This window comes from Hoplias malabaricus, chromosome 6 (genome assembly GCF_029633855.1).
Source record: "Hoplias malabaricus isolate fHopMal1 chromosome 6, fHopMal1.hap1, whole genome shotgun sequence".
In the NCBI taxonomy this organism is placed as follows: domain Eukaryota; kingdom Metazoa; phylum Chordata; class Actinopteri; order Characiformes; family Erythrinidae; genus Hoplias; species Hoplias malabaricus.
Window position 1 is genome coordinate 21,429,668 of NC_089805.1, and position 253,831 is coordinate 21,683,498.

The 253,831-nt window shown below is 37.4% G+C and overlaps 14 protein-coding genes across 22 annotated transcripts; 7 read left to right on the forward strand and 7 right to left on the reverse strand.

Annotated features, from left to right (window-relative positions):
- Window positions 1–7,526: 7,526 nt before the first annotated feature.
- si:dkey-211g8.9 (free fatty acid receptor 2) lies at window positions 7,527–13,449 on the reverse strand. Its single transcript, XM_066674849.1, has 2 exons — window positions 13,145–13,449; window positions 7,527–9,066 (listed from the first exon to the last, which is right to left on the reverse strand). Exon 2 carries the CDS (start codon window positions 8,910–8,912, stop codon window positions 7,902–7,904), a length of 1,011 nt encoding a protein of 336 aa, XP_066530946.1. The 5' UTR covers window positions 8,913–9,066; window positions 13,145–13,449; the 3' UTR covers window positions 7,527–7,901.
- A 175-nt stretch (window positions 13,450–13,624) lies between these two features.
- Window positions 13,625–22,301, reverse strand: tekt2 (tektin 2 (testicular)). The gene is made up of 10 exons (XM_066674848.1): window positions 22,200–22,301; window positions 20,423–20,601; window positions 19,747–19,872; window positions 18,271–18,476; window positions 17,181–17,324; window positions 16,797–16,911; window positions 16,495–16,602; window positions 16,254–16,397; window positions 16,066–16,145; window positions 13,625–15,539 (listed from the first exon to the last, which is right to left on the reverse strand). The coding sequence occupies exons 2-10, from the start codon at window positions 20,576–20,578 to the stop codon at window positions 15,341–15,343; spliced, it is 1,278 nt and encodes a 425-aa protein (XP_066530945.1). The 5' UTR covers window positions 20,579–20,601; window positions 22,200–22,301; the 3' UTR covers window positions 13,625–15,340.
- Window positions 22,302–22,837: 536 nt separating this feature from the next.
- On the reverse strand, window positions 22,838–31,642 carry olah (oleoyl-ACP hydrolase). Of its 3 annotated transcripts, none has more exons than XM_066674793.1 (7): window positions 31,407–31,642; window positions 30,803–30,937; window positions 29,770–29,908; window positions 27,849–27,948; window positions 26,931–27,100; window positions 25,114–25,196; window positions 22,838–24,703 (listed from the first exon to the last, which is right to left on the reverse strand). In XM_066674793.1, the coding sequence occupies exons 2-7, from the start codon at window positions 30,930–30,932 to the stop codon at window positions 24,561–24,563; spliced, it is 765 nt and encodes a 254-aa protein (XP_066530890.1). In that variant the 5' UTR covers window positions 30,933–30,937; window positions 31,407–31,642; the 3' UTR covers window positions 22,838–24,560. The 3 variants fall into 3 exon arrangements, with proteins under 3 accessions (XP_066530890.1, XP_066530889.1, XP_066530887.1); XM_066674792.1 differs by lacking the exon at window positions 31,407–31,642 and adding an exon at window positions 31,329–31,395; XM_066674790.1 differs by lacking the exon at window positions 31,407–31,642 and having other exon boundaries at window positions 30,803–30,950.
- A 3,265-nt stretch (window positions 31,643–34,907) lies between these two features.
- Window positions 34,908–64,384, forward strand: ago3b (argonaute RISC catalytic component 3b). 2 transcript variants are annotated; one of them, XM_066673532.1, is made up of 19 exons: window positions 34,908–35,497; window positions 42,620–42,794; window positions 43,360–43,480; window positions 44,232–44,440; window positions 44,965–45,101; window positions 46,156–46,290; window positions 46,705–46,792; window positions 47,251–47,398; window positions 48,297–48,416; window positions 49,053–49,196; window positions 50,612–50,745; window positions 51,417–51,601; window positions 53,344–53,503; window positions 53,608–53,698; window positions 53,922–54,116; window positions 54,503–54,637; window positions 54,757–54,858; window positions 55,367–55,566; window positions 57,155–64,384. In XM_066673532.1, exons 1-19 carry the CDS (start codon window positions 35,479–35,481, stop codon window positions 57,261–57,263), a joined length of 2,607 nt encoding a protein of 868 aa, XP_066529629.1. In that variant the 5' UTR covers window positions 34,908–35,478; the 3' UTR covers window positions 57,264–64,384. The 2 variants fall into 2 exon arrangements, with proteins under 2 accessions (XP_066529629.1, XP_066529630.1); XM_066673533.1 differs by having other exon boundaries at window positions 49,053–49,175.
- A 1,032-nt stretch (window positions 64,385–65,416) lies between these two features.
- Window positions 65,417–85,874, reverse strand: LOC136699266 (sodium/hydrogen exchanger 3-like). Of its 2 annotated transcripts, none has more exons than XM_066673837.1 (16): window positions 85,464–85,874; window positions 77,246–77,548; window positions 76,845–77,005; window positions 75,795–75,873; window positions 75,363–75,540; window positions 74,080–74,300; window positions 72,965–73,167; window positions 72,427–72,516; window positions 72,264–72,334; window positions 72,016–72,145; window positions 70,754–70,908; window positions 69,830–69,947; window positions 68,102–68,275; window positions 67,928–67,997; window positions 67,742–67,837; window positions 65,417–67,283 (listed from the first exon to the last, which is right to left on the reverse strand). In XM_066673837.1, exons 1-16 carry the CDS (start codon window positions 85,705–85,707, stop codon window positions 67,012–67,014), a joined length of 2,565 nt encoding a protein of 854 aa, XP_066529934.1. In that variant the 5' UTR covers window positions 85,708–85,874; the 3' UTR covers window positions 65,417–67,011. The 2 variants fall into 2 exon arrangements, with proteins under 2 accessions (XP_066529934.1, XP_066529935.1); XM_066673838.1 differs by lacking the exon at window positions 85,464–85,874 and adding an exon at window positions 78,937–79,416.
- A 22,636-nt stretch (window positions 85,875–108,510) lies between these two features.
- lipea (lipase, hormone-sensitive a) lies at window positions 108,511–134,854 on the forward strand. Of its 2 annotated transcripts, XM_066675039.1 has the most exons (12): window positions 108,511–108,787; window positions 113,779–114,027; window positions 114,870–115,154; window positions 116,913–117,003; window positions 121,580–121,725; window positions 122,148–122,333; window positions 123,670–123,822; window positions 124,770–124,914; window positions 125,023–125,250; window positions 128,168–128,535; window positions 130,447–130,608; window positions 134,499–134,854. In XM_066675039.1, the coding sequence occupies exons 2-12, from the start codon at window positions 113,788–113,790 to the stop codon at window positions 134,547–134,549; spliced, it is 2,055 nt and encodes a 684-aa protein (XP_066531136.1). In that variant the 5' UTR covers window positions 108,511–108,787; window positions 113,779–113,787; the 3' UTR covers window positions 134,550–134,854. The 2 variants fall into 2 exon arrangements, with proteins under 2 accessions (XP_066531136.1, XP_066531135.1); XM_066675038.1 differs by lacking the exon at window positions 134,499–134,854 and having other exon boundaries at window positions 130,447–132,200.
- A 2,528-nt stretch (window positions 134,855–137,382) lies between these two features.
- On the forward strand, window positions 137,383–150,297 carry LOC136699476 (probable ATP-dependent RNA helicase ddx6). 3 transcript variants are annotated; one of them, XM_066674216.1, is made up of 14 exons: window positions 137,383–137,611; window positions 139,612–140,575; window positions 140,679–140,742; window positions 141,560–141,664; window positions 141,795–141,924; window positions 142,031–142,177; window positions 142,530–142,624; window positions 144,079–144,201; window positions 144,306–144,434; window positions 144,541–144,657; window positions 144,771–144,834; window positions 145,425–145,526; window positions 145,685–145,913; window positions 146,110–150,297. In XM_066674216.1, exons 2-13 carry the CDS (start codon window positions 140,388–140,390, stop codon window positions 145,894–145,896), a joined length of 1,476 nt encoding a protein of 491 aa, XP_066530313.1. In that variant the 5' UTR covers window positions 137,383–137,611; window positions 139,612–140,387; the 3' UTR covers window positions 145,897–145,913; window positions 146,110–150,297. The 3 variants fall into 3 exon arrangements, with proteins under 3 accessions (XP_066530313.1, XP_066530314.1, XP_066530315.1); XM_066674217.1 differs by having other exon boundaries at window positions 146,115–150,297; XM_066674218.1 differs by having other exon boundaries at window positions 146,118–150,297.
- A 1,782-nt stretch (window positions 150,298–152,079) lies between these two features.
- Window positions 152,080–160,815, forward strand: tomm40l (translocase of outer mitochondrial membrane 40 homolog, like). The gene is made up of 10 exons (XM_066674927.1): window positions 152,080–152,188; window positions 153,276–153,487; window positions 154,096–154,163; window positions 156,414–156,506; window positions 157,743–157,844; window positions 157,942–158,047; window positions 158,617–158,739; window positions 158,862–158,938; window positions 159,742–159,844; window positions 160,094–160,815. Exons 2-10 carry the CDS (start codon window positions 153,277–153,279, stop codon window positions 160,231–160,233), a joined length of 1,023 nt encoding a protein of 340 aa, XP_066531024.1. The 5' UTR covers window positions 152,080–152,188; window position 153,276; the 3' UTR covers window positions 160,234–160,815.
- Window positions 160,816–163,451: 2,636 nt separating this feature from the next.
- LOC136699939 (apolipoprotein A-I-like) lies at window positions 163,452–166,184 on the reverse strand. The gene is made up of 3 exons (XM_066675014.1): window positions 166,145–166,184; window positions 165,917–166,067; window positions 163,452–164,043 (listed from the first exon to the last, which is right to left on the reverse strand). Exons 1-3 carry the CDS (start codon window positions 166,182–166,184, stop codon window positions 163,500–163,502), a joined length of 735 nt encoding a protein of 244 aa, XP_066531111.1. The 3' UTR covers window positions 163,452–163,499.
- A 3,086-nt stretch (window positions 166,185–169,270) lies between these two features.
- Window positions 169,271–170,575, forward strand: LOC136699856 (apolipoprotein Eb-like). Its single transcript, XM_066674894.1, has 3 exons — window positions 169,271–169,394; window positions 169,504–169,654; window positions 170,035–170,575. The coding sequence occupies exons 1-3, from the start codon at window positions 169,355–169,357 to the stop codon at window positions 170,573–170,575; spliced, it is 732 nt and encodes a 243-aa protein (XP_066530991.1). The 5' UTR covers window positions 169,271–169,354.
- A 5,480-nt stretch (window positions 170,576–176,055) lies between these two features.
- Window positions 176,056–178,903, forward strand: apoea (apolipoprotein Ea). Its single transcript, XM_066675473.1, has 4 exons — window positions 176,056–176,098; window positions 176,496–176,646; window positions 177,205–177,492; window positions 178,564–178,903. The coding sequence occupies exons 1-4, from the start codon at window positions 176,056–176,058 to the stop codon at window positions 178,901–178,903; spliced, it is 822 nt and encodes a 273-aa protein (XP_066531570.1).
- Window positions 178,904–183,819: 4,916 nt separating this feature from the next.
- Window positions 183,820–200,721, forward strand: si:ch73-347e22.4 (uncharacterized). Its single transcript, XM_066675424.1, has 4 exons — window positions 183,820–183,953; window positions 191,103–191,572; window positions 192,201–192,503; window positions 192,601–200,721. Exons 2-4 carry the CDS (start codon window positions 191,147–191,149, stop codon window positions 200,008–200,010), a joined length of 8,139 nt encoding a protein of 2,712 aa, XP_066531521.1. The 5' UTR covers window positions 183,820–183,953; window positions 191,103–191,146; the 3' UTR covers window positions 200,011–200,721.
- Window positions 200,722–200,936: 215 nt separating this feature from the next.
- Window positions 200,937–208,597, reverse strand: psmd4a (proteasome 26S subunit ubiquitin receptor, non-ATPase 4a). 2 transcript variants are annotated; one of them, XM_066674882.1, is made up of 10 exons: window positions 208,440–208,597; window positions 205,804–205,944; window positions 205,591–205,705; window positions 205,412–205,498; window positions 204,697–204,765; window positions 204,127–204,342; window positions 203,816–203,924; window positions 202,250–202,381; window positions 201,543–201,598; window positions 200,937–201,440 (listed from the first exon to the last, which is right to left on the reverse strand). In XM_066674882.1, exons 1-10 carry the CDS (start codon window positions 208,463–208,465, stop codon window positions 201,270–201,272), a joined length of 1,122 nt encoding a protein of 373 aa, XP_066530979.1. In that variant the 5' UTR covers window positions 208,466–208,597; the 3' UTR covers window positions 200,937–201,269. The 2 variants fall into 2 exon arrangements, with proteins under 2 accessions (XP_066530979.1, XP_066530978.1); XM_066674881.1 differs by having other exon boundaries at window positions 205,591–205,708.
- Window positions 208,598–215,303: 6,706 nt separating this feature from the next.
- pip5k1aa (phosphatidylinositol-4-phosphate 5-kinase, type I, alpha, a) lies at window positions 215,304–235,825 on the reverse strand. The gene is made up of 17 exons (XM_066674821.1): window positions 235,632–235,825; window positions 234,236–234,328; window positions 227,966–228,000; window positions 227,735–227,824; window positions 226,355–226,485; window positions 226,100–226,217; window positions 225,235–225,387; window positions 224,212–224,511; window positions 222,859–223,052; window positions 221,534–221,617; window positions 221,358–221,406; window positions 220,863–220,947; window positions 220,511–220,732; window positions 219,907–220,039; window positions 219,771–219,824; window positions 219,603–219,679; window positions 215,304–218,033 (listed from the first exon to the last, which is right to left on the reverse strand). The coding sequence occupies exons 2-17, from the start codon at window positions 234,279–234,281 to the stop codon at window positions 218,011–218,013; spliced, it is 1,794 nt and encodes a 597-aa protein (XP_066530918.1). The 5' UTR covers window positions 234,282–234,328; window positions 235,632–235,825; the 3' UTR covers window positions 215,304–218,010.
- Window positions 235,826–253,831: the final 18,006 nt, after the last annotated feature.

Below are 253,831 nucleotides of genomic sequence, written 5' to 3' on the forward strand. Positions count from 1 at the left end.
TAGTATATAGATTAAAACAAGTATTTTTAATTCTTACAGTAACTCTTCATAAATATAAGACTTGTTAAACTTTGGGCCAGTGTGCTGCATTAACTTCTTGAAGAATTATGTATCCAATTATTTGTCATCACCAAATCCACTCATAAATTTATCTTCCCCTGCCACCAGCCTCGGAACTGGCACTGTGAGCAGAGACATGGGAAAATGATGGGGCCAACTTAACTACACAGAGGGAACCAGGCCAATGGTTCTCTAGGACTCTTGGCCTCGAATGCTGAGGCATCACCAGAGATAGATCTTCTGATGACAGGACCACTGCATCTCAACATCTAAATTCTAATCCATAAAATTTACCAGCAACACACCGAGAATTTTAGGAAAGCATAAAACAAGACCTTGGATCTTTAGTCTGTTCTCCTTGGTTGAAAGATATTGGATGAATCATGAAGTCTTCACTCTTCATTGAAAGATGATCTGGTGTTAATGAGTGCATCTGAACACTAAAACAAATAATTGCACACTGTTGTAATATTGTCATTTGATTTGGCATAAACCTAAAAACAGGAAACTTGTCAGTAATGCAGAATATTTCCAAATCTCTGTGATGATCCAGGTAAAGACTTAGTTGTATGTCACTGGTCTTCATAAGGCAACAGATCCAAGGGGTGTCAACATGAGCTTCACATACATCTCTGGTTCATACCTTGTTTCTTTAGTTGGTTCTCCTTGATTTAAAGATATTGTATGACTCATGGAGCCTTCACTATTCATTGAAAGATGGTCTGGTGTTGATGAATCCATCTGAACCCTAAAATAATAGAAACACACAAGTTTCAATATTGTCATATACAGCAAAAATACAGTATATCGTTTTAAAGTATTATTTTTCATTCTTTCAGTAACACTTACATATAACATATAATACATATAAGACTCATTAAACTTTGGCACAGTGTGCTGCATTAACCTTTTTTGCAGGATGATTATGTTTTCCTTCCTCATACCCTTTTTATTTTTCCTATATTCCTTTCTTTCTTACCTTGTTTTTTTAGTTTTTTTCCTTTAAAAATTTTCATCCCTTTTCCTCTTTTCAGTTTTCCGATAGTTTCCCTTTCATTTTCTATTTTCAAACATTTTAATAACTTTTAAATAAATGTTTGTGTTAGCAGGCTTGTTTTTGTCTTGTACTTATACTGATGCCTTCAATAAATTCTAATTTCTCTGACTATATGTCTCTTTGAAATTAATATATTAGTAATAATAATAACAAAAACACTATATTCATAGTTTAATGTAATAGTACTATCCTATAAGAAAATCATGAAAACGGAAATGCAAGACATGGCTTAACATGGGCGCGGTACCATGAGCAGAAACGAAAGTAAACTGATATGCTGTTGTTTTTGGCTGTATGACTATTCAGCCAATGATTAATTAGTCATGACACTATCAGTCATGATTAATTTAATCACACAATCGGGGCGATTTTAAGTTTTTAGTCAAGTTAAACTGCTTGACCGTCAGTTTCCAAAGTGCGGATAGCTTGACTCCAGTAAACAGCGTAGGAAGCTTCCGGTATACAGCTCTTCCTATTCGCAGTTTCGTCAACTTTTAGAGAGATAGGATAGATACTTTACCGTTTTAAATCACGTTAAAGAGGCAAAACACGCTTTGATTATTTCATACATTTACGTATTTTGTTTACTTTTCTATAAACACTTAACTGGCTTTGAATAGTAATCCTGGTGGACATGTAGAAATACAGATTACATTTTACTGTCATTAAACAGAGGTAGCTCACTGTATAATATTCTCATGGATTTATACTGAATACCTACCAATATGGATTTCTCAAATATTACCCATAATGCCTAAACCATTCCACTGTCATTAAACAGAGGGACCTCTTGGCTATTAACTGTATGATTTTGGTAAAATTTCACTGCATACTTTTCTCATAAACTCATACTGAATTACATTCCAATATGGATTTCTCAAAAATTACCCATAATGCCTAAACCATTCCACTGTTATTAAACAGATTAATCTCTTGGCTATCAGCTGTATGATTTTGGCAAAATTTCACTGTGTACTTTTCTCATAAACTCATACTGAATACATTCCAATATGGATTTCTCAAAAATTACCCATAATGCCTAAACCATTCCACTGCCATTACACAGAGGGACCTCTTGGCTATCAACTGTATGATTTTGGTAGAATTTCACTGTGTACTTTTCTCATAAACACATATTACATACGTACTGATATGGATTTCTCAGAATTTACCCATAATGCTTAAACCATTGTACTGTCATTAAACAGAGTGACCTCTTGGCTATCAGCTGTATGATTTTGACAGAATTTCACTGTATATGCTTCGCATAGATAAGAAAGATATTTTCTGAAACCCATGGGAAAGGGCCTTGTGCATTTTCATATCATATGGCAAAAGCATTTGAGTTACAGTTGTTTTTCTGTGATGCTTGGAGGGCAGACTGCACAGCTGTTTTTAAACAGAATCTGGAAATACACAGTAATTCAAGTTCTTCATAATTTTGATAATTATTAACGCTCAAGTTGTTAGGATGTTGGAGTTGGGGGGGTTAGAGGTGGTTCGGTATAGGTTGGAAACTAACCCTAGCTGTCTATGTTTTTGAACATAACCTACATGACAACCAATCAAATGAGAGCATCCATCCGCTACAGAGCAACCCAGAATACAGCATGCCATGCTTATGTAACTGCAGGGAAGAGACCACTGATGCAACAGCAGAATATATAGTGCCTTGCAAAAGTATTTGGCCCCCTTGAACTTTTCAAACTTTTGCCACATTTCAGGATTCAAACATAAATATATGAATTTTTTATTTTTTGTGAAGAATCAACAACAAGTGGGACACAATCGTGAAGTGGAATGAAATTTATTGGATGTGTCAAACTTTTTTAACAAATAAAAAACTGAAAAGTGAGGCAGGCAATATTATTCGGCCCTCTTGCGTTAATAATATTGCATGCCCCACTTTTCAGTTTTTTTATTTGATATTTTATTTTATTCAAGATTGTGTCCCATCAAGTCATTCTGATGTGCCATTTCAAAATAAAGGCCCTTTTGTGTTGTCCTATTTCTGTAACTTTAATTCCAAAATTAGATTATTAAAAGGAAACCATTAGTTTGCACAGAACAATTTCACTTCAGAATGATAGTACAACACCTGATTATGTCACTCACTTAATATCAACCCAGTAAACATTTAGCCGTTGATTCAAGGTTGAAATAACGTAATGACTGCCGTCTAATCGACATTCTCTTATGGTTGAAAATGAAAGTTGAAAAGACGTCCAAACACAGACATTTTAAAGACGACTATTAGATGTATTTTGGACGTCCACTGACGTTATTAATTGGTCCTGAAATAAATTACTTGTATAAAACGCGTATAAAACGCATTTTGGATGTCCACTGATGTTATCAATTGGTCACCACTTAACTAACTTATTAAGATGGAATTTGGACGTCCATTGACGGACAGACTACTTTTAGACCTATTTTGAACGTCCAGGGACGTTCCTTGTTTACTGGGAAGTTATTCTGATGTGTCATTTCATAAAAGAACCACTGTAAATGATCACATTTAGTTATGCACACACTCTATATTGAAACTATTAATAAAACACATCCTCCTGTTTGCACACACCACTTTCACCTCATAATGAAAGTACACCAACTGAAGATGTCTCTCACTTAATATCAAGTTATTCTGGTGTGCCATTTCAGAATAGTACCACTGTAAAACATCACATTTCAGTTATTTTCACTTTTTATTAAAAAAAATCTTAAACAAATATTCCAGTTTGCACACACAATTTTTATTTCATAATGAAAGTACACCACCTGAATATGTCTCTCACTTAATATCAAGTTATTCTGGTTAGTAATGCCAGAACAACAGCCATGTAAATGACAATTTATCAGTTATATTTCCTTCATGTTTAAACTGTTATTAAATGGAATACTCTTGTTTTTACACACTAGTTTCAATTTATAACAATGATAGTACAGCACCTGAGTGAATTATTTAATATCAAAACATTCTGGTTTTCGCCCACAAGTTGACTGAGAGTCTGATACCTTCAGTGCAGAAATCTGGCCTCACAGTCAGGATTCTGCCAGCTGCATTGTGATTGGCTTTCTGTACATCCGCACATAAGCATTTCCATGTATAATTTTGTACAGGTTCTTATTGAAGGCTGTGTGAGAACCAAATCTGCAATTACCCGCATCTTTCTCTAGTCTGCCCTCTCAAGGAAGCCTCCAGTTATTAGCATAACACATAGGCAAGATCACACAGGCAACAGTTGTGTTCACGAAACAGATCGATTTTACATAAACGCATGGCCAAACAGCAAAGTATAGATTCTCTATGGGGTGTAGGTCAGGCAAGTTTGCTGGTCAATCAAGCACAGTGATACTGTGGGTATTAAACCAGGTACTGGTACTTTTGGCAGTGTGGACAGGTGCCAAGTCCTGCTGAAAAATGAAATTCGCATCTCCATAAAGCTTGTCAACAGAGGGAAGCATTAAATGCTCTAAAGTTTACTGGTAGACATCTACGCTGACTTTGGACTTGATATAACACAGTGGACCAATACTAGCAGATGACATGGCTCCCCAAACCATCACTGATTGTGGAAACATCACACTAGACTCAAGCAGCTTGAATTGTGTGTCTCTCCACTCTTCCTCCAGACTCTGGGACCTTGAGTTCTAAATGAAATGCAAAATTCACTTTCATGTGAAAACAAGCAACAGTCCAGTCCTTTTTCTCCTTGGCCCAGGTAAGACACTTTTGGTGTTGTCTCTTAGTCAAGAGTGGCTTGACACAAGGAATGTGACAATTGTAGCCCATGTCCTGGAAACGTCTGTATGTTGACTCTTGATGCACTGAGTCCAGCAGCAGTCCACTCATTATGAATCTCCACCAAATATTTGAATGGCCTTTTTTTGACAATTCTTTCAATGCTGTGGTTATCCCTGTTGGTAACACTTCAAATTGCAGCCTGCTACACAGCAAATTCACCCGTGTTAAATCAACACTATTAGTGTTAAATTAACACTGTTAGTGTAATAATTTAACACTCTCGGTGTTAAGTTAACACTAATAGTGTTGATTTAACACAGAAGAATTTGCTGTGTAATTACTGGGTAAATACAGAGAAAGTACCTGTTAAGTAAGTTGTAAGATAAAATAAGTACTGAGTAATAAAGGGTATGCTACTAGAAATATGTGGTTATTCCTGGGTATCTTACAATTCATTTAATCATTTCCTCATTAGTCAGCTATGTACATATAATGCCTCAATACATATAGGCTAAACAGTGTAAAATATCTCTGAAGTATGTGATGATTATTGTTATTTATGAATATGGAATGGCATGGTTTGGTAGGTTGAAGAAAAAGCTAACGGCACAAGATATTGTGAAGTCAAGACGGCAAGTAGAAATAGATAAACTAATACAGGAGTTAAGGGCTCTTAGGAAGCAGTGGAGGCGAGTATGGTAGGGTGACCAGACGTCCTCTTTTACCCGGACATGTCCTCTTTTTAGACTAAAAAAATGTCCCGGCGGAATTTCACAAAATTTTGTTTTTCTAGAGCGTACATAGAATTTCGAGAAGCGTTTGGTTCACAAACTAGTCCCGCCCTCCCCTACTCCGTTTGGTTCGCTTGAGTGAGAAGGGGGAGTGGTGAAGTAACCTAAAATCTTCTGATTGCACGGTCTGACAAGGTCAATAACATTCTCTGTAAACATTTAATTGGCAGTCCCCCCACCCCAGAGACGTGTCCTCTTTTTCACCATCTCAGATCTGGTCACCCTAGAGTATGAGAAGAGGAAAGTCATAGCTAGTCATAACTGACTAATGAGGAAGTGATTAAATGAATTGTAAGATACCCAGTAATAACCACATATAACGAGTATCATGCCCTTTACTTACTCAGCACTTATTTTATCTTACGGCTTACTTAACAGGTACTTACTCTGTACTTACCCAGTGATTAGCAGGCTGTAATTTAAAGTGTTACCTCCCTGTTGCTTGTGCACCTTTTTCTACCACATTTTTCCTTCCACTCAACTTTCCATTAATATGCTTGGATACAGCAGGAGGGTGTCAATGACTGCCTTTTGTCAAGGACATTTGTCAAGTCAGCAGTCTTCCCCATGATTGTGTAGCCTACTGAACCAGACTAAGGGACCATTTTAAAGGCTTACAAAACCTTTGCAGGTGTTTTGTGTTGATTATTCTAATTTCCTGAGATAATGACATTTGGGTTTTCATTAGTAGTAATCAATAATCAATAAGCAATAATCATCAGCATTAAAAGAAATAAACTCTTGAAATAGATCACTTTGTTTGTAATGAATCTATATATGAGTTTCACATTTTGAATTGAATTACTGAAATAAATTAACTTTTTGATGATATTGTAAATTATTGAAATGCACCTTTATATCTCTACACCTTAAACAGATCATCTGTCTTCACAGTCTAACCTCGAAAATAAGGAAAAAAGTTAGTTAAATGGCTTTTAGCATCCAAAGTTCAGGATGGTTGGCCATCCTAATCGTGCCCCCTAGCACTCCAGCTTTGAATTCAACTCGCAGGAACGACTGTTTGTGCGGAAATGTCCAAAAGGAAAGTGTGTCCCTGCACATGCATTCGCATGCCTGGAATTAGCTTTGGCTGACTAAGTGGCTATGCCCATGACTAAATACTAATACTACACACGAGATTTCCTTTAAAATCACTTCTGTCCAAATGTTTTGTTTCAGCATGAAAAATCTAATTTCAGCTTAGTTCAGTCTTTCTGAAAGTAGTATTTCAAATAATCTTAAAAATCTTTTAAAAACACATATAGAAATACAACGCAATTTTGAAATGTGGCTTTAAAAAATATCTTAAAAATAGCTTTAAAAATTTACTTGATTAGCCAGCAGCTATTTGATCTTATTTACTGGTTGATTTAATGGTAAATATCTCTCTGGTTTCTTTTTCATTTGAGTTCTGATTTGTGATAAGATCTGCATTTGTTTATGAGTCATTCCTGCCACCCTTTGTTGTTTCCGCCTTTATCACTTACAAATCTCACAGGACATTAAATCTCTCTTACTCCCTTAGCCCACAGGAAGAGAGAGGCTTAGGGAAATTTTGGTCTGATAAGAGACATGCACATAGTCAACAAGATCATCCGTTTCTCCCAAATAGCTAGAACTAGAAATGAGAGAACATTTATTTCATACCCAAAAATTAAATGGAATAATATTTATTTCCAGTGATTTTGGACCATTTTTATTATTCCATTTATGCTGAAATATTAACATGATTTATTTTTGACAATTACATATGCAAATTTCTTGTACTTTTACAGATCCTCAAAATATTTGATTCATAACAAATTTAAATAGATCTATTTTCTGACAGCTAGCTTTCAAGCATCCATTTACACTGTGGACCATTCATAATGCGAGTCATTCGCTACAACAATAATAATAATAATAATAATAATAATAATAATAATCATGCTATAGGGTTGTATATTTTACTTTAGGACAATGATGAAATAATTGCAAAAGTGTACAAAAGCAAAGGCAAGGCATGTGAAATCTATAAACAAATCAGTTTAAATTGCATGATTTGAATCTAATTTAAATGTCTCTTAATGAGTACATGGTTTCCCTTAGTTTTCCCTTTGCTCTTGTATTTCAGAATATTCATATACTTTACAGTCCTAGTGCATAACATCCTCCAGTATTGCGCTTAGAGGAACTAACCAGTATAACTTTGAAAAACCTTTTGGCCAACTCCCTTTTGTTCTTCACAAGAGTAACTTAGGTCTTGGTTTCACAGATGTGGCTCCTTTGTTTTGCCAACTTTGTTTGACTGGGAGTTCATCTGCTTCTCAATCAGTGTTGCCACGCCTTGCCCAGTTGCCATGAGGTCCTTTACAGATACAGTGCCCTTGTGCTGCTGTTGTGGCACTTGTTTCCCACACAGTCGTCCCACCAGTTCTTTGGGTGTGGACGGTGAAAACATTAGCATGACCACAGGCTCCAGGAAAACATTGCAGGAGCTGGAGATCATGGCCTCATTCCTCCATGTCACATTTTCATTTCTTGCAAAGCCCACAATGTGAGACACATTGTATGGTGCATAGCACACCACAAACACAAAGAGTGCTGAGAGTTCCATGGCTAGCACTCGGCGCTTGCTCCCAGCTGGAAGACAAGAGTGCCTCAGCAGTGCCACACAGCGCAGGGTACAGAAAGCAGATATGAGCAGAGGCAGTAGGAACAGCAACAGTCCCATCTCCAGACGTAGTGGCACCAGCACCTCCAGCTGTTTGTCCGTGAAGTTCTCATAGCACTTGGATGTGTTGAGCTGATAGTGGGACACAAAGTAGGCCCCTTCTTCTGCCACCAAGGCCAAGCCCAGATGCAAAAGCACTATTGCCCATAAGAAGGCGCTGACCAGACATGAGGTACGGGCCCTGCGGTAAAGCTTGTAGTTGATGGGGAAGGCGATACTCAGGTAGCGTCCCACTGCCACAGCCGTGAGCAAAAGACCACTGCCGTAGAGGGAGGCAAAGAGGAAGAAGTTGTAGATGGGGCACATCAACTCTGGAAGTGCCCAGATATCAAGGACTGTCTCTGCAGCCTTTACTGGCATCCAAGCTACCAGAGCCAGATTTGCAATGCACAGATTTATGGCGTAGACCACATTTGGAGTGGCACCACGTTTGCGAGCCTTGCGCACGTAGATGAAGAAGACCAGCAGGTTGGCAGGCAGTCCAAGCATGAAAGTGAAGGAGTACACAGTCAGGGAGATGCAATCAGAAAGAGAAATGAATGCCATCCTATTCAGTGTTGAAGGTTTGGATTAGTCACTTTTCTGAAATCCATGTGTGTATTCACTTTTTTTACACGTTCCAGAGGATTCATGTGAAACTCCATGAAAGTCCATCAAGCAGATGATTTTTCCAAAACAATCCGAGGAAATGTTGAGAGGTCTGTGGGAAAAAATCCAGTCAGTTAATCTGAGAGAGAGACCAAAGTGTACACAGTTGAGGCGAAACAGTGTAATGTCAAATCAATGGAGAGATGGGTGTGTATATGAGGGTTTAAACGTGACTGGTGTCTTGAGAGGCTTGGCTTGATTTTAACGTTGACATGGCCAGAGAGACCACTGAAGCAGCAGTAATGGAGCAGGATGGCATTTGTGCAGCTTGGTGCAGTCTTAATTGCCTTCAGAGCGCTCGACGACAGCGAGGCCACATCAGCCCGCTTTAGTGAAATGATTCAGAATAATTGAGCTTTTCAGGAAGCTGTGCCCATCCAGCTGTAGCGCACTCTCTTTTAAACCAAACGAAGGGTTAAATCATAAAGCCATAAAACAAGGCCAGTTTATGGCAATGCCAGGGAGGTGGGGGCAACATTTGAAAAATGGGTGATGGGGTGATGGTGGTTGTTGTGCAATAAGGGTTAAATTTATGTTTTTATAGGAGTACAGAAAAAAAGGCATCGTCTGGTTGGTTTAAACCTGTTTATAAACCTTGTGTGTGTGTGAGTGTGTGTGTTGTGCTTAGCTTTCTGTACACAACAGGAAAATCTTTACTCATCACTGATGTTTGTAATGGTCTGTAGCCAGATTAGACACTGTATGAGCAAATGAGTGCCAAGTACATGCAACGAATAGCAGATAGTGCTTTAGAGATGGGTCTGTATTTAAGCTTTTCCATTGCTTTAAATTTGAATTGGAGTAAAAACTACCTTCTGTTTCATTGTATACCATTGCCAGTTTGTAAAATATAATTACATTCTAAAATGCCACACATTTATATTTCATATGCATCTACTTCCAAACTGGTTGAAATAAAAAACCGTTGTTATATTTTGAGCTATGTTTCAAGGACTAAACATATATTATAGACATATGTATTGGAATGATAGTGCATGTTATTGTACAAAGATCTTGCTTAAGCCTGAAAAGATGAAAGTTTACAGTTGTATATTTAAAATTGCCCTACTATTTACAAACTGCTTTAGGATAGAATATATTGTTTCACATGTTCATTATTTTGCAAATATAACCTAAAAATGACCTACAGTACCTTTCAAAATTAGCACTCAATAATATAAAAACAATAAAGATTCAGGTAAATGTATATAAGGCTGAATGTTGTTGTTTGTGCTTGGCCTGTAAGTTTTAACTCATTTGTAAATGAAAATTTAGGATTTGCTTATAGTTAAGTAACTAAACTGTAGAGGAGTCAATCGCTGCAGAACACTGAGAACAAATGTATTTTGAGTGTTATTATACATGGCATGTAGAACACTGATCACAAAGCTGAAGACTTACTGTAAATAAATCATCACAGTAATATTTATTTATCATTAAATGTTTGAAAAAATATTATAACAAATCACCATGAATAACTATTTAATTTATTCCAGTCCACACTGTATAAATATTAATTTAATGAAAATACAGCATTTATTAATATGACCAAATTCCAAACTTTTGAATGGTACTGTGTATTTGTCACATTCTTAACATAGTCTAATATAGTCTGACTAGTTCAGAGCCTCAGTTAAGCACCTAAATGCCTTTTATTACAATATTGTCAGTTTTTTAAAACTACTGCATCAAACATTAAAGCACTTACAGCAACAGAAACAAAAACACACAAATGTCTCAATCAAGGAAAGTGTTGCTTAGTAAGCCCCTGAATTTCCTGCTTTTGAACATTCAGAAAGTTTGCTGAAATAAGATCGCTTAAATAAATACATACCAAGTGCATTTTCTCTGCTGCATTTAGCCAAATATTTGCAAAGCATAAACATTTTCCTGTGTAATATCCTCTTCCTCTTTTCTTTCTCCCAGAGACAGCGCAACACAAACAGACTCATTTAGAGACATTAAGGTCAGCAGTGGAGCAGGTGCTGCAGGACGAATCCCTCCTTTCTTCCAGCTGTGAGAGCTTGTGTGTGATAGCTTTTCTTAATTCTAAGTGTGCGTGTTTTGTATGTATGAGTGTGCGCATGTGTCTATGTGCGATTGTTTGTCAACGCGAGTGTGTATAGTCTCCTGAATCCATATACAGTCAAAAGTAACGGGCAAAAATATTGACTTGCTTTAAAATTGCTTTGAATACAACAAGCACAAATGCAGCATCTCAAAAAAGCAACTCAAGTACTGAGCAATATATAGAACTGTAGTAAAGCTTATAAATTTACTCAGCATCTATCAGTACAAGAACCGTGTATTTCTGGCTCAGTTTTTGTCATTTTTGGGTAATTTCACTTTTTATGCCCAAGAAGTTACAGTGGATATAAAAAGTGTACACACTCCTGTTAAAATGCCAGGTTTAGTGATATAAAAACATGAGTCCAAAACAAATCATTTCACAACATTTTCCACATTTAATGAGACCTATAACCTGTAAAAAAAAAAAAAATCTTTAGGGGGAAAAAGTAAAAAATAAAAAAATTAAATATTGTGGTTGCATAAGTGTGCATTTCCTCTTATACCTGGGGGTGTGGTTGTGTTCAGATTGAACCAATCACATTTAAACTGTTAAATAGGAATCAGTGGACACCTGCTATCATTTAATGTGCCTCTGATTAACACCAAATAAGTTCAGTTGTTCTAGTAGGCTTTTCCTGACATTTTCTTAGTTGTGTCTTACAGAAAAAGCCATGGTCCGCAGAAAGCTCCCAAAGCATCAGAGGGATCTCACTGCCAGGAGCCATCAGTCTGGAGAAGGGTACAAAAGTATTTCCAAGGCATTAGATATACCATGGAACACAGTGAAAACAGTCATCATCAAGTGGAGAAAATATAGGACAAAAGTGATATTGTGCAGTGATATTGCAAAGAACAGGATGTCCCTCCACAATTGATGAATAGACAAAAGAAGAAAATTGGTCAGGAAAGATACCAAGAGGCCTACAGCAACATTAAAGGAGTTGCAGGAATTTCTGGCACATACTGGCAGTGTACTACATGTGACAACAATATCCAGAATCCTTCATATGATTGGGCTGTTGGGTAGGGTGTCAAGACAGAAGTCTCTTCTTACGAAGGTAAAAATCAAAGCCTGGCTAAATTTTGCAAAAACATGGGAAAATGTGTTATGGTCTGATGAAACCAAGGTTGAAATTTTCTGCTATAATTCCAAAAGATATGTTTGGCACAAAAAAAAACACTGCACATCAACAAAAGAACATCATACCCACAGTGAAGCATGATGGTGGCAGCATCATGCTGTGGGGCTGTTTTCTTCAGCTGGTACTGGGGGTCGAGCTTCACCAGAAGAAGATTAAAGTGTTGGAACAGCCCAGCCAGAGCCCAGATCTGAATCCGAGTGAAAATATGTGGGGTGATTTGAAGAGGGCTGTACACAGGAGATGCCCTCGCAATCTTTCAGTTTGTTTTTTAATTGAGATGTACAGGTTACAGGTCTCATTAAAGATGGAAAAATTTCTGAAATTATTTGTCTCATTTTTTTATATCACTAAACCTGGCATTTTAACAGGGGTGTGTACACTTTTTATAATCACTGTAAATTTCACACAAAGTTTGTAAAATTTCCAGAAAAAATGCCTTTCAGAATAAAATGGGACAGTGGAACCATCAAACGTGTATCTAATGTCACTGTGCCCAATGCAAGATATCAGATAAAAGTGTACAAAGCACCCTATAGCATTGAGCTATGGAGCAGATGAACTGTGTTCTTTGGAGTTATGAAGCTCTAGTACATGCAGTTGGAGTGATATTTGTGACACAGAACTAACCATTCAGCATCAGCACCTGATCTCACTCATGATATTGTGGCTGAACGCATACAAATTCCCTTACAGCAGTTTCCTGACATCTCATGTAAAGTTTCCCTTGGGAGTTCAAGTCCCACTCCGGGTGTCTATGAGGAGTTTGGTGTGTTCTCCCTGTGTCCGTGTGGGTTTCCTCCCACGGTACAAAATCACACACTGGTAGGTGGATTGGCGACTCAAGAAAGAGAGAGAGAGAGAGTGTGTGTGTGTGTGTGTGTGTGTGAGAGAGTCCCTGTGGAAGACTGGTGCCCCCACCTGGGTGTGTTCCTGCCTTGTGCCCAATAATTCCGGGTAGTATCTGGACCCACCGCGAACCTGAACTGGATAAGCGGTTACAGAAAATAAATGAATTAATGTAGCAAGTAGCACCAAGGAAACAGATTTAGTTATATGTTACGTTAAATATATGATGATTAAAATATTTCATTAGCTTAAGTAATATATTCCATAACTCTGTTCTACAGGCTTCTACATAACACAAAATATAGTGATTAATTCAGTGGGAGAAACAGCACTGTGCAAAAGTTGTAAACACTTGAGAAAAGTCATTTTACTGGACATATGCTCTGAATAATACTAATAGTAGACTAAATATTAATTAATACAGATATTTTATATATGTATATTTCTTAGTATAACAAAACCTCATGATTCCCAAACCTCTCCTCCAAAAGGTTTAGTATTATTTGAACATCCTATACTTGCTTTCACTCAATAAGCATTGAATAAATCTATGCGATGGCTAGAAGTCAGAAACCTAATCTTAGTCTTTCTATGTCACTCATAAAAACACACCTAGTGACGAGATGAATGTTGTTAAACATTGTTTGTAGGTGCCTACAATTCTGCACAGTACTCTATAAAACAGACCTGAAACAAGACAGCATTTTTTTTAGCCTTTTCTTGTGTTTATTTCCTTTTACTTTTTATTAAACCTAATTTCCAAAAATGTTTGGGACATTTTGTCAAATGACAAAAGTACAAAAGAACAGATTTTCAGTGACCAGCTTACTTGTATTTTTTAGATATAAACAAGCTGGGACAAGGTGAACATCAGTGAAAGTTTTATAGAATATTCAAGTTAGACTATAAATCATTTTGAACAGTACTGATGTATTAGTTCTATGTAGAAATTATTCTCCACTACTGTTTAGGCCTGTGCTCATCTCACATGATCCAAAAGACAGTGGAAACCTGTGCCTTGGTCCACCATGGAGCTATTGAGTGATAGATGCAAACTCTAACATCTGTAATGGTACGAGGTAAATCAATGCCATGGCATGGCATGTGTATAAAGGTACCATTGATGCAGTGGCATTTAGTAAGATTTTAGAGAGCCATATGCTGCCATGGGTGGCACAGTGGTGCAACAGGTAGTGTCGCTGTTGCAAGGTTCCAGGGACCTGGGGTTGTGGGTTCAAGCCTCACTCCAGGTGACTGTCTGTGAGGATGTTGGTGTGTTATCCCTGTGTCCATGTGGGTTTCCTCCCATGGTCCAAAAATACATATTGGTAAGTGGACTGGCAACCTTAAATGTCTGTATGTGTGAGTGTTTTTCACTCTGCGTAGGACTGGTGCCCACTACAGGGTGTGTGACCCAGTGATTCCAGGTAGGCTCCAGACCCAGCATGACAAGCAGTAACAGACAATGAATAAATTAATTTGCTGCCATCAAGGCAACATCTTTTCAATGGAAGTCCATGTTTAAAGGGTGAGTCAAAAGTCACATAACACCCTTTTATTTCTTTGATATGCTACATGACCACTTTCCCATTGGAAAAACATGCTCTTGATCCAATATGATGGCTTTCAAGATGTCGTCCATGTTGCGGAAAAAGTCTAATTGATAGGCTCCCTTGCCTATTAATTGCTGGGGTATTCAGATAAAAGGCTGTCCTGCAACTTTTGACTCACCCTGTATTTCAACAGACAATGCCAGGCCTCAGTCTATTGTGTTACAAAGTGGCTTCATAGACAACTGATCTGTCTGCAGTCCAGATGTGTCTCCTATGGTACATCACGAAGAGAATAATCCAACAACAATGAACAATGACTATAGAATTTTGAGCATCTTAAGCAAGAATGGGCAAAATGTCCACTTAAAAAATGATTTTTTTTAACAATCCTCAGTATCCTCAGTGTCCAAACACATACAACTGTAATTAAACAAAGAGGTGATGTTACACAGTGGTAGACATGCTTCTGTCCCAACCTTTTTTGGAATGTGTTACAAGCATTAAATTCTAAATTTGTTTATATTTCCAAAATTCCATCAAGTTTTCAGCTTTGGAAATCTTTCATGGTTTCTCAATTAACAAATTACAGATTCTTGTTTTCATCGGATTTAAAAAAAAATGTCCCAAATATTTTGGAAACAGTGTTGTAGTAAGAATATAGTGTAAGTATAGGGAGTCAGAAAGTTTATTTTTAAGTAAAGGTTGACTCAAGTTCTCAAGCTATCTGTAGCTTATGCCTGTCTCCAGAGTTGTTGAGGGACACCACAGCCATGGACGTCGTGTCATTTTGAACAGCAGGGATCAAACGGCAACGCGTCTGAATACTGCGCTTTTCCAGAGTCAAGGCCTCCTGTTTACAGGACAAATCCTCCATCATCTGGGCTTTATGATGCCCCAAAGACTGCAGAGAAGCCCTGGAATTGAGAGTGAGAGAAAAGCCACTCAAATCCAGGCTTACAAACCTAGGATCAGAGTTTATTTGGGGCAAAATTCAGCTACAGTAACATACATTATCACAGGCTTCTTTTCCATTAGACAATGTTGATAAGCACAATATTGCCCTTTACTTTAAGGTCTGTGTTGGACTGGTTCAGAAATTTTACCCTTCCATTCACACTTAGCCACTCACATTTAGTTCCTCAATTGTAGATTGTAGACTATCTATCTATATCTCTCTCTATATATATAGATATATATAATTGCCAGAACCAAAAACAGGTGTAAAATGGATGTTGGGACATTCTCAGTTATGCAGTGACACTGCTGTGGTGGTGGCAGCAGCGGTGACGTCAGTGTGTTGCTATAGTATGAGAGGATCAGCCACAGCAATGCTGCTGGAGTTTTTAAGCAATGCCAATTAGTCAACACTAATTAACACAAACGCGTAGAAATAAGAAAATTGTTTGAGACGTGGGATAGATTTGAATGAGATAAACTTACTGAGCATGAGACAATTTCTGTTTCAGAGACAGAATGGTAGAATCCAGCTGTTTGACCTCCCCCACCAGCCCATGCTGCACCTGGATACATCAGTGAGAAAAATTCAGATGTACGTGTTTAAACTTGAAAATCTGTTGATCTCATTCTGCAACAGTAAGCAAATATTTTAGTGACATCCTGAGAATTACATCATCTCTGCACAGATCCACGCCAGGCCTCTTGGTTCTATTCTCCAGACGAGTATGGGCCAGCTTTAACGGGGCTGCCTTTGCCTGCCAATCTCTTTCCAGTCCACGGATATCTCCCTCCAACTCAGTAATCTCATCACGAGTCTGACAGACAGACAAACGTAAAGACACAACTTGATGTAGAATGAAACATGAGATGAAGGAGGTTGATGTGATAAAAAAGGATACAGAGAACGTTTACAGTTTTTAGCTGCCACTGGAGCTCCTGGATGGCCTGTTCCAGATGATGAGTGCGTTTACGGAGAGAATATTCCGTGGCAATGCGTTGAGCATCCAACTCATTCTGCACCTGATAAGACACAAAGTTTAACAGAATAACTTTTCTGACAATTAGTCAATAACAACTCACCATACAAAACAAGAACTTGTGATGTAATTAAAAAGACATTCAAACAAGTCAGTTCTGGACCAAGCATTAAAGTGGATACTTAGTCTCAAAGATTCACAGAAATATACACCACTAACCTCCTGCACATGTCATACCTGTGCTCTGGTGATACTGATATTCTCTCTGAGTTGTAGAGAGGCCTGCATCTCTTCCTTGGCTCGGGTTACATTGTACAGGCTGAACTGCTCCCACTGCTGAGGGGTTGTGAAACTGCAACCACAATTTTAGATTCAATCATGTTTTAAAAGAGCATTGCTTTATTGCGTTGTCCCCTCTCTGACCTTAAACTGATTTAAGGAGATGTTCAGGAAGCCTATGTAACTGCATAGCAACATTCAATATTTGCTGTAAATAAGTGGAGTGTATACTGTATCTTTGCTTACATTGTAATTGCAGTCAACAGCTGTTATGCCAGTGTCCGTCAGTATACTCAATAATAAACAAACATGCAAAAAAAAAATTACAGCACATTTTCTTACCCAGAAGGAACTCTAGTGGGATTGGGCTTTAGTGAGATTGCAGGCGATGTGCTGGTGAGAGACAGACAGGACATGTCCACGTCCAACGCTTCTTTTTTGTGCTGAAGATCAAGGGTCAGTTGGTGACGGGCTTCCTGCAGCAAACTGCAGAACACATCTGTCATCATTAGGGCCAACGACAGACATCTAATAAGAACTCTGTTTTGAAAAGGAGACTATTACAATCTAATACAAGCTTATTTGATGTACTGAATCCTATATAATAAACCATATTATATATAATAAATCACTTTGAGGAGACATAAAAATGGGTGTAACCCACTTGTGGATATATGAGCCTGTATCTTTGTACATAGTTCATAAGAGTAACTGAGCCTGTGCATTGGTACATAGTACATAAGGGTAATTGAATCCTGGACACTGTAAGGACACACCAAGAGGAGTAGCAAGCAGGGTACAGTATACCGAGAGTATACTGCAGTGTACTGTATATACTGCAGTATAGCATTAGTACTAGATCAGTGTAAAGTAGACGGCATATAGCACTAGAGCAGTACGCATTATACACTATATATTTGCAGAATTCAGCATGTGTTTTAATGTGTTGCACCCAAACCCTCCAACCAAAAGTATGCAGCCGGCACGGTCCTTTGACTACCAGTGAAGACCAAAAACTAGAAGACTACAAAAACTATTGCCTCTGACTTTACTATTAATTATCTATTATGTGAACCAACGTGGTAAGTGTGTCAAATAGAGTGGTTAGTGAGTGGGTTCAGTGTTTGAAACTCCAGCAGGAATACTGTGTCTGATCCACTTGTACCAGTGCAACACACTAACACATCTTGGACCATTTCTGTTGGTCTATTCATCATGTAATGTTCTAAGAAAATAAAGGGCAGCTTGTGGTCCCCTTCAAATATGACAGCAATACTATTCATATGTTCTAGATATCAGTGGTTGTAAATTATACTAAACGCTATTAATTTCCCTTCCTTCTTATGGACCTATTCAGTTCACTTTGTTGACACATCCTTGACTAATTACAGCTCACTCTTTCTGACATGTTTGAACTCTCACTCGCCCTCACCATAGCTGTTCAAAGGCTTGGTCAATACGCTGCTGCAGGACCCGCTGTGCCCCATCAATCACGTCCACTTCCTTTTTCAGCTCTGCTTCCACTGAGTCACTGACCAGCTCATTACCTCGACGACCCTCTCTTAAGGTCAGGCACTCAGCAGTGACCTCTAGGGGCAGCATAGTGCCAGCCAAGGCTCGTTCTGTCTCTTCTTTTGCCTAATAAGACATATGTAAGTTTCAGAGATGTAGGTTATTACCACTAATAACAAAAGTATGGTGTGATTTTATCTGTTTATAATTTCCAATTTGTAGCTTACTGAAACAAACAGGAATTCTATTGAAGATGCAGCTTTTTAACTTTTTTTAATCAGTTTGGTGTATATTATATATATATACTTCCTTTTACTTCCCTGGTGCATATATATATATATATATATATATATATATATATATATATATATATATATATATATATATATATATATATATATATGTGTGTGTGTGTGTGTTTTGTGTCTTTTATCAGACATAGCCCATCATAGTGTTCTGTTTAACTACAGCTGTGAAATTATATATATATATATATATATAATTTCACAGCTGTAGTTAAACAGAACACTATGATGGGCTATGTCTGATAAAAGACACAAAACACATTTCTTTTGCTTGTTTTACTGCAAATTTATGTACCGATCAGGGTTACATAATATTACACTATTTTGCAAGTTTGATTTTTGTTTTGTTTTGTTTTTTAGTTTTGTTTGTCTTCAGTCCAACCTTCTAGGAATCATCTCACAAAGCATTTTTTTCTGATTTTGGTAAAAATGGTTCAGTGTCTTTTGTTTACACTCAGCCCAGTCTCTCTTGCTCGCCTCCTATTTTTACACAAAGGACAGCCAAGTCCTCCTGAGGCTGGTGTTTGGAGATTCAGTAGGGAATCAATGCCTTCAGTTCACCTTTATGGCTGGTTCACAGGGACACACTCATAAAATATGTTAATGATATCAAAGAAATTATCATTTTGACACCTCTACCTTTAAGATGCCTTGTTTTTAAAGCCCTAGGTGTCACTGCTGCACTGAGAATAGTTCAACAAGAAATATCCAGCCAACAGTGTCCAGTGTCCACTGATGAAAGACTAGAGGAAGACCAGCACAAACTGTGCAGCAACAGATGAGCTACTGTCTCTGACTTTACGTCTACAAACTGGACCAATGTGATAGGCGTCTAATAGAGCTGCTGTGAAGACAACTCCAGATTTCCCAATAAATAAATATTGCGTACAACTGACAAGATATTAGGGAATTTTAATCTAGTGAAACCACTTCTGTAAATGTAGATTTTGCATGTGCTGAATCCACTTTGCCTATAGCTTTGAAAATGTATGCTTGTTTCCCTCATGTTTTATTGAAAATGAAAATGGTACATTAAAACAGCAACAAATTATTTGTAACTGGTTTTTTGAAGGGTGATACAGAGTACTGACTAGTGTTAGGGCTTCTATTTCTGCATCCACTTCTTGAGCACAGGCTTCCAAGCTCTTCTTCCACCGGGTGATGTCACTGATTCTGTCGCTCAGCCGACGACTGCTGTCATACTCATCCCAGATCGTCTGAGAAAAAAAAGAAAAAACTTAATTTCCCTTAGTAATGTTAATATATGTATTTTTTTCCTAGATATTATTTAATGTATTATTTAATTGTCAAAGACACATTTTATTTCCAAGTAATTGTAATCGCTTCTTATATACAGTGAATTCAGCTGCTGTCATTTGGTTGTGCACATGATTTGTATAATCTCCTTAGAAAATTGTAAAATGAAATGGGCTGCTGTGGAGCTCTGAAACTGCATTTTCTGAAGTAATGTATCTCCATTCAGTACCTTCAGGATGCGTTGGTGAGACATGAACCAAATTTAAACTATCAATTTTACCTTACTAATACTTTAAAAGCTAAAACCACCACATCTTCACACCAATGTTCCGAAAGCTAGACTAAAGGCTTCCCAGAATATTAGTGGCAAAGAAGAAAATAACAACATATTAATATTTCGAACCATTAGACAAGCAGATATCCACAAATACAGTGTAGGTCTGTATGAGCAAGCCATTTTTATGATCAGTATTGTAATCACAAAGGTGCACTCTAACGGTTTCTAGTTACCTTATTGGCGGTTTCATTTCGCAGGGCCCTTGACTCTTGCCTTATCTCATGTGAAATGTGTCGTCTGTGCTGAGCCGTATCTGAGATCTGTTTGTTGTTGTTTTCCCAGTCTGGCACTTTGCAGCGAAGTCCAGGTTTCATGCTCAGTGTAGCCATGACCAAATAACTGCTGTGATTGTCTGAGAAAACAGAGAAAATAATGGACTTTATTAAATTATATCTGATCTATTCTAGTCAACAGTGGACTCTAAATGCTGTGTACCAAGCAATTTGTTTACTTTTGTTGCACAAACGTCACTGAGACTTTACAGCCTTCTTTTGGAATACAGTCTGTTTCCATTCAACTATAGTGCTTTAAAAACACTATATGTTTTGTCTTATTCTTTGAGTTTACAGCTCAAACCAGTTAACATACAGACTTTGTAATGAGAGATTTGCTATGTTTTTTTTTTAGTCTGTTGGGTTTGTCAATTTTAATGTTTTTGTTTTAAAATGAAAAATCTCCAACTGAAATGAACTGAGGAATGTTCACAGAACTGCCATTGATGATGCCACAATTAACCTCTCACAGCATACAACCCCTCTATCCTTTCTCTCCCTCTTCCCTCCCCCTCTCACTTCTCTCTCCCCCTCCCTTAATGTTCCATAGAACATTTTCTGAATACTTTGAAATACTTCAACATTTTCTAACATTTTAAAACATTATGAATGCAGCAATCACACCAAGCTGTTACATTTATTCCATTATTTCTAAACACTGTTGGTAGGTGGATTGATTTTATGAGTGACTGGGTGAGTGTGTGGTGCCCTGTGACGGACTAGTGCTATGTCCAGGGTGTGCTCCTGCCTCACACACAATGATTCCAGGTTGGCTCTTGACCCACCAGTATAAAGTGGTTACTGAAGATTAATAAATGAATGAATTTAGTTGTTGAGGCTTCTGTGTCATCTTCTTTACTGAAAAAAAATCTGACTGGGAAATAAATTCATTATTATACATACATTCATACATTAATAATGGCCACTGATTTTGCACAGTACTGTATGCTCCACCACCCATGTAATATCCAGATAACAATGGCTCTGTGGTTAGAAACAGGTCATTAGTGCATAACAACACATTACAGTTTGTTATTGAATACATACACAGTGCTACCTTAAATATTTACCATAAAATATTTTTTTTAAATATTTTGATATAAACAAACATAGACAAGAGGAACACAGTTTATATAAAAACTCCCTACATCGGACTGTGGAGCAGTAGAACTGTGTTCTCTAAAGTAGCAGAACATCATTGATTACCTTGGTTGTGAGTCTGAGTGATATTTGTGTTCCAGAACTAATCCAATTCCGTATCAGTTCCAGAACCCAGTAAAGATCTAATGACTGAATGCCATCAGATTTTCACCAAAACCAGTATGGAGTTTAAAGCATATTACTACAACAGAGCAGACACTCTCTCTTTTAATATCCATGATTTCAGAAGACATGATGGATAAGCCAATGTCTGCACACATTTGACAATACAGTGTATATATCTATGAAACCAGTTACTAGGTAACTGTGTCGATGTAACCCTACCCCCCTCGTTTGTTACCAGATGCAACTGAAACCTGTTGAAGATTAGCATTCAGTAGAACCCCTATCTTTCTTCTTTAGAGGTGTGGTGTTGAGAATATAAATTACATTCAGAAAGCAGCTTATCAAAAACAGACCCCCTCTTCCTCGTCGCTATTTAGTTTCTGTTGAACGGTCTCGGTGCCGTTATACTCACCCGAAGCTCTGGAATGTGCAGATGCTCTTTTCGTGCGCGTGCACGCACCACAGCACTGCAGAGAAATGCACCCGGTCTCCTAGCAACGAGGACGCCACATCTACTCAATAATTAATTTGTCATAACAACGGACTTCAAACACTTTGCCATTCGATGACGTATGTAGGAGGTCTGACAGGAAATGTGACGCCACTCACTTTACTTGCATATGCAGAAATAGAATCTATCTATCTTTATTGTGTATATATTTATTTATCGTTACACCTACGCTTATAGCGCCTTTCTAGATACCCAAGGACGCTTTTACAATCAACACTGCTCAGAACGCAATTCCATTCAACACTCAGTTCACACACACATTGTCTGTACGTCTGTTATAATTGTTCAGTCACGATGGGTCCAGAGCAGGCAAGGACAGGGCCATTTAATAAATCATAATCATGATAGTTTCTCATAATTATGACAATTTTAATGACTGATCATACTTTGAGTATTTAGAATATGTATCATGTTCTATGACTTAGTGACTTATCTTTTAATAAGAAAGCAGTTTTCTTTCCTCTTATTATTCTTGAGTAATAAGTATTATTAGATATTAAATTATAAATATTAGACACATCATCATTATGAGATAGTCAAAATTGGAGAAATGCTTTATTCTTTCATTTAAACAATGGAAGTAACTTACATAAATGTCATTAACTGCTCTTCGTTTATGTTTCTTCCAATAAGAAATGTCCAGACAGAAACCTCAGTAGCTGAATGTTAAAATTGTATTCTGCTACTTTTATATGTCTATATCTGAGGTAGGAATAAAAGATGGACTTTGTGGCCATTAAATGTCACCCTGTAAAATATTACATCATATGGCAATGTTTTGGTTTTACATACTAAACAATCATATTTTTCTTATAGGCTCATCATTTATCTTCACTGAAACATTGGCAAATTTGAAAAGAAAACTTATTCAGAATCCCTTTCAGGATGAAAATAAGTCAAAGTAAAAAGGATAAGATTCTTTCAAATTTGTTAAAAAAAAGAACACATTTTTGATGTATTGTTGAGCAATCTGTTTAAACAAATAGGTATCAAAATTTAATATAAATCGTTATAATCAATATTTCAGGTGAATGACCTTAATATAGACCTATGTATGAAATATCTTGTTGGAAATATAGTTATTTCGGTTAACAGAGTGCATCATATTTGTATGAAGTTTGGGTACATGTTCCAGGTCTACTGTGTTCTTGGCTAATAATTAGCCAGTGTATAGTGTCTGACTGCTCACCCTGTACACATTACTAAAAGGTGGCTCACTTTTTCCATTTTAAAGAAGGATGATAGTGACATGTTGCAGTCTAAATGCACATTAATGTGGCAGGTACACAATTCCTTTTTTTTTTTTAAACAGATCCAAGACCAGCTGTTAAAATTTCACCTTAGTCCTTCCCATTAAAACAATCTGTTGATATTTCTGAGTTCAGTATAATAGCCAAAAGTAGGCCAAACATATTGTCACTGTCCTATACATGAAAATCAGATAATGAACAAACCAAGATGTCAAATATTTTGGAATAAAATCTTGTTAAATTACACTACCTTAGTTAAGACTGTTTAACCTTCTACTGTAAAGGTATAATTTTGAAGAGTTTTAATGATGTGTCCATTTACAGCTAGATTTTACATCCAGGTTTGTAGACTCCCCTTAACTCCAGTGGATTCATGTCATTTAAGGTACACAGCTTGTATAATCTTCACAAGAAAGCATACAATGAGCAACAGTATACATCAGTCTATGCTGTGTGTGGGCTACAGATGTATAGTGCCACCAAAGAACTCAGGTGTGGAGCAGCAAAACCTCTGTGATTTTGATGATTTGGTGTGGTGTGTAGTGTAGAAGTAATCATATAATACCATTACCTGATTTCACTGATGTTCTTAAGGCTGTATGCCATAAAATCCTCCCAGATATGTTTCAACATGTAGTTTAAATCCCTCTCCAAATAATAGAATTTTTTTCTGTAGCACAACGGAGGCATGAAGCCTAATAATCTTCACATGTTCACATACTCTTGGACATTTTGTGCACTTGATTATGAATTATTTGCAATATCATTTAAACAATAGAAGCCAGCTACAAAATATTTGGAATGTTTTTGTAGAAATATTACTGAAGTGATTTATACAATATACATTTCAAAAATGAACATTATTTCACTTCTTTATGAACAATACACTTCTTTAGTTTCAGTGCCTGCCATCTAAACTTGAACCGCTTAGACTCAGTACCATTTAGTGCTCTTTCTTCTCCATTAACCTTTTGACTAGCTAAAAACCTTTAAAGGACTAGCTAGAATTGCACTACAGGTAGTCCATCTCAGCTGTCTCTAGGTGTTTTGTGATATGGTCCAATATAACTTTCTCGTTTGCTGGGTCTTTAAGATAGAAGTGGGACCCAGGGAACATCTGCACAGTGAAATCACCACTAGTCATTGCCTTCCAGGCTGTGAAAGACAAAAAACATATGTTAGATATGATGCCCCAATTAAAATAAAAAAAAATTAATGAAAGAAAAAAAAGATACACATTAGTTAGACAACCACAACTCAGAACCTCTTCTCCATTGCTCCACACCTGCCATCCATGCTCTGAATCCTCTTTTGTTACTGTCAAATGTCACATTGTACTTCAATGTGGCCATGTTTGTTTGCCTCTAAAGTCTTGTTAAGAAACATTGATAATGGCATAAGTGATTTTCATAGCTGAATGAAAACTTGTCAGGTTTGATTTGCTTAAGCTGATTATCCTGAGATGTCCGTAGTTCAGCACAAGATGAGTTAGGACTTATCTGGCTACATGCTCTGGGGAGTAATAATGCTAGAATAAAACCATGGAAAATTACACTATGTCTGACCTTGTAAATCATGTGGCATATCTTCTTTCCCGTCAAAGCATGAGACTGGGCAGGAGAGGAAAGGGCTTGTGGGTGTGCTGCACCTGCAACACACAGAGATAAACAGGTTCTTATTCTCAATCTCTCTTATTGGGAACACAATTATACACATAATTATAACCAATTACATAATTAATGATGAATATCAATATAAAATTTGATAGATCCAAATTCCACAGCTAAACTCTTAAAGGTGTCCTGCTCTAGGTGACTATGTGGAGTCTCTCCCCGTGTCTGCGTGGGTTTCCTCCCACGGTCCAAAAACACATGTTGGTAAGTGGAATGGCTACTAAAATGTGTCCAGAGGTGAGTGGGTGAGTTAATGTGTGAGTGTGTGTCGCCCTTTGAAGGACTGGCGCCCCCTCCAGGGTGTGTTCGTACATTGCGCCCAGTGATTACGGGTAGGCTCTGGACCCACCGCAACCCTGAACTGGATAAGATTTATAAATGTATGAATGAATGTTTAAATGGGTAATGGATTCTTACATTTTTAAAAAGTTCTTCACACTCACACATTTCTTGAACAAGCCTGTTTTTTATGGAAGTAAAAGTGGTTCTTCTATGGCAGTGGTTCTCAAATTGTGGATCAAGCTCGAGAAATACTCCGGAGCCCAGAAGGACAAAATCCAGTGGCAAAAATAGCGAGAAACAACGCGAGAATTAAGTACACGTGAAGGCAACATACCGTGTTTCCCCGATAGTAAGACACCCCCGATAGTAAGACGCAGTGTGGGTTTTAGGGGGGTCGGCTAATGTAAGACGTACCCCGAAAGTAAGACATAGTAAACTGTACGTTGGAAAAATATAAGCCATAGTACCGGTACCTTTTGCTGCATTAACTGCGGGATGCGGACGGATCTGGAGCGGAATGAGCGGAGGGATGTGGAGGCCGCGGGAGCAGCAGTAATGTTGTCCGTGGTCCAACACGCAGCCTCAGTGCCCTCATGTGCAGCCGCTGGTGGCCGCTCTGATTGGCATGGCCATGGTTGTCATGGAACAACCGTCATGATACGGTTGTAACAAGACATTCTTGGCACTTGCTTTTATAAAACTGTTTTATGGTGAATACCATACTGTTCAGGTTGTTAATAAATGTTAATTTTATGGTTAAAACAAAAATCGACATTTTTTACCAATATAAGACACACCCCGAAAGTAAGACATAGTGGGACTTTCGGGGGTAAAAAGAATGTAAGACACTGTCTTACTTTCGGGGAAACACGGTAGAACAGGGTTTCCCGCAGTGCTTTACGGTTAGGGCGGCAATCTTGACAACGTCGTCCACCCCTCCCACCACAATTCGTTTCGTGCAAAGATCTTATCAAAGATTCCGTTGTGTTTGCGCGTGGCTTTCTGCTGTCCAGTGGAACACTCAATAATAAGAGATACTTCAAAGTTCCAAAGTACTTTCTGTAACTAATTTAATGCGTTATTCCTCGGTTTTCACTGACAAACACGCGTTCTGTAGTACAATCCAGTATTTAAGGCGAGCTGTGTGTCGTCTCTGAGTTTTCCCGCTTCTGTGCGTACTCGAGGTCAGAGCATGTGCAGCCCATGCTTGCAATGTTTTGAATCATTTATATGAATTTGAACTCGATTCGTGAACCGATGAGTCGACTCTATAAATGCTTTTTATATCACCGAACGATGACTCGGTTCGTTTCTTGAACTTTGATTCTAAACGTGGAAGATATTTTTGTGTTTCATTCATTTTATCAACACATTTGTAATATGATGGTCATGTTGCATGGTTTTATCAGCTTATATACTCCACCCACCTATAGTTCTCCACTACATTGAGGTCTGCTTTCAAGGCTGGTAAGAAAAGTTTCAGGACCTCAGGATTGGCCAGTATTTCAGGAGGTGTTCCCCCAATGGATGTCATCCACTGGAGGAACTCTTCATCAGAAAGGTGACTTCTCTTTGGTGTGTGTAATCTAGTTTCAGACTGAAAGACAATCATTCACTATATCAGACGATCAAACATTTTAATATTAAACATTTTAATCCTACACATATAATACATAAAGGAGCACTAATCATCCTAATCCATGACATCCCGAAAAGTCAAAATAATTATTCTTCAGTGATTTTCAACAACACAAATATAATAAAGATCAATAGAAAACAGACACAATCTAATACCACTGGATGTTGCCCTAGAGTACCAGCATTTTAGGCTTTATATTCCATCATGCCTTTCCTTTCTGCCATGCCTCCAACTTCCTGTTTGTGTTCTCAGCACAGTGCTCAGAGAAAGCAGCTGTTAAACACTGATGAGCACAATGGAGTAGTTACAAGACATTTTTAGATTGGTGTTTTCTTCGGTGGAGGAATATTGGGAGGGCCGCTGTCACCTGAACATTTCATACTGCACTGCCAAATGCATGCACTATGCTGTCTTGTCAGTTAGCATTTTGTGTCTTGGGGAGGACAAAATATAAACTGGGGAAGGCCAGCATTTTCACAGGGTAGGACTAACATGTACACACAGCGGGCCTGGCTATGAAAACAAGGGTCAGAGAACAACAATCACAGAGGGTATGTCACTTAATACTCTGCTTAAGATGCCTTTACTCTTTGAAATTAGTTGTTTGCTGTATATTAATGTATAATAATGCCATATATATCTTTTAAAACATTGTCTAAACATACTCCCCATTTGTTGTACACAAAAAAAAAAATGATGTACTTACAAACGGTGCAGAAGCTCCAGAGACGAATACATGCACTGGCTCAAGATTGTGAAACTTCTTTACATACTCAGCAAAGGCATAGCTGGTCATGGCACCAAAACTGGTATTTAAAAAAAAAAGTGAAAATGTGAAAACGTTTTATCTATCAAACATATTTATTCAGACGAAATAGAACAGAGGCACCAAGACAACACCAAAATTCAGAACCAATAATATATGTTTAAACTTTTAAAATCCAATTTACAAAATTGATGTACTAAGAATAATCCTTTAAAAGGTTATTAGGTTACAAAATGTGGCTCTGTTATGGCAAGTAAAGAAGCTTTTGCCTTTCATTTATAAGATTATAACACTTTGCAAAACTCTAAACTTAATTTAATTAATGTTTATTAAAATAATCATGAAGGTGTACATTTCTTAGTGCCCTGAAAAAAAACAATATAATATAATAACATATATTTTACAAAATCTATAACAGAATCTTCAACAAACATATATCATCATCATCATCATCATCATCATCATCTTTGTCGCTTAATCCATTTCAGCGTTTGCGGTACAAGTATATATATATTTCACTATTTAGAGTGTCCACACTATGCCTTTATTAAAACATTGATTTTGAAAGAGGGTGACATGGTGGCGCAGTCACATCCTGGGATCCTGGGTTTGTGGGTTCAAGTCCCACTGTGGCTGACTGTTTGTGAGGATTTTGGTGTGTCCACGTGGGTTTCTTCCGGGTGCTCTGGTTTCCTCCAACGGTCCAAAATCACACATTGGTAGGTAGATTGGTGACTTCAAAGTGTGAGTGAATGGGTGTTGCCCTGTGAGGGACTGGTGCCTCCACCAGGGTGTGTTCCTGCCTTGTGCCGAGTGATTCTGCGTGGGCTCTGGACCCACCACAACCCTGAACTGGATAAGTAGTTACAGGTAGTGAATTAATGATTTTGAAATACGTCCTTTCAAATTTTCAAAGAAATATTTGACATTTCTTTGGGTATATTCAATATATTTGTTGCATTTTTTACTTCTCACAACGCAACAAATCCCTCAAAAGTTCAGTGATGCTGAGGTCAGGGCTCTGTGAAAATTCAAGCAACACCTTTGACCGATTTTCCCCAGTAATAGCTTTTTCAAAGTTACACACTAATTTAAACCAATGATCCAGATATTTTCCTCACAGTAGAAGAGTGGAACTGTGAACATTTTCAAATCTGAAAGAAGAATGGAGCTTAAAAGAAGATATATTATAGGAAAATACTTGTTCCGTGCATTAGGACATTAACCTTAAGGATCTAGAGCCTACCATCCCACAAACTGTAAAATAACACTGCCCAGTGAGTGGTTTGTGGGCTCTTTAAGTCGAAAACATGGGATAAATTGAGACCTTCTGATTTTGTGTTCTGCTCCTGGCGTAGAGTGCAGGCAAATTAGAATTATATTTGAACACTTTCAATCACAGCACAGGACCAATAAGCAAAAGAGAAATAAATGGTGTGAAACTGACATGACTAAGAAGGAGACATGACATACCTGTCAAAACGTGCAAAAACAGGAGGAGAGAAATAAGATGAAATTTGTTTCACAAATACCACCTTTTGAGAATACTACCTGCATTGTTATTTGCAAATGATCAGGTAGTTTAGCTCTGATTTGCAAAAGTCAGATCTCATATAGGGTTTTTTGTTGTCCAGACTATCAAAATCAATCTGGATACAATCTTGAGATGCTGAAAATCAGCTTTGGGCTGGCAGACTGAACAAAGCTTTTCATTTCTTTTTCCTGGCTTATGATGTCTAATCAATTCTGAATATTCAGAACATGCTAACACCACATTATTACACTGAAACATCCTCAATAAATGAGGTGGTGAATCTAGATTTACTTTAGACAGGTATCTCATTATGCCTGCAACACAAACCTATGTCCAAACAGGGCAAAGGGTTTCTCCCTGAGTTCCGGCAACAGCACACCAACCACTTCATCCAGGATCTGCTGCATGTGTTGGAAGAATGGTTCTTTAGCTCTGCCCTCTCTGCCTGGCAGTCTGACTGAATACACTGCAATCACATCATTAAGAACAAATACCTGAGCCCTAACATAGGTAGAACATTTAAAAATTCCTCTAATATGAACTTGTTTACTCTGTACTGCCTACAGTGCAATAACCCCAGATACTGTATATAATCAAATTTTGCATGCAACATGGTCAAAATAATGTAGTACACTGCCTAATGGTGTAATATAGCATAATATGTGGTCAACTTGAATCACAGATTCACAAAAATGTAATTGATTATAATAGTGTAAATATAATGTGTTTTAAGAAATCTTCAGGTTTAGTGTATTATTATTCTATGGAGTTTAACAATGCATTGTGATATTGCAATGCTGTGGCGATGTTTACTGTGGAGAGGTAAAATTGCATCCTTGGAGATGGATGGATATTTTATCACAGCCACAATTTCAAATTACTTACCAGCTCTAATGTCTTTAGTAATTTGGGCAACACCTTAATTAGAGATTTCATTCATCTTAAAGGAAATGTCTATGATTGTGGAGTAACTCCGCTTACTCTTGTTTGTTTATGTTCAGAAGCACTGAGTCTTTTAAGGTGGAACAGCATGTTTGAGGGAAAAAATTGTCTGTAAATTGTATTCACTGTTTGAATTACCACAGAAACTCTTTTGTAACTCAAGTTACATGCAAACAGACCTGAGGGCTAGCAAATGGTAAGGAAACATTTCTGAATTATAGAGAAAGTGTTTTTGATTATGCCTGTGAACGTCACCTTTATTATTACACCCCTACAATACTGGGTTCTACAACTACTGGCTACTACAGGCACACAAATCACCAGTCTAGTGAGTCAAAACAAATAAAAGCATAGACTGTTTGTCAGTTTCCCCTTTGACTACATTTGTAAATTAAGTGACTTCACATAAGATCCTGACCTTCAGTGCTGCCGTTAAGGATCCTGCCCCAGCGGGCGTAGTGGATGGAGCCTCCTCCTGCCCATGGAAAGCAGATCAGCCTGGCCACAGCATCTGGTCGCTTGCTAAAGCAGTTAATGACCTTCTCCATTCCAACTAGAAAAATCATACATTAAGCACAAATAGTGATTTTAATCCACTTGCGTCTGACAGTTTCCTGTACCGCAAGTATATAATAAAACATATTAACATGTGAGGTGTTATTTTATGTACTAGTATATATATAACGGGTGAAATAAGCAGTCATAGCTGAGCAGCTCTGCTTTGCACTTTAGTTAAGATTTATCAATCGAACAGGAAGCCATTTTTACTACGATATAAGCTGAAGACTCCTTTTCCAATAGTCAGCTCACTATTCTTCTGCAAATGTATGAAAGTACACTAGGGAATGAGGAGCAATTTGAGAGGTCTCAAAGCCTCAGAGTTTACGAGTCTAGTTCTTAATACGAGTACTCTTTATAAGAGTAACACTAAAGAGCACATTCACCTGCCATTTAGAGAGAATGTCTACTATTAAATCTTCTGTATTTCGTAAACATGGCTGTTAACAACAGAACTGACGAACCTGCTCCAGCTCACACGGTCCCTGAGGTGCCTTCAATGTCTTGTAAATATTTGAATAAGACTTTGTTTTTTTAAAGTTCAAATTAACTCCATTTGCAGAATACCTTATCCAGATAAAATAAGTGGCTCACATAAAGTGTTAACTCCGAATAACACCGTGCTAACACTGATTATATATATATATCTAAAACCGAGCAACACACTGGTATATGTAGCTCTGGTTATTCGTTAAAATTTCAGTGGTGTTGAATGAACCCGTTTCAATTTCTTCTATGGAGAGCGCAAGTCAATTCAAAACGCAATGCTGCCATCTCCAGACAGGTTTTACATTATAATAGACCTCACTGCTACTGACCTCAGTGTATGTTACTGTGTTGTATTTTTTTTTTCTTTCTTTTCTTTATGAATACTTTTTAAATATTAACGACCTAAAATAAGTCTGATTTATGGTTTATATGAGAATACAGATATGGTAGAAAAGCTTCCACGATAAATACATTTCCGCAACACTTAGAGGTGTATTTATTATAAACAAAAATATCATTACAGTAGTGCATCAAATAGTGTAGCTGTCACACCGCTCCAGGGTTCAGCATCAGGCTGTATTTGAGTCAGCTACTGTTCGTTCATATACACGGTTCACAGACCTGTAGATGTCACAAATCACTCGCTGAGAGTGAGAGTCAGTTGGAGATTTAATAAACATAATACGTGAAGCGAGGTCAAAGCCAGAAGAAAGAAAGAAGAAATCAGCACAGAGAGATAAACAAGTCCAAAAGGCAAAAATGATTATCAGGCAAAAAAACAAAAACAAAACTGTATCCTGTTTAAGAAACAGGTGTCTCAGAATTGCAGAATTAATCCAAACTACTCTGCAACTACGTAGACAAAACATAGTGCCTAAAGGAACACTATATAATATTTTTACTGTATAATTACAGTTTCAAAATCATTGTGATGCTTTCACTGCCCTGTAATATGGAGAATATAGCCTCTGTCATTGCTCCTCTCAGGTCAGTACAGCAGAAAATTCAATAACTTTTGAGGAGGGCAGGAAACCACCCTTTCCCTCCACCTGCCTTCCAATTTCAGTACACTGCTGTAAAAGTTAATTGCAGTAGGGGAAGCTCCAGAAAAAGCAGAAACAATCTTAATTAGTGTTCCTAAATGAGCACATACTGAAGGGCAATTTGTGCTTTTGCATTGACACAATGCAGAACCTATGCCATTGTGAAAGTTTCTACAGGGTGGGCCATTTATATGTATACACTTTAATAAAATGAGAATGGTTAGTGATATAAACTTCCTGTTTGTAGCACATTATTATATTGGAGGGGGAAAACTTTTCAAGATGGGTGGTGACCGTGGTGGCCATTTTGAAGTTGGCCATTTTGGATCTAACATTTGTTTTTTCAATGGGAAGAGGGTCATATGACACGACATGACTTATTGGGAATTTCACAAGAAAAACAATGGTGCTTGGTTTTAAGGTAACTTTATTCTTTCATGAGTTAATTACACTTATAATATGTGTTCAAAGTGCTGCGCATTGTGTTGGATTGTCAATGCAACCCTCTTCTCCCACTCTTCACACACTGATAGCAAGACCACAGGAGAAATGCTAGCACAGGCTTCCAGTATCTGTAGTTTCAGATGCTGCACATCTCGTATCTTCACAGCATAGACAATTGCCTTCAGATGACACCAAAGATAAAAGTCTAAGGGGGTCAGATCGGGAGCCATTCAACTGGCCCATGACGACCAATCCACTTTCCAGGAAACTGTTCATCTAGTAATGCTCTTACCTTGCTGGAAAAACTCAGCGAACGTGCCAGCTTCAGTGCATAAAGAGGGAAACAAATCATCATGTAGCAATTTTGCATATCCAGTGGCCTTGAGGTTTCCATTGATGAAGAATGGCCCCACTACTTTGTACCCCATATACCACACCATACCATCAATGTTTTTGTTCCAACAGTCTTGGAGGGATCTATCCAATGTTATCCTAAATTGGATGAAGCAGTTACAGACACTGAATGAATGAATGAATGAATGAATGAATGAATGAGTTACAGATAAATAAACTAATAATACAAAATAAAATGAAAACAAAGAGTACCTAAAAATGACTTTCGCATTCTGTTAAATTATTCTTCATAGTTTTTGAAAATGGTACAGAATTAAAAATAGCTCAAATACTGTATCACTTAATATAGTATGCCCATTATTTCAAGTGAACAATGATAGATCACCAAAACTGTCAACATGAGATAAACTGTATGTAAACCATTCATATTAAAAAGGAGAACATAAACCCTGCTATTGCAACACATCAAAAAAAACATCCAAAATATTCCTGTCCTTCACTGGTGCTTCTGCCCTGTAAGAAGACATCGTTGCTGCATCTGAAAGGACGTGTACTTATCAGAAATGTTAAAGGAAAAGGAGAATGTGCTGCTCAAACAAAGACACTTCTCAGAATAATGGAGTGACCTCCTCTCAGATCACACCTCAGTATCATAGGATATGTTGGATCACTGGGATCAGGTGAAGCATAACATACGAGACAACCAACTTCAGTGGCACAAGAATATGAGACAAGACCAAACTTTAGTGATATGAAGCAACAACAACCAAATATCCTGGCATATGTTCCAAATTAATATGATGTACTAAGGGCAAAGGGTGGACACACATTTAGTAGCATGTTTTATATTTTAAATATTTTAATTTATTCTGTCCATTGATTGGTTGCAATTGGTTAATTTTTCTGCAGGGCTCCCTTCTGTAGATATTTTAAACACACACCCCAAAAACATGTCTGTCGCTTCCAGACTCCTTGGAATTTGTTTTAAACATTATAAATCATACAAAACTGCAACCTTTTATTGAACAAAACAAAATAAAATCACAAATCACCTTTACTGTGGTATTACAACTAACATGCATTATGTATCTCATTCACTGGCATTGCTGGCCTGCAATAGTATAATGGCCCCCCACTTTGGGCACTACTGGATGAAAACCCCATCTCTGTTAGGCACATTTAGAAACTATTTCCAGATTTTTAAAAATAAACAAAATATCTAAATGGCTTAATGTATAGTCAGACCTGTCTCTACATTCTCCTCTACGACTTTCTTGCAGCTCTAACACCCCACCCTGCAAATTGACAGGCTTAGTGCCCTAGATGTATGATGTAAGGAATCCAGTCTGTCAGAATCTGCCTGTTTGAGACTCTCTGTAACACTGTTGTTTCAAAGTAGAAATGTTCAGTCATGGAATTGAGTGCTTATTTCACTATACAGGTTGTATTTTAAGGTTACAAACATGATCTTTACTGGAGGGGGACTTGAAATAGTGCATTTATTGTCACTGTATTTATAAAGTGGACCATAATGAATGAGATGTTTCCAGGATGTGACGCCACATGGTTGGCGGTTGGTGTTTCCTGTAGGAGCTCCTCCCTCGGTGACTGACGGTGAACCGGTTACAGCTCTGAGAGAGAGTGAGGAGTGTTTAACCGGTACAGAAGGACGAAGGAAAGACGAGAAGAATTGTGTTTTCATTCCAAAGAGTTTAGTTTTTTATGCGTGTTTCGTTTACCCATAAGGAGCATTCCGTTTGTGAAAGACTGACTGATTTTTTCAGCGCCGACAGTGAAAAAGCTCACACTGCTAAGACGAAGGAACGCTCTCGGGAGTCTTGTACAGGGTTAGGTTTGGTGAAGTCGTCAGCTGGGAGCAATTACGGAATCGAGAGGAGAAGCCGGAGGAGGAGGAGGAGAGGGGTTTCATCTGTTGGTCTGTAATGGTCTCTAACTCTCTCAGTAACACAACTGAAATCTGGATGAAGTGAACCGAGCCGGAGGAAGGTGAGGCCGAACTGAACCGCATACACTCAGGTTATCAGCCAGAGAGACAGAGAGAGAGACCGGGCAAAGAGAGACACGTTCAGCCCAACCTCCGGCAGCTCGCAGCGGCGAGAGGGGAATAGCGCCGCCAACACCTCCACCCTCCTTCCTCCGTAAGCCGGAGCTCCGGCTGACTAAACTCCGGCCACAGACCTCATGAATGGAAATCAGCACTACAGGTAAGACGGGATGAAGATTTAAAAAACAAAACACGGCTTCTTTGTAGTATACGTGGCCTTGGGCAGTTAATGTAATTCGTAGTTCATCTAGTCTTCCCAAAAATGACTGCTGTAAGTCGAAAAAGAGGATACCCACACCAGCAGGATTTCGCCAAAGCTTGTGAAGCAGTGGTACGTGCCTGCTTACAGAATGATTTCTGCCTTAAACATTGCTTTATAATAATATCCATATGTGACATGAAGGGACTGATTCATAGCTGTGTCGTTGATGACTTTTCAAAATGACCTTAAAGGAAGAAAAGTAAACAGTCCTCCTTCGATCAACAATTAATCTCTTCAAATTAGTCTCTGTTCATCAAATCATATATTTCAAGGTTATTGCTAGAAAAAAGATACTCTTGCCACTTTTTAAAATGCTTTAAAATTGGCTTAGATGTGACTGTGCATCTTTGTCTTCATTCAGTACGCACAAATCTGTGACTATGCACTGGCTGCCTGAATCTGTCTTTTTGAGTTTTTGGGACAGAGTTTTAAGGTGAAAATGGTCAGTCATGGCACTGACTATCACTGGTAATTTCACTCATGATCCATCTTTTAGTGTATTAAAGAAAAGAAAGAGGAAACCAGCAGGATCATGGAAATTCATATGAAGGGATGTTATATACGTAGTTATAAAATAAGTATTTTTGCATTAAGATATATTATGCTATATTATAATATGAATGTGAGACATTATGCAGTGATTGACTCAAAGTAGTCTTGAAGATTTGTAAAAAAAAATGTATTAAAAATGCACAAATAATCACTTTGTAGCCTGATTTCCATCAGTGAACACAGGCCCCTTTTGGCTAGATATTTTTGTTTGTTGGACTATTCTCAGCCCAGCATTGACACTGAGTAGTTTAAAAACTCCAGTAGCACTGCTGTGTCTGATCCATTTTCACAAGCACAACACAAATATACACACACCACCACCACCAGGTCAATCTCCATGTCAATCCATGTCAGTTGCAGCGCTGAGAATGATACACCACCCAAATAATACATGTTCTGTGGTGGTACTGACCTTTGAAGAGGAGGGTGAAATTGGGGTGACAAAGTATGCAGAGCAACAGTTGGACTAGAGTCCGTAATTGTAGCACTACAAAGTGCTCCTGTGTGGACAGGGGAACTGAGATAATGTACAGTGTTTGTAGAAACAAGGAGGTCATTTTACTGTTTGGCTGATCAGTGTTTATAGTGAACAGTAATGTACAGACTTGAGGATACTTTGTCCTCAAGTAACTGAAGAGTCTCTCCCGTGTCATCTGAGGGACGTTGCTGCCCTGTGTTTTGTGTCCTCTGTGAAGCCCGCTGTGAGCTGATACGCTCAGACTCGCTACTCTAGGTTCCAGCGTTAGAGTGAGGTATTACTGTTAGTTTCAGGAGTTGTTTGGTCTTTAAAGGGCTATTGTGGCTCGTTTGTTTGTCGTTGGAGGCGGTTTGGAGGGTTGATACGCGCTCGCGCTGCTCCACGTCACGACGCTGCGCTGTGGCTCGCGCTGTCACACACAGGTGGCTCCTTTTTTTCTACTAAGAATATATCACTTTGCTTGGACAAAACCTGTTTGTACATTAATAGTGTGCGAATTTCCACACAACATAAATAGCTAACGTTTGAAGTAAAGACATGTTTTAGGGTTAGTGTAAAGGTAAGCCTAGAGTGGGAAAAAAAAGAATGGTACAGAAATCTATGAAAACAAATGCACACGTGTGTCAGTGTATGTATGTGTATGTTTCTGTTGGTTTGTGTATATTTAGCTCTTTACTGAATTTTAATTCAGATGAACGTTTTGGTTCAGTACACTCGCTGATCATAGAAATGTCACTGGGGTAATACACCTACATCTCTGGGGTGGTATCCTCAAAGGCACATCTTCATATCTTCATTACTTTTACTAAAGACAATATTGTACCACATGTAGCTTTATATGGTACAATGAAAATAAATAAGTGCATTACATCTCTGGAAAACATTTAAAGTGAACAGCCGGACACTTTAAATTGAATAAAATTTTATATTGATGGTATAATTAAGGGACCTGTACAGTACCTTTCTTTCAGTCAGTTTAAAGCATGTTCTTGATGGTTCTAAGCAGGGTGATCAATTTTCAGCTCAGTACACTATATTCTGTTTAGTTTTTAGTCAGATTTAAGTCGGTGATACCAATGGTGACACCATTTAGTCAGTAACACAAGCAAAGAAATTTAGCCAAAGAAAGTCTCAGTAAAGGACTTCTTTGAAAGTTTCTCCACGGTTTGTTAGTGTTCATTTAGCTCTATTTGGTTTGCTTTTATTTGCTTTAAAAAATAGTCCTCAAAAATGGTTGCTGATTGACTACTCATATTTGCTGCTGTAGTGCAGTATAATGGAATGTATCTGAGAAGTGATAATGTAGGTGCCTATCTCTGGTGTATCAAAGAAAGCTGCAGTTATCTTCACAATACAAAGTGCAGTTATTCTGAAACAAAATTGCAAGTTCCTAACCTACAACAAAATAGCTTTAAAACATAACTACAATGTATGTGGTATTTCAAAACATTATAAAAAGAAGTAACAGATAAGTACTATTTAGAGTAAAAAAAAACAAAACAACAACACTTAAACGAACCTACCTCTCAGAGCTAAGGCTGTGTGTGTGGTTGGTTGTGTGGTCAAATGGATGAGTGGAGGAGGCTATGCTGGTTGTCATAACGACCGAATTGACTGTTGCTGTGTCACTGGAGTAGCTGCCATAAAAATGGCATTTCTGTGCAAATGACATTTCTTGTAGTTGTTTGTACGTGGGAAAGATACAGAAGAAAGCCATGTACTGATCAAACTGGAAACTGTCAATAACAGCTGGTTACGAATGATCAGATTAGTACCCTGTTGTACAAAGCCTCATCAAAGCTCTTACCTGCACATGGGGTACAGAACCGAGCCACCTCTTGGTCCAAATATACTAACTGTAAGCCACCAGTTACAAAAGAATAGAAAAACATGGCTGTCTCTCTATGGAGTCATGCTAATTTATTGGGTGTCTTTTTTTTTATTATTATTTAATTCCTTTTTCATCATGCACTGTTGCCAAATTTTGGCTGGTTTTTAGTCATTGGCAGCAGTAGGGTTTTTGGATTAGCTGCAAACACAAGTTAACACATTTTAGGCTATAAACCTCTTCTGCCTTTAAGGCTATTTTTAATGTGTAGCTTTTCAGGTATTCCAGGCTAAGTTACAAACAAGGACTTGTGAGTTTGGGAGTCTGTGTGTAACAATAAATAAATAAATAAAATTGTAGTGTTTTTAATGTAGGCATGTGCAGGGCTGGTAGCATTCTGATACCTTACCAGATCTCTGGTGTACTGACACAGCTGGGGAGAAAAAAAAATTCAGGTTTGTCCAGTGAACTGACAGATCTCTGGATCTGAGATGCAAAGCTTTCACTCTCAAGCTCACCAACAATAGACCTACTAGCCAATAAGCCAATCAGAAATATGGTAGGAATAGGCCTTGGGTCTTGGCCAAACAGATTGATCCAGATAAAGTAGTCGCTCCACGTGCAAATGTGTTTTGTGTTTCCTGTGCGAATGTGTTTCCCTACTGGCAACGTGAACCGGAAGTCAAAGACAGCAAGTTTATGAAGCCAAGGGAAGACACCATATTGACAAAGGAGTCAATGGTTAGGCTACTAATCAAATCCTAGTTTACTTTGGAGGACTATAATTGCCACCTACTCGACCTTCTTGGTATGGCTGTAGTATCTGTAGTCTCAGTATGCTATACAAGAAATGGGTAGGAAGGTAAGTGACTAGTGTAAAGCAGGGATGGATTACTTAACAGACCTACCAGGCCCAGGGGCCCTAGAGCTCTGGTGCTCTGCACAAAGGTGCTACTGTAATGTAGGCTTATGTTGGGTTTCTTCATATCATGTCTGAATGTTGTCCATTTATTTCCACAAAATTCACCAGAATCTCTCATTTAAGAGGCTATTTTTTTACGATTTTCTCCCAGGGGCGCATATCTCTGGACTTTGCTTGATGATTAGGGTTATTCACACGCTGTTTATATAACTGGGCCAACAAGTTGTGTGTTAAGTGTATCGATACAAGTGTCTTAAATGCGTATGTATCTGTATCAGCATGAGCATCGGCAGATACTCTAGTCCTGGACTACACAAATGTTTTTTACATTTTTAATTGTGATTTGCCTCTAGACTAAATCCCTGTCTGGGAAACTACCCCCAAAAGTCTGAAACTCTGTTGCTGTTTTATCAAACATTTTTTCTGAAATCCAGGATATTTCCCCCCAACTTTGCAGCAGTTACAGCCTCTACATACCTGAGAAGGCTTTACACTAGATGTTGTAATATTTCTGTGAGGATTTCTTGGATGTCCGCCTTGAGAATCTTAGTGAGGTCAGGTACTGATGATGGATGCTTTGTCCTGGATCGCAAAAGCCACTCCAACTCATCCCAGATGTATTTGATGGAGCTCCATCACTCTAGAGAATTGAGTTTCTCAGATTCACAGCCCAATGCTGATGGGTTTCATTCCTCTTTGGCTGATGCTTGGCATTGAGCATGGTGATTTAAAGTTCTGCAGGTGCTCCAGAGCATCTTAAAATAGCTGAAACAATGGATTGTCAGGGGTCTCTACAAAATTATCAGATATTACCATCAGCCTACAATACTTATGCCTGTGATATATCATAAAAATATATTTATCTTTCATCAGGGAATGTGTGAACATGAATCTGTGATCTTGTTCATAGGGGTGAAAGGGTGACTAAATGTGGAAGCACCTGTTTTCTTCATGTTCCTTGTTGGTATAGACTCGGTTGCCATGGAGTGAGTGCAGTCACATGGGTTCTGTCGGCATGGCAACGGCACACTGGGAATTTTTAGAATCAGTTGGAAAGGGGTCCCTTTGGGTGCTTTCCAGTATCAACCTCGCTCTGGAAATCTCCTGTAGATTGCTCTCAGTACAGTGTCTCTTCACACCCCCTCCCTTCAGCAGTCACTGCTCTCAGAGACAGTGCTGCGAGAGTTCTGTGATTTCCACCGCTGGTCATTGTATACCAAAGCTGCCAGAGCTCTGTTCCTCAGAATAGGACATTTATCTATCTATCTACCTATCTAAGTTTGTTTCGTATTAACAAGGCCTGTCACTTTTTAATATTAGTTACTGATTAATCCACCTGTGATTTTATACAAGTATTTGAGTAATTAAAAAATATTTTAATGGTATTTTAATCCAACCAATAAAATATATTTAAGTGAAAAGTAAAATCCTATTTAATTTTTTAAAGATTCCAGCATGTTTTATTAAAAAGAAGATGAACTAGGAAGAGGCAGCACGTTGGCACAACAGGTAGTGAAACCTATTGTCACAAAATAGCAGCTGCTATGATAAAACAATGTTGACAGCATCTTAATATTCTGGTAATGGCAAGAGAGATATTTCCTTTTTCAGACCTAAAATCATAAGTAGCCTCAGTCATTTTTCAATCTGAGATCTTATTATGGGGCAATTCAGTGTTTCAGTCAGGCTGAAAGTCATGTATTTTACACCCATCTTAACCCTATGAGTTATAATATGCAATAATAGAAATCTCCTGATAATCACCCATTACTGCTAAAGGTAAAATTTTATTTATTTATTTTTCAATTATTAAAAAATAACATTTTAAAAGAATTTCTTGAGTTTAGTAATCTGCAGTCTTAGTCTTTATTGAAGAGGAAGTTCTGTCTTCCTTGTCGCAGAAACACTTAAAGGAAAATAGAAGATTCTTGGTTTGAATTTTGTAGTGCATGTCTGGTCTGTAGTGTTTAGTAACACATACAGTGCAACTAGGAATTTTATTTAAGGATATGATGAATCAGATCAAAAAGAGAGAACTTATTTCTCTGTTACTTACTTACTGATGTCATAGATTCTGAGTTTGATGAGGAATGTTTGATTGCTCAGTCACAAAGAACTTTGCCGGAAAGCAAACTTTCTTGTATATGTGGGAAAGTGTGACGGTAAGGTGTGGGTTGTGAGTGTCTGCATTGTCTTTGATGTTAGCTGCAGAGGCATTTCTACTAGGTGGGCATTTGGAAGAAACAGTGAGGTTGTTTGCCTCATTTTGTAGCCCATGCTGCGTAATTTCAGCTTATGGTTATTTTTTGTCATAGCCTCGACAAATATTTTATTTATTTTAACCTGAATGAATCTGCCTTGGTAAAAGTGTGTGGATTATGAAGACGCATGAGAAACAAATAATCTGAAACAGCAAAACAATGTAAATATTACCCACTTCTGGAGCAGAACCAGAGCAATAGCCTTCTTTGTGAAAAAACTCCAGATGCTTTTTCTGTGCTGTGAGCAGAAGAAACAGTGCTTATAAGAAAGCCCCTTGAGTTTTCCAGAAAATTTACAGCTCATTCTGACTCAGAGCTCAAAGCGGTCAAATAGGTATGTGGTCAGTCAGCGTCTCTGATTTAAATCATTATGTTTAGGCTTAGACTAAGATTCACCAAATAACAATTTCCCTCTCTGCATCAGTTAGTTGTCCTCTTTGGCTCATATGCTTCATATAGTGCATATCATTACACTCTCACTCATGTAAATTGTCCTCATTTCTTAAAATGAAAAGAAAAAAGACAGAGAAGTTAAAAATATATTGCATGCACATGCAGTAATCATATCTCAAACATATTTGTAGCAAAGTTGGAGCAGAATGGCTACCAATAAAACAAGCTTAAACCTACTTCAGTGCTGAACGTTATGAACTTTTCTATGCAAATTGTGCCTTGTTTATATTCATTTTTAAATTTTAATGCATTGGAACATATACATTATAAAATGTGCCATGCATTTTGCACATTGCAAAGTTTTATGTTTATATTAAAATCGGCCAATAAATTGTAGTCATTAACATGTGCAGAATGTTAAATGTAGCGGGTTACATGTATTTAGTGTCAGAGATCATAGTAACACAAAAGTCGAAACAAATTTTGCTGCATCTTCCATTTTGTTCAAGAACTGCATGAAAACAGGTATTTTAAGTCCTTTTCCTTACTTACTTTCACTGGTGTCTGTGTGTGTGTGTGTGTGTAGGAGCCGCTGGGGCTGCGCCCCCATTGTTCTCCGTGCCTCGGAGGCCTGGCTATGGCACCATGGGAAAGCCCATCAAGTTGCTGGCCAACTGCTTTCAAGTGGACATCCCCAAGATGGACGTCTACCTTTACGAGGTGGACATCAAGCCTGAGAGATGTCCTCGCCGTGTCAACAGGTGTGGAACGAACATGCATCTCAAATGATCTTTTCTAAACACATTTAATATTGGTACTTGTGTGTTCATAAAACCTCAGAGTCAGAGTGCTGATGTAGGGACAGATTCTACTCTTATTAGATGTGGAGCAACCCCACAGAACTGGCTTGTAACTCACTCCCTCACACATTCACTCACAAGAAAGGAGGATTACATCAATGAAAACATACTGTATGTACTTATTTAAACTGATAAAGATTCCAAATCAGCACTTCTGTTCTGAGAAGCATTATAAATAAAAGCTGGCCTTTGACAAATAGGTCAGTGTTTACATACTCTCACTTCTCTCCGTTTCTCTTTTTAACTGTGAGGTTTGAGAAGGGCTGTTTTATGTTCTAAAGCATATCACTGAATCAGTGCTTTAAGATTTCTCCAAACTTTGAAAATGATTTCCAAGTTACTCTCATTTTTTTTTGGAAAGGTCATGTCTAAACACTAGACCAAACTGGCCCTGATTTAGTTCCAATCTGTTCTTTGTGACTAATCCAAAAATGTTTGTCTTTTTTTTTCTTCTGGCTCCCTGTAGGGAAGTTGTGGATTCCATGGTGCAACATTTTAAGGTAACCATCTTTGGGGACAGAAGACCAGTGTATGATGGCAAGAGGAGCCTGTACACAGCACAACCCCTACCGGTGGCTTCAGGAGGGGTATGTTATATATACATGCAAACACATACATTTACCATGGCTATATTCTTACTTTATATTTAATGGTGGCGCAGGCTACAGAAAAAAATATTACATTGGAAAATTTGGTAGCATGCAGAGCTGTATGTTTAAAATGTTTATCCTCTGTTGTCTGTATGATTACACTTTCATATCACTTGGTGAAGACGCTCAGCACAAACTAAGCATTTGTAAAATCTCATCGATCACATTGGTAATTATCCGACGCACTATGGCAGCTCATAAAATTACTCTCTTTCTCTGCTCATAATAGATCAGTTTTAATTGTTTCTGGTCCCACTAAACACCACATATGATGGCTAGCTTGGAGAAATAGCTGCACTGGCTCAGACTCCTTCATGTCCTAGGTGATACACTCAAGTTATAGAACACAGGTTTTGTTGTAGTGTGGTAAGTAACATATATACAGGTCAATTAACTTTGGTTTATTCATAAAGCATATTTAAAAGCCAAAGCTGACCAACGTGCTGTGAAGCAGATAAAGCAATAGCAAATCACCCATAACATTAGGATCATCTCCTTGTTTCAACACTCACTGTCCATTCTCTCAACTCAACTGACCATAAAGGAGCACTTTGTGGTTCTACAACTACAGACTGTAGTCCACCTGTTGCTCTGCATACTTTGTTAGCCCATTTTACCAGGATACAGAGAGGACCCCCAGAGATTAGGTATGAAATTTGCATTTCATTGTATTTTCTTGTTCCTGCAGGTAGATCTAGATGTTACCTTGCCTGGTGAGGGTGGTAAGGACCGGCCCTTTAAAGTCTCTATGAAATTTGTGTCGTTAGTCAGCTGGCATATGCTGCATGAGGTGCTAACAGGACGGAGCATGCCTAAGCCTTTAGAACTGGACAAGCCCATAAGCACCAACCCTGTCCATGCTGTAGATGTGGTCCTACGCCACCTGCCATCCATGAGGTAAGCCCTACCATTTTTAAGTCAGTGTTGGCCAAGAATAAAATTGGGAAAGAAGTCAAATTACAGTTTCATTCATGGCGATATGAACAAAGCACTGAAAAATAGTTTTATTAATTTCAAGAACACACTAATGCAGAAAAAAAAGTTATATTAATATGAATCATGTTTAATTTTATATATATATATAAAATATAATATTACTACAAATGTAACAGTTTCAAATAATAAAATATAATGAAGTGACAAAAGAAATCAGTAAACATTTGCTTTTTTTGCAAACAGTAATTTACCAAAATAATAAATTTACTTTTTATTAATTATGTAAATAAAATAATGTAGCATAAAAATCTACCACACAACCAAAGTGCAGAAAATGTACTATATGTACAAACAAATGTGCTATAGTGTTCAATTGAAGTCAATTTTGATATAAAATCTATGAACCGTAATATTTTATACAATTTTTATAATTATTAATTCTTAAGTTCAAGTTTAAATGAAATACGTGTTGTCTTTCGCCTCAGGTACACCCCAGTGGGACGATCCTTCTTCTCTTCTCCTGAGGGCTATGATCACCCACTGGGTGGTGGCAGGGAGGTGTGGTTTGGATTCCATCAGTCAGTGCGACCAGCTATGTGGAAAATGATGTTAAATATAGATGGTTAGTGATGTAATATTTACGTGCTTCTGATATGAACAAGTTTATCAGAACAGGTTTGTTAAATGACAGCAGAGTTCTAGAAATGTATCCAGGAATGTATGTAATATATTAATTGACCAAAAAAAAATAATAATAATTTTTCCAAAAGTTTTTGGAATGTAATGATGTGATATATGTACATAATTACAATGTTAGAGTGAAAGGACAAATTTATTCAGGAAAACCTGTACGGTTGAAAGGATGATCTAGTACCCTGTTGGGGCACCTATAGCCTGGATACAAAATGAGATATGGAGGTAAACAGGTTCCATATGGCATCCTTCTGCACATTTGCCACATATGCTACAGAACCCCTGCCATAAGAGGCAACACATGTCCGCCAGATGTCATGCACATTGCTGAGCTGCTAGTATCCCTCATATCGCTACTGGGAGTGACTGAATACTGTCGAATGCAATGGCTCCCCAGATCATCACACAAGCAGTTGGTGCAGTGTGTCACTGTTCAGCAAGGACAGGATTGTAGCGCTCATCACAAGGCCTCCATACTCAAACTCAACCATTGTCGGATCCCAGAACCTAGATTTGTCACTAAAGATGATACGGTTCCAGTCTGTAGTAGTTCAGGTTTCTTGTTTTACAACATCACTGCTCCCAACACCTCATAATAGCTTGGTTAGAAAGGCATAGATGGCAGGCAATTTGTCAAAATCATGCACCCCTCTCAAAGTCTGTCAAAAGGGAAAGTTTTCTTTGAGTGTGTCATAGAGTCATGTTTTGAAGTCACAATCTCTCACCAAGAGATACCTTGTTATAAGGCATCAAGGGAAAGGCTTTTACATGTTCTTGTGGCAAGTCCCAGTGTCTAATCAGACCACAACTGTAATCATTTACATATCTTCCGGAGATATAATTGCATACTGAATTCATGACTCTTTTGGGCAATGAATGAATTAATAAAGCATAAATATGTTATTTTTATATTTAATGTTGCTGAGTGTTCAGTGCTAAATTATACCTTGATTTTTCTTTATGCCTGTTACTTCTGGCTGTAGTGTCTGCGACGGCCTTCTACAAAGCCCAGCCTGTCATCCAGTTTATGTGTGAAGTTCTTGATATCCATAACATCGATGAGCAGCCTCGTCCCCTTACAGACTCCCACAGAGTCAAATTCACCAAAGAAATCAAAGGTATATAACAGCATTCTCTCATGTAGCAAAGAAATCCTATAACAGGAATGACATTTAATGTATGGTACATTTAGATTAAGGCAGGGTTATTCAAACATTTTCTTTTGGCCCCCACGATGCTACATTTTTATTACAGAGTTCATTAAATATATATATATATACCCCCCCCCCCCCTTAAGGCTTCGGCTGCATATCTATTAATTATACTTAGTTCTATATTTAAATACTGTCATTAGGTCATGTTTTTTTTTTTTTTTTTTTTTTTTTCCCCCTTGTTTTTTCGGGTTTCTTGTAATTCTGTAACTGACAGAATCTACAAATGGTGTGCTTCAAATCTTAGAAGCCCTAAAGTTGGTACCATTGGTTTGCACAAACTAGTTACTCGTAATGTGCAATGTCTGATCTTTTCCACAGGTCTGAAGGTGGAGGTGACCCACTGTGGCACTATGAGGAGAAAGTACAGGGTTTGTAATGTTACTCGTCGACCTGCCAGCCATCAAACGTGAGTCACTGGGTGTCATGGAGTGTTTTTAATTGCAGTTACATCTAATTTTATTATTATTATTTTAATTAATGCATTTCTTTATTCACTAGTTTTGAGCTAAGGAAGCACAGAATATTTTACACTTGGAGTAAAAATTCTTTTTATAACAAAAACGTTTCATGCTCTGCTGTTGTTTAGCCCTGCTATCTATAGCTCTGTCTTGTAGTTAAATTTTGGTTAGATGTCTCAGACTCAAAGTCTTAGGAGGCTTGCTTGTTTGTTTGTTTGATTCTGTCTTTCATTTCTTTCTTGTACTTGATTCCTATTTTTACATGAACTTCCCTGATTTAATATGACTATCAATCAGATAGCAGGGATCCCAAAATGAAACAGATATAACATCATATCCAAAGAGTCACACATTTACATCCTGCAATCATTGAACAACTTGTTCCACATATTGTATTTTCCCTTAGGTTTCCCCTGCAACTGGAGAATGGACAGACTGTGGAGAGGACAGTGGCACAGTACTTCCGAGAGAAATACAACCTGCAGCTCAAATATCCTCATCTGCCCTGCCTGCAGGTGGGCCAAGAGCAGAAGCACACCTATCTGCCACTTGAGGTGAGAGCCATTTGCCTTTTACTGTTAATGTTTAATAGAGAGGATATCTTGCTCTGTTCTAGTGAGACACAACAATACCAAACTGAATGAGTTCATAGATGTTCATAGATGTGTATTTTGCTGTGAGATTTGAAATCACTTTTTACTAGAAAGCATCAATAAGTGCAGACACCCCAGGAAAACCTGGCAAATATACTCAAGCAAAGAACAACACAATAACTTGTCACTATCTTATCTAAGCTATCTAGACTATCTAGATTTAAGAGAATATAATTGATCCTGTTTAGTTGGACTTAGAAATATTTTTTGTGTTGATATACCATGATTAGCACACTGTTAAAATAAAAATGTTAATGAAAAATACTTTGATAATGTATGAAACATCAGAAGAAAATAAAATTGTATATGTGCATTGTGAAAATGTCTGTCATGATATATTATTGCAACTCTTAGGCAAACGTATGTATCCTGTTTGTATGTCTTGTACGAGTTAAAATACCTCTCACACACACATACACACACTAGTAGCTCCGGGTCACTGTCTGTGACAGGTTTGGTGTGTTCTCTCTGTGTCTGCATGGGTTTCCCCCGGGTGCTTCAGTTTCCTCCCACGGTCAAAAACACATGTTGGTTGGTGGCTAGTCAAAAAGTGTCCATAGGTGTGTGTGTCTGTGTGATAGCCTGACGCTGAACTGGATAAGTGGTTACAGACAATGAATGAATGGTTTTCATTGTTCAATGACAATATCAAGTATTTCAGAAAGTGTGGCAGCACCATAATTCTTCTCTCCCTGCATTGGGGTGAACTATTCATTGTAGTTGATCTCCTATTTTCCTCAACTTATCAAGAAGGATGTAGTATGTATAACTGTTTTTCAACTCCTCTTTGTTTATATAGGTGTGTAATATTGTAGCTGGTCAACGCTGCATAAAGAAGCTGACAGACAACCAGACCTCCACCATGATCAAGGCTACGGCGCGTTCAGCACCAGATCGGCAAGATGAGATCAGCAGACTGGTGAGCAGCACATTTCCCCCTAATGGACTGGAAAAGTAATATAGTTTCAGAGCAGTAGACATATCACCTTTCCTGGAGATCTCCTTTTTTGCAGAGTTTAGTGCTGCCCTCCTCTCTTACTTAGCACTGACATATCTGATCCAGCCACAGTCTTCTGAAGAAGTGAATTATCTAGAGCAGGCATGTCAGTTTGTGAATGGAATAAGACTCTGCAACAAGGCAGATGTCCACAACCAGGCTTATGTCACTCATATGAGGCACATTCTTGGTCATTGTTTATTATAGAATTTGATTGGAAATATGCAATAAAAAGATGAAACGGAGAATTATAATGTACTTTGTTTACATATTGACCTTGAGTTTTTTTTAAGTTTTAAAAATGGTAGTTATAAATAATGGTGAAATAATGCAGGTTCCTAAGAGGTGCTCAGGTGGTAGTCACGTTGTGTAATCTGTTGTGTGTGTGTGTGTTTGGTCTTAGGTTTTAGGTTCATCTTACAGTTTAAATTTAAATGTTTCCGTTGTGCATGGTTTGGGATCAGTCCTTCAGTAGTAATAACCACCATCCTAAAGAGTTCACTTCAGGCTGAAAAAATGGCTAATCTCTTCCTCTACTGCTTTGTCTGTCTCCGTCAGGTGCGCAGTGCAAACTACGAGGCAGACCCATTTGTGCAAGAGTTTCAGTTCAGAGTGCGAGACGAGATGGCGGAGGTGACGGGTCGTGTGCTGCCCGCCCCCATGCTGCAGTACGGCGGCAGGGTGAGCTCTGAACACTTTCTGGTACCTTCTCTCCTTTCAATCACGCCATTTACGTGTGTGCTTGTTTCTTGGAGTGCTGTGCAGTTAGGAATAGAATGTTGTTTTTTGTTTGAGGGGGTGGGTTTTTAATTTCAGTTTTGTTTATATGAATATCTGTCTCGTTTCTGTGACAGTACGCTTTGTGGACTGTGCTGTTGTGTGCTCAGGTTTGGTGTTTGTGTGGGTGATGCCATTGCTTTCTCTCCAAAAAAAAAAAAAAAAAAAAAAAAAAAATATATATATATATATATATATATATATATGCATGGTAAATTTCTGAGTATGTGTATATTGGTATATAAGGGATGCACCGATATGACTTTTTCCCTACCGATACCAATATTTCATGTTCAAGTATTTCATGTTACAGATTGTGTTAAAGCAGTATTCTGTATCGCTAAGATATAATAAGCTTGAATGAACATCATTTACTTTTTATTAACTGCACATTAAAAAATGTAAAGTTTCAGAGCAATGAAAAAAATAAATATTTCCACAATGCAGTAACAAGTACAAATAGGAATACATAGTATAGCCTGACTGAACAGCTTGTTACACTGTCATGAGTATATTTGTCACGATTGTGAAATGCATATTAAGGACTGCTGCTCATCTGTTAGTGTGCTTCTTTCAGACCAGTCACAGCATATCAAACTTTTGATTTATTTCGACCTGACTTTGGACTTAGTTGCTTCTAGCGTCGTGCATGCGCATCAGTATCTGCTTCATGGGGTGTGTCCCGAAAAGTGTCCTGTGTACTACATGTAGTAGTGAGTAGTGGGCCATTTCAAACACACCTATGGTATCGGCACTCTCTGTTGCCGATACCGATACTGTGTTTAAGTGCCAGTATTGGTGCTGGTACCATATGGGTATCGGTGCAACACTAATATATAATAAAAAAAAAAGTGTGTGTGTATGTATATGTGTATATATAACAACTGAGTTTTAGGGCCATGGCAGTGGGGGGGGGGGATTTGAGAATAGTCAGAATTCTGAGAAAAATCTCAGAATAATTCACTGCACGGGCAGACAAACAGTGTAATTTTGGAATGTAGATTTCAGGAATAAACACTCAGTTCTCTTCCACTTCAGGACCAGATTGTGATTAGTATTTAAACCCTGAATCGGTGCAAGAACCCGTTTATTCAGAAGAGGGCATGTGGTTTCACAGGATACAATTAATGATCACAAAAATTATAGATCCAGAGCACGTGGAACTCCGGTTCAAAACATATTATATTATAATATTATATATTATAATAAATAATAACCCAAAACAGCGTTTCTCTAAACATTCTGACTATATTCTCTGAATCTTATCCCCCCCCCCCCAATGCTGTGGCTCTAAAACTCTGCTTTGTAAATAATCCTAGGGTTTGTGTGTTTGTCTCTAGAATCGTACTGTGGCCACTCCAAGCCATGGTGTATGGGATATGAGAGGGAAACAGTTCCATACAGGTGTGGAAATCAAAATGTGGGCCATCGCATGCTTTGCCACCCAGAGACAGTGTCGAGAAGAGATCCTTAAGTATGTCATGTCTTTTATTTCTAAAGAGCAAAAACCTGTTGTTCATTTCTTCTGTTTAAAAAAACAAACAAACAAAAAAAATTTAATTGTGTGTTATTTATACAATTTAAAACAGGGTGTTTCCTTTTAAATTATTTATTAGTTGACCTCTAAAGCAGAGCTGCCTGACCCTACTTCTTATGACCTTCCTACAAAGTTTATTTGGACAACTAAACTAACCCTTACCTTTAATGTTACATGTTCCTGACGTCATTAAATAATAGTAAATGGAAATATCTGACGTTTGAATTCATTTCACTTCTATTAAACCTGTATTCCAATTTGCTCTGTTAAATTTTTTGCCAGATTTAATATTCCACTCTTTGCAATCAAATGATCAAATAAATATCAAAAGCTAGTTAGTAGAGATGCATAATTTTCATGATACTAGGAGTTAATACTTGTTGATTTATATTAGTTTATAATTTGTCCTTACTGTAAAAAATGTTGTACACCACAGTAAGCTTTTTTTCTTTGGGAATCGAACAAGACTTAAACAGACTTAAATATGAACATTAGAAAATGCATATAAATATTGACATTTGAAATGTGAATATATGTATGTTGTCAGAAGATTCTTCTATATAGTGTGCAGTGCTATTTGTAATTTGTGTCATTATTGTTCTTTGCAGGAGCTTTACAGATCAACTTCGTAAGATCTCAAAAGATGCAGGCATGCCTATCCAGGGCCAGCCGTGCTTCTGCAAGTACGCTCAGGGAGCAGACAGCGTGGAGCCGATGTTCAGACACTTGAAGAACACCTACGCTGGCCTGCAACTCATCATAGTCATCCTGCCTGGGAAAACACCTGTTTATGGTAGAGATCTGTTAAAATACACAGTAATAATACATAATAAGGTTTTTAATCATACATGGCTATACTTTACTATTACAAATTCACTGCAAATAAAACAAACACACAAATTTCTTTAACTGCCCACCGCAATGTATAGTTCACAGGCTGGTATTCTAGAATATCTCCACTGTTACGGTTCAAAGTACCCACCTTATGGATCAAGGCCTAGTCAAACTCTTTGGTCCAGATACAAAGTCTTCTTGTAGTCCAAACAAACCCTGGCATTACAGTGAGCAGTGACTCAAAACCTAGTGAAACACTTTCATAAAATAGCATCCCCAGTTTCACTGCTTAACTATGCCATCAGAGTGCAAAAGTTCCCAATATTTGTAGACTATACTATATGGATGCCAAGTCTTTTAAGAAGTTCAGATTCAACAGTTGAAGAACTAACAGAGAAAGTTAATAGGAAATTAAATGGCCAAAATGCCAATAACAAAACAAAGCAAGCAAACTAAAACCTGAAGTGACTTTCCACTTCTTTAGAAGTAAATGATGACTTTGGAAGTCCCTGCAGTCTGCTGTATTGACCAGCTAAACGGACACTTTCTCTGCTAGGGAAATGAAGGTTTCCTTCTTTCCACTCGTTCACTATGTTTCAGTTGCATGAATCATAGGTTCAACAACCACTATGGACCAATATCAGTCTATCAGTCCATCTTTTTGGCAAGACCAAACACTGATCTTATCAGAGCAGCCCTAAAGATGCTGTTGCCTATTCCATCTGCATATTTGTGAGAGGCCAGAGTTGATTTTGAAGCAGTAATTTTAAGGTAAAACTACCTCCAAGAATTGCTTTAAATTATTGTGATTCTTCACTGACCAGTAATGAGGAGAACAGAGCGTCTGATGTTGCTATTCCTATCCCCTCCCTCCTCCCTCCCCTGCCTTGATTTCAGGACAGTGCTCTAAATTTAATTACAACTGATTGGAAGCCTAGGAACAAAAATGTGGACATAATGTAGAAAGTTGAGTTTTAATGTGTGTGCCCTATTCAATTCAATTCAATCCAAATCTGGTACCTGGTACATGAAACCATACTTTAAGTCCCTGCTCATGTGTGGTTCCAAGTGAACTGAATAGGAACTAAACACAATGTGTAAACCTTGCAGAGCACTGTTTGGCCTGAGAGACTTGTCAATCACCATGAATTGCAGACCAGCAACGCAAATTATTCATCTGTAAAATCAATTTACAGCTGCGATTGTTTTTTTTTGGAGAGCTGGAAATGCAAAAAGGAATGAAAAACCGTGTGGAGCCGTGTTCAGTCACAAAAAATAAAAACAAGACCAAAAAAAAAACAACATGAATACACAATACATACACTGCACTTAACACCAACAGGGTGTTTCAGTGGGGTTCTGCTAATGGAAAAGCAACCAGGGATCAGGGATGAAAAGGGTGTTGAGCTATGCCAAGCTGAGTCGAGTAGGAACCATGCAGTGGAAAAATGCCAAAATTGCTTTGTGCTCATACTCCAGTTCTGTACTCACATTTGGATATTCGGTGCAATAGACCTACCATAATTCCTGGATTTTGACTAATGAAATTGACTGCTGGACCTAGGTTTAGAAGAGTACAGTACCCATATCTTCTGCCTGTTTCAGCACTGGAAGTTTGAATTCCTGGTATAGGTTATCAAAGATTGTATAAATATGTCTGAATAGCTACTGAAGTGTTAGTATATTTATGTCTGTGTGCAGCGGAGGTGAAGAGGGTCGGAGACACGCTTCTAGGAATGGCCACTCAGTGTGTGCAGGTGAAGAACGTGGTAAAGACTTCTCCACAGACTCTCTCCAACCTCTGTCTCAAGATCAACGTCAAACTAGGAGGCATTAATAATATCCTGGTCCCACATCAACGGTACAATAGCTTTGTATGTTCTGTTAAAGTGGGGATAGTTACAATGGAAATGTTAAATGGAAAGCCTTGGTCCCATTCTTAGCTTTTCTTTCTTTTTTTTCCAGTCCATCTGTGTTTCAGCAGCCAGTTATCTTCCTCGGTGCTGATGTCACACACCCACCGGCAGGAGATGGCAAGAAGCCCTCAATTGCTGCGGTAAGACATTCAAATTGTTATTTTAACAATATTTATTCAGCAAATATTGTCAATATCACCTACTTGGGCTTCGGCCAAGAATGCAAAAGATTATTTCCCATATTTCTCTCTCCTAGCATGGAGACTTATGAACGTACGAATTAATGCATCAAAAACAAAGTACTTTAACATGGTTTTTACATTTATCTTTGTGCTCTGTTATGTTTTGCTGTTCTGCATGTAGGTGGTGGGAAGTATGGATGCCCACCCAAGCCGGTACTGTGCCACAGTGCGAGTCCAGAGACCCAGGCAGGAGGTAATCCAGGACCTGGCATCTATGGTTAGAGAACTTCTCATTCAATTCTACAAATCCACCCGCTACAAACCAACCCGGCTCATCTTCTACAGGGATGGTGTGTCTGAGGGACAGTTCCGCCAGGTTAGATCTCTTAGCTTTAGTTGGATACTTGGATACTCTCGTACACAATGTAATGTAATGTAATGTGCAATTATTTGTCATTGTACAACGAAATGTGTCTTTCGCATTGAACCCATTTGTGGCAGTGAACACACCCACACACACACACTAGTGCACTAGGGACTGTGAACACACACCCAGAGCAGCGGGCAGCCCCACACACACTTCCGGTTTCACTAGGGTTATTAAAAATTTGAGTATGACCTAAATATATTAAAAATGGAAAGTGATAAAGTCGGCCACACTGTGAAATTTGATTAGTTATATAGAAATTGGCAATGGGCAATATTAACTTTCATTAAACATAAATGTGGTACACTCTGTGTATGAATATGATACTACTCTAGGTGCTGTACTATGAGCTGCTGGCCATTCGTGAGGCCTGTATCAGTCTGGAGAGAGAGTACCAACCTGGCATCACCTACATTGTTGTCCAGAAACGTCATCACACACGTCTTTTCTGCGCTGACCGGAATGAAAGGGTGAGAAAGAACATTTTTGATCAACTTTAACATCTTACATTAACACATTTACAATACGGCTTACTGTTGCTTGCTTGCTTTCTTTCTGTCTTGCTTTCTTTCTCTCTACAATGCTTCAGGTTGGACGGAGTGGCAACATTCCTGCCGGTACTACAGTGGACACAGATATCACCCATCCATATGAGTTTGACTTTTACCTCTGCAGCCATGCTGGAATACAGGTACACCTTAGGAGACTACACAACTTTTTTTTTTTTTTTTTTTCCCTCCTCTCCTTTTCTGTTCTTCAGTCACAGTATAGATCTCTGGCTCACTCCCCATATGGGCTGAATAATAAAATCAAGCAGATATTAATTTTATAATGTGTGTCAAAAAAAGGCACTAAAGGGATCAAATTTAAGGGTGATATATTTATATGTATCATGTAAAATGTCTTTTAAAATACTAAGTTTAACTAAAAGATATTTTGTGGAATGTGACTTTATTGAGAACTTTTTATGCTTTATTTCACTGGTGTTTCCTAAATAGGGTGTGTTAAACTACTACTTAAAAAAATAGCAGTTTAAAAAAAACATTAATAATCTTTATCTTCTAGCCCTTAAATGCCTCTGATTTAATAGCACGCTTAACAAACATTACCTATGCTCACTAGTGTTATGACACATTGCAGTGTTTTGCACTTCATAACCTCAGCTAAATTCATCCAACCTCCGTTCTCTTGTCTCTCAGGGCACAAGCCGGCCCTCTCACTACCACGTACTGTGGGATGACAACTGCTTCACAGCTGACGAATTCCAACTGTTGACCTATCAGCTGTGCCACACCTACGTGCGCTGCACTCGTTCTGTGTCCATCCCAGCACCAGCCTACTATGCCCACCTGGTGGCCTTCAGAGCCCGATACCACCTCGTAGACAAGGAGCATGACAGGTGAGAGAACCTATTAGTGCAGTTTAGTAAGGATTGGCTAATGGAGAGAATTAAGGCAGAAAATATTCTGTTTATGTGTTGGTGATAAGGATATGCCAATATGAAGAAATATATATCACTAAATTTTACATGTTTATGATACATTATGTGTGGCAGTTGAGTTGGGACTGGCAAAAAAAAATTAAAACATTAAACATACTGCTAACTACAAAGTTATACAAGTTTCACACAATTCAGTTAACCAGATCAAATCATGTTCTCTGTTTATGGAACAATGCAGTTGCTCATTGTTCAAGTCTTTAACAGAGAGGAGGACAAAGAAATGTTTTCAGTGTTTTCCATGATAAGCTTAATTTTATTCAGAAATGTATGCTTGCAACACACTGATACCGCTGGGTCACATCACCTTTCCTTTTAATTGTGCTTTGTAGTTGTTTGGGAGTTGAAGATTCTAATTTTTTACAGTTTTGCAAATGGAATTTTTGCCCATTCTTGCTATACACAAAACTTCAGCTGCTGTACTGGGTGTTCTCTGATTCTTCTATTCATGATGCGCAATACACTTTTAATAGGAGACAGATCTGGATGGCTGGCAGGACAGTCAAGCCCACATACTCTGTCTATGAAGCCATGCTGCAGTAATTCATGCAGAATGAAGCCTGGCATTGTCCTGCTGAAATAGACATGGAGTTGCTTGGAAAATACATCATCTTGAGGGCAGCATATCTCTAAAATACCGATATAAGCCCCTGTGTCAACAAAACCTTCGCATATATGCAGATCACCCCACAGATGCTGATTTTTTAACTACTTGTTGGGAATGGTCAGAATGGTCTTTTTCATCTTTGGCACATGGTATCTAACATCTGTTTGTCCCAGAAACATGGACTCATCTGACCACTGTCTTTTGGTCTATTTCAGCTGTCTTCAGGTTTCTGTGCAAAGTTAATATATGGGCTTCCTTTTTGCATAATACATAAAACACACATTGGTAGGTGCATCGGTTGTTCAAAATTGTGCATAGATGTGAGTGTGTGGTACCCTGTGATGGACTGATGTCCAGTTCAGAGTTTATTCCTGCCTTTCATCCAGTGCTCTGGGTGCCACTGTGACCTTAAACTGGATAAGCGATAATGAAGGAATGTCCACCTGCTTATAGTGTAATGATTTGAAACATATATATTCCTACATTTTTAACTTTAATTTAGTCCATGTATAAAGTTATTTAGAGTGTGTTCCAGGCATCAAATTATAGATGTGTTTTTTTACAAAATATATTTGGGCTGGTCAGAGAAAACCTTTGAAATAATTTTTATTGGTCTATTGATAATTAAGTAAAGGTTTAAGAGAGGTAAACCACATTTATCCAAGTTAGATTTTCTTGTTTTCACTCAATTTGCTCAAAAGTCCCAATTTTGTTGCTAGTACTCTGAGTTTCAAATAACGGGATTATACGGATTGTACAATAATAGTTGTAAATTATTGCTGTGATTGTCTGAAGTTTCAATAAAATTAACCTCTTGCTGTTGTTTGTTCTGCACTTTAAACAAACAATTTAACATTCTTTTTAATTTTCTTTTCTTCTCAGTGCGGAGGGAAGTCACGTGTCTGGGCAGAGTAATGGTCGAGACCCCCAGGCTCTGGCCAAAGCTGTACAGATTCACCACGACACACTGAGGACCATGTACTTTGCCTAGATCTGCCTCCTGTATCCTAACATTTGCCTGTCAGTTACTCAGCAGAAGGCACTGAGCTGGAGAAGGCTCCTCCCATTTGCACCGGCAACCAACTACAGGCTGTAATGCTGCTAAAACACAACTAAAACTAATGATTGGAGGGATTTACACTGTTATGCAATAGAATAGAATAGAAAAAAGCAGCCAGTCCTTTTCTAAGAACCTTTCATTTCTTCCCTGCTTCTCACCATGTTGATCAGTGAGTCCTATGAAAGAAGCATGGCAGTTATTTATTAACACTGAATTTGTGTCTACGTATCTCAGTGTGAGCCTCAGTGAGCCCTTTTTATAATACTGAGGTGAATCAACTCACAGTAGGTGCACTGATTGCTCAAGAAAGCATGCTTATTATGAAGGTCAAACAGTTTCATTCACCACTAGAGGTCAGTAGGGCACCATGAAATTGATTGGTCACAGCGCACAAAAAAAAGAAAGAAAATGGTGGACATGGCCTGTTGCTTCGTTGTGACCATAGAGTGAAAATTAGGAGAATTTTAGGAGTTAGTGAAGACTAGTCTTCACCATTCTCCATTATAATCCTCAGTGAATAAACATTACATGTTTATTATATTAAACAGTGTAGGATATGTTGGAATTATGAATTTAATCAGCGCTTTCAGTCTGAGACATTTGATGTGTCCTGGCCACTTTTTTTGGCGAATTTTGTTCCTATGCGTGTATGTATCTTAAACAAGGTCCTGGGGTGACTCTTATTTTTAACCTTCGCACGTCATCTGTTTTAAAATTGAGACATTTAATGTCTGTGTTCATGCACTGCCCGGAAAACATATTAGCCTTGCTTTCGTTTATGATTACCCTGTTTGTTTTTGGGTTTTTTTTCACCACCTCTGTTACGTTGGCAGAGAGTAACATATTAGCTCAAAATTGCACCTTCATTTAAAATACAACCTCTGAACATCCATTAAATTCAACCCAAGTGTGGTTAAAGGTTTCTCTTCAAAGGGTGTGCAAGCATGTCTCTGCGCTCTTTAAAGGAATGGTATAATAAACATACAATGCATACAATTTTGCTCTTTGCTCAGATGTAGTTGATCAGCTAAGACATGTTTGGGAAACCAATTTTGCTTCTTAAGTTTATATCTGCATCTATGAGCCTAACATTGCTTATAGGCATAAGAACTCCAAGTAGTCCATTAAATTCACCAAAACATTTTCCATAAAATTCCATTACATCATCTTTCTGTCTTTAATATGATATAGGTCCTAATTGTTGATATTTAAAAGACAATATATCTTCAGATATTTGGGAAGCGGGTGTTGTGGGCTGTGTCTGTTTTCTCAGTCCAGTTCTGAACTAAGGAACCCAAATTTGGTAACCCATCTTGTATCCACTACATCTAGGTTCCATATAAAATTGTTTAAACTGATTTTTCATTACACCATTCCTTTGAATGTAGTCACTGGCATGTGATTGTAGCCTTCAGAATGTACTGAGAAGTATGCAAAATATTTCTAGAAAAAAAAGGATCCACGTAAAAATACTGAACAATCTGTCTCTTACAAACATATCATCACTGTCCAAAGAAAATATGTTTCTATAAAATAGTAACTTTACGGGAGAAGAAACAAACGCACTTACAGTGAAATTCAATGTAATATTTCTTTTTTATTGCAAGTAATTTTTAAGCACTTCTATTTGTCCATTCACCATGAACTTTTTACACAATGTGAAGGACAGCTGCTGTTTTCAAACAAAAGAGATGCATGTTTTTCTTTGGTTAATGATGATATTTGTTTGAGCAAGAGGATTTTTGTATTATGCTGCAGATTTTAAAAGAACACTAGGTAAGATTTGATATTTAAGCTTCTGGGCTCCCCCTACAGTTGCAGTTTTACAGCACTCACTCCTGAAATCAAGGGGAATGGAGACAGAGGGGGACTGGTTTCCTACCCTCCTTAAAATGTTCCATAATGCAGTTTCTGCAGTGCTGAGCACAGAGTACCAACAACACAGGCTCTGTTCTTCATAATACACATCAGAGGGGCATCACAATGATTTTGAATCTGTAATTTAAATGCTACCTAGTGTTGCTTGAAGAACTTCATACTTTTTTGTATTGTGCTTTATCAAAAAAAAAAATCGGTAGTTCATCCTTTAATTATTTAAATAACTTAGCAGTAATGGACTCACGCCTTTCATTCTTTTGTGGTTGACTTTGACTATTATTGTCCAAAAAGACTTTCAGTGCAATAAGCCAACTGTTGATGGCTCTGGTATATTGTTGAATACAAACCATAACTTGTGAATGAGATTTAACCATAAACACTGTTGCTTAATGTATGACATTTGACAGGATTTGGTACGGGATGTTAGGAATTGGAAGCTGATTTACACATAAATCTGGAAGCATATGAGTTTAGAGTGTTATACAACCCTGTCGATGTTAGAGATGGGATCTCTTGTTTGGAATAGGTCCTGTGTGGCGAAGTTGGTTACGTATTTTGAGACAAAGTGCCTGGAAACACCTTCTGAACACAGGCCCATCTGGCTTAAATATCTGTGCCATTGAACATTGTACTGCAGTTGTTTTAAAGCAGTGTTTTAGAAGTTGCACCAAATTTACTTTGATATGTAAACAATCGAACAACAGAGTTTGACCAAGTGAAGTTTAAACTTCCAGCATCTTATATGGGAGAGCTCTGCTTTAGAATTTGCCTTCACATTTTAGAATTGATATAAGAATCTAAGGTAAATTTCTTCCCCTCTTTCTTTCATTCTATTTTTCCCTCTGACTTCCTCTTTCCTTATCAGTGGGTGAAAGCATATACTGCCATACTGCAAAGCAGTAAGTGCACTAATATATTCCAAACATTTTCAAAAGTATGCCTAAAATGCCCCTTTGAACAATTTCATCCAGTTTTTCTTTTTCAGTTTTCAAGGGATAGTTGAGCCAAAAATGCTAACAATGCTAATCAGAGCTAGCAGCCGCCAATTTGCATTATGCAAATGATATCATGCCATTGGTAGCATACTAGCTGTTGTGTTTTTGGTCATAATGTTCTTTAAAAATCATAAGATTCTACTGATTAATCAGTGAATAGGCCTTTTGTTCCTGGAGTGCAGTGTCAGCAATGAATGTGAGGAAAATGGACATTTGGTTTGGTTTAATTTTCAATATGTTGATTGTTGTCGAACTTTGGGAGACGGATGCAGCTGACTTTTCAAAGTTCTTGTTGATTTCTTGACATCCATGCATCAAACCAATGTGCCTCGGTAGATGGGGATAGCCTGAGATTTCTTTCTCGATTGTGGCCCTAGGTAAAACTCATGGGCTGCTGTGGTATTTGATGAACTGTGTGACCTCTGTGCCCAACCCTTTTGGCTTTTCCCAGAGTGGTGCTGTGCTTGTGGATTTTTCCATTTCTCTGCTTCTCTCCAGTGCAGCAAACAAGGATTTTGTTTCAGGAGAGGTTTTTCAGTAGGATCACTATCTTAAGCCCAAGCAGGATGGTTTTGTTAAAATTTAGATTGGATAGACTTGACTTGAGCTTAAGATATCTGGCTACAGATATCACCGTTTTATTAAAAAAAGAAAAGAAAAAAACTCAGTGTAGCTGCTAATATAGGCAAAACTACAAAGAGATGTGTTTGTAAATACACAGAGAGGGAGAGAGAGTGATGAATGATGATTATGTTACTGCACTTAACTGTTTTAACCCGCTGCGTGGTCTCAGATTGGGTTAAACACCTAAGGTGCTAAGAGGTGCGGTGCTGTAATTTTGGGAATTGGTACATGTAAACCACCATTCCCTCAATGTTCCACAGCTAACCGCAAACCCTCACCATATTTGTTATTGTACTTTGATTTCTTTTTTGGGGGCTGTAAATGGAACGTTGAAAGGCTAACTTAAGCTTTAAAGCATCATCTGGTGCAAGTTAAGAAAATGTATAATAACAGCTGGAATAATTTTCTGAATGTTGAACATTTTTGAAAGGCCAGATGTTCAGAAGCCCATATTCTAAATTGCTGAGTAAAGAGTGAGTTTGTAAACATGTTTAGTCCTCTTACTCTGGATCTGAATTTGGTCGCATGGTTTTTGAACACCTGGTTCTTTTCAACACAGTTGCAATTTCAGGGGAGATTGAGGGCTCTTTTACATTACAAATTACATAAACATACTCTGTTTACACCTGGTAATTTCATGAATCTTTATTTTAAACCTGAATGTGATAAAACTTTGTCTGTGTATTCACATTTGATTGTTAAATGTGTCTCAAGTTAGTGAGATCCTATTCCACCATGGCACGTAATATGCAAATCAGCTGAAGTAACAATTAATTGCTTGAGTGTTTCCTAGATTTTTACAGATGGTCTCCATTTCAGAAATCTTAAATGTGTAATGGATAAGAGCTCTTAAATGGTGCAATGATCTAATGGCACTTTTTCACTGCATGTACCCTACTCTGCTCAACTCAATTGTTAGTGCCTGGTCCCTGGTCGCTTTTCCATTAGCACAGCTTTCCCACGGATTGTGGCTGCAGATGTTGCAATAGCCTCTCTCTAACGAGTGCCACAAGCTTTGAAATCCACAACAACGACTGCGGTAACATTGTGTTGTTTATCCATTGTGTATTCACCTGTTGTATTTTAGGACAGAACACAGCTCTTTTTTGTTCTTTGTTGCGCCGTCCGGTTCTTGTTAGATTCTATCACTGGCCACCAATCCAGGGAGAATTTGAACCTCTTCCAAAGACCATGGCATAATTTTACAAGCTGACGTTGCGAGTCAGATAAAAACAAATGTGTCCCCCCACTAGATTTTGAGCTTGATCTATGGTGATGCATCAGCCCCCCCTGATCACAGTTGGTATCATCATCTAACACTTGGATTCAGAAAAAAAAGAATATTTGTGTTTATCTCAATCCAGTTCTATTCTTGATACATATCAAGCATGAAATGACCAGATGTAAATGAGTTCAGTATATTCCTGCACTCACAGTACTTTGAACATATCACTTTCTAGTGTTTAAAAGTTATAAACTTTTGATGCAGGTTTAATGTTTATTTTCCAAATCATATCGCACTAAATACCCTTAGCCTCGTTAAGAACTGTACAGTGTAAGTGAACCCTGGTTTAAATTGAATTTCTTAACCAGTTAAGCAGCCTGAGTTTAAGAAAATCAGGTCTGGCTGCTTTTTGGATGGCTTTGTTGTGCAGCACTGTGACAACACCCAAAGTTTCTGTACATTTGGAAGCATAACTGTTACTACTTTGGCACTACCAGCATTTCATTTTACTTGAAACCTTTGAGACTAATCAGCAGGATATGTATCCATGCATGTGTAACTGTAGGAGTCCTGTTGCTTTGTCCTTAATATTACATTATTCTGTAGTCGGTTGTACCTACTTACATTGCCACGGAACAGTTGCTGGAGTCCAGTCCGTGGGGCGTTTCATGTGGGGAGATGGGGAGGGGTGGAGCTCTTATTATTGTGAGAGTGGAGCATAAGCTGTGATGTAATAGACTCTGCCCTTTCCCTCTCCTTTTGCTAAAAGCTGGACTGTGAATGCCTTGGCTCAAAGCATTTTTAATTAAGAGCAGAAGTATATTTGTATATTTAAAGAATGGATCTCTATAATGCACACCACTTATTTTTTCTAACAAAATCTATAAGAGATACAAGATGATAATATAACATTAATGTTTAAATAATGAAAGTGAATAATAATAATAATAATAATAATAATCGGTTACAAATGCAATAGATTGTTGACCTCTAGATATATTTCATCTTGTTATTAGAAATTAATGTTCACCGCATTTGTCCTATGGAATTGGAGGTTTTTTAAATGGCGATTGCCGTTTAACCATGTAGAAGTATGAGCCTTTTAATACATTTTTATTTTACATTGTTATTTTTAAATTAGGGCATATAGCACTATCCTTTTACAAGTCCAGTTTGAAACAGTCCTTGAAGCCATTCACATAAAACAAGGTGGAAATGTTTTATCTTATAAGATTATATATAAGCACCCTGTTTTCAAAACTTTGTTTGTGTTTTTTGTGTGAAGATAAAGGTTCAACCCTAAGAGGAGAACAGAGTGGAATGTGCCTTTCTTGATGGTGCTGATCTCAAACAAGTAAATAGAGGACAAAAAAAAACACTTTTGAAATGTTTAAAGGGCACAACAAGTGTCCTCTGTCTACATTAAAGATGAGTATATATTGATACATGATATACTGTATAATGTGTGTATGTGTTAAATGTGTGTAACTGTACCTCTTTTGCCAAGAACACGTCAACATGCAAGGTTTGCCAGTTATATTGTGTCAGGACCAAAATTTTCAGGACTGTCTGTGGTCGAGTTTAGGGTGCTTGGCATGGCATAAGCAACAGTTGGGACGCTGACCAATCAACCTTTGACCAAAAACTTCCAAAAGCCAGAGCCCCAACTTCTTTACTCTGGCGTGGCTTAGTTCGCCAGTCAACAATATTCAGAATGTCAGCAGTTATGTATTCAGCATTGGAAAAATAGTGATTTTGACACCCAATATCTTGACATATTTCATTGTAAGAGAGCGTCAGAGTGTGGTAACATGCATGGAAGGGCAATGACCCACTGTGGTCAGAGTTCCTTCGCTTTTTCTTTGTCTAGATACCTGACCCTTGTTTAACTTAAGCTTGAGGTGATCGAAAGTAGCTTAGGCATTCAGTTATAACTGTTAGCTCAGGATGATCTAGATTACTAATTTATGAATCCGGCTTTTGCAAACACATCCTGAAATTGCCTGGATTAGACATTAACAAGCTGCTAAGGATTTGCGTCAGTGCTCTGTAGTGCTATGTCAGTCCCCACTCATCCGAAAGGCATTCTGTGAAAATCCCCCAAAAAAGCAGTGCCTCAGCGAGGTGCATGTTTCATATAAACACATCCAGCTTCCTTTGGTTACAGTGCGTAATGCATAATGTTCTTCAATGCCTGATAATAAAACAGTTTTTTTGTTTGTTTGTTATTTTGTTTGTTTTTGAAAATAAATACAATTTTTGTTTGGGTTTTGTCTTTATTGGATTCTGGTCTTTCGTTGAGCCTTTTTGTTTTATTTTTCTATTTAATTGTCACTATTTTAATTGAAAAATATATGTATCCAAAACTTCAGTGTGGGTTGTGGTTTTTTTTTTTTTTTTTACATTTCTACAGTTACATACACAAGAACAAGTGCTTCACACTCCTAAATAACGTAATTGAACTAGCTCACTTAACAACAATAGTGATGTGTTGTTAGTTCAAGGCTGCGAGTCATTGCACTATTGGCTTCGCTCCCTCAGCACAGAGATCTTCAAATCTGGACCTGTGATTCAGGTTCCAGGCCAGAATTGTAAAATGGCTGGCCATTGTAAAATCCCAGCCTGGAACCTGGATAAAGATCCAAATTTAGCCAATTGCTGTAGCTAATTGGTGCACCTGGTGGCTGGCCTCTGTGCAGTTAGTTTTCAACTTCAAGCATACTGAGCTGTCCAATGATAACGTGTAGGTGGCAATGTGAAAATAGATGCAGTGTCTTAGAAGAGACCTGTGCCATTTCTGCCCACCCAGTTTGGCTGCATGATGTGAGGGGGCAGACTTAATGAGTTAAATTGTCTGTGACTATAATATGGGAGAAAATTGTGTAAATAAAATACATAAAAATCAATACTTTTAACTTACAGCAGATTTAAACCTAATGGGGTGGTTTTCCAGTCAGGGATTAAGTCTAGTGCTGCACTACACATCATTGTGATTTGTACATAGAAAGGAGGATGTAGTCTAGGACTAGACTTAATCCCTGTCTGGGAAACCACCCCTATAACGTCCAGGAGACTAACATTAGTAGTTTAGCTATATTCTTGTCCTAACAGCAACCTGTAGAAAACAAAATATTCCCGCTGTAGTCAATGACGCTGATTTACAGCTGTTGAATCCATTACCATTTGTGAAAACATTATCTGGTCAGCCGATGGCTCTATAATGCCAGGACTAGCCATAGTACAATGTTGTAAAGTAAGAACATGGGAAAAATAATAGAAAAAACCTCCAATACTCATTTACTTGAATAAATAATTAAGTTAATATACAATAAACATATTCATAAACAACAAAAAACTCACTCCTTACACCACAGTTTAATGCCTTATAAGTGCATTCATTAATTCATATTGCTAAGAATTTCATTTTAAAATGACAAATGATCACATTTTATTATTTTTCATTTAAGTATATCACATTAGAACAAAGCATGACCAAAACACATTGAAGATCACCAACGTGGAAAAATCACAATTAGTCATCAGGGTTAATTAGTGCATTAAAGAACACTTCTTAGACACAAAGTTCATCATGACCTATAGGTCAATAAATAAGCTAACAGTTTACTTCAAATAGTTCAGTACTGACCAACATACTACACTTCACAAAGGATTTAAAGAAATAGTCTTGCAAAAAATAAACTTTACACCTTCCACCAGATGTATTACATTTATCAGAAAAGTCCTAATTCAAACTCCATACAGTAGAAGGTGACATATACACAGAGACAGAAACCTTTAATATATTAATATCAAGTATGTTGCTGAAGGCAAAGTGTTGCTATGGATGTATTTTTGCTGAAGTGAAAATATTTTACTCTAAAATCATTTTTCATGGCTTCATTGATCACCATACACAATGTGAGGGCACAAGGCAGGAATACACCCTGGATGGGGCACCAGTCCTTCACAGGGCAAATCACACATTCACTCACACCTATGGACACTTTTGAGTCACCAATCCACCTACCAACGTGTGATTTTGGACTGTGAGAGGAAATGGTGAGAACACATCAACTCCTCACAGAGGGTCACCTGGAGCAGGAATCAAACCCACAACCTCCAGGTCCCTGGATCTGTGTGACTGCGACACTACCTGCTGCGCCACCTCTGGAAGAACACAGTAACGCCCTAAATAACATTTACAACAACAAAAATGCAACAGCTTAATATTTAGCAGGACAATTTTTGAAAAGTGCTCATTAAAAATGCACAACAAATTGTCCCTGTAACTGTCCAAGGAAAAGAATGAATGTACTTCAAAATGCACACAGGTCACACTAACTGACACCAGGTTAATTTTCTGGCCTGCTATCGAGTGTATTTACATGCACACCATTTTGAAGGACTTCAGAAAATCAGATTTTGGCCAAAAAGTATTCAATGGTTTTATTGTATTCAATGCCTCACACCTTGTGGAACCCAAATACAGAGTCTCACTAGAGGTGGTATTCAATCAGGATGCATATCCATGCCTTTCGTTTCGACAAGGTACAATGTGTCCCCACACTTAAGGGCAAGGCCTCCTGGTTGGTGTTTTCCATCATCTGGGGAGTCTAGATTCAGAGTCCCTCAGGCTGTGTGGTAGTGCAAGCAAACCATTGGTTCCATTACAACAGTGGCTTTAATCCAGTCTAACAATTAAAAAATCAGAGAATGATGTCTTCATGATCATGTTAATAACCAGATAGCTGTCAAAATATGATAGCAGTTGTGGTGTGCATGTAATGACACTCTACTAAAGTGCTACTATAAATGTCTCCACCAGGTTGAGACAAGAAAAGAAATACACTAACTTTTACAATCCAAACCAATATTTACATACACCTTAAACTCTCATAGACAATGACGAAGAGTTAAATACAACAAATTTGATCATAGGTTTCACCAAGTTTGGAGTCTACATGTGAGTATCATCCCCTCGAGATGTTTCCTCGCTGGCCTCCTCTGAGGAATCCGGTGCAAGAGGAATATCAGCCATCACGAAGGAGTCTGTGGAACGGGCGCTAAGCCTCAGAGGAGCAAGGCGCCTCAAGTTGTTGGGGCTCCAGGGAAGCTGGCGTTGTGCTCTCTGTGATGGAGCCACACTAGAATCAGTCTCTGCTTCTGATGTCCAGGGAGGAGGTGGGGTGTCCATCTCCGGCATGAATGCTGGGTTATCTATTCCACCAGCTACATGGAGGAGAAAAGTAAACTCCATTAATGAGAGATTAACTAGAGATTGAGGATTATAAATTCCGATCTTAAATTTCTTTGGGCGGTCATACACAAAGAAATTTGGAAACGTGTCAAGGCCCACTTTATCTGCTGATTTAAAATATTGATGATCTGGGGAGCCATCACATACGATAATCAGTCACCCCTAGGAGTGATATGAGGGACACTAACAGCTCAGTGATATGTGCAGGACATCCTGCGGACACATGTTGTCTCTCGCAGCAAGTATTTCAACTGCCATTTTTCAGCAGGGTAATGCTCACACACATTAATTTGGTAATACTATTTTTGTTTTAGTGTAGGTCCAGACCACACAGCATGAAACCTGTTTGAACTATTCCTTTGTTTTGAATCATATTAATTAATATTGATATTAACCATTTAACCTTTACATTTCTAATATGAATACTCACCTCCCACAGTGTATGGAGGAGCTCTCATAGGGAAACTGCCACCCGCAGCTGCGCCGTCACCACTGTAAGAACTGTCTGCTTCTGAAAACTCAAAATCTACAGGAGAGGATCACAAGGGAACGGGAATGAAAAATTCTACTCAGAAACACATGAACAGATGTTACAAATAGCAGGAAGATGTATTACCTTCATCTCCATATGGATAGCCTTTGTCTTTGTCCATATGATAGCTCCTGTCTGTCTTTCCATCAGACATCTGGAGACATAAACAAGGTTGTTAGAGAGAAGGCTTTTACATCTGCTTGTAATGTAATTATAAATGGGTAGAGCAAATTGTTTCCCATTTCTCAAAGTTCTTACTTTCTGGTTAGGCTCTTTCTTTGGGTGTTTTGTGATCTTCTTGGCAGGAGTGACACCCATCTTTGCAGATTTGAAGGATTCAAGTCGACTCCGCATGGTTCTCTGGAAGATCTCCTGCACTTCGTTCTCACTCTGGTTGATGGTGAAATCGCTGCGGCTGTACCTGTGGCGGTGCTGCGGCAAAATATTATTATTGTTATTATTATTATTATATGATTGCTAGGGTGGCACGGTGGTGCAGCAGGTAGGGTCGCAGGAGGTTGTGGGTTCAATTCCCGCTCAGGGTGGCTGTCTGTGAGGAGCTTGGTGTGTTCTAAGCGTGTCCTTGTGGGTTTCCTCCAGGTGCTCCGGTTGGTAGGTGGACTGGTGACTCAAAAGTCTCTGAATGTGTGTGTGTGTATTGCCCTGTGAAGGACTGGTGCCCCTCCAGGGTGTGTTCCTGCCTTGCACCCTATGATTCCAGGTAGGCTCTGGACCCACTGCAACCCTGAACTTGATAAGTGGTTACAGATAATGAATGAATGAATATATAATTGTTGCACTGACTGATTATTAGTATTCCTTGACACTGTTATGAGTAGCTCTTAAAAATTGACACATCAATTACATAAAAATAAAACTGCTCCGTAACACTCATTACTTTTTCATAATGCAACCATCCTGACTGATTACAGTACAAAGTAAAAAGTACAATATGGCTTCTGTTTTTTATAAAACATGAAAGAAAAAATGCTAGCCACAGATCTTTCAAGGATTCTGCCTAATTTGTGTCATTTATGTTTTATTTACCAGCACTACAAGATAATATCTGTACACTTTAATAGCACAGCAGATGTTTATCCACAACCCTTATAATGAGTGAATAACACAGATACTTAGAAATGCACCCATAGCTGATACTCACATTCATTTGTGCACACACAGCTTGTACAACCCCAGTTCCAAAAAAAGCAAATCCATGTTTTATTCACAATAGGACATAGAACCCCTATCAGAGTTTGAAACTTTTGATGATGATGGTAGGATGTTCAAAGTCACAATTTTATGCTGAGGAACTTTTCTGAATTTGTTCCACAAATTTTAGATCGGTGGCACGGTGGCGCAGCAAGTAGTAACACAGCTTCAGGGACCTGGAGGTTGTGGGTTCGATTCCTGCTCCGGGTGACTGTTGTCAGTTTGCAAACTGTTTCACTTCCATAATCTGATATGTTTTCTATGTTCTATTGTAAATAAAAAATATGGGTCTATTAGATTTGCTAATCATTGAATTCTGATTTTATTTCAATTTATTTTAATTTTATACAGCGTCCTATTTTGTTTGGAATCTGGGTTTTACTATAATCTCCATAATTAAACATGAATTGAAATGGGTCACACTGGAGTCGATGCACATGACTTTCAGCCCCCCAAGCACGGGGCTGTGCAGACATGGAATTGTGTTCTCTGGTCTAAAGGAAGTCCATATAACTATAAGATGTGTTGGAGTGGTGTTAGTGATCCAGAACTAATCAGCCTAACCTCACTAATGATTTTATGCCATCAAATCCTCCAAAGCATCTAGTCTACAGCCTACCTCACAAGGAGAGCACAGAGTTCCCATTTGATAGCATGCTGGATGAGAAGAGGTCAACATTTTAAGCTCACAGTGTATATACAGTGTATATTATTGTGATTTCTGAGGAGTAGCTATGCGAGATTACGTGTGAAGAGGTGGATGAATATACATACATTTTTCCTGCTCCTGTACAGATTCTGCTGCAGTAGATGGTGTGCATTGATGTCCTCACTCATGCCTTTCATATCTTGCTCGTGAATGTTCAGAGACACTGAAGGAACACTGTCCCGTCTGTGTGAACATAGAAAAGACATTCACATTTCATCTGGGCATTTTCTATGTAGTTATAAGTTATTTCTTCTCCAAGGTTAGAACGAACAGATTGACCTTTTAACAACAACAGTGGATGAATAAGTTATAGTGTGTCTCTCATAAACAGTTTCTGTTTACGCTCCCTCCTCAGCTCGCTCTCATGACAGCATCTAATGAACATACTGGTGCGTGTTTACACTTTTTTAGAGCAGGGAGACGGACATGGGGACATAAGGAAATGTTCTCAGAAAATCATAGATTCTAATGACACACTACTAATGTCACACTACAGTAACTACATAGTGTGTTTCTTTACATACAAACATGGGCTTCTGTAAGATAAAGGTCACTTAATGGTTCTAGGTATAGTTCTAGGAAAAATCTTTCATTTACATTAAATAATCATCCACAGAATCTTTAAGAAAAAAGTTCTTAACGGTTCTAAGAAAACATCCTAAATTAAGCTCTTAAAGAAATGTACAAAAAGATCATTCGAGGAATGCTTCCTACCCTCCTCCATAAGTCACATAGTGCAGTTTCTGCAATATCAGGCCAGGAGTAGTAATAACAGAGGGGCTATTTTCCCTATTATAGGTCAGTGGAGCATCAATATAATGCTGAATCTGTCGTTTTAAGGTCATAATTCTACTTTGTGTGTCCTTTAACACTTGCTCATTTTAATTACAAAAATTCCAGTAAAACTTTGCTTAGTAAAACAGATTTTGCTTCTCTGGCATTGCTTCAAATAACTTTTGGAACAGATATTTAATGTCAGTGACACTTACATGATGGAGGTCATTGGTACATTGTCTATGCCAAAGTCTAGCTCAGAGGTGATGTCTGGCATAACTCCAGAAAATTCCAAGCCATACTTCTTTTCAAAATCCACTGAAGAGCCTTCACCTTTCCGCAAGAAAGCCAGAGACCCACGTTTTTCCCCCTAATATGATGCAGCATTCAAGAAAGATGTATTACTTTCTTGGCAATGATTTCATAGAGTGCTATATAGATTGACTGGCCACTTTTAGGGACAGCTACACTCTATGCTATATTTTATCAGGTCTGCCTATCAGATATATGTACTATGTAGTTCTATAGACTATAGTCAGACTTTTGTGGTATTAATGATTTACATCTAGAAGATGGAGGGTGTAACAGAGTGGAAAGTAAGTAGACACTTTAAATACTCCTGCTGTGTCTGATCCACTTGTACCAACAAAACAAACTGGAGTCTAAGAGCAGTGCTAAGAATGATCTAACACCTAAATAAAACGTTCTCTGTGTGGTCCTGTCTGAATCCTGATCTTTCAAATAATGGGGATTGACTATAATTTACTAAATGTACCTATAAAATAATTGGATTTGATTAAATGAATTATGAATAAAGATATGCTTGAAGGTTCATTTTCTAAATTGTCCAGTGAAAGTAAATACAAATGACATAGAAAATGAATACCATTTAAATATTTTTACATTTAGTTGCCTTTTTAGCTTGAATCCAAATAGAGTAAGTATTTTATATCTTGCTAATCAACACACACAATCTAAAACTGAAAGTGAAAGTGAAAACCTGACAATAAAATATTTCTAACATGAAAATGAGCAAGTATATTATTTTGGTTTAATATGTATACATCTCATTCAACATAATATTCTTCAGTAAATCTCAGGAATAACAAAATACCATCAAGGTTTTAATGTCTCTTAATTGTCCAATACCTGAGAGGAATTATAGAAATGAACTTGTTTGCTTGGACAAACACTTCGCAGTTTGCCAGGTGAATGTTTTGAAGAGGCCCTGACCTAAATCCCATTCAACATCAATTGAACAACTTGAATATTTCTGTGCACCATTTCTGTCATTCTGTCTATTAAATGCTCTTTATTTCATTAAAATAATTTTACTGCAGTTGGGTAGTGTATTGCATTATTTGGATCAGAGGGAAAAAAGGAGGCAACTAAATGTAGGGAATGTATTAATTTTCTATCTAAGTATAGCATATATCAGTATTGTAAACACAAAACATATAAAATCATTAGTCCTAACCTCAGTAACATAATTAACAGCATCCTCCAGATTAAGTTTATGAAAGATGCTGAAAAGGTAGTCTCTGTTCTTCCTGGCTTCTGGCTTCATCAAAAACCAGGTAATGTATTTGTCCTCAAAGCGCTTCCAGCTGAACAACAGAACAAATACACAGATCAAGTCAGAAAATTGTAGGATATCCAGAAAGCACAAATTATCATCATGTTAATGATGCGTGAAATGGCCCAAAACCAAGACCCAGTGCTCACCCCCTGGTCCACCAGTTATCTCCAATGCGCCCACAAATATCCTCCATTGCAGCCAGAACATGCTCACAGGCCTGAGGCACAAACAATGTTAATCAGCTTCAAGAAAATTTTGACTGTATTCCAAATAACTATGTAAATACAAGAACCAGATGTTTGTTTTTACCCTGTTGTTCACTTTCGCAATAAGTTTCAGGTCAGATGAAGAAACCCTCTTAACTTTCAACCATTTGACAAGAGGTTTTAAAGTGAGACCCTGGACATAAAAAGCTTATGTTAGTACTGAAGCCAAAAAATGACTAATTTGGCTTTTAAATATGCTCTTTTTTTATTACAAGCTCCAAAATTAGCAGCAATATATCTGATTTCAATGACTGTATTATTATTATACACTATTTTTACCATTTTGAATAAGGAAACATATGAAAAATAATATACTTCACATGCTAGTTATCCTAGTTATGCTAGTTATTATTGTGACTATGATTAAACATTATAGTAAAAATCATTAGAAGCTACTAGACTGCATCCAATAATAAAGGCAGCAACTACCTTGTTTATATAATGATGGAAACACAGTACATAGCCACCTGCAGTTCCACATGCTGAGACACTTTACTGTGCCATTTTACTCTAAAAACTGGTGGTGATAAAAGGCCATCATTTTATCAGACGTTTTCTGTTCATTCTAAATTAAGCAGTACCTGAATTACGACAGTAAAGTACACCATAATGAGGGTGGTGCTGATCATCAGGTTCTTCTCTTTGATTCTGGTTTCATCCAGTGAAGTTGCCAAACCGTATGCTACTGCCCCTCGCAGACCACCATAGCTCATGATTACTTGGTCGATGGTCTCTAAGGGAACCAGTCTATACCGGTTAAGGATCCCAGTCAAGAAGAAAACCCCTGGGGAGCCAAAATGACACAAATACTATTAAAGGACAAAACTCATTCATTTATTCATTGTCTGTAAACACTTATCCAGTTCAGGTTTACGGTGAGTCTGGATGCTACACAGAATCACTAGCACAAGGCAGGAACACACCCTGTGGGGGAGCGCCAGTCCTTCACAGGGACACACACACTCACACATTTACACCTAGGGATATTTTGAGTAGCCATTATTTTAATCCAATAAACACTTTTGTTTCTTCTCCATTTTCTGATCTCCAGCCTGTTTGCTTGAAACCAGTCTAATGTTTTTACAAAGCTCCAGTGTTAGCAAATGTGTTAAAATACAAAGTCAGAGCTTTATGCTAGACTTTCTGTCTCTCTGCTCATGGTATCTGGATTTTTTTAAATTAATTAATTAATTATTATTATTATTATTTTTGATGATGATAATGGAGAGAACCTCCAAATGTTGAAAAGCATGAGGTGAGGGTGAGCATATTGCGCTATTACTTCTCCACAAGTGGGTAATACTGACATATTTTTGCTGTTTTGGATTAAGGTGGAAACATCCCCAAATTCAAGACATAGCTGACTGTATTACTACAAAGTGCTACAAAACTAAACTAAACTCGAGTTACAGATGTATTTCTGTGGTAATTCAAACAGTGAATAAAGACTTACAGACAAGTTAAACTTAGTACCACACAATTATAGATGTCCTCTTTTACTATAAATGTACAATATACAAACCATATTTAACCATACCAGATATGTATCAGGAAACTGTTTAAATTTCATGAATAAAATGTACCAGGAAAACAACAAAAACACTGCCAAATTAACTGTCAGTACAAATTTTAATTTTTTTTTTTATTTTTTTTTTTATTTGACAGTTCCAAGCTAATTCAACATGTACATACTCACCAATGAACCTGTAGACAACAGCAAATAGTATTGTGCAGAGGATGAAGCCAGTGTTCCACACCCAAATGACGCTGTCAATGGCGGAGAGACCCAAGAAGACAAAAATCATTGTCTCTGAGCCATTGGCGAACACCTTCATTGCATAGCGCACAGCAGTAACAGATTTTTCATCCATGTTTGCGTTCACATATTTCTGACAGCATACACCACAGAAAGTAACCCTATAAGAGAAAATATTTGTCAAATATTTAGATGCACTGTAAACACAAGTGAATAAATACTTGTCAATTCAATGTCAGTTAAATGCAATTGGCCTCTGTGTAAGCAAATAAATGTATGTCCAAAAGGAGGACTTTGCAGAAGGAAAAACTCCCAAATTCTTAGCTTTTAATGTAAGTAAATATAATGAAATTATTCCTAGTCATCCTGGACCAGTACATTTGGTCCATCTATTCATGTTTTTGAGTGATTTTGTTTTTGATGCTGTTTGATGCTATACTTTCAACACTCGAAAAAAGCTTTATGTCCCTCACAACTACAATTTAACTATGAGAATATATCAGATTCCTTTCAGTCTATCATATTTTCTCCATTCTCTATTGGGTTCAAATTCTTCTCATTTGTTTGAATTCAATGTTTAAAAAAAAAAAAGCACAAGCACATTTTTTAAATGAGGCACAATACACAGCAGCCAGTGAGAACCCAGGTCATTTACATATCAGGGGCAGGTGTGGCTTAAAGTTTAACCAGATTTTAAATTGGTTCCTGGGACTGGCAGGGAAAAAATTGGTTTGGTGGGATTAAAGGAAAAGTAAACATAAACTAAAGTATCTCTTCTTATTCATCTTTGTCTTCTTCTTCTTTTTCTTCTTAATAATATTAATGTATTAATGTATAATTAATTCTTAAAAATATTAATGTATAAAACAGATTAGGATTATTTTTGGTATTCAATACCAAACATTTGTTAAAATTGGACAAAAATAAAAGAAAATTTTATAGTATGGTTCTTTAAATTTATACTCTAACAGCACAGTCTTTTTCCTTATTTAACCCTTTAAGCTACAGGGTAATTATTCAAATATTATTATAAAATCTCATTATTCAGCAACCATAAATAACGCTTTATTTATTTATTTATTTATTTATTTATTTGCAAACTACTGTAAAACGTATAAGTACAAATGATGTTATTTTAGTAAGTGATCTAAGTGTGATCATAAAAGTCAGCAACTGAATGGTTAAGACAAATAAATACAGATCTTAGCTGTAGACTTTCTTACGAGAGAATAGCAGAGAGTGAGAGCATATCGGCTGTCAGGTAAGACAGGTATCCCAGAACAAAGATGAACCCAGCCTCAATTATTTGGACTTTCCCTGTGTACTTGGTCAACAGCGAGATGATGATGGCGAATATGACACCTATCAACCCTCCTCCAAATGCCACCACAAAAAATGAGACTGAAAGGAGAGAAAAGAAAAGAACAAAAAGACATAACTTACTTTATGTATTTCTGTAGCTTTTAACAGTTTTAGGTAGTATTTAACTAATCAATTGGTAAAGATTCCCTTCAGTGCCCCCCTTTTATAAGAATATTCTGAGCCACCAACCCCCACCCCCCCAACCCCATAAACCACTGTCTTAAGCACTCTGCCCAATATGAGACTGAAAATAATTGAGAAGGACATTTTCAGATATTCATAGCTGTCCATACCTATGCCTTTAATGATCTCAGCTGCATTGATCCTTGGGCCTCCCAGAGACACAAAGGCATCAAAAACATTGTACAGCACCTGTGTGAACAAGAGAGAATGCACCAGAGAGCTTCAAAAAATACACCAGAGGACTTGATAGTGATACATTCACTGTACACTTGATTTATTTCTTCAAAATGACCACATATTTTACAGGTGCATAATCACATATTGTATCCTGCTGAGGGTCACTTTCTACGCTGTATATCACTGATCATTTTCTGATTTGATCATATTTGCAAGGACCATTTTCATAATTGAAAACTGATGAAGAGTTAACAAATGCAAACTGTGTATTACCAGATGTCCAAAATCATTAACTGTACGCCAGCAAGGTGAATATACAAGGTAGATCTTTCCTATAAAAAGGCTGGTGAGAGTAGATTGTAACACTAGAGAGGCACCTAATTGTGCTTTTCCATTGCATGCTACCTACTTGACTTAGCTTGGCTCTACTCTGCTATTTTGCCTTTCCCATAGGCAAGTCTGGTACATGGTAGCCAGAATCCTGCTTGCTCATAGTTCCAAATGTAGTTTGTAAAGACCTTCAGTACAAACTAAGAATTTGTAAAATCTCCAAGCTACAGTAATGACTATATTTGTTTTATCTGATAAATTAAATTACGTGATGGTCTTTTGAAGCTATACAAATGCTCCTTGGATTGGTGGACAATGAAAGACCCCATTGAGAGCTGTAGAGAGCAACAAGGAACAAGGAAAAAACTGTACTGCTCTGTCTGAACTGGGGCATGGAGCCATGTCCAAAACACAAATAAACAACACGTGAATACACAATGAGTAAACAACGCCTAATGTTACCGCTGTTGTTGTGGTTTCCAAAGCTCATAGCTCCCGTTAAACATGTTACATGCTTTATTTCGAGGCTGCTAGTGGAAAAGCTGCCAGGGACCATGGACCAAAGAGTGGATAGAGCCAAATAGAGTTGAGTGCAGTACATACCATAAAAGCAATAAGCTATTTTAACTTAATCAAAAGCAGAAACTACTAACCACTGTGACTCCATCATTGAGTAGTGACTCTCCAAACACCCAGATGAAGAGCACCTCATTCACATGCACCTCTTCAAACACAGCAATCACAGCTACAGGATCTACAGCTGCAAGTAAGCTGCCGAAAAGCAGGAATTGCAACAGTCCTATTTGCAGGTCGCCTGATGGGCAAATGGAAGTGTGATTATTTACATGTACAATGACAAGATGCCACATGTTATTATCATTAAAAATATTTACAGAGGAAGGCAAATGTAAAGTTAGGAGTCTTGCCTATATTGTGTGGAGTGTTCTAACCTCAGAGTGTTACATGGAAAACAGTGGGTGTTATGATTTACACTAAACTATCATTCCTTCTAACTGCAAGGAAAAAACAGTTGCTCAGAATCTCACAGACATACCCATAGCTCCTCCAATGTAGCAGCCCCAGAGAGACAAACCCACTGCAGCTGCATTCCAGACTGTCCCAACAACAGCGTGGACCAGAATGGCGCCTAGATTGCTAAAGAACAGCTTGTTGGGCATGAAGTATCCTGTGTCCAGGATGATCTGTGGCAGGAGGAAGTAGAAGAAGTTCCTTGGTGTCAGTTTGAAGGTCTGTGCCTTGTCTGCCCCCCAGACAATCCCGCCCAGAACAAAACCACAGAGAATGAGAAGGCCACTCTCAGGGAAGAAGCTTTTGAGTCGGGCATTCAGTTGGGCCACTGCAAAGAGTCAGAGGAATGCATTAATTTTATGATTCACTTAAAAAGAGGGTTCTTCTAGGGTTAAAGGAAGACTATGTAATATTTTACCTTAAAATTACAGCTATAGAATCATTGAGATGCTTCACTGACCTGTAATTGGAAAACTGTACTATGTACATTTTGGAGGATGGTAGGAAACCACTACCCTCCTTCTCCCTCCATACTGACTTTGGTACCCAAGTGGGGAAACCAAGGGGCAAAAAACCCTGATCTTACCTTGTGTTCCTTTAAGGCAATGGCTTTAGTTAGAACAATATTTCTATATAGAACTATTTCCATTCTGAAATTAATCTTTATCTGATGATATGGTTCTTAAAATTCTTAAAAAAAAATTAAAAAAGTGCTAATATGGTTCTATATAACACCGTTTTTTGAAAACAGGTCTATATAGCACCAAAAAGTGTTCTGACATTGTTATGGAGTCTGGCTTGTTACAACAGAAGATCCCTTTTTTAGTGCTGTATAGAACCATTTACACCATATTCTGCAGGATCTGAAGAACCATTTCACCATGCAGCTGGTTCTGTACAGAACTCTTAGTAGAAATATCACCTTTACTGATGAAAGGGGGTACTGCACTGTCAACCCTATTTCTACTGCTACATTGATAGAATATCACTGGACCTATAACAAGACTTTTATCTTTAAAGTTTTATTTTATTCTCTACACAAGTGTCATTATTGTACTTAGGTGTCTATGGCAGCATGACTAGTGGTGCAGGTTTCATTGAGAAGAGCATTGTACCCTAGTGCTCTCATTCATTCTCTCAAAATTAAAATAAAAAACTGTGGAAACATTGAAGAATATTGGTCCAGTCTAAGGAGCACAAATGCTAACAAGGATGCCAGACAATCTGAGCTAAGTACCTTCTTGTCCTATCAAAAATCTGGCTACTATGATCATTTTGATTGAACGTAGGGGTAAATTTACAGATATATAGGTTAGACAGGACTACCACAAAGCAGGTATGATTTAGGTAGCAGGTCAATCCAGCAGTGACACTGAGGGGTTTAAATATTCCAGCAAAAAACAAAAAAACAATGTCACTGCAGCACTGAGAATGATACACCACCCATCATACCTGATTTGTAGTAATCATGTCGGGGTCCTGACCATTGAAGAACAGGGTGAAAGGGGACAAACAAACCATGCACAGTGAGAGATGGACTACAATCTGTAGAACTACAATGTGCTCCAGGGAGGTTGTCATAATGCTAATGCTGATTGGTGTGAGCACTATTGTATTAATGATTTCAACACTTAAGCTGTTGGATATTATATTACCTTTGGTAGCACCTTTATTCAAATGGTGTTTATGTTCAGTTGCTTAGTCAAGGACACATACCAGAAATCTTTGCCAGTCCAGCCACCAGAATCCAGAGTACGACCATGTATGGAGTTTCCACGTGATGCCATTTTACTGTTACTATAAGGGCATTTGTGTTGTTTGTCTCTATGTGATGATGTTGGCTTTGCGATGGCTCTTCACTCTGTCCTCCAGTCAAAGTACTACACAACAGAAATACTGCTCCCACAAAAGCTACATAGGTAGAACTAGGCATTGTAACTGTTGAACAAAGACAAAACCTTATTTGTGCAGAATCTGGTTCAGGTATTCAGAATGCAGCTAATATATAAGATAAGATAAGATTGGATAAGGTGGCTGTATGATCCAGTGGTTTGCAGCAGTTACGTCCATGCAAGCCTCTGAAGGTATCCTGTCATCCAAATTGTAGAGAACTTCTAGGACTTCTTTTATTCCTTAGATTGTAGTTTCACTCGTAGACTCTTATTGAAGATAATTCTGACTCAGTTTCCTGTTTTTCTTCATTACTCTGTCAGTTAATCCCTCTTCCAATCACTCAAACTCCTTTTTCCTGAATGCCTGGTCAGTCCTTGGTCAGTGAGGGGGCAGTGGTGCGAGAAGTGTTGACGCACTTAGGCCTTTAAGCCATTTGTAGCGTAAGAGTGGAGGCTAAGAACCTCCTCTTGGCACCCAGGAGTTAGTGCGTCATGTTCAGTGAAGTGAGCTTTAAATTAACTGAGTACCTAGTAAAACATAATGATTATCTTAAATAAGATCATTGCATTTTCTTTTGCTAGTGTGTTCTTATTCATTTGAACAGTAGTATGTTGATAGTGCAACTGTATTTATGTTAGAAAAAAATAAGATGGAGCCATTTTGTAGGTGCTGTTCTAACAAGCAACTTAAATATTTTTCTAGTGTCTGATACTGATGTTAAAAATATAAGGCTGTGCTTATTTAATGAGTAATATATAAAGTCTGATGCTTGATACTTGATGTCTGCAGAGTACCTGATATTGGCCCATTTACTTCCTCAAAGTAGTTATTATGACAATTAATAAATGTGAAGAGCCACAAACAAGCTTCATGCAAACAATGTCAAGTTAGTGGGTGGTTATTCATTTTCTTTCATTAAGCCTTAATACTTTATGTTCACGATCAGTAACCATAAAAATCGCCATCTTAAATGATCTAAGTTGGGGTTTTTTTTTGTTTTTTTGATGGAACACTTCTTTAAATTCTTCTTGCTTGCCATTTTCAAACTACTTAATTTTTAGGTTATTTTTTGTTAAATGAAATGACATTTGGCATTTGGCGCAACAGTTACGCTAAAATAACAAAAGAGCAGGATGATGTTTACATTTTGAATTACAATTATTGGTATTGTAATCTATTCTGTACACCTAAGACTTTGTATTAGCAAGTGGTCTCTTGTTTGTATCTAGCACTAATGATAATATAGGTGTACTTTATTGGGGGTTAATTCAACATTCGGCAGTTTTGAGGTAATATAAATGCCAGCTTGTAGTTTTTGTCATGCAGAGCCAAATTGGCTAACAAAAACTCAAAGAAATGCAATTTATGAACAGGGTATATAAATTGTGCGATAGCAAGGAAAACACTAAAATATGCAGGACAGGGTGTAGTCTAAGACCTGGGTTTAGACTGCTATAAAATGTGGAGAACACATATTTTTCTCGTCTGTCCATTGTTACTTTTATCTCAAATCCAATGAAAGGAATTTCAGAGATCAATTTACGACTACTCATTTTTCTGTTGCTATTTTTAGGACAAGACTGTGCTAACAGACTGTTACATTGATTAATCTTGGCATGTGCTGGGGCTTTTTTGTGTGCCATTGTTCTTGGTGTATACAAAAAATGGTTTTGTTTTGTTTAGTGTTTTACAAGACAAAATCCATTGTCTTTTTTATACAAGCAGAGCCTTTGTATGCTGACATTGCATTTCATTATACCAAATATATTGTGTGTAAACTCATAAATGCACAAAGCCTCTCTGTTGTCATGGATGACCTTGAAGCAGACTAAGCTAAGCGCTAAAATGATTCAACAAACTTTCACAGAACTAACTCTCTGTTAACTCTCTGTTTGTCAGCGGATACGTTGTTTTAATGATTGACGTGTCCAGTGTCAAAGATTTTCAGTATCTCCATTCTCTCCTCCTCCCCAACCCCCCCTCCTCAAAGGACTCAAGAGAATGTGCAATGGAGAATCCCCAATGATACGTAGTTTATGCCACTGTTTAATCTGGATCTGCAAAACCGTCCTGCTCTGCTCTAGTTCTTCTCCCCAGTTTGCTCTCTGTCAAAGGCTGCAAAGAACAAAAACAGACCTTTTCAGCACACTCTAGAATTTTGCAACCTAACACCTCTCTACTAAATCACTGCAATACTGTCAGTGTGATTTTTTCTTCTTTGAGCAGAAAGCCGGTATGCTTAATGTTACGGACAAGACATCAATGTTCTCAGATAAAGAAATATTAATATACATCACACCACAAAACATACAAGTTATGCTGCTCTACAAAGAACGGTGGGAGCAGAAAAAGTCCTCAAGAACCATTTGACTGCACAGCAAGCTTTTGTCCAGTGACTTAAATAAGCATAATAGTCCTTGCGGGTTAAAAGGACCAATAATGTCCCTTTCACACATGCACGGTAGTGTTATTCAATGCTGAGGTACTGTCCTGAACGCAACGGGGAGGGGGATGGGGGTGGTTTTCTGCCCCTCTCCAGAAGTTACATAGTGCTGCTTCCACAGTTGCTGAGTCTGGAGTTACAAAGAGAGAAGCTATATTCTATTGCAGGTCAATGGAGTATCACGATTCTGAAACTGAAGTTGTAATGCAAAAAATATTACTTAGTGCTACATTAAGTTTAGTGGACTGGTTTTGAATCATTCAAGAAGCAACTGGGAAGATGTTTTGTATCATTAGCAATGCTCTATTGATAATTACAGTATATTCTATTTGTGCTCACAAAATGTACAACAAAAAGACACTAGAAAAGTGCAGCTCAAGCTGACTTCACCTGGCATCTTGCACTTCAAGGACAGGAAAATTACTCAAGCAAGGTCTTTAGTTATTTAAAGCCATCCATTATTAACCAGGGGTATTTCCACTGTACTAACAGTTCCGGGCACTGAGAGTAGACTTTATCAGAGGAAAGAATCGTTACGCATTAACTCACTCCATACACGGGCTAACGTTTTCAGTGGTGTCCAATGAGGTTTAGCAACAGTGGATACTGAAATCAATGGAACTGCTCTCAGTAGCCACATATTTGCCTGTAGTGTTGTTATCCAGACTGCGAGCATATATCGGATCCACTGGCATAAAATGCTGGCACACCACTGACTGTAGACCACTGCTGGTCCACAATCGGACCACTCAGATTACTGTCCTGTACAGGATATATATATATATATTTTTAATCTCCTCAAACAGATTTTAAAATCACAGAGACTTTTATTCTGGAAAACAAACTAAAACAAATATTACCAACAACTATGAGAGATGAGTATGGCTGATATAAAATGATTATGCTAAAAATATAGATAATAAATAATTATTATTTAAATAATTAAATAATAAATCATTATTATAATAAATAATAACACAATAACTTAATGAAGGGGGAAAATGTAAATTGGACTGTGAATGTAAAAGTGCTAAAATGTGGCATTTTGTCTAAAATTCTGTTTAATCAACAGCGGTCCGCCCAGAAAACGATGTGCAAAACAGTAGTGGACCTCCAACTTTGCCCTCAGTGGGCCAACAGTGGTCCTCCGTCTCCGTGCTATCAGGATAATGCTAATAGGTGACTAGCTAGTATGATCCCAGACTGCTCAGATTACTGTTCTGTGTACAGGATATAACTCATTTTAAATCTCAAACAGATTTTTAATTGGCAGGGACTTTTATTATTGAAACAACACCTAATACAAATATTACAAACAACTATAACTATAATAATGAATATGTCTGATATAAAATAATTATGCTGAAAATGTTGACATTGTGCTGGACTAAAATTATATTCATTCATTCATTCTCTGTAACCGCTTATCCATATCAGGGTCACGGTGGGTCCAGAGCCTACCTGGAATCATTGGGCACAAGGTGGGGAATACACCCTGGAGGGGGCGCCAGTCCTTCACAGGGCAACATAGACACACACGTATATTCACTCACACACTCACACTTTGGAGTCATCAATCCACCTACCAACGTATGTTTTTGGACCGTGGAAGGAAACCAGAGCACCCGGAGGAAACCCACGCGGACATGGGGAGAACACACCAACTCCTCACAGACAGTCACCCGGAGCGGGAATCGAACCCACAACCTCCAGGTCCCTGGAGCTGTGTGACTGCGACACTACCTGCTGCGCCACCAAAATTATATGCTAATCTAATTTATAAAGATTAAAAAAATAAACTAATGAAGTAAAAAATATAGTAAATTGGATTGTGAATGAGACAGTGCTAAAATTTGGCATTTTAGTCTGGAATTCTGTTTAATCACCGGTGGTCCACTCTGAAAACACTGTGCAAAACGCCAGTGGGCCTCAAACTTTGACCTCAGTCTCCTTGCTGTCAGGGGATGTTAGCAATATAAACATTACTTTGCTAATTCTGTGGCTGCCACCTGCATTTTGAGTTTCAGAATGACAGAGTTATGAATACAAACACGTTCAGTCACAGGTAATTTAACCAGTCACAACATAGATATGAACAGATTTTGAGTTTCAACATAGAAAGTATTACTGTCAGTGTCTGTGTTTGCAAAAATCTGCTTCTTATTCTTTTATCTTAAAAATTAAGGTTACTTAACGGTTCTTGGGCTACACAATCGGTTCTAGGATGGAAAAAGTTGCACTTTATGAAAGTGGCCGCTGGGTGGCAGAAATAACCATCAAAATGCTGCCTGAGCTCAAACACCTACCTGTCGATAGATAGATAGATCCCGATGTAATAAAGAGCAATTAAACGTTAAGCTCTGTGTTGTCCATGTCTTCATTTCAATGCATAAAAAAAGCATACAATACCCTACACATTATATAATGTGGTTGAAGATAACCCCCACCCCCCAACCATTTATTTAATTGATTCAAGTGAAATCAGATGATTAAATCAATTTAGAGCTTGTACAGTCTTCATAGAAAATTATCAAATTATATTTGATGGAGCAATTGAGTCACCAGACTCAATATTAAATGTGAGCTAGAGAATAAAGCCCCTCGCCCCTTCCATCCATCTACCTCCATAATGCTTGGGGTGGTATTTCTGATCCAAACCAGGTATACAACTTTTACCTAACCTTAGTACTATTCTAGTGCCAATGTATTTTCACAGCATGTGTGTTGCTACCAGGCCATAGCCTTTTTTGGCCATTTTCATTTACTTAATGTTTTCGTGATTAATTTTGAAATACAAATTTAAAAACTACATGAATATATGAATACATGAAGTTGTTTTTCACCTTCTCCTTTGAAGGTATCATTTTAAAGTTATGAGGTGTTGCCTAACCCCAACAAAACAGGTGACGCTTTTACATGGCATAGTAAGTGTTGGCATTGTAGACTCAACACGTAGAGCCTTAAGGATTATGAAAGTGTAGTTTTCTCCTTTCGTGAAGAGAGACACACAGAAACATTTGCTCTGACGTGGGAGGCAGGCTCTGAAAGAATTCTGACTCAGTCCTCTACTGTGGAGCGGGAAGGTCACTGGAAAATATTCCACATTTGATACAATCATTTCAAGTCGTCGCTGTCCAATTAAAAACACGTGTCTCCAAAAAGCTAACTTTTTTAGGAACAGGGAAAGACTATTTCTCTGACGGTAACAGTAAAAAATAATAAAAAATAAATAAATAAATAAAAACAAAACACAGATAACGAGACAAAACACTGACGCTATGAATCCAAAACCAGAGAAATCAGCATATTTCATCCTTACTGTGATTAATCATAGCCGCGCTGGTCTAATATTTCACGTGAGTAAATGGAAAGAGTCGCTAAATGTAGCACGGACACTCAGACAGTGCTGTTTCTGTAAATTGGATGAATGTAAAGGCCAAAACAAGCATCCCTTTATAATGAAATATTAAGAACAAACTGCTGAAAGTTCCGTTAGTGTCAGCAAGATATGATATGATATGATATGATATGATATGATATGATATGATATGATATGGGCTTTGGACAAGAAGGGTGCTGGTTTGATCCCCACAATTGTCAGGAACATCCATGGATGTCAGGAACTGAAATGTCCTTGAGCAAGGCCCCCAACCTTCAAAATGCTCCTTGGGTACTGAGGGTGTGTGTTTGTGTCTGTGTGTGTTTGTGTGTGTGTTTCCTGACACAAATGAGTTAATTACTGAGGTCAGATTCTGTTGTACTGTTGTACAATAAACTCATAGCATGATTTCACATTCACATCAGAGTTTCTTGAGTTGAAATTTCTCAAAATCATTACATTACAATGAAACAGGAATGAGTCCAATGAGAACTGAGTAATAAAATCAAAATGTCAGTATAGTCTTACCAAGTTTACAGAGCCAGCAGACTAGGATCCATAAGGCCACCAAGTAAGGGGTTTCTACATGGTGCCATCTCCACGTGACGATGGGTAGCGTTGTGACACTGGAAGCATTATCACTCACGTTGGTTGGTGTTGTACTGCCAGTGGAGCTTGACTCACTTCTGCTCATTAATAGATCAGCTCTGCACAGTGCACTGAGTACCAATAGAAGGCCAAGCTGCAGATAAAGTCGGGGTAACAGTGCCATGCTGAAGATACAAGTATTTTAATCAGTTCAACGTCTTTTTTACACCCTTTCTGTCACTTGCTGCCTTTAACTACAAGCGTTTCCTTGTCCAAGTCTTTGTCCAGTCAAACATCAGGCTATTTTCTCTCAGTGAACCATTTCTTTATACTTATAGCAACTATTCTTCCATATACTCTCACTCAATGCTGCTGTCATTCACTGCAGTATGTATATAGCACCTGTGGTCATCCCTCCTTCATCCATGGCTCCTCCCCCAGGCCAATAGAGGCTCAGGTGAGGATTAGGAGGCCCCACCTCTTCACTATCACCTGTAGCATTACAGGTGCAGCAGCAGAAGCACAGACTCAAGGCTTCTGGACTCAGTCCAGTGGATGCAGAGCCCCAGGCTGGTCTCTGTATTGTTGGTAAGGCCCTTTTTTTATGGCCCTGTGCTTAGATCAGTTCAAGTCTCTATAAGCCTTTAAGGCAAATATGATAATGAAGAAGATGGTGATGATTAATAATAAAATTATTCTTACTGCATACATTAGCATACATTGATAGCAGAGTTCTGTTTATCAGACAGACTTAAAGCAGTTATTCATTTCTCATGAATTTTCTAAAGACAATAATTCTGTAATGCATGCTACTCACAAGATTATACCCATTAAATCACTGCTTTATATAGTTTTTTGAGATTGGAGTACCAGAGAATTAGAAAAGAAAAAGAATGAAAGAAAGAAAAGAATAAAAAAAGGAAAAGAAGAGTCGACACTGGTGAGGAAGACACACACACAATAAAACCTGCAATTACTGTTTAGAGTAACATAAGTAGAATTTCAGGTATTTAGAGAGAGTCAAGTGGCCTGCAATAAAATGTGTATATATCTCAGAAATGGCAGCATTTCTTTAGAACGTATAAATGCTCATAGGTTTCTATGTATGGAATATCTAACCCTAACAAAGAAAAACCTTCAACAATTTATAACTTGGTAAATGCACATAACTCTATTCAAGACATTTAGTTTTTAGAGTTTTTATAGTAAATATCTTTTGATTCTTGGTTTTGATTAATTTTTATTTTTTGCATTCGTGTGTGTATGCTGTTTGTTTTTTGCGCCCTCCCCACCCCCCACATTATTGTTAAGTGTTAAGAAAAACATTTCTTAAGTTTGGAGAATGTCTGTTCTATGTCAAATGTTCTATTGTTTTCACACGGGGCAACAAGTAAGGGATACATTTTGTTCAAATGATGTAGAAAATGAAAATATATGATTTTCTTTGAACGGTGATGACTGACTATAGTTGGAGGGTCATTGAGAGACTTGGGCAGATCGGAAGGAACTCAGTGTAACAGGAACGTTACATGTTTTATGCTGGTTCTGATTAAGCTGTTTGTTGTACCAGCAGTGTGAGCAGTGGATTTGGTTTATAATCCTTTTTTTTTTTTTTTTTGCAGACAAAAAACATATGCTTAAATGTGTCATATAGGGTCATTTCAAACCAAATGAGGGGGAGAATATCAAAAGGTTCTCTGTAACTAAAGTCATTTATGACAGGGGAATAAGGAAAGTAATACAAAAGTGGATGATATCAAAGGTAAGAATAATATAAAGTAAATCACAAAGAAAGGAATACCAAAAGAAGATCATAAGAAAAATGATTTACAACAAGGTGCTATATAGACCCATCTTTATCACATATATCTATATTCTCCATCAATCTGAATGAATGATGCAAAGAACACTTGGTAGAGAACCCTGGTAGAGCCATAGTTTTTAAGTGTGTTTGGCAACCAAAAATTCACAAATGCACTCAAGCACTTGACCGTGTACCGCCTTGTAAGTGTGACCCGATATTTTATAAATGGCCGATTAGTTTGCAGGCAACCAGTAAAGAGAGAGTCTAGCACTGGGCTGATGTGATCCCTACATATAGATTTTGTTAAAACTAGACTGCATTGATTGCATTGACTGCATTGATCTAATAATCAAAATAGCAAAAACATTGCAGAAATATTAAGGAATGTTTATATTTTTCATAATGTAAGACTACATATACATATGTTTTTATTCAATAATAATTATAATAAATTATCACCTGTTCCACTTATGATATCAGCTGATAGTTTAAAATAAGTGACATTGCTGCTATATTGAGTCTATTACAAATCCTATATTTTTCATTTGTACAGGAAGCAATATTGTTTATTGCATGAGTAAGCTTGTGTTTGTTTCATTTTTCACCAAAGGTCATGTCTGCAAACCAACTGGACTACATTCATTCATTCATTCATTCATTATCTGTAACCGCTCATCCAGTTCAGGGTCGTGGTGGGTCCAGAGTCTACCTGGAATCATTGGGCGCAAGGCGGGAATATACCCTGGAGGTCACAGGGCTGGACTACATTATTAAATTTCAAAATATTATTTTAAATATATTGCATATGCACCAGCAAACACCAAAGTTTCTTCACTCATCTTAATTAATGTCAGTTAATTGTTTACTTAATGAACTTATTGTACTCATTGTTATTGATGTTTTTTAATTTACTGTGAGCTATTTGTGAACTATAGAGCCATGATTCTCTAGGCTAATGGCTAATATCAGAAATAACTATGAAAGTCACCACAGTGATCAAACATTAGCTAGTGCATGTGAATTGTAGCTTTTTACCAACAGTCATAGATGCTATTAAAGTAGTGAATAAACAGATGTACTGAATCACCGAATATGTGGAAATGGTGTGTGGCAGTTCTTAGGAACCTAATACTTTCCAGTTAACCTCAGGAAACTCTACGTTTACAAAAACAATTATTTCCATAACAATTCTGTACTTCTATTTTTCCCATGGTGATGGATGCCATTCCTAAACTATTACTATGACATAGTGTACAATGATTATAACTAAATAAACTGAATTAAACTAATTTAAAAATATAATTCTCTGAAAGGGTGACAAGAAAATTACTTCGTTAAGGAGGGCAAAAAAGCATTTTTTTAGTGGTCTGTCTGTGAATAGAGCCCACGGAGATGTGTTCAATCTGAGAAAACAACAAGTGCATGTAAACAGCTCTTAACATTACTGCTGCCATTGTTGTGGTTTCAAAGCCTGCAGTTGGGCTGATGGAAAAGTGACTAAGGACCAAGTCTAAAAAACCGTGTTGAGTAGGTATTGTGCACTGGAAACGCACCATTAGACGTAGCTGCTCCTAGGCATTGTGAATTTTGTTCAGTCATGTTCAGTTACCTTTACAGCTTAAGTTATCCTATGCGAACTATTAGCCCATTTTGAATTGGTTTCAAATGCACATTTATGAACAAATAGGGGTTAATTACATAGATTAGTTGATACAAAATTTTCACTGGGTCAATCTGTACATGTACATGTATTGATGTGATTACCATAAAAATTATTTTTACTTTTCAAATCTAGATTAAACACTTCAACTGTACTTCAATAGAACCACTGTCATTTCAATTCACTCTAAGACCAGGTGCAATCCATGACCAGAAACCCAGCCCTGTGTTTTCTATGGATTAAGTTAAGTTTAATGCTTTAATTAAGTTTTATGCTTTGTCATTCTGTACTTGCTAAACCCACAAATATGCCTTTAATTTGATAGTGAATAGATTTTGTTCTCAGGGATGCCTTCTATATTTGTTTTCCTTCTGGGACAAATGTGAAAATTTAGAAGGAAGGGAAGTATGGGTTTAAAAAATAAACCCAGCTATCCTGTCAAGATGCAAGTTCCATAATTGATTACCGCAGGGGAATTTAGTGAGGAAGTCCCATAAAATACCAACTTAAAATTCAAGGTCTTGAAAACAGAAGCCATTTTTCCTGGTAATAACATTTTAGTTAGCACTAAGGATCAGGAAGGATTATTTATTGAGGAAATGTTACATTACATGGAGCACCTTGGCATTGCAGTTTATTGTTAGTTGCTCACGTGTTCTCTTTGGATGGTTAACTTTTCAAACACTAGTGTGTTAAATTCTTGTCACTGCAAGCTAATATGCAAAATGCTAATGTTTTTAACTGATCTGTTTGGACCGTTAACACCTTTTTACGACATAGTATAACAACATGGTAATTCATATTTTATTCATGCATAATAGGACATCAGAGTAGTTAATATATACCAGTAATAGTATCAATTGTATAGAGTAATTTGAGTTGTTATATCCACACTAGTCCACACATAAAACTGAAACTAGCAGAATTTAGCAGCAGTTTAATTTTGTAGTCCAATTACTACTGTGCTCACATAATAGTTTTTAGATTGCAAGGTGATGTATATGTATTATGAAGCAGATGCAGAAGACAAATAAATATAATATATTTCATAATGAAAGTTTTGTTTTAAAATTTTATGCCAACTATGACATATAGGTATAATCTGCTCGTCTCGACTCTACTCTGCTCTACCAGCTTGGCTCTCCACTATAAAGACCCCCATTCGTGAAGTGTAGCTGATTATATCACAAAACACTGTCTATGACATTGGCGCATGTATAAAAAGCATAGACAGCTAGGCTTCTCACTACCAGAAGCATAAAAGTTAAGGCACAGGTTTATACAGTCATAATTCATTAGTGAAGCTCGCTGACTGATGTGGGCAGAGTGAGCTTTAACTGTAGCTAAAGGGCTTGGTGCAGAGTCTGACACTAGAAAGAGCAAAGGTGCAACCAAGGGACTGCATAGATCTGTGTTTAATGGATGAACATCTTGTAATCTCTATTTGAAACTTCAGGCAACAAAATAATGTCCAATCACACCACTCCCTTACAGAATTTTTATGCAGACCTCATACTGTTTTTAAAGTTTAATTGCATTGTATTTTTATGAGGATATTTCTGTTTTTAGACGTGTTTATCAAAGCCCTACAACCTTTACTAAGAATAGAAATAAGGCCTTAGGACTATAAAACAGCCAATTTCTAGGATAGGAATCTGGTCACCATTCTCTCCTTTATGATAGGCCATAGGACATTGATCTGGACTGCAGGTAGGGCTTTTCAAACACAATTAGTCTGTGTCTATTATGCCATTATGCTGTAGAATGTGCAGCATGACAGATATCTAAAAACTACATTTTCAGAAAATCTTCGATGCTATACAAAATGGTAATAAAAACAGAACGCAATGATGTGCAAATTGTTAATACCCTTTATTAACAATACAGGGTATTAACCAGAAATAGACTGGTAAGGTTGCGCAATGCTACAAAATATCAATTAGGTTATTTGGTGAAAGTTAATGAAATGATGGGATTTAAAAAAAGTCTTTCAGAAGTAAATATTGGGAGGAGTTCATCACTCTGTTAACTACAGCTTAGAGACATAATAATGATAAATAATATTCATTTATTCAATTATTTGTCATTGTACAATGAAATGTGTCTTCCACATTTAACCGATTTGTGACATTGAAAACACACACGGGACTCTGAACACACACTCAGAGCAGTGCCCAGGGAGCATTTATGGGTTCAGTGTCTTGCTTGAAGACACCTCAGCTGTGGACTGAGGAAGGAAGAGAGTGCTGTTCCTTCACTCCCACTGCCTCCAGTTTCCTGTCGGTGGCAGTGGATGATTTTTCAATGCACTCAAACAATCACACAATGCACCACAAAACGTTGTGTACAACCTAAGTACACTAGCAGATAGCAGATTACCCATAATCCACTGCATGGTTTGGTAAAAAACCCACCTGAGGTAGTATCCAAAACCATTCACAACCCTTCTGAATTCAGTTCCCTATAATAGTAAACCAGATAGTAAATAATATAGTGAATAGGGAGTCGTTTTGGGCACAAGGTGGGATAAATGTTGCAGTTGATTGCATTCACACATACAGCTCCTCCGGTTAAAGTCCAGAACATTTATGGATTACTGTGCATGTGTGAAAGGGGCAATAGAAAACCTTTGCTACTGCCAAAATACTGTCAAAATAAAAAAATTAAAAAATAGTTTCATCATTTGAGATTTTGTCTTTGTACTATTTTCAGTCAAATACAGATTTAAAAAAAAAATTACATCATCATCAATAATGGATAACAGCTTTTAATTTTTTTTTTAAGTTTCTTGCATTTTTGTCTATAACTCGCATTACAACAGACTGCAACAATTCAAGAATATCCCATATTTTTTCACACAGTTGTAGGCAGGTGAAACATGATTGGAGGGAAATAAAAACATTTCCCATCACTGCTGTTAATCCACACAGTCAACTATGTGGCTTTGTGCTCTGACTGTGTTATGATTATCAGAGCTTCATGAAAATATTCAACCTAAACTGTCAAGTCTATGTTAGAAAAATCATTTACAATTTCTGTGAGATATAACATTACATACAATATTTCTTTGGCAATATACCACTAAACAGGTCCGGTAAACAGTATTGTAGAACCTCAGAAATGGAAGAAGGAAATTTTATCACTCATACAAGAAGCAATGTGTTTCTGTTATCAAACTTTCTACAAACTATTAAAGACTGTAAATATTCCACAACAGCAAATCAAAGCCACTGGTATTGAGAAATAATATTAGCCTAATATTAATATTAAAATAATAATAGCCTAATATTAACCATTTGAGGAACCACACAGGCTAATTATAGTCTAGTTAGCACCACAATATTATTGCATTCTGTGTTTACTATTGTTAATTTATTGTTATCCTTGTGATATATATTGTCCTGTGTTCAGTTACACTGAAACCTACAACCCACCATAAAATATTATAAAATTATTTTACTGTCATCTTCCCCGCTTCATAATATTAGCTGTCATGGTTGCTTACACAAATTAAGCAAAATTATATTCTGACCAGATTAGTACTCAGTTTAGCACATGTAAATGCTTGTTTTAAAGAAGAGTGGAAGAAACTTTCCCGTAACCAAAACTGAAATCTTGTCACCCTATTTGAATATAGTCCTTCCACTTTAGGGTATCTGCTCTACTCGACTCTTCTCTGCTCTAGCATCCTTGGCTTTCCACTGTAAAGACCCCCTGCCCCAACATGTAGCTGAACATCACAGAAATCCATCTCTAATTGGAACCTTCAGCTTGGCAATGGTGGCTGTAATTACTTGTGTACTTGCGCATTGTTGTTTGAGACTGAAAACAGTGCTGTGCCTCAGTCTGAACAAAACAGTAGGGTTTATACATTTCTTGTAACTCAGTCCAGCTCTCGCTGTATTATTATTTTTTTTTTCATCAGCCACAAGTTCAGTGAATGTTTAGCCTCTTTAAAAGATCATGGCTTAATTTTACCACCTGCTGTTGTGAGTCAGATCAAAAATGTGATCTCTGCTGTAGTTTGGAGATTTTCCAAGTGGCTAGTCTGTGCTTGAGATCCACATTTCGCCATATAGACAAGTCTCTCTTGTGCTTTCGGGGCTCTGCAATGTTTGCATGTCACGTTTAGTCCCTACTTGGCTCACTTGGTACCACTTGTGAGCAGGGATTAAAAACTGATTTGCCTCAATGGAAACGCAAAAGATCAGAGGAAAGTTGAGTCAAGTACATGCAGTGAAAAAGCACCAGATGTGACCATGTCTGTGAGTGGGAGAAAGACATAGTTTCATTCTGTGCATATATTAATTGTTTTCTTAGATATATAGCATTTGGTAGAAACATTTTATCCAGAGCAACTCATTTTTTAAATCATGTTAAAGGAGTAGGCTATACATAGTAAGAGTATTTTCTACCATTTCTTCCCTGATCTTGGAATCAAACTCCAATCTACTGTTTGGAGGGCAGCTATTTTACTCAGTAAACTAGATTGACTTAAATTATCATTAATAATTATTTTTATTAGTCGTTGTAACAGTGGGTTGTAATAGTAGTATTAGTCAGACCCATATTCTGTATATAAAATGTAATGTATTGGCCTGTTTTTACCATGGTATTTAAGTATATTTCAAATTATATTGAGGTTATGAGGAATGTTTTAGCATGCACTTCTTTTGAAATGAAGACAGGGCAGTCAATCAGGGTTAATTTACATTTTTCACACTTAAAGACATCTTCAAATACCTTGTTTGAAGAAAGGAGGTTTGCAAAATGGTCATGTAACTTTGGCACCCAGACAAACATATGTGGACCTCAAAGAGAAACTAAAGAAAATGCACAAAAATTTAGAACACTGAAAACAAATGGCATATTCTTAAAATGTTCAGTATTCACAGTATGATGTGGCTATTGTGGAAAATATTAGGTAAATATATTCAATGATTTTGTATGCCAAGACGTTTTGCAATGCATTTTCTAACTGTGCTACTGGGATGGGTCCAGAATATATAAAATGAGTGCAAACAAATGACAGCCTACTAAACCAGAACTGACCCTTTCCTTTTATGAGAGATGTAAACAATATTTTATCTTGGAGTCAATTTTATGTGTTTTGAAGCACGGACATTATGTTTGATGATGGCTGTGTTAATTGGTTTGAGAGCAATGTCCTTAAGTTTAATTTATGTGCTTGCTAATTTGGAAAAACTGCATATACTCTTTATTGTGAACCTATTGCATGATAACTTTAACTGCTATTGTTCCAGATAGCAAGCATTGGTCCAATGGCAGCAAACCAGGTGAATCCAGGCAGCGGCAAGTAGTGGTGCACATGCATATTGGTCATTGTTTTCCAGGCAGTCTGCTGGTGTCTAAAGAGATTTTTAGATTAAAGACCACTAATATGTCAATTGTTGAACATTTTGCCCCAATCACTCTGTCTCTGGTCATCACCGTCTTCCTTTAAATCTCTGCTTAAAACTTTCCTTTTCTTGTCTCCTTATCCTTGTTATTTTTTCTTTTTTCATTGGGTTTTTGAAAGGTGCTATATAAATTGAACTTATTATTTTTATTATTATTATTGTTCAAACAACATTTATTTATGTAGCATTTATTAGCTTTATTTATATTATTTAAATTATTTATATGACCACATAAATGGTTTAGTATTTGTGTATTGGTTTAGGTAGATTAGTTTAATAAATAAACCATCCCAATTTCTATTTATGGCATGGTTATGCTATAAACCTCAATATTTTATAACTCAAACTACAATTTATTACAAACCGGATTCCAAAAAATTTGGGACACTAAACAAATTATGAATAAAAACTGAATGCAATGATGTGGAGATGGCAAATGTCAATATTTTATTCGTAATAGAACACAGATTACAGATCAAACTTTAATCTGAGTAAATGTAACATTTTAAAGGAAAAATATGTTGATTCAAAATTTCACAGTGTCAACAAATCCCAAAAAAGTTGGGACAAGTATCAATAAGTGGCTGGAAAAAGGAAATTGAAATTAGGTCAATTGACAAGATGATTGGGTATAAAAAGACCTTCTCAGAGTGTCAGTGTCTCTCTGAAGCCAAGATGGTAAGAGGATCACCAATTCCACCATTGTTGCGCAGAAAGATAGTGCAGCAATACCAGATTGGTGTTACCCAGCGTAAAATAGCAAAGACTTTTAAGTTATCATCATCAACCGTGCATAACATCATCAAAAGATTCAGAGAATCTGGAACAATTGCTGTGCATAAGGGTCAAGGCCGTAAAACTCTACTGGATGCTCGTGATCTCCAGGCCCTAAAACGTGGGCCAGGGGTCTTTTAAAATGGAGTGTGGCAAAATGGAAGACTGTTCTGTGGTCAGATGAGTCACGATTTGAAGTTCTTTATGGAACACTGGGACGCCATGTCATCCGGACCAGAGAGGATAAGGATAACCCAAGTTGTTATCATCGGTCCGTTCAGAAGCCTGCATCACTGATGGTATGGGGTTGCAGGAGTGCTTGTGGCATGGGCAGCTTGCATGTCTGGAAAGGCACCATTAATGCAGAGAACTATGTTCAGGTTCTAGAACAACATGCTCCCATCTAGACGTCATCTCTTTCAGAGAAGACACTGCATTTTTCAACAAGATAATGCCAGACCACATTCTGCAGCAATCACAACATCATGGCTACGTAGGAGAAGAATCCGGGTACTGAAATGGCCAGCCTGCAGTCCAGATCTTTCACCTATAGAGAACATTTGGTGCATCATAAAGAGGAAGGTGCGACAAAGAAGGCCCAAGACGATTGAACAGTTAGAGGCCTGTATTAGACATGAATGGAAGAGCATTCCTATTTCTAAACTTGAGAAACTGGTCTCCTCTGTCCCCAGACGTCTGTTGAGTGTTGTAAGAAGAAGGGGGGATGCCACACAGTGGTAAAAAATAGCCTTGTCCCAACTTTTTTGGGATTTGTTGACGCCATGAAATTTTGAAACAACATATTTTTCCCTTAAAATGATACATTCTCTCAGTTTAAACTTTTGATCTGTGATTTGTGTTCTATTCTGAATAAAATATTAGATGTTGGCACCTCCACATCATTGCATTCAATTTTTATTCACAATTTGTTTAGTGTCCCAACTTTTTTGGAATCCGGTTTGTAAATAAAATGTAATTTAAAAATAAAAATCAGTAATGGACAAAGTAACAAAACACTGAACTTATAAAACATTTAAATAACTGAATTACAGTCTTAATCACACATAATAATTTCCATTCTAGCATCAATCCTTCTGCAGGTTTTCCCTTGTAGTGCCCGTTTGTAATTTTTTCAAACAATTAGTGTTAAAGAGAAACATACCATATTACATTATTAACTGTTCAGTGTTTTCTTGCCAGGAAAGATGCAAATTGATGGGTGTTTTTTCCCTTCCTTCCTTCCTGTATCTGACAAAAATAAGTGATAAAACACCAAAGAAATGTTTGACCAAATTTGTTGCATTTAAATACTGGCGTGTTGAATTGCTATTTCTCCACATTCCTACAGTAAACCACATAAAGACTGTAATCCTTATACTTGAGGACAAATTCTTTAAGCATTCTTTTAGACTTGTTTTGCAACCTGTTAGGTTTTTTTATTAAAAGTTATGTGTATAATTAAACCTTAGAGTCCAGCTATTTTGTATATATCATATGTATTTTCAATGATAAAGCGGTTTCCCAGCATGCTCACTCACGTTCTACTATAAACTGCAGTATATACTCATAAATAGAAGCCTTAGTGTAGAAAGTAGGGTGACCAGATGTCCTCTTTTACCCGGACATGTCCTCTTTTTTAGACTTGTCCGGGCCGAATTTCACTAACGTCTGGGATTTTGTTTTTCTAGAGCTTACATAGAACAGCGTTACGTTAGCGTTTCATTCACAAACTAGTCCCTCCTTCCCCCCTGAGAAGGGGGCGTGGTGAAGTAGCCAAAAATCTTCTGATTGGACGGTCTGACTGTAGAGCTACCGTTATTGGTCGATAACCTTCTCTGTAAACATTTTATTGGTCAGTCTGCACTTCAGTAGTCCTTGTTTACATCAGGCAAAGCTCGTGTACCTTCCCTCATCTCGAGCAGCTATGCCGAAGTTTTTGGATTAATTAAAAAAGAAATTCTCATGTTTTCCCATGTGTAGCAAATAAAGGTGTAAAGGACCTAAAAGCACCACCCCCCCACCCCCCAAGACGTGTTTCCTCTTTTTCACCATCTCAGATCTGCTAACCCTAGTAAAAGACGTACATTTGCAAAGTACAAATGGTAAGACCATGTGAATGGTCCTGACAATGATGCTCTATTTGTCTATGACATGAAATTCAATTTGCCAACAGTAGCAACAGCCAGAAATTTGCCAACAGTAGCAACAGCCAGCAATAGCCAAAAGATAGAGGAAGCAAACAGAGTTTAGAAAACCTTTAATACATTAACATCAAAGAAAAAAGAGATATCAATGTGAGAATGCATATAAATGTATAATGAAGTGAAAATACAAATCCATTCATTATCTGTAACTGCATATCCTGTTCAGGGTTGCGGCGGGTCCGGATCCCTCCGTGTAAGGCAGGAACACCCCTTCACAGGGCAACGCAAACACACACACACACCTATGGTCACTTTTGAGTTGCCAATCCATCTACCAACATGAGCTTTTGGACCGTGGGAGGAAACCGGAGCAAATCCACACAGATACAAGGACATCAAAATCACACCAAACTCCTCACAAACAGTCACCCGGAGCAGGACTTGAACCCACAACCTCCAGCTCCTTGGAGTTGTGTGTCTGCAACACTACCTGCTGCACCACGTGCCGCCATATACAAATCCATCAATATTTTTAATAATACATAACAGATCCAGAACATAGCTTTGTTGATTTAACTTCCATTACAATATATATTTATTTTTATATAATGTTGTCATCAATACCAAACCCATCCCAACCTAAAGAATCTCAAATCTCCTTTTAAAAAATAGTATTCTAGGGTTGGGTTTAGGATGGATTTATATATTGCGTCATCATACATAATACCACAGAGCTACAAAGAGATGTAGTCATCATGAGTCACTCATACCATGTTTCCACAGTGAGGTATGAACCAGTACATATATAAGTCACATAATTACGACTTTCACAATCAAAATGTACTAGATGTTCAGTAGAGAGATGTGCATCCTATAGTTGAACTCCAAATTAATCTCTTGGATTGTATCAGTTTTTAGTATTTATAGTCAAAATCTGAAACTCAAATTGTGAGACTCTATTTTGTCCCCAGATGTATTGGTTTATATTCTTTGTTTCTTTTTAAAACTGTATTTAGACCCTTTTATACCTTTCATATATATGTTTTTTACCTTGATTGTAAAATGTGTTTTATAGTACATTAAATAATTGGGTAACTCTTTAAATTACAGGCCGCTAATTACTGGGTAAGTACAGAGTAAGTACCTGTTAAGTAAACCGTAAAAAAATAAAATAAGTACTGAGTAAGTAAAGGGTATGATACTAGAAATATGTGGTTATTACTGGGTATCTTACAAACACTTTACAAATAATGCACATAACTATGTTCCAAATCCATTGTACTTTTAAGCATAATTATAGATTACAAAATTGAATTAAAAGTATGACAGTTTATGCAAGTGAATATTACTGTCATTTTTTATAAATAAGGAATGCGGCTACTATTTTGAATTCACTATAGTTCTGAATGTAAATAGATCCTTTAAAATTATTTACAGTGCAGCTACAGGGAAGGACATAGACAGCTACTTTCATTACAGGCACTAGCAGAGTTTCATGGTGATTTGTATTCATTAGGTTCAGGACATGTGTCAATAATCATCATGACATACTTCAGAGATATTTTACACTGTTTAGCCTGTATGTATTGAGGCATTATATGTACATAGCTGACTAATGAGGAAATTATTAAATGAATTGTAAGATACCCAGTAATAACCACATATTTCTAGTATTATGCCCTTTACTTACTCAGTACTTTATCTTATGGCTTAGTTAACTTTGTACTTACCCAGTAATTAGTAATTTAATTTAAAGTGTTACCAATAATTAAGATGCAGTCTTACCTCATTGATATCCCTGTAATACCAGTGTTAATCAGTCTATGAGGATTTATCTATTAGTTATAGTTCTCTAAGAATGTCTAGTTAAATTGATGTGTCTATTTGTTTTGTTTTTTATGTAATTCATAATGGTGGGTATGGGGGTGGTGCAATAATTTTTTAAACATTCTTCTCTACTTTTTTTTCTTCCTGGTAACACTGAGAGAGTCAGGGTATTCAGTACATGATCCTTGTCTATGAGAAAGATAACAATGGAGGATGCATATGGTAAGCAGTTAGACGAAACAAAATTCTTAATAGAAATATGGGCAGACACTGTACTGTACTGTACAAAGCAAACTTCAGACAGATTACAGTAACAGTGCAATAACCACAGTGGTATTTGTTGCTGCTTAGATTTATTCAGGGCATTCTATATTGAACAGAGAGTCATCTGAGGTTTATCCTTAACCCTGGAGTTTTCCTACACTCTCAGAAAAAAGGTACGGTAGAGATACATTATTGGTTACTAAAGGTACAAACATTGTAAATGTTCCTTTAAAGGTTTAACAGTCTTGTTAAAGGACAGTTGTACATTACATTTTCTTCTCCAGAGATCCTGGAGATTAAATGGGGTGTACAACTTTTAAAATCTACAATTAGTATATAATATGGTACAATAATGTTCCCTAACTGAAGTTACAACAATGAGGGAACCAACACAGTGTCAGCAAAAGGTACCACCACAGTGACATTTTTTCTGACAGCGTATAGGTCATTTTTATTTTACCTTATGTGGTTTCAACCACTCTGAAGCCATGTACACATTATTTTGCCTCCACAGAAAGCCAGGAGGCCTTGATAAGGGTCCAGAGCAGAGTGATCAGTGTGTGAATATTTACAGTAACAGCTGAAGGAAAATACCTCTGCTAAGTGACCGAAAATACACACTGTAGTGTAGCAAGTTGGAGGAAATAATAAGAATACCTGAACATGGGTACTTACCAGTGTTTAAACATGCATCACACATGCCCTATAGCCTCACCCTTCCATGTGTGTGTGTGTGTGTATATGTTATAGAACACGCTCAAACACTTTCAGAAAAACAACTTCATTTGATAATAATATAAGGCAGATTCAATCTGATTTCTAATTCCATACACCAATTTAAGGTGAACTCATTGCCTTTCATGCTCTAACCATACTGTGAATAATCCAGAGGCCACCATTTACTGATCTGTGTATATTTCACAAAAAATAACATAGCTGCCAAACCAAACTAAACATATAGCAATCATAGCTTTTGTGTTTTCTATCCAACAAAAAACACAGTATTGTTGCCAATTCCTAACCGCAGCTCTAGCTTTCATTCCAAAAAAAAACCTAAATCATCAGTGTGGACAATTTGCAGCATCCCACTCATTTGGCAGAAATCACAGCTACACTCTCAGAAAAAAGGTACGGTGCAGGTACATTATTGTCACAAACAGTGTAAATGTGCCTTTAAAAGTGCAACAGTGATTTGTTGTAATAATTGTAATCTTTCATGATAGATCTGAAACAAATGAACATAGTTCATAGAAGGTACATTATGTGTACTCTTTAGGGTACCACCACAGTGACAGTTTTCCTGTTTTTCTGTTTTTCAGTTTTTACAGTGTATGAATGCTTTTTTAGCTTTAGCAACAGTTAAATCTTTTTGTAAATGGATTGGTAGTTGGATATTTTTTTTCTTGTAGTTCAAAACTTTAGGGACAAATTGTAGTAACAGATCATTTATAGTCCATGCACAATTTTTCTTTGATGTTTATGTCGGGAGAGTGAGGGCCATTCCAAAATCTTCATTTTGCATCTCTTTAGGTAGTCTTATGTGGGTTTTGATGTATATTGTGTTGTAGAAGCTGTCCTCTTTCCAGATTTAGTCAACTGTCACTATTCTGTACCTTTAGTATAGGGAACATAAATGTTCATCTCCAGGACTTATTTTCTTTTCTTTTATCTTACATTGATCTATTATGAAATATTACAAATATTCCCATTTTCTTTCTGGAAAAGAATGTAATGTAACACACCTGGACTTTAAAACCACTTTGTAATAATAATGTACATTGACTGTACTTTGTTCTGTGAGTATATTTATATATATATATATATATATATATATATATATATATATATATATATATATATATATGTGTGTGTGTGTGTGTGTGTGTGTGTGTGTGTGTGTGTGTGTGTGTGTGTGAGATAATTCATCTACATTTTTATTTGGATAGTCTCAATATAAACCCAATTCTCAAGTTATTTTAAATGACAAGGTGTAAAGAGGGTAATAGTGTAATAAAGTGTGATCTCTTTGTATAATCATCACATACAATTCAAATGTTTGAAGATCACAACTCCTGCCCCATTCTTCATTAAAAATATATTCTCATCCCTACACACAACAGTAGTGGTCACAAGTCCTCATCAACATTTATTTAGCTCATTTTACATTTACTTACAAACCCTGGTTAAACTAGTCTTCTCAGAAAAGTTTACATAATATTAGGTGTTGTGGAAATGTTCTCATAGTAGGTTTGGGAGGAATATGGAACTGGGCTGTAACCTGAGACCTGTTCTGTCTTAAATTCACAGTTAGTCTGTTGATCTCTAGGTTTTATTGCTCATAGGTGGGTACTGGCAAAGCCCTATTCATACCAATTTGTTTCATTACTGAGTAAACAAATCCCAAACACCTATAACAGAGGCTAAATTAATGAGAAACCACACGTACACAAAGAGTTATATTTAATGACTACATCAGATGATTGCATTTTTCTGCTGCTGTTCTGCAACCCTTTAATAGTTTATTCCTTGTGAACTGAACCCAAAGGTTTTATGACTATTCCAATTCTGCCTTGTCATCATTCAGAAACATTCAGTCTGGTTTGTCTACGCAAACATGAATGTTCACTGAGAATCAACTCGGTTTCATTCATTTAAGAGCTACTGAAAAAAACTAACAAAAAACAAACAAACAAACAAAAAAAAAAACAGGCCCTCATTTTTCATGACAGTTTAGATAAAATTCTGGACACTCTGAAGTCACATGACATATATAGCAGATGGGTTTAAAAAAGGGTTATCTGGGAGTATTCAAAGTGCCCAATTTAGCCAGGCTGCCATTTGCTAAAAAACGTGTTACAAGTGTCACTTATATTTGAGTAAAGGGAAGGCTGTCATATATGTCGGTCCATAATATTCATCCATCTTTTTTAAAAGACCTTGAGAATAATTTAGACTCATGGGTATTGTCCAGTGTTTCAAAAATTGGCAAAGAATTTGACAGCTATTACACTTCATGCACTATGTCATGTGACCCTGCCTAATAAAGCACACGAAGGTTTTCCTCAGAAATATAGATATTATTTGAGAGAATAGAGATTTCATTCAAAACCCCTTGTGTTTTTATGACGGTAAAATTTCGATTAATTATTAGTTATATTTCAATTTTTTTTTTCCACATTTTATTAGAATTTGTACAGTTTAAACACAAAATTTACTACAGAAACATTTGGTTGAATCAGTTAGACTCAATGCAAAGGTTCATCAATCAAACATAGTGGCCAGCATTCTGAGTGCTAAGCTCCAATTCAGCACAAAATACCAGTAATATTAAAATGAATAACTATATTCATAACTAATAAAATATATCAAAATTTTACATGAAAAGAAAATGAAAGGGGAAAAAATTGTTTGTTTTTTCAATTCCATAATGACTAAACATCAGTGTAACTGTACATGCACTGTAGAAAAACATTTATTTAGATTGACAATAAAACATATGGAATTGTTTATTTGAACATATGACACATTTGATATTAGTGCATATTTTTAAATAATATAGAATTTGTACATTCCAATTTAATGTTGTTTTTGTCAGTGCATAACATTTCATTATTAGTTGGGGTTTTTATTTCAAATAAACAAAACATTATTTGACCACAAGTTTCAAAATGTTCAGAACTACATGATTGTCACTGGTTGACTTACTAAACTCCACTGAAACTTGTGGAACCAGATTGTGTTTTTATTTTGCTCTTTATCTCTAGGTGGATTGGTAGGCACTAGAAGAATTTAGAACTTAACACCAGTGCAAACTACTGACAAAAGTCAATAAGCACCAATAATTGCACTTTGATTGGATGATCGATGGTGCCAGAGCCCTTCAGAAGAAAAGAAATCCTCAATTACACTTGATCTCTTCAGGGAGGGAACCTAGAACCTGCTCACAAGGAATTTCTAGAAATGACAGTGAACTTAAAAAGCCACAAAGAAAAGTCTTCTCCTAGCATAGATTGTTCACAGATTTTCTGTGTGAAATGATTTGTAAAATAACAGGTTTATCAGTTGTTTTTGATACAATTCTGCTGAAATATTTAATATTAATTGATTATTGTTAAAGGTAACATATTAAAATTTACTGTCCAAAGTGTTTAAAAAGTGATACATTTTTCACTGGACATTCATTCACTCGTTGTCTGTAACCACTTATCCAGTTCTGGGTCCAGAGCCTACCTGGAATCATTGGGCTCGGGGCAGGAACACAAACTGGAGGGAGCGCCAATCCTTCACACGGCAAAACACACACACTCACACCTATGGACACTTTTGAGTATCCAATCCACCTACCAACGTGTTTCTTTTTTTTTTGGCATGTGAGAGGAAACCAGAGCACCAAGAGGAAACCCACACGGACACAGGGAGAACACAGCAAACTCCTCATAGACAGTCACCTGGCCTCAAATTCAAAATGAGTGAATATTTGCAAAAAAAAATAAATAAAGTTTATCTGTTTGAACATTAAATATCTTGTCTTCGTAGTGTATTCAATTGAATATAGATGATTAAAAAGCATTTTCAAATCATTGTATTCTGTTTTTATTTATGTTTTATACAACGTCCCAACTTCATTGGAATTGGGGTTTTAAAATTTAAATTCTTCAATGATTTAAAAAAAATGATAACAGGAAGGAAGCCTATTTTCATTCTTATGTGTAGCTTATCACAATGGATAATGGAATTCCTCAAATATTTCAATAGTCAGAATATTTACTCGTGCGCGAGGAAGGAACACACCTTGGACAGGGCGCCAGTCCATCACAAGACATTACACACTCACTCGTGTGGACTTTTTCACACAGCCTGTCCACTGGACTGTGTGAAGAAATCAGAACACCACAGACAGTGACCCATTGCATTGATTGAAATCATAACTCTAGGACCCTGGAGCTGTGTGGCTGTGAAGATGATCAGAACAAAATCTCATATTTCCAAATCTGGTCATTTCAAAAGAGAAGGAAGCATTCCCCTAGCCTGACTTAGCCCATTAATATACCATAATATTTATACTTCTGAAACCTTTCTACTGTTTAGTGCTCCATGAATGTCCAATTTAAAGGATTTTCCAATGGTTATAATAATGAAAAAGATATAACTAAAGGTTTTTCTTCCGACAGTGGTATGCTGCAAAAATGCAGAGACTATTCAATCTGTCTGGAACTATGTGGAGCTCACAATAAGCCATTACTGAGGAAAAGAAGAGAAGAGAAATAAAAAGTCAAAGCTGCAGAAAATGTTAGAACTCCATCTGAGGAATGAAATAAGGGACTGAAGAGTCTAGACTTCGAATCTGGTTTTCTCAGAGAGCAGAAAATTCTCAGAATATTTGCAAGGAGCATGGAACATATTTACATTCTGTGGCTTGTAATAATATATAAATATGTGTTTTGCAATTTTCTTTCCTAACACCAAAGAATAAAAGTTGTATTCAATGGTTGTTTTGAGTATAAATTTATAATAATAATTTTAAAAAGTATTTTACTTTTTAATTCACACAAATGTAAATGAAGTCTGTACAGTGATATCAGAAAACAATTTATTTACCTACTGTCACATGTGACGTTAAACAGTTGTCCTTTATGGATTTTTTCAAATCACTAGGATCAGTTGAATGCACATTCAAAGCATTCATCTAAACTGCACCCACCTCACCTCAGGTGTGCTAAATGCTTTGAAAGCAGACTGTAATCTGAGTGTCGAGTCAGTGTGTCTCACCAGTCAGACAAGACCTTCTCACGTTTAGTGTGGAATTTTTTACTATTGAGTCGCCACACAATGACAGCTTTATGTGATTTAATAATTAATTTTATTCCATTGGATTAAGCATCTTAACAAAATAAAAAATAATAATAAAAGTTACATTTAAAATCAGGGGGTCCTTCCTACTCAGCTGTGGCATTTCCCAATATAGGGCCAACACTTTGACCACTGGTCCCTTTGAGAGCCCTGGTAGTCTTCAAAAGAGAACTCAAATATTGGTAAATGGCATGCCCTCTGACAATGTAGGGGAGTTATGAGGGAGATTAGGAATGTCTGATCCACTAATTAAGACTTAAAAACATCAGTTTAAGTGGTTGAATCCTATTTACCTTTCGTACCTTATAATTTAGATAAATAGGTAGATAAACAGACAGATACTTTATTGATCCCAAAGGAAATTCAAGGCATCCAGTAGCTGTTCTACATAAAATAGTACAATATAAAAATAAGATGGAGACAACAAAAATAGAAATCTAGAACTGAGTATATAATAAAGTGTGTCACTGCCCAAAGAAAAAATATTTTTGTCTATTTGTAGTTCACTACATCATTTGAACAGAGTAGTTGTGACTATTGACAAATTGACCAATAAAAATGCTAAAAATAATCATTTTAATAAAATAAATAAAGTCCTTTAGACTGACTTCCACTGAAAGTTAAGAAGGGTACCTTTCCCTCATAAAGGTGACCATGCCATTTCTTGTCTTGTTGCTTGCCTCATTCCTATCATTGGTCATGACTTCATTAAGGTTGCTGATGTGCAGACAGAGAAAACACTGTATGTTAATTTTTAGTAAGTAACTATCTAGCTACTTTAACACTTTATTTCCTTCTGAGTTTCTGATTATATTCAGATTATATCAGCTGCAAATGGACACATGCTAACCTCAGCTGTAAGGTTTACTGTAAGGATTATAAGACTACAGTTCACTGAAGCACATGCCTGCGCTGAACAGGTTTCCCTTTACGTCCTGGAGACAAAGTTGATTCCCCAATAGTCACTGTATAATTCTTATGTACACAGAACACTGAGTTGGATATTCTTTTGAGCTCTGTGTGTGTGTGTGTGTGTGTGTGTGTGTGTGTGTGTGTGTGTGTGTGTGTGTGTGTGAGTGAGTGAGTGAGTGAGTGAGTGAGTGTGTGAGTGTGTGAGTGAGTGAGTGAGTGAGTGAAAAACAAATGCATAAAAAATATTGGTCTGGAAAACATGCCAAGTGTGTCCAAAATCTTAGACTTTTTTAATCTATTTCAGGCTTTACATAGCAACTCACAGCAGGAAATTTCAGCAAATACCCACCCACCCATCCACACACTCAGACAAAAAATATTTAAGCAATCTTTTTCCCTCCTAACTCACTAATCAGAATCCATTCAATTTTACCAAGTGACATATTATTAAAAATAAAGCCTGGGCTTCTAGATAACTAAAGAACAGCATTGATCATAATGTGTATATGAATACATTCATTCATTCATCATCTGTAACCGCTTATCCAGTTGAGGGTCGCAGTGGGTCCAGAGCCTACCTGGAATCATTGGGCTATGGTCACTTTTGAGTCACCAATCCACCTACCAACGTCTGTTTTTGAACTGTGAGAGGAAACCGGAGCACCCGGAAGAAACCCATGCGGACAGCCTCACAGACAGTCACCCGGATGTATATGAATATGATGTGTAAAATAGATGAGGAACAATCATGAATTCCACAATTTTATTAAAGTGTGCTTTTTGTGGCCTAAAGATGAATCATATTTCCAGTTCATATTCTATTAGTCACCAATATAATGTACATGTATGTTTCTTTAATGGGACAAACTGAGAATTTAAATTTATGAAATAAATATCAGCCACCCATTTGATACACTAAGGTTACATTAATTCACAATACTAGCATTATATACTAGCAAAATCCTAAAATAATGATAGTTCTTATTGTTTGTTAATGCTTATTGCGGTATTATTATTATTAATATTATTATTATTAATTTTTATTATTAATATATTTTTTATTGTAAATTGTTGCCAATAGCGTTCAAGATCTAAAGGAAAAGCAACACTTTAATGCAGTCAGTTATTATTAAATTAGCTAAGACATTGCAGTTGTAATGGTGGCATGATTATGCAGTGTGAACATGGTGGTACTCAGAAGTTTTCATATTTGCTTCTTGCCCATTTCTTGCTACCATGTCACAATATGGTTTGGGAGGAAAAGGTTGGGAAATAACCATTTGTTGCCTGGAAAGCAAAGCATAAAGACCTAAGTCCCTCTTAGGTGCGGTGTTTCTTTGAGCTTGCCTTTAGTATTAGTGTGATTAAGGGATTTGGTTATAGTATCAGTGTGAAAGATTCACTCTTCCTGATTATCCACACCTTTGAACATGAAGAAAAACAAAGAAGGAAAGGAACACGGAAAAATAATCCAGAGTCTTACAGTAACACACATCTGATAAATAAAAATAATTTCATTGGTATGTTTTGTATTATTGTTGACATTGTCAGATGGCAAAACTACAGCGTGTGGTATACAGACACTTCACCCTTTCCTTATTACACCACTAGATGGCTCTACATGTCTTTGGCTTAGAAATGATAAAGCTTATTGCAACGAATTTAATAATTTTTGTTTTCCTTAATGTGAAACATCTCATGTGACTGACTTTTAACTCACTAACTCACATTCTCACACATGGGTAAGACATGTTCCACACAGGGCACTATTCACTGCTTCCCACCAATGACACTATGATTTAAATTGACAATATAAAGTGAATAAATTGTGGTCTTTATTGTTAAACAATCCTTCCCTATAATGAAATACTGTTGCCTACAGTTCTATATAGCTCCAAAAGGCTCTCGTGCCTTTTAGTACTACAGACTAAATGCGTGTAAACACCCTTTATAATAATAATTGAATTCATCCAATTGGTGCACATATTGTGGGGAAATCTTACTTTTGTATAGCCTCCAGAGAAAACCATGAAATTAGATGATATATAGCTGCTGCACATGAACTTAAGGTCACCGTGTTCAACGCCCAGTGCTAGAGTGATCAAGGCTCCAGTACACATCTGTGGTACAGTGTAATTATTTAAAAAAAACAAACAAACAATAAACTCATAAAATAAAGCAGAGTGAGAGTGCTGTTTAATTATAACGTTAGTGGTGGTTAATGGAAAGTGAAAGGGTTGCTTTTGAAAGATGGTGGTCGGGGTGTTTGAAAACCGCTTTAAAGTATTGAGTGTGTTCCTGTTTCTGAGAGAGAGAGGGTAGATATCCTCACATGACTCTTTCTCGCTGCGGAAGAACAAGAAGCGGCTGGGTTGGACTCAAACTGGAACAGGGGATTTATCTAAATAAAAAAAAACAAGATAGATATTTAAAGCCTCAAGAGAAGCGTGTGTGTGTGTGTTTTGGGACTTTGTGTGTCCGGTCTCTCTGCGGTGTTATAAACGGCGGGGTCGGTCTCTGGAGCTGGAGTTCTCTGTAAAACTCGTCTCGAAGTTGTGACAACAGGAAGGCGGCTGAATGTACGTCACCACCTCGCTGTTACTTCTGAGGTAAATACACTCTTTTGTTTCCTCTTCTCGGGAAGGTACTGGGCAGAACTGTACTTTAGTCTCGTGCTTTGCTTCATCCGGACAATGCCCGATCTGTTTCGACCGCAACGTATTTTTTTCGCTTTTGAAGAAGATACCATTACAGTTTCTGTGTTGTTTAAGAGTGCCCCCTATTGACAGGAAAACTGTCCTCACCTGAAAGGGCTATATCACGGAATTTCTGTTCACCAAAAGTACATATTCACAAGTCAGAATCCCCTAATACATTCAAAATGGCTTAGATATAACTCTGCAACAGTATGTGCAGATCCACACACACACACACACATATTCATTCATTCACCAACGTGTGTTTTTGGACTGTGGGAGGAAACCAGTTCACCCGGAGGAAACCCACGCGGACATGGGGAGAACACACCAACCCCTCACAGACAGTGACCCGGAGCGGGAATCGAACCCACAACCTCCAGGCCCCTGGAGCTGTGTGACTGCGACACTGTACACACAAATATCCCCCACCTCTGTGTCCACCTACTGCCTTGATGGGATTGGCTCCTTAGGTTTATGATGTAAGAAACCCAGGCTGTGTGAAACAATCTTTGGAACATTGCAGTTTTGAAAGTGTAAATGTTTAGCCATGTTATTGACTTTTATTACACACATGATAGGACTTATAGCTTATAAACATCACTGCATCAATTTGTTAAGAATAATAAACACTCACTTTTCACTGGGAGGGTAAGGCATATGTCTTCAATAGCTTCAATAAGGCCACTATGCAGTGTGTCACATCAGTGTTTCTGTAGCTTTGTTCACATTGCAGGGCAATCCCCTCCAATAACTGAATTGAACAAGACTGTAGTCTTAATACCACAAAACCATATTAAATACCCCATACCCCTTGAATAACTGTCCTACTCTAAATAATTGCAGCACTAAACATGGCATATAGTCTACAACTTTTTTTCCTTTATGGAATTTTTGTGAGCACCTAAATAGAACTGCTAGTGGAAATTATTCTTGAACAAAACATAATCAACAGAGTTATCCATGCTGTTTATTTGCTTGATTTATCCTGTACTGCCCAATGCCCCCACAAGTGCATACATATAAAAATTCTGTCATATGAAATGTGCAGTTTGGACACTAGTCTATATCACATTTAGGAAATTATTCAGATTTTTTCCCTGCAGAGTTTTTAAGACCCATGTGCTTTATTTAAGGTTTAAAGCTGCTAATATGATAATATGATAATATAAGGAGTACATTGGAAGTTTTCAGTTGGGACTAGTTTTCTTACAGCACCATATAGATATCCTTCCAGCATTAATGACTTTTGCATTAAAAGTTTAGGCCAAAACTTCACCTCAAAAATGTCTCCAGCATTGAGCATGGAATTAAAATTAAAAAAATGAAAATTAAGTAATATTATGCAACAATTTTGTTTAAGAGGAACTTTCAGTGGCATTAAGCTATAACTCTAATATTTCTATGACCACTACCGTGAGGAATTCATTTTTTTTTTCTAGAACAGTGCATTTTATCTTAAATAATTTTGTACCTTTCTATTAATCTGCTGATAGTTAGATTTAGATTTATCCTTGACAATACAGTACAAGTTTCTGTTCTCACACTGACAATATGCAGAAAGACACATGGTATCAATGATGCAAAGCACTGAAACAGCACACCATTTTCTTGATTGAGTGAGCGAGTAATTTACGAGCCAGTTCAGTTCAACAGTAGTGATCATAAATAGTTGCATCCACATGCCTGGTTTTTATCATCAACAGCTTATAAAGTCAGACAATTGTGTCATTTAGATGCAGTTACAAAACATTAAACATATATCTATTTTAAAATGTTTTTTTTTTTGTTCTTATGAATTAGATTAGAATTAATATTTTCATTTGAACAAGTAACCAGAAGTGGTAGTGTTAGTCATGTGTTGTTTAAAAACCCCATGCATTTGAGAAGCCTTATCTTTTTAGAGATAATTATTTAAGTGTATCGAAATGCCTTTATAGGAATGGAACCCTTGATGTCATACTCAGAAAGACACAAGTGTTGTCATCACTCTGATATTAATTGTGTGGAACAAGAGACTTATTGAAGATTATTTTTGCAGTAACAGCCCTCGGGGATTTCTAAAAAGACTTTCCTAGAAAGTCCGAGAAATTGATGATACGATCGGCAGCAACAGGCCAATGTATTATGTATTTTGTCATTCTGATTCCTGTGATAATAATCATGATTATGGACTATGGCGGAAAGCTCCAAGAGGATGACATATTGCACAAGAGGACTTTCCATACTCTAGAGCAACTGCAGGTTTGAAAGTGATAAGGAGAGTAGTGGTATTGAATTACTCACTGATATAGGCAGCCTGTGTAACTGATATGTGTGACAAGTGAAGCAGAGGTTACACTGAGGAACCAAAGGTGGTTCAAATGGTTTGAATAAACCAGAGAGCATGTTTAAATGAAAACTCTGAATCAAATCCATTGAGAAACAAAAGACCTGTTCACACCTGTCTGATCAGCTCTTAAGTGTCCAGTCCTATGTACAAGTCTGGGGTGCATTTGCCCATAATGATTAATCTTAGTAATTAATGAACAATATATGTGTTTCCCAAATTAAGGTAAAATTAAGAAATGGGATTCACCATTTGTCTCCGAAATTACATTTGAATTTTAAGTAGTTCTTTGTTGACTCCGACTCAGCATCTATGTTGGAAAGCAGTGCCAGTCAAATACTGAAGCACTGATTTACAAACATTTTCACATTGTTATATCACAAAAGAATCATTCATTCATTATCTGTAATCACTTATCCAGTTCAGGGTTGCGGGGGGTCTGGAGCCTTCCCGGAATCACTGGGCGCAAGGCAAGAACACACCCTGGAGTGGACGCCAGTCCTTCACAGGGCAACACACACTCACACTTTTGAGTCGTTAGTCCACCTTTCAACGTGTGTTTTGGACCGTGGGAGGAAATAGGAGTCCCCAGAGGAAACCCACACGGACAACACACCAACTCCTCTCAGACAGACACCCGGAGCGGGACTAGAACCCACAACCTCCAGGAGCTGTGTGACTGCGACACTACCTGCTGCGCCACCGTGCCCACGAAGAATCATAAGGCAGATAATTATTATAAAAAAAAACTATTAAACCAATATGTATTTACATTACTGGTATTAAACATATTTAAAACACATTAATTAATTTATTGCTGCTACTACTACACTGTAAATTGTAAAATGTAATTACATTTAATTATATTAACAATTAATCTTCTTTACTTCAATTATTCTTTCATTCATTCATTATCTGTAACCACTTATCCAGTTCAGGGTCGCGGTGGGTCCAGAGCCTACCTGGAATCATTGGGCGCAAGGCGGGAATACACCCTGGAGGGGGCGCCAGTCCTTCACCGGGCTGTACTTTAATTAAGTTTAGTCATTTGCTTCAAGTGAATATAATTATTTAAACACAGCACTGGAATAAAATTAAGCATTATACACATTTATGCTCAGAATCAAACTAAGGACCTTTATAGTGAGGCTATAACACCACCTGCTATAGGAATATACTAACTACATAATTCAAGCTAGTAAATACTGATTTTTGTTGTTATTGTATGTATGGAACACAACTATGTTTTTAAAAATAAATACTGATTTTTATTAATTTTTTATATAATATATAAAGGTGATGCTGCTATGCACTTTTTTATTTAGGAAGGTTTTGGCTTACATGGTTTTCCTAGCAAAACTGCACATCAACTTGTAAAGTGAACATTGTGTCCTGATTGACACCCTGACAGCAGCAAAGCACCACTATATCAACCACATCATTGCCCTGGATTCCTAAGGTGTCCCTGCAGTGCCCAAGCAGGCCTTGCAGTTGCAAGCTTTGCAACAGCCTGTACTGAAATGTGAGCAAGGATTCACAGGACATTACTCTCAGCAAACAAATGCAACAAAAGCGTGATGTATGTACATAGGACTTCCTTCAGTTGACGTTATGTGCGAAATCTGATCATAAATAGTCATTCGAGATGCATTCAAATGCCAGGTGTGAATGGCTGGGAATTTTGGCTGCCTCTTTTGTTTGTATCTCCCAAAAATAAATGTTAATGCCAGGTCTGAACAAGGCCTTACATTTTTCCAGGACACACGCCTTAATGACCCAAAAATATAAGAGGAATAGTCAGAGGCCCATGCTTTCGGACTAATTTGTGATGGTTTCACTTTGCATCACTGTATTCATTGTCCAGAGAGAATATAAAGTGGCCTTTGTTAGTGTCAGTATTCTGGAACACAATAGTGTACATTTGTTTTTTTGTTCTGTGATTGGCTTCTGCTTTGCCCTTTTTAACATTGTTTGACTTTGTGTCTAATGTGTATGACTGTGTATGTCTCATGCCTTTATTTCCAGTCACAATTACAAAACTTCACTGTAACAAAACCTGTTAGACCTCCAAAACTCTCACCATAAGGTGTACCTTCATTTTTAAGAGACAAGCGAAAATCAAGCATGACTTTTGCCACAGATCTAAAACAATCACAATGTTTCTGTTCACTGTATGTGTGTGTGTGTGTGTGTGTGTGTGTGTGTGTGTGTGTGTGTGTTTATAACATGCATGTATAAAAGTGCTGGGGACAAGAACGTGGACCAAGACTTGCGTTCAATTCAGCTTGCCTTTTAATTTACATTCTCTTTAAGAAATCAAGTCTTTGGCCAAGCACATTCACTGAAAAGGAATCAGTGAGGGTTCTGAAAGAAAGAGGTTCTTTCTTGTCAAGAGGTCCAGGCTTGTCAAGAAGCATCAGTACTATGGTTTAAAACATATTTGTAATAACATTTCTTCAGTTTACTTAGACTTTAAAAATTGTTAATTCTTATGAAATATTAGCTGTGTTGTTTATTATCTCAGTGAGTGTGTATGCTTTTAGATATGTATGTGCTCATTTTCTCTCTCTCTCAGACACTGAACATGGATAACAGACTTGTCTTCAGGACATTGGATACAGTGTGTACAGAGGTTATCTCTGCGCTATCTGGTCAGACCAATCTGCACTACAACGCAAGCACCAATCAGCTGTTGGTGGTGATGAAACAGATTCAGGAGCACAACCGTGCTGTGGAGGCACTGGTCGCTGGCTTCACAGCAGTGTACCACCACTACGATTTTGACCCAGACACACCTGGAAATGGTTACCGTACATTAGTGAAGGTAAACCTAAAAAATGGGTCAGCACAGTTTTTTTTAACCACTCAGCGATAGTGTGGGTATTTTGATTAATTATTCACTCATTCATTATCTGTAACCGCTTATCCAGTTCAGGGTTGCAGTGGGTCCAGAGCCCACCTGGAATCACTGGGCGCAAGGCAGGAATACACCCCGGAGGGGGCGCCAGTCCTTCACAGGGCAACACAGACACACACATTCACACCTACGAACAATTTTGAGTCGCCAATCCACCTACCAATGTGTGGTTTTTTTTTTTTTTGGACTGGGAGGAAACCGGAACACCCGGAGGAAACCCACGCGGACACAGGGAGAACACAACAACTCCTCACAGACAGTCACCCGGAGCGGGAATCGAACCCACAACCTCCAGGCCCCTGGAGCTGTGTGATACTACCTGCTGCGCCACCGTGCCGCCCAGTCTCTCTTTACTCTTGTCACATTTTTGATTGACCTAAGCAATTTTGTAAATACTCTATATATCCAATATGTTATAGACACCCCTTTATATGCTATTATATGGTGTACATATGGCATAGACAATCACAATGCTTCTGGTTTAAATCCTTTTCAGAAATGTAGAGGTTATTGGATGATTAGGTGTCCACAGACTTTTGCTCATAGAGTTTATATATACAGCAGTTGAAACAGGTAGCAATAAAATACCAATGCAGCCCAGGTATGAGACATGATTACAGCTTTTGTTTAAAGATTTATTCTTTTTTCATATTTTTGATCTTAAAATGAGGAAAAGTGATATTGTAATGAATGTAGTTAATGTTCCCTCAGTCCTTTTTTTTTTTTTTTTTTTTTTTTTTTTTTTACAGGTGGTACTCTGCTGCGTGCTTTATATAATCCAGAAGGGTCGCTACATTGCCTCTAATTGTGGGGGGGTGTTTTTCCGGGTGGATCACAATGCAGGTGAAATGGAGGCGTACTGCACAGCTCTGTGTCAGCTAAGAGCCTTGCTCTACCTTGCCCAGCGACTGCTTAACGACAATGAACACGGGCAGCTCTACTCTCAGGAGGAACAGGATCTGAGTGAGAGGTTTGTGAAGGAGTACACATCTATGCACAAGGCCTGCTTCTATGGACGCTGCCTTGGCTTTCAGGTGAGTGATGTCATGCAGGAAATTACAGAATGATTTTTGCAATAACATATTAGTTTAAATTACAACTATTTTATTGTATTTACCTGTAAGTTTTTGGATCTCACATCAATTTATAATTTGTAGTAAGCTAATTTGTAGTATGCTTCTGTAAATAACAAACTATCATACATATATTCAGACTTACTGCTGAATCAGATGGGAAAACCTAAGTGCATTGATTCAAAGAGTCCATGAACAAAAATGTAAAACATAAATTTAAATTAATATTTAAAATGGCTTAAAATTATTAAACAATTGGAAAGTGAGAAAATATGCATAAAATAATTGAATATGTCCCCGACAATGTTTATATAAGAGGTGGAGTCAGTTAATATGTGAGTTGTTATGGGTGGAATCATAGCTACAGTAATTATAGAGAGAAACTGAAATTGGTTCTCTTGTTGCTGAGGTGAACTTGGTCTCTGTCACTAAGAGAAGGTACTGGTGACACCAATATTTAATGCTGTGGAATAACAGAAATTACATTTTTACAGTAAAAAAAGTACATTGTTGTAGTGTACAATACTGTATACTGATATAACTGTAGATGTAATGGATTTTGTTTATTTCTTTATTTCATGTGTTAATGTATTTTACATGGACCCACATGGCACCACAGGTATATGTACCTGTTCTACAATTGCATTAACCTTTTTAAAGCAAGGCTGGAAACCGTACTGGAGGGCTGGAGTCCAAAACATTTTGGTCATTTTATTATTCAGACACATCCGAGTAGATATGTAAATAGTAGTAAAATTCCCAGGCTGTGCTGGGCACCAGCTCTCTGGAGTTTGCCTCCCCTTGTGTAAAGCTGCTAAGTAACAAAAGAAAATAATGCAGGAAGAAACAAGATTTACAGAGTTCCCTCTTACCACAAATATAGGCATTCAACAGAAGAATATATATATACTGTTACATATGATACATACTGTATATGAAATACTGTTTAACATGCATCCTGACAGCAATCTATAAATCAATCAAATGCTTTGATAATAAAATTAATTAATTAATTCATTGTCTGTAACGCTTATCCAATTCAGGGTCACGGCTGATAATAAAATTACTAAATTAATTAAAAATATCATTATCTGTGGTGATGGCTAGACTGTTCTCTACAGTCTTTGTGTACTCAATTATGCATGAACAGAGGCATTTACATAGATCTACACACATTATTCAGAGCTAGCAGCACATAAATGTAATACCTAAAACATACCGGTAAAAAAGGAAAAAAGAAAAAGACAGAAGTTGAAAAGAGCATGTGCTTTTCTCTCCAATGCTCTTTCACTTGGACCCTTCCAACTGTAGTCAGGCAGTGTTTTTGGGGGGGGGGGGGGGGGGGTGGCTTTGTAGAAAACAAAATGGCATTCAGTATTCAACAATTCTAGCAAAGCAACATACAATTTATTGTGCTCAGTGATTTGTGTGTGCAGTGTGAACTATGCTATTATCTGATAATTAGCTTCTGGTTTAGCAACATTTGCGTTAGCTACATTGCAGTTGCAGTACAAAAGTAAAGACAAGATGTTGAGACACTGAACATGTCTTTGGTGGCTAGCTACATTTGGACAAATGTGATTATTTTTAGACAGTTTTTGTTGCAAATTTTTGTAGTGTTTGTTGATATTGTATGTAAAATGCATGCACAGTGTAGTTGTTTTCAAACGGCTTTATCTCTCTTTCTCTCTGTTTCTGTCTCTTTCTCTCTCTACCCAGTTTTCACCCTCCCTCAGGCCTTTCCTCCAGACAGTGGTGATCAGTATGGTGTCCTTTGGAGAGAACTACAAGAAACAACAGACTAAATTTGGTAAGCCCAAAGTGCTACATTTAACATAGAAAACATAGTTGCAGTCTTAATTATTGTTACAGTTCTGCATCTGTTTTTTCCCTCAAAAGGATTTTTGACTTTACATCACCTGTGTAAAAGAAACTGTCTAATCCACGTTAGTCTCTAAGATTATAAGTAATAACTGATAGGGATTAATTAAGGGATTTGAAAAGATCAAGCAAACACCTGTCATTACCTCTCACTAGCCAGGCTGTATTTAGTGTACAAGGTTCAAGTGTTTTATTGAATTACGCACAGTATACTCTGAACAATTTATTTTAAATTCTGCATTTATTCCATTGTGGCTAAGGGGAGAGCAAATTTATAATATATATAAAAAATAAATGTTTAAATAAAAGAACACATGAAATAGAACAATATGTTATGTACAACTGAGGAAGGCTGTATTAAGCATGTGCAATTAAAGACATCAAATAGTTTTTTTTAAGTAGTGATGTCACAATCAAATTTATGTTTTGCTCCTGAACTTTTAATATCAAGTATCTGCCAAAACAGAGTCCCGATCCAATACATAGATTTTCCTAGATAGTACTGGTACACAGTGCACACTTTAAAAAGACTCAGCTCAGTGTAACTGCTTGACACTGAATATCTTGTAGTAAGAAAGAAATTGCCTGCATTGAAGTTACAGCTTTTTTTTTTTTCAAAAAAAGCAAACAAATGGTTTCTTCACAAACAGCTCATATAAATAATTGAACATGATTTTTTATCCTATATGAAATTCATGTGAAATTAATGTGATTTTTATGTATAAAGAATTACTGTGATTCTAAGTCAGTCAGCATTTCTGTCAACACAGATGTGTTAAGGGAGAAATGAAATGTAATAAATTTTATTTGAAATAGCGCATTTCAAGAGACCCAAGGACACTGTACAATAGATAATAAAAGAAGTACTAGCATCCATAGGCTAGTTTAAAAAGAGTTTTAAGTGTAGTTTTAAAAACGTCTACAGATGAACAAGCTTTCAGTTCATCAGGAAGACTATTCCACAGCTTTGGACCAGCCACACAAAATGCTCTATTTCCAGTGGTGCTTAGATTAAAATGTGGGACCTCATGCATACATATGCTTGAGGACCAAAGAGTACGCACTGGAGAAATGTAGTTTCTTCAATACACTGTGCTAAAATAGTAATTTTAGCACTGACCCGTTTCTCTCAGCACAGCCGCAATGCGGGACTGTGACTGCATTGGCAGTAGCTCTAAATGACGGACAGCTAACTCTGGCTGCTGGTCGGCTTAATAAAAGTGCAAACCAATGAGAATGTGCATAGGGTGCAATTTCATTCGATAAATTTCTGTAACTGGTCCAAAGCCTATATCGGATATGGGGTGCAAATTTCTAAGCCCAGAATTCTACAGAAAAAAAACATATTGACTCTGTCCTATCAAAATAATTGTACCTCCATAATAGCAACTTTACAGGAGAAGGAAAAAAAACTTTATAATTTCAATGGAAGTCAAGGTGAAAAGTAATTTTGGATCATTTTTATTGGTCCATTCATCATAAAATTTGTGCACACTGTGAATGACAGCTGCTGGGTTTAAATGACTAAACTTAAAATGGAAAAAAAATGGAGATGTTTTTTTGGACAGCTAAGGTATGTTTATATGTGTTGGAGGTAGTTGTCTGATGTCTGATGGCTTGTATGTAGAAGCTGTTCCTGAGCCTTATAGTTCTTGACTTCACACTCCTGCTTCCCTGAAGACAGGAGTGTGAAGAGCCTATGATGGAAATAGATCGTGCGCTTCCTTAGTCTTGTTGGCATTTGAAGAAATATTGTGGCCCTGGTGCCATGTCACAAGATCTGTCCACTCCCATTCTATATGTTGTCTCACTGCTTCCAGGGAAGGCTGTAGTACCAGTTGGCTGAAAGTGTGACAACTTCCTGTTATAAAGTTCAGGACCCAGTTGCAGAGGGTCATTTGTAGTCTGAGCTTGTGCTGCTTCTTGGTAAGTTTAGATTGTGAGGCTGTTTTAAATGCTGGGCTGTAGTCGAGGAAGAGCATTCAAGAAGGCTGCATGGGTGGCAGTGTTCACAGCATCTACTATGGACCTTTTTAGACGTTAAGCACACTGGAGATGGTCTAAAGTTTCCAGTATGTTCTTCTCGATATGGGTCTTGGCTAGACTGTGAATAATGTGCTGTGTCCTACACATTAAAACAACACTCCCTTGAGGTTTGGTGTTGATGGCTTCAAATTGAGCATACACACACACACACACACACACACACACACACACACACACACACACACACACACACACACACATACTAGTGCACTACGAGCAGTGAGCGTACACACCCATTGTGGCTGGTAGTCATCACAGTGGCTGTTCGAAGCAAGGCACCTCAGCTGTGAATGTTTAGGGAGAAGACAGCACTGCTCCTTCACTCGCTTTAGTGACGATCACACTGAACATAAAGTCAAGTGTAAACACTGACAAAAAGTTTCACTCACCAAAGTTAATACCTGCAGTCTGTTTTAACACTTGAAGCACAATCCCATCAACAAATATGAACAGACAAGCTTCCAGCAACATAAGAAATACATATCCCAGCTTTAATGCTTTACAGTTTTTAAAGTCTTGTCAATGAACACTGAGGGCAAAATCAAGATTATCATTCATTAAAGGAATACAGTGTAAGAATGGGCTTTTTTTTGTCTCCTGAGCAACCTCTACCTGCTGCTGAGTGTAATTCACGTTTACAGTACTGTCAAGTCTCATACACATCTCTCTCTCCCTCACTCACTCGCTCACTCACTTATTAAACGCAACTCCCACACACTCTCCCTGTCTCTCTCACAGACAAACACATATCTCTTTCACTCTCCCTTTTACTCATTAACTCATCGAGTAATGTTTACAAAAGTAGCGAACGGCTCTGGGGCTCCAGCTGATTTTGAGCCGGGAGAATGTGTGTAATTGAATAAAATAATGTTGACTGCATGATAAAACTCATATATTGCTCATAATACACACTGGGCCAAGTGTAAGTTTGGTGGGACACTAGCTGTTATAACCACAGCAACCAACAGTAAAGCACTTGTTACAAGAATCACTGTCCAATGCTAAAACCTGAGGTAATCCGGCTAAGCAGGCACTACTCACCCTCGTTCATCGGTAACTCTCAAAACCGGTGTTCTGTCGAGTTGTGCTACCTTGTTGAAATGTGCTACTTTGCATCTCTGCGCATGCTCAGACCCAAAATGTGAATGTTTTAATTTGTTTTTCGTGTTAAATCTGTTTTTCTCCTGTGCATTGCAAAATCTTAGTTTACTGTTATTATTTGCTTGTGTGTACCAGAACTGTACACCACAAATTAAATGTAAAAAAAATATAGAAAATCAATTATTATCACTTTAATAATCAATTTCTTTAATATGGAGATTTGGGCAATGCATATCTCCTGCTTATATTTCTGTAGACAGCATTTCACTACATTTATTATACACTACATACATACAGTACATTTATCTCACCTACTGTTTTATTTAAACAACTGTACGTATAAAAGTACTGTATGGCAGCACATTTTGACAAGGTAGCACAACTCGTCAGAACGCCGGAATATAACACTCTTCTCAACAAAGCTTGGGTTCCACCGACACAAAGTGTAGCTTCAGTCATTTAATCCACATAGCAACGGGTAAAAAGCACTTATTACCAAAACTAACGTCTAACAAGAAAAAGTGCTCAGTAACTCTCAAAAACTGATTTCAATTTCGTCAACAAAACTATCACAAACTAGCACCGCAACACATGAAAAATCAAATACTGCTCCAACTTGTGTCCTCATGACCAGAGTTTCAGATCACTCTACTATGTAAATTCAGTCCAGTATTAACTCTTGTATGGCCGCTCATTCATTCTCTCTCTTTCTCTCTCTCTCTCTGCCATATAATGTCCATACCAGGAATATGGAGCTAGAGTTTTCTTGTAGCTAGGCAACCATCCACCTGTGAGCTATGTGCCGTTAAGCGTTACCTATTCCTCGTGAGAGTCCTCCGCCCCATGATTCAGACGTTTCTTAGTGCAGTAAACTAGCAGAGGACCCGCCGTAGCTGCAACAGGGGCTATATCCTCCCTATTAAAGATCCGTTGAACATTACAATCATTTAGTTTAGAAACTGTAATTTTAAGATAGAAACAGTACATAGTACATTTAATTGCAATTGAGGTAAAATATTTTGTTTATTGTGGTGTTGCCTGACACTAAGTTAATGTATTTTTTACATGTAGCAAAAATACAATGTAGTTTTTTTTTTTTTCAATTTGTTCAGTTAATTCATTTGTCATGAAGACTTGTCATAATTAATGGAATTTTCATATTGTCCAAAAAAAGTAAATATAAATAAAATAAGTAAAATACATCAGTAAATGAAAGAACCCATTAGCAATATACATAAAGACACAGGTTTTGTTAATTATTTCTCAGATGAAAACATTTTGGAACAGTATAGTTTTAAGGATATTGAATAGGTCATTAATAAGTGGGTATTCACTGTGGCTTTGTATTCTGTTTACAGGGAGGGCAGCTCTCTCAATTTTCACATCCGGAAAATATGTGATGGACCCTGAGCTGAGGGGAGCTGAATTTGAACGCATCACTCAGAACCTGGACATGCAATTCTGGAAAACGTTTTGGAATATCACAGAGACAGATTTGATATCAGTCAGTTGGAACTTTTGTGATTAGCTAGAGGTTCTGTAATGTAGTTCATTATTTGATTTGTGCATGAGGAGATAATTGCCCTAAATTGGCATATAGCCTAGGGTTCTACATCAGATGATTTAGTATTAGGCTGAATTACACAGTACCAAAACGATGGTAATTCTCTCCAGAGTTATTAGTGAAAAATCTTTAAAAAAATGGATTCATTCTGGATTATAATTATTGCACTGGATCACACAGATCTTGTCAGTCACCACTTAAACTACAGCACCTAAATAAAATATACCCAGCTTAGATATGTTTTTTTTTTTTTTAGGAATTAGCATTTACTCTATTGAGTCCTCTTATATGTGTAAAAATAAATAATCCCATTCCATGCAGACTTGATCTGTTGTTCTCTCTTGTTCCGTGTCTCCCTCCAGGGTTTAGCAAGGATTGCATCCAACCCAGTGCAGGTAAATCTGATCCTCTCAGTTCCTGGAGAACCACTGAAGTTACCTCTGGCCTTAGACCCAAGACTGACGGTCAATGTGTCTCCTCCTATTGCGCACTGGGGGCCTGGCCCTGTGAACATGCGCCTCATATCTCACACACTCCGCGAAGGACAGGTGTGCTCCACATGTGTCCACATGAAATACTCCAACATTTCAATGCTTGCAATAATTAGTAACTAAACAGATCAACCATAACCATGTCAAGTGCCACTGACCATACAGGAACACTTTGTAGTTTTATAATTACATACTATAGTCCATTTGTTACTCTGTAAACTTTATTTTCCCACTTTCACCCTGTTCTTAAATGGTCAGGACCACCACAGAGCAGGTATGACACACTAACACACAACACACACTAACACACCACATCATGTCAGGGTCACTGCAGCACTGATAATGATCCACCACCCAAATCATTCTTGCTCTGTGGTGGTCTTGTAGGTGTCCGGGCCATTAAAGAACAGGGTGAAAGTGGAAAAATTAAGTATACAGAGTGAACAGGTGAACTACACCCTGTAATTGTAGAAGTGCTCCTGTATTGTCAGTTGAGCTGGTCTGTGGTTGTAGAAAAAAGGAAGTGGTCATTATGGTATGGTTGATCAATGCAGTCGTTAATGAATATTATTATATTATTTAATATTACAAAATATTTGGGACTGCATATGGTAGAAAGCAGTGAATAGGAAATTTGACTTGTATTCAGCTGAAAACAGCACATAAAACAATATTTGATGTTTTGTTTTATGATTTTTGCTTGATTTGTGTAAATATGTTTATTGCAGAGCCCTGTAACATGTTGCAAAACATGTGACTGAAATGAAACTAAAGAGTATTTTTTTTCAGTTTGTATTACACAAGTGCTCATTTCTACCGTGGATATACAGTGTAGAAAAACATGTGCAGGTCATTCATGCCTTGGACACTAATAGACCTCATACCATGCTAGACATTGGCCATTGAACATTAAACTAGTGATTGTGTGGATGTTCTCTCTATTTGTTGGCCCATAGAACATGCACTTTATTAAAAGTTTGTCTTCAATATATTATAAACTGTATGGGAGACTACTTGAAGTCCATGCAGTCATTTAAACCAGAGGTGAGCCTCAACCCATTCTCGCTCATAATAGACTGGGCCTTCCTGGCTTCTGATTTTATGCCCATGCATGACTGCATAGTGGATGTTACTTTTACTATAGCTTCTAATTCCATAAACTTTTCTTAATATATTTACAGCCTCCTACTGCACAGATCTAACATTTTGTAGATTTTATGATTTATCCACTGTATGTACAGTGATATGTACTGGAAATAATGGTGGAAAAATTTCAACAGTTACTTTGAAATGATAGCTGTTATTTTTATTTCTCTGTTACAAATACCAATACAAATATCAATATTTACACAGTTAACTGTGACTAAACTGAACTGTCTGACTCTGTTTGTAGGACAGTGCAGAGCTGCAGGTATACTCTCGGTCTGAAGGGTCTCAGCTTTCCCTTTCGGGGGGCTTCAGGAACCAGAAGAGCACTCTGTCTCCATGGCTACTCATCCACTTCCATGGGGGAGGATTTGTTGCCCAGACATCAAAGTCTCATGAAGTATGTTCAACATGTCTATTTTCTGAGCAATGTAACTCTACAACCAAAGCCTATATTACCAAAACGGTCTTTGTTACAACTACCTTCGTTTTGTGTCCGGCCAATTGTATATTTATTATATACATAAAGGACAAAAATCCCAGCAATAGAAGGAATTTTAACACAACTTTCATTGACGTTTACAGTGATTAGCTATATTTTTCTAAATAAAGTAGTGAAAGGACTCTTAGAGTTTCTTTTTTCCTTTGCAGTTAGTGTAGAATTAGCAAAGTATTTAGTAGTGATGTTCTTGGTGGTAATATGTGCAGCAATCCAGTACAGTTTTATATCATTGGCGATTTGTAATGGATTGCATTTTCAGTGCCATTTTAAGAATGAGTTTGTAAGTGTTAAATGGCCTACAGTGATGCAACTGAAACAGCATGGAGCAGAACCGAACTTACATAGCATGTAAATGTACACATAGAAAGCAATGCATTTATCCACTTAGGATAAACTTTCTTTGTGTCAAACGCTAGTTTATAGTGCATACTAATATAACATTCAGATTATTCAAAAACAAAATTTAAATATAAAATAAAATAAAATTACACAAATATTCCAAGTAGCTAATTTAATATCATTTCGACTCCTCAAGGAATACCCTTCTGCATCAAACTGTGCTGGACCAGGGTAAATGCAGCCTTTATATATAAAGCTTCTGTGCTAATTAGTAAGCTATAGGCTTTTTTTTGTACTGTTTTTTAAATTGGCCTCCAATCTGTGTTGTAACACTAAAGAAACAATTTTAGGGGAGAAAGTATATATTTGATTTTTGGATTAATTAATTAAGTAATTAATCCTTAATTAATCCTTAATTAAGGATTAATTACTGTAATACTCAGGAGCACGCAAAAATATGGTTGACTTTTACTAATTATCTGTCCTTGATCTCTGTCTCATTTCAGAGTTATTTAAAAACATGGTCAAAGGATTTGAATGTGCCTATTCTTTCTGTGGATTATTCCCTGGCCCCTGAAGCACCCTTCCCTCGTGCCCTGGAGGAGTGTTTCTATGCTTACTGCTGGGCCCTAAAGAACTGCCACTTACTGGGTTTGTGCTACATGGCAACATACACAAACAAGTGAACAAAACATAATTATTCTTTTTCATTCATTGTGTGGCGTAGTCTCAAATGTGCTCCTAAATATTTTCTCTCAGGTTCTACAGCAGAGCGTGTGTGTCTGGCAGGGGACAGTGCTGGTGGAAACCTGTGTATCACTGTGTCAATGAAGGCCATGTCTCATGGTGTACGAATTCCTGATGGAATAATGGCTGCATATCCAGCCACACTTCTCACAACAGATGCCTCACCCTCACGGCTCCTAACCCTCATCGACCCTCTGCTGCCCCTGAGTGTGCTTTATAAGTGCATCAACGCCTACACTGGTAAGACCCCATATACCAATAAGGCCCCTAATAGTCTAACAACGCTTTGCTGTTGAAACAGGGGGTGTGGCTCTGCGGGTGTATTTTGTCTACCTTGTAAAATCTAAGCTGTGATGACATGATATGAAAATAATATTACCTTTGTTATCATGATAAATATTAAGTCTGGATGCTGGCTTTATGCTGGGCGCTAAAGTTGCTCAACTATCTTCTTTTTTTGCAATAACAATGCAGCTGTGATTTGTTAATTTTTTATTTGTTTATGGTTCTGTAAAGAATATTTGCCCATTTTGAATTTTATGCCAGCGGTGGCAGCATTTACCACTGTGTTGCATCACGTCTTCTTTTAACCATACATTGTAAACCTTTGGGAATGGAAGAGACTAGATACTATAGTTATGAAAGTGAAATGTTTTCCCACTCATGCTTTTTATAGGATGTCAGCTCTGATATAGTTTTTTTTTTGTATTTTTGTATTTCATAATTTACCAATTTAGTTTTCAATAGCTGACAGGTCTAGATTTAAAAGAGTCTGGTTTAGAAACCAGAACCCTGAAGCTTTAGTAAGGAGTCATGCTGTTTGTAATCAGAATGTGGATTGGCTATCCATCCATCCATCCATTCTCTGTAACCGCTTATCCAATTTAGGATCGCGGGGGGTCCAGAGCCTATCTGGAATCATCGGGCGCAAGGCGGGACACCCTGGAGGGGACGCCAGTCCTTCACAGGGCAACACAGACACACACACATTCACTCACACACACTCACACCTACGGACACTTTCGAGTCGCCAAGTGGATTGGCTATGTCTTCCTGAAAAAAGCAAAGCCTTCCCAATGGCAGCATGTTGTTCCAGTACCTGTGTTTTTTGTGAATATTTTTACCAAATTAAAAATGGGCATATTTACATTTACAGAAATACTTCTTAGTTTCAACATTTGAAAATTATTGAAAAAGTTTCTGTAGTATTTTCAAGTAAATATAGGGTTTGCAAATCATTACATTCTTTTTTTATGTACATTTTGCACAGCTTCACTTTTCTGTAAAAACTTTTCTGGTCTGTCCATAAATAGATTCTGCAGGTGTCTCAAAAAATTATAATATCATCAAAAAATTGATTTATTTCAGCAATTCAATTCAAAAAGTGAAATATAATATTTAGGTGCATTACAAACAGAGTGATTTATTTTAAGTGTTTATTTCTTTTTATGATGATAATTATGGCTTAAAGTCTCAAAAGTCATTTTCTCAGAAAATTAGAATAATCAACAAAAAACACCTGCAAAGGTTTCCTAAGCCTTTAAAATGATTCCTTAGTCTGGCTCAGTTGGCTACACAGTCATGGGGAAGACTGCTGACTTTGACAGATGTCCAGAAGGCAGTCATTGACACCCCCCTGCTGTATCCAAGCATATTAGTGGAAAGTTGAGTGGAAAGAAAAGTGTGGTAGAAAAAGGTGCACAAGCAACAGAGATAACCACAGCCTTGAAAGGATTGTTAAGAAAAGGCCATTCAAAAATTTGAGGGAGATTCACAACGAGTGGACTGCTGCTTGAGTCAGTGCTTCAAGAGCCACCACACACAGACGTATCCAGGAAATGGGCCACAACTGTCGCATTCCTTGTGTCAAGCCACTCATGAACCAGAGACAACACCAGAAGCGTCTTACTTGGGCCAAGGAGAAAAAAGGCTGTTGCTCAGCGTCCAGAGTCTTGTTTTCAGATGAAAGTAAATTTTGCATCTTATCTGGAAATCATGGTCCCAGATTCTGGAGGAAGAGGCACACAATCCAAGCTGCTTGAGTCAAGTGTGAAGGTTCCACAATCAGTGATGGTTTGCGGAGCCATGTCACCTGCTGGTGTTGGTCCACTGTGTTATATCAAGTCCAAAATCAGTGCTGTCATCTACCAGGAAAGTTTTAGAGCACTTCATGCTTCCCTCTGTTGACATCTGTCCACACTGCCAAAAGCACCAGTACCTGGTTTAATAACTACAGTATCACTGAGCTTGACTGGCCAGCAAATTCGCCTGACCTGTTGTCAAGAGGAAGATGAGAGACACCAGACCCAACAATGCAGACGAGCTGAAGGCCACTATCTGCAACCTGGGCTTCCATAACACTTCAGCAGTGCCACAGGCTGATCGCCTCCATGCCATGCCCCATTGATGCAGTAATTCATGCAAAATGAGCCCAGTCCAAATATTGAGTGAATATACTGTACATACTTTTCAGTTGGCCAACATTTCTGTATCAAAAATAATTTTTAATTGAATCTTATATTACATTCTAATTTTCCTGAGGTCATTATTTTTGGATTTTCATTGGCTGTAAGCCATAATCATCATCATTAAAAGAAATAAACGCTTGAAATAGATCACTCTGTTTGAAAAAAAAGCATATAATTAGTTTCACTTTTTGAAAAGAATTACTTAAATAAATTAACTTTCTGATGTTATTCTCATGTATTGAAATGCACCTGTATATTCAAGCTTTTTGTGAATGAGCAATATATGGAACAAATAAAAGGCAAGGGGACAAGATATACACTTTATAAATGGTTCCTACCCCCAAGGTAATCTGCAAAATAGTGTCAGAATGATTAATGAAACTGTGAAACATTTCTGAAAAACTGGTTTTATTCCCCTGCTTTAGTTACAGTAATGACAAAAGGTAAAGATTATAAAGACTTATGTCACTGTGAATTCACACAGACAGTTTAGCACACTTTGAGACTCTTAGGGCTAAATTGGAGTGATATGGCACTTATGGAAATACATTCCGGTATTCAATGAATGATCATTCTCTTTAATATTCTTCTGATGCCCCTGCATTACTCTTATCCAAAGACTCCTACAGTATCTCGACACATTTGTTAGTAGACCTGTAAAACTCTTGCCACCTCTTGTTCTCTCTCAGGTGCAGATTGTGAGTCTGTGCAGACCAAACAGCAGCTGGATACTCTGAGTGCTCTGGGACAGGACACTGCAATGCTGTTAGGGGACATCACACAAGGAGCTTCCAACTGGCTTCAGTCAATACTCAACAATGCATCTGTCTCATCTGCACCGGCAAATAGATCAGCCAACGGGCCTCAAAATAGTGTGCCTCAATCTGACGACACACTACAGGGGTGTGGAGAATTCCCAGAGGGCTTTGAGCCACTGCGCTCTGGGTGTCTGGCGGAGATTAGGACCCCCTGCAACCCTATAATGAAGAACCCGTTTGTGTCTCCTTTACTTGCACCAGACAGTCTTCTCAAGGGACTGCCACCTGTGCACATAGTGGTAAGAAACAGAACTTGGGAGTGACCATGTCTAAATGCATTCAAGTCGTTTTTTTCACCTGATAGCCCAACACAAAAACAAATGCATAATAATCTACAATGTCTAAAGTCCTTGGGCAAACATGTCGTCTGCGACACAACCTAGTGAGAATATTTTACCTCACAGTATGTGCATAAGTTGTCCCAATTCTCAGATACATTAAATATGCTGCCTACTGAGGTACCTTAATCTGGCAGCATCTAACTATTCTTCAACTGCTAAGGCAATTCCATGATGCTAACCCCAGTGCAAGCACAACTCCTGTCTATTTCACTCTTCTTCCAGAGCAAAAATAATTAAAGTCACAATAAAAACATATAGAGCAGAATCCATCGCACTGAAACTCTGATGTAAGTAAACATGTGATGCAATTGCTCTCAAACTACCTACAGATTCAGTACCTATTTAGGCAACTCGCTAGGTGTTGGGACAGATCTATGAATTCTGCTCACCTGTCTGAGACAATCCCCTCCCTCAGACATGCAGTCCTCTCAGATATCCATTCTTTTATGCAATTAACAGCATGCAAACATAGAGGCCATAAGACATTATTTAAATGTGTGCTCCTCTTTTTAAAAAAATAGCAGATTTGCTTACTCATTAGAAAGAAAAAAGTAACAAAAATAAATAGAAAAAACAATAATATAATGTGAGAAAGGGAAACAAATTAAATAAACACTAGGTGGTATTTTCATCTTAAAATTACAGCTTTAGGGTCATTGCTCCATCAATGCTCCACAGACCTGTATCTGGGAGAATAGCACAGCTAAAACTGCACTACGCAACTTTTGGAAGAGAGTAGGAAACTACATCTCCCCTCCCCTTTGTTTTCATGACAAGGCTGCAAACGTGAATTACACTCTGCTTCTGTAGAGGAGCCCAGGAGCTAAAATATCAAATCCTATAGCGTACTTTTATAGAAACACTTGTGTGGGCAATATGCAATCATAACACTGAACACATGAAGACTTTTCTACAGTTATATATAGCACAGTATACAAATAAATTAAATAATCACAGTATATTGGGTCAGCCCAGTTGCATGATGGTATCAGTCATTATATGAAGGGGCTGCTTGAGGCTTGCATCTGAATACATCATGTAACTTCATGACACAGTCAGAAACGTTTATGAAAATGATGGATGCATTTTTTTTACTTAAACTTTTAGCAAAATAAATTATATAAGAAGACACAAAATTAGGAGTTTCACATTCTGTTCATGTAGTTGAGTGTCTTATTCTTCTCTTTTGGTGCTTTTGTTTTGTTTTTCCTGTCTCACATGCTGCCCCCTTGAAATATATGTCACCTGTGTGTCTTATGTTACCTTGCTGTTTAATGTGTTCAGTTGTCCTTTATGTGTCCTCATGTATACATTCTCCATGTTCCAGTGTGTTTGTGTTCAGTGTTGTCTCTGCAAAGCCGTAGCATTTTTTTTCTCTGGTTTCCATCAGTTTTGATGCTTCTATTTTCTTTAGTGTTGGTTTTTGCGGTTTCATTTGTAAAACAAATATTCTTGGATCCTCTTTTCTCATCTTGTCTTCATTGTAAGCAGGACAAATTATTAAGATGAGATAAATACTTTGGGGGGAAGATTGCACCTAACAACCAGTGAGCTACTTGCTGACTATTTCATTTCTACTGTTGCTTTACACTTGTTTACAGGCTTAATGTTGACTGATGGAAGAGACAAATAAAGTCAGTATTCTGTGAAATGTGAGGTTTAACAATGTAGATATTTGTGGGTTAATTTGGTAATAAATTATGGTACTTATAGTAATTAGGATATTAACATATACTATAGCTCTCATCTATTTATAGATAATCTTTTGATTTTTTTTTTTTAATGTTATTTTACTATTACCTTTTTCAGGCTTCGGCTTTGGATGCCATGTTGGACGATTCTATAATGTTTGGCAAAAAGCTGCGACGCATTGGCCAACCAGTGACCTTGACTGTGGTGGAGGACCTCCCACATGGCTTTCTAAGCCTATCACAACTTTCCAAAGAGACTCAGGAGGCATCGAACATCTGTGTAAGACGAATCCGAGAGGTTTTTGAACAAAACGCATCTCATGATATCACCACATCACCACAGATCAGTCAGGGAAACAGTTCCCTGGTTGAGTAAGCTGCTCTACTAATTTCTCAAGTAAAGTAGCCTTAGTAAGCTATTTAAAGAAAAAAAAACAGTGAAAATTAAACAATAAAGGGACTGTATAAGATAAAGGGAATGTTTCTAATTGAATGCTAAACACACCAAGGTTTTCATGAACCTAGATGTATGACTATTCTCATAACAATGTCAATTTGCAGTCACACATTTCTACATATTAAAATAACATATTTTAACCTCAAATAATGTATTTGTATTTCTAAAAAATAGTCTTGGTTCTCTTTTGTGTAATCTGTGCTTCTATAGTAAGATATGTTTAAAATTTTACGTGCAGTAAAAATATCATAGTGCCTTATTGCCGAATCTGTGATGATACTTCACCAATGACAGCACACTGCTATGTAAAAATACCCATAGTGATAGCTTTCAGCAAAAATTGGTGACTACCTTATTAAAGCTTTGTCTGTCTCTTTTATTTATTTAAGATGGACAGAAATACCAAAGGATGCATGTTGTTCCTCTAACAACTGTAGTACAATAATCCTAGTGTACAACACATGTTCATTATGATGAAGGTAACCATTTATAAGATCCATGGTGTTCTTTCTAAAACATCTGAAAAACAATATTGTGGTCTTCACTGTGTGCTGTTGGATTTCTTTGTTTTTCCCTAGGTAGCATGCATTGTACAAAAAAAGTATCACCGAAAGCACATAAAAAAATTAAACTAAGGAAACAAATTGTGAAAAACACTAATTTAAAAAGAGAGCCTTCAGATATCCCAGCATTTTCTGAATGTCATACCAATGTATTTCCACTGTGTATTCAGTGAAGCCGAATCAGCTACAGCACTAACCTTACTAAACTTCCTAACACTGGTCTTTCATATTTACTCAAATAGTACCTATTTTATTAGGACGTTTCCACTTTAAATTCCCTGTGAGCAACATTGTAGGTAACTTTGATGTTTACAGGTGTTGGTTTGGAGGAATGCTGTTGAACCACCTACTCTCTGAGCGTTCCACATACTACAAATACTAAAACTGTCTTCATATCTGGATGGTATATAGTAATAAGGGCTTTCAAGCTGTAATGTGCTTGAGAACATTTTAACTATGCACTTTAAAGAAGTATGTCACATGCACAAAATCCTACAAATTAACCAAAATGTTTAGTCTATGGCTGTGTAAACAGCACATTGTACACATGCCACGTGTTATTCATGGTTTGGTATGGTTTATTTAAGTGTATGTTATGTATTTAATACCACGCTTATAAAAGGCAGTTGTTTCTTAATTGCTGTAAATATATATCTCACCTATGTATTTATATCTCATCTTGTATTTATGCTGTTTGAGAGCACAAGAGTAAGTGTAACACATTAAGACATGTCTAATGTTTGCACCGCACTCCTTTTGTTAATAAATATATTTGATTATTTAGACATGGCCTGAAAAGATTATAGTGAACTGACGTTGTTTTTTAAATGTCCAGTTATTTTTGATTAAACTCATTACATTAAATTATTATATGCACTTAAAGATTGTGCTTAAACATTGTGATATCTAAAAAAAAATGTGTATTCATATACTAAATAAATAAAATGTATCATTCTTAGTCAAAGAAAATTTCAAATAAGAAGAATACACTGAAAAATAATGATTACAGAATGCTGCATGCACTTTGTGCTGTTCCTACACTTCACGCCTGGCTTCATTCTCTTTGCATGTACTGCTGCTTTCCTCAGCATTGACTCTGATGATTTTCAGCAGTCGTGCCAGCCAAGATGCAGAGGCGTGAAAGTGCTGACTGTTCCTTCCCTGTGTGAGCAAGAAATAGACTACCTTGTAATTTAGAGGAACTGCTTGATGACTTACTTCTTTGCTATTATTGGAGGGCATACCTACCCTGCAGTTCTTTTTTTTTCTTTCATTATTTCAATACAATTTCCCACTTTTCCTTCTTGGAAGGCATCAGTCCATCACAGGGCATGACACTCACACTGAATGAACTAAGGAAGAGCCAGAAGATGAACGAGGAGAGGAGAAAGTCCACCACCGAAAAAAGCTTGCTATAAATATCTTGACAGTCTTTTTTATCTTCTAATTGGATTGCCAAAAACCAATTATCAGTCATCAGTCTCTCTCTCTCTCTCTCTCTCTCTCTCTCTCTCTCTCATGCTAAGCATAAATACTAAGTCCAGCCGCCACTCTCCAGCCTACTAACTGTTACTTTTACTCTGTTTGGAGAAAGAACAAACAAAAATAAATATTGATAAAAAACAACAGAGACAAGTGACATCTATAGTGATATCCACATGCATCAATGTATGCTTAAATGTCCCAATAACTTTATTTTAGTATATCAGTGCCCATATGGAAATGACATTATGTGACATTTAAAAATACATAAACAATCCATATTAAATTCATGTATTATTTGACATTTATATCATACATACATGAACACCATGTTCATATATGTCATACATACATTAACCATCATCATTAACTTCTTCGCTGCTTATCCCTTTCAGGGTCGCGGTGAAATAAATGAACTATTTATATTAAATTATTGTACAACATATGTCCTAAACAATGTGATACCTCAACGCGATAAACTAGATAATGTCTAAAAAACATGAATATTCAATTCCACTTTTAGTGTAAATAGCATTTCACAGTCAAAAACTCCAAATAATCATGTTTTTTAAATGCCACAAATATTAATGAAGGGTAGATAGAACATAATATATTTGTGAAATATTTCACAAATCAGGAAACTTAGATTGTCTTTGTTTTAGCTCAATACATGGCCAGATATGAGACTTATAGCTTATGAATTGATGCTGTACATTTGCCCCAAAACCAGTTATTATAAACATAAATATGTGAATATAACTGTATAAATCATTTAAACACACTAAGAAAGTTATTATGAAAGTAAGTCATTATGAAAGTTATATGAATTGATGTTCAATATTTGCACTAAATGTTGACGTACTGTATTATGACACATGAAATCATGAGTAGAAGTGTAAAACTCATTAAAACACTGCAAACTGCTTTTGTGATAGTTTTCAAAAATAGAGCACTGCATAATCAAAGTTTTATGGTTTTGATGTCATTTCTCATCAACATCACCTGCCAAAGTAAAAATCACATTTATATTACACTTTCCTTTCTCGCTGTATACAAGCCACGGACAGACAAAATAAGAACTGTGAAATTCTTCAGCCTGATTGGTTTTAACCTGGATTCATTCATCTCAATGCTCTACTTTTAAAGTTATAAGCTTTAGAAAATGAAATGCTGATGTGTAATCTTGGCTGATTACGCCATGGGTGATGACACCATCTGAATTCACAAATCAGGAAAAGCAAAACGTGTGTGTACGGATTTACGTGACCGCAGTATGGAGTTATGGCCGATAGAAACCTGAATCTCTAGCTGCAAGCCAACTTTACTGCGGTTTTAAACCGAGATACTAATCGCTAGCCACAAGAGTGTGTTCTGTTTTTTATCAATATTTGTAGGTTCCCTACTGATAAAGTTGCAAGTCAGTAAGAGAGGAGATATCAATCTAAATATCATCAAATCAAGTCAGCTTTAAAAGTTAGTGAAAAACCTGTGCCTCACTACAGTATATATATAAACATGTTCCTGTTACTAACTATATAAGATAAAGTTATCTAAGTATCTTGTATCATTAAATTCATGTCTGGCATTTGAAACACACATTACTATTTTAAGCTTAACAAATTACTATCTGAGAAAAAGAAATGCTTTTTCACCTTTTGTGGTTTACAGATGAATCCACCACATTGTCTGGCCTGTCTGTATGGGGCTCAAATGTCTTAGATGAGCCAGTGCAGTGGACTCTGAACACTGAAAAACATCTGAATATTAGGCAGGTGCCCTCCAAATTGATGGTGAGCAAGACTCTAAATGTTAATCCAGTCTTCTGGGTCCTTCATGTGATGGGGTAAGGATGTTTTTTTATAAGTGCTTTCCCCTCTCTGTCTACCTGTTAGCACTGACCCCAGTCCTGCCAGTATTCTGACAGAAATTCCATCAAATGCATCAGGGACTTCCACTGTTCACATTGCTGGAAGACATCTAAACCAGACCTAGGGGTCCCTCTAATCAAAACAGAAGAGTCTTTGAAGGAAGACCAAGGGAATCTGGACAGTAAGGAGAGCTCTGAATTGGGAGAGAGGTGAAGCAAAATGCAGATATTACCTGAGTCATCTATTCTGTTCAATGGGTTATCCATTAAGAAGAGGTATATCCATGCGAGTACTTCATAGTATCGTCACAAGTGTCCACATCTCGCAGGAGCAAAAAAAGTCCAGCAGAAACTGATGCACTGTGACACAGTACCCAGCTGATGGCCTCAGGCCTTCTTGGTGCGGCACAGTGGCTTAGTGGTTAGCACGTTTGCCTCCCAGCGCTGAGATCTTGGGTTCAAGTCCCATCTGGGTGGAGTTTCCATGTTCTCCCCCACAGGGCTCCGGTTTCCTCCCACAGTCCAAAAACATGGAGGGTAGGTGAATTGGCTTCTGTCTAATAACTGTCCTGCTGTGTGAGTGAATGTGTGTGTGTCCAGATATGGATTAGCACTCTGTCCTGGGTGAAATCCTAGTGCCTGATGCAGTCCTCCAGGTGGATGGTCGTGCCTGGTCGAGAGTACGCTGTGCGCATTTGGCTGCTGCTTCTCACCAGTGTGTGGAGTTGAGTGTTCTGAGCAGTGTGGATTGTAGATACCTTGGGTATCTAGAAAGGCGCTATATAAATGTAACGATAGACATAGATAGACATAGGCTCACCTGAACCTCTGGGAAAAACCTTAGATATTTCATGTGTGCTCCCAGAGCTACATGACTAATAATGTTATATTTAATGTTAGTAAATAAGAGTTATATTGGTTAAATCTCAAAAATTGAAGAATGTCAGATTTTTAAAAATCTGAACTGAACAACAACTGAACAACTGAACTCACCAAAACTCACATCCACAAGCTTTCCACAAAGAATTTCCACAATAAAACTGAAACATTCAAAAGTTTCAAACAGGCGAATTTAGACATACAATATTTCTTACATCATAAATTTAGAAACTAATATAATTTCTTAGGGTGGGGCTAGCTGCAGGCAGTGGGTCACGAATAGGCGGCCCGCGGTCCGAGTCAGGACTCGGAGATAAGGATATCTCTGCAGGCCGGAGGTACCTTCAATTGGGAGGGACAACCTAACCCTGCACCTATCCCTAACCCTAACCCTAACCTCCCACTTGCCGGTATTCGCCTACTTCTTGTTTATGCCCCGCCCATATGCTAATCTTAAGCCGGTATACCCCGCCCACTTCATGGTCTCCGACCAGCAGGGATATGTAGAGATAGTTGTGTGGGACCCTGACGCGGTCCTATCCGGGCCTGTAACTGATATACTCTTAAGAGCGGTTTAAATCTGAACAGAGTGTTTGATTTAAATGTTCTAGTCATTACGGTTCAGGTTTAGCGCTCCAGGAAATTTCCAGACTAATCACGTGTTCCTGCATATCACACATATTAGCTATTGACCTGTGCATTATGATGAGCGCTGTGACTCAAATGAGTGACAAACACTGGGCAGGGCTCCAGACACCGCTGTCCCAGCGCCAGTAAAAATAGCCCAAAGGACGTGATAAAAGCTCTTTTGGGACACTTTCGGGATGAAAAATAAGGGAATGATTACCAGTTGAAATTCCCATAACGCTGAACATGGATTCCCCTCCTACAGCATAAATAGCCTATCAGCTTGTAGTTAACGGATAAAGTCCCCACCTTCAGCAATAAGAACCAATCAGATTGCTGGTTATGTAACGCTGTAAGTCAACTGCAACTACAAGTTATTAGGGACTTTATTTACAAATGCATTTTTTTCCAAAATTATTGTTTTATTCGTAAATTTTTCTTATATAAAAAAATGACATTTTATTTAGAGTATTTGTTATTTATAATAGTACAATATACAATATTGTTGTATATTGAAATGTAAATGCAAAAGTAATTTGAAATTCCGTTTATGTAGCTAGCTACATAAAATGTTGCTATAACTACAAGGCTACTTAAATATGCGGGATATGGCACTGATCATAATGCAGGTTATACATTATATTCCGGACCTTGGCTTGAGAAAAATTCTCTAATGACCTTAATGAATTTTAATTAATTACCCCTGTGGTAGACGGTTGGTAGAGATAGAGATCAGCACGGAATGGAAAAGAATGCGTGGCAATATATCTAAGACTTTTAGATTCTAAGATTTTATATTTTTAAGTTTTATAAATTTTATAAATATATATATATAATATATATTTTTATATTTCTAAGATTTTATATTTTTTATTTATAGAAACAAATTTGTATGTATCTAAATAACTAAACAATTATGGACTCGGGGTATTACGGGAGAGGTATTTCCTGTCACCACTGTTGTGACTAGTTGTGACTATAATTTGAAATAAAATCTTTTTGCTTTACATTTCATTTTACATAAAAAACACAATTCACCTTATATAAATCTTAACTGAAGGAAACTCTCCTACTAGACACATGACATGGTTGTAATAAATATTTTAAACGAGGTCGTGTATCGACCAGCGAATTAAATATTCACGAAGAAACTCTGAAGTATGTCAAATGACTAGCTCTTGATATAGAGTCCAATGTGGTATAAACGAGTGTCCTCCGAGCAGTAGATGGCGGAGTTTCTCTATCTCTGAGGGGAAGATGGAGAAAGGTCGACCATATTGAAAAAACTAAACACAACAAAAGAAACGAGTTGGCGGAGGAGACTTTACCCGTTTTGAAGACAATATTTGTAAACCCGGTGAATTACCACGAAATATACTCAAGAACACGTCGTCTACAGTAGTAAAAGGTGTGTGTTACCACATAACTGTCGAAAAAACCGAGTTATTTGTGGTGTTTTTCTTTCTTTTTTATTTTGCTATTTGAGTTCAGGAGTATTAACATTAGCGCTTTATCCAACATGTCCACAGCACATAGCTTTAAGAATAAAAAAACTACGACAAATTTATTCACACAAAATATATATGTATATTTTAATGTTTGCTACATTGTCTAATGTATTCCTTTTATAACGTTTAATTGTTTTGCTGGGTATGAGTCGGTCCTTTTTTAACTTTTGTTTTTAGTTGTAGCCACTGAGCTAACGTTAACGCTGGCGGTAAGACTGTTCGTCGGTGTTAACTCGATAAAAGACGACCGACCGGTTCAAAATAACGGAAAAAACAACCTTAAAAACAATAGTGGTGTTAATTTTAAGAGTTAAATTTCACTTTGTCTAAAAGAAACAGCAGCTGAAGTAGCTATAGTCCTGACAGTTTAAATATAAAAAGAAAGAACAGCGTTCAGTTTGAAATGTTAATGTCATTGTAGTTTTTCTGGATTATTTTGGTCTTTTTTGTGTTTATATGGAGGCATTGGAGAGATTCTTTCCGAAGGAACGGTGAAGAGTTTGGCGCATGTGAATCTACAGTTCAGAAGAGTTAATTTGTCATATTTATGGATGTGTATAGAGACAGTTTAGATCTTCTCGGTATAAAGTATTTTGAGACTAAAATACTTTACAGTTCCAAAACAAATGTACTGCAAAAAAGGTTCAGTAAAACGAAGGGTTAAGTAGTAGGTGGATGGTAGACTTTAATCTTAAATAATTCACTTCCTCGAGGAGACATTTGGAAATAGCAGCACTGTCTTACATCCACACACACAATCTAAAGTTAACTGGCCCTTCATCTGTACCCTGATCGCACGCAAACTTCACTGACGATTTTTTACAATTGTCGGTGTCGTCTGTGGCGCATCTATCTAATATGAGTACATGTAAATCTAAGCTTAGAAAATGCTTGATTTCTAATTCTATAATAAATACCAACAACCTGTAATCTCAATAATACGAATAGCAAAAAATAAATAGTCCGAATAATTTCTCATTGTTAGGGCATGCTTCGTGTAACGTTCATGTATATTAATTTGATAAATAAGGGGCAGTGTGTACTTTTTTGTTTATTTTTTGTCTACTTTTTTGTCTAGTTTTGTAGCACATTAAATAATTCTGTTAGCTGTCTCCTAAATTTGGGGTCATTTCCACCTTAAATAATCAGAAACAGCAAAATGATATTACCCACTGTGGAGCAGGAATATAGCAATATCTCAGTCCAGTATCTAACATTTGGAGTTCTCTCCATTGTCTAAAATACTTCAGACGCCTTTGCCATGAGCAGAGCAAATGGGAGAGAAACCTAGCATGCTGGACTGAATTATATATATATATATATATATATATATATATATATATAAAATATTTTAGGGACACTGGGGCTTAAAAAACGTGCTTTGAACGTCACCATTAATAGCTTTAAATGTTTTGTGAGATATCAACGACTTTGAGACAGTAAAAAAAAAAACAAACATATATATAAATATATATATTTCAATGTTCTATTTTAAAACGATAGTCACACTACTATAGCTTTATATCATTGTATCTTTGGATAAGGGAGTTGTCTCGTTCACCAGCGCACATCTGTGCGGATGGTGCAACTGCAGCCAATCCGTGCCTGTACGCTTACCGCGCATCACCTATTCTAATCTAGTCTTTTTGATTTTTTTATTTATAAAGATATAGTGAAGTAATGTTGTTTTTGTTTGAAAATACCTTAATATTCTTTGAATGCATACAGTTTATTTCTGGAAATTGATTTACTGCCAAACAAGTTTATTAAAAACATAATTAGTTCCTTATTTGGTTAAGTGATCATCTTTAAATTAAAAGAAATTAGCAATTTTCTATCACTTTTTGTTAGTATATTTATTAAATCAAATTTCAATGCTCATTTTTTCTGTGTTTTCTAGGTGACCGAGTTTGAGGTCTAGACCACAAGGAGGAGAGTATACACACTAAACTCCACTCATTTTCACACACTTGCATGCACTCTGACACAAAGTCAGAAGTCTCAGCCCTTGAACCTGGACAAAGTTGTTTGATTGCTATAAGGGAAGCGTAAAGCTGTTTTGTGCTTTGGACTTCTGTCTCCCTGGATTATTGCAGCATCCACAGACCTTACGGATATTGAACCTCAAAGAAACAGCTTTTGGAAAAATATAAAAATAAGCTGTAAATCTCAGTAGTGATTTGAAAAGGACATCAAAGGATTAATTGCATGTTTTTTTAAAAAAGAAAATAGACTACCTGGAGAGAAAAAAAGAACAAATGGTCAAAGGTTTATATAGAAGAATTTAAAAACAGAGAGAGTGATTGAACTTCTGGAGAGAAACATTTTGGCAATATTCTCTCTTTAGTTCATATTGCCTTAGCTGTTCTATTGCAGGAATTACCGTCTCTGACCTGCTTGTGTATAATTTTCTATACTCGCAGGTGTCCATTATTTATGCATATAAATGTTTATTTCTCTTCATTTGGAAGAGCTCTCATTAAATCTATTTTTGTGAAGTCAGTTACTCTTATTTGAAGAGGTCAGACTGTATTTGTATATAAATGAATTTGTAAATATTAAAGGACTTTATCACATATTCTGATTGCGGAATTGAGGACATTGTAAATACTTTTTTAGAACTTTTGGAAGTTGTAGTGTTCCGTTGTAAAAGTAAAAAAAGGAAAATTGAAGAAGATGGCTAGTGCAAGGATGGAGAATGTAGGCCCTGTTGTTATGGGAATCAACAAGCAGAATGGGCAGTTCAGAGGACCGCCCAAGCCTGTCCCTCAACCTGGACCCATGGCTGGAAGTGGTCAGTCTGGGAAGGTTCTTGTTGGAGTACAAAAACCTGCTGGTGGCTCTCCAGAAGGACTTGGAATCAGGTGAGCCCAGAAAGAAAAATGAAAAAAGTAAAAGAAAATGTCTTCATTATTATTATAGATCATAATTCTCTCTCTCTTCACATCTAATTGTTGTCTATCCTAGGCTTGGTGATGACTGGAAAAAGAGTCTACAGCTCCCACCCAAAGACAATAGAGTTAAAACTTCAGTAAGTCTTACACTAGCAACATTTAGTACTATATGTATTATTGTTCTGATTATACTGGATGTGTTTTATTATATTATCCTGCAAAGATAATTTTGAGGATGTTCTGTTTGGTGTACATTCTATGGGACAAAAAGGAGTACAGCCCTAGACAAGCTAATATGAAATTACAACTTTATATTACCAAATGAAAATTCAAATGTTCTGCAGTTTTCTGTTAAGGCTAATTCCTTAAACTCTTGTATCTTTTAGCAAAAAAATTTTATACAGACTTGATACATGTATGTTTGCATTATAAAACAAAACCATTTATCGATCTCACAGTTTTCTTAAATTTCATCTCTTAAGTAAGTAAACAAACCATCATGGCTCTAAATGCCAAGCTGTTGTATGAAATAGTAAAAAGCCTGATAGTAAAACTTAAACAAATAAAAGTCAGGAATAGAGTAGCATTCCTAAACCTCTAAAAATAAGCTTAATTACACCTGTAGGATTTTAGTGATAGCCATGCCACCAGATGAAGTGGCCATCCACATGTTGGACATTGCACAATTATTAACACAAAAAAACAGCAAAATTGCAGTTTATTTGCTGAAAATTTGGGGGGAAAATAATATATATATATATATACACACACACACACACACTTGACAAATATTGCTAGCACATCTCACCCAATACACTGAATCAAATGGGGTTTAGCATGTTTGAATCTCTCCCTTCCTTTTGTATATATCATATATCTATAATATTTCATCATCATCTTCTTTTCCATTTCAGGGTCGCTGTATCTATAATATTTTTTTTCTGTAATTTATAGGATGTGACAGCCACTAAGGGGAATGAGTTTGAGGATTACTGCTTAAAGAGGGAGCTTTTGATGGGGATCTTTGAAATGGGCTGGGAGAAACCTTCCCCCATTCAGGTGACTGAATGTCTTAATTACCTTACAGTGTCTGTTAAATCAATCTCAATTACTAAGCAGCAGCAGCTCAAGGATAAGTTTAGTTTACATTGGGCTGCAGTTTTAAATATTTAAATTTTTATGCTTTCAGGAGGAGAGTATACCCATTGCTCTCTCTGGTCGTGATATCCTGGCTCGAGCCAAAAATGGGACAGGAAAAAGTGGAGCTTATCTGATTCCTATGCTGGAGAGGATTGACCTAAAGAAAGACCATATCCAGGGTACAGTAACCTGCTTTTCTTTTTTTAACCTGTACATCCAACAATAACAGAACATAATTTTCTTATGTTTTGCTGGTGTCATTTAAACACTTTTCTTCATCTCTAGCCATGGTAATTGTGCCCACCCGTGAGCTTGCTCTGCAGGTCAGTCAGATAAGCATTCAACTTAGCAAACACCTGGGTGGAGTCAAGGTTATGGCGACCACTGGTGGCACCAACTTACGAGATGACATCTTGCGCCTGGATGAAACTGGTAATCAGAATTTTAGTGCAGATGAATAAAGTATTTTCCACTGACCACAGACTTTTTACTCTTGTAGGATTTTCTCTGGAAGGACTGATATTCCTGCACAAAATTGTTTTTAATATGATTGTTTAGTTTTGAGTAACCATTGAATAATATGAGATAAGCAGTGTAAGCTATAACTGGACTGGTTGACAAGGAAATGATGGACACTACATTGTTTATACATATGCGAATGCGATATTTACATTCCCTGTAGCTTAATAATTCCATATACACCCATATTATAAATATGTGAATATATATATCTTTTTCCCCCCGCCTCACTGACCACTATGCCTCCCTGCTCACTGTTTTACAGTGCATGTTGTCATAGCAACACCAGGCAGGATTCTGGACTTGATCAAGAAAGGAGTTGCCAAAGTGGATAAAGTTCAAATGATGGTTATGGATGAGGTGAGTGACAATGACACTTAATGCTGCCTGAACCACTTACCATTCAGACTTAACTCATAAGCTGTTTAACTGATCATTTTTATTACATTTAAATTGGAAAACAAAATCCCATAGGAATGAATGTAGGAATTTTTCAAAAGTTTCCAAAAAAAAAAAAAAAGTTTTTTCAAAAAAATTTTTCCCCCTCTCAAATAAAACTCTATTTTTCATCTTGGGAGTGTTTATATATATATATATATATTTAAGAAGCTCGGCTCGTGTCGACCCAATATTGTGTCTGTCTCATCTTGAGATGAGTGTCTGGTCACGCCCCTAAATACCGGTGGTTCAGATATTGACTGAGAGATCTTTTTTGGCTAAACAATAAGTTAATATTCTGGCAGATCAGTCATGTTACTTCACATAAGTTCTCAGGGTTTCACACATTTAATTCTGTAAAACACTGCATCAGTGTGGCTTAAATAAATGTATATTTATATAACCAAACCATATGGATTTTTCATTAATTACTTAAAATATATATTTAATCTTAAATTTCATGTCTACACAGATGTTTCAGAGAATGTATGGTCCGGAAATTTGTTGGTAAAGTGTATGAACCCTGATCAGCTTTTTTTAAAGTGTTACCTAGCAGCGTTTGCTGCTGCTAACTTTAGCCTGATTAGTTCACTTTTTAGCATTAGACATAGATTCTTGTAATAGGTGCCGTTCTGTACTTGCTGTGTGGTTGTAATGGCCAGAGTTCCACTGTTGGTGGAATCCAGGCTTTGTTGACAACAGTGTTATCATATTTTTGAGAATTACAGATGAACAAGAGTGAGTGGTAGCACCTGCTAACTTTAGCCAGAATAGCTTGCTTTTTAGTGTTGGACATTGATTTGGTTGCTGTGTGGTTGTAATTGTACCACCAAAGCTACACTTTATTGGTTGTAATAACACCGTCCAGTGTATATTGTGAGTGTTATATGGGTTTTATCATGTTGTCAATGTCATTTTTTTCGATTACACACATTCCCCAGGCTCAACATGAGGTAGTGTGAGTGTATCACTACAAGCCCTGAGTGTGTTTTTCAGTTGGATGTCTGAGAGATGTTTGTTACTGATGTGACTGTACTGTAAATGTGAATTACAGGAACAGGAAGCTCAGGAGACAAAAAAGCCACTTCTTACACAGTATTCCTTTAACCATCAGCTCCCACACTATGACTGCTTTTGCTCATGTGACCACTGTCCTTTTCCTCCTCCCCACCAAATATATATATGTTTATAGTTACTGATTGCAACTGTGTATCACTGCTGAGAATATTTCACCAACTAAAAATATCTAGCCATCATGCTGTGATTAGATATTGATTACTGATGGAGGATTTGTGTCACTGTTCTGGGAATTTTTCAGCAACCTGGTAATGCATGTAGGATGCTCACATGGCCTTTGAAACGTCTCTGTCCTGCAGGCTGACAAGTTACTTTCCCAGGATTTTGTGGTGCTTATTGAAGATATTATCAGCTTCCTTGCCAAGAACAGGCAGATTCTGCTCTATTCTGCCACCTTCCCCATCAGTGTACAGAAATTCATGGTAAGGGTTGGAGAGATTTGAGATCTGAACAGTCAGTTTAAATGTTAGATACCTTTTTATACCTACAGCCACCCTCATTGTCCTGTATATTTTTCTTCATCTAGGCAAAGCACCTGCAGAAGCCCTATGAGATTAATCTGATGGAGGAACTAACCCTGAAGGGCATCACTCAGTACTACGCCTATGTGACAGAGAGACAGAAAGTACATTGTCTCAACACACTTTTCTCTAGGGTAAATGAACATGTGGTTCTGAACCATTTTTGCTCTATTTAAAAACACGAGATGACCATTTATTTAATACCCCATGACCATTTGCTTTTTGTTCTCTTCTATATAGCTCCAGATTAATCAGTCCATCATTTTCTGCAACTCCACTCAGAGAGTGGAACTCCTGGCCAAGAAAATTACCCAATTGGGATATTCATGTTTTTACATTCATGCCAAGATGATGCAGGTGTGTTAATGAATTTCACTTGGTCTTGTCTGGGAGAGTGAAAACAACCTTCATTTTATGTGAATTGTGTATGAAACAATATTTTCCCCCTCTCTCCCCTTACCCGCTTTCAGGAGTACCGAAATCGTGTTTTCCATGACTTCAGAAATGGACTGTGCCGAAATCTTGTCTGCACAGGTTTGTGACTTTATTCCCAGGTTATTTATAAGAAAAAATGGCTTAAATGTAATTCTCCATACTCTTTTATATATAAACATGCAATAGGTCCCTGTCTCTGTTTCCAATCACTCCTCCACCCCTTGTCGGCAGAGCAAAAGTCCGTCCCCATGAGTTGACAGCAGTAGTTTTTTTAGGTTTATGAAATAAGGGACCCCCTATGGTTGAGTTCACCTGCTTGAGACTGTCTTTTGAATGCTGCAGTTTAAAAGGGGAATTGCTCAGCCATGCTGTTGAAGGGGTGTGGTTTTTTTTTTTTTTTTTTTTTTTTTTTGTGTGTATGCATAAAATGGCTTCTAACCATTTACTACTAATTACTACTAATAAAAACCACAAAGACGTGTTAACAAGGTACAAAAGTAGATGTTTCCCTTTTTCCCTGGAGGGGTCTTTAAATTCTGTCTTGATATATCCAAAAGACAATAACCTTAAAGATTTGTGTTGTGTCATGTTCTTAAATTATTTATTTTATTTTTATTATTTGTTTATTTATTCCCCCTCTACATTCTAGTAGTAGAATTGTACCTCAATTGTAATTTTTTTTTAAACAGATTTGTTCACCAGAGGAATTGATATCCAGGCAGTGAATGTGGTCATCAACTTTGACTTTCCCAAAAATGCAGAGACTTACCTGCATCGTATTGGGCGCTCAGGTGATATTTTGATCTATTATTAAGCTTTTGTTTCCTGCCTGAATTTTTATATTAAAATATTTGTGAGACTGCTAACATTCACTGCAAATTAATTTTGATCTTAATCTGCCTAATGAAACAATGGACAAATCAAACTCCTTGTCTTATATTGTCTTTAGGGAGGTATGGCCACCTGGGTCTGGCTATCAACCTAATCACAGCAGAGGATCGCTTTAACTTAAAAGCCATTGAGGACCAGCTGGTGACTGATATCAAGCCCATTCCTGGCAGCATTGATAAAAGCCTGTACGTGGCTGAGTACCATTCATCCAATTCTGAGCAAGATGCGGAGGAGAGGGAAAACCTGGCAGGGAAGCCTGAAGCCTCCTAAATACCACAACAAAACTGGTCAGTACAATGCAGAGTTACATGTAGCTATACTTTTAGATGTTTGGTTAACTAGGTTGTTTTAAAAACATTTCATGTAGCTATATAGATTGATGCTTTAAGTCCATATTTGGACATAGATTTACAGAGCTCAAAGAAAAACTATATACATATTTTGAGTAACACTATATGTAACTATTTGTCCTCCTTTCCTCAGGACAGCAGGAGAGACAAACCTGGCTTTGCACAAACATCAGCTTTTTGAACTTTTTTTTTGTTTGTTGTTTTTTTTTGTACCCTGAAACCTGGCAGCCCTTTATGTTCACTTTTTATTTCGTCAAAGTTTGGACTACCATGTAAACTCATTATGCTTTGCACCAGGACTTGAGATTGATTTTATGGTAGGAACCTATACATTCCAGAGTCCATGTGAGACTTGCAATAAAAAGACCCGGTCTGAAGAGAAAAGGCAGGATTTGATTAATGATGAAAGACTTGCAGACACCTCAGATGTTTAAAAAAAAAACAACAACAAAAAAACATAAGTTTGATATTTCTGGGGTGTGTTTGGTATTTGTTTTCCCTCCAAACTAAACATCAGCTGATTTACAGAGAATACTCATGACTGGACTTATAAAAGTGCAGTGGATACAGCTCTCTTTACTAGCTACAGGAATATAAAACTATGCTACAGCCTGCCAGATACACAAACATTTTTCTATCACACAAGTGCCTTAACATGTTTTCCTGAATGGCGGGCTCCCAAAAGGCTCAAGATATCTATAATTTACTATGCTAAAGTATAAACAACCATTAGACAGATATTCAAGGCTTAAAGACTTGTTTAATAGTAAAAAAAAAAATATATATATATATATATATATATGCTGGTTAGTATTTAATGATGCTAAGGCTAAGAATTTTTTAACAAAAGTTTAGTATTAGAGCACCTCATTGCAAGGTATGAAATCTATAAATCAAGAACAAAAAAACTACACACTGCAAGCATCTTATTTGTTCCATTTAGTGCTTTTTGACCACTGGCTTCTAACATCACTGATGTGATTGTTGCACTGTCAGAATACATATTTGCACTAAACAATTATGACTTTACAGCTCTAAGAATTTAAAGTTCACACTGCTTTTAGACAGGTTTTCAGAGATGAGTTACTGGTTTATGGATATATTGCAATAAGCCATGGCAGCTAAAGATGATCTTTTTACCTCCTTGAAGATATGCTATTGTTGTTGAGTCAAGCATTTTTAATGTTTCTAATGTAAGGGTTAACATTCCTGACCTTAACAAGGTCACAGAGAGCAGCCTAATGCCAAGTGAGACAATTTATTGCGGAATTAAATTCTAATACTAACGTTACACCGTCTGAATGCAAAGGAGTCCAATCGGAAATTGGGATGAGGTAGTGTTTGAACCCCATGGTTTAACTGGGGTGTTTGCAGGTCTTTTATAAAAAAAAAATATTTCCCTGTGTGCAAAGCTATATACATAAAAAATTCAGCCATGATTTCATGAATTGCATTTGGATTTTTTTTCCCATTCCGGTTGCTGAACTATTCTGGCATATGAGTGAATGTATAAAACTTATTGGTAGCATGCAGGAGCAAGCTTTTTTTATTATTATTTATTTTCCCCCCTTTCTTTTTTAAGGATTTAGCTTCAAGCAGCTTTTTTTTTTCTCTCTCTTCTCTCCACGCTTATAAAAAAATAGATGACTTTGCACGAAAATCACATTCTTTTCTCTTTTTTTCTTTTCAATTTAATTTGGATTGAATATAAGTCATTATTTTAAAGCAAAACTGTAGCATCAATATGTGGCAGCTGTAATTGTTTCTCCCCTTTCAAAAGTATTTTTACTACAAATGATAAAAGCAAGAAAAACCTTTTTCTTTTGGCAGAGTGAATTGTCAGGCTTTGTTTTTGTTTTGTCAAGTATGATTTCAGTGTGTAGTTCTGTGCTCTAGTGTCAGGACATCTGTTAGGCTTTTTATTTTATTTTTTTCCTTTTAACCCAGCAAAGGTTTTTGCTTCTTGCAAATAACTGGCTTTTCATCAGCTGTGCTGGTATGCTTAATGCACTTGCAGATAAAAACCTCCTTAATGTTTGACCATTAGCATAATTCTGCCCTTAAAGCCTTGTTCTCTGGAATTCTGGGGACCCATTAATGTGACACAATATCAGCCTGGCCTGCAACATTCTGATAATGTTCACAGCACTTTTTGAGTTTTTCAAAGGCTTGTTTACATATTTCAAGTCTTGGTGATTAAAATACTGTGATGCTGACGTTGTGATAGTGTTTAGCAATATATTGAGTTTCCCCAGTCTAGACCTCAGCTGGAAATACTCTCAGGTTTTCAGAGCAGAATTACTAGGTCTATATAATTTTTTTTTTTTTTCTCTCCTTTTTTTTTTTATTCCCTCTTCCTCCTCCAAGCACAATTTTACAAACAGAAGTGACCGTGTGCAAATGACAAGCTGGGTTAACTTTCTTATTTCCCTCTCCCTTTCTTTTTTCTTAAGTAATATACGGACTGTTAGTTTTACATGGTGATTTTTTTCACAAGCATTCCTCTGTTATTTTAGTCCCATCTGAATCAACCATATCCTTAATAGACTCTCACCAGTAAAGACTGACAGTTTTTACTTTCTGTAAATCAAACAATGCCATTAATCCTGTGTGAACTGCCTTTCTGGTAAATATCCCAAAGTATGGGATGGATGAGTATTATCAAACACCAGTATGTAAACACTTACATTTATAATCCACCTGGGGTCGTTTTACAGAACAATATAACTTCTGCATTCTGCTCCCTGGTGTACAATACAGGTTTCAAATATGAGTCAGATGTATACGTCTGCTTGATTCTGTTTTCTAGATACCCTGTTGACAAATTACATTATGCGCCACACACATGTAAAACTAATCCCATCTGAATAGTACTTAAGAGTCTCTGTTTGATTTCGGTTTGAATGTAAACCCGGTGAACAGTTTACAAACAAAAGGGGGATAAACAAATGGGTGTAAGGTTTAGAATTTTTTATTTTCACTTGGGTGGTAATACTGACTTTCAGGACTTAAGCATAACCAAAAATGTGTGTGAGAGAGTGTGTGTGTGTGTGTGAATGTGAGAAATGTGAGTTGGTGAGTGATAGGAAAAAACTGAAGCAAGTGTATTGGTGTGTGTAATTGAAAATGCTGCATTTGTAATCGTGTGTGTGTGTGTGTGTGTGTGTGTGTCTGTGTGTGTGTGTGATCAGTAATTAGAGCTTTTGCTAAGGGTGACAGTGAAATATCTGAGCCAGTATCCTTGCAGAAACATTTAATTAGTTGTAATACCCATACTGATGTATAAAAGTGGTGTAGTTAGGAGTTTTATTGGTTGAGGTACTTCCTCGACTCTTAGATTTGTGGCACTGTGTAAAAAGAAGGCATCTACAAATATTGTCAAGCACGCACAGTGAATTTATTGAACTTCAAGTACGCCGGTGAAGAAACATCACTCAGTCATTCATTTGTTGTGAAAGATTTGCTCTTTCTAAAAGCAATTGCAAATATTCTGTTCATTGCAATTGGATTGGCTTATTTGGGTTAATGTTTTTGTGTTTGATTTCTTTTCTTTTTTTGGGAGGGGGGTGGGGGACAAGTTTGTTCTTTAGGGAATGGTGTGGTCTTTGAATATTTTGTTTGTGCTGTAGACATTGTAATGCAGGTGACTTGAAAAATGGTCTACAGCAATGGCTGAACAAAAGTGAGTGCAAATTGTCAGCATTAGTGTCCTATTTTGTAGATGTTGTACGCTGATTTGTACGCACCTCAGTTGCTTATTCTGAACCTGTACTTTTTTTTTCCCCCTCCCCTCCTCACTCTTTCTTTTCTTATTATTATTAAAGAAAAGTTTTTTTTTACTGCCTCAGCAAAGAGAGAGAGAGAGAGCTTTGTTCACTGAAACCTTAACTGGATTGAAGTGCTTTTGTTTTTGTCAAAAATTTGAATGGAATACCAGGACAGAGGAGAGCTTCCTTTCCCTGTTTTGCAGAAAGATGTAGTTTTTCTGAGTGTTTCTCTCGTTGACTGTGCTAGGGAGCACCTCCACAACCAGGGAGCATTTACGATCCCTGTTTCAATATTGTATTTTTATTGGATATAATACTGAGTATTACTTTGACTTTCAGTAAATGGTCCAACCTTTAAGTTTCTTGCAAGGCACCTGAACAACAAAAAATTATTTTAAAATAAGACAGTACACCTCCAGCATGCGGCTGAAATGTTTTCCTGTGTGATCAGATCAGACCTAACCAAAGTGAACTTCCTGTGAACTGCCCTCTCACTCTCATATGGCAGCGTTAAACCAATACATTTGGAGTTGTTCAACTGAAATAAAACATTACCTGCAAATTGCTTCCTGTCGTCATTGTTTCACACTTTTTAATATCTTAATTTTCTCTAGTTGAAAGAACAATAGCACATCTTCAAACAAGCACTTAAGTTTTATTATTATTATTAATAATAATGAAAGTCAGCTATTATGCTCAATCTACCTAAACAGTACTACCCCACATGAAGACGCCCAACAAAATGTGCTATTTCAGGGTAGATTTGTTAAAAGGTTTTGTGCTTTCTGTTGGAATCTTTAAATTGTAAACACTAGAGACATTAATGGAAACACGTCAGATATAAAAGCATATTTCTCATAATATTGTTACAGTAACATTGTGAATTTAGCTGGCATAGTAAATCCTGTCTTTAATCACACATCATATGACAATTTCCCTTACAACAAGCACATACCAAGGGATGTCAAATGAAAAGGGAAAGGATTGAAAACCTGGCCTGGGCTTCAAATACTAACTGAAAGAAAGAAACCAAACCAGAGGTCTTGATGTGCTCATCATGAATTCCCTGACTATTGTAGATTATGGAGGTTAGTGAACTGGTGTTGGAGCCACAGTCCATTAGGATCCCCATGGTATAGAAGAGATGCTGAGGGCCCTCACAAACGAGGCTGACAACTTCTAGATTTTCGGGTAGAGGTGGTGATTTGCTCTGGGTTCTGCAGGATGGAGGGAAAGAGGAAGGATGTGCCACTCACCTGTCTATGAATGTGATGGGCCTATGAAGGCCACTACTGGCCTACAAATAGAATGCAGTGGGGGGAAAAGTGCAGACCTGTCTTATAGCCATTTAATCTCTGTCAGACACGCTGACAGTGGAGGCAGAGTTGTTTCAGGGAGTTTTGATAAATGGAATTTTTTCACATAGAAAACTCCCCTCTCTTTAATATTCTTATATGACAGATCGGTCAATTTGGAATCTATCTGTAAACAACAAAAATGTCAAAATCATCCAATGTAGGTGCGTCTGGCAACTGACATCAGGAGAAACTTTATATTAATATTTTTTATTCATGTAGGTACATTTTTGCATAATGAAAAACTGACTGTCCACACAAATTTCTTAGAGAATAATTTGGTTGGTTGAAGATATCAGTCCAGGACTTTGAGTAAATTATTATTAAAATGTGCGCTTAAATATGTGGTACTGTCAGTGGAATATTGAAAGTATTCAAATATTCCTTCTATGAATAAGTTCATCGCCACCTGCTGGTGAAGCATCACGCAAACAAGCATGTATTTTTTTAACGAATTACAAAATCACGTCAAACTACAATTTCAGTGAAGCTACGTATACCATATTTGTGCGTATACATTAATGTTCATAAATTTGAAACACTTTATAATATTACTATGTTTTAATATTTTAAATATTTTTTAAGTTAGAAACGTCCGCTCAGTTAATTAGCCTGGAGACATATAAATATTCTTAGTTTTTAATTAATGTTAAAGCTGTTAAGTTTAATTGATTAAGAACATTTGAAGTGACGATTACAGTACCTGTGCACTACAAACCCCATGACCCATGCCGAGGCCGCTCCGTAAAAAATAATTGGTAGTGACGTCAAGCGTGCGACGCACTTTGTAGTCCATTTTGGGGGGTTATTCTAATAAGCTTTAAAAACAATTATTTTACCTTTATTTTTGCGGTTTATCGCCAGGTGGTGATCTATTAACACGGACAGTACGTAATGACTTAAGCTTGGGGCAGACACTGGTCGTTATTCTGTACAGTCCTCTACACACGGCTTCTGGCTATTGAGTGATTGACGTGAGCCCTCGCTCTGACTGACGAATCACAGAGCGGTTCGTCTCCGGGGCGGGGCATGAGGGGTTGCGGCGTGCTGTTCGTTACCGGGTGAGGAAACGTCCTCTGTGAAGAGTAACGTGAGTAAACGTCCATTCATTATTGATTTGATTTTATTGCAACAAAAACATTACAGAGCGACTCATTCTTTTAGACAGTGTCCGGGAACGAGCCACACAGTTTCTCATTTTAACGGGAGTCTTTGAAATGTAGTGGTTTTAAATGTGGTAGTGGCACGTGTGTGAATGAGAGATTTTCTCTATGGCTGTAACGTTAACGTTAGTCCTTGGCAACATTTGAATGCGAATAGAGGTCGTACAAGCTTTTATTAAAGAAGAAATTCTTCATTACAATAAAGTAATGGAGCAGTATTTTTAAAGTTATAAATATTCCAACCTCTGAGAACCCACTTCATTGAAGTGCCTCTTCTTTCTCTTAAAGTGGTAGTGATATGAACCAGGGGTCATATTGTCTACCAGCAACACACCATTTCCCCCCTCATCTACTTTCCTTTACAAAGTCGGAAATTGGGAAACTTCACGTCTTCTAGATTTTTCTGTATAATCTTAAAAACAATAAAATATGGCACATTCTAAAGAAAATAAGTATTTTGGACAGTTTTGCCACACAACCCCATGCATGTAAACTGCTGAATGCATTTAAAAATATGTTTCTCTAAAGTCTCTTGAGGTCATGCATCAAGCAGTGTAGTTCCTTGTAGCTCCCTACTGGAAAGTAGTTTTAGAGGCATTACAATTCAGTTGTCTGTGACATGTTAAACCCGCAAACATTTCGTTCACATTTCTCTAGAATTAATTTTTTTGTTTGTTTGTTCAAACTTCAGATCACTCTGGATGACTTTGTCTGTAATGTTTAAACTAAATTTGCAGAAATTTACAAAATTCTGGGCGTGCCACACTAAACACCCTGATTTGTGTTGATGTAGAATATTGGATAACATCACTAAATTCACCCTTAACATGATGGCTTGTTTCATTGTTTAGGCAGAAATGCCTGGGTACACCAATAAAAATACTTGGGCAAGACTCTTAACACGGAATATGTCTGTCCCTGTAACTTATATATATATATTCAATTTTATCTCAATTTTATGTTGCTGTTTCCCCTCTTCGTTCTCATCTTTATCTCTGTTCTGTCTTTTCTTAGTATGGGTAGTGTACTGGCTGCCAGTTCACCCAGTCCCCCTCCACCCATGCCTGGTGGTCCGAGTTTGACCTCAGTGCCCCCTGGTTTCACCATGCCCACAGTCTCGCCAGTCTCACTAGCTGCTAGTGCTGCTGCTGCTCCAGGACAACAGGAGTCAGAGCTTCCGCTCCCCAACCCTGGCACTTTTGAGGAATGTCATCGCAAATGCAAAGGTAAGATCTTTTTCTTTGGTTCAGAGTTTAGCTTTAACTCGGGCTGAGCTTTGGGCTGGAACCTAAATACAGCTAGTACATGTACAACTGCCCAGCTGACCAAAACCAGCCCCAGCTGCAGAATTGAATGGGCAGATTCAAAATTCTATGGGTATTCCAGCATAAATTGAGTATGCAATATGTTATGAGGCACATAGCATATGTAGCACAGAAAAACACTCCACCACATCAATATGAGAGAATTGCATATGATGTTTTTGTGTGAAAAAGCTATTTTTCATGACTGAAATGCTGATAATCAAGGACAAGTAGCTGTCAGCATTCCTTGCTACAACTGGCTTATGTGACTTTGTGACCTTATTTTATGCAGTGTGCTCAAAATTATAATTTACTAGTCATTTTTGTAGTCATGATGTTTACCTCTTTATCCAATATTCAAATTAAATTATCCTAAAATCTTTAATAATTATAGACCTCCACTGCATTAGTTTATATTTGACTTCTATTTTTATTTTCATGTGCCTTCAAATATTGTCTGACATCACTAAAGGCATTGTGTGTAGTGTAGTTTTATGGAGTATGGTCTCATAAATCTGTCTTTCTTTCAGAGGTGTTCCCCATGCAGATGGAGGGAGTTCGGCTAACAGTCAACAAAGGCCTAAGCAACCATTTCCAGGTCAGTCTGTTGGGTTTAATCGCATGGCAAACCTATGTTTTTTTCAATGTCTTTAGTCTTGGAATGAAATTGTATGTATTCCATGTCCATACACAATACCCACCACTGCCACAGATCTTTTTCATGAAGTGGGTATACACTGAGTTTCTTATTTATTAGGTCCACCAACATCGTGTACAGACTTGTTGGCAATTTGCTCAGAACATGTAACATATAAATCAGAAAGTCTGCAGAGACCACTTAAAGCCCTTGTGAACCTTTTTTTTATTATTTTATTTTATTTTTATAAAGCTAAACTTTGGTGTCATGTAAAACGTTCAGCAGAGTTTAAATAAAAACACACAACATAAATATGATCAATTTCTCCTCAAAAATGACCAGCACTGCTTTCCTCTCAGTGTCGAGTTTACCCTGAACAATCACAAGACTACCATAGTCATGCCTCCTCTCTGTTGAAGAGATTAGTGAACGAAAGCTAAGGAGTCATAAGTGAGCGAGCTAGCTATCCAGCTATTCACCAAGATATGGTGACGGAGTGAAAGACAGACAGTAAACACAGAACACAAAACATTACAGAATGAGCATGAATGGATTATGTCTGAGTACAGCAGAGATAGCAGCAACACTCTGTTGTCGTGTTTGACAGAGTATCAGTGGAGATAGCAGCTGCACTGGACTGGCATGGAGAGCAGAGTAGCAGCAGGGATAACAGCCACACTCAGTCGGCAGTAGAGCAGAGTAGCAGAGGGAGACACTAGCACTCACGCTAGTACAGTTATGTTAACAAAATAGTCACATAAAAGACAAAAGACGTCTGTAGGTTTATACACGAACGGCCGTATAATGCCAGGGGCATTTAAAGGAACTATGTAATATCTTTACCTTAAAGTTATAGCTTCAAAAGCCTGATTGGCCAAAGAGACTTGTCTGCACAGCGAAATGCAGACCTCCAGCAAAAAGTAGCCGCATGTAAAATCTAAAAGGTACAATAGTGATCAGATTTTTTGATTCAACTTACAGCCGACCCCATGGTGTTTGAAAGAGGTTCAAATGCTCCTTGGATTGGAGGCCTAAAAACAATTTGGCAATAGCTGGATGGAGCAACTCCACTGCTCTCTCTGAACTGGAGCACATGTTCAGTCTCAAGCAACAACAGCACTCGGAATACACAATGTGTAAACAACACTTAAAGTTACTGCCAGCACTGTTGTGGTTTCCAAAGACTGCTGTTCCCATCCAAAGCAGCAGGTCTGTGCCAAAACCTAGTGAACTGCCTAGGTAGGCACTGACTGCATAGACAGCATTCTAATAGTCATCTGTACTCATGAGGTAGATTATTAAGACGCTCTAGAGTGATTATGTCACAGCTTTTTCCCGCACAGGGAGAATTTTGCAGGGCTTTATATGGAAAAACCTACCAGGGACCAAATCGAGTGGAGTAGGAACCATGCAGTGGAACAGCACCATGAGTTTCTTGTGATTGAATGCAATCAAATCCTCAAGTCCCGCCAATGACTAGCTCATCTGTTGCTCTTTACCCCACATATCCAATAGCGATGCACCGATCTGAATTTTTCAGTTCCGATACCGATACATATACTTTACGTAGGTTGATACCTGATACCAATCCGATACCATAGTTGAATTAATAAACTATATACCTGACCTTCTGGCCATTAATATTGGGACTGATATTCGATCGTAATCGGTGCATCCTTAATATCCAACCTGTCATATGGGCACTGATGTGCAGATGTGTAAAATGTGGTTGCAAGTAGGAAAACAAGAATAGTAGTAATGTTCCAGGATATGTCCTGGTTCTTTGTAGAAAAATGACATTTTGGCTTGCATTAATTACCTTTCTTTACAATCTTAAAAATGGGTGGCAGCACGGTGGCGCAGCAGGTAGTGTCACAGTCACACAGCTCCATGGACCTGGAGGTTGTGGGTTGAAGGCCCACTCTGTGTGACTGTCTGTGAAGAGTTTGGTGTGTTCTCCCTGTGTCCACGTGGGTTTCCTCCGGGTGCTCCGGTTTCCTCCCACGGTCCAAAACATATATTGGTAGGTGGATTGGTGACTCAAAAGTGTTCATAGGTGTGAATATGTGAATTTATGTGTCGCCCTGTAAAGGACTGGCACCCCGTCCAGGGTGTGTTCCTGCCTTGTGCCCAGGGTTTCCTGGTAGGCTCCGGAACCACTGTGACCCTGAACTGGATAAGCGGCTCAGCTAATTTTGCTTATGTTCACAGGTTAATCATAATATCCTGCTGAGCACCATGGGAGACTCCAGTTACAGATTTGGTGCAACTTATGTGGGGACCAAGCAGACAGGACCTGGAGAGGTAAAACATTTTATTTCTCATGGGTTTGAGGGCTTTTAAAGACGTTAAGAACAGCAATTTAAAAGTGGTTCCCAAAAGCCACCTCCAAACGAGTTTTAAGAATTTCTTTGTTGACTCCACTTCTGCGTCCGCTCTGGAAAGGCAGCATCATTCGAAACTGAAGCACTGATTACATATATTTTCTCATTACCATACAAGTAACCTTAGGCAAATCGTTATTATAAACACGAATAACCAAGAAGTAATTACAATGCAATGTATATATATATATATAAAAAAAAAACATGAAAAACATTACACCTGCTATTCCTACTTGTCTAATATCAAGCCTATCAATAGAAACACAATAAGCCCATATTTCTTAGCAAAGAAAACATTTATTAATTTACTTCTACTTCACTGAAAGAAAAATTAATGTAATTAAATGTAATTAATTTATTTGTGTATATCAACAAATAATCTCCTGTTCTTTAATCAAGTTCAGTTATTTGTTACGTGTAAATTAAATTATTTAAATCCTGAAATAAAATGAAACATGCATTTATGCTCAGAATGGAACTAAGAACCTTCGTAGTGAGACTGATACAATGTGTATAATGTGTACAATGATACACACAGTCTGTTATACTAGGAATATATTAACTACATAATTCAAACTAATAGATTACATTTTTATGTTATTGGATGTAGTGTATGGAACACAATTATATTTTCATAAATAAATATTGATTTTGAATTTGTGTGCATATGTGTATATACATGTATAAAAGTGCTGTGCAAAGAATGGGCTCATTTTTATAGGAAATTAGCAGCCTCTTTTCTCTTTGTAGTGGGATTGCCTATGAACTTTAATAAAAGAAGTGCTTAATGAGTTACGAATGGGTCAGAATACTCTCAATATAAAAATGAGTTTAAGTACTACATTAGTTACGAAGGGTTTCTGGAAGCTCTTGTAATTTCAAGGATGTTCTTAAGTACAAGATTACGAAGTAATTACCTACGAACATTTTGGGAAACCCACCCCTGGTCAGTGAGAGTAATCCTCCAAATGCAGTGATCATATCTAGACATATCTACACAGTTTCAAGTAATCAAAGAGTTAGCAAAGCTTTCATGAGTTTCAAGGATGTGTTAGGACATAGAAAGAAAAAGGATGTGCAGTGCCCGAATACATCAGGATTGCTATTAGGAAACGGTTATAAAAATATATAATATAAATCTTGTTGGTTTTTCTAGGCTTTTCCTGTAATGGTTGGTGATATGGATAACACCGGCAGCCTCAACGCACAGATCATTCACCAAGTAACTAACAGAGTACGCTCCAAACTAGCCTTCCAGGTAAAAGTGAGAGGGTATGAGCAGAAGTAATAGTTGCTTGTATTCAGCTTTCTCTTTTTATAGGCAGTGACTAACATTTCCTTTTTCATCCCTACAGACACAGCAGCAGAAGTTTGTGAACTGGCAAGCAGATGCTGAATTTAGGGGGGAGGATTTCACAGCTACTGTAACTGTCGGCAACCCAGACGTGTTGGTGGGATCTGGTAAATCACTGTTTTTTTTTGTTTTTTTTTGGGATTTCAAGGATTCACATGCATTTTACATTTAGATTATATATCCAGAAGTGTTTGGACATCTGCGCACCTTTTCAAATGAAAGGTATTAATTAGTAGATTGTTCCCCCTTTGCTGCAGTAACCACATTTTAATCTTCCAGAAATGTTTAAAACTATATATTGCAACATGTCTGTTAGGAAATAGCCCTGCATATGATATAAACATTCATTCGTTATCTGTAACCGCTTTTCCAATTCAGGGTCGCGGTGGGTCTGGAACCTACCCGGAATCACTTGGCGCAAGGCAGGAACACACCCTGGAGGGGGCGCCGGTCCTCCCGATATAAACATGATATATATATATATAACAGGACTCCAGCTCCAAGAGGGCTGCTGCTGTTTTTGCAGTCCATTTTAAAATAAAATATAAGTAACAGTATGCAAAGCAGTAACAAAAACATAGAACTAAAATAGTGAAAAGTGATCAGTGAAATCTGTATTTTCTTATTTTCGCTTTCTCTCTCCCTCTGTCGCTAAATACACCTCTCTCTCTCTCAGGTATTGTTGTAGCTCACTACCTGCAGTCAATCACTCCATCCTTGGCATTAGGAGGAGAGCTGGTGTACCACCGCAGGCCAGGAGAAGAGGGGACAGTAATGTCTTTGGCTGGACGTTACACAGGTTTAGCACAAAAACAATTTTCAACATTGTAACTGTAGAACCTTTATTTTACAATTTTGGCTGTGTACAGCTGTCACATATGGTCTAAACAGGTTTGCTTTCTCTGTTAATCTTTTGTCAAGGATCCAACTTCATTGCTACACTGACATTAGGAGGCGCTGGGGCCCATGCTTCATATTATCACAAAGCAAATGACCAGGTAAAGGCATAACAGTTGTGTGGCTGGATCTGGAGCACAGGTTTCTAGGAATTTTAAGTTGCAGCTAACCAATACTAATATTAACTGGAAAAATTAATACATTAGATCATTTCCATAAGATATATTTGCATGCAGAACTGGGACTGTGTGAAAAAGCATTTGTCTTTCTGCTAGAATCAGTAGAAATATGCTCATTGTTTCTTTGAAAGCCATGTGGTTTTGAATACTAAATGTATCAGTAAAATATTAATATTTGTGTGTCTTGTTGTCTCAACCATAATTATTTAATGTTCATATAGGACCTATCCACATGGATCTGTTTTTATTTAAAAACTCAGATTTCCTCTCTCTGTTTTTGAAAAAAAAAAAACCCATCCAGACTAATACTAAAATGGCTGCATTGTCATAGTACCTCTTAAAAAGAAACTCAAATCACTCCATATTCCCTATGTAGTGCACTTCACAGTCATGAAATTACTGAATCTAGATCTTAATAGTACATTATCTATTTTTAATACAACATCATTTATAATTATTCATATATGGGAATCTGAAATCTAGTGCTAGCTGCATGTACATTGGAGTTTAATGATTTATGTAATTCAATATATAGGGAGTGAGGAGCTATTTGCCTTTCAGTGGCCTAAAACGCTTCTCATCGATAGGAGGACCCAGACAAAACCTCAGTTTTTAAAAATAAAAAGATCCGTGTGGACGGGGCCATAGAAGTTTTGTTAACTGTTATGCTGTTTATCCTAATACAATATAATCAGTCACGCTTTAATGTCTCTTGTGCATTGTAGTTGCAGATTGGTGTTGAATTTGAAGCCAGCACTCGTATGCAGGACACAAGTGTATCATTTGGTTACCAACTGGACATCCCCAAAGCCAATCTTCTCTTTAAAGGTTTGGCTAGTACAGATATGTAAAATAAATTTTAGGTGGTGTTTCCCAAACAGGGATTAAGATTAGTCCCAGACTATGCCCTCCTTTCAATTGAAAATCACAATTAAAAATGCTGAATAATTCAGGATTTGGCTTAATCACTGTCTGGGAAACCACCCCGTAATGATTTTCTTATTCTAATTCTAGTCCTTATTATTGTTATTATTAATGCAGGCTCTTTCATTTATCTCTCTTTGTCTTCCACTCCAGGTTCTATAGACAGTAACTGGGTAGTAGGAGCCACGCTAGAAAAGAAACTGCTCCCTCTGCCTTTGTCTCTAGCGCTTTGTTCCTTCCTCAATCATCGTAAAAACAAGTTCCAATGTGGATTCGGTGTGACCATTGGTTGAGACAAGCCAGTATTGTTAATTAATGGGATTGGGCTTAAACTCATGGACACCCTCAAAAATCAGATTAACAACATATCGGCACTCACACTGAGTAAGCGATCATAGACGTGCCATGTCTCCACACCCATGGTTTGATATGAATGTGAATTAGTCTCTGTTTAATCAGAAATGGAAATGTTTAAAAGGTTTAATGACAGTATAATTAATAGTGAATTTTGATCTTACTCCTGCAGTGTAACTTTAGCTAAAACTGTCCATAAAGAAAAGACCACAGATATCATGTGAAAACCTGAAAATCAACTTATTGTCTAAGAAAGCTGGGGACATGTGAGCACACAATATCTGAAAACAATGTGGAAAGAGTTTCTGACACAATCATTAGGAATCAGACTGGTTACAATGCTTTGTCCATTTGTTTCTTTTTTTTTATTTCTCTTTCTTTCAGAAGAGGTATGGATTTAAATTAACATTTCTTTTGCATTTCTTTTGTTGTCAAGTCCTTAAGTATTTCTTTATATTTCTGTATAAAATATTAAATCATATAGATGTAACCTGTATGCCTCAGAAAATAAATACAGTTTCCTACAGTTGTTTAGCATGTATGCTTGCATGTTTGTACGTGATTCGGGTGAATACTGTGATGTAGTCTAAATGGTCAAACGTGAACTGAATATGCAAATGATTTTTTTTAGGTGCAACCCACCTCTGCGTATGGGTTTCCATCTTTTGTCAACTATCCACAAGGGGGCACAAATGCTTTCACTTTATAAAAGCAATGCCTTTGTGCATCAGTGACTTGTGTGCCTTTTAAAGGACAGGGAGTACAGTTTGCCAATATACTTCAGAACTGTTCAGATGTATACTATACACTCATCAGCCATAACATTAAAACCACCTGCCTAACATTGGATAGACCTCCCTTGTTCAACCAAAATGGCCCTATCCTTTAAAGGAAATATCTATGACTGCAGTTCTCCCTGGTTGGTTTACGTTAAGAAGCTCAGCGTCTTTTAATGTGGAATGGTATTTTGATTGGGGGGGGGGGGTGATGTGTCTGAGGTTTAACTTGTATGTTTTTATTCATTGTTTGATTACCACAGAATAATATGAAACAACAAAAACAAGTCTGTATTAGCCACCTATGCAGCAGGAATAAAGCCATATCTCACAATTGGAAATGTTTAGAGGGCGATTAGCAATTCCTATGTTGTGAGCAGTGAGAGGAAGCCTAGCATGTCTGAGACACATTTTTTTTATTTGCTCACTGACACTGGGGCTTCATAAATACATTATACCAGTTTCCAGCATGCAGGGCCCTGTTTTTTTGCTTTTCTACTAGGCAAATCTGGTACCTTGAACCAGTAGCTATTTTTTAAATTCTTGCAGTTCCAGGTGAGCCATGTATATATAAACTTTGCTAAGCTAATTGAACAGAAAGAATTGTCAGTCATGACAAGATGCAGGCACCCAGCACAAACTAACCATCAGTGATCACATTTTTTATCTGATTCACCACAGCAGCTTCTTTTGAAGAGGTCCAAACGCTCCTGAGTCAATGGCCGAAAGACTCCAGCAAGAGTTCTACGTGAAATTAAGAAAGAAAAAATACACAGACTTAACATGTTAACATCTTCATAACGCGTTAACATGAAATTATACGCTACGTGTTAACATGGAGAATCCAACACGTTTAGAGTCCAACGGCGTTCCATATAATGGGTATGACGCAATCCTCGTGTTAAGTTCTGACAAGGACTTTGTGAAACGTCTAGTCCGGGTTCAAACCGCTGCTTGGTATAGGAAAGCTGGTGAAACATTTTTATGCAAGCCGTTTTAACATTAAATTGTGAGACTGGATTTACATTACAGATATCTGCAATTAATTTATGACTAGACACAATTCTAAATTAAAATATTACATAATTATAAAAACATAATTATCTTTTGACTTTTGGCAATATAACAATTTGAGATATCTTAATATTTTGACTAGATTTAAATTCTCACTAGTAAACATAGCCTTTTTACTACTAACAGTTTAATTTTCACGTTTAAATAGAATTCTTGATATCATGAAAAAAAAGATTAAAAACGGCTTGCCCTACTAAGTTAGAGATATCCAAATTTGTATTTTTGACTAGAATTACTTTTAAGATTTCTTCAAATAAATCACAGATATCTAGAACTTATTCATCTTTTTTATTTCTGATATCTTAAATGATCATTCTGAATAGTCAGAATGTGATTGTAGAGACCTTATTATTCTGAATAGTCGAAACGTAGCTGATTTACATAGCACATTTTCGTGCCGTTTAAAAGTTGGCAGGTCTTCATATTATAGTGAACTTTGGTTTTACATTTTCAATAAAGTTACTTACAAATGTTGGTGGCCATTGGTTGTTTTTTCTTAAAAGATTGGTTCTAAAGTGTAGTTGCCTTTTTGGGCTTGCTTAATCCAAGGAAATAATGTCCAAGGATATAAACCAAATAGAAGTCATTTTCGTATGTTGCCATCTACTGGCGGCAGAGTTATTGCTCATTTAAGGTACAACAGAAAATCCGAATATGAAGCAACTTCAGCGTTGCAGATTTTTCCTGTATTTCCCCCAGTCAAAACTCTGTCGTAGATACCCAACAAACACAGTTAGGTTGTGACAACCTATTCTTTTGGAAATGGCAAAACGTCACAGGTGGCATCACACTTAATAAGTGGATTGAAAAGTACCGGGGTTAACTTTCTACAAAAAAAAAAGATATATATATAAATATTTTTTTTTAATGGTGTGGCAGGGCAAACTATCATGATGAAATTGCCCAACAATTAGGCATTGCTATTGACATGAAAAATGTCAACAATTTAAAAAAATATATCGTTTCAACAACACAGAATTGAATTCAAACTGCTGCATTATTACATTCTGAAATAATAATAATAACAACAATAATACATCCTTATTCTATTATTGTTGTTAGGGGAAATGTTTTTTTAATGATGTACTGCATTTTTATTTCAATATAAAATAAATAACATAATTTTTCATGAAAGACATAGCCCAGGTTAAATGTTTCTAATTAGGCTAGTTATCAAACAAACAGAAAGAGAGAGATGTATTCAGATTGGTATTTATTTGTTAATACAGGATCTTTATGGAACAGCAAAAGGATTATTGTACAGCAGTGACTAGTGGCCAAAGTTGACCTTGTAAACATATGACAAACTGAGTGCTTTTGAACATCCAACTCTTGGTCAGAACACTTACATTTGATTACTGACTGTTCTTGGCGAAAGACTCCCACAGTGCTGTTAGCTGGGCTTTCAGGTCCTCAGCATAGGGGTCCAGTTTCCTCTGAACCTCCTGGGCATTCTGCACCAGCTGATCCTGGATGTTCTCAGCAAGTGGAACCATGGTCTTCTGGAAGTCCTGCAGGTGCTGCTCCAGTTTCTGCTTCAGCTCGTCAGTCTGCGGTCCAAGCTGGGACTGGAACTCCTTCATGCTTTTCTCCAGATTGGCACTCAGCTCTTCACTCTTCTGGAGAACAGTGGCCTTCAGAGCCTCAGCATCCATATCTGTGTAGGGGGACAATTCTGTCTTCAGCTGCTCCACCTGCTGCTGGATATTGGTCATCATCTGTTGGACAAAGGGCTCCAGCTGGGACTTCATGGAGGTCAGATCCTGCTGCAGACGTACATTCAACTGCTCAGCCTCCTGGAAAACCCTGGACAACATCTGCTGAGTCAGAGGCGTCACCTGGCCACGAAGAACCACAGCATATTGGCTGATGGCATCTGCGCTCTCAGAGATCTTGGCACTGGACAGACAGAAATGCAATCATTGAAATTAATCAGACATTAATTTTCTGTGTTTTAATTGATAACCAGTGAGATATGGTTGCAAAACATTTTTTTTTCTGTACATGACTGGACCATTCTGCTGACAGATGATTGTTTACTCCAAGCTACTCGAATTACCTTTTTGGTGGAAGAAATTGACACTACTATTACAGGTTTTTTTTAATTGCTAACAAACATTTACCAATACCTAAGACACTTTTTCCTAAACTCTTAACACAGCAACACAACTACATCACACAAGTAGCTAAATAGTTAATTTTCTGCTCTAAACCACATTTTGCTCATTAATTATCATCTGTACATTTCAAAATGCAAAAAATACCTTTGCTACATTCACTAACTCTGTCTAAACATGGTAAACACACCTCAAAATCAAGTAATTCTTTTAAAAAACTAGCACGTTTTCTATCCAAGAGAAACATATGGTGAAAACACTAACAATTGATGGCATTACGGTAACAGAATTACTTTCGATGTGTCAGCTCTACCAGCAAATATTAGACATTAATGTATCCACATTAGTTTACAATCAGTGTCTTTTAACTGGAAACCACTACATATTTTGCTGGAGTGTCAAATGAGTGCAGTGTTGGTAATATACTCTCTACAAGTAAAAGATTTGGAAAATAAAAAGAGTTAATCACAGTCCTGCTTACTGTAGAGTCATTACATTGAAATGATCAACAACAAAATGCAACATACGGCCTTTGGTCCCAATTGTGTAAAAATGAATTAAACAGAATGTGTGAAAAAAACACAGAAATACACATTCATTCCTGTTTCAGTTTCACCCTTGTGCATTTTTTCATCCCACTCCATTTGTCCTGCTTACACCCACAACGTAGGCGTTTCGGCTCACTCCATCCCACAGTCCTGCACACTTCACAAAAAAATACCTTCTAAATGAAATGAAGGAACCGCGACCCTGAATTGGATAAGTGCTTACAGACAATGACGGAACGAATGGAATGGAATGGAATGGAGGAAAATAGATCACATACTTTACATGGAGATGCAGGTATATGAGCATGCTCTTTCACCAAAAAACACACACACACACACACACTGTCTGTCAGTAATGCACACTTCATGTGGTATTCACATGATTGTTTGCTGTGCAAAAATGTAGAATGAGTTTATTTCTTTATTGATTAGGCCTATTTAGCTATTTTCTCTTGATTTTTGCATGGCAATTATTGTGTGATTATTATCTTTTTAGACAGAGTTTTTATTTTTATTTAAAAACATTTTTCTATATGTTTAAGGTGTCCTACTCCCGTGGTCACCTTGGCAACTGCCAGCTCCCACGCAGGACATTGACATTTAGTCCCACGCTGCAGGAAATTAAGAAGAGATCCACAATGCAGACCCCTACTACCAAGCTGAAACAGTGTTGACTAGCACATCTCCTCCAAGTCATGTAAAGTCAGTCACTGCTTATTTTCAGTCTAGAATAATGTCACTCGACAGCTCAACACACTTAGAAGAGAGCATCAAGTTTTCTTATGCTTGTGAGGTGAGTTAAGCTCTTTCTGATTCCTGACCTCTGAGGACTGAGGCATCGCTAGGGGAAAAACCTTCTCTCTATCATAGGGCCAACACTGTTACTGTTGCCTCAACCCCAAAGTTTCAGCTAATTGTGGACTTATATTTGTTACGTTTTTAAAAACATGTGGACATGCACATAATTACACCATAAATAAATGAATCTGCACTATGACTAGAATACAAATTCTAGGTAACCACAACAGGCGGACAGATAAATAAAAGCAAATCAGTCAAATCACGTTATATGATACTGTATTTTAGTTCTTGCTGCTTGACACTCACTTGACTTCTTGTCCCATTTCAGACTCTCTGATCTTCTGCAGGATGTCATCAGTTGTTTGAGTTGCCTTTGCAACATAGTCCCAGAATGCATCTTTCACCATCTCCATACTGGGTCTGGCCTGGTCTTGCCACAAGATGTTGGCATGGCAACCTTATAACAAACACAATATATTTTAATGTTGTTGAAAACATTTTTTTATTCTTTTCTCTTGTGATTGTTAAACTCACCAGCAAAGGCCAAAACAGCAAGAACAACAAGGACCTTCATGTCTGTACCTCTCAGTCGTTCTGAAAAAACAAACATATTATGTAGTATTCACCAGTTGTTTTTTTTTTAACAAAAACATATTTTAAAAATGACTTTAAAAGAAACCCCAGTTTACCAGGGATGGAACAGCGTTGCCTAAATATTTGAAATCAGTTTAGCAGAGCAGGACCAACATATAAAGATCGAACATTTTATTCAATGGAAACAATAGATATCTATTTTCTTTCTTTTTTTTTTTAACAGAAATGCCAAATATTTTAATGCTTTTAAATATTTGACTGCTCTTACCTGTCAGATGTATCTTGTTACTTGGTATCTCCCAGTGTGTATTGAGCAGGTACCTATGCTCTATATATATGGACTGGAGAGCTGTGATGAAGTAGGCAAAGTCCAGAACTCATCTCCATGCTGTCACCATCACTAGAGCTGTTAGTCATGCCACATCACACACTCCAACTCAGCTAAAGCCAAATCAGGTGAGGGAGATATGTTGACACACTTCATACAGACACCACTCAACACTACTGATAGGGAAATCAGTGTCCACATAGTGAATAGACCATACATCAGTTTCAGTTCCGTAGCATTTTATATTATACAACGGTCATATATTTTTCCAAATTTAATGAAAAAAAATGGAGGTATGTTTCAGTAAATATAAAAGAGTATTATTTTGATCAGGGTCCATACGTGTGTGTGTCTCTCTCTCTCACTCTCTCTCTCTCTCTCTCTCTCTCTCTCTCTCTCTATATATATATATATATATATATATATATATATATATATATATATATATATATATGGTTTTGGAAAAGTACATTTTCCATAGTAATTGAATATCATTATATCACATTGACAAGAAGAAGCAGGACATTAATTCATACTGCGCATGAGAGGAATTGACTGGTTTTTATATTGTATCAACAAAGACCCTTTAGGATTTTAACTTAGTGTATGGAAGATTTTTAACTATACCCAGATAGTTAACTGGGAACATAAATATGAGCTAGAAATCATTTTCTCTACTGTTACCAGTATTTTTTATACAGTATACTTTTAAGTTATATTTTGTCTGAAGGTGGTATGGTGCCACAGCAGGTAGGTTGTGGGTTCAAGTCCCGCTCCGGGTCACTGTCTGTGAGGAGTTTGGTGTGTTCTCCCTGTGTTTGCGTGGGTTTCCTCCCATGGTCCAAAAACACAAGTTGGTATGTGGATTGGCGACTCATAAGTGTCCGTAGATGTGAGTGTTTAGTTCTCTGGACCCACCACGACTCAGAACTGGATTAGTGTTTACAGACAATTAATACATTAAATAAATTTGTCTGACTACATTTATTTGTATATTTTAACTACTGTATGTCTGTACTGATTATTATTATCTTTCACTTCTTTTTGCACATTCTGGATTCATATTATTGTCCCCTGTAGTCATGTTCTTGTTGCTATAAGGATTCAAGTAGTAGCACAACAGAAAAATCTAACTAGAGCTAACAGATCTGTTCCAGAAGAACATTAGATACATGGACGTTATACGTATTATTCAGTAAGTCAGTTTTAACTTATGCTTAATTTTGGCCTAGGGGTATGTGGGGCAATTAGAGCAGAGAGTTCTGATTTCTGCCTGTGTTATTTGCTCTGATCTTAAAACTATGTCATCAATATCAGATCTGAGATCAGTGCTACCAGCACTATTCCACATGTTTTATAAAGATAAAGAGGAGCTAAGGTCAGTCTTTATGTGTGTGTGTGTGTTAATTACATGCTTATCAGTGAGTTCAGTGCAAGAAAAGGTTTAGCTCACAGGGAAATTATAGGATAGCCAGTTTAAACATCACAGTGTGCTGGATTTGGTTATAAAGTGCATTTAAATGTCCCTACATTATGGTTACAAATATAATGTCTGATCCTGGACACGCTGCTTTTGAGATAAGATTTTAGCCTACATTTATATTCATGATGGAGGATAAACATGCAGGGAATTGGAAAGCAAAACAGCCCCCAAAATGTTTTACACTTATTTTGCTACTAGTGTTACTTTATCACTGCCACAAGTGTTTTCAATATTCATAAGTTATGTATAGGATCTCTGGTGGTTTCGGAAAATAACTAAAACTGATACATTTGTGTTGTAGACATGATGACTCCTGGTTCCATTTATCATCATTGTAGAGAGAGCTAACAGTAAGCAATAAGTTTCTCTAAAATACATCCTTCCACATTAATCTAGTCTGAATGAAATGTCTAAGATATGTTGAAATAAAAATCAAATATAACTATAACAGTTTCCCAAAAATCTACATTAGTAATATACTGTTTTCCCCAACCATGCTTGTTGAGCTAAGATAAGTTTGATGTTGCAAATTTGCTTACGTTTTGGGCTAGATCTACAGGATTTATACAATAGAAAAGTATATCAATGAAAAAAAATATTTGCATAAACTAGATGTCTGTTAACAGTTAACCTGGTAGCCAAACATATTTTAACTGATCATCTATGTTGAAAAAAAAACTATGAAATCTATGTAAATTAGATTTGAATGAGAAGGAAACTATACTTTTAATTTTTTTTCAAATCAACTATGTTTGGTAAAGGGGAACATTTATCATCATCAACATCATCTTCATCATCTTTTCCACTTCAATCCAGTTCAGGGGTAAGGTTTCAATTGTGTAAATATGATTTTTCAGAGAAGATCGTCCTAAAATGACAAATAATGTGCTGAAGTATGGAATATTTGGACTAATTATTTTGTTGACATATTTAAATGCCATTATATACCTTTAATCATAACCTAAACACTTTGAAAGGCAGTCACAATATGTTCTTTATTTCAAAGCTGTCTAGCTGATAAACCCACTAGGAACAGAAAAGAGTGTACTGCAGTTTATTTGGGTTGGTGTGATGACCCATGAGTAACAGTACAGTGGTGACAGCAGAGCACTGAGTTCTGGACTTTGGCTCATTCATCAGAGCTCTTCAGTCTGTATATATAGAGACCTGATAATGTTGAGCACATACTCACATTCTGAGAGACCAACAAGAGGATATCTGGGTAAGTAACTGGATAATACTTAATGGAAAATGCAATTAAAAACAAATTATATATGAACCAGCACCAGCACAATTATTTACGTAGTTTGTCTTTTCAGACTTCTTTAAACATCCAGCCATGAAGGTCTTTGTTATTCTTGCTATTGCTGTTTTTACTGGTGAGTATTTTTAATAATGTTTATGATATTGTAGATCAGAATACACAAAAAATAACCAATACCTTCTTACAATAAAATGTCACTTACCTCTTATTTTTAATGCCTGTAGTTTGCCACGCCAGCATCATACGGCAGGAACAGACCAATCCCAGTATGGAGATGGTGAAAGATGCATTCTGGGATTATGTTTCAAAGGCAACTCTGACAACTGATGACATAATGAAGAAGATCAGAGAGTCTGAAATGGGGCAGGAAGTCAAGTGAGTGAAACAATATATCAAATAAGTCATAAAACAATTTACTCAGTTGACACATACTGCCAAAAATATCTGACTAGGAGGAACCCATGCTGGTTGAAGCAGTTTTATGCTGTTCTGGTGCTAGTTTTAGGGCTGTGCAACTTTAGGCAGATGTACTGAGGGTCTTACCTTTCACAAGTCTTTCAGTTACCTTAAACCTTTGTCTATTTGCTTGTGGTATCTTTGACATAAAATTTTTCAGGGATTTCAAAATGTAATTAGGTATACTTCTTCAATTTTAAAGAATTTTCTCCATGTGCTCCTGAATGACAACCCAATGTTAGGATATTGTAAACAAAATATACACCAAGAGATTAAGGTATGTTTCTTTTTATGTTCAGTGCCAGGATCTCAGAAAGTGCAGATGCCATCAGCCAGTATGCTGTTGCTGTCCGCAGTCAAATGACCCCTCCTACTCAGGATCTCCTGACCAAGATTTCCCAGGAGGTGGAGCAGTTGAAGGTGCGTCTGCAGCAGGACCTGAGTTCTGTAAAGTCCCATGCGGATCCGTACATCCAGGAACTGGTGACAGATATTGAGCAGCAGGTGGAGCAGCTGAAGAAGGATGTCGCCCCCTACACAGCCATGGACTCTGAAGCTATAAAGGCTACTCTTCTTCAGAAGAGTGAAGAGCTGAGGGCCAGTCTGGAGAAGGCCATGAATGAGCTGAGGGCCCAGATGGAGCCTCAGACTGAGGAGCTGCAGCACAAACTTGAAAAGCACCTGCAAGAATTCCACAAAACCATGATCCCATTGGCTGAGAACTTCCAAGATCAGCTGGCTCAGAAAGGTCAAGAGATGCAGAATCAGTTGGACCCATATGCCGAGGACCTAAAGACCCAACTGACTGCTCTCTGGGAGTCTTTCGCAAAGAGCAGCTAGTAAAAGAGTGCTGACATCCTGAAGACTTAAAGACTTATAGAGACACAGATTTTAAAAAACAAATAACTCCAAATGTTTCCTGGAAGTTGATACCTGAAATTATGGCATTACTGACATTTGCACACTTGTTTCTATTATTTATCATTTTGTTTTCCATTAATATTAAAAAAAAAAGTTGAAATAAACTAAATAATGTTTTCAAACATTTTAAAATATTTTGAGCATTTCTTTGCATTGACTTCAAGTGACATTACATTGAACTAACTTATGCTAAACAAATATCTCTTTTGTTGTTCAGGTGAACAACTAGCGTGCTACTGTGCCAATTAAGCTCACATAGTACTTATACTTATGCTGAAATATTTAAATAAGAACACGTTAAAAACCTATGAAAAGAAAAAAATAATTAAGCAAACAAAGCTACAACATAAAGGTTTTTGTGGGTGCTAACAAGTGTATATGTACAGATATTAGGACACCAGTCACATGAACAACTTTTGTTGTTACAGGCTTCTTTTTAGTTTTACATTAGTTGTGTGTTGTTGTACATCTAATATTTTGTAACTAAGCCACCTCCACAATGAAATCATTCCCCTTTTCTACCATACATGCTGTTGTGCCTAAATGTCTCCACTGTATGTCACATTATGTGTAACTACATGCCATACTTACATAAACAACAGAATATTGCTATTAACATGAAATGGATTTTTAAAATAATTAAAAAAATTATATTCCTTTCATTGTGAATGTGGCACAACCTTACATATAACTTTCTTAATTGATCTTGGAATTTATCATTAGGATTTTCTCGCTATTTTATTGAGAAATAAAAAGCATATTAGCATACAGACCAAATAACAGAAAGAACAAAGTATATTAATTACCTTCATTCAATTTCTATAAATGTTTCTTCCTGTTCATAGTCATGGTTTGTAGAGAGCCTACCTAGTATCATTGGGTGAAGGCGGGAACAAACCATAGGCAGAACACCAGTCCATCACAGAACAAAATACAGCTACCTGCAACGCTACATACAGCTAAGGATAAGTATTTTCCCTTCTCTGTAGTACCTAGGGGCGGCACGGTGGTGCAGTAGGTAGTTGTCGCAGTCACACAGCTCCAGGGGCCTGGAGGTTGTGGGTTCGATTCCTGCTCCGGGTCACTGTCTGTGAGGAGTTGGTGTGTTTTCTCCGGGTGCTCCGGTTTCCTCCCACAGTCCAAAAACACATGTTGGTAGGTGACTCAGAAGTGTGTGTGTTGCCCTGTGAATGACTGGCGCCCCCTCCAGGGTGTATTCCCGCCTTGCGCCCAATGATTCCAGGTAGGCTCTGGACCCATCGCGACCCTGAACTGGATAAGCGGTTACTGATAGTGAATGAATGAATGTAATGCCTAGTACCTGAAATATTCCTCACCGCCTTCAGAGGTCACTTCACCTTCAATATTGCTTATTTCCTGTGCCCATTGTGATGTTTATTTTTTAAATTTTTTACTGATTTAAGTAGATGAGTAGATGCATTCAAACAATTTTGTATGTGCCAACCATATGCTACTAAATCACAAAATTCATTGCTGAAAGAAATCTTTGTGCTTTTAGCTCTTCATTATATGGAGACACAATGCTAATTCTTGTTAGACAAATGTGTCTAACAGAAGTAGAAGTTTCGCTTCGACTTGGAGAAGATTTGATTGAGGAATATGTATTGTAGAGACAGATGCATTTACAGTGATATAACGTGACTCAAATGTGCCTCACACCACCTAAAGTGGTTTGGGCTTGGCCTTATCCAGATTTAATCCAGATACTTAAGGAAGTGACCAGAGGTACTTCCTTAAGTGTAAACAGAGGTACAATCTTTGTTGAGGAGCTGTTTTGATACTTTTCAAACTTACCTACATCACAGAATTTGGTATATTTCAAATATATTTTGAAATATATATTTCAAGTATATTTCAAGTGCTTGCAAACAGAAAAACAAGTCTTTAAGTCAGATGTAGCTGTTTTATTCCTGCTGTCTATGATTCAATAATCCTGGGGAGAAAATACACAATGTTTATAAAAGCTAATCTCATCAAGGCCTGCTAAAGATTATAAGTTTCTTGAAATATTTTCAGATTTAAAATATTTTCAAATGATGAATGTGCTGCTTTATTTCTAATCCTTTTGAATAATCATTTCAAATATTAGTAAACAACATAAACAAGTTGATATACACTGATTGAAAAAAGAACTAAATCTTATCATACCTATTTTAAAATAATATATAATATTATTTTTTATATAATATAATATAATATATTTTAAAAAATACATATTTTCTCTGATTTATGAGCACAGCAATTGTTAGCCCTCCTATATTTAATATTTGGTGCAGGCTCCATTTGCAAAGATAACAGTTCTGAGGCTTTAAAGTTTTCAGGAGGCTAGAGTACATATGGCAGGATATGTAGAAACATTCCTCCATTTAAAACGTTTTAAGATCTGAGACCTTTCCTTCATGAAATGTCTGTAGTGTGACATGTAAGGCCAGGACTCTCTCCAAACAAACAAACTTTTTAACCTTGTGAAACTGCTCCCACTTTATTTCAACAAAACTTCTGTCAAACAACACTTGTTGGAAGTTAAACTTTGTTAGGTCACCCATTTACATCGCCTCCCTCTTTTGAGGATGATACACAGATCCTGTTAGGTCACACATTATATCAGCCATATATCAGCCAACATCATGCCTGTTTGCATGACATAAAAGATTACAGATTTCATAAATCAAACTAGAAAATCTCTAAAAGACTGACAACAGATTAATAGGTTTTAGATCTATCCTATCTTGTTTGTTGAAATATATTTTGATAATATAAGGCAGATATTCTAGTCTATTTTGACAGGATTTGTTTTACCTGTGAACATGGGGTAAAGTGAGTATTTCAGTGGTTTTAATCCCATCCGAATAGGCGTCTTCAGTCATTTTTCAGTCATTACATGCTCCCATTTCAGGAAAGATTCCTGAGCACTTTAATTATTGTAAAACAAGCAGTAAAAGTAACCCCACGTTATATTAATAATAATACATTTTATTTGAAAAAGTGCCAATAGATAATAAAAGAAAAATAAAAGGGGAAATACACATACATGTATATACACACATACACATATACATATATAGACATATACACATATTAATCCCAAAATAGATATGTGGTGGATGGAATATTCTATCATATCTTGGGCAAAGGAGCTTTCTAGTGAATGGGGAGATGGAGGAGGCGTTTATTAATTAAATATAGGGTTTTTCCTGACCATTGATTATGAAACATTATGAAAAGAGGCCAACAGAGTTTACAGGGCGTAAATAGTATGTGCTCCTGTGTAGTAAGTGGAGCTGTGAGAATGGACAGTGAGTGTAGAAACAAGGAGGTGGTCATAATGTTATGGTTGTTGGTGTACACACATAGGTAAAAGTTTTGATCATTTTCAAAGTGAAAATATGTTACTGTGTTTCACATATTAAAATAATTTCTGTTCATTCTAATGAATAATTAATCAATTAATTATTTTGAACAATTTTTAATGCTTCTTTTGATTAAAGCACTTTGAAATGCTTGTATGTATTGTATGACAAGACTAGGTGATCTATAAAGACACTACATTTAGCTCATTATCTATGAATCTTTATATATTTATGAATCTTATGAATGTTCAGTCATCCTAAGAGTAGATTTTGATTCATGAGATTAAACTGCAAAACTTGCAAAAAAATAGGCTCTTATCAATATAATAAATAAAATATATGACAAAGACTGGTGGAAATTTTGTTATACTGCCTCTTGACCTTGAACTAGTGTGGCACTGAACAAGGAGTTTTAATGGCTTTATTACTTACGTGGCAAACTGATACTCTTAAGTAAAGTGAAACTATGTTAACAATATGCCTTTTATTTAGAAGCGGTAAACATACTACAAATATGAATAGGTGAGAATATCTCTTAGACATTCCTTATTCTGATTCTAGGCAGTTTGACTAATGTTGGTACATAGGTCAAAACATCTTTATCTCGTTTATTATGTAAAAAGTATGCATATAGGTCAGGAACACACAAAGTTAAATGTACTCTATCAACCCTGCTTAGTAGATAGTAAAACTGCTGAGGCGCTAAATCTAGGAATTTTTAAATAGAATATACCACATAAATTTACAGACACTTGTTCACTGAATGTTTCTTCTGAAATAAAGGGTACTGAGTATAAAGGGTATGAGTTTGTTCTCTCCCCCCTTGCTGCAGTAGTAACCTCTAATATTTTGGAAAGGCCTTGTACTAGAAAGCGTACAAAGGCTTTGTACTCAGCGTTTCTCAACATTTTTTCACTCACATATATATATATATATATATGTACACACACTCCACACACACATAGAGACATGCACAGGCACTTTGTTATCAGCCATAAATTTTATTTCTTTCTTTCTTGAAAATACAATTTGTAGAAAATTATATGAATTGGATTTTTGTATTGAATAATTAGTTTGAATGAAATGTGTCTTTGGCTGCGTCCACTCACCATTCAGCCCCACCGATAATGTGCAAAATACTCCAATGGAAAATACTGTTTAAACCTTTCATACAGAATATTTAGATGCTGAGGGATTAGGTGAAAATATCTGGATTTTTTCCCTCTAAATATTCTTACTTTATTTCTAGAAATATCATGATTTTTCTCAAAATATTCTTACTTTATATCTAGAAATATTCATTTTTCTTCATTACACCAAGGCCCACCCAGTCAGGCAGCATGTGGACACACTCTCCTTGTCTGTTCTGTTCACATTCCCAGGAACTCGAAGCACAGACATTGCTGCAGCTTTGTATTTGTGAAACACATATTTTTGTAAATCACCCATTAGAGCTTTTGATGTAAAACGGCTAATATATATGCCAATGGCTAAACTATTATTCAGTTCCAGTGTCCACAGTTTTTCACACTACACTGTCCTTGCAGATATATTTCATCTTTAAATTTGACTCAGCTTTAATAGAATGTGTTTTAGTTGAAATAAAATAAATTAATTAATTTGTTTGTTAAATTAGAAAATTGGCATTATACCTATAAATCGCATTTTTATTAAAGGTTTTTTTTTTATACGTTAGCAAAAGTAAATGTGTATTATGTACTTTTGGAACCTCTGTGTGACAACGTGGAATGGTATGCAGTCAATAAAAAAAAAGAGAGAGAACTTCGGACAGGGGACGCCACTCCAGCTTCCTCTGAACATGTTCTGACCATTATCAGAGTTCTCCAAACAATATAAATATCTGCCAATCACAAAGCTCTATCACACACATTCAGTCTTCAGCCCCGTGAGGTGAGTGAGTAGCAGCCAAAATCCTGGACATTCTGTAATTCCTCTGCTGTATTTCAGCTCTTTCAAAAACCTCAATACTCTTGTGTTTTCTGCAGGTGTGCTCTGTGGTGGATAACCATGAAGTTTGTTGTTGTACTCATCGCACTTTCCATCCTCTCAGGTGAAAGGTCTTTTTATGAATCTGAATTGATGAATATGTTGTTAGTCAGCTAACAATAATACTGATCAATAATCAGTATTTGATATTCTATGTAAAATGCATTAAGAAATTATTTACATGGCACATAATTAAATAGTATAACATTTCTATTCATTTGCTGATTTAACATATTAAGAACAACAACAACAAAAAACAAAAAGTGAATATATGCCATAGTTTTGCATAGGTTGAAATTTATATATAATATTTTCTGCATGGCATTACAATTTTACACAAGTGTATATTATGTATAATTTTTTGTAACTATTTTTATCATCACTGGCCAGATGTAGAGTTTTAATGCACACTGTTTGGTCTCCCTACAGAAAAATGTATATGTAATATGTGTGATTTGTAGGCTGCCAGGGGCGATTCTTGTTTCAGGATGAGCCCAAAGCCCGCTGGGAGCAGATGGTGGATACGTTTTGGGAGCACATGTCTGACCTGAGCTCCAAAGCTGAGGAAATGAAGAAGAACATCAAGAGCACCCAGATGGGCAGAGAGCTTGAGTGAGTAGGAACAGCTTGCATGGCTTTTGTTTACTCTTTAATGTGCCTTGATTAGGGAATTGTTTCCACTACACACAGTTCATGAGAGATGGGTAATTACTTGTCACATTTACACGAGTACATGTTTTTAAATACAGTTTGGATGGACTGATGAAAGTCTTGTGTATTTTCACATCATAATACTTTTACTTTTACACAAGAAGGACTATACTGTTCATTTGTGAAATCCATACTAAATGTTAGGAGACAACTTCTGTCAGAGTTGTACAATCAGGCATCTTCTTCAGTAACTTAAGGAATGTAGTTAAGTCATGTACAGGTTCAGATAAGCAAAATGGAAACAGTATAACTGGACAACAAAATAAGGTCTTAAGAACCATATAATACAGTACCTTTGAAAGTACATTTACACTGCTTGGGTCTTGAAGGATTGAAATTTATCTAGACATTGATTTGATGTTTGATTTGATTCACATTAGTATTAGCAGGCTTCAGATTTATATCAATGTGTCAAGAAGTACAATAACATTAATGAAATCCTGTGTTTATATATTGCAGCACGCTGATCAGTGACAGCATAGCAGAGTTGCAGATGTACAGTGATGACATGCAATCAAAGCTGGCCCCTTATGCTCAGGAGAGCGCAGAGAAACTGCGGGACGACATGCAGATGTTGGCCTCTAAGCTTCACAAACACATGGAAGAGGCCAAGGAGCGTATGACTGAGTATGGCCAGGAGCTGCAGACCATGGTGGAGCAGAATACTGAAGACGTCAAAAACAGAGTCAACTCATATGTCCGCAAGCTGAAGAAACGCCTCAGCAAGGACACACAGGAGATCAACAGGTGAGTCCAGCACAGCCATTATATGGCTTTTATTATACAAATTACATTTACTTGTATCACAGACCTTTGCTTCGCATTCAAATTGTGGTTTTACAAAACTGTGAGGTATGTATCCCAAAGCTAATTTCTAATAAACAGGGTTGAAAATGTAGTTGAGTAAGTGTGTGAGTTAATGAGTTATTTACAAGCCAGTCCCTTGACGTGCTTTGCATCTAAAAACTATATTCAAGCAAAAGTTTGTATTGCTGAATTTAATGTGTGAAATGTATGTGTGAAAAGGCATCTATATATTTTTACCCAGAATTAAAGGTACAATGTAGGTTTTTTCTGACGTCTGCTAACAAATAAACTAAACAGAATTTAACATAGTTGCTGATAATTTAAAAATATGTGAATTTATTTGCATATTTTAATTATTAAATATATATTAGACCTTGAATTAATTTTAAGCCTTTCTTATAGAGGTTTATTTTGTAGAATTTCTGAAAATGTTAAATGTATAAATATATCTATTCTATATTCATGTATGTATTAAGAGCAAACATACCCAGTTCTTTTATGCAGTTAGCTGTCCCCTGAATTTGGAGACATTTCCACGTTAAATAATCTGAAACAGCAAAAAATAAATACATAAATAAATAAATAAAAAATCAATATTTCCCTTCTATGGAGCAGGAATGGAGCAATATCTCCATCTCATTTTGTGCTTTTTAACTTATGGATTTCTCTCAGTTGTTTTATAAAGATGCCTTTTCTCTGCTATGAACAGAGTGAGAGAAAGCCTAGCATACTGGACCAAGACACCCTGTTTTTTTACCCATTTACTGACACTAAGACTCCAGAAACACATTAGGCAGGTTTTAAGCATGCAAACACACTGGATAACAGCAGTGAGGAAGCTTTCTCAGTATTTTCAAAAGTGTTTTTAATTAAAACCATTAACATCACCATTACATATTTCTCTAAATGTAAATGGATAGAAATGCACCAAAGCATTTTGTTTACTTATAGCTACATATAAACTGAAAATTCAGGACACTATTGCAATAAAATGTTTTTCTCGATTTTAAGGAAAGTTTCCACATACTTTGAGGAGGTCCAGTCTCGGGCTTCTCAGGGTGTGGAGGATATCAAAGAGCGTCTGACACCATATTTTGATGTTGTGCGCCAAAACGCTGAAGACAAATTCAACACCCTCAAAGAGATGCTGAAGACACAGGCTGCAGACATAAAGGAAAGACTAGAGTCTCACTTGGAAGAAGTGCGAGAACACATTGAGAAGAGCAAAGAGAACCTGGGTACCACTTTCCAGGATAAAGTTCAGGAGGTGCAAAACTGGTATCAGCAACTTGCCGCCCAGATTGAGGAGAAGATGCAGACCATCACAGACACCTTTAGTCCAAGTGCATAAGGGCTGTCAAAGCTGGACAATAAATGGACTGAAACAATGAGCATGCTCATTGGGCCTACTAGAATAAACACAAATCTGCTGGCCATGTCCTGTCTTATGTTAAATCAGTTATTGTTTATAAAAGCAGTTGACCTGCACTTTAGACATTTGTCATAATAAAGGCACCAAAGTAAACCTCACGAAAATCCACTGACAATAAATAACATCAATGCATACTGATGAAACTTGTTTACACTGAGTATGTGAATAAGTATCAAATAATCAAATCAAATGTATTTGTACAGCGCCGATTCCCGCCTGAATGCTTTGCTCACATCTGTGCCAACTACCACATGTGGCACTCACTATGACTCATTGGCCTGCATCTGGCACACACAGCGTTTGAATACTGGTCCAATACTTGATGTGCAGGTCCGAGTCTGGCCCAGGTCCATTGATTTATGGTCAGTAAATTTATACCGGATCTGAGCAATTCATAATTTTCAACAGTTAATAATTGCACCCAATTAAAAGTGTATTTATCTTAGGTTCAAAATGTAAAACATCTTTAATCTGTAACCCATTTACATTAAATTATATTAATGTTAGACCTGTGTCGTCAACATCAAAGCATATGAAACAAACCTAAAAAAATATACATTTATTTAAGAACATATGAATATAAGAACATGAATGTAGTCAGACTCCCTATTAATACCTTAATATCACAGGAAACACTATGCAAGGTAGCTACAAACATTTGAACATATAATGCATAAGGGCTGTTATCATGGAGAACCAGGGGTTTTCCTCCAATAACTGTATAAACATTAGGCAAATTAAATATTTTAATGTACTTTTAGCTACAGTTGGGGAGAAAAGGCTAAACCCATTGTGTTAATGGTATGGGTTCAGGAGGCAGAACTTGGAGTAGAGAATGAGATCTTAACTGTTTGTACCACAGACTAGACTGACGAACCGTGGTATTGTAATTTTCATCCAAATTGTTTGCTAGATAAAAATCATTAGTTGACTTGAAAAAAACAAAAATTGGATCCAAAATGGCCACCATGGTCACCACCCATCTTGAAAAGTTTCCCCCCTCCAATATACTAATGTGCCACAAACAGGAAGTTAATATCATCAACCATTCCCATTTTATTAAGGTGTATCCATATAAATGGCCCGCCTTGTATTTCTGATACACACAAGACACTGTAAAGTGAGGAATATTAAATGACCTCACAATGGATAATTTAACCCCTCCAGGGTGTGTTCCCATCTTGTACTATGTGATTACGGATTAGCTCTGGACCCACTTTGGCCCTAAACGGGATAAGTGGAAAGCTTTTTTCCTTCAGCTCTGGAATAATCTTCCAGCCAATGGCACAGTCACTATTGTCTAGCCTCAAAACCCACTTGTTCTGTTTAGCTTTCTGTAACCTCTTCTTCTAGATTAAGGTTGTGGTTTCAGGGATTCACGGACATGGGGAATCATGGTAAACTCGGATGCTCCACTCTGTGATGCTCTGTTCAGCATTTAAGTTTGTAGATAGTGGAGTGGATGGATGCCAATGTTTCTGGATGCTCTTGTGTCTGTTTCGCCCTCTGGTTCTCTCCTTCCATTTAGCATGTTACAGTCAGATCAGCTGGAGTCTCTGATGGAAGAGTGTTTGCTGAGTTCTCCTGCATTCCACACCAGAACAGCTGCTTATCCTCATCTACTGCTGCCAGCCTCTGACAATTCACAATTCAAATAATCAATTACACAGAAATATAAATTACCTCTAATTAGTAACCCTCAGACTGATGCTTTCAGCAATATTATAATTATTATTTCCCCAGATTGATGTTATTATTATTATTGATATTTTTGCTCATCATTCTTACAACAGGATTCTTAGGATCCTGGAGGGTGCATGGGAGTTTCCTCAACCAGTCTACATGTGTTTTGTGGATCTGGAGAAGGCATTCGACCGTGTCCCTCAGGGTATTCTGTGGGGGGTGCTCAGGGAGTATGGGGTACTGGGCTCTTTGTTACGAGCTATCCAGTCCCTGTACAAACAGAGCAGGAGTCTGGTTCGTATAGCTGGCAGTAAGTCCGACTGGTTTCCAGTCAGAGTTGGACTCCGTCAGGGCTGCCCGTTGTCACCGGTTCTGTTCACAATTTTTATGGACAGAATTTCTCGGCGTAGCCAAGTGGCGGAGGGTGTCTGGTTTGGTGGTCTCAGGATTCCATGTCTGCTTTTTGCAGATGATGTGGTCTTGTTGGCTTCATCGAGCCGGGACCTCCAGCTCTTGCTGGACCAGTTTGCAGCCGAGTGTGAAGCGGTAGGGATGAGGATCAGCACCTCCAAGTCCGAGTCCATGGTACTCAGCCGGAAAAGGGTGGAGTGCTCTCTCCAGGTTGGAAGTGAGATCCTGCCTCAAGTGGAGGAGTTTAAATACCTCAGGGTCTTGTTCACGAGTGAGGGAAAGATGGAGCGTGAGATTGACAGGCGGATCGGTGCAGCGTCAGCAGTAATGCGAGCTTTGTACCGGTCCATTGTGGTGAAGAGAGAGCTGAGCAAAAAAGCAAAGCTCTCGATTTACCGTTCAATCTACGTCCCAACCCTCACCTATGCGGGTACAAGCGGCTGAAATGAGTTTTCTCCGCAGGATGTCTGGACTCTCCCTTAGAGACAGGGTTAGGAGCTCGGACATCCGGGAGAGACTCGGAGTGGAGCCGCTGCTCCTCCATGTCGAGAGGAGCCAGTTGAGGTGGTTCAGGCATCTGGTTCTGATGCCTCCTGGACGCCTTCCTGGAGAGGTGTTCCGGGCATGTCCAACGGGGAGGAGGCCCCGGGGCAGACCAAAAACACGCTGGAGAGACTATATGTCTCGACTGGCCTGGGAACGCCTCATTATACCCCTGGAGGACCTAGAGTCGGTGGCTGGGGAGAGGGAGGTCTGGGTTTCTTTGCTCCGACTGCTTCCCCCGCGACCCGGACCCAGATAAGCAGTGGATAATGGATGGATGGATGGATTCTTACAACAGTAACTATATCAGTACACTGTAGCGTAATGACAGGTTTAACTGGTGACACTGTTCAATTTTATCAGTAATTTGATCACTGATTAAGTCTTCCCAAGGTTTCTTCCTCCTGACTTGAGGGAGATTTTCCTTGCCACTGTATCCTTTGGTTGCTCACTTGGGGCTTTCAGATTTGCATGATCTCATGTTTTAATTCTGTAAAGCTGCTTACATACATTTTAAAAATGTATGAATATTTTTGAATATTGTGCATGCATAAATGACTTGTGTCCAAGCAGACAAATACACAGATCATCTAACATTATGACCAGCTCATTGTTTCTACACTCACTGTCCATTCTCTCAGCTGCACTGTCCACAGGAGCACTTTGTAGTTCTACAATTACAGACTGGAGTCCATCTGTTGCTCTGTAAACATTTTTTGCCCCCTTTTACCGTGTGCTTCAGTGGTCAGGACCACCACAGAGCAGGTATGATTTGGTATCATTCTCAGCACTGCAGTGACACTTATGTGGTTGTGGTATGTTACTGTGTGTTGTACTGGTACAAGTGGAACAGACACAGCCATGTTCCTGGAGTTCTAAATCCACAGTGTCACTGCTAGACTGAAAATAATCCACCAGCCAAAATATCCAGCCAACAGCATCCTGTGTCCATTGATGAAAGAGGAATATCAACACAATCTGTGCAGCAACAGGTGAACTGCTGTCTCTGACTTAACATCTACAAGGTGGTCCAACGAGGTAAGTCAAACAGAGTGGACAGTGAGTGGACACACTGTTTAAAAACTCCAGCAGCAGCTGCTGTGTCTGATCCACTCATACCAGCAAAATGCATGCTTACACACCATTGAAGAACAGGGTGAAAGTTGAAAATAAAGTATTAAAATCAATAAATGGACTATAGTCTGCAATTATAAAACTACAAAATGATTCTGTGTGGCAAATGGAACTCAGAGAATAGACAGTGAGTGTAGAAACAAGGAGGTGCTCATAATGTTATGGATGATCGGTATAATTTTTACGTGTATAATTTTTATTTATTTATTTATTTATTTATTTATTTGCGGTGCATGCAATTTATTCACATATATACATCCGCAGGCTGTGCAAATATTTGTGAACAATTTTTCACAAGCTCAAAACATTAATGACCCTAATTTAATTTCACAAATAAGCCTACAATAAAATGTATCCAATAAGGAATGAATTGAGGGACATTGGTCAGTCTTCAACTCTGGGTCTCTCTAGTAAATCCTGGCTTTGTCGAACCCCCACCCATCACCTCCACTCATCTCCCCCTCCCCCTACACCTCCACCCATCTCCCCCTCCCCCTCCCCCTCCACACGCACTGTTGCACACGAATCCGCTTCACCTCGTGGACTCACTGAATTGTCGAGTTTACTTGAGAAACCATGTGTGTGATCTTCCGGTCTCTGCGGATGTTGTTTTCAAGCAGAAGAACAGGGACAGAGTTATTGCCCAGTGCCACATTTTATTACAAATAACACACTCTGTGTGAGGAGAGAGTTATTTGCGTTCAAGCGGAAAAACGAGCGTTGGAGAAGCCAAACCCTGAGGGGGTATTCTCTGCAGCGGTGAGTGTTGGGGGAGAAGAAAGTGGAGTTAAAGGGTCCGTCTCAAACGGCTCCATGCGCACTACGTAGGTCACAAGATTATCGTTTCTTCTGCACCCAAACGTGTACTGAGTGTCAGGCTATGAGTCATACGGGCTATGGCTGGATATAAATAGTTGCACAGTAGGCATATAATGTCCTATTTTTCCGTGTACAATTCCATATTTCATGACTTACATAGTGCACTCCGTGGTGTAATTTGAGGCGCTCTTGCGCGCTCGGGACTGTTGGTGGGGAAGGGGGCAAACTGGCAAAACATGGAGTAAGGAAAAAGCGCTGCTGCTGCGATTCAGCAAATTAATTCTGAAGTAGCAACTCTCGACCAAAGCAAGTGCGCATTTGGAGATAAAGGTAGATGTGTAGATGAACCTGAGACTGTGTGCTCCGAGTTCACACAGAGGTAAGACAAACCCGACAAGTTAGAAACTTTAACCTGTGGGGAAAACTACTTTGAGGTTTTATTTCACTGTTTTTAATTGCACAGAGTTGTGTTGCATAGACAGCAGCCTGGCTTAGAGCATTCAATTTTATGTGATTTCTTTATAAAAAGAGCTCCAAGGCTCTATCATAGGGAAACCCTGACAGAGTATTTTGCAACAACATTCTGTGATAAATTACAAGTTAAAATACTAGTAATTCTTTGTATGTGTAGTTTAGTATAGTTTACATGATAAACTGGATAGAGGAATCTTTTTTCTTTATTATAATTATGTCAGTGTAGTTTTCTGAGTTAAAATCTCAGTTTTACTTTGTAATTTGCTATAATAAATGTTATTATAATAAATGTTGGGGTCAGACTTGGTCATAGAATTTTATTTCACAGTTTTTTTCATGTTGTTTAGCCCTCCAATTTTGTTTATTTTCTCTTTATCTACATACTGTACAGTATTTGTGGTAGTGCTGGGCGATGTGAGCACATTTTACCACTATAACGATTAATGAACGATTATTTTGTTTTTGTATATTTGACCCTCATAGTTCAGTGATGAGGCTTGTTCTGTAAACTTGCTCCCTGTCTGAACCTCTATCAGTTTAGGGGTGAGTGATATGGTGAAAATACATTATCACCGTTTTATTTATTTATTTTTTTTCAGGATCACATTCTCAATTTTATCACAATTCTTTTTCATGCTGGTTTTTAACCTCTTAATATTCTAGGTATTTTTTTTTTCCAATTTCTGCCTGATATTACATACTCAAATGAATACATTTCATGAAGTGATGTTACTGAAAAACTTACAGATTTTTTAAAGATATTGAAATTAATTTTTGGTGGTCAAAATATGATCAAATAAGTCTTCCTTTGGAATCTTCAAAGACGCCAACCTCTCCATAAGGAAGATTATCAATTGTACTGCAGATAAAAAATGGTATTATCTAAGCTTAATGGCAACATTTTACTTTCCTTGATAAAAAAAATCTCATGCACCTCTCCAAATGGCTTTTTACCTTCACCAAACAGGAAAAAGGTTCTGCCTCACCTAGATTCATTCTGATGTTTAGTCTTGTTTCTAACCTAGTACTTTTCCCCTTTAAGGCCAGATGTGTTGGAAGGAGGGAGCTTTCCCCTATTGGCTGTAGAGTGAGGCCGCCTCCCTCACTCCCCTCCTCTGTTTAAATGGTCTCCATAGGGAAAGGGCAGACAGTGAAAGGGATCCAAGCTTTGAAAACATTTATTGTTTTGATTGCTGTTGCCATGGTGCACGTCTTTTAGGTGCTGAAGCATGGTTGCTTCCGCACCTCCTCGGTTGAGCATCACCTAATTGGTTTACAGACTGATGTGTTGTTAAAGCTGAGAGCCCAAAATACACGGTCAAAGCAGAGATCCACAGGGAACATATTTAAATAATTTTTTTATTTGATGTAGTTTATTTTGAACTTTTTTTATTCCTTTTGCAAGTACTCTTTACACAAACATGAGGATTACTAATGAGTGGATTGACAGAAAGACTCAAATGTGGTCTTGTTTTGAAGGAGACAACATATGTGTGTGTGTGTGTGTGTGAATCATTTGTGGGCTCTTCAGGCTTTGTGGTGCCAGTTTTGTTGTGAAGAAAAGATCTCAAGTATGGAATAGAGAATTCTTTTGTTTTTAATTCAGTAGTCATACATTTTAGAGTATTGGCTTATATTATCTGTGTCCCGAGGGTCTGTCCATTCAACTGATTTGTTAAATGCATGCAGTATGTAAACAACTTATAAGAACTGCAGCGAACTGTATGTGCATTAGTACGATCCAACGATCTCCCTGTCATGGTGTATCGTGGACAAATTCTTATCCTTCATGATCTGATATTGTCATATCGCACACCCCTATATCAGTTCACCTTAGGATGAGCTGATATAAGAGGTATAAGAGAACTGAATAATTCAGTTCTGCCACTTAAAAGACTGCAGTGACATAAAAAATTGTGGGGCATTTTCAAAGAGAGCACTTGGAGAGTGCATCACATATTTGCAGTTCAGTAGTTCTGCTTCGTAAAACCAGAAGTACGCACACCTACTAAACAGCAATCAGTCATTGAACGGATGTTAAATCTGTGTAAAAGGAGCACTACGTAATATTTTAACTCTAAAATTATAGCTTTAAAACCATTGAGTTGCATAACAGACCTGTAATAGGGAGAATAGAGACTCTATTTTTACTAATCTCAGCCCTGCAGAAACAGGATTTTGTATCTTCTGGAGGATGGTAGGAACATTCCCTGTCCCCGTTTGTTTCAGTACAGTGTTCATTGTTTCCTCTTGAATTTCTTTTTACCTACGGTGGCAGGCACCCCCAACCCTTTACGAGATAAAAAAGTTATCCATGGCTCTATCAAAAGGAAACTCTTGTGTATTTTGCCACAATATTCTGTGATAAATTACAAGTTAAATTACTAGTAATTCTTTGTATGTTTACATTAGTGTAGTATACATGACAATTTTTTATTATAATCGTTATTATAATGATCTCAGTGTATAGAAGCAGTGCCATTTGCTGTCATTTTTCCACTTTCTGTATTCCTCACTCCAAAATAAAAGCTCTCTGCTTTTGTTATTGTGATTTCATGTAAATATATAAAATCTGATGGAGAGGTGTCAATAACTAAGTAGCGAGCTGCTGACAACAAATCAAAAGAAACACAATACTACCTCAAACAAATTCCAACTTATTGAAAATCCTATTACTACAGTAAGATATTTAAAATCAAACTTGCTTTATGTCCAGCAAGGACCATTGTGTAAAAGTAGAATAAGGAAAGGACGGTGAAAATAAACTAGTTTTTCAGAATTTTGCTTGTCAGTTTCAAAATTTATATGCATAAATCTGAGAAAAGCTCTATCATCCTGTTGCTTGTCAGTAAATCGCAGCTACAAATTGGACACTCCCAATGACTGGTTGCTTGTTGCTCTGTCACATACTAGTGTCATGTAAATATATCTGGTGCGTAGACGTCATGTCTGTACCAGATAAACAAATGTGTATTCTGAAACATTTTCTTCATCCATTTGAAGTTTCAAGTAATCTAAAATAGAACACAGCATGAAAAGGTTAACATCATTCAATATAGTAATTACATGGACTGGTATAAACCAAAATACATGAGAGGCATGTTAGTAATATTACACAGACATGGTGATGCGTTAAGGCTGATTTATACTTATATGCAAGATCTGTACGCAGTTGGGAGAGTTTATACTCCCAACTGCAACACAGACAACGCGTCTGTGTCACTCTGCAGTTACACCACCACACAACTAAGGCTGATTCTCAAACATCTTCCTCTACACTATAGTACACAATGTAGTGTTGTAGTAGAATTATTTTATAAATATTTAAAGTGCACCTATATATATTTTATAAATATTTGAAGTGCATCTAGGGAGTAGGTTTCTTGGGACAGAGCATAGTTTACATGAGGTGCCAAAACAATACAAAAAACGAAATTCAAAGCCAGCATATTCACATGGTCCCGTTTCTCCTTGCAATTGTGATTTTTCCTTTGTTCAACATTTTAATAATCCCTGACATCCACACCATGCATGGACTTTTGTGTGTTGCATTAGTAAAAGTGCATCAGATACAGCAGTGCTGATTTTTTATACAATAATGAGTTAACACGTCAAGACCTGATTAATCAGGAAAGTTTTACACGTTAAATTTAATTAATCACTTTACCAAATTTGGCCCCAACTACCTTTTACATTTTCTGAGATTTCTACTATGGTCTGAAAAGATAACCAGGTAGCCAATGTCTTTCCTATGGCCGATGTGTATGGATGATCCTCACTACCCGTACACAAGCAAAGTACATATAATCATTGTAAACAGAAAACATTGTTTTCTGAGAATGTTTTTTGTCCTGTGATGCTCATTGTCAATCAGAGCATGACAATCTGCATTTGTTTTTGTCTATTTATAAGCACCACTCATTTTTGACTGTTTATCATGTCATATAACCTTTTAACTTTAACATGTATCAGAATTTCAGTTAGATCTTCAACAAATGGTGCTCAAGAATTCAAATAAACATTTCAGCTTGCTGAGACCAACAACAAAGAGAGTGTGAGTGTAATCACATTTGTCTGTAGAAAGAATTGTCCAGGTTTGATGTCAACAGCTTTTAAAAAGTGTTAACTCATTTATGTGTAATTACAGTTTAACCTAATGCAGCTTTGCCGGCAATGTCATGAAATACGGGTGGCATGGTGGCTTGGTGGTTAGCACGTTCGCCTCCCAGCACTGGGATCTTGGGTTCAAGTCCCATCTGGGTGGAGTTTCCATGTTCTCCTCGTGTCTGCGTGGGTTTCCTCTGGGGTCTCCGGTTTCCTCCCACAGTCCAAAAACATGGACGGTAGGTGAATTGGCTTCTGTAATAACTGTCCTGGTTTGTGAGTTAATGAGTGTGTATGTGTGAGTGAATGTGTGTGTGCCCAGATATGGATTGGCGCTCTGTCCTGGGTGAAATCCTAGTGCCCGATGCAGTCCTCCAGGTGGAAATTGAGATTTCTGGTTGAGAATCTGGTCGTTTCTGGTTGAGAGTACGCTGTGCGTGTTTGGCTGCCTCTTCTCGCCAGTGTGTGTGTGTGAATTGAGTGTTCTGAGCAGTGTGGATTGTAAAGTGTCCTTGGGTATCTAGAAAGGCGCTATATAAGTGTAAAGATAACTAACTATAACTAAATAGCTCACTTGCGAAGCCCAAATTGTAATTTTCCCCACACTTCTTGTTCATAGTGAATAAATGAGCTTGGCTTCTGAGAAATCTCAATTTCTGATGAAACACCTGCAAGATACTCAAATATGCTGTAAGTGCAACTGGTGAGACGCAGAAGGTTGTGGCCCAATACATTAAAGCTCTCAAAAGAAATTAATGAATTAGAGCTTTGTTAGCATCAAGGTTATCTACATCTGTAGATACTGTAGTATCAACTCTAGAATTCCTGAGAGTAGTGAAATCGACATGAGCAGACAACTTAGTGTTCCTTCACCTTAATAACTCTGGTGATTTCTTGCTTTTATCTTTCAATCACATTTCATCTTAACCAGCAGCATAAAAATGCACATTTACTCGTGTGTAACACATTCTTTAAATTATATATCTAGCACATGAAAGGCATTTCATTAAAAGTTAGTAAAAAAATGTGAAAGGATTCAAAGATTTTACAGTTACTTCTAATTGTGGTTTTACAATTGAAAATTATCTCAATTTTAAGTGTGCTTCTCTTTCTGTGTGGTCAGTGACACTTGACTGTTTCTTGCTGGCATAGTGAAATTTATCTCAAAGGTGTCTGAAAAAGTTGCCAGCTGTAATTTTGTTTGATGTGTTTTTCTTAATTATGTAGGCTAATTTATGCTTATCATTATATTGATGACAAATTCATGTTATAAACCTTCAATAAACTGATGGATGTTCTTTGTGCATGACTTTATTTAAACTCTGAACTTAGTCTGTTCATTATGTTAAAAGCCTGCCTTTAAGGACAAATGGAGAAAAAGTCAATTTTAGTGTTGCAGACAAATTTCTGCAACACTAAGTCTTGTGTCTTAAGTCAGTGTCTGGAGAACAGTTTTAACTCATTTTCTTGTCTTGAACTTCAGGTAAAATCATTTGTATTTAATATTATCACAAGTCTTTAGTCTTCTTAGGCTTGTGCAAATATAACGTAATAAGCATTGCAAAGTATATCATTGAAATTGAATGTAAGAAAAACACTTATATTTGGACTTGTGAGGATTATTTAAATGAGGCACCATCTACCAACATGCAATTTACTCGGCACAGAGTTCCAACCCCTACACTGTCAGAAAAATACACTATTGTGTACTGGTATATTGTCACTGTGCAGTGTAGATGTACCTTTAAAGGTACAACTGTGGTTTTAATTTCCTGTTGTGTTGCCTAAATGTACTTTAAATTCTCTTCAGAAGGGGAGGTGAATATTTGGAAGCTTTCGTTTTAATACCAAGCAAAGTACAATAATAAATTTCAATAATATAATTTTTTTTTTCAAAGTCTTCTTGTGTATGATTAACATAAAATATAACATTTGGATAAAAATATTACTGCTGAAGATACAGAGCCCTAAAAATGGTATTTGAAACAGCACTAGAAACATGACCTATCCTTACAAACTAATCTTTTGGTGAACATAAGGTTGCAAAGAACATAAATAGTGATTTCCTGCAAGCTGTCAGGTGTCTCTTACTAAAAATTCACAAATATATCAGTGTGGTTGCAGTGCTCTCTCTTGTGATGGGAGAAATGACAGCATTTTATTTGACATGTGATATCCTACTAATTATCTTTATAATGCCAATTCTAAAATGACTATAGATTGTGGTTTAGAGTGAAATTGTGTATATGCTTAAAATATTATTTAAAGACCGTTTGTGCCCTGTGTACATTCAGTGTTCTTCTGAAAAATACAATGGAGGCTCTGATGAAAAGTTTTTAGAACACACTTTGCGTTGCAGCTTGCGGCATATTTATTTGACTCCTTTGGTCAAGTAGACTCCACTAATTTCTACTTGGAGTAATGGAAGCTTGAATCAGATCTTATTTGTCAAAAATAAGAGCCTCATGAATCACAAATTAAATAAATAGTTAAAAAAAGAAGTCAGCTTACATATAAAGAATGCTCTAAGCATTTGTGTTATTACATCTCAATTTACTTAAACCTTGGTCAGGATCTTGTTTTTATTCAATATTATGCAACAGGTTTCTGTTTAATTATAGAAAACATGTTTTATTGCACATATCCTACTCTGCTGGGGGTACAAGGCAGAATTATCTAATAAATGTTTAGCTCAGTGTGTATGGTGCTCTATGTTTAACTCCTTTTTTACCTTCTAGACCCTGGATGAGTTTAGTCATTACTGGATTCAACATCTGATGCTTAAGCAGTTATCGTTCATTTTGTTTATTTTCTAAGCAGCTTTACCACTGTTAATGTGCTTCTGTGTTAGTGTGAATAATAACAATATTATTATTAAATTAGAAATTACTGGAGATCTTGGTTGTCTAAAAATTTTTGTTTTGCTTTGTTTTTTCTTTTTTGCCAGCAGATGGAAATTAATGTTTAATCCATACAAATAGGGTTTACAACAGTATGAATTGCAAGTTCCCATCGTGGAATTCGCAGGAGGGAAACTGTGGAATGCTCTATGAATCTGATACACCATGGGAACAGCAAGGATTTAATGCCACTGATGATGTTTCTGCAAATTTTGGAGAGGCAACAACTGCTGGAAATATTGGGGAAAGATCTAAAGACTTCTCTGATTCCATTTGGACACCCACAGCTGATCAAAAAACACATTTACCTTTTGGCCAAAGAGTTCCTTCAGGAATGGCAGACGATACAGTAAATTATTCATATTACCAACTCAGCCGGCAACCAATTAGATCCAACATGGGGCACAGTCCAGAGGATTATGGAGAAAGAACCACAGCTATTAGGAAAGAGAGGTGCTCTGTAAGTGACCATTTGACAGATGCATCAACCAGTGCCTCACATGTACTGATTAATGAAAAGGTAAATGTCCACTGCAAAATTTTCCCAGTTCAATAGTCTTAATTTAGAATGTCACATTTTTATTCACATGAATTATAGATACATGATGCTGGGAATTGTCTGATATAGTTTCTTGATGATATTTTCTATTGTATATATTACTTGAGGGGCGGCACGGTGGCGCAGCATGTAGTGTCGCAGTCACACAGCTCTAGGGGCTTGGAGGTTGTGGGTTCGTTTCCCGCTCCGGGTGACTGTGAGGAGTTGGTATGTTCTCCCCGTGTCCGTGTGGGTTTCCTCCGGTTTCCTCCCACAGTCCAAAAACACACATTGCAGGTGGATTGGCGACTCAAAAGTGTCCGTGTGTGTGTGTTTGTTGCCCTGTGAAGGACTGGCGCCCCCTCCAGGGTGTATTCCTGCCTTGTGCCCAATGATTCCAGGTAGGCTCTGGACCCACCGTGACCCTGAATTGGATAAGCGGTTACAGATAATGAATGAATGAATGAATGAATATATTACTTGATATGTGAAGTTAATAATTCACTTACCAACATAATGTGAATGTCGTTTGTTCAGAATAATTATATTGAATTAATGTCAAAAGACCTGATTGACTTAAAATAAATGTGTTTTGTGATTCATGTCTCAGGACCATGATTTGGAAAAAGGCTGCTCTTCTAACTGGACTTCTGTGATTAAAGAAGCTTTGGAGATGAGTAATGGCATGGCACTGGAACAAGATCTCTCCTGTAGTACCTCAGAGGTTTATGAGGGACCACAAAGTGGGACAAAACAGATCGAATCTGTGAAGGACTACTTTGACTCTGATGATTTTCAACATTTGAATATCCATGAAAAAAGCAGGATGGAAGAAATGAATGGTGCTCGGGATTCATCTCTTACTGTTCTGTCCTATCGCACAAATATATTGACTCAAGATGTTCAACAGAGGGTAAGTTTGTTTTTAAAAAAGTATAAGTAGCTTTAGAAGAAGTCTGAAAAATTGTGACAACTTGTAGCATTCACACATAGCCATTTTATATTTCCAGGTGGTGAATTTCATGGCCGATGACTTGTCTGTGGATGACAAAGTAGTCCAGAAGTCTATGTCTAGAACGCTTGAGCAGTGCTCATCTCTGGGATTTTGTAGTGCCTCTACGTTGTCCTCTATGGTGGCACATAATCCTATAGAACATAAAGAGGATTTAGGTCTGACAATTAGTTATTGTTTGTCAGATAAGTCAACCCTAATCAAGACTAATATAGACGAGCAGTTTAAAAATCGAGTTCAGCATATGTCAACTGTTCCTTCGTCTTCATCAGACAATAGTGAGTACAGAGAATTTACATTGTCATCAGCTACCCCCTTGTTTAGACAGATGACCGAAGTACATGACAAGTCTTTCAAGGATGTGAGCTCCAGAAGGTCTGTGGACAACCAATCTAAACTTTGTCAAGATTTTCATACTATAGACAACAATGAAACACTCCCTGGAGGTGTTCATGTCCTTGGTCAAACTATGAATCTGCATATGACCCAAAATCCAAACTTTGAACCAAATGTCCTGGACGATGTCAGGAAAACCTGTGAATATGAATGTACTGGGTCAGACATGACAGTGGAACTTGAGACTACAGAAAATGAGAAACCAGGTGTGTCACACAAAGGATTCAGGGCGGTAGAAGTTATCCCTTTCTTGGAAAATACTGAGGGAACAAGTAAAGGTGAGGCACAACCACCCAAGGGTCAAACTGAGAACTCAAACACTGTTTCTATTAGTATCTTTGCTGAGCCAAGTTCTGTATGTTCTTCTACCTCTGTCAATAAGCTAGAGAACCTTGTACATAACCTTTATAAGGTGAGCCCTCCTACCTCAACACTGAAGTCTAAAGAGCCCTTTCAAATGTTAACAGACACCACAAGTAATACAGCAACTGAATGTGAAGATTCTAAAATAATCCACCCTGCTGAAGTCTACTCTACTGCTTATAGCTCTGAGAAGGTGGACAAGAAACACAAGACAAACAAATGTGAAAAAATAGATAATGCTATCAGTATTCCGCAAATTTGCACCACTGAAACTCAGGAAACTTCTACATACCAAGTTTCCATTGCTGATTCAAGAGACTTGGCTCATGATGAAGTATTGCACACAAAGCCAAATGTAATTAATGGAGAAGACTCTGTAAACAAACCAAACAATAACTCTAAGAAACAAATTCAACTTCATTTTGTCAAAAATTTGCAAAATGTTCAACAAAACCATCAAAAAGCTTCGAAATGGAAAAAGACGCTAAGAAAATCAAAAGCTTTAGATTCCTCTGCGTTAACTGGACAACAGCAGATGACTGGTGAAAGCAGAAAAAGCAATAATTATAGCCCTAAGACTAACATTGAGGCCTTATCATTAACAGAGGATGTCCTTATGGAGGTTGTCAATTCTAAAAATATCTGCCCTGCTGAACACCATTCTGCCATTCAAAATCCACAAAAAGTGATCAAAAAACATAAGGCAAACAAATGTGAACAAAGAGATAATAGTTTTAGTATTAAGCAAATGTACACCACTGAAACTCAGGACGCCTCTACATTCCAAGTCTCCATTGCTGAACCAGGACACTTGATTTCTGATGAAGTACAGCCCACAAAGGCAAATGAAATTATTGGAAAAGACTCTGTAAACATGGCAAACCTTAAGACAAATATTCAGCTTAATTCTGTCAAAAATGTACAGAATGTGCCAAAAAAAACTCAAAATGCATTAAAAGTGAAGAATAAACTTGGAAATAAAAAAGTTTTAGATTCCTCTGCCTTAACTGGACAAGAACACAAGATAATTAGTGAAGGCAGAGAAACAAGCAATTACAGTCTTAATACTAACACTGAGGTCTTATCATCAACAAAGGAAGTCCTTAGTGCAAAGGTCACCACCAGTGATGTCTCACACCGTCCAAGGAAAAAGCAAAAGAAACTTGTAAAAGGTTGTGGATCATCAAATAAAATATCAAGCATGCCAAAAATGCAGGTGTCATCTAATGCGATTAATACAATGATTACAAAACAAAACTTTTGTGATAGTGAGTTGACTGAAAAACAAGGAGACGGTGAAGAGCAAAGTTGCATCACACCTCAGATACCCGCAGAAAATGCTGCTTCTGTTACTGAGGACATAATCATTCAACGTTCCCAGCCTAAGAGGGGCATAAGGAAGAGCACATTACCATTAGATAACATAGACAAGTTCAAGTTCATTGGGAGTGTACCAGCCAAACTGGTCAACCAAAATGTTTATAAGCAGAAAGATTGTCTGTCGACAGAGTCAACCTCTGATGCACCAACATCTGTAAAATCAAAAATGCATGCAGAAACATTTAGACATAATACAAGTAATGACATCACTGATCTGGAGGACACTTCTAAATTATTGGAGTCCAATTTATCTGTTAACAGTGGTTTGAGCCTAAAGAAAACCTCCAGGAAATTTAACAAAAAGAAAACCACTGCTCAAAAATGCACAGTTTCATCTCATTTTTTATTGGAAGATGTTATCTCCAGATCTGAAATGAGAATCAGGAGACATACAAACATATTGACAGGTGTCAATGCGACTACAAATCCTGAAGTCCAGAAAAATCTCCAGGAGCCAGAGAATTCTGAAGTGCCTGTCACTGATGCACATAGTATTTTTAAGAAAATGAAGAAGACAAGTAAATTTAGGAGAAAAGAATTGAAAGGGCTGAAGAAGCATGATGTTCAAAGACCAAAAACTCGTAGTATTGCTCAAAGTAGTTGTCTGGCCTTGGCTCAGAGGATGGACAATGCTTTAGATTTTCAGCCCAGCAGAATCTCAGAAGAAGATAAATGCCGACAGAATGCAAATGAAGTCAACATGAAGGCTAAGAAAATTCCCAAAGAATTGGACATTATATTTCAGCCTGTATCTGACCTTAAAACTGAACCAAGAGAAGTCAACCACTATTTGAAGAAGCTAAGACAACGAAAAGTTACCTGTACAAAACATGCTGCGGATGATGGCAATATGGCAAATAATGTGAAGATAGAACCTGGTATTTATCCTCAGAGTTGCTGTGAACTGCCTGTCACCAAATGTGAAATTGTATCAAAATTATTTGAGAAGGAAAGTGATTCAATCACAGTAGACCCCAAACTGGCTGAGTGTAAAATGGATGATTATAACAAGAATAATAAAGCCAGTGTTTTTAAAAAAAGAAGACCTTCATGTTTGTCTAAAAAGAGGAGGCTAACAAAAACCCAAACATCAACAGTTCAGGGAACGTCTGAAAATCTAATTGCTCAAAAGGATTTAATAAAGACAGAGGTTAAGAAAGAAGAAATTGGGAAACGGTCATCTGTGGAGAATGAGAGTCCTGAGCAGACACAGATAATACTTTCTCATTCAGTAGGTATAGACATTACTGATAGTGGAAAATATAGCTATAATAATTTTCCCAATACAGAGTCACATGAAAGACATCCTAAAAAGCTGAGGAGATCTACACGGACAGTGGCAGTTGTGGAACAAACTTCAACAAAAAACAGTGTTTTGAAGTGTGTATCTCCTGTGGAAAATGATGACCAAACTTTTCAAATTTCACACCTTATTACAAGTACTGTCAACGCAGAAAATGACATTAACTCACCAGTGCCTAGATATCGAAAGCACCGGAAGATTAGCCGAACAAGCAGAAAAAGGACATTAGGCATTACATCTGAAAATGACCCTTCAAAGCAGAGGATTTCTTATAAAATGGAAAATCATCCACAAGCTCTTCCTCGTATGAAGAAAAGGGGCAAAAATAACAAAGAGTTGTTACAAAATTTCAGTGTACGAACTCTGAGGTGTTCCAGAAGGTTGTCAAGATTTACCAGAGGCAATGTGAAAAGACATGTTAAAGCTGATAATAATGTGGAGATTGAGAGCATTTCATCAAATAATCATTCAACGTCATCCAAAAAATTGCGCCAAAAGTCTAGGAAGCCACAACAGTACGGTGAAATAGAAAGGGCCTTTAAGCCATCCAATATCAATGAACCTCTGCTTAAAAGTAGCACTGATATTACTGAAAGCTGTCCCTTGGCAGTGACGAATGAGGGAAAGGAGAGTTCATTATATTGTCGGACACTACGCCGCCACAAGCTACAACTGTCTGAGGAAAAAGTAACACAGGTGGAAACAGGTTGCATCCCTCCCACTCCAGAACCATTAGAGAATAGCTTGCATGCAGAAATAGAAAAGGCAGATGGAAAATGTGGCCTGAAAAGTCACATATTAAAGCAATCTTCTTTAATGGCTGAACGTGGAGAGAATCCTTGTGGAACAACAGAATCCACAAACAAGAGAAAAAAGTCACAACGGATAAATAAACAGATGTTGAAGAAGGAGGCACTGAGCCAGCAAGCAAACAGTTTACAGGAAGTTTCAGGTAAAGCTGATTTGTTTGAAACTCCTCGCAAAACCAATGTACCTAAGAAAGAACCTAATTTGAGAGATGAAATGAATCAAGCAAAACAGTTTCATGCAGATAGTAATACACTACTGAAATCAACTGTTGAAGAAGTTCCATTTGACCTGTCCACTAGCTTATCTACCAAGTCAAAGAACAAGGATGTGGAGGGAGGTGAATTCAGAACAAATACAAGATGGGTTGAAGAGAAGAATGAAGACTCCAAGACAAATGGTAATGCTGCTTTGGAGTTGTCGCTACAGATTGCTGATGCCTATTGTGACAAAAATATAAAGGAAGAAAAATCAGAGATGCTTGTGCAGGATACAGCTACAACTGATCCGAAAGTCTTAGTTGACATTGATAACAAGGACATTTACATTCAGAATTGTGCAAGTCAGATGTATGAGTTTGCAAAGTGTTATGAAGACTTCCTAGCAACATCACACAAGGGAATATGTGAATTAAATGATGAAAGAGTGGGCTCACTATCGAAAGGACTAGCAAAGAAATGTATTATTTGTAAGTACTGTGGTCAGTCTTTCCGTCATATCTCTGCATACACCATTCATCAACGTATACATACAGGAGAAAAACCTTACAAATGCAAACTTTGTGGCAAAAATTTTGCTCAGCTGTCCGAACTGAAATCTCACAGAAAAATCCATATGCTACCAGCTCTGTGTTGTCCTTGCTGTAATAAATCATTCCTCCAAAAAAACAGTTTAATATCCCATTTTAAAACTCACTTATCAGAGACAAAGCAGGAACATATACCTGTAAGAACTCTCCAGTGCAAACCTTCTACCCCTTTAAATTCTTTAAAACATTTCATTTGCAAAATTTGCAAGAACAATTTTCCAAATAAAATAAAATTGAAAACTCATATGTGTGTGCATGAAGGAGAGAGAAATATGTCCTCTAGGACATATAAATTTCAGAAATTGCCCTATCCCAAGGTTCATGAGAAAACAAAAAGGACAGTTAAACCATATGCCTGTTCTACTTGTGGTAAAGGGTTTAACAGACTCAAGACATTGAAAAGACATTCTCTGGGACACCCAAGTGAGGAGCCTTTGTTGTGTTCTGACAGTGTGAATAACTTCTATGACCCCTCTGCATTACGAATACGTAAGTTGTCCAAGCTATGCAATGGAAAAGGACAGAGTGAGGACAACTTTGACATTGAAGGCTTTCTTGTCAGTCAAGAAGTTGATGGTCAAGTTAAAACACCAATCTTCTTCAGATGCCAAATATGCAAACAGCTCTTTCGCAAGTGGTGCCAATACACTCTTCACCTTGAAACCCATACAAGATGTCCTCCATATCTTTGCTTTTCTTGTGGGCAGAGTTATGAGAAGGATTCTGAAGTTAGGGTTCACTGTAAAGTATGCTGTCAGAACAGCGGGGAAGAACTGGCCTGTCGAGCATCACTGTCTGAAACCTTGCATAGTAAAACCCAAAATAATGCTTTATCACAGAATACTTTGAAAACCAGAAGCACATCCATGTCAACTGAATGTCATTCTCAGGAGGATGAACAAACTACAGCATATCTGCAAAGGACAGACTTCGTCACCTCTCAGCCCTCTGTGTCTTCACCTTTACTTCAGACTGTGAACCATTCTGATGATCCTGATCAGTTACCCATTCATCTGCAGTCCGGCATCCCATCACCAGCACCTTCTGCGATAACCCATGTCTCGTCAAATGACTCTCTAGAATGTGTAGAAATTTTACCTAGTCTCTGGAAATTTGTCTGCCCACGTTGTGGTCAGCGTTACAATCAATACACAAGTTTACACACTGACATGCAAACACATGCCCGTGGTTTTAGGTATGCTTGTGGACATTGTGGCCAGTCATTTGACAGATGGAATCAACTTTGGTTACACCAAAGAATTCATCGTAGGAAACGCCGTTGTTATTCTTGTTCACAGTGCAATCTCAAATTTCACTTTTTTGGTTTGTATAAAGAGCACATGCTAGTCCATGCAGGAGAGCGGCCTTTTGCCTGTCCTGTCTGCCCTGAAACCTTTGCTCATCAAGAAAGTCTGCATGCTCACCAGCACAGAATTCATCATCCCTCAAAAAACTTACAGTGTGATGTTTGCGCAAAGACATTCTCTAGTTTGAAAAACTTGCTTAAGCACAGTCGCCTACACAACGGTGCAGTTTCCCTCCAGTGTCTGTCATGCAAAGAGTTTTTTACAAATCGCAAAATCCTGCAGGAACATTTGAGAACTCACACTAACTCAGCAAATCTTCCTCTTTCTGATATTCCCTTGACATTTCCACACAAGTGTAAGAAATGTCCGGCCAGCTTCTCAACTGGGGACCTACTCTATGCTCATCAGATATGCCATTTCAGAGGCCAACTCTGCCCTACATATATCACTGAATCTGTCTCATCCCTGTTAGAAGAGAGGGCTCATCCTCACACGGAATCACCAACCCCTTCCACTACCAGGCCTGTTATATCCACTCTTAATCTTGACACTGTTCCAAATGAGAATCTTTATACATACCCTCACCCAGACAAGCTCTATGTGATGCCTAGCCTGTCAAGAACACGTCTGCAGATCATTAATTTAGATGCAGAAGATGAGGAAAACCCACAGCAACCAAGCCATGCTCCAAACATTAGTATGTCTGGAAGTGAACATTCTGGACAAAGAATAGCAGAAGGTACTTCAGCCTGTTCTGAAACTGACACCACATGCCTACTTCAGGAAAGCCCTGAATCTACTCAGCTTCAGTCTCAAATTACTGAATGCCTGCCTACATCTTGCACCAGTAATGTTCAGGACAAATTTACTGATGATTCTTTGACACAGACAGATAATTTTGTGGAAATTAATTTCATCCTAGAAGAAAATGCAAAAGAAAAAGAGGAGCTGGAAGAGAATTTTAAATGTGCAGACTGTTCTTACAACACAATTAGTCTTTCAGAATTACAGGAACACTATCTTCTTCATGCTTTTGGGATATAGATTTAGGGATTCCTGTGCCAGTTTCAGTTAGCTATGCAGTCAATACTGTTGGAAAACCAGTGTTTTTACGGTGATTGTAGCAGGTTCAGATTGTTAGACTTGGAACCAGATTGTTGCAATAAAAATGTGGCTTGACACAATGTCATGTTTTGTGCACAACAATGATTCCATATTTATTCATGAAATCATTTAAATGTATTAACTTGCATTACAAAACATTTTATCCAGTGTTCCATTAATGTATTTCAATCTCATGGCTTTATATTCTGAAGCCAACTGTGCCTCCCAACTACAATTTAATACAATGTACTGTAAAAATATTAATAGTTCTATTAATATTAAAAGTGCTTTCAGTGTCTACTGAATGATCTGATTGGTGCCTTCACTAACCCTAGCCTACATAAAAGCTGCTTGCACTGCTATAGTCAACATGGACCTGTACATATTGCCACAAACCTGCACTGAAGCCTTTAGAAAATATATTTTACATTACTTTTTTTTTTAACATCTTACAGTTTGTTGTGTGAATACTGTATCATTTAAAATGTAATCTGTGCCATTTATAGACAAGACTTCAAGTGAGCTAAAATGGAGAGAATCCTCTCACGGTTTTTGCTTATGCATACTGTACATGATCTGTTTGGGAATGTTGATAGCTGTGTTGAAAGTTCTATGAATTGGGTTTATGTTATCAAGGAAAATATTGATAACAATGAAATTATTTTTTTATGTTCTTTAATAAAACCTCTCTGTAACACCCAAGATGGTCCATTGGTGAGTTTGCTATTGGGGTCATATATATATATTATAATCATTAAGACTACAGGAATCCTTGGAAAATTCTGTAATTCTGAATCAACAAATATTTCTATGCAGATGGAGAAGTAAAAATGAGCAATGAGAAGAATCATTATTCTTAAACTGAATCTTTAATGGCAATACGAAAAAGAAACCCAAAATAAACCAAAGCCAGCAGTGAACATAAAGAGCAAGCGACCACAGAAGTAGGAACAAAAGTAGTTAGCAAGCTATGTGTGAATTGAGGTACCAAATTTGCCAGGTAAATTGAGCAAATTAGTACACTTAGAAAAATTGTACAATGTTTAGTCCCTCAGTCATTAACTCTTTCTACAGTCTGTTACTATAGAAGTAGTCATATTGTAACAAAAGGAGCTCAATTTTTTTGTTCCGAGGGGATTTTTATCATTTTTATTTTTCATCAAATACTTTGTCTATTAATGACATTTGGTTACAGTTGTTTATTTCTTCTTTTCCTCATCTTTTTTGCCATCTTGTTTCGTTCCACTCTGAGATGCCAATGAGCCCATGGCATTGCGGATGGCCTCGTTGTTGGGGTCCACTCCAGGCAGGTTCTCCAGTACGCTCTGGAGGAATTCTGGATCCTGCATTACATCATAATCATCCTCTTCCTGTTGGCAGTAGAAGGATATTAAGTGAATTGAGGACAAAAGATTAAAGATGGGGGTGGGGGGAAAGGACAAAATTATTTAATTCATGTTAGGTGCATTTACCTTTGCTGACTCGGCTGTGTCCATTGGGGCTCCCGTGTCCATCGATTCACCAAATTCTATTTAAAAAAAAAATGAATCTGAACACATACATCCCATTGCCAGTGACAGGTACACATTTTATCAGCCCTCACATTTAACAACAAAGACCCACTTGGTCTGCAGTACAGAAGTAACTGTGGATATAGTGGCCACGCTGTGCCGATGTGCAAAGCTGAGTAGCAGCAGGGATAGCAACAATTTGGAGACAGCGTAGAAGGTATCCTGTATGTACAATTATGTTAACAAAATAGTCACTCCAAACCACATCAGACACACACAAGACGTCCGTAGGTTTGCACATGAATGGCTGTATAATGCCAACACTACCCGCATGTCAGGTTTTATTGCGCATCTTGTGTAAAATGACAACCGCAGTTCAGAGTAAAAACACAGACTGTGTTGTCATGGTAGCAGAGCTCAGAGGAGTGTTTTTTGGTCATTTTTTAAGAGAGATTTATCATATTTCTTTTTTGTGTTTTTATTTAAACTTTGCTGAATGTTTGACATAACACCCAAATTTAGAATAAAAATATAAAAATTTCAAAATGTGTTCCCAGGGTCTTTAATGAGGCAGATTAGAGTATGGTTGAAACAGAATTATTTAGTTGGCAGGTAATTTGGTAACTAGAAATGTGGGATGGGGTAGACAACCACAATTGTAAACTAACCTCCACCAGCCAGGGACATCTGCATGGCATAAGCAATCTGCTCCTCCTCAGTCATGCTGCTGAAGTCTGGTAGTGATGCCACACCCGTCTCCGGCTGGGAGACAGACATTTTCAATAGAGCTTCCTCTGATTCTGAAAGAGAGAGAGAGAGAGAGAGACATGATCTGTGATGAGTGGCTCAAAACACAAAGACAAATGTCACACAATTAAGACTTAAGCAACATAGGAATCCCTTTTGATGTTAAAAGCAAACACTTATTTAACTTAACCCGATAACACAAATCAGCACCAAACAACAGGCCTGATCGTGTGAAAGTAAAGGCAAACAGTCTATGAAATGTCAGTGGCTGTTAAATTACATGATGGTTCAAACCATGGATGAAATAAAACCTTAAGGCCTGATATTAGCACTATACACACACAATGCTATATTAGTCGCGCAAATAAGTTTGAGTTCTTGTGGAAAGTACTGTTGTAATTAAAATATAAAAAAATCTAATTAAAATTATAAACTTTCTCCTGCTTTTTTTTTTTTTTTATTGTAACCTGCATAGTATTAAAAATTACAATTATCATTTTATTTTATTTTTTTAAATAATAAAAATATTTATAATTTGATATTATATTACATATTTATAATATTATATTTACAAGCACAACCATCAAAATTACCATCTTAAATTATCAAAACCCTCTCATACGTTTGGATACAATATTAACCCTAAGAACAGAACAAACAAACGTGCATGCTTTGCAGCACTTTTTTCTTGATGGAAAACACAACAAATGCAGTGACTAATTTATTCTTCTTTATTGACATTTTCAAATTACTAAAATTTAAGATTACTTCTTGTTTTAATATTTGATACGATGCAAAATTTAGCATAAAATCATAGCAGAGAATCTTTGAAATCTGAAACACACAGAAAAAAGGCTTATTTGTAAACCTAATACACACACACTTCAACCAGAAATGTTTTTTTTTTAATAATAAAAATTGCTCCCTTGACAACCCTCCCCAAAATCTACAACAGATGTCGCAGTAATTGTAATTTTACTTAAGTTGTAGACAGAGCTTTAGATGTAGATGAGATGAGCTTTTTCTCCTAAAGCCCTAGTCACATTGGGTTTTTGTGTTTCACATTGCCTGGAGAAGTGGGCACGGCTACATCAGGACCAGGAATCTGCTCTGTTAACAGTCCTCCATTTTGGTTCAGCAGTTTCAGCGAGGGCAAAAATGAGAAGTTTTACTGTGACTTTTTTGTGTGGCATTTTGTAATCCATTTGAAAGGGTTGTATAATGCATCAGTGCATCCTCCATCTTGGCTCAGAAAGAGCAGGGACAGTACAGAGTGCGTCAGAGGTCATAAATGCAGAGCAACGGCACTAATGATCTGGGACAGAATATCACGTGTCAAGGTTTACCACCATGGATCTAGACGCAAAATTTGCCCAGGAAGTTGTGTATGCAAAATTCACTTGTCTTGGCGAGTCTCATTGAAATAAATGGAGTTTTGCATGCAATTTCGGACATGAGCCCAACGTGACCACTTTAAGGATACTTACCATCAGCAGTTGGAGTGGGAATGCCTGCCTCAGCTGCTGACTGGGCAGCAGCTCTGCGAGCCTCTTCCTCTTGTCGCTGTCTCTGCTCCTCCATAGATACTCTAAGAGCCTAGTGAATGAGGGAAAATAAGACTAAGTTAATTCAAGATTCTGGATATGTGGTTTCAGACAATGAATGGATAATTCAAGATTCATGAAGTATAATCATTTTACTGCATTGAACAGTCGGACTACTCCAGTTAAGAACACCTAACAGTGAAGGGCACAAAGGCTTCCAATAAACAACTTATTTGAAATGTATGTCTTCTTACAAGAGCAAGCTCTGGGTCGGCGCTGGGGTCCACCCCAAACTCAAAGTCGCTGGCACCGAGACCCATCATGGTTCCACCCTCACCCGCCAGAATGGGGGAAGACAGCAGAGCATCCGCCAGACTGGGTCCAGGAGGCACAGTGACCAGATGAGATCCAGTACCCTCCTTCCCATTCAGAGTGTTAACAAACGCAGTCAACTTCTCAGTGTTCACCTCCTATGGAACAAAGGAGGGTAAGAACCACAAACAAAGAAAGGCAAAATCCTAATGAAGCAGAGTGGCTATTATTTTCTCCATTCTTTGCTGCTGCATGGGTGCACATATTTTGAACACTTGTATTTGGGTCAGTCAAAATTTCAGCAAAAAATAAATATTTCTCCTTGTATACATGCTTTTTATAATATTTAAATTAGCTTCATCTTGCTTCAGTTATACTGATATAATTCACTTTAGGTTTAAAAAGATAAAAAAATGAATCTTCCAAATACTATGGGAGCTTCAACATAAAAGCCTTAAATAAATAAATAAAAAACATCCAGACATCTAAATTAATGCAACACCACCAGTCACCTCCTCTCCGAAATTGATCACATCCACATTAACCTTCTCTTTCTTCAACCGTTTTGCCAGTTTCACCAGCTGTGAAAAGGAAATATGGAAAATTTGTGTAAATTTCCATAAAGCACAAACAAAAACAATGAATGCTTTGAAAACAGTCAAACTGGCACATTTTATCCATACCTGTACTGTTTCTTGACCTTTAAAATGTCAGCCCTGCAGCTACATGCTTTTTGTACATTATATTTCTTTTAAAAAACTGGTAAGTTACAAAACCTGTCACAATTGTCACAATATTTTAATTGTAATATAGGCAATAAGAAGGTGGTCCCTCTTGCTGAGCTCTACTGCCAGGGGTTGCTAACATCACTGTAATAATCAAATTAAAATCTAATTAAATGAAGTCTTAAATCAGAGGTGTTACACTGAAAGGTTTTAACAGCAAGTGGCTCAAGAAAATCCTGTTCATCTTAAATGTACACTTTTATCTTATATTTCCTTTTCTAAGCAATGCAAAATATGCATCAGCAAAATAGTTTTTGTACTCAAGTGGACTAGTGTGTACAGTGTATATACAAGTAATATATCTATATTTACAGCCATAAATTCTTAATTTTGGCATTAAGACTCATTAGTTTTCTGTCTTAATTTCCAGTGCAAAGAAAGAATAACACAAACATACTCAGACAACATAGAGGTTAATCACACACAAATATCTTATCCTTACATCTTTCTCATTGTCCTCTACTGGGCTGCCCACAAAAGCAATGATCCTCATCTTGTGGTTCTTGCCCTGTCTGTGCTTCAGTGCCAGCTGGAAAGACATACATACAAGGCATCAGTGGGTCATATTCAGCCAGAATGATATGAACATACTTCCCTGTAAGATGTTTTACAGTCACTCACATGGGCTACTCTAATGCCAGTACAAAAGCTGATCTTTCCACGGGGCTGAACGGCATGCAATTTGGAGAGGATGCGCCCCGTATCAGGTGTTAGAGTAGTCAGGACCTCACAGTTACTGCTTACAAAAGAAAACAACATACAAAATACACTGTTAAAAAGCAAATCAACAAACACACGATTCCTATTTTATGAATAAACTTATAATGCACTCACTTGGCCATTGTGATGAGTCCCACATTATTCTCTGGGTTGCTGCGGGTCTTTGAGTGACAAACGATATTGACAGCATCCTGCTGTGCCTGTAGCCGGGTGGGCAGAAAATCACCATTCCTCATGTATTCACTGTTGTCCACACTGCAAATATATCATAAGAAATACTTTTAATTAATAGAATCCTGACCCAAAGGTGTTTTCACAACAGTAGTTTCTTTACTCTGGTTTTTGGGTTGGTTTGTTTTCACACAGGCAAAAATAATAAAAAAATCCTTGCCCACAAGTGTGGGCAAAAGGTGTCACAAGTAACCACTTGAGGACCTTCGCTCCATTTATCCACCAGAAGCAAGCAAGCAAATACAGGAAGGTGGTCCTGTGTTCTGGACTAGTACATAATATTTCTGTGCAACATGAAGTAGTGGAAGACATGGCATTCTTCATAGATTTAGTAATCTGGGAAATGTACCAGATACACCCGCAGAATGCAGTATTCACTTTGAGGGCACACACTGAATATGCTGTAATGCTCCAGACTTTGCAAAAAAGACAAAAAGCCTTCAGATTACTGAGCAGAACAAGGGAGCTAATATTGTGAATGTACAATGACATCTTAATCAACACGTTAAACCAACGGTGTGTCCAGTAACTGTAATATATTAAATGTCTTACTACTAAATGTTCACGCCGTCTCTTTACTTGCTATTAAGCTTAAACTCAACATGGTACATGGTAGTTGGAATGGAACCATGAGCATGAGACCACCTCCTCTCAAGGATATTGGTGCAGTTATTTTGGTCAGCTACCCAGTGTGAATTACTGTATTCACAGATTATACTATAGCTATGTACCTTCCTGCTGCATTCACTAGCTTAGATGCCTTCCAAAATACACTTTATAGACAAAGGTGGGAACACACCCTGGAGGGGGCGCCAGTCCTTCACAGGGTGACACAGCCTCACACCTACGGGCACTTTTGAGTAACCAATCCACCTACCAAAGTGCTTTTGGACAGTGGGAAGAAAACGGATCACCCGGAGGAAACCCACGCGGACTACCTGCTGCACCACCTTGCCGTCCCTTGCTCACAATCGCCATTTTAATTCATCCATTCAAAGGTTTTCAATTGGGGTTTAAGGGCTCTGTGTGGGCCTGTCAAGTCCTTCCACACAAAACTGACACAACCCTTCCTTTATAGACCTTGTTTGTGCATTGTAGAACTACAATTTGCACCTGTATTGTAAGTGGAGCTGACAAAATAGACAATAAGGGGAAAGAAATGAACAAAGATATGTGCAAAATGTTTCAGTGGATAGGAAAATAACATTACTTTTTTCCAAAAGAGTTTGAGAGTATTTTTCTGCATCTCCTTTGCCTCAAACACAGATGCACCTAACTGTGTTAGCGTTACCATGTGCTAGCTAGTACATGCAACACCTCCAAAGTTAGCTAACTTATAATTAGAATTTCTTTTGTAACGTCACACAATATAGAAGAACAAAATGTATTTTAGTGAACTGAAGATGAAGCGGAATTCCAGCAATTTTTCAAGTTTTTTCATAAATCTTTGAAGGAGTGGGATTGTTTGCTTTGTTCTAGAGAAACCTGGAGGGGAGTTATTTTTACTGCTGTAGTGAGAGGAACCAGAAAAGTCCAAGAAGCAAGACTCACTAACTGTGGTTCACAATTCAAGTAATGTATATATACATGACACAAATGTTCAAGTCATTCAATAACTTCCTATACTGTATGAATCTCTTGTATGTGTAACATACTTGCTGAAATAAAACAAAGATTCCGATCTCTGTAGCATTTTGAGTCTCAAAACTAACACTAGGATATCTTTTTGTCTAGACTTGAGTGTTTTGGATAGCATAAGTCATAATACACTCTGTTTATGGCACAGACTGTAGTTGTAATGGTAATTTTTCTGTAATTATTTATCGGGTTCCTGTCACCAGCACTGTGAAGCAATCCATACTTTATATTTATGAACTTATCATACCGTTACAGAATTATACCGTGGAAAACGAAAGGATTTTCAAACTTAGGCAAAAGGCATAAATTCAGAATAATTTTTTAATGGGTTGCACAATGCCTCATTAAAAAAACCTTAAAGACTTTTTTTGTCGCTGTCGCATTTATGAGTCAAAATAGACGCTGGGAGGTTGTAATTGTGGTTAAGGCTAAAGCTGCGAGGAAAATCCCCCCTGAATGTGACCGGTGTTTCGGCTGGTAATGACGGCTGTTCCGTTACAGCGAAGGGAGCGCTAGCTGTAAACATTAGCTCCCGCAAAACCTTTCAAAAACAAAAAACATACACAAATCCGACCCGAAAGAGGCATGTCTTATGACTCTGTGTCTCTGTGAACATGTCTCTCTGGGTGTGTTTGTTTTTTAAAGAGTGCATTTTCAATGTTTTTTGCGGGTTAAAAAGCGGCTGTGTGATAATGACTCAGGAGAATCAGAAATCAGACACTAACCGACCCTCATTGTTCATTAAATAAATTCACACACACACAATCTGACACTGCACAGACTCCCCATTTCAGACACACACTCACCCTCTACAACATATACATATAACTCAGGATTTCAATGAGGATTAAGGTGTATAAAGACGTTTGTTTATTTCTTACCAGACCATAGTACTTTCCAGCACCATCTTGGAAACTGTGCTCCTCAGTAAGGACGGCTCTGTTTGGTCGGTTCCACAGTGGTGATAAGGGTGTCGCTGATTGGCTGCTGGAGCCGCTCTGTAATGGCTTTGTGTTTCTGAGTCCCGCCACCGTCTGGTTCAAACACTGCACTACAGTTTCAAGACTACCCCCTCCTCGATTAAACTAATAGTAAGTAGTAAGTTTACCGTCAACTGACAGTTTCACTGTCATTGTGATGCTACACTTCAAGTAATTACCTGTAATAAGGAGAAAAGGGCCTCTATCATTGTTAGTGCTCTGGAGAAACCACCAGAAGTGCTCAAGAGATGCATATGATTTGGCCTAATGTCTGGATGTGAGAGACAAATCTAGCATGAATTGTGTGGCCCAGAAATGTGGCTGAAGGAAGAAGTTTTGTGCCTCTCTCAGACATTAACCTGTAACTGTGGTCTGTTTTGCTGTTTGACTGACTAACTAATATAGGGTGACCAGACGTCCTCTTTTACCGGGACATGTTCTCTTTTTTAGACTTAAAAAAATGTCCGGGCGGAATTTCACAAATTCGCGTTTTTCTAGAGCGTAAATAGAATTTCGAGAAGCAATTCGTTCACGAACTAGTCCCGCCCTCCCCTACTCCGTTTGGTTCGCTTGAGTGAGAAGGGGGCGTGGAGAAGTAGCCTAAAATCTTCGGTCTGACTGTAGAACTACCGTTATTGGTCGATAACCTTCTCTGTAAACATTTAAACATTTAATTGGACCTAAAAGCACAACGGCATATACAACGGCAGCGAGGGGCGAGACCTCACCCCCCTCCACCCCACGAGACGTGTCCTCTTTTTCATCTCATATCTGGTCACCCTAGCTAATAGAACCCAAATTGCACACTTTCCTGCTCATTTAATATTATTTTAATATTATTTCACACCCTTTGGATGATAAAATGTACATTCACGCAGTTATTTTTGTAACACTGGTACTATTTTAAAAAAATTGCGCACCAGAAATTACTGGAGTGAATGATGGGCTAGAGTGCAATCTAGTGCTATATCACAAGAAATATGGAGATGGACAAGCCCTTCACCGGTGCAGACCCAGCTAAATGCAAAACCCCAATGAATTCCGAGTTGCTCTGGAAAGAAAATGAACCCATATTTAAGGGGATCAATCTGGCTTCAAGTGCAAGAAAGGCAACATCTTTATAATGCAGTGTAAGCTGTGTTTGCCAAGAGAAAAAACCCAACATCAAACTTGCGTATGTAGTGCATTTACAGGTAAATAGTAATAATTAAATAAATACTTCAAAATAAGTTTTCATATTTTAGTAAGAAGCCCTTAAGAGGCCTTTATACATCTCCCATGCTTATGTATTCTAAGTGTGTATTGACATACTTCACTGAACCTTTTGCACATTTTTCTATTTGAGGTATTATGGCTGCTATGACAACTTAATAGATATTAATAAAATAATCTATATGGTAAATAGCTTTTAATTAGGCAAATGCTGTTATATGATGTGATCAAAAACAATATAAATAGAAATGATACTTCAAAAAATATATATTTCTGTTGTCTTGAAGTGGCCATGTATGAGGTATATAAGTCAGTGTATTAGTAGACAGCACTCAGCAGCCTTCCAGTTCGCAGGAGCAGACTAGAAGAAGATCTGGATGATCTGGAAGAAAGCTGTGTTCTCTAGAGTGACATATCATGCTTCTCCCTCTGGCAATCCGATGGATGAGTCTGGGTTTGGCGGTTGCCAGGAGAATGGTAATTTGACTGCATTGTGCTAAGAGTAAAGCTTGGTGGATGAGGGATTATGGTGTGGGGTTGTTTTTGAGTTGGGCTTGGATCATTTGTTCCAGTGAAAGGAACTCTTGATGCTTTAGTATACCAAGAGATTTTGGACAATTTAATACTCCCAACTTTGTGGGAGTTTGGGGGCGGTCCTTACACTTCCAACATGACTGAACTCCAGTGCACAAAGCAAGGTCCATAAAGACATGGATGAGCGAGTCAACCCAATAGAACACCTGTGGGATGAATTTAAGCAGAGACTGCAAGCCAGGCCTTCATGTCCAACATCAGCGTCTAACCTCACAAATGAACCTCTGAAAGAATAGTCAAAACTACCCAAAAACACAAGCTTAAACCTTGTGGAAAGCCTTCCCATAAGAGTTAAAGATTTTATAGCTGCAAAGGGTGGGCAGACATGTTAAACCCTATGGATTAAAAATGGGATGTCAAATTCATGTGTGCAAAAGGCAGACGAACAAACACTTTTAGCAATATAGTTTATTTTATGCCCTTTCACCTTGTTCTTCAGTGGTCAGGACCACAAAAGAGCAGGCATTATTTGGCTGATGGATCATTGTCAGTGACAATGACATGGTGGTGGTACAAGTGATAAAAATTACAATTACAGTGCAGTGTGAAAGTCTTGTGATTAACAGACCAATAGGAATGACAAGAAATATGTGCTGCATTAATTGGTTCATAGTGGACATATTAAGCCCCTTTTTGAGTTCATTGGGTTTGGATGAATTCTCTGAAACATGTTTTTGTGAAACTACCACAAGGATCAAACAACACAGCACATCTAAACAGCCCAGTTCAGAACAATCAGTCTCAATGTTGAGAATGAGGCTGTTTGCTTCAAATGCAAAGCGCCCAAGAGTGAAGCCCAAGGAGCAGAAACACAGTTTTAATAAAATTTTGTTTTGCTCCATTTAACCATATATATATATATATATGCTCACACATAAACACTGGTTCAGTACTGTTACTAGAGAGACTCAGATATGGGGTTAGTGCAAATCTAAATTTCTTCACTTAGCATATGAAGCTCAGAATTAGAACTGCTTGTTTTATATGTTTTGTTTGGGTGCTTTAAAGGAGCAATCTGTAATATATTTACTGTACCTGGTCATAAAATGTCCAGGGTGTGTGGTCGTGGATTAAGATAACAGGCTAGATTGAAGCACTAGCATGCCAGAGAGCAGTGCTGGACCAGTATATTCTCTTTGAGAAGTGCCCAGTCCAGAGCGGTGCTCTACTGGAATTTCAGCCTCAGATCCCACCCCATCACAATCACATTACAGTCCAAACACACCCTGTTGCCAGGTTGAGAAGGGTATCTCTACCGGCCGGAGGTAGCTCCAAGCAGGTGGTACAGCTCCAAGTGAGTGCAGAAGAACATTTTAAGCACGACTCAAGCACGTCGCTGACCTCGAGATATGTAGTTGGCATAAAGGCTCTGGAGATGACCCAGAGGCTAAAGAACCCTTTTTATTTGTTTTTGAAAACATGGGTGATATGGAGCTGTTTCTAAAAGCTTGTGTTGATGAGCAGGGTCTCAGGGTTACGCCATGCCCCTCACCCTAGATTTTTAAGGCATGGAAACTGGACTGTAGGGCCCCTCACATCAATTCTTAAGGCACAGATACTAGACTGCAGGGCACCTTGTACACCACAGTTCAGACAGTGTGTATAGTTTGATACTTTTAGAAACCTAGGCTGTCTGGTTAACTGTGATGTCCTGCTTTGTGTAAAATGCCCTTGCACAAAATAGGTATCCTAGTTATTTTCTTTCCTCTAACAAATTTCTATAACTAATGCAGCTCAAATCGCTCTGTTTGATCATTGTTTGGAAGTTTAAGAGAATGTCAGTGAGTTCTTTGGGATATTGTGTTAGATTATTGTGTAATTTGTTGTACAGCTGTATGCCTGGTGACCATATAATAACTGTTTTGTTTTCAGTATTAATATTGTACCTTGTAAACATTGAGTACATTATATGGAGTACATTTTCAGCATTATGTGAGTTACAGGCTTGTTTGTGGTTGGCTTAATATGTGAAAGTCTCGCAATAAATAAAGAGAATAACCATTTACCTGAGACCACATGTACTGAGATTGATAATGTTTGCTTACCTATAGGCTACTACTCACTTCCTAACAAGAGACATGACAGTAAATATGGGTTCATCAGCACAGCTTAGTGCTGGGGTGCTATATATTCTTCGCCTGGCATTAGGTTCATGTTTCTCTACTCCAGAGAATCCAATTCTATTGTCAGTATTTACAGGGATTAGAGAGGCAGTGTGTGCACGTTTGCACATCTGTGTTAGTAATGGGTGCAATTTAATGTAGAATACATTCATTACAACTTTGTCCTCAAATATTTGTACATATGGTGTATTTCTGAAATAAATTAAACTGAATAAATGAACTATATAAAAATAAACTGATAGCCCTTCGGGCGGCACAGTGGTGAGGCAGGTAGTGTTGCAGTCATACAGCTCCAGGGACCTGGAGGTTGTGGGTTTGAGCCACACTCCATGTGACTGTCTGTGAGGAATTGGTAGGTGATTGGTGACTCAGTGTGAGTGAATGTGTGTGTGTGTGTGTCGCCATGTGAGGGACTGGCGCTCCCTCCAGGGTGTGGAATCGCCCAGTGATTCCGGTTAGGCTCTGGACCGGACACAACGCGACCCTGAATTGGATAAGCAGTTTCAGACAATGAATGAATGAATGAATGATAGTCCTTCCAGGACCTGGTTCTGATGCCAAATCAAAGCATATGTGATCCTCTGAAGGCAAAGAGTAATACATAATACTCTACAACAAGGACATACTTCTATAAAGAATCCTTTAAAACCATGCAAAGGAACTAGATAAAGTACAGTGAACTTCTCTGAATGTCTGTTTATATTCTTAGTTCTAAGTTGAGCCAAATTTCTTGAAAGGTTGCACCACTATCTTGGAATTCATTATACCATAACTACATTACAGTGAATATCCATCTTATTAAGTTCACCTCACTTGTAGCTACATGCACTGACTCTATTGTCATAAACACCCACTATGACTGAGTGCTCATGGTAGGTTTTACTGAATATTATGATTATTTGCAAATTATTAGCAGCATTTCTCCCATGGCCATTAATGGAAAGGAGCTGTTTTAAATATTTCTTTGAATAGTGGGCCATTTTCTATAGTGTTACTTAAGGGTTTACACATTTAATAATATATATAATCCATATATTATAATCCAATACTGTGCTGAGTACAAAACCAATAATACAGTGCTATAGTTCTGTAATCAAATTAAAATAATGATTGTAGAAATGAGAGAACTAATGGATTTCATAAGTTTGCAATTCACCCCATAATCAGATTACCAAAAATATATCATTAAAATATCAGGAGTGCTATGTATTTCGTTTTCACTGAAACGTAATATTTTAAACTACAACTAGTAGAGGGTATCTAGTTCTGTTGGAGATAAACTATGCCCTTTTTTCAAATCCCAAAGGCTGCTTTTCCTTCATTCACCTTCCCACAAAACATAGACCGTCCACTTGCTGGTTTCTGCCCACTTGCTGGCCTCCGGCCTGCAGAGATATGTATGTAGTTGGCCAGGTCTGCACACATAGTGTCTTGCAGCCATTAAATGACCAAGTAAACATAATTAATTTTATACTTTACCAGACCCAAAAAGCCCCATAGCCCTTCTAAAAATCTCCATGAACAGAGACGGAGTAAAATGAGTGGAAATTTATCCTTGTGTTTGAAAGGTGGAGGAAGTTTAGAAACTGCAACGCTACAGAAAAGAGACAGCTGGCTATTTTTCTCCTGAATAGGCAACAGCAAATCATTTCTGAAAAAAAAATATATAAGTACAGATGCCTATGAATAGATTAAAAGGAGTAAACACCATAGGTTGTGTGTTTTAAATAAAGAAAGTGAGGCATAGCAACGTTTGAAAGGTGTTAGTAATAGGTACCTACTAATGGTTAGATGTTTTAGTGACATGATGTACACTTGGACATGTGTTTAAAATAAGTATTTCAAAACGAGTGCTGGGAATTAATAACACCAGCCTTGTCTAGGCTAAAATTAAGATTGTTTAAACAGTAATTCTTTAAGTATTTTAATTCTTGTAATTGCAGGGAAACTGTGCATTCCCTGCATTCGTTGTGTCATTAATAAATGTAGGGAAAACTTTCCATTTTTGCCTTCACTTAAGTAGGTAAATGTTTAGTGACATCCCATACAATGTGTGTTATAAATGAACAAAGTGGACTAACAGTTGCTTCTAAAGCTATAGTGCTAGCTTCAGCTTTTAAGGTAGAGCAGAGAATTCAAGAAGCTTGTGAATAACACCTATAAGACTCATAAATGGACACGTAAGGTGGAACCAAATGTTTGACTGAGAATATAAGTTCTGCCCCCTTAAAGACATTTTTGGTGGAAGGGAAATGATGGAGGGAATCAGTAAAACCAGCCTTGCTTAGTCAAAATATTTAAGGTGGATTTGGACAGTAAAAGTTTCTAAATGCAGGGGAATGGAGGCCACTCGTTCAATTTTTTGCCTTTTTCTTGTGTAGGTAGGTGTGTTTGTGAAATGATAAACACTTTTCTTTGTAAATAAGTTATGGTACATTCTTCATATTATGGTCCAAAGTTCTCTTGCTTGTTCGTTCAAGTTTTCCTAGAACTGGCAACCTGGTCAAGCTTCTCATCTGGGGAGGTGTCAGACAGCTCTCTCCACTGTTTGGAAATTGTATTATAGATTTTAAACGCATGGTATTACATATTGCTCCTTTAATGTAATGTGAATACAGTATAATTTTGTTCGTTTTAGTTCTAGCTCTACTTCCATATGGCAAACTGTGTAAATTCTTCAAGACTGTCAGAGCCCAGTGTCTTTTAAATGAAACGATAAAGCTAAATTTATATAGTGCTTGTACTTATGTCATAAAATTTAATAACACTAAAACACAAAAGAGATTTGGATCATTTTTAATGAATTCTGAATACAAAAATTCTCAAAAAAGTCAAACCATACAAAAGTAACCCATTTGATACATCCTCTTTAATAGAAGGTAAAAATTCTGAAGAGAACAGACAGATTCAATGTGCAGACAGTGAAGAAATACAATTTTTTTTGGAAGTGATAAACATAGGAATCTTGGAGTGTCATATTATGCTGAAATACATATTCTCAATAAGACTTCAAGAGATTTCTGTTTCTTCTCCTCTTCAGCATGTTCAGTTTTGTGCAGACGCTACGACCAGGAAACACAGACCAGCATTCTTATCATTTATACATATATATTGCATAAACCCCCAGGCTTAAGACATAATACACTCTTGGAAAAGTAAGGTAAGGAAATAAATTATATTTATAAATAAATAGTTATGCATACAGGATTGGTTTCTTGAACTGTATTCATGCTGATTTCACATTGAGTAAGAGGTCCAGAGAAAATGGCAGTACCAATATTCCTTACCACAGAAGAGTTAAAGTACTCATTTAAACTGCAAAAGACACTGTACTTCCAATGTCTCTAAACAAAGAATCCAAACTACATGTCCGCATTAAATATTAATAGGTTAAACCAATTGTATTTTAAAGAAACTAGAGAATGCTTGTTTTGTGGCAAACATCGGTAAGATAAGGTGGGTTAAGAAGGTACTTGAAATATCAGATCAAATATCTACTCCATTTGGCAGAGCCACAAATGTATATTTTCTGAAAGTGTCTCTACAGTTTAGGCCACTGCCATATTTAAGACACTGATTAATCTTAGAGAGCTTGACCTCGAAACAGCCCACATTCTTCAATTTTCTTGCATTTCTTTCCCCACACATAACCCCCCATTAATGTGTTATTTTATTTATTTTTTTAGACAACCCTTGTCTAAAAACACTGAACTTTTCTGTTTCCCTTAGAATTAAATAGGCTGTTTGTGCCATTATGCTTTAAGACACAGTAATTGAGATCTATAACGATTGGCTGCCTTCTATTGTGCATCTTTCGAAAAGGGCAATCCTAATAAATTCAGTGTTGATGGGCAGAGCTAAACAGCTATAGGCTGGAGTATAAATTTAAAAAAAAATCTATTAAAATTTTTTTTTTACTAGTTTTACTCCATAAATTAATTGCAGAGTGAACTGAAGTTATAGTAAAACTCACTTAAATTAAAACTACAAGATAAAAAGGGGGAAAAAAAATAATAAAAAATTAGGCTCTTTAAATTCAGTTAGCCTTTAGTTGTGTTCCATGCTTACTAATCAGTGTTACTCACCAGGTAAAAAAAAAATAAAAATATCAGTGTCCTGCTAACTAGTGTTCACTCAGGTTTAAACAAAATCATTTGGTCATAATCATTGGTCACAATCTTATCACTATATATTTTACAGCACCCACACTTATTTATTAACATATTGCCTGTTGGATTGTTCCAGTTCAGAAGCTTGGCATAAGGTAGTAAGTAGTAGTTTAGAAACTATAAATGTGCAAAAGGTATATACTGTATAGTGGAAATACCAATTCTGGTTTGATGTTTTTCTATGCATTTAATCCACCAATGCCTAAACAAACCTCTGAAATTAAATGTTAGCAAAGAATATAATTTGTGAGTTTAAAACAAATATCATTTTAGGGTACAGTAAACATGCTGCATGTTTTCTCAGTATATGAAATTCTGAATTGGAATAAGACTATGTTTGACATCAATAAATAAACTGTCCTAGTTGTTAGCTTTATTCATTGGCAGTATACATGCCTTAGATGTATTTATTAAAACACATCTATCTTCCACAAACACCTAGAGCACTAAAAACATCTGAAAAATCAGTGCTGCTCCAGAACTAATCTGAATTTTATGTGAGCTAAGGAAATTATTAAAATTTTGCAGTAGCTAATATACACTGTAGTTCAAAGGCCTCTTTGGCTATAGGCTCATAACCAGCCTCACAGTGGCAGTTTTGGAGCTTTTAAACAAAACATTTTAAACAAATACGAGAAAAAAAAAAAAAAAAAAAAAAAAAAACATGCAGCTTTGTTGATCTCCGAAGCCTGATCATCATAATCCACCACATAATTCACCACTTAAGACTACAATAGTTAAAAAAGAAAAGAAAAAAAACCAACAAATTTTCACCCTAAAAATAGACTGTAAAGGCAGGTTAGCAAAAAGCTGCATCAACATTTTAAAAAGCTTTAGCCAAAATTAGTTCAAATGCAACTGCAGTTGTTGGATTTTTTCCCCTTGACTCTTTTGGTTCAACCTGAACCTTATACATGCATCTCATTTTTTATGTAAGCATCTTTGTTTTTCAGCGTTGATTTTTTTTTTTTGGCTCAGTGGTAAACAATTTCCAGAAAAAATAAATAAATCTGTGTTTGTTTGTGAGCACATTTTGGTTTACTATGGATTCTTGTCATATTCATGTTCTTGTGGGCACATTTTATGATTAAGGCACTGTTGTTGTGTTTGAAGAACAATGGTTTGAAATAGCTGATGTGCTGGCATTTTAACACTGGCATCTTCCTACTGACAATCTCTCTTTAGCAGCAACCCTAGATATGATAGTCATCCATGAAACATTTGTCTTTACAGTCTTTTGTGTGGTTCACCCTTTGTGTAATCTCTTCTATCGGTTTCCTTTTTCTAACACTGTTGCAGAGTGATTCCACCTTAATTCGACATTTGTCTCATCTTCCTGATCAGCTTCCTGCAGTGTTCATCAACAGGCTTTAATCATTCCTCCTCAAGCATTGTCACTGTTGCAGAGAGAATGACAAAAAGAAGTTGTGAATGTTACTTTTAAATTCCATGTCAAATATTGTCACATATCTTTATAACTTCTGAGAAATGTCAAAGTGTCAAAGGGTTAAATATTCAGAATGTGTATATATAACAAATAAAGCAACTATTCTATGGATATTTTACTAGATTTATTGGTAACATTTTACAATAAGCGTACATTAATTCCCATTACTTAGGACAGTAATAAGCAATACTAAATGGTTAGGTAATGTCATAGTTAATTATGTAATGTTAAGAAACAAGACCTAACATAAACCAGCATTCTTTTAGGATTTTATAATATATATAAGATTTTTTTCTATCATTAATGATTAAGTAATGATAGAAAAAAATCTTATATAAATCACTTGTGACCTACACAGTAACACTTATTACAGTCTTACATTAGTTCATTAATATTCCCTTGTTGTAAAGTGTTTAGGGTTGCAAAATTCTGGAAAATTTATCATGAGAATTGACGGGAATTAATAAGTAATAATGGGAATTAATGGGAATATTCAAAGCTAAAGGTGAGAAACTCACATATAGTTTGTAAAATATATATACACTGAAGCATAATCTTGGCTAAAATAATTAGATAGGATACCAAAAATGTTAAACAGCAAAGCTGCTCCTCAATCCCAGGCATGTGGCACATTACACACTGAAGGCCTTTTGAGACTACAGGCCCTGCACTGTTCATTCCTTCATCACATGTCTAGATGATTTCTAGAAACCTGACACTCAACACACAATTGGAACAAAGGACTACCTAAAGTCAGGTAAGTTTTGACAAGGTTATATATTTATAAAGTATATTATTAAAATATATTTATTGACAGTATTAGCATTGAAACATATAAGCAACTATTAAATCAAGGTGTAATCTCACAGATGCTTGATGAGCAATTTCATTTAAGGGACTAGTTTACTAAGGCTAGCAAGAGGTTAAATTACCAAGGCTAGCATAGGCTAGCTACCTATGTTTTTTTCCCCTCAAGGGGTTTCTGTAACAAAGAATGAATACTTATTAATTATATATTTATCATTTTGAAGACCATTAGCTTTAGTGATTTAACACTAACTTGTTCATTTTATTCAACAGAAAAAATGTCATGTGCATCATCGGATGTCATAGTTATTTGTATTGTTATGCCTTTTGAAAAAAGCTATTGCTATTGAAAAAACATTGATGATAGTGTATGATACAGTTCCTTCAAATTATCCAATATTTCCTTTTAACTCCAATAAATTCCCAAAATTTTCATGGAAAGTTTACATTTTGGAGTATTATTAAAGTTCCAGAGCTAAAGATCCCAATGGAAAGTTACCGGTAATTTACTGGAAATTTATCAGAAATGTTCCACCCATTTGCAACCCTAAAAGTGTTACAGATTTATTTACAGTGAGTATAAAGTGCACCTTAAAAAATGTAAGGTGTTTAGGTAAATCTGGGTACTATTATTTCTGTTCTTGCACCTGAAGTTCAGTTTTACTGGTCACTAATCTGTCTTTTTCTGAAATGCGTTTTACATAACATTTACCAGTCTTGGGGACAATATCACTGAGTGAGATGACCTCCACATTAGGACTGTCCTCTAATGACCCTGCATAGACAGGGCTGCGAATAAAAAGAGAACAAACAAGTATCACTGTGAGTGAACAGTGACTTAAATCAATTGACAAGTTGTTTTTCTGAATGTGCATCTCACCTTTCTGGAACAGTTTGGGTCTGATCTTCAGTGCAGGGCGAGTGTTCCTCCTCTCTGTGACCAAAAAAAACAAGATTATGTATTAGCATATTAACAAATGCAGACAGACATTCATACAATAAACAAACGCACGCACCTCAGACGCAGAGTTTTGAGTATAGCTTCAGGGGTTCTTCGAGAAATGGTTGAGTGAGTTGTATCTGCTGAGATGCTTGTGACATCATCTTCAGTAAGGGGTCTAGGGAGCACATCAGGGCGAGATTGCAGATCTACAAGAGAACATGAAAAAAGAAGGAGGAACCATTATTGGAGACAGATGTCTGAAGAGTTTGATGCCTCTACAAGATAAATTGCAAAAAGCTATTATTTAAAATGCTAGAGTTAAATGGTGTTGTGACACCGGTTTAAATTTTTCATTTCATCATCATGAGAATTACTTGCAAAACTCTGCAATCACACATACATGGTTTAGAGCCCCACAGACTGCTCAGACTTTTGCTCTATTCTTATGTATTGCACATCAGCCGAAATGTGAACTATGACCAAGAAAACTGAAGCAGTAATTTGCTCTGTAATGCACAATTCCAAATTAGTACACTTAAATGAACCAATAGTTGCTTAATGCTGCCATTTTGCAGTGGACATTCCTCACCCACCCCCAGTGTTTCCTTGTCACGCTGCAAATATTTACTGCACTGTCCAACCCTCTGAAACATTATTGAAGTATTGCTGTTTCCTACCTCCATCCCCTGGTCTAGCGGTTTCTGAAGTGGAGGACATTGCACTGCTGTTGGATATCTGGGTCGTGTCCTGGTCTGAATGGATTTGTTCTGCATTTGCCAGTAAAACTGCTGGTGGTGGAGCTAACTGAAATGGCTGAGTTTGTCCATGTACTCCAGTAATAGCCTTCCGCACACCAGCCATCGTGCCTGCCCGATTCTTCTTTGAAGGAGATGTTTTTACTATTGAGGGACAAGAGGAACTTTTGTCATGGTTTTTCAGCTTGGTTTTTAAGTGTTAAATGAACACTTAAATACAAAAAAATAAAGATAAATAAAAAACACTAGCGTTTGTCCTGATGCCATAACTTACATGAAGCTTTCCTGAAGACAGTGTTGCACATGAATTTCTGGAAGCGATCTGCATAGAAACCAGGCCTGTGTACAGATACTGTGTCCTGAAGCAGAGAATCATTATGTTGAATCACAAATAATGCAGCTGTGATTTCAAATAAAAGGTCTAATAACAGCATATATACATTTTATTTAAAAAACATTTCTTGACCAGATGTTTCAAAAGTTCTAGAATATTAACTAGAGCATATAAGCTTGCCATGGTGGAACTGATTTAAGATTTTGTTTTTATGAAATAAAAATTAACAATATTGCTGACATGATTATTAGCTTTAAAAACAACATGAATTTCCTTATAAGTAAAAAAAAAAAAATCAAAAGGTTACTAAATTATATAATTAACAAATATGTTTGACAATAAAAGAAATTAATTATTTCAGCAAAAGAAAATTCAGTAGTTCTGAGTGACTGGAGAGAGGTGAAGCCATCATACTCATCCAAACGACAGACTTACCCCATCATGTACTAGGGCTTTCCACGAGTGCTCCAGTTTCTTTACAAATCTTTAAAAAAATTAATTAATTAATAAAATAAAAATATTTTTGTAATCTTAAATAATTTAAAGTATATACTTAATTAAATAAGTCACATAGCAGCAGTAAACTACACAAAGTTCCCAAACTCCCATACCTGTAGGATTGCAGGATGTCAATGATACCAATAAAGACAAGCAACCGCTCACCCTTTGAGCTGCGTGCTGGGATTCCTCCCAAGCTGTGGTGAAAGAATAGATAAATAGAATAAGGTATTTACAAGCATACACAACATAAATCATAAATCTAAGTGAAAACTATGCTCTTTCTTTTTTTTTCTGTTTTTACAGAACACTTCACTTTTTACTTCACAATCACTGAATTGAGCTTATTGAAATTGGTCTTATTAAAAATACATATATATTTTTAATAGTAATATTCTTTGCCTTTTTTAAATTCTTAAGATCAAATGTGCAGAAATGTTATATTTCTGTTTATTCTGTGCAGATGGGTTAATTTATTTTCACCCAAATCAGCAAACTGTAACCTGACCCAGGATTCACAAGTTGGGTGTATGAGTGACTTGTTGATATTATAGCTATTGACCAAAAATTATATTAGTTTTGTGCCAACTTCCTGCATTGATTACAGACTGCTGAGCCCCAGCTGTGCATTTTGACAAAAGATGAAATGGGAATTTTCCAAAGTATATTTGTCCAATAACTGTGCTTATTTTCCCTTAAAGGTGCTGTATGTGATTACACTTCATCTAAAGTTTCCTTAAAGTTCGCCAGCATGCTGGACTGTTTGTATGCTGGAAAAAGGTCAAGGGTTCATATTCAGGCCAGGCTCTGTAAATAGAGAAAAATATGTATCTGGCACATGGTACATGAAGAACTACACATTTTGTCAAGCAGAAATGGCCTAGAAAGATCCAAAAGGGAAAAGATCTGGCATACAAAGCTGAACATAAAGTTCTTTGACAAAAACAACGAGGGCTAACTTAAGCTGGGCTCAATTTGAAATCAGATGTTGGAATTTCCGCGTTTCAAATAGGAAATTTCAGCTGTTACACACCCACGAGCTGGATTTCCTTCTTAGAAAATTGGGAGAGCTTCACCAACCGCAAGTTCAGAATCCAAGATGGCAACAGTGCGGAAAAGCAGTAGTATCAAACAGTTTATTAGTCCTTTATTTAATCATACACATGGCGCTGTTCAACTGCTGTATGCAATTACTTTGGAAATAAGCATTCATGAATACTGTGGGCAGATTTCCTGTTGGTTTCAAATATCAATAGTCACCCTATAGAACCATATGCAGTGACTTTAAGGCAAGAAATATACTTGTACTATGTGCGTGATGATCAGAACAGTACAATTTACATGAATTCAGTCACTTCCATCAACCCAGATCAGTCATTTGGCAAATAAATGAAAACGTCTGTAAAATGTTTGCACATTCCTGAAGTAGTGGACTAACCTCTCATTGGATTGTGTTGCTGTTTTGCTCTTGGACTCCCCCTGAATTGCCTCCATGGCTGTGCAGTAGAGAGCCTTCTGGCCCTGAGCCCTCTTATGATCAGGCATCATCCTGGACGCCTCTTCTCCAGCCCGGTCCACATTGTGAATCCCCACAAGCAGACTGTAATCCATGATCTTAAAACTCTGTAGCAACTGCAGTAGAGACACAGTATTCACAGAGCAGCCTACATCACCACTTTCTACAATACTGTACCTCTTAAACATATAACGCTTTTTGACTGCATGGACTCAGCTTTGATCTTTTACTTTTCCATTACGCCAACCTGGTACCTGGTCCCTGGAACTGTGTATTTTTAATCTCTGCCTGCTCAGGGTTACAATTAAGACAATTAGAAACTAAACGTGACGTGTAACAAATTGGAGATGGCTGATGGATGTTGATTTCCAGAGCAAACTAGCCATTTGTAAAATCTCCAAACTACAGTAGTACCCACATTTGCTTTTATCAGACTCAACAGCAGTTTGTAAAATTACTCCATGGCTTTTTTAGAAGAGGTTCTAACACTCCTTGGATTTATGGCCAACTAAAGAATCCTGCAAGAGGATGGAGCAACAAGCTCAACAGCTTTGTGTGAACTGGTGAATGGAGCTGTGTTCAGTTCCAAAAACAAAAACAAAAAAAAACAACAACACACAAATAGATGATGAGTAAACAACATTTAACATGACCACTGCCATTGTTGCGGTCTCCAAAACCCACAGTTCCCCTTAGAGACAGGGTTTTGCGACGTCACCGTCTACATTTTTGGGGCGAGGGCTTTATAATGGATAACCAAGCAAGTAGAGCAATGCAGATTTCATGTAGAGCACTTACCATGCAGTGGAAGAGCGTTTCAAATTGCTTGCAGAATAATTACAAAGTAATAATAAGCCATAAGTTAAATTAGTTAGTTGTAAATACTCTTAATACTTATGGTTGAAACAACAACATTTAAGTACATGTAAGCACTACTTACTACTTACTGCTTACACTTCTTAAATTATTCAACGGCCACACCTGGAATCAGCCATGTTTTGTGCATTATACATGTTTAGCGAATCAGAATATGTTTTTACTTAAGCTAGTGGTGTGAATATGTTACAGTACCAATGAACATTTTGGACTATAATTTTTGTTTTGTTTACATGATCTGCATTTGGTGGTCACAGTCTGCATCTACTTAAAGCTAAGTGTTCCTTGTTTTTGGAACGAGACAAAGGTTTCAAGTTTGGCAGGTTTTAGCATGCTCTCTGACATAGATGCACACACCCATCACCTCCTACAACTACAAGCATGTACTTTTACTCTCACCAGACAGTCTCGCTGGATGGTTTTGCAGAGTGCGTTATAGTGGTCGTTCTCTAGCAGGAGACCTTCAGGCATATCCTGCATGAAGTCCAAGTCTTTGCATGTGGGCAGGTTTTTGGTGCGTTCCTTGGGTGAGGCCCGGCGCTTGTAGGTAGAGCCCTTCAGGTCGTATTTCAAGTGCATCGGGACAGCGGAGGGGAGCAAGTTGTTCATAACCACGATGCGAATGTTTTTCCCTCCAGACTGAACACAGTAGAGCCCATAGAACTTGGGCAGTAATGTCCTCTTATTTTGGTTCAAGTTCTGGAAGAAGGGTCAACAACAACATCAACATGCATAGTATTGATTTCTTTTCAGTTTAATAAGACTACAATAGATAATTTAAATGGTTTTGTTAGCAGCAGGATTTGATAATCATTGTCTGGCTAAAGTATTCATTTAAACTATTTGCTTAAAACATCACTAAAAAATGTCATCTGAATATTTAAGAGTGCTATGCAAACTAGAAGTGTAACAGTACACAAAAGTCGTGTTTCTGATCACAAGATGCTAGACTGAATTAGGTTTCTTTACATTTCATTTGTACAGACAATAGTGCATGTTAAAGTTTGTTATATTTAGAGCCGTATAGGCACCCTGAGGTTAATACAGTTAATATTGTGTTAATTAAGCATTAAAATTTTTACTTTTAGGATGTTCAATATTTTCCAAAGGGACGATAAAAAAAACCAAAATATCTCCTTCATCCAATCCACAACAATTTTATGAGTTGCAATAAGATGTTAAAAGCCAGAACATCTATAAAATACTGGGTTTGCTGTACAAAGCTGACAAAGGAAAAAAGAAAGATAAAAATGAATCTCTCCACATGCCATGGAGAGCCCTTAAACTATTTAAGCCTATTGTGTGCATGTAACATAGCAAACAGAATCACCAAAACAAGAAAACACAAACCACAGCAATACTCACAAGAAACAAAATAGCTGAAGTCTTATATAATTCACACAAATAAAATGGTTCCCTCACCATGAAGTACCCAGGCAATAGCTTCTGCAAGAACTCTGCCTCCTTGTGCTGGACCGTTTTAATGATGAACTCATCATCACTGGACACATAGAACAGAGAGCCACTTGCTCCAGAGTTTGACAATTCTATCAGTGACTCATTACAAAGAGAGTACTGCAGAACACAAAAGCACATTCACAGATAATTAAATGCAATAAAATTTCTTTATCATATTGGTTTATTATTTTGCTAAAATAAAAGGCTTTAGCTCATTAGTTCATCTAAAATAATGTGATCGTTAATTCAGTAATTATACAGATACATATATACTTTTATTTTATTTTTTTTAAATAAATAATTTATAGTTGACATATAGGTTTTACTGGGTATCAATATCAGGCCAGCAACCAGATTAGATACTGGAGAGGAAAAGGAGAAATCCAGTCCAAGTACATTTTATACTACTTCAGTAGAATGAGAATAATAGCATACTTTAGGATGCTGACTGTAAATGCTTCAAAAATACTGTTTAAATATTTTAATCCTTTTACAATGATACAAATGCAAACAATGCTCAGTACAGTCAATTTAGCAACTTAAAAAATTAGAATACATAAAATACTTACAGGTGCAAAATTATAAATATTTCCTAGAAAAAAAAATCAGCCTATATAATAATAATAATTTGCTTACAAATAGCCTTTTATAGAGAAATGTTGCACTAGGTGCATTTAAACAGAATGGAGTTCAGGAGGTCTGATAATAAATTCATAACTGGCAAAAAAAATCTGAGCTCTAAAAAGAGTACAGTACAAAATTAACTGCACTTGCATCCTAAGGTTTAATTCTCATTTAATTCAGTATGGTGGTAAGAGAATTACATTACCAGGTAGTCATCAGGTCGAATCCCAAACATCTCTCTGAAGTAGCGGAAGGCAATTGGAGCATAGGTTTTAAACCTGAAGTCACCATGGTGATGACCTGGGGTCAAATTACTGCCCTCGCTTAAAGTCAGAGAAAAACAAGAAAGACTGTTACAGAGAAAACCTAAGTACAAAGAAAAAACGAAAACAAGAAACACACAGCTGCTAAATTTCATACTAATTCAAGATGTAATATAGACATTTCATTCTGTAGTCACCTGGGAAAGAAAATGCTCTCCACTTCTTCAAAATCCTGCATGAGCACATCTCGCTCTGGCTTCTGGCTTAAGCTTCCCACTGTGTATGTGATGCCCAGCTGGATGGCACCTTTCAGGGCAGATGATGTAGTCTAAGAGGGAAGATTGAGAAATACTTTATAAAAGCAGGAAGTTTATTACAAACATAATTTTTTTGTTTTTGATAAATTTTAAACATAAATTTAAGAGTACACCCTGCAGAAAATGATCAGTATTGCTGAAAGATGAACAAGGGCAGTGCATTCATGAATCTTATGAAGCAACTGATTTCATAACACTTGATATCTGTATTTTTGTTTTCAAATTATGGTTTTGCCCATTTTAATTATTGTAGAATATGAGTGAACATATTTAGGTCATATCAAAAACGCTTGCTACAAGTTAACGTTCAAGCTTTCAGCCTCAACTTCACATGATGTCATATCTAAAGAAAGTCAACAGAGATGCAGAGAGAAGCACAGTGCTCACATTGTAATAGGCCTCAATAGAAGATTATTTTTGAAAGGGTAGATGGGGAAAAAGGAAAATGAGTATTTCATCAGGGCAGAAGGTCAAAATCTTTACAAAATAAGTGCACATTTTCATGAAATAATATCTCAAAATAGCCATTTACTTTTTTCAAAATGTTGACTCAGTATCTCAACATAAGTTCTGGTTTTCAGATTCTGACATATTTCGGCACACATTAGCGTGTATTAGGTATTATTATGTATATGTATTAGTGTCTCATATGTATAAGTTTTCTCATGGAATTTTTTTTTACATAATGCATAAGAATTTTAAGAAATTAATCAATTATTCCAGTCTTGGAAATCAAAATCTAAAAAATAATATCTACAGAATTCTATGAAGATGCAAAGTCAATAGTTTTAAGAACATCATTATTTTGAGAGAGAACAAGTCCTTTAAAATTACCCACTTTCTACAGTGTTCCTCCTGCCTCCATGCACTAATGGACATCGAAGGCAGCTACATTTAAAAAATAAACTATAATTCTTCTATTACTTATTTATATTTTGAAGTTCTATTATTGTTCTATTGAAAATCAAATCAAATTGAGAATTAGTTTTATGCTACACCTCTATAAACACACACAATGTAAGAAAGAGCACTCTAACAAGGGAAAATATCTCACTTCTCCTAGCACATCACCCATCTATTTCACCCTGTGTTTAAGCATTGCACTGTGTATCATTTGAGACGTTAAGTGTTTTTGAAATACAGGCCTTCCTAACATAACCAAGCACTGGATATTTATTTTCTAAATGGGGGCATACTAATCTATCATAGATTAGATGAATCAAGTAATCTACATGATGAACAGCAACAAAATCTTCTTACCTTTTTGTAGGTGGTCTCCCCTGTAGGATCAATCCCACGATGGCCTATGGTTTTCTTATTGGTATGGGATGAACTCGGGGGTCCCAGGGGCTGAGAAATGCAAATGTATTATACAGTAAGGAAAGCAACATGTGAACATACTATTGGAGATTTTAACACTTTAAAATATAAATATAATATAGTTTGTACATGAAATTGCAATAAAACAAAAATCCAGAAACATGTTCTCACTTCCAAGGATGCCATCTTGTCAGTTCCAGCAGCTCCTGTATTCATGTCAAGAGAAAAGAACAGTTATTCCTGCAGTAATTTGTAAATATGCTGAAACTATTTTGATTGCCTACTTGTCATTTGGCTTTAATGCAGGGCCAAGGCACATAGTTACATGCAAAATAATTTAAAAACATAAATTTAAATGCATTTAACTCATTCAAATGTATTTGTACAGTTTAATTCACATACATTTGTCTCAACACAACAGATGAAAGCACATGCATATAATGTTCTGTTTGCTATAATATAAACATATGACAGTGGTAACTAGGTCTGTCGTAAATTAATTGTCATATAAACCCTTTCTGTCACTTAATGTTGTGTGTTGTTTGCCATTTTGCTTATTAACTGTCAATACTTAGTAATTCTGAACAGACAGCTTGGGAACCCATTTTGAAATATTGCGCAAGTCTCTCCTCAAAAATGACCAGTTCTGCTCTCCTTTCGATGCAGACTGGGCAGTCCTGAAAGTGGGTAATGCTTATGTCACTATTACCCTGATCACAAGGCTACCATAGCCATGCCTCCTTTTGGAGTCAGAGACACTGATGAGCTAAAGCTTAGGAGCCATTAGTGAGAGAGCTAGCTATCCAGCTATTCACTAAGCTATGAGAAGGGCATGAAAGACAAACAGAGCAAAGAACACGAAACAATACAGAATGAATGATATCAGCCACAATTGGCTGGCCCGCACAGCAGAGTAACAGCGGGGAAAGCAGACCCACTCATTCGGCAGTACAGCAGAGACACTCCTTAGTTACCCTGGCTGTGTGTTTCAGGTCACTGTCATGCTCTATAACCCAGCCATGACCAACCTTTAATGCTCTTACTGAGGGAAGGAGGTTGTTGGCAAAAATCTTGCGATACACGACCCCATCAATCCTCCCTTCAATACGGTGCAGTCATCCAGTCCCCTTTGTAGAAAAGCACCCCCAAAGTATGATGATTCCACCCCCAGGCTTCACGGTTGGGACAGTGTTCTTGGGGTTGTCCTAATCCCTCCTCTTCCTCCAAACATGGCGAGAAGAGTTGATACCTAAAAGCTCTATTTCGGTCTCATCTGACCACACAACCTTCTCCCATGCCTCCTCTGAATCATCCAGATGGTCAAGACAGTCATTACTGCTTGCCTATTGTCCTGTAGCCTATCCCAGCCTTGTGCAGGTTTACAATTATGTCCCTGGTGTCCTTAGACAGCTTTTTGGTCTTGGGCATGGAGAGGTTGGAGTGTGATGGATTGAGTGTGTGGACAGGTGTCTTTTAGACAGGTAACAAGGTCAAACAGGTACAATTTATACATGTAATTAGTGCAGAACAGGAGTGTCTGTGAGAGCCAGAATTTGTTTGCTGGTTGGTAGGTGATCAGATAATTATTTCATGCAATAAAATGCAAATGTATTATTTAAAAATCATTCTGTTTTTTTTTTTTTTTTAGATTTTGTCACTCACAGTTGAAGTGTACCTACAATAAAAATGTCAGAACTCTCCATTCTTTGTAGGTGGGAAATCTTGCAAAATCAGTGTATCAAATACTTATTTTCCCCACTGAACCTTTTACACAGATTTTTGCCTGAGTATGTACCTATACTCCAACAATCTCACATATCTTGTGATCTCACATATGTTCACACATCTTGTCTGAACCCATGTTTTCCATTATATTTTGTGATACTGGGTGGCCCCACATGCAAGGAAATCAATCAATTTTCCCATGAAATTTAATATTTAAATTTGAATAGCTCATTCAAATGTATTAATGGATTGCTTTTTAAACTTTAAATCATGCCAATTCCCCATCAGTTTTGTGTATGTCCTCTTGAACATCTAGCTTTCATGCTTTTAGCTTGCCCACAGAGAATTTCTCATCTTATGTCTTCAAAGCTGTGTAAAATAAAGAAACTGGACTCTTCCCCTTTATGTTTGGTGGTGTAAAATTAAAGACAAAAAAAGTAAGATTTATAATAACATTTCGGACAATGTTTTAACATGTTTTACCAGTATCTCTTCGGAAGATCTGGGTCAGTATGTACATTGTGAATAGTTTTGTTTTTGAAACACTGTAAATTTTAAATTTAAAACATTCAATGTGTACAATTATGTACACACACATTAATTATAATATGAAAAGTACTGTTTCATTCCAATGTAAGGATGAATATGACATTCCCATGGTTTACAGTTGATGAATATCAGTGATAATATGCACATGCTTAGATATGCCAATGTACAGCATGGTTCAAAATGGTTATTGTCACCATGTGTGTCATAAAACCTGTCCTACCAGTTTTGACATTATATCCATATGACTTTTATTTACATCTTTTGTTTCAGCATCTAATATGTCAGTGTGAACACTAAGAAAACAATGCATTATACACAAATATTGCTGTGACCAAAAGGACCAAGTAAAATGTGGTCAAATGAGTATATAAACATTGTATTCTTGGTATATGAGCTTTAAATCAAATTGTTAAATTCACTTGGAAAATTTGTTTTCCACTTCTGGACTGACAACTAACTTGGGAACAAAGGACACTCAAGTCTCTAGACGGGCCACTCTACAACTTCAAAACTGTCAAAACTGGAGTTTTGGTAGCCCTGTGACATTCAAGACAACAGCTGTGTGAATTCACACCCTACATAGACTTTGGTGTTCTCTTTAGGGTGTCAGAAATTTTGTAGCGTTGTCATTATTGTTTGAGGACAACTCAAATTTCATTAGCGTTACTTCACAATTTGTTACCCATCCTGTTCCTTCAAACTGCAAACCAACAGATGCACACTAGCTATGCGGAAAGGCTCAAATGAAAGTCTGAACAATTTAATTGGAATGTTCAGTTAAATGCATCAGACTTTGGGTAGGTATGCCAAAATATCTGAAGCTGAAAAACAATGCTAAACTAACTTTAATATATTGTGAAGATATCATGGTACCAATTAATAAAGCTGATGTTCTGTTTTTTAAGAAAAGTTTTCAGTGCAAGTAATTGTTGTCTAAATTCTGTCTGTCAACTCACTTAATGTTCTACATAAAACAGTCTATAGAGTTTATTGAATGAGAAAATAAATAAATTTTTCAGACAAAACTAATATATTTGTTAATGGAAATAGAGGTCATCTTGTGGCAAGTTTCCACTTGGCAATCAATGCTGTAATCAAGTTATATTTCAGGATAATTGTGGCAAGATGTGGTGAACAAATTTAAAAATGAGTGTCCTGTCTCAACAAAAATATTTTTAATTTCAAACATATAGGAGCACACCTAATCAGCTGGTTAAGACTGAGATATCTCTATAAGCTGGTGGAGTTAAGTGTGCTCCAAACTGTCTGGTTTGATACCTGCATCATAACCCTAGACATACTATAACCACAAGATGATGTTTTACACTTGAAGTATTTGCTTGAAAATTTGTCGTCAAGGAACAAATGGATATTCACTGGTCATTATCATTTTTAATTGCTTCTATATATTTTTTATTAAAGAAAATTGGGAATAGAAGCAATTAAAATTTAATAAAAAAGGCAGGAATTACAGCTTTCTTTTTCAAGTTATGCATGTCATTTTCCCATTTCTTTAAATGTAGCCAATCAGCCATGACATGTTTGTTGTCACAATTCTGCCTTTTAGTTTAGCACTAGGGTTGGCCACGAACATTCGGCTATTTGAATATTCATTTTTAAGGTACAAATTCAATTTATAATTTTGAGATTGTTTTTTTTTTTTTTGATAAATGTGGCAATAAAGGTAACCCTACACCCCACATGTATTCAGCCTTGTGAACACAAAAGTCTTGGACGAAGCCTAAAACAGCCCCACATGCTAACACATCCTAATTACAACGAAGCATGGCTAAGCTACAGTTCATTTTGTCAGATTTACACCTCAAATTACAACAGCTCCAAGAAGCTATGGTTTATTTATGTACACTCGGTGCCCTTAGTAGCACCGTGTATGCATGAGTTAGCGAGTGACTCAGCAAGCGAAGCCATGCTGGGAGCCACAGTACAGACATAATTTTAAAGCGTGCATTGATTTTCAGATATTTGTTCAATGATATTCAGTTTTTTGGATAAATGTGGTAGTGATAAAGGTAACGCTCAGCCTTAAACTCAGTTATATAACAACCTAACATGCTAGTTCATTGCATCAGCTTTGTGCCTGAAATTAGAGCACCTCCGCTCAAACTGGTTAAAATGTATAAACTCTGTGCCCTTAGTTAGCGAGCTAGTTAGCAAGTTAGTGAGCATAGGTAGCGAGAGAAGCTGTGCTGTGAGCCACAGTGCAGCTTGGCGAGAGGGATATTACAGTTTTTCTCCATTGCATACACAAAAAAAAATAAAATAAAATAAAAAAAAATATTGAATAATGCACACAATTCTGAAAACCTGAAGTTCATGTATCAACAACATGACTCTAAACTGCTAAGTTCCTAACACAATTCCACTTGTTTCCACTAAATCACAGTTCTACAAAGCTCTAAACACACACTGCATCATTTAGGAAACTTTGGTCACCTGGAAACACTTGCCTTCAAAATTCAACTTCCTGACTTTCACTTTGTCTCATTTATATTGCACCTGAACAAAGTCAGTTGGGAAAAGACTTTGATAAATTGTAAGAGTATAAAAGAGGCAGGATGTAGAGTAATCTGTTTCTGTTTTCAATAAATACATTTATTTTGTGACCTTTTTTATCTGCCTTTTTTTCCTTGCAGTGTTTCTCATTATTTTGCTACATACTACATAAAATGGGTCACATTTGTGTTACATATACATGTAGTATTGTAAATGCTGTTTTGAGACAAAGAACACTACACTTCACCAAAATGGGGGAAAAAAATATTTTCCACACACTCATATGCATTTAAATATGTAACATGGCCTCATTAAGCAAAAGCCTCCATATACACGTTTGATAGTAGTGTTTTGAATTTGTCATATCAGTGTATATTGGATGCCATGTAAGAGATAAGCATATAATAGCAGTGTTTATTCTTTTATTGAAAGGAATTCGTTTTGGGGAGTGAGAACAGGGTTTTGAGTTCTAGGTTTAATATTGCCAGAGATTTGTGGCTTTTTGAAGTATTTTGAGTTTGTGTTTAGTGTTTTGATAGATTGAACCAGGTTTCTGGAAATATGTTTAAACATTTGGGAAAAACTGTAAAGCAGGGGTCGAAAGCGGATTTTGTTAATGACACCAATATACACCACCCCACTCCCCGAATATTCAGAGAATATCCCGGATGAAGCTCGGAAGCCCTAAAAATGGTATTTGTGACAGCCCTAAGCACTAGAACTATGAGGAAAATCTGTGAGTATGTTCTCCATAACCTTTTACTTAACAATGTTTGACTGATTTTTCTATTAGTGGCAATTAATTTAAAATGCTAATTTAGCGTACAAAACATATCTTGATTGATTAAGTTTTGTTGTAAAGAGACCATTTGTTGTTCAGGGACCATTCATTTAACATCCTGCATCTCATTCTCATTACACAGATTTAAAACTGTAACATTCTTGCAGTACTTAAACTTAAGCCACAGTGGTTGGACTAAATAAGAGGAACAGCCTGACTTTTGTGTAATGTCGGTGGTGGTGGGGGGGGGGGGGGGGGGGGGTGGGAATCCAACCATAAAACACACACGCACACATACAAAATACATTGTAAGCAACATGCAGATCATATACTCACGTCGGCTAAAAGTGTAACACAAAATGCGCAATCACAGAGCATGCACAAACACCTGGCTTGTGGTCCTCAAACCCCCACCCTTTTTTTGCACTTCAACACATTTTGCAGAGCCACAACACATCTGCACACACTATTAACAACATCAAAAGCAACAACAGCAATGTTGCAAAGCCCGCATTTTATACTAGTATTACCATCCAGCTTAGTTCACACAAACACCTTTCACATCACAAACACCTGCATGCATGTACCTCTCTGAGGAAAAAACCTCTTTCTCCAAAACTGTACAAACACATCTAGAGGACAACCATCAGACTAGTTATAATTACAATTATAAAAGTCAGACCAACCATAGCAATGCAACTGGAATGCAAGAAATATTGAGAGAAAACTCTTTTTGCTCCTGTTTATTCAGAAATGTCTTATTGTTTACAACCCAAAACGAAGAGGTCTGTGGCAGCATTAAAATAAGACAATGTGAAACATGACCTTTGAAAAGATTATATTTTTTTCACTTTTCAATTTTTTTGACTTACCAGTCGGGTTCAACCCGTCCCCTGGAACTTGACCAGCTGCAGCCATTGGATGGCCGAAGTTTCATAAGTTCTTGTCACTTTCACTTACAGGCTCTAGGAAATAATCAGAAACAACCAAGTTATATATTTGAACCTTTGCTCTAGGTATAATTTAAGATAAAATATTTCCAATGGACACATATGTAAATTCACTGGTCTTGACGGATGGTACATAATATGGTGATGTTTAACTTTCAGAAATTGCATCCTCTGGGTTCCAATGTAATAAATATTGGTATATTTCACATCGCACTATTCTGAATCATTAGTTTATATCTCAGTTATTTAAAAACGTAGAATTTTTCTTTTCCTTTGAGGGCCACGTATAATGTTTCTTTGAGTTAATATACACTGTCTAGACCAAAAGAAATGGAGGTGGCATGTTAGTGTATGTTACATTTGTGTGAGTGAATCAGACACAGCAGGTACCGCCTACGTTTTAAACACTGCCCACGGTATTACACACAGCCAGAGACAGTAACACATTTGTTGCTGGTTGGTCTGTAAATGTAGAATTACAAAGTGCAACAATATGGGAAGTGGAGCTGATAAAATGGACAATGAGTGTACAAAGAGGGACCTTTAAATTTATGAGAACTAATACAATTTTGGAGATATAATAAATGTTAACATACTACTGTTACATACACATTTTCATGATAATGTGCGTTGATCAGCATAAGCTTGTTAAATACTCAACCTCATTTCTCGTCCATACCAGAGACAAAGGAGGAAATAAGCAGCGGAATGTTTAACTTTCACTAACAAAGGGAAGACACTCAACCAGTTTGGTGAAATATAACTCCTTCCAAATACTGTGGGAAAAATTCATAAAACGTAACGAAATATATGGTATAAACAAAAATGCTGCAGTAGATTTCAGAGTAAAAAAATTGCCTGAATAAAACCTACATTTCTCCAATACGGAGAAACTTTCGTGCCTTTCTGAACGGTAACATCTAACATTAATGATCCACTTTCGAATTTAAACGATTCAACTTTCAACCCTAGATGCAGCTCTCTGAAACAGAGTCCCTTTTCGAAGTTTAGATATTGTAGCACTATCTTAGCTACTTATACTCTAGTATTGTCTGGTGTTGAGGAGTCGCTTCTTCAACAAAACAACTCAATCCCCAGAGTTTACAAAACCGAAACCGACTAGCGGCGTTGCTCAACTCCTTTCTCTCTCTCCACTCCTCCGCTCCGGGCTTGTTTAGAGATTATTTACTCAGAGGTTTCAACTGCGGCGGTTTATAGAAACAACTAAAAGTAACTTAACATCATTTTCAAAATAAAACAGAAACTCCAGTCAGGGTAAATGTAACTTAGCTCCAGAGAGCAGAAGCTAAGCGCTAACCTCCTCTACTGTGTCTTCTGTTTGTTGTTGACTCCGAAGAACAAACAGGATAAGCACAGGAGAGAAGTCTTCTTTTTATCTCGAGTTCTCCTTTAAAGATATTAACGGCTAACAAGCTCTCAAATTTGTTTTATAACAAAAAAAATCTTCACACCGAGGGAAACCCGTAATAAACTCTTTCCTCCTCAGAAAGCTTTAGGAATTAGCGGAAGTGACGGACTCGTGGCTGAAGAGCTCTGGGGAACACAATGGGGAGTTGTTTTTTGGCTGAGTCCCAAATGGCTGCCTGTGGTCTACAAAGTGCACCAAAGGAGCTCTAAAATCTGGCTTGTACATCCACAAAAATACACCACTATGGGCTTCTGCACCGTGACAGAATCCAGAGTTAAAATTCAAGTTATGACTAGTACACTTTTATATGATAGACAGACAGACTCTTTCATTTTCTTTATTTGTTTAATTCTGTTCAGAGTCACACTGGATCTGGAGCCTACCTGGTATCACTGGGTGTAAGGCAGGAAAGGGTCCTTTACACATTCTTAAAAATGAAGTAGCTACAAAAGGTTCTTTGAACAATGGCAGAGAAGAACCACTTTTGGTTCTGTAAAGAACAATTTTTATGTTTAAACGAATAAAGACCCTTAAGATAAGAGTGATGGATTTTTTAGACCTTTAAAACAGATGTATTCAAACTTCTTCCTCCCAAGCCCACCTTGGCCCTTTTGAGAACTTTGCCTGCCCCACCCCCCCCCCCCCCCTCTACTAAAACGTGTGTGAATATGCAGACTACTACATTCGTTCATTCATTCATTATCTGTAACCGCTTATCCAGTTCAGGGTCGCGGGGGGTCCAGAGCCTACCTGGAATCATTGGGCGCAAGGCGGGAATACACCCTGGAGGGGGCGCCAGTCCTTCACAGGGCAACACAGACACACACACACATTCACTCACACCTACGGACACTTTTGAGTCACCAATCCACCTACCAACGTGTGTTTTTGGACTGTGGGAGGAAACCGGAGCACCCGGAGGAAACCCACGCGGACACGGGGAGAACACACCAACTCCTCACAGACAGTCACCCGGAGCACGATCAGAACCCACAACCTCCAGGTCCTTGGAGCTGTGTGACTGTGACAACTACCTGCTCCGCCACCATGCCAGCCCAGACTACTACAGTATATATAAAACAATCATCTCTTTTGTACAGTACATTTATATATAACAATGTTAAATTAAATTATAGCCGCAAGTGACAATTCCCGGGGTCCAAGCTGGTATTCGCTGGTAGAAAAACAATGTGCTAGCATATGAGCTGTCCTGAGATAGTAGGGTCTTTTGGGGAAGTTTGTGTAGTGTTTGGAAGGTATTCCATGCTGTTCTGGCATTTCTTTGGAGGTGTAGCATGAGATGGAGGAGTAGCGGATGACAGAGACAGTATAGAGCACAGAAGTCACTCTGGAGTTGCACACCTGGAGGTTTCTCACCCTAATGTCCAGGACTCCCAAACAGCGGATATGATGTGGAGTTGCTTGTACTCGAGTCCGTCATCAGTGGACAGAAGACACTCTCTGCTGGCAGTGTTTGGTTATGGACTATTCTCTGTCCAGCAGTGATGCTGAGGGATTTAAAACTCCAACACCTGAGTCTTACCTGCGGTATGGGTGTCCTGACCATTGAAGAGCAGGGTGAAAGCAAGCAATCTTTGCAGAGAAAGAACGTAGCATATCACATGTCCTGGTACAGGAGCCACACTTTAAGATAGATTTTGTAGTGCTTTAAAATGTGATCCTTGGTGCTCTGGATTGTAAGAAGAAGGGGTAGTAGATGAATGGGTGAATTTCTGTTCTGCAGACAGGTGAACATGGGGCTTGGATTACAGAGAAAGCACAGAGCACAGAACTGACTCTGGAATTTCACCTTGGATTCTGACCCAATGTTCAGGACCCCCACACAGCAGATATGATTTGGGTGGTGGATAATTCTCAGCACTGCAGTGACACTGACATTGTGGTGATATGGCAGTGTGTGTAGCGCTCTTATGAGTGGATAAGACACAGCAGTGCTGCTAGAGATTTTAACACCTGTGTCAACTCACTGTCCACACTGAGATAGATATAGTTTATTGGTCAAACTTATAGACATAAATTCAGACACAGTTGCTCATACATTCTCAGCATTGCAGTGATATTGACATTGTGGTCCTATGTCAGTGTGTATTGTGCTCTTATGAGTGGATCAAACAGAACAGTGCTGCTGGATAATTTTAAAACCTGTGTCCACTAACTGTCTACACTGTTACACACACATACTCTGTTGGGCCACATTATAGGTAAAAAAGGCAGAGACAGTAGGTCATACATTTTCAGCATATCTGCTCTGTATGTGTCCTGACCATTGAAGAACATGTGAAAGGGAGCAATGAAAGTATGCAGAGCAAGAGGTGCACCCCTCTCTGTAATGTTAGAAAGTGCTCCTTTGGACAGTGGAACTGAAAACATGGACACTGAAATGAAAATAAGGAATCAGACATGATGTTATTGTTGATTTGTTTAGATATGCTTTCAATTGTCTGTGTCCTCTGGTCCTCTCTGACTGGCAGGGGGGGAGGGGAGGTGGAAAGGTGACAGTCTTTGTGTGTGAGAAGGAGAGGGAGGGCTGAGGGGGGATTCAGCCAAAAAGAGAAGACTCCAGGCAGATGAGTGCGAGGGGACATATATTTGAGCATAAACTAGTACTTGAATCAAAACCCAATATGGACATATGTGGTATCATGAGAATCTTAAGAACCTGAACTTTAATAATTATTAAAACCAATGTGGAACTTTCATTACTGTGTGATAGCAGGCTCAGCTTAAAAAGAGCAGTACAGTTTGTCTTCAAAACTTCACATAACTAACAGCTGAAACTGAAAAATGCTTTAGCCATATGATATAAAAACGCACAAGCTCGTTTCCCATGGTCTTCGGAATATATCTGTCTCATCTTGCTGGTACTGCATCTCTAGGTGGCAGTGTAATCAATTATGAACCTACGCAACCAGTTGTTGTCTAATTGTAGCGCCCCCTTTCTATGCAATGTGGTCATATGTAGCAGGCTACTTCAGAGTAATGACATACATATGTGCACCAAGTAGTGTTTGATTTAGTTGAAGTTTGTTGTAGTTATAGCTCAAAGAGTGCATGGAGCTCTGCACATGCATATTTGTTAAATTACTGCCTCAACAGCGTGTCAAAAGTTCCAACTTTTTTAAATAATTATTGACCAACAGTCTATAGAGATTTCAAAAATACCAATTGTTTATTGATAAGACAAATTTGCAGGGAGGAGTTCGAAAAGCTCCATTTTCACATACCTGACTATTGTGGATAAAGTATGCATTTTTTGACAATAGTTGTAATTGCAAAGTTGTAAGGCAATATGCAGAGTATGCAATAAAGCAAACTGCTTGTCAATATGTTTATATTTCGCTGAGATATTCCATATTTGCATGTTGAAAAATTGAATTGCGCCCCCTAGTGGCTATCGTTATGAAACTTTTTATGTGCTCAGGAAGTGGTGCCATGGACATACTATGCAAGTGTCATGATGATAGGACCTTGTTAAGGTCATGAAACAGCTGCTGAAATTTGATTGGCCGATGGTGGTCATGTTTTTTCGTATATGACATCATCGTCATAGAATCTCATTCAGGACAGCACCCACTACATGCACACCAATCGGCATGTCAATCGGACAATCCTGTGAAGCGTAATAAATTATTTGTTGTTATAGCGCCCCCTAGGCTTGCAGCTGCACAACCAAGTACTCATGTCTTCCAGCCCTTATAGGGACCAAGCATGTGAAGTATCATAACTTTCAGAGAAAGCCTTTGTGAGTAATAGCTGTATTTGTGTGATTTTTGGAACGCGAGCACCACCCCTGTAAGTCTGGAAGCCGAGCAGTGATGAAATTCCAACTTTTGACTTTTGAATGATTATTAAATTTCAGGTTCTTAGGATTCTGCTGATACCACATATGTCCACATTGGGTACATTTCCAGAGACTAGTTCGCGCTCAAAAATATGTGCGATTTTGCATATTATGCAAATTAGCTCAAAATCTAAGTAGGCGGAGCTTATGGGTTCTCGAGGCTTTTTTTGTAGGGTCTGACCTGAGGAATCAGGTAAAAAAATAATTTCGTCTCTACACCACACGGGGTAGAAGATATAGGGAGCGACACGTCGCTATAGCGCCACCATCAGGCTGATCGGGCTGATTCTTTGCGCCTGAGTAGCGAGAGGGTTTACTACCAGTTGACCAAGCGACAAGTCTGTAGGACCTAGGGTTTGGGCTGCCCATCGCGTTTCATCGGAGAAAAAGAAGAAGAAGAAAAAACAAAAAAAAGCGGAAAAAAACACAAAGAGAACAAAGAACAAAGAGAAACTTGCAGTGCTTGGACCCCTAATAGTAAAAGCAGCACATATATTCTCCTCTATTAAGCACAGAAGAACATGACTATTTCACTCCCAATCCAGTCCCTAAGCAGTCCAAATTCTACGTCAGCCCTTTTAGTTTTTATCTTGCTCTCTCTTACAAGTTCAATATATGGCCTTTGAAAATTTTCAACGGTGTGGTGAAGGCCAAAAAGAAAGAGCAAGAAAGCAAAAAAACACCCATGTATACAGATACAGACCAAGGTTTCAGCAGCCAAAACATTTTAGACAGATATGCAACACTGTCTGTCTCTTTCTCACACACACACACACACACACACACACACACACACTCTCTCTCTCTCTCGCTCACACTCACTGAATTGGATTGTGGAAATATATTCAAACATTTTCTCCTCACCTGAGCCCCCTGCAATTCCATGGAACTCTGCTTTAAACATTTCTCCACACGTACGTCTCTTAAATGGTTCTTTATGGGACCAAAAGTGGTTCTTTTATAGCATAGCTCAAGGAACCTTGGTAGAACCTTTATTTTTAAGAATGCAGTGCATCACAAACGCACAACTATAGGCATATTTGAATAGCCAATGCACCTACAGATGGAAACCCACACAGACTGGGGGGAACCGACCAAACTTTATTCACCAAATTCACAGAGACTTTAACAAACTTTGTTGTAGAGTATGCAGCATTAGTGAGTCAGAAAAACAAACACTGTCCCACAGCAGCTTCTGTAACCTATATTTGCAGTATGTTGTTGAAAAAAACATTTTCTGAAAATATAGCAGTATGCTATATGCATTTATCTATTAATACTATACACACAGTGAATGATCTACTGATACAGTTATATTGATAAAATTATACATCAAATAGCCTCATATATGGTGGTGCCTTATATGAAGTGTACTGTGCAGTCTTGTCTTCTATTAGAGCTAAATACAGTAATTGCATTGGCTCTTTTGTAATGAATACATAGGGCACTATATAGGAAGTTAATTCTCAGGCATTATTCTCAAAGTCTAAAATAGTTACATTTTAACAATGTTCCTGAAACACACTGATTATTTCCTAATACATCCATGATTTTCAGGATTCATCCCTGTTCTGTATTGACCCTGTGGTGTTTTGGCCTTGTCTGATTCCCTTGTGTCAGCCTTAGTCACGTCCACACTTTGAGCTGGTGTTAGTGATATTAATTAGCTCACAAGTGATAATTATGTACCTATTAGTTGTCTTTTGTTTGAGATTATTGTTAGTTTTTTTAAAGTAAAATACAGAAATAATGTTGGTATTGTGACGTTAACACTCACATAATGTTGACGAGAGAGAGAGAGAGAAGTTCTGTTTTGAGCGTTGTAGCTGGAGGGCTAGCGGGATTCTGTTAACAAGTAATGTTGTGTTATGTTCTTACATCTTTGTGGGGTGTACCTGGGGTTAGGCTGTGTTTTGGGGGGATTTTATGCCCTCACTGTAGAGCTTGGAGGAGAAGCTGGGGTAAGGGTCTTGTGGTTGGGGTTTAGGGGAGGAGAGTGAGGAGTAGAGAGAGAGCATGGGGTGTATCTGGAAGGATTGTTGGTCCCGAGTGGTTAATAAAAGAGTTTATGAGAAAAACCTGAAGTTGGAGGCGCTTTCTTTACGCAGTAGAGCGTTACAGTGGTGTCAGAAGTGGGATTCAGAGCGACGAGGAAGGACCCAATCCAGCGGGAAAGTACAGAAAGCCAAAAGCTTGCAGGAACCAGCAGGAGGGGGCAGATTGCAGGGTGGACGATGGGGGACGGGAAGACGCTGCGAAGAACCGGGCAGAGAAGCCCGGGGGAAGAGTTTGCTCTCCCGAAGCCGTTGAAGGAAAGCAGCGAGCCACCGCGAAGCACGGGTGACCAGGGGAAGGTGTTGCCAGCTGACGTCCCTGTGACATGGCATAACTTAACAGCATGCCTGGGGAGACGTTTTGGGGAACACACACGGCCCACACACGTGTGTGAAACAGAAGAGGGACCCTACAGCACTGGTTCTACATTGCAGAGATGGGACACGAATGTATTTGAATGTTTTGTTGGCCCTGAATGCCTCGGTGCGGTTGGCCCAGCCGGTCTTGCTGATTGATGTGGTCCCCATACGAGAAAAGCACATGACCGCCCCACGTGCGGTCCGGCAGGGGACTGTGGGCCGGTGAGACAGGCACAGACGACGGGTTGGGGACAGGTCCACCCGGAGCTGGTTGAGGCATTGACGAACATGATCCAGAGGAGCAGTGCGAGGCTTACTACGGAGGAGTGGGGGGAGGTGTGCACCCTGGTAAACGAGTACAAATACCTGTTCGCAGTGGGGGATGGTGACTGCAACCGCACAGACCTAGTACAGCATGAAATTGTCACTGGGGAGGCGGCACCATTACGCCAGCGAGCCTGCCGCCTTCCTTTAGCGCTTCGGAGGCCAAAGTGTTGGAGATGGCAGCCACAGGGGTGATTTAGCTGTCCAGCAGCCTGTGGGTTTCTCCAGTGGTAATGGCACACAAGAGGGATGGGTCCATACATTTTTGTGTGGATTACAGGTGATTGAACGCAGTGACCAGGAAGGATGCCTACCCCATTACCCGAAGTGATGAAGCACTGGACTGGCTGTGCCACTCGTCTTAGTTCAGCTCCCTGGACCTAAGGAGCGGGTACTGCCAGGTTCCCCTGGCTCCCGAGGCTATCCCTAAAAGAGCTTTCACCCTGGGGAGGGGCCTATGGGAATTTACAGTCCTCCCTTTTGGTCTCTGTAATAGTCCAGCCACTTTCGAGAGACTGATGCAGAGGGTATTGGCTGGGGTCCCCTCTATGCACTGTATCGTCTACCTGGACGACATCCTAGTACATGTTGCCAACTTCAGTGCCAGTCTACAATGGCTCAGAGAGGTCTTTAAGTGCTTACTGTTAGCCAAGCTGTCTCTGAACCCCAAGAAGTGTGTGCTCCTGCAGTGGGAGGTGGCCTTCTTGGGGCATCGGGTGGGCCCACAAGGGGTGGCCACGGACCCCGCAAAAACTCAGGTGATCAGTGAGTGGCCTGCCTCCAGCACAGTACGACAGGTTTGGGGTTTCCTTGGTCTGGCGTTGTATTACCGCCGGTTCATCAAGGGGTTCGCTGATATTGCTTACCCCTTGCATGCCTTGACGGAGAAGGGGCAGAAGTTTGAATGGACGACTAACTGTCAGCAGGCGTTTGACAGGTTGAAGAAATGTCTCAGTGATGCACCAGTATTAGTATGTCCAGACATGGGGGGGCGTTCACATTAGACCCAGATACCAGCGACCATGGCATCGGAGTGGTACTTAGCCAGAACCAGGGGGAGGGTGAAAGGGCAGTGGTTTATTTCAGCCAGACCCTCAGCCGCCAGCAGAGGAATTATTGCTTCACAAGAAGGGAGCTTCTGGCGGCAGTAGAGGGGATCAAGCAATCCGGCCTTATTTGTATGGATGGGAGTTCACCCTGAGGACCGACCACTCATCTCTGCAGTGGCTGCTTCATTTCAGAGAGCCAGAGGGACAGTTGGCACACTGGCTGGAGTTGTTACAGTCCTTTTAGTTCAGCACGGTACACAGAGCAGGCCAGAAACCTGCGAATGCGGATGGGCTGTCCAGGCGTCCTTGCCAGGAAGGAGGTTGCAAGAAATGTGATGCCAGTGATAGGAGGGAGAGTGAGCAGGTGTTGGGAGGACAACCAGTGAGGTCAGGTGAGGGTTGTTTCCCCCCATAGAGCAGGGACTTCTTGCAGAACAGAGAGCAGATCCTGATATTGGCCCAGTACTGAGGTGGCTGGAGCATGGGAAGAGGCCAGATCAGGCAACAGCTCAGTCACGGGCCCCTCTGCAACAGCTACAGTGTAGAGCACCCATGAAGCGAGTTGGCGTAAACATCTTGGGGTCATTTCCAGCCACAGAGAGGGGTAATCGCTTTGTGTTGGTGGCAATGGATTATTTTACCAAGTGGCCAGAAGCTTATGCACTCCCATCAGCAGCTCCCATCGACCTGGTGTATTGCCGACCTCGAGAGTACCAGCTTCCAGAGGAGCCGTCCTAGGATTAAGTGGTGGCCCTGCAACAGTGGATGAGGGTGTTTGACCAGTCTGCCAGGGAGTATCTGACCCAGGCAGGTGTCTAGCAGAAGAGGAACTATGACCTAAGGGCAAGAGCCGGGAGTTTCACCCTGGGGAAAGAGTCTGGGTATTTAATCCATGCCGGAAAAAGGGCCGTTCCCTGAAGTTGGACAGTAATTGGATGGGGCCGTGTACAGTGGTGGAAAAACTCTCCGGTGTAGTGTACAGGGTGCAGACAGAGGCTCATCGCTACATGATGCTATATGGGGTAATGTTGTGTTATGTTCTTACGTCTTTGTAGGGTGTACCTGGGGTTAGGCTGTGTTTTGGGGGGATATTATGCACTCACTGTAGATACAGTAGACACTGTTTTGGTTTGTTTGAAAAGTTTGATTTCAGCATTTACATACAGCACCACAAGTTTATGTGCAAAAAAAAAAAAAAAAAAAAATATATATATATATATATACTGGAAATCTCAAAGTCACACAGTTAAGGTGGAAAGGAAATATTCTGAATAAAATGTTAACCCTAGTGAAGTTGGCAATTTAATATAGAACACTTGTATATTGATAAATGTTTGCATTCTTAATAAATGTTAATGTTTAGTAATGTTGTTATATATTTTAGAAATTTACTGGACATAATAATAACATTATTATTCAACACATTAAGTTTATGGTTTAAATTGTGAATTAATGTGTTTTTTCTGGTATTCATTATAAACCATGCTCATATTAGGTGTCTAATATTTTTGTAATAGTTACACACATTTAAAAACATTTCTCTGCTGGGAAACTATACAGGATATTTTGAAAAATCACTGTAATTACACTCTGAAATGAACATAATAGTTACAAAGTCAACATATTTTTGTTCTGTGTACATTTTACCCCTGAATGTCCATTTATTATGAGATCATAAATTTCCTGAAATACAAATATTGCAACATATGTACATTCTAAATGCAAGCTAACACTGTTGTGCATTGATCTAAAATCAAAGGCAACCACATCAAAATGCCAAAAACAAACCAACAAACTTTATCAAGTGTAATAATAGACATTTGGCAGTAATAGAGTTTGACCAGCTGTTGTTATTTAACTGGGTTGAAGTAGCCTTTCCTTTAATCTGAAGTCAGTAAAATGCACAGGAGTGGGTTTATTTTGGGGCATATCACAGAGTACCAAATACATAAGCCATCAAAAGTCCACTGCAAATTTATAGTGAAAAATTATGCCAGCTTCTGCAGGTTGCAATGTTGTATGATAGATATGTTTTGAAAAGTATTTTTTGAACATCCTTAAAAGGCTTCTTTAGTAAATGGTTACTAAATGTTTTTTTAATGTACTTTTTCAAATGCCATTCAGAGTTTCTGGCATACACACCAGAACTCCTAATGTATGTGCTTAATGTGAAATATATTTTTGTCATCAAATAATGTTGAAGCACTTGAGGAATAAAGCTTCACAAATTGTATTCCTTCTGATCAGTAATATTACTTTTAAATGACACATGCCAATCATAACCGACTGTTTCTAATCAAAGATGTCAGATGATTTGTAGGTGAACAGAATGAGAGGACTGAAAATAGAGTAATCCGAGTTGTCTAGACATTGTCTAAATACCAAATTGTTAACATAAACTAACCACATTTTCTTTAAAAAAAAAAATGAAACTTTGGCTTCATAAGTTCTTCCATGGTGGTACAACAGGTGACACAACTCCGGAGAAATTTGCTGTGTTCTCCCTGTGTCGGTGTGGTTTTCCTCTGAATGCTCTGACTTTCTCCCACAGTCCCAAAACACACGTTGGTAGAAGTGACTATGCAAAAATATTCATAGGTGTAAGTGTATGAGTGAATGTGATGCCGTGTAATGGATTGGTGCCCTGTCCAGGGTAGGACCTGAATATTACAAGTTTAATTACCAGATTTTTTATTTATTTTTTGTTTTGTTTTTATCCCTGAGCTATTGACAATTCCAATGTCAAATCTAGAAAATAAGTTAAAAAATTAAAAAAAAAGGACTGTTACACTATAGTGTACTTTGTCACCGCTAATTCTTAATGTTGCTCTGGTGTACATAATGTTTGCAGAGAAGAAGAGAGAGACAACACTTAGTGGAAGGAGAAGGCCATTTTAGAGATATTCTAACAGAGGCTAACAAAATGGGAGTAAATCTGAGAATTCACTCACTGGTCTTGGGATATGATTGTAATTCTTGACAACTCTAGCTTTTAAAATGATTTACGTTGGTGTGGGATCTGTTTTTACACAAAGTTTATGTTGTGTATGACCTCTGCTCTGACTGGGTCTGAACAGCATGTCATGTGCTAACTGTTTCAGGAGTTTTCTACAGTTTTTCACTGAGATCAGTCAAGTCTTATCTCAATGTAGCCTGAGCCCAAAAGGCTGGAAGGAGGCGGTTCACTTAAGCCTCACCTTTGGCCAAAACCTTTCTCCCTGGTGAGGTAATGAGGTCATGAATAATTTCATTTAGGGATGACCAACATGGACTGAGGTAATATAATTACTCTCACTAACTCTGGCTCCCTGATGTCATCTTAATATGAAATACTAGTGAAAGATACAGGGACATAAAAGAGGAGCCAGAGTGAGTTGAATGGAGGAACAGAATAAGTAGACAGAATGAGACTTTTATGCTTGTATTTTGTTTTCACTGATATAAACATTTATTCTGAGTTTGTGATATTTTTTTTTTTGCTATATATTTCCATATAGATGTCTGAACATTATCCGAAAGTACAAGAATGTATGTGTGATATGTGTAAACCTACAAAGTGTAAACCTAATTCATTCATTCATTCATTCATTCATTCATTATCTGTAATCACTTATCCAAGGGTCGCGGTGGGTCCAGAGCCTACCTGGAATCATTGGGCACAAGGAGGGAATACACCCTGGAGGGGGCACCAGTCCTTCACAGGGCAACACACACAGTCACACATTCACACCTACGGACACTTTGGAGTCGCCAATCCACCTACCAGCGTGTGTTTTTGGACTGTGGGAGGAAACTGGAGCACCTGTAAACCTAATTGATGTATCAAAATATTAGGTTTACAAATACAAATTTAGAAATTTAAAGAATTTATTGTGTAGTGTATAACTGTAATTCACAGCTGACACATGCTCCTGCTCTTTGTCATTTTATGGTAACAGAATATTAAAAATGAAATCTTCCATTTTATTTAACAAGAAATTGTAAGCAGGCTGTCAGTACCACTGGCCACCAGCAGGGGGTCTGGCCTTCACAGAAGAGGAGCTGGTGGATCTAGGTCAAAAGACTCCAAGTCCCAGAATTCCCAGCAGTAATCAATGCTGACCAGGCGCGCATGTAAGGCACGGTATAAAAAGCCAAACAACTCGCACTCTACCGTCGCACCTTTGTAGATGGCAACAGAATAGAAAAGAAAAGAGTACAATACAATACAGTACCAATTGGCAAGTAAAAATTCAAAAAGGACAAAGTTAGGGCTGAGACGGTTGTGGTCAAGCTCAGCCCATTTTAAGTTCTTTTTAGGGATTCAGTTTATTTTTGGTTGGGGTTAATTAAACATTAAGTTTTTTGTCTGAGACTGACGTTTCTGTTGTTTGACCCGCCATCATTTTCACACTGCGCACTGGAATCCAATGCAGATCACAGTAAAATTTCAGGAACACAATACATCCTTTTTCACTTCCCTATAAAACTGTAATGTAATAATAATAAAAAAACAAACAAACTATGCACTTGACCCCCCCCCCCCCCTACCACCACACACACCTAAAAATAAGCTAGTAGTAGATTGAAAATGACAATTGCATATTAATACTTTTTTTTTTTTTTAATAAAATGACAATTGATCATTTTTATGCTATGCAACAGTTACCAAAATGATAAAATAGTGATGGATTTTGAATTTTGAATTAGAGTTATACATTATAAACACATACACATAAAAATGTAAATTTATTTGACATGTAATATTTAACTAAGTTTGTTATTTAATGCTGAAGATACGAGTGTCTCTTCTGTAAACTTTCACCATGCGGCTTAATGCAGTGCAGTTCGGTAGTTTTTTTGACTTGACAAAGTTTGATGAAAATGACATGAAAAACAAACTGCTTAACATTCAGTTTAAAAATGAGTGCATGTGTTAACAAGGAAGCAAAATTCCTCAGCTTACACTTCCTACCAGTAACAGCTAAAATTAATTGTAATATAATATCGAGCCTTTTGTTTGTGGACATGATGTTTGGACTAACGCCACAGGAGAATGATTTATTATTTTGCAATATTAGGTAAATTAATACTATGTTTATGTTTGTCAGATTTTCAGTTCCATTTCAACTGCATTTCCTCGTAGTGTTTTATTTTACATCAGTCAAGACACAAAAATTTACAAATATGCTAAGACAACAAATAAGGAAGTTTTAATCAGAAAAATCAAGAGGCCCTATTTATTGCTTCTGAAATACTAGCAAATATATTGCACGTTTCTCTTAATAGCATAAAACATACAGTGGTTCCTTTAACAATTGAAAATTAATGGCAATGAAATATGATTATTGTTTAAGCACAGTGGCATAATATTGCTATTGTATGCATAAGCTAACACCAAACATTTTTCAAACTAAAAAAGTGAACTATTTGATCTGTGCTTGGAAACCAAACTCCTTAATGTAAGAATATGAAGTGTTCTTATGTGATTGCTTTTGCACATTGCTTCACATGTGCTTGGTTGATTTGCTTTTGCCCTCTTTTGTTATTGTGCTTTATACACTTTATTACTGCCACTTTTTTCCCCTTCAGTTCTGGAAACTAAAGGCTCCCTTGCCTCCCAATAAAGATTTTTAACAGAAGACAAATCATATTTTGAATATCTTTTGAAAATGAACCCATGGTTTCAGAGGTTGCTATTTGATTTCTTTCCTTTGATGTGCCCCATGGCTCATTAATGCCAACCATTAATGAGAACACTGACGTAGATTCTATTACTCTGTCAATTAATGGTCCTGTCACCTTACTGTGACACAGAATTCCAAAATGTGCAGCTTGATTACCTCCAAGAGAGAAAGGGGAACAACAAGGCTTTTGTGAGAATGCCAGATACAGCTAGAAACTCAATTTGTTTATTCATTTGTGAAAATAAAGCATTATCTATCTCTCTGCTCCTGCCTCTGCTGTGCTCCTTCCCCATTCACCCTGCACAGGGTATCATAAAATGGATGAATCAGACTAGAATTGTGCCTGATGCCTCACATCAACCTTATATATTAACCTATTATATTATGAAATTATTTAGTAAAGATTTTGAAAGACACAGCCTACACTGGATGGAACTTACACATACCTTATCTAAGACCAGAAGAGGCTATTGTGGTTGCAGCTGTCAGAATTAATCTGGAGTTGTTAGCCATTTATAATAATAATTAAAGAATCTGGAGTCAATAATTATTACCTATATTTGTTTTTTTTTTTCAAATTTGTTCTGCTTAGTTAGCCAAAATAACTTGGCAATGCACTTTATGTAGAGATTGCTAAAATGTTGCAACATTTTCAGAAAATTTTAATTTCTTTAATTTCTAATTTCTAAACAAAATATCAACCGACAATAGGTGAGACTTAATAAACTGTTTGTCCATGTCTGGCATTGGGCACAATAACCTTAGCCTAATTTCTGGTGCTATAGAGACGCCTTACATTTTTTTCCAATGCATTTTTATAGAGTGCTATTTTATGTTATGCACAGCTGTGTCAGCAACACACCCTAAACCTTAAAGTAAGAAAATTAACTTATTGGTCTACAAATAAATGGATATGTTGTGTATGTATAAATGTATCTGTTAATTAACTCAAAAATAATTTTTAAAAGTTCAAACAATCTGATAAAAACAAAACCTGTAAATCTGGTGTCAATATCTGGGGTTGCTGTCCAATAAAACTGATACATAAAAGCTTAAATATTTATCTGTCATCATGAAAACAACATTAGCGGGGTGAATGTTTGCATTCAGGAATTTTGAATACATTTTCATATTTTGCAATACGTAAGTGTCTACAGGGATCAAAACTATTATCACATTAACACCTGTATGGTGTGTTTTCCCTGCAGGGAGGTTAGAGTTTACTTTGTCCTAAAGTCAACAGGGTGTTCCCAAACATGTAAAATTATTAAGGGATTGGCAGGCTTGCTATCGCTTACAAATATCACACCTGGCATTGCTTTTCAACACAATCTCCATTCAAAATCTCCCTGTCACGACATAGACCAGTTTATTTATTACTGTAGTTTGGCCTGAGGAGGGCTTGGTAGCATATATACATACTCAAGGAAAAGTACAATTACTTCATAAAACCACCTTGAGAAGAAGGAAATTAGGAGCTCAATAAAGCACTTACATGACTTATAGAACTGTAGGGTCTGGGGATAAGAGTTAGATATGAAATCAACCATAAAAATTTATTAAAAAGTAGATACATATACTCATGAAGTAGACATAGAATTATCCTGACTTAAATATACATATTATATTATAAAATAATAAATATTACACTTAAGTACATGACCAACAAATTTGTAATTTTTTTACTACTTTAGGCTTATGGCCTAATACTACATAAGAGTACAGATCCTTTCTGCCCTTTGTGATATAACATTGTAACATTACTTTTAGACCAGGAGGGACAGGGTTAAGGAACTCATCATGATGAAGATGGAATTCAACAAATTTATTTTCTTTCTAATTAGGAGAATATTTTCATCAAATGACCATGAATTATGTTTTTGTGAAAATACATTTCCCCAAAAACTAAATATTTGTATTGTGTTTTAAAAAGGTCAAGAAAAAAAAATGGGATATTAAAATTGTTTTACGTGTAAATTCCAAGCATTTTTAGCAATTTTTATATACACTGCTCAAAAAAAAAAAGTGGAATGCGTTGAGAACAAAATAACATAAAAATGATTAATGTTAATCAAAATCATTATCCCCTGGAGGTCTGGGCTTGGAATTATACTCAAAAAAAAAAAGTGGAAAATCAAATTAGGCTGATCCAACTTCAGCGGAAATTCCTCAAGACAAGTTAAAATGAGACTCCTGGTGTACTGGCCTGTCTCCTGGTATCTCCTCCATCCTCTGCTCTGGAGACTGTGCTGAAAGACACAGCAAAACTTTTTGCCACAGCTCGTATTGATGTGCCATCCTGAATGAGCAGCACTACCTGAGCAACTTCTGTGGGTTGTAGACACCGCATGTTACTTCTGCGGGTGAGAGCACTGACAAAACGCAAAAGCGACCAAAACATCAGCCAGCAAGGATAAGAACGGAGAAATAGTCTCACCACCTGCAGAACCACTCCTTTACAGGGGTTGTCTTGTTATTTTCATCTCATTTCTACCGGTTTTCTGTTCCATTTGCACAACAGCTGGCGAAATTGATTCACAATCAGTGTTGTTTCCTAACTGGATAGGTTGATAAAAAAATAAACAAAGTACATTTTCCCTTCCTTGCATTCTAATTTAATGTTAGTTTTTGATATTTTGAAAAATATAATGTAATGTTCCTCTCAATGTCATTCCTTAAGATTATTCCATAATCTGCATGGATGCGAGTTTACCCTTACTGTTGCAGATATTCTCCACTGCCACCCCCTTCTTTTACAGTATCAATATTAAGTGTGGACATGCAAATAAGTTTTTAAGTGAAATGATTTAACAAAACATATTTTATGTAGTCTAGTTAAAATTACTGCAATTTACCAAATGGTTTGTTAACCTCTTGTTTACTTGCATGAATAGGACAAACCCGAGCCTAAGGCTAGTGCTGCTTTTCTTAGCCTACCGATTTCAAATCTAGCTAGATTATTCCAAACTCTGCTGCCTGTGACCTAAATCTGTATTTGCAATGCCTTATCTTCTCTGTTGACACCTTCAACTGTTCTGCTGTCAACTCTAAAAGCATTAAATACAATGCAACTAGCTTTGTTAATAGTGACATTCTACACAAATACAAAATGATAAGAAAATAACAATGTTTGTTTGTTGTTCAGCAATTTCAATTTAACTGATTTTAGGCATAAAATGCTTTATGAAATGGTGTCAATGGATATCGTCTCAAGATATTTTGATTTACACTGTCTTGTTTACAACAATTGAAACACAAAAAAACATAACTGGCATAATGGCTCTGCTCTCTTGCTCTCGTGGGAGGTGGTCGCATTTTCTCCCTCTCCGCTCCTTATCCTTCCTGCTTCACTTCTCTGGTCTTGTCTTGTCTTGTCTACCCTTGGAGTCTCTCTTAACACTGCTCTTCAAATTAAAATTAGAAATGGAATTGATCAACTGGTCTCTCAACACTATTGACACCATCTTCTCAAGGAGAAGCTTGGGCTCGGGGGAGCCCACCTGCCCTGATGGAACGACGCCGGCTGGATATACCATGCATGGATGGGAGAGGTGGCGTGTGGTATGTTGTAGAGTGAAAAACAATAACCCCTTTAACTAAGCATATGACATTTGTGTTTGGCTTTGTCATTTATTCCATTGTGAAGAACAGTTTATTTTTTGGTGATGGTTTTGTTCTCTTTGGTCTCTGCAGAGTGAGGTGGAGTAAAGAATTCTTCATCTGATGAGTATGAAAGCTCTGAAGGTTAAGATAAAAACATTTTTTTTAAGTGTTTTCCTGAGTCTAACTTCCACGCGTTTATTTTTTATGCCTGCATAAGACACCAAAAATTTTGTGCTACTTAGGTTCACCAGAAGGGTGACATAAAATAAATCATCATCATCATCATCATCATTTTCTTCTCCGCTTCTCCATTTCAGGGTCGCGGTACATAAAATAAACAAACAAATAAATAAATAAATAAATAAAAGGGATTGGCTAATATGTAGTGTGTTACACCAGTCTTGCCCTTTCAAGCATCAGGTTGAAAAATAAAGATAAAAAAAATAGCTGGGAAGCTAAATGCAATGAATTAGCATGATGTACCAGCTTTTACCACAAGGGCAGTCCAACTCATTGCAGAGACAGCCTCATGAGTAAGATGGCAGCCAGAAAATTACATGTGAGACAATTTGTTCACTGGACCTTTTTTATAAATTATATAAATTATTATAATTTATAATAACTATAGTCCTGTACAAAATAATTAGCTTATTTAGTATAAGTAGGAAATTATTTATAAGAGTTACATATTCGACATATACTCATATTCGACTTTTCTGAGTTGGTTTTGATCGACTGTATTGGTTTGATGTTTCACTGAAGTGTAGGGCTACTATAGAAAGAGTGATAAGGCATTGCAGAGGATCAGAAAACAAATTTGATGAGTTCTTGTTTTGAGAATCCGTTTATATAATAAGCATATATAGCACAAAGAAATAACATTTGTAAAGCAGTAAGATCATCTGTAAAATATTTTGTTTTTTGAGGCATAGTACAGCACAGGACATGCACAGACAAATGGGAGACAAAATTTGAGTCTTACACCTCATGCTTGAGTTAAGTACCTCTTACATAAACCACTTACACTGGCAATTATAAATAACCAAGTAAATTCAAAAATGTACTCTTGTATTGTGGCAGGCAACATAAGATAATGCAGGTGTGGCTAGTCCAATGACCACCTTTCTATTATGTGATCTGCAAACATTCCAGTAAAAAGAATGAGCCTCGT

Coding starts and splice junctions, on each gene's coding strand:
- si:dkey-211g8.9 (XM_066674849.1), bottom strand. CDS start 8,912: ATGGCATTCATTTCTCTTTCTGATTGCATCTCCCTGACTGTGTACTCC.
- tekt2 (XM_066674848.1), bottom strand. CDS start 20,578: ATGGCTACACTGAGCATGAAACCTGGACTTCGCTGCAAAGTGCCAGAC. Junction 18,477..19,746: donor AAATAGAAGCCCTAACACTA/GTCAGTACTCTG, acceptor ATGTCTTATTAG/GCAAAAGAAGAGACAGAACG. Junction 16,603..16,796: donor TCAGTATCACCAGAGCACAG/GTATGACATGTG, acceptor GTGTCTTATCAG/GTGCAGAATGAGTTGGATGC.
- olah (XM_066674790.1), bottom strand. CDS start 30,950: ATGATTTTTCTAGTTGGAATGGAGAAGGTCATTAACTGCTTTAGCAAG. Junction 29,909..30,802: donor CCTTAACGGCAGCACTGAAG/GTCAGGATCTTA, acceptor ATGTGATTGCAG/TGTATTCAGTCAGACTGCCA. Junction 27,101..27,848: donor CTGGAGCTTCTGCACCGTTT/GTAAGTACATCA, acceptor ATTGTCTTTCAG/TCTGAAACTAGATTACACAC.
- ago3b (XM_066673532.1), top strand. Junction 45,102..46,155: donor AATGATGTTAAATATAGATG/GTTAGTGATGTA, acceptor TTCTGGCTGTAG/TGTCTGCGACGGCCTTCTAC. Junction 48,417..49,052: donor AAGATGAGATCAGCAGACTG/GTGAGCAGCACA, acceptor TGTCTCCGTCAG/GTGCGCAGTGCAAACTACGA.
- LOC136699266 (XM_066673837.1), bottom strand. CDS start 85,707: ATGGCACTGTTACCCCGACTTTATCTGCAGCTTGGCCTTCTATTGGTA. Junction 72,335..72,426: donor TTGCGAAAGTGAACAACAGG/GTAAAAACAAAC, acceptor TTTGTGCCTCAG/GCCTGTGAGCATGTTCTGGC. Junction 67,284..67,741: donor TCCTCCATACACTGTGGGAG/GTGAGTATTCAT, acceptor TCCTCCATGTAG/CTGGTGGAATAGATAACCCA.
- lipea (XM_066675038.1), top strand. CDS start 113,788: ATGGATAACAGACTTGTCTTCAGGACATTGGATACAGTGTGTACAGAG. Junction 121,726..122,147: donor CAGAGACAGATTTGATATCA/GTCAGTTGGAAC, acceptor GTCTCCCTCCAG/GGTTTAGCAAGGATTGCATC. Junction 125,251..128,167: donor GTGCATCAACGCCTACACTG/GTAAGACCCCAT, acceptor GTTCTCTCTCAG/GTGCAGATTGTGAGTCTGTG.
- LOC136699476 (XM_066674216.1), top strand. CDS start 140,388: ATGGCTAGTGCAAGGATGGAGAATGTAGGCCCTGTTGTTATGGGAATC. Junction 144,202..144,305: donor TCAGTGTACAGAAATTCATG/GTAAGGGTTGGA, acceptor TTCTTCATCTAG/GCAAAGCACCTGCAGAAGCC. Junction 144,835..145,424: donor CCGAAATCTTGTCTGCACAG/GTTTGTGACTTT, acceptor TTTTTTAAACAG/ATTTGTTCACCAGAGGAATT.
- tomm40l (XM_066674927.1), top strand. CDS start 153,277: ATGGGTAGTGTACTGGCTGCCAGTTCACCCAGTCCCCCTCCACCCATG. Junction 156,507..157,742: donor AGCAGACAGGACCTGGAGAG/GTAAAACATTTT, acceptor TGGTTTTTCTAG/GCTTTTCCTGTAATGGTTGG. Junction 158,048..158,616: donor AGACGTGTTGGTGGGATCTG/GTAAATCACTGT, acceptor TCTCTCTCTCAG/GTATTGTTGTAGCTCACTAC.
- LOC136699939 (XM_066675014.1), bottom strand. CDS start 166,184: ATGAAGGTCCTTGTTGTTCTTGCTGTTTTGGCCTTTGCTG. Junction 166,068..166,144: donor TGCTGTTTTGGCCTTTGCTG/GTGAGTTTAACA, acceptor GTTTGTTATAAG/GTTGCCATGCCAACATCTTG. Junction 164,044..165,916: donor GAAATGGGACAAGAAGTCAA/GTGAGTGTCAAG, acceptor CTGTCTGTCCAG/TGCCAAGATCTCTGAGAGCG.
- LOC136699856 (XM_066674894.1), top strand. CDS start 169,355: ATGAAGGTCTTTGTTATTCTTGCTATTGCTGTTTTTACTG. Junction 169,395..169,503: donor TGCTATTGCTGTTTTTACTG/GTGAGTATTTTT, acceptor TAATGCCTGTAG/TTTGCCACGCCAGCATCATA. Junction 169,655..170,034: donor GAAATGGGGCAGGAAGTCAA/GTGAGTGAAACA, acceptor TTTTATGTTCAG/TGCCAGGATCTCAGAAAGTG.
- apoea (XM_066675473.1), top strand. CDS start 176,056: ATGAAGTTTGTTGTTGTACTCATCGCACTTTCCATCCTCTCAG. Junction 176,647..177,204: donor CAGATGGGCAGAGAGCTTGA/GTGAGTAGGAAC, acceptor TATATATTGCAG/CACGCTGATCAGTGACAGCA. Junction 177,493..178,563: donor GACACACAGGAGATCAACAG/GTGAGTCCAGCA, acceptor CTCGATTTTAAG/GAAAGTTTCCACATACTTTG.
- si:ch73-347e22.4 (XM_066675424.1), top strand. CDS start 191,147: ATGAATTGCAAGTTCCCATCGTGGAATTCGCAGGAGGGAAACTGTGGA. Junction 191,573..192,200: donor ATGTACTGATTAATGAAAAG/GTAAATGTCCAC, acceptor TTCATGTCTCAG/GACCATGATTTGGAAAAAGG. Junction 192,504..192,600: donor CTCAAGATGTTCAACAGAGG/GTAAGTTTGTTT, acceptor TTATATTTCCAG/GTGGTGAATTTCATGGCCGA.
- psmd4a (XM_066674881.1), bottom strand. CDS start 208,465: ATGGTGCTGGAAAGTACTATGGTCTG. Junction 201,599..202,249: donor GATGTCCCTGGCTGGTGGAG/GTTAGTTTACAA, acceptor TTTTTTAAATAG/AATTTGGTGAATCGATGGAC. Junction 201,441..201,542: donor ACACAGCCGAGTCAGCAAAG/GTAAATGCACCT, acceptor TACTGCCAACAG/GAAGAGGATGATTATGATGT.
- pip5k1aa (XM_066674821.1), bottom strand. CDS start 234,281: ATGGCTGCAGCTGGTCAAGTTCCAGGGGACGGGTTGAACCCGACTG. Junction 226,218..226,354: donor GAGAGCATTTTCTTTCCCAG/GTGACTACAGAA, acceptor TCTGACTTTAAG/CGAGGGCAGTAATTTGACCC. Junction 225,388..226,099: donor TTCGACCTGATGACTACCTG/GTAATGTAATTC, acceptor TGTGTTCTGCAG/TACTCTCTTTGTAATGAGTC.